The sequence below is a fragment of the Antechinus flavipes genome, chromosome 1 (assembly GCF_016432865.1).
Source record: "Antechinus flavipes isolate AdamAnt ecotype Samford, QLD, Australia chromosome 1, AdamAnt_v2, whole genome shotgun sequence".
Classification (NCBI taxonomy): Eukaryota; Metazoa; Chordata; class Mammalia; order Dasyuromorphia; family Dasyuridae; genus Antechinus; species Antechinus flavipes.
In genome coordinates this window covers 144,088,675-144,305,664 of record NC_067398.1, presented here as the reverse complement: position 1 = coordinate 144,305,664, position 216,990 = coordinate 144,088,675, and the positions used below count along the sequence as shown (strand labels likewise).

Below are 216,990 nucleotides of genomic sequence, written 5' to 3'. Positions count from 1 at the left end.
ATTTTTAATATTCACCCTTGAAAAACCTTGTGTTCCAAATTTTTGTCCTTTCCTTTCCTCCCCTCCCCTAAGACAGCAAGTAATCTAATATATGTTAAACATGTCCAATTCTTCTATACATATTTCCCTTTCTAATGCTTAAAAATCATATCAAAAAGGCAAACAAACAACAAAAACGGTGAAAACATTATATTGTGATCTGCACCCAGTCCCCACAGTTTTCATTTTGGAAGCAGATGGCTCTCTTCATCACAAGTCTATTGGAAATGACCTGAATCATCTCATTATTGACAAGAGCCACATTCATCAAAGTTGATCATCACATAATCTTGTTGTTGCTGTGTACAATATTCGTTTCAGTTATTATCAGTTCATGTAAGTTTCTCCGGGCCTTATTAAAAGGGGAGCAATAAACTGGGAAAACATTTTTACAGGTAAAGGTTCTGACAAAGGCCTCATTTCCAAAATATATAGAGAATTGAGTCTAATTTATAAGAAACCAAGCCATTCTCCAATTGTTAAATGGTCAAAGGATATGAACAGACAATTTTCAGATGAAGAAATTTCAACTATTTCTAGTCATATGAAAAGGTGCTCTAAATCACTGTTGATCACAGAAATGCAAATTAAGACATTTCTGAGATAACCACTACATATCTGTCAGATTGGCTAAGATGACAGGAAAAGATAATGATGAATGTTGGAGGGGATGTGGGAAAACTGGGACACTGATGCATTGTTGGTGGAATTGTGAATGGATCCAACCATTCTGGAGAGCAATTTGGAACTATACTCAAAAAGTTATCAAACTTTGCATACCCTCTGATCCAGCAGTGTTCCTATTGGGCTTATATCCCAAAGAGATCATAAAGAAGGGAAAGGGACCTGTATGTGCAAAAATATTTGTCGCAGCCCTTTTCATAGTGGCTAGAAACTGGAAACTGAATGGATGCCCACCAACTGGAGAATGGTTGAATAAATTGTGGTATATGAATGTTATGGAATATTATTGTTCTATAAGAAAAGACCAGCAGGATGAATACAGAGAGGTTGGAAAGACTTACATGAACTGATGCTAAGTGAAATGAACAGAAGCAGGAGATCATTATACACTTCAATAACAATCCTATATGATGATCAATTCTGATGGACATGGCTTTCTTCAACAATGAGAGGATCCAAATTAATTCCAATTGATCTGAATTGAACAGAACAAGCTACATCCAGAGAAAGAACATTGGGAAATGAGCAGGGACCACAACATAGCATTTCTACTCTTTCTATTATTGTTTGCTTGCATTTTTGTTTTTTCTACAGGTTATTTTTACATTCATTCTAAATCTGATCTTTCTTGTGCAACAAGATAACTATACAAATATGTATACATATATTGTATTTAACGTATTTAACATGCATGGGACTACCTGCCATCTAGGGGAGGAGGTAGAGGAAAGGAGGGAAAACATTGAAACAGAAGTTTTTGCAAGGGTCAGTGTTGAAAAATTATCCATGCATATGTTTTGTATATAAAAAGCTATTAAAATAAAGTTTTTCCAGGCCTTTCTGAAGTTGTCCTGCTAATCCTTTCTTATAAAACAATAATGTTGCATAACATTCACATACCACAATTTATGTGCTACAAACTACAAATGCTACAAACATTTTTGCACACACAGGTCCTTTTCTTTTCTTTTTTTTTTTTTCTTTTCTTTCTTTCTTTCTTTTTTTTTTTTTTAATTATCCCTTTGGGATACAAGCCTAGTAGAGACTTTGTTGGATTAAAGGGTATGCAGTTTTATAGCCTTTGGACATAGCTCCAAATTGATCTTCAGAATGGTTGAATCATTTCACAACTCCACCAACAATGAATAAGTGTCCCAGTTTTCCCTTATCCCCTCTGACATTTATCATTATCTTTTCCTGTCATCTTAGTCATCTGAGAGATATGTAGTGGTACTTCAGAGTTGTCTTAATTTGCATTTCTGTGATCAATAGTGATTTAGAGTTCCTTTTCATATGACTAGAAATGGTTTCAATTTCTTCATCTGAAAATTGTTCATATCCTTTGACCTTTTTTTTTTATCAATTGGAGAATGGCTACACAAATAGTTCTAATGCAAAACAGTGTAAAATGTTTTATGAATGGTATTAATAATAACTACTATATGGGAGTTCAAAAAGAGAAAATATCCTTATGGCTGGAGCGATCAGGAAGTTAGATTTTAACTAGGCCTTTAAAAAATGGTGAACTCTTAAACAGAGATGGGACAGTATATACGAAAGAAAAAAATCAGGAAATTCTTTCATAGTAGAAGAAAGAGAACAAGTTATAGAATTTCAGAACTAAAAATGAATCTTACAATATATTTAATTCAATCCTCATGATAAGGGATTGAGGAAGAAAGGTTAAATGATTTTGTTCATTAGAAGTAGATGGTAAAAATTTCTGAATGCTGGGCCAAGATATTGTCCTCATACTACAAAGGCAAAGACAAAGAGAAGAAAACATAGGGTCTTTTCAAGACAGTGTGGCTGAAGTCAAGAATTTCTGTCACTTTGAGAGAAGTTAGAAAAGTCAATGGAGCTAGATTGTAGAAAATCTTAAATATATCAAACTATGGAATTTAGATTTTTGTTTGATAGAGAATAGGGAACTATTAGAAGTTTCTTAGTAAGTGACTGATAATCAAAACAGTATTTTAGGAAAATAAATGTTGGTGCCATGAAGAATCACTTCCTGGCCTCTCTTAGTGCCAGCAGCTTCCCTTTGAGATTATTTCCCTTTTTTAAGTAGTTTTTTGAATGTTTTCTCTCCAGTTAGAATATGAATTCTTAAAAGGTGAATTTCTTTGAATTCCCAGAATTTAGAATAGTATACTTTTTTTTCCTGAGGCAATTGGAGTTAAGTTACTTGCTTAGGGTCACAGCTAGGAAGTGTTAAGTGTCTGAGGTCATATTTGAACTCGAGTCCTCCTGACTTTAGACCTGGTGCTCTATTCACAGCACCACCTAACTGCCCCTAAATATTTTTTTTAAATGATGTTTAGACTGATAGGTTAAAAACCAATTAGGAGGCAGTTACAACAGTACATATACATAAAGTGGAAGTGGGTCTGGATTGAGGTGTTGGCACTGAAAGCAGAAAATAGGAAATTGTATAGGGTTGTGTCATGTTTTCTAGAGCCCCCACACCTGGGTGATTAAACTATACCATCCTAGAGGAGAAGTGATGAGGCAGGACTCCTGAGAATGGTGGAAAAATGGAGTCCATTTATTCCAAGGACTTTATATAATGTAACAAAAACACTGTGCACATGGGACCACATAAATAACTTACTATTGTATATAGTTTGCCACCTGGTATCACTCTTCCACCTGGTATCACTCTGTTTCAATCTCAACACAGGTTGTCATACCCCTGACTTCTCAGGAAGGCTGAGAGCCCTTAGGGGAGATGGAGAGCTGAACCAGACATTGTTAGCAGGTTCCCTCTGGGCTGAAGGGTCTTATACCTCACCCAGAGTTTCCCCACTGATTATGACCCTCTATATCTCGCCCTTTTGTTTTAATTGAAGCAGGTGGTTAACACCGTTACTATGGGAGGAATCACACAGGCAAGTTGTAATATCATACAAGCAAGTAGTAACATAACAAACAATATGAATAAATAAAATACTATAAAATTTCCATGAGTCCCAGAAAGAAGGTATCAAAAATAAATATCAATTCACAACCACACATACACTTCCTTCAGCAGCCAAGAAACAGTCCAAAGGCAAGCTATTGTCCATCACTTCATGTGTCAGGGAATCCAAAGATTCCTGCAGGTTTTGAAGTCCTATGTCAATTCTTATTGAGAATAACTTTTGATGTTCATGAGTTCACAAAGGGTTAACTGCCAGCCTCTTTCAGTGGTGGGCACAGTCAGCAATGGAACCACCCAATGTTTCTTAGGTCTTCTCCTTCATTTCAAGGGTCTTCTCTTTTTTCTGTCTCTCTCTGATGGACAAGGCAGATGTCGTTGGCACCCATCCGATTCCTTCTCCATTTGTAGACACACAAGCAAACCCTCTCCCTCAAGCAGTTAACCTATCTGGTCCTTTCCATTCACCACTTTCTGGGTCTTTCCACATCACCTGGCAATTATCTAAAGATAGTGTAGCTGTTCGCACTGTTCTTCCGATGGGTTATGAAACCTGTCTGCAGGAACCAGTGCATCTCTATCAATTTTTTTTTTAAATTTCATACATAAAGTTAAATTTAGACATTCTCTAGGGTTATCTGTGGCTCCCCCTCTTATTTTTGGAGGAGCATCTTGATCCTGGATTCTATTGTTGGGAGTCAAAATCTGAATAAATATCACCAAATTGCATTTCAGGAATGTATATTAGTATATTTTTTTCACTGATTAAGGAACACTGTTCTACCTACCCTGGTTTATTAATTTTCCATTGAATGAGAACAGGTGAGTACTGGCAGATCTTCTACAGAAGCCCTGCTTAAAAAGCCAAAGTACTTAATTGTTTCCTAACTGTTGTAAGATGTCTCTTCCCCATAGATTGATGGGGATACTTCTTTTTACACTAAAAAAGGAACAAAATCCCCTGCTTCATCCCCAAATTTCCGCCCCTTTGGACTTTCCCCCTTTTTATAATGCAACAAAAACAACACTGTGCAGGTGGGATCACATAAACAACTTGCTATTGTATATGGTTTGCCACCTGGTATCACTCTGCTTCAATCTCAACATAGTTTGTCATCACCCCCTGACTTCTCAGGAAGGCTGAGAGCCCTTAAGGGAGATGGGGAGCCTAACCAGACATTGTCAGCAGGTTACCTCTGGGCTGAAGAGTCTTATACTTTATTCAGAGTTTCTCCACTGACTGTGACCCTCTACAATACAGGAATTGACAAAAAATGATAGAAAAAATGGGTGAAAAGGAAGAATAAAAGATGATTTTGCAACCTCCAAAACAGCTAAGATCATCAATTAGTCTATATTTAGGGGACCTACAAAAGCTAAAGAAATGTAAGCAAAGCATAATTATGCTGCTTAAGGAATTTACAATTTTTAGGAATACTTCACATATGCATAAAATTATAACATAGGGCAAAATATAAGTGGCAAATGAGTAGCTGAAGAAATTTTAAATCGTTATTTTTTTATGTAATCTATGCTATGTTCATGTCAAATAAGTCTACTCTTTGAAGTCCTTTTCTTCATGTAGTCCTTTTCTAGCTTCAGTTTTGGAGTCTTAAAACTGACTAATTTAGTTTAGTTTAATTTAATTTAGTTACTAATATAGTAACTACTATATCAATTATGTGCAAGGCATGGTGATTACAAAGTCAAAAACAAACACTCCCTATCTTCAAGAAGCTTGCATCCTGATGGCTGATTCAAAACTACCTTATCACTAGCTTTCAAGATGAAGGGGGACACTTAGAATTAATTTAACTCGGGTCAGAACTGGGAGGACACCAATCTCTGAAGTACAGCTTAGCCAAAGAATCTGCCCAGAAGAAAGAAAATTTTTCTGTAGTTGGACACCTACTTCAAAAAGAAGCATACTGGAACATATATAACCTTGTGACTCTTAATAGGAGTGGAAATGTGTTATTTAGATGGAATGATCAAAGGAATTTAAGCTGTTTGTGAAACTAGCTGTAAGAGTAAATCTAAGTAGATTTATCCTGAATCTAAATTTTAAAACATCATATTTTTGTTTTCCTTTGATTTTTTTTATTTGATGTATGTTTTGATACTGTTTTATTTATCGTTGGTGATATGAATTGGCCATGCTTTTGCAAATATGTTTATTTTCATAATAAAATTCAATCAGTTTTTATTAAATGCTAAGTTTTGGGCATACCAAAAAAAAAAAAAAAAAAAAAAAGCAAAAGAGTGCTCCTTGCCTTCAAAGAGTTTGTAATCTAATGGAGAGATCATAAGCAAACAAATATGCATAAAAAGCTATATATATGATAAATAGGAAAAGAAGGGTTGGGAAAGGCAGCTAGATGGGACAGTATATTTGAGTGCTGGGTCTGGAGTTAGAAAGATTCCTCTTCTTGAATTCAAATCTGGCCTCAGACATTTGCTAGCTATGTGATTCTGGGCAAGTCATTTTACCTTGTCTGCCTTGATTTCCTCATCTATAAAATGATCTGGAGAAGGAAATGGCAAGCTACTCTACTATTTTTTACCATAGAAATCTCAAATAGGGTCCCAAAGATTTGGACACAGCAGAAATGATTCAACAATAACAATAATGGGAAAGATTTCCTATAGAAGATAAAATTTTAATTGGGACTTAGAGGAAGCTAAAAAGTAAAGTTGAGGAGGGAAGAATTTCTGGCATGTTGTATGTAGAGAAAAATGCCTAGAGCTTAGAGATGGAGTGCCAGGTCAATGTGAGTGGATCATAGAGTACCAGGGCAGGAGTAAGGTAAAGAAGATTGGAAAGGTAGGAAGGAAAATTGGGACATTAATATATTGTTGGTGGAGTTGCAAACTAATTCAACCATTCTGGAGAGCAATTTAGAATTATGCCCAATGGGCTATAAAACTGTACGTATCCTTTGATCCAGCAGTGGCTATACTGAGTTTATATCCCAAAGAGATCATAAAGGAGAGAAAAGGGACCCACATATACAAAAATGTTTGTGGCAGCTCTTTTTGTAGTGGCAAGAGATGATGTCCATCAGTTGTAGAATGTTATGGAATTTTATTGTTCTATAAAAAATGATAAGCAGGATGATTTCAGAGAAACCTGGAGAGATTTATGTGAACTGATGCTAAGTGAAGTGAGCAGAACCTGGAAGCCATTTTATATGGCAACAGCAAGATTATATAATAATCATTTCTGATGGATGTGGCTCTCTTCAACAGTGAGACTGTGGTGATCTTCTTTTAAAATAAGTTGAATAGTTCTCTCTAGGAGAGAGGGTAGGTTTCTCGGGGAAGGTTTTTCTGGAGGCAGTCTTAGTTGCAGTTGAAAGTAATAATCACCTCAAAACGCAGTCAGGTGATAAAAGTTCAGATCTTTTATTGTCTCTAATATAGCCCGGTTAGCTTAGAACCCTCCGGATATCTCCAAATACAAAGGTTTTGTCCTTCAGCCTCTGCCTCTGCTCTCTTCAGCCTCCAGCCGGCACAAAGATGGAATGAATCTCTTGTCTCCTTCACTTAGGGCTTGGCTAGCTTTCTGGAGAGTCTTTCAGACCAGCTTGGTCTCAGTTGGGGAGGTGCAGGAACCCAGCCACCAACCACAGTAGTGTGAGAAGAAGATGAATCTGGTTGTCCGCTGAACTCTCGACTTGTAGCTTCTTCCTCTGAAAACTCTTCTTCCACCACCAGCCAGCCAAGTGGAAAATATCCTTCTTGCCTTGGAGAGAGGGCTTCTGGCATAGTTCCGCTGAAATCTCCCAAAGTGCTCTGTGTCTGCACCAGAGTACTCCTCTCCAATCCAGCTGAACTCTTTTCTGCCACCAGCCAGCCAAGTGGAAAATATTCTGGAATAGATCTCTCTTCACTGGTTTTATATATGACTCTTCTGAGAGAATGGGATTATGGGTTTTCTCCCATAGTGTTCTCTGGCCCTAAGAGCTTTAAGGGAGGTATGAATTCACAAAGTTACAAAGTTTACTTTGTGAATCTGGCAAACTTGTGAACTCTGATGAGTAAAGATGTAAACACAAGCATTGTACTAATTAGTTCTACTTAGTACCTTGTTTCAGGTTCTGGCACAAAACATCTTGTAAGATCAGATCAACTCTAATTAGTTAGCAGTTTGTAAAGATTCCAACATGAGACGATTCCAATTCCAATACTCTTGTGACAAAAAGAGCCATTTGCACCCAGAGAGAGGACTTTGGGAACTGAGTGTGGTTCACACCATAGTATTTTCACTCTTTTTGTTGTTGTTTGCTTGCATTTTATTTTCTTTCTCATTTTCTTCTTTTTGATCTGGTTTTTCTTGTGCAGTATAATAAATGTGTAAGTATAGAAAAATTGCACATGCTTAATATATATATATGTATATATATATACATATATATATATATATATATATATATATATTGAATTACTTGCCATCTAGGAAAGGGGATGGGGGCAAGGGAAGGAAAAAAATTGGAACACAAGGTTTTGTAAGGATGAATGTTGAAAATTATCTGTGCATATGTTTTGAAAATAAAGGGCTTTAATAAAAAAACTGCTAAAATAAAAATAATAATAGTATTGACCTTTTGGGATTACTATGAGGACAAAATAAAATAACATTAGCAAAGCACTTTGTAAAACATAAGCTGATTTATAAATACTAGCTGTTATGTTGATACATGACCTAGTCCCCCACACCACAAAGCTATATATAAAGATTGTCATACATTTGATTTATGCTTTTCATCCATATTTGTTGTAATTTCATATTCATAAACTCTGAAATTCCTTTATCTGATTATAACCTTTCATCATTCTATCTTTCATTTTGTCTTTCACCCTGTTTTTTGTCCTCACTTGAGAACTCCAAATACTCTTACTACTGAGATCATGCCAACCATATTGCTTCTACTGAAGGAACTCTCTTGGATGTACTTTTCTTCCCTTTCTTAATTCAGTGATGCTTATCCTCTACATTTGAATCCATTATCTTCTTGATCTATGGTTATTTATGATTTGCAAATACTAAGTTCGTATTACTTTCATCATCTGCCACTTTTGCTTCTATATATGCTTTTATGCTACTTGGCTACTATGTTTCAGGCACTATGATAAGTATTGGGGATACAACTAATAAAGGAAGGAAATTAAATCTTAAATCTAATGGAGGAAGACAATACTAAAAAGAGATAGGAGTGTGGATTATGTGGTTCAGATAGCAATACCTAGTTCAAATAAACATGGGACAAATTCACAATGGCCATTCTCTTTGGCAAAAAGGTAGATTTAATTAGGGGAAGAGGTTACAGACAAAATGAAAGGATTTAGTATGTAGACACCAGGAATGCTAAATGTGAAACTGAATTAGGAGAGCATATAGTTAGACTAAAGAAAAAGACAAGTTCTCCAAAGGAACTCACAATTAACCAGGAGAAAGCTAATACTCTTGTGAGGTAGGAGAAAGCTAATGTCTGGCAGGTTAGCGTGACCAGATTTAGCCAGAGAAAGGAACATCGTGCCATTAGAGGGAAGGCATTATGGGAGAGAGAATGAGTGTACCACAAAGTAGGCTTAGTCCTGAAGAGAACTTAAGATCTTCATCATAAGAAGGTCTTTTATAGGGGAAACTAAACCCCTAAAAATTATAGGGGAAATCAGAGAAATAAAAGATGAAAGTCAGAGGGAGGAGTCAGGATCCAGATCTAGCTGATCAGGTCTAAACCCTGCCTAAAGATATGCTAATCAATATCTCAAAAGGTTATTTGAAGTTACCTGTAAAGGGCTGAAACTCTGAGCAGATGCACCTGGACAACTGAACACTTAAGGCTAATTACTTATTGGACAATACTTTATTAGCATATGCTTGGAAAATGGGTCACCCGCTATTCAGTGCTGGCTTGATCTGTTGGTGTATATAGAAAATTGTAGGAGGGGTTAGAGGGTGGAGTCAGACAAGCCAGAGTTACTTTTTTGGGGAAAAAGAAGAGAAAGAAATTGTGGAGATTTCTGTGTCCATTCCCTTCAATTCTGCCCCTAAGACCAAAGACTTTTGCTTATCCTGACTCTGGCTGATTCTAAGGCATCCAGGGTGCTAACTTGACCTTCATAGATACCCAGAGATTAGGAGATGGCCAACAGGGATTGCTAAAGAATTCCTTCATAGATAGTCTGATAATTATCTGATAATAGCTTTTTCCTGACAAGGGAAGAGAATGAGTTACATCTGGGAGTCATCAGGTGCTATCTGACTGAGTCTTTTGAGTTCAGAGTCCCAAGTTGTCTCCATCAGACTATTGAGAGGTGATGCTAGCCTGCTTTTCGTATTCAGTCTCAAGTAGTTGGTCAGCAGTTGGTATAGGTGCTGGTGGGAATGGTAAATTCCTTTCCCACAAAGTTTGCTCCCTTCTATTATCATGCTACATTTATAACAATGACAATACCATCTTAAAAATTTTACAGAGCTCTACCATTTCAAAGTCCTTTCATATTCATTAGATCCTAGACAAAATTGCTTAATTCCATATGTGGATGTTTTATCTCCAAACTAGAGAATAAGCAAGAGTCTTTGATTTATTCATAACGCCTAATGTATTTCTTGGCATGTAGGAGTTTTGGGGACACATATATAAAAAAGAAGATCTTTTATTATTCATTAACAATATTTTTAAAGGTAAGAATCATTTCTATTTAGGTGATTGATTGTATATAAGACCCTATTCTAGATGCTGGAGGAGGATAGAAAGATAAAGAAAAAAAGATAATTAAGGTACAATTCTTACCTTCATAGAGTTCACATCCAGGTTGGTAAAAGTCTATTTTTACCCTAACTTCATAGGAATTCTAAATACAGATATTGACTTGGATATGGTTTTACTGACTATTTTAAGACAATAAAATTAACTGGTCTGATAGTTCTCTAGAAAATGATTTAGAGCTAATTTTTAATATGTTCATATATTCTTCCTTTCCCCGAGTTTGAGCAGGAAATCAGGAAACCCTTCCATTTTCTCTCCTTTATTGTATAAATATAATCAAGACTGTTGGTAGAATGACTTCAAGAATAGAAGCCAATTTCAGGGATGCAGGCAATGACCCAGTATAGACAGGCCTCCCTCCCTCAGAGATCTATTTTTGTTGCCATTTTGATGTTCTATTGGAAAACTCTTTTTCATAAACCTAAAGATGCTTTGTTCTAAAACTGTACAAACGATTCTGAGTGAAACATTTTATCGATTACTGAGAGGTAAAACATTTTGAGGACTAAACAAGGCATACATATTTTTGCATACAGCCACTGAGAAATTAAGAAATTTTTTTTCCCAATGGGGGAAATGCAAAAGAGAGAAAATAAATTTCTGTTCATTTATAAAAACAGATGGGGGCATAGTGCTACAGATGTGGAATTCTACATGCATTTTCATATGAGATCACTGCACTTTTTAGTTTTGTTATTGTTTTACTTTGTTTTAAGAGACTTCTCATGAAGTAAGTAATCTGTCTCTCTTTTTCTGTCTCTGTCTTTCTCTATGTCTTTGTTTCACTGTGTCTTTTTCTCCTCTGTCTCTGTCTCTCTTTGTTTCTCTCTCTCTCTCCGTGTCCCTTTAGGTAGTGATTATCTGCAGATGAGGCAATGGAAATCCAGAAAAACACAATGACTTGCAATGTCATATGTTTTTTAAATGGTAAAGGTGATGTATGAATTAGGTCCTCTGATTTTAATAAATCAACCAATCAATAAACATTTATTAAATGCCTACTATCAGGCATTATACTATAAGCACTAGAGATACAAAAACAAATAAAAAAAGACAATCTTAGCCCTCAAAGAATTCATAATCTAATGGGGGAGTGGGGGAGAAAACACCAAAAAAGAAGCTACAAAGTGGGGATAAAGGCTTTGGAAGAGACCAGGGAAGGTACCCAATTCAAATCAGAGATGTCTCTAAGTAGTTTATCCAGGTAAGAATTGAGATGTTCTAAACTCTCTCTTTAAATGTAAGTTTTGGATTTCCTGGCTTCAATACTCCCCTTCCTCATCTTCCATTTAGAGGTGGTGATGAGATAGAGAACTAAGGCTAGGGAACCAATGGAATTTTGCAGGATGAGGATGTGTCCCTAGTAATGAGTTTCCAGGGCACAGTAAAGAAATCAATCAGAAAAGCTTCAAACATGTACAAACAGGTGACTCCAGGACCAGCCCTTGTCCTCTCTAGCACACTGACTCTCTCTCACAGATACAAGGTTGATTTCATTTTCAGAGAATGCAAACTTACAAACTGGTATTAATATTTTATATTGAATTATAAAATTAAGTATCATGAAAATTAAAGCAGGCTACAGTTTTTCACATAATCAAAGAATTTCAGAAGTAGAAGGGATTTTGATGATTATTTAGTTTATATCATAACTGAGTAAGAATTCCCTGTACAACATACCTTGAAACTGGTAACATAGCCTTTGCCTGAGGTTCTTCAATAAGAGGGAATTCATTGCTTCTAAAAAAAAAAAAAAGCAGTTCTTTTGCATTTTGGAAAGTATGAGTTGGTGGGAAGAGTTTTCTTATGTCAAACCTAAATTTGGTTCTTTGCAATTTTCACCCATCTCTCCTACTTCTGGCTGTACAGGTCTAATTTCAATGCAATATGACAGACTTTCTTTTTTTCTTTTTTAAAAAAATTATTAAAGCTTTTTATTTACTAAGCATATGCATGGATAATTTTTCCAACATTGATCCTTGCATAACCTTTTGTTGCAAATTTTTCCCTCCTTCCCCCCACCCTTCCCTAGCTGTCAGGTAGTCCAATACATGTTAAATATGTTGAAATACATGTTAGATCCAATATTTGTATACATATTTATACAATTATCTTGTGCAAGAAAAATCAGAACAAGAAGAAAAGGAAAAACTGAGAAAACAAAATGCAAGCAAACAACAACAGAGAGAGTGAGAATACTATGTTGTGTTCCACACTCTGTTCCCGTGGTTCTCTTTCTGGGTATAGATGACGCTCTTTTTCAATGAACAAGTGGAACTGGTTTGAATCCTCTCAATGTTGAAGAGAGCCATGTCCATCAGAATTGATCGTCGTATAGTCTTGTTTTCGTGTATAATGACCTCTTGGTTTTGCTCATTTCATTCAGCATCAGTTTTTGTAAGTCTCTCCAAGCCTCTCTGAAATCATCCTGCTGGTTGTTTCTTATAGAACAATATTATTTCATAGCATTCATATACCATAATTTATTCAGCCATTCTCCAGTTGATGGGCATCCACTTAATAGTATGGCAGATTTTCAAGTACTTACTCTTACCACCCCAATAACAGTATTATGGCTACTATATTTACTTCCCCTACCACCACTACAGAGATTATTAGTATTGCTACTTTTTATTTCTATTACTACCTTCATTCTTCTCCTTGTTGTGGCTGTTCATTCTTTTCAATTATGTCTAACTTTTCTTGACCTCATTTGGAGTTTTCTTCACCATTTCATTCTCCAGTTTATTTTACACATGAGGAAACCAAAGCAGAGTTAAGTGACTTGCTCAAGGTCACATAGCTGTAAAGTATTTGAGGGAGGATTTGAACTCAGATCTTCCTGACTACAGACCTGGTGCTCTATCTATTGTGCCACCTAGCTGCCACAGCACTATACATTACAAATTCCTTTAAACAATTTCAAATTTAGATGTTAGACAAAAGTATAGTACTTTATGTTTGGGAGTCCCTACTTATCCATATCTATGATCCTATGTTCCTATGGACTGTCTTTATGTGACATCTCTTTTCCCCTTTCAGACTGAAGTGGGGGCTGGAAAGAACAAGTGTGACAAGGAAAAAACTTGAGTACATTTTTCTAAAAATAGGAAACAAAGTAGATGTCCATCAATGGGACAATGGTAAAACAAATTGTGATTTGTGAATGTGATGTCATACTACAATACTGTAAGAAATGATATATGTGATAAATACAGAGAAATATGGAAAAATTTACAAGAACTGATACAAAGTGAAGTCAACTGAGCCAAGAAAATAATATATACAGTAGTTAAACGTAAAAGGGAAGAACAATAATGCACTAAAAAATTAAAAAATAATTGTACTAAAAATTACATAGTTCAAATGAAGAGGTATGAGAAGACACCCCCAACTAACCCCTTTATGGAGGTGGGAGTTCACAGGAATTATTTGTGGCCCATATTTTTGGGCTTTTTCAACATATCAATCAGTTGTGCTGACATTTTCCTCTCTTCTTTTTTGTCTCCAAAAAATACAATTTCCTAGGGGATGGCTCTTTAGAAAGGAGAAAGAGAAGCAAATATGGGATAATATGGTAATGTTAGAAACAGAAAATATAAATTTAAAATTATTTTTAAAAAATATGTCTTCATGCTTGTCATCTGTAATTAGATGAATGATTTCTTCATTTACTTTTCTTATTTTCTGGCTTTCTTATTTATAAAAAGAAATAGAAGGGAAATTGCTAGATTTTTTGTGATGCCCCATACCATCCCTGTGTGCCTCTGAGTTCCCTGAGATCATACTTCAATTCTTATACTCCTAATACATTTCATAGAGTCTTATCTGATTATTCAGTGATCAACAGTACAAGTGACATCAATTTATGTAAGAACACAAATGGAAGTGAGAGAGTTTACTAATCCCCAGAATTTAAATTAAATAGTATTTATTTCAATATTTCACTTCTTGCTGTTTTTAAAAAAACAAATTATATTAAACTGTCTATTATAAATACATAAATCAGCTATAAAGGATATATGAAGAAAGATACACACTTATGTATACACACACACATATACACTATTTGTATTTATTAGTAGCTATCTCTGGGGAGGAGAGGAAAGAAAAAAAATAAATTTATATGATAAATTTGTCATGCATTTGAAATGAATAGCAAGTTGTATGTAGTATTTGTAGTTTCATGTGCAACCATCTTTTTAAATTGTACTATATTATGGAAATGCTTGTTGTATTCCATAAAAAAATTATTACACAGTGTCTAAATGGATATATATTTTTATACTCCACCCCCCACATAGATGATATTAGATTCCAATAAAATATTACTCTAATATCTCATTGTTTGACCTGATAGACTAATTGGTTAGTATTTGGATTTGAATTAGAAAGTGCAAAAATTGGATTACATGAGAGATTTATTTCAAGGATACACAGAAATAGATGTCAATCTGCAGCCCTTTTTCCAATAAGTTTGGTAACTGGTAAATCCATGTATCACTCAGGACCTTTGATTTCCAATTATTGCGGGCAAGGCAGTAGGACCTTATCAATATATAGGGTATCCCCAAATCTTAATGCAGTGTTAAGCTTTAATAGCTTGGCACAGTATGTAGTTGATACAGATTCTTTAAATTTTAAGGGCATTGGATACCTTAGACAAAAAGTAATACATAATGGATGAAGACTACTTCCCTAAGGATTGAGTTATCCATACCCACTGCCTTTACTTTCAGGGAGAGACTTTTATATTTCCCTCACCCCCAAGGCTAGGTGTGAAAATATTGTGTAGTTAGATCTGTTCTACTGTGACCCATAGGCTTGGGAAGCTTCTGGTAGGGTAGGAGTGGGGATGGGGAATACACTTAAATCTTATGCCTAGCTGGGGATGGTAGTAAGTTACTGCTTTCATAAAGTAATAAATTTTAGGTTATTCTTTTTTATATGTTGTGAATGTAAAGAGATTTATATAAATTATCTCTTTGAGCCACATAATAACCCATGAGACAGGTACTATGTGTATTATTATCTGTATTTTATAGATGAGGAAACTGAGGATCATAAAGGTTAATTGACTTGCCCAGAGTCATATAATTAATAAATATCAGAAATAGGATTTGAATGTAAGTCTTCCTAACTCCACATGGAACACTCTATTCAGTATACCACATGGTTTCAATTATTAGCTGTTTGATGCATTGCTGTCTTATGAGACTATCATAGTACTTAGGCCCCTTGAGATAATGTACAGATTACTAATCTATAAGGTGTCTTCTACCACTCTGTGTGATAAGGAAATAGTGACTTTGCACATTTTCAAAATCTAAGTATATACTGACAAGTCCTCCTCCACTAAATTCAAAAGATTACAGTATGGATCTGGCATACAGAGGCTATAGAGGATTATAAGTCTATGGGCTAACTCAAAACTCACATATTCACATTTCCTTGTGTGGCACATGCATACCAATTATCCTTAGTCTCTTCAAACACTCCTTTCCTAAAATATATCACATTTATCACATCACAAATTTTTCCTTTACTTTGGGAAATAAAAACTGTATGTATGTGAGTGTGTGTGTCTGTAGGGAGTAGTCAGGCCATTCCAATTTTGGGCAAAATGTCCTTTATATTTGCCACATATTTCACTTAGAGATATCAGGTGTTTAATAAATGCCTGCTTATTTACTGGTCATTGAAGGAACTCACAATTCTCAGAAAGTAAGAACCTGAACCACAGAAGTTGGCTCTACTTACTACTTTTGCTGAGCCAATGAGAATAGACTTCATCGGTTCTTATTTGCTTCTGATCCTGTGCGTGCTTCATTGAATATTTCTAGTTTCCAAAAGCTCTCCCTTACAACAAGCATCTTGCAATTCTCCTCAAAGACTGATCAATTAAGCTAATACACACTGATTTTGGAAGCAGTGCTAGAAATGATTTATATAAGTATTGCAAATGAAGAGAAGAAATAATGTCAATACAAGAGCAGGAAGACCAGAAAAAGAGCTTCCCTTTTTTTTTTTTTTTTTTTTTTTTTGAGTTAGAACCTTGAAATGGAAGAAGTTAAGTCATTAAACTCTCTTTTATAGGAGAAGCTGTAGCACCACTAGTATGAGAAGAGGCTGGTCAGTGAAATAGATAGAGCCTCTCTAGTCAAGCCTCAAGAGTCAAAGTGGCCCTAGGGAAGAATAGATAGAAAGTTGGGAAAAGCAAAAAGATAACTATCTTCTTTTCTCTCCTTTTGCCTCTAAAGAGAAGGATGGGGAAAGGGAACAGGATTACTAATAGAAGGGCTATGAGTGTCCATGTAAGATATATGTGTTTACATAGTTGCCTAAATGTGACTCAAGGTAGGCATTGATAAATATAGCTCTAGAATCAAACTGACCCTACTCCAAGGGATACTGCAACTCCTGTCTTGAGGGGAGCAGGAAGAGGAGTCACAAGGCTAGTTACTCTCTATTTCAGTCTTTAATAGAGGGTTACTAGATTGGAATTATTTCTATCTTTCTTCCTAAATATAGCTTGTCTAGGGCACAATTGGATCAACAACAACAACAACAACAAAATGCTGCTAATTTCCCTGTTGGCTATTCAAAAAAAAAAAAAAAAAAAAAAGAGGATAGGCCTTAGCTTATATTTACCAGTTTGATTCCTTCACAACAAATGCTAATTATGCAAAAGATCATTCTATATTGTGAAGGGCAAGTAAACCCATTTATCCAAGCAAAAACTAAACAGTGATAAAAGAATTATATTAAAATTATATGTTGCATATCATAAAATATAAATTATGGATTTAGAAGAAATTATATTAAAAGAGGAATTTTTAATTTGAGGTGAATGAACTAAAAAAAAAAATTTAAAAGAACTTCTAGTTTGAAATATACCTGAAAATACACAGGGGAAAATATATTCTTTTCTGGGAACAAGATGTCTGGGGTGGGAGGGGGGAGAGAGAGGTGAAAGAAAGAAAAATGAAAGAAAGAAAGAAAGAAAGAGAGGAGGAGGGAGAGAAGAAGAGAGGAAGGGAGGGAGGAAGGGAGGAAGGGAGGAAGGAAGGAAGGGAGGAAGGAAGGAAGGAAGGAAGGAAGGAAGAAGGAAGGAAGGAAGGAAGGAAGGAAGGAAGGAAAAAAAGGAGGGAGAGAGGGAGGGAGGAAGGAAGGAAGAAGGAAGTTACAGAGATCTTGTTCTCACTGAAGGAAAAATTCCTTGAAATTTATAAGAAGGCTAGTTGGAGATGAGGGACAATGTGGAACTGGCTTCCTCTGCATTTATATTGTTTCCAAACTCTGTCTCTTCCTCTCTACCTCTGGAGTTGATCTCCAACAGAGTCTCACTGTGCAGGTTGTCTTCCAACTAAGAAAAAGAACATTTTTTTAAAAAAGCTTTTTAAAGCTCCTATATCATTTCCTTCTGTCAGGCATCATGCTGTATTGCATCAACATTATTTCTACCAGTTTGGAAAGGTTCATGCAAAATACCTCAGGCTTTGGTTAGAAACTAGGGTTATACTAAAATCTAAGCACTTATCAATTTTTGATAAATCTGCCATTGTTTCATAGGCAGATGAGTCTTTTATTTATTTTTTTTAAAATTGCAATGGCTTTTTTATATCCTATTTATTTTCTTCTTTTTTTTAATTTAAATTTTATTTTATTTAATAATAACTTTGTATTGACAGAATCCATGCCAGGATAATTTTTTTTACAACATTATCCCTTGCACTCGCTTATGTTTCGTTTTTTCCCCTCCCTCTCTCCACCCCCCCCTCAAGATGGCAAGCAGTCCTGTATATGTTAAATATGTTGCAGTATATCCTAGATACAATACATATTTGCAGAACCGAACAGTTCTCCCACTGCACAGGGAGAATTGGATTCAGAAGGTAAAAATAACTCAGGAAGAAAATCAAAAATGCAAATAGTTCACATTCATTTCCCAGTGTTCCTTCTCTGAGTGTAGCTGTTTCTGTCCATCATTTATCCATTGAAACTCAGGTCTCTTTGTCATAGAAATCCACTTCCATCAGAATACATCCTCATACAATATCGTTGTCGAAGTATATAGTGATCTCCTGGTTCTGCTCATCTCACTTAGCATTAGTCCATGTAGGTCTCTCCAAGCCTCTCTGTATTCCTCCTGCTGGTCATTCCTTACAGAGCAATAATATTCCATAACATTCATATACCACAATTTACCCAGCCATTCTCCAATTGATGGGCATCCATTCATTTTCCAGTTTCTAGCCACTACAAACAGGGCTGCTACAAACATTTTGGCACATATAGGTCCCTTTCCCTTTTTTAGTATCTCTTTGGGGTATAAGCCCAATAGAAACACTGCTGGATCAAAGGGTATGCACAGTTTGATAACTTTTTGGGCATAATATCCTATTTATTTTCAAAAGTATCTTTTCCTCTCCCCTCCCAAACAAGTCATTCCTTGTAAATATTTTAAAAAGAGGAGGAAAAAAGCAGCTTAGTAAAACTCGCTAACATATCAGTTCCATTTGACAATATAGTAGTCTATACCCATAGTCTCCTGCTTTTTAATGAAAGTAAGGAAATAAGTTCCTCAACCATATGAATATTTTACTTTAAAAATATTTCAGGGTCTTATATAGGGAAAATTTTCAAGGAATTATTTGAATAGTTGCATCTAGATTGCCAATTGAATTTTACAAAAAGATGATAGCAGAAAAAAATGCCCAATCCTAGGATAACAATAATTTATTTTAGTTATTCCATTGATTTAAAAGTGTAGAGAAAGATTAGAAGGTAGTCCTCTGCAAGATAGGAATTCCAGAGTAAATAGCTTTAAAAGCTTTTAAAAGAAATATGTCTGCTTACTCTGTTTACTCTTAGGTAGTTTATATTATATAAAGTCTCATTAACTTACATTGTAAAAACCTTTTGTAATTGCTCATCTGGGAGTAATGAAAAAAAACAAAGAAAAGTCTGTCTGTTGAGCCAAATCAATCTGTAAATGGAGAATTTTTTTTCCTCCAACATTTACTAACTATTCTCTCTTCTTAAGTCTTAAGCTGTATTATAAATGTTACATGGCAAAGAGATAAAAAAAAACCAAACCTGTGAGTGTGTGTGTGTGTGTGTGTGTGTGTGTGTGTGTGTGTATGAGAGAGAGAAAGAGACAGAGAGATAGAGAGACAGAGAGAGACAGAGAGACACACACACACAGAAACAGAGAGAGAGACAGAGAGACAGCGAGAGAGAGACAGAGTGAGAGAGAGAGAAGAGAGAGAGAGAGAGAGAGAGAGAGAGAGAAACAGAGAGAGAGAAACAGAGAGAGAGAGAGAGAGAGAGAGAGAGAGAGAGAGAGAGAGAAACAGAGAGAGAGAGAGAGAGAAACAGAGAGAGAGAGAGAGAGAGAGAGAGAGAGAGAGAGAGAAGAGAGAGAGAGAAACAGAGAGAGATCTGGTGTTAGAATCATGTAGGGTTATGACCTGGATATGTTGGATCTAATGACCAAATATGGCAGTTATTTAATTAGCATTTGTAGAATGGCAGCTCCATGACAAGAATTTTATGAGTATAAGTTTGAGATGCAATGGTTTGGTGGAGAGAGAAGATAAAGGAAGGCCAATGGGGTCAAAAGGGAAAATCAAGTACAATGACTCCTTCAGCAAAAATATTAGAAAGCATATACTCTATGGCAAAAAAATTGATAGGAAAGATGGAAAGCAGTCTGGTAGAAATTGGGCATAGACCAAGATCTTACATCATTTATCATTTTATACCATTTGACCAAGATAAGGTAAAAATGGATACATGATCCAGATATAATGGGAGAGATCAGAACAAAATTTGAAGAACATGGAACATATTATCAGACTTATGAATAGTTGAAAAATTTGTGAATAAACAACAGAGACCATTGTGAGGTATAAAATGGGTAATTTTGATTACATTAAATTAGAAGGTTTTATACAAATAAAACCAATGTAACCAAGATCATAAGGAAAGCAGAAAATTGGAGAGAAGGAAATTTTATAGACAGTTTTTCAAATAAAGGTTTCATATCCCAAATGTACAAAGAGCTTTGTCAAATCTATAAAATTACAGGTCATTTCCCAATTGATAAATGGTAAAAAGATATAAACAGACAGTTTTCTGAAGAAGAAATCAATAGCCATATAAAAATGTTCTAAATCATTATTGATTAGAAATGAGAGTTAAAACAACTTTGAGATATTATTTTATACCTATCAGATTGGCTAAAATGAGGAGGTAAATGACAAATGTTGGAGAGGATGTGAAAAAAATCAGGACATTAATTCATTGCTGGTAGAATTGTGAACCCATTCAACCATTTGGAATATTGAAATTATATCCAGAGTTATTAAATACCTACCAATATTGTTTGACCTAGCAATACCACTATTACGTCTGTTTCTCAAGATGATTAGGGAAAAAAGAAAAGAATCTATATGTGCTAAAATATTTATAGCAGCTCTCTTTGGGGTGGCAAAGAACTGCAAATACTATAGTTACCCATCAATTTCTCCATCAATTGGGGAATGACTGTGCAAGTTGTGATGGATACACATGGCTATGCAATGACAGTGATGGAATATTACTGAGCTTTAAGAAATGATGAGTTTGATGATTTGAGAAAAACATAGGAAAATTTGCAAGAAATAAAGAAGAGTGAATCAAGCCCACCCAAGAGAATGTTGCATGAAGTAACATCAATGTTGTTTTAAGAACAACTTTCAATGACCAAATCATTTTGATTATTGTAAATACCCAAATTGACTACAAAGGACTTAGAAAAGAAACAACTATCTGCATTCAAAGAAAGAAGTGATAAATGGAAGTATATATAATGTAAAGACCACGCTCGCACCCAGACACCCCAGAATCAGCCCGAAGTCAGGATAAACAAAAGTCCCTCTTTATTCTTGGTCTTTAGGGGTAGAAGTGAAGGGGACGGAAGAGAATCTCTGCGACCACCTTCCACCTAGTCTACATGGAGAGTGTATCCTTGGCTAGCTTTACTCCACCCCCTAGTCCCTCCTACAATCCTCCACACACCAATCATTGATAGTAGATAGTGGAAAGGACCATTTTCCAAGATATACCCATAGAGTATCGTCCAGTCAGAAGTTAGCCTTAAACGCTCTGCAGTCCCAACCTCAGTGAATCCCAATAGTTTCAACCCTCTACATCATAATATATACATATTTGTATCTAATGGTGGCCACTCTAGGATGAAGGAGGGACAAAGAAAGTTATGTGATGACTATTATTTATTTAAAAGGAAAAGAAAGTTATATATAGTAGTTTTGCAATTTCATGTGCAAATATTTTTAAAAGAAGAAAGTATGTGCTCTAGTTTATTGGAAGAAGATTAAATTTGAATGTTATTATAGTATAATTTGCACATGAAATATAAGGATTGCAATTTTAGAAAGAGAACTAAACATTAAAAGATAATTTTGTGTTATCTTTTAAAAGTTGGTTTGATTTATTTCCCCTACAGTTGTGAGGTATTACATTAGGAAAAAATATTAATTAGTACTTGAATGACAATTATTTTTAACATATGAGATTTCTTTCTTCTCTATTCTCTTCCCCAAGTCTCTGATATTTTTATAGATTTCAGAGTTAGAAAGAATCTTAAATATTAATTTTTAGTTATTTCATTTTTACAGAATAGGAAACTGAGGTCCAAAAAGCTTAAATAATTTGCCCACTATCCCACAGTTAATGGGTGGGATAATTGGGACTTGAACATAGGTTCCTGACTCCTGAATTAGTGCTTTTTCTATTGGATGACCCATTAATGAAAATTATAATATATATGTTTCAGAGAAATAATGCTTGGTAGTATGAGGATGCTCTTAGGCATGGTGGTTGCCTTAGTTCAAGATACTTTAGGTTTATGGTAGGCTAATCATTTAGGGTCCACTCAACAATAGATGTCTATCTATAGAGCAATTTTTCTAGAATGTCTTTCCATCATTAATTTGATGGTACAATATGATTCAAAAATAAAACTTAACCTTGTGATAGAAAGGATGGCTTTTAATCATTCCCTATTAAGTTCCTTGATATGAAAGAAGATCAGGCCTACTTGGCAGATGGGCATATTACAATAATAACACAGTGGAACTGGAATGGGGTTCAGTCTTTATGGGAGAATGACATATCTGGGTTCTCTTTTGCTTGGAATTTCCTATTGCTAGAATCAAGATACTAATAGAGAAATTTCAACCTTCCAATGCACTAACGCTTATATTTCAAAGATGGTACAAGGCTTGGTCAGTGTTTTGAAACTGCTTTCATAGTAGTAGTGTGTTATAATCATGACAGTTGGAATGCTGGAGAAAAATTTAATGACATTTAATTGAAACCACTGGAAACACTCACTTTTATGGAGCAATGATTTCAGCAATTGAATATCTTACTACCCCAATAAAAAAGACATTGAATCAGGGGTTTGGAATGGAGTGTGTGTGTGTGTGTGTGTGTGTGTGTGTGTATAGAATTAAATTTACTCAGTATTATAAGTGAGATAAGGACAAAGATCATGTCTTAACCAAATTTAAAATCACTCCCAGCTCTGCTCAAAATGAGCATTTCATAAATTTTTATCGAATGAATTAAACTCATGAAAGTGTTCACACCCTGTCAGGAACTACTCAGTAATAGATATGAAAAATTTCAATTTTCTCTTTTCCTCTTTCTTGAAGAAAGGACTTAGAATGTAGGTATGAAGTTTTCCTTTATTCTTGAAAATTATACTCTTCCTCATTATTCCATTCCCAATGATTTGAGTGTGATTGAAAAGACCCAAAAGTGAGGCCTGAGGATATTAGATTTCAAACTTTACAACAAAGCAGTAATCATCAAAAATCTGATATTGAATGAGAAATAGAGTTGTTGATCAATAGAATAGATTAGGTACACACTAAAAAGAAATACATAGCTATAGTAATTTAGTATTTGATAAATCCAAGGATCTAAACTTTGGGGACAGTAATTTATTCTTCTACAAAAACTGCTGGGAAAACTGCAAAGCTATTTAGCAAAAACTAGACATAGACCGACATCTCACTTCATATATTACAATAAGGTCAAAATGAGAACATAACTTAGACATAAAAGGTAATATCAACAAATTAGGGAGCATCAAAAATTTTTCTATCAGATTTATGGAATACAGAAGGAATTTGTGATCAAACCAGAGATAAAGAGGGTCATATGAGGTAAAATGTATGATTTTGATGATATGAAATTAAAAAGGGGTTGCGCAAACAAAACCAATGCACCAAAATTAGGAGGAAAGTAGGAAACTAGAGGAATTTTTTTTTTTTGGTGTTGCAAATATTTCTGATAAAGGTCTCAATTCCCAAACACATAAAGAGATGAGTAAAATTTATGAAAATAAAAGCCATTCCTCAGTTGATAAGTAGTTAAAGAATATGGATAGCAAAAGAGGAAATCAAAGCTATCAATAGTCATAAGAAAAAAATTCTCTAAATTGCTAATTATTAGAGAAATGCAAATTAAAACAACTCCAAGGTACCACCACACACTTATCAGATTGTTTAACAACTCAAAAAAAATTACAAATGGTGGAAGGGTGTGAAAAGTAGATACACTAATACTCTATTGATTAAGATGTGAACAGGTTCAACCATTTTGAAGAATAATAGGAAACTATGTCCAAAGAGCTATAAAACTTTGCATTTATCTCTGATCTAGAAATACTATAACTAGATCTGTATCTCAAATATATTTTTTAAACAAGAATTCATTATACAGAATTCTTGTAGTGAAAAAAAATGGAATTTGAGGGGGATGCCTATCCCTGAGCAATCAATATTTTTCCAATTATTTAGAGCCATATTTATATAAAAAATATTTTGTAGTTGTGCTCATATAGTTCTTTAGTGTGTCTTGGCAAGTAGTATCCAAATATTTTATAAAATTGATAGATAATTTCAACAAATTTCTTTTTCTATCTTTTCCTTGCTGAGTTTTGTTGGTAATATTTAAAAATGCTGATGAATCATGTGGATTTATTTTATATTTTGCAATGATGCTACATTTATAATTAGTTTTTAAAGTTGATTCTCTCAAGTATCCTAGGTATACTGTCATATTATTTGCAAAATGATAGTTTTATTTTCTTATTGTCTATTCTTATTTCTTCAATGTTTTTCATGTTTTATTGGTATAATTACCTTTTCTGGTAATGAATAATAATGGTGATAATAAACATCTGTTCCCCTGACCTTTTGGGAAAGGCTACATATTTCTTCATTTCAGATAATGCTTGCTCTTGGTTTTAGACAGGTGCTAGTCAGCATTTTAAGAAGATCTATTTATTTCTATGATTTCTTGTGTTTCCTATGATTTCTAGGAATGGATGTTTTATTTTGTCTAGAAACTGTTCCCGTGATTTTTAAGAATGTTATATTTTGTAAAAAAAATAATAATAATAATTCTGCATCTAATGAGTTAATCATTTTTTTTAATTTTTGTTATTGATACAGTTGATTATGTTTTCAATTTTCCTAATATTGAACTAATCTGATTATAACATATCTTTGTGACATATTGCTACAGTTTCTTTTACAGTATTTTATTGAAAGTTTTTTTGCATTAATATTCATTAGGGGAATTGGTCTGTAGTTTCTGTTTTTGCTCTCCTTGGTTTATGTGTCAAAACCATATTTGTGTCAATTTTGTTGTCCTTTTTTAGTTATTTTTCTCTCTCCCTCTCTCCCTTTCTCCTTCTCTCCGTCCCTTCCTTCCTTCCTTCCTTCCTTCCTTCCTTCCTTCCTTCCTTCCTTCCTTCCTTCCTTCCTTCCTTCCTTCCTTCCTTCCTTCCTTCCTTCCTTCCTTCCTTCCTTCCTTCCTTCCTCCTTAACTTTGTGCTCATTTATTTTATGTTTAGATTTATTTGGTTCTGAGAGGGGTTAATTGAGGCCCTTCACTAGAAGAGATTTACTGAACTTCTTGTACTTTGTTTAACTTTTCCTTTAAGAAACTGGATGCTATGCCATTTGGCGCATATGTTTTTAGTATTGTTATTACTTCATTGTCCATGCTACTTTTAGCAAAATTCTGTTTCTCTGATTATCTCTTTTGGTTAGGTCCAAATCTGCATTCCCTTTTTTTGAGATCATGCTATCCCTGCATTTTGTTTTTTACTTAATTGAGGCATTATTTTAAATCTGTGCATATCTTTGTGTTTTAAGTATGTTTCACAGTAAATAGCATATTGTTGGATTTTCATTTCTAATACATTTGTGTGTTTGTATGAGTAAAATGAGAGAAGAGGGCAGGGAAAAAAAAGAAATTGAGAGATTCTGTAGAGAACAAAATTGAGAGTAATTGGTAACTGATTTGACTATGTATTGAAGAAGGGGTAAAACTCAAACATGTTTCTAAGTTTGAGAACTTGGGTGACTGCAAAGGGATGGTAGTACCCTCAATATAAACGGAGTAGGGGCTATTTATGAACATCAGATAATTAATGAGTTCCATATTGTTCATAATGAGGTATATATACTGAGGCATATTTATGTGAATTTCTCCCCCGATACAGGATGGACTAAGCCTTTGAGATACCTTCCAATTCAATAACATGGTAAATCTGTGAGGGTGTCTTAGAAAGTTTAAGATCACTTACTTCCAATTGAAATTTCTCCTGTTCTCTGAGCTGAGGAAACTGAAAACATGATATTATGTAAGTAATAATTAACAATATAATTATTATTATATGAGTAATAAGTGGATAAGAATAGGATACTATGTTCTTAGCTCTGCCTTCTCTTCTCTGACAGAGCTACTACTCTGGGGGTAAACCTTTATCATCACACCATTATTACTATGCCTACTACCAGTCGGTTTACTCGCTTCAAATCTCTTCCCATTCCAGTCCATCAAGTCTACTCAGTCTACTTAGAAAGGATCTTGCTAAATCACAAGTGACCATCTTATCCTCCTGTTCAATAAACTCCAGTGGCTCCTTACCATTTCCAGGATCAAAAATGATTTTGACATTAGAGGCTCTTTGTAACCGTTCTCTCCCCCTTCTTTCTAATCTGTTTATACTATTTTCTCCTCTCCAATTCCACACCTAGAGACTATACTTGTTCTGTGAAAAAGACTCCATTATCCATACAGTATCCATTTTCATTGGCTGCCTCCTATGCCTGGAATTCTCTCCTTCCTCTTTCCAGGCTTCCTTCTTATCCCAGTTGAAACCTCACCTGCAAGAAGCTTTTCCCGATCCTTCTTAAAACTAGTGAATTCTCTCTGTTGATTTATCTCCAATTCATCCTGAATTTGTCGTTTTGTTTTGTTTTTTTCCACAGGAGTTTGCAAATTCTCCCGCACTAGACTGTGAGCCACTTGAAAACAGGAACGTTTTACCTTGCTTCAAACACCTAAAGCAATGCCTGGCACTTTTAAATAAATGCTTATTGGGCACAGAATGAGGGGAGTTTGGACTAGGAAATATCCAAAGCCCTCTTCCAGCCCCAAATCTAGGAGCTCTCTCTTCCGAGAACCTTTTTTTTTTCCTTCTGTTCCTGCTCTCCTAAGTATCAGCTCTATTCTAAAGCTGGACAGCGAGCTCTTAGTTCGGGAGAATTTGTTGAAATGCCTGTGTCTGCAGTTCAATTTATTAGGGCTAGGAAGGGAGGTGACAATGTCCCCCGGAGGAGAATCGAAGGAGCTAGAGAGAGCAAGCGCTTGTAGCCTCAGAAGTAAGCAGCGGGAGGACTCGAATTTCCACTTTTTAGGTAACTTACTTCTGGATTCTAGATTCTCGGGGTTCCGCATTCTCTTTGTGACGTAAAGTTTTCGTCACGTGGCTTCTTACGACGCCCAATCAGAGCATGAAGTCCTTTCAGGATTGCAATTCAAACTGTTTCCTTTGCCCAGTCCAATCCCCGCTTGGAATCATCCCCGGGAAGTGTACCCAGCCCTTTCCCCAGGGGCGCAGCGGGGCGCTGCTGGAGGGGGCATGGAACACCGAATTATTGGACCTGGGCCCTACCGCGCGACCAAGTTGGTAAGCTCACGGGGGAACGGCGGCCAGCACTGTCCCCTTCTCCTAGCCCCCTGCGGTGCAGATGGCCATCCTAGGCTCCTGTGAGTTTGAGCCTCCCGGGTCTTTGGGCTTGTGGGGGCTGAATTTGGTTGAATTCCTCCGGGAAGAGCTCTTTCGTGGGCTCCCGGCTTGTCTGTGGTTAATATTATTTATTCGGTTAATATTCTTTATTTCTGAAATCTGGATTCCAAGGGTCCTGATTGAGATGGAGGCTGGGCTGTCGCTGCAACCTGATTTTTATTGGTGTTTGAGGAAAGAATGCTAAGACTTGGAGTCCAGCCAGCTTGGTGCATGGCTGAATTATCCTCCAGCTGTTAGTTAACTTTCCAGGTAAAAGAAAAGGAGTACGAACCTCAGACCCTTAATTCCCTCCATTCCATCTTTCCTTTTAAGAAATAAAAATTAGGACGACCTGAGATTTTTTTTAAAGGCATTTTCAGATCCAATGGGATTTAAATCCTGAAATCTTGTTTTTTAAGCTAAACAGACCTGATGGTGACAGCGGCTTAGCTGAGGAAAAGAACCTGATTTGGTTTGGTTTTGTGTTCAGTCTATTTATCCTTCACGGGGGCTGGGTGTGAACCTTCCTGAATGAAACTTAGTACATCCCTGTGGCTGTGGCAAAACGGTTTTCTGTTCTACCCTCCCATTGCCTCCTATTAGCTTAGATTGGGTTATCTCTCTTTGCTTCGTTTCCTGTGGTGATTGTTTAGATTTTCCTCTGAGCACCCTGCCTTTGTTCATCGAGTAAAGTGACATCAGGGCTAGACTATCAAAAGCAACTCTTGTTTGTCTTGAACTTGGAGAGTACCTTTTCTTCTGAGTGACTTTAAACCAGATATATACATGTCAGTTTTTACTTGAATATAAAATTGGGGTAAAATAATTATTGCACTTCTGCTATTCCTGTGGAAAAGATGAGAAGTGGATTCTCAGCTCAATCCTCCATTCATCTGCTGCTCTGCTTGGTTTCAACTCCAGATAACTTTAAATACCCCTTAATTTCTTTATATACCACCTTCCCTCCTTCCTTATCCCATCCTATCCAGCTTTCTGCCTCCTTTTGTCTCCCTCTGTAGATTTTAAGCTCCTTGAGGACAGGGATTTTTTTTAAAAATTGTTTTTTGAAGCACTTAGCAGAATGTCTACAATATATGTGCTGTTTAAATGTTTATTGCATTGGATTGATAAGGGCTAGAATATAATAATAACATTTGTGTAGCTCTTTGAGATTTGCACTTTCGAAATGTTAGTTCACAAACTTTAAAATCATAAAAACCTTGGTAGGAGCATGCTCTTTTTATAGATTAAGAAACTGAGACAGAGAAGCTTTAATTGTAGTGGTTAGGGTGCTGAATCTGGAGTCTGGAAATCCTGAGTACCTCATATACTTAATAGACTGGGCAAGTCACTTAACTCTGTTTGCATTGGTTTCTTCATCTGTAAAAATTAGTTCAAGGACAAATGACAAACCACTCTAGTATCCCTGCCAAGAAGATTACAGATGGGATCAAGAAGAGTTAGACAGGACTAAACAACAACAAAGGTTTGGTCTGAAGAACTAATAAGATTTAAGACAGCTAGATGGTGCAGTAGATAAGAATGCTGTACCCAAAATCAAGAAGATCTGAGTTCAAATATGTCCTCAGACACCTCTAACTAAGTAATAACCTAGAGAGGGTCCAGAAAAGGAATATTCAGGGTAGCGTTCTCTCCTAATCAGAATCACTAAGTTCTTGACTATCACAATCTCCTGAAGGAAATGTAGATGCTTAAAATTTGAAAATAGAAGACTTAGACATGATACATGCCGTCAAGTATTTGAAAGACTATTTCATACAATAGGGCTCAGATTTATTTTTGGCATCAGAGGGCACAGCCAGAAGCATTCCATAGAAAGTACCAAGAGGTAAAAAGAGGTTTAATATAAGAAAGTAATTCTTAAAAATTAGAGCTGTCCAAAGCAGCTGTCCAAAGGATGCTGCTTCAGGAGATTTGAGGAATCCCTTCTTATTGAATGTTTTCAAGCACAAACTTGTTGTTCCATTGTTTTTTAGTTGTTTTAATTTTTCATTATCACATTTGGTGTTTCCTTGGCAAAAATAAGTAGCTTGCCCTTTCTTTTTCCAGCTGATTTCTGAAGAATCTAAGACAAGCAGGATTAACTGATTTGCTCAGGGTCACACAGTGTCTGAGGTTGAATTTGAACTCAGGTTTTCCTGATTGCAGACCTGACACTCTAACTCTGCCCTATCTTGCTAACTTTAGTTGGTTCTAATTGAGCATGAATTAGGAAGCACAAAAGAAGCTGATAAGGTTATCTAGCTTTTAAAAGAGGAAATTGAGACTGGGGAGTAGGGGAGGTCTGGTAAAGAGGTTTGGAATAAGCCTGAAGTAAAGGAATGTTTAATTTAAAAAAATCCATTGGATTCTATGGAAGTTGTATTTTGCTCCATGTGTGGTTAAAAAACTAAGAAAGCTTATAATTGATGTTATTTTTCATTGTATGCTTGCATGTTTTGTCTCTTCTTTTCAAAGAGATTTCAATATATGTTTGATTGCATTAAAATTTTTTGTTATTCTAAACATCAGCAAACCTAAACACTTTCCATATATTAAAAAAAACAAACAGACAGAACGATAATATTATTTATGAAACAATGTCTCATTAATGCAGCTTTATTTCAAAATATATTATTAAATTCACCTCATTAGATTTAGAATTGTCTCACTGAGCCTCCTCCTTATTTTATGTGTATTTTCAAAAAATAATTTCATTGAAACTCCTCCCCCACTTTTTGGATTAATCTATAACTTGCCCTTCTTCCCTCAATTTTCTGTACACACATCCTTCCTCCAAAGAAACCAAAACAAAACTTTCCTACACTAAGTTAGAATCATCACAAAGAAAGGTTTTTTTTTTTTTTTTTAAACTAATTAACAAGGGGACAGACAAGTTCTAAGTTTTTTAGTGGCACTCAGAATTCACCAGGGGGAAGAATGGCAGGGCAAGTGGGAGATTAAGATTGGGGGACCCTAAAAAAGAGTTAGGCATTAGTTTAACTTAGTCACATAAAGCAGATCCACATATTGACCATCCCTGGAAAATTTTAACTCCTGTATACTTCATCTGTGTATACACCTATAGTCCTTGAGAGTTGTAGTTTGCTGTTGAGTGCATTGGTTCATAATTTTTTTTTCTATAATTCTCTACAATTTTTCCTTAATTACATGTAAACAACATGTTTTAGCATTAATTTTGAAAATTTCAGTTCCAAATTCTGTCCTTACCTTTTTCCCTACCCAAACTATTCCTTGGGAAGACAAAGTAACTTGATATAGATTATACATGTACAGTCATGCAAAACATGTCCATCTTAGCCATTTTGCAAAAGAAGATGAAGACCAAAAAAATAAGAACAATAAGGAAAGCTAAAAGGTATGCTTCAACTGCAATCAGACTCCACAGTTTCTCTCACTAAAGGTAGGTAGCAGTTTTTCATCATGTGTCCTTTGGAATTGTTTGCTGAGAATAGCTAAGTCATTCTTAGTTGATCATTACAACATTCCTGTATCCCCTTTTCAGCCATTCTTCTTCAATTGATGGGCATCTCTTCAATTTACAATTCTTTGTCACCACAAAAAGAGCTGCTATAAATATTTTTATACAACTAGATCCTTTTCCTTCTTATTAAATCTCTTTAGGTTATATACCTAATAGCTGTATTACTGGGTCTCAAGTTTCTCAACACTGGTTTTTTTTTTTTTTAATAATATAGACATTTTATAAATTGTTCTATTTCGTCCCCTTTATATTCTTCGATAGTTTCTGAATCCATTCCTTTTGTCATTTCTTATGGCATGATATTCCATAGCATTCATATACTGTAATTTGTTCATCTGTTTCCCAGTTTTTTGCTGCAACAATCGTGTTATAAGCACTTGTTTTTGTACAAGTGTACAGGATATTTTTGTTTATAGCTTCTTTTACTCCTTGATCCCTTTATGGGTGGGATTTCTGGGACCAGAGTTATATAAATTTAATGAACTTTTGAATATAGCTCCAAATTGTTGGTTCTGTTAAGAAGTTATGGAGGGTAGAGTGACAGCATGCAAACAATTATGGGGCTTTATTTGCCTCTGCAACTTTGATGTTCATTCTCAGATATTTTTGTCATCCCAATGTTAGAGCTCTTGGTATTAGAGCTTCTTTCTTTCCATACTACCATCTCATTTACAGCAGTGGATTAAGAAAAATACAGAAATTCTGAGGTCACTGGGCATAAGGAAACATTGGGGTTCTCCTGAACTATGGAATCAGAATCATTTTCATTGTGATTTCTTCTTTTAGTAGATCAAAACTCTTATCAATACTGAAACAACATTTAGAAAACCTTTTATTTGTTGAATTCTTTCATTCAACAATTATCTGTGGATAATCTAGTAGGGACAATTCAATATGCTAAATTCTGAGATTGAGCTATTTTGTAAGAGTAAATGGGCAGCTAGATGGTGTGATAGTGAATTTTGTCTGGAGTCAGGAAGACTTGTTTATATGCATGATTGTTGTTCAGTTGTTTTTTCATCTGTAAAATGGACTAGAAAATGAAATAGCAAACCACTCCAGTATCGTTGCTAAGAAAATCCCAAATAGGTATACAGAGAATCAGACAATTAAAAACATCTGAACTACAAGAATGAATAAAAATAATTTAAAAAGGAAGAGTGAGATAGCATGTATGGGAAAAAGATAAGAGAAATGGGAACATATAGTCCAGGACTCTACTGATCAAGTGAAATAGAAAATTAATATTTTGATTTGTTTAATTAGATCAATCATTGTGAACAGATCTCTTATGCAGATCTCAGTGCTTCCATTCTTTCAAATCTATTCTACATTGTTTTTCAGTTAATTTCAGTTATGGCTGACTTTTAATGACATCATTTTGGGTTTCCTTGGCAGAGCTATTGGAGTGATTTGTAGAATGTGTTCAGTACTTCTAGTGTGAGGGCTACTTTATACGTTTCGTGTCCACCTGATCCACCTAACTCTTCCCTGTGACTCCAAGAAGCTGTGGCACACACAGTATACACTCCCCAGTAACTGTTTCAGCAGACAGGCTCTTTTAGCCCAACCCTTTAGATTGAGGATAACCAAGGAAACCCACTAGTGAGCTGGAGGGTGTCTACCCTAACCATAGAAAGGCTTTCCCTGGGGGGATGAGTAGATGAGAACAATTTATTCCAATGGCCATGAAGGCAGCTGAAATGGGCACTGTGGAGTACTTAGAGCTCGGTTATATGAAGAAGATACCAGGGTCTTCCACTGCTTCTGAGCCATCACCCATCATCTTGACTATATCCTGCCACTAAACAATGATGACTCTGGAAGAGAGAGTGAGACTGACAACTTTGTTTAACTCTGCCTCACTTAAATCCAATTTATGCATAAATCAAAAGATATCACCCATGACATTTTACCATTTATACCCATCTCAAAGTACTGTGGCGGTGGGCAAGTGAGAAAGAGTAGCAGGTGCTGATACAATGAGAGCTATAGTCATAACCCTGCCAACAGGTGTTCAGGCCACAAGGATATCTTCATTGGAAGCAGCACTGAGATTTGACAGCCCTTTTGGTGTCTATGCAGCCTTTTTACAGATTGTATTGCTCATCTCTTGGTATGAGAATGGCTAGAAAAGTTGCCTTAAAAATTGTTTGCTTACCCAACCCTGACCTGATTACCATAGTAGGTGGGGATCCCAACCTGTGGCCAAAACACAAAAAAAGGTAATCAAACTTCCGCAAAATTGATTCCATTCATGATTGGCACATGGAATATTCACATACTTATAAATGACATAAAATCTAGTGTGTTATCTTTAAGTGTGTGCTGATGAACACTGAGAGATGAGCAGCTCTCTTACCAAGAGAACTCAGCAGGCATTATACCCAGATAGCAGTCCTGAGTAAAACAAGTCTGACAAATGAAGTCAGAGTTGGATATCTATTTTTTTGTAGTGGTCGCAATAAAGGGGGGTGGCATGAAACTGGTATAGATTCTGCAAATAAAACTAATCTACTAAACAAATTTATATGCTGACCAAAAGGAGTGAATGAGGTTCTTGGCAGTAAAATTCCCACTTGAAGGGAAGTACTATATATCACTATCATCATTGCCTATGCTCCAACCATGCTGAATCTTGATGAGGTCATTTTTTTTTATGAAGACCTGGTGCCAAAATAGGATAAGCTTATAATTTTGAATGACTTTAACATTGGAGCTTGCCAAACATAGGAAGCAGTTCTTGGGTAGAAAGGAGTTGGAAACAGCAACAGTAATGGTTACTTCCTACTGAAGATTTGTGCATCTCATGACCTTTTCATCACCAACAGTGTATTCCATTTACTTAAACTCAACAAAACTTTGTGGTTGCACCCTCACAGCAAATATTGGCATTTAACAGACTATGTCATTGTAAAGAGAGAGACAGATTATGAGAGTGATAGAGTGATGGGTAATGCAGAGTACTAGATTGATCACAGACTTATCCTTTCTAAGCTAAATATTCATGCTTAAGAAAAGTGGTGGCCCCAAGGCAAAAGGACCACCAGAAGAATTAGTATCAAAATATTAAAGTGTTTTTCTGAGCAGGAAGTTTCTTGCTAACTTAGAGGAAAAGTTGAGTCAACACACAGTTGGCAAAAGTGGAACAGAAAAGTAGTGAGCAGCTTTCAGAAATTTGGTGTACAATACTGCATTTGCTTATCTGGGTGAGAACACTTACAAATATCAAGACTTGTTTGACAAAAATCTTAGGGAAATTCAAAAGCTGCTAAATGAAAAAACGAGAACACCACAGAAAGCAGTACTTAAAGTACAAGTAAAGCTTTGAGTGATGCAAGATTCTTGGCTCAGTTAAGAAGGCAGATGAAATTCAGTTTTATGCTAATAGTAGCAATCCAAAAAATTATTTTTTATAAAGCTCAGAAGGTTATTTATGGGCCAAAAACCTATGCCTCATCTCAGATACTCAATGCATTGAGCAATTATAAGGACATGCTCCTAGAGAGATGGGCTGAACACTTCTATAGTATTCTCAACAGACTGTCATGGATCAATGCTGAAGCTATTGACCAATTACCTCAGGTTGCTGTTAATCCTTCCCTAGCTGAAGTTCCAACTGAAAAAGAGGTTTTTGAATGCCATTAGGTTCTTTTTATGTGGCAAAGCACCTGGTGCTGATTCTATTCCAGTTGAGATTTACAAGATGGGGAGGGTGTCCTTTGCCCATACAAAAGTTGATTGAAATTTTTCATATTATTTGGCAAGAGTTGATTATCTCACAATAGTTCAAGAATGCCTCCATTGTTCATCTCTATAAAGCTAAAGGGAATAGATTGTCCTGTGACAATAACACATCACTCAGTCATTGCTGACAAGATTCTTGTTAGAACCCTCTTTAATAGGCCAATTCCTTCACCTGGAAGATGGTCATGTACCCAAAAACCAGAACGGGCTGGAAAAGGGTTGAAGAAGTCTTTGCTGCCTGCCAATTCTAGGAGAAATGCCAAGAGCAGAACAGAGGCCTCTATGCAACATTTGTAAATCTGACCAAATACTTAAATCAAGATCAACCATATAGGCTTATGGAAAATCATGTCAAAATTTGGATCAAAAAGTTCATCATGTATTGTGCATCAATCTCAGGATGGGATGATTTCCTGGGTTCTTCATTATGGATGATGCTCTCTCATGCTTTTCAAGTCAACATTGGAGTGAAACAAGGCTGTGTGCTTGATCCTATGCTTTTTAGAGTGATGTTTTCAGCCATTTTCAGACTCTTTCAATGAGAGTGAACATGGCCTCAAGGTCAACTATTGCACTGATGGTTAATTCTTCAATGTGAAAAGGCTAAGCCAAAACTAAAGTGGAGGGAGGGTTGGTGCCTGATTTTTTTGTTTGCAGATGTAACCACTGAAGTTGAACTGCAACAAAGTTTGTCTGGATCAATTTTCTGCTACTTCTGCCATGTTGGCTTAACAGTTACTACCAAGAAAACATAGGTGTTCCATCAGCCAGCGCCATATCATCTGTATGTGGAATTATTAATTACAACAAATGGAGAAGTTTTGAATACTGTGGATAAGTTTATTTACCTTGGCAATATATTCTGTAGAAATCTAGTACTGATAATGAGGTTGATACTTGCATTGCCAGAGCTAGCTCAGTGTTTGAGAAACTCTGAAGGAAAGTATGGGAAAGAAGAGGCATTAGACAGATTACCAAACTGAAGGTCTACAGAGCCACTGTGCTGACCTCATTCTCATACTTTTGTGAAACCTGAACAGTATACCAGCCTCATATCATTTTCCTGATATGTTTCGCTTCCATTTGAATTGTCTTAGGAAGATTCTGTATATCATCTGGCAGGATAAGATACCAGACTTGAGATGCTTTCTCAAAATAAACTGCTAGCCCTTCAAACTCAGCCGCAGAGAGTGCAACTCATTGGGCTGGTCATAGTGTTCAGATGCCAAATGTATGCTTGCCATAAAGATTGTCATATGGAGGATTCACACATGCCAAGAATATAGTGGTTAGATAAAATGATACTTTGACACTCTTAAAGTCTCAAGAATTTTAGAATGAATTGCATGACATGAGAGAGACGCTGGTACAAGATAGCCTAGTATGACATATCCTCATTAGGAAAGGTATTATATATTGTATAAGCAAAACAGAATTGAAGTAGCTCAAAAGAAATGTGAGATGCACAAAGTTAAACCCCGAAATATTCATATGGATTATTTGTGGCTCACCTATAGTAGAGCATTCCATGTTCATATCAGTCTGATCCGCCACAGCTGGACACATTGTAACTTGACTGTTACAAAGTGATGTCTTTTAAGGAATGGTTTAACCACTTCCTTCTCCAGCTCATTTTACAAATGAGGAAACTGAGGCAAACAAGATGAAATAACTTGCTCAGGCTCACACAACTAGTAAGTATCCGAGTCTGCATTTGAACTCAGCTCTTTCTGACTCCTGGCTTAGCACTCTATCCACTTAGCATCTAACTATCTATTCTCTGGCATATGCTTCTTTAAACCAAGTACTTAAAGCCTTCTTTTCTTTTCTCTTAATATACCAATGTAGCTATCTATGCTCAAGCTATTTGTCTGTAGTCTCACTCCCACTTCACGACTCATCCATCTCTTTGATTAAGTCTTTTGTGCAACTTCTTATATAAGCCATCATCAGCAACTTTCTGAATAACTAATGATAAAAGAACCCCACTTTTATCTAAATTACTCTTCTTTCCAGATTCTTTTTTGGTTCTTCTTGTTGTTTTTAAGAGTTGGGTCTTCCAATTTAGCTAATCTAAAATTGCAAGGGCTGCCCTGGCACCCATTCTACTAATGATAGGTCAGAAATTTTGACTTCCTTAGTATCTGGCTTGGGCAGATCTGCTCCTTAGGCAGCTCCTTCCCTTCAAATGAGGAACTTACCTTGACCCTCGGTTGATTTAGTCTATGATAGTTCAGAATATGGAACTCTAGACATCTACCAACCTCAATCTCCTGAGTAATAGTAAGAATTTCAGGCTAGTGCCACCACACCAAATTTAAACTTTACTCCTCTCCTTGTACTCTGATCCTATCAGAGTACAAATGCTATCCTAGCATTTGTTTGCTGTTCCTCACCTATGATAATGTATTTCTCAACATTGATCAAGTTCTTTACTCTCCACAGTTGGAATGTTTTCCTTCCTTATCTCTGCATTCTAGCTCCCTTGGCTTTCTCCAAACCTCATCATCTTTTAAGTTTAACTTTTTGCAGAACTTTCTCCATTTCTTTAACTGTTAGTGCTTTATAACTTTCATTTTAATTGTGTCTATCTTGTATGGACATAGTTATTTGCATGTTATCGCCCTTACTAAGTGGGAGCTCCTGGGAGCAAGGATCATGTTTTTTCAACCTTTCTTTGTGTCCCTACTAGTTAGCATAGCAGCTGGCACATAGAAGGCACATTCTTGTTGACTGACTGACTTAAATCATTTTGGCTAAAGTGGTCTTCACAATGAAATATATATGGAAAAAAGACAAAACATCATTTATTTTTTAACCTGAGCTATGAATAACTACAACATTCATAGTACCTTGCACTTTGTATTACCCATAGGAAGAAGTTAATAAACATTTGTTTTGTTGAAATACATTGAAGGAAACTAATTAATTTTGAGAGTCTAATCTTTTTAAAGTCTGTAATTTTTTTTCTGGAAGTATAATTCAATATTTCTAGGGTTTTTTGCCCATAAAAATGCATTTATTTCTCTGGTTGACTTAGATTCTTCATAATGATTAATTTCACTGTAGCTGTACATATTAGAACTAATTGAACTATTAAAAGGAGCAATTTATGTGGCTATAGCTTATGTTTTAAAAATGCAGTCGTTAGATATCATTTTCAAATATATTAGTAGTATATGTTTTAAAAAACATTGTTTCTTGATTTAGGAACTCTTTATATTTCTCCTACTAAGTTATTTGATATTAAGCCATTGTCAGGGAAGGGAAAATGAGTTTTGTGAATGATACAGCCTATTTTGAAGACAACTGAGGTTATATTTAATCTATTCATGCCTTTTGTACCTTTCTCTCTCTCTCTCTCTCTCTCTCTCTCTCTCTCTCTCTCTCTCTCTCTCCCTCCCCCCCTCCCTCTTTCTTTGCTGAGGCAGTTGGGGTTAAGTGACTTGCCCAGGGTCACACAGGTAGGAAGTGTTAAGTATCTGAGGTCACATTTGAACTTGGGTCCTCTTGACTTCAGGGTTGGTATTCTATACACTGCTACCTAACTGTCCCTTTGTTTTCTCTTAAGTGTCCTTCCCTCCCCCCCCCCCCACCCCCCACCTAATTTTCCCTCTCCTTTGTTTCCTTTTCAGGTTATTTGTCTTTTTCTTTTTTCTTTGTCATAATCAGTCATTCAGCTAATCATTTAGCATTCATTAAGATCCTAATATATGCTAAATATTGTGTTAAGCGCCAGGTACACAAAAAGAGGCTAAAGATAGTTCCTGCCCTCTTGGAACTTATATGTATATACACACTTGTGTATATGTGTATTTGTATATGTATGTTAATATACATATATACATACACACAGAAGAGAATAAATATTTATAGAATAGATAAGAATAATTAAAAGAGAAGAGACACTAGCTTTAAGAGGGTTTGGGAAAGGCTTCTTTTTTTTTTTTTAATTAAAGCTTTTTATTTTCAAAACATATGCAGGGATAAATTTTCAACAATGACCTTTACAAAACCTTATATTACAGATTTTCTCTTCCTTCCCCATACTCCCTCCCCTAGATGGCAAGTAATCTAATATATATTAAACATGTTAAAATATATGTTAAATCCAATATGTGTATACATATTTATGCAATTATCTTGCTGCACAAGTACAATCAGATTAAAAAGGAAAAAAAAAGAGAAAGAAAACAAAATGCAAGCAAACAATAACAAAAAGAGTGAAAATGTTATGTTGTGGTCCCACTGTCCTCTCTCTGGGTGTAGATGGCTCTCTTCCTCACAAAATCATTGGAACTGGCTTCAATCATCTCATTGTTGAAGAGAGCCACATCTATCAGAATTGATCATCATATAGATTTATTGTTGTTATGTATAATGATCTCCTAGGTCTGCTCACTTCACTTAGCATTAGTTATGTAAGTCTCTTCAGGCCTTTCTAAAATCATCCTGCTGATCATTTCTTATAAAACAATAATATTCTATAACATTCATAATGCCATAACTTATTCAGCCATTCTCCACTGATGGGCATCCACTCTATTTCCAATTTCTTGCCACTACAAAAGGGCTGCCACAAACATTTTTGCACACATGGATTCCTGGGAAATGCTTCTGTAAAAGATGAGATTTTAAAGGCAGCCTGGTGGGTCAGTAGTCAGAGAGGAGGTCTGAGAACATTCCTGGTTCAGAGAAATTGCCTGGAGCTGAGAGATAGGGTGTTTGTATTTGGGATTGAGGAAGTGGGGATATTGGCCAGGTAGAAGGGATTAGATTATGAAAGGTTTTGAATTGAGCATTTAGCATTCTGTCTTGGAGGCTTTAGGAAGCTTCCAAAGAATGTGGGGAGAACTTGATGGAAAATCATTTTGTGGTTGTCATTTATTGGTTTGCCTTTGTTCTGGAAAAGGACCATGACATTTGGGAGGTAATGCCATTATATACAAGTGAGTTGGATTTGGTAAGGGAGGGTTGTGCAAAGTCACCAGCCCCATCCTTTCCTCCACAGCCATCTGGGCCTAATGGCAAAATATAGATCCTGACAATTAGAGATTAGCCTGAAGTAAGAAGATTTAGGTTTAAGGCAAGAGTCTTTTACTTACTAGCCATAAAAGCCAAGCCAGAAGCTTGATTGAGGAAGCATCATAGGATAGTGGAGAAGGCTGGCCATTTGGAATTAAGGAACCTTGATATAAGTCCTTGCTGTGCCATTTATTAGTTGTGTGACTCTAGGGTAAGTCATTTGACCTCTCTCCACCACAATTTCTTCCCCTATAAAATGGAGCTAATACTATTTTATTCCCTACCTCATAAGGCTGATGAAAGAAAGGCATGTAAACTATAAAGTAGAGTTGTCAAACTCATTGCCACAAGCTTACACACAAATTCCTGAGAACCAGATTAAGAATGTTATTTGAAAATATTTAGCAAAGTAAATAAAAGTTCAATCCAATACTGACAATATTAATTTGTGGTCTTCCAAGTCAATTTGTGGTCCATTGGGATCTGTTTTTTATTTGAATTTGATATTACTGTCTTAAAACAAAATATAAAATTGACCTACAGTTATTATTGAGTAGAATAACATACCTTCCTACAACCTCAGTTTCCTGGTTTATAAAGGGAAGTTAAACTATCTGTCTTACAGGAATGTATCTAAAGTGCTTTGCAACTATAAAGTGCTATATAGTCCATTATTATTATTATTATGAGTTTGTATATCCCTGACCTATAGTGCCTAGAACTCATCTGGTATAATTCTCTCATTTTACAGATAAAGAAACAGACTTAGAGAAATTAAGATACTTGTCAAGATCATAGCTAATTAGTGGCAGAATTGGGATCTGAATGTGGATTCCTTGATTCCAAATTCAGGGTGGTTTCACCTACCTCAGACTGTTTTCTTACTCCTTTTATTGTTGTTCATTCATTTTCATCATGTCCCACTCTTCATGATTCCAGTTGGGGTTTTCTTGCAAAGATATTGGAGTGGTTTGTCATTTCCTTCTCTATTTACACATGAGGAAACTGAGATAAATAAGGTGAGGTGATTTGCTTGGGCTCATGCAGCTAGAGATGTTTGAGGCCAAATTTAAACTAAGGAAAATTTGTTTTTCTGACTCTAAGCTCAATGTTCTATCCACTGAGCCCACCTCACACCATCTTCCTATCCTTAGTAGGTGCTCATATTTTGTTTGTTGATCTGAATACTTTTAAGAATAAAAATAAGGAATGAAAAGCTAGCCTTCATTGATACTCTTTTTTTTTTTTTTTTTTTTTTTTGAGACTGGATTCCTCTATTTCTCCCAGGCCAAAGTGCAGCAGCTGCTCTTGAACTTGATCTCACAAGACCTTAGAATTGTTTTATTTCTGATTTGGTCCAATTTATCCCTAGTTATCCCCTTCCTCCATGTGTTGGTGACAAACATAATTCTGATGACCCATTGGCTTAGCCTCGTTACAACTCAGAACTCCCAAGCCCAAGCAATTCACCTTTTTTAGTCTCCCTCTTAGAAAGGATTGCAGATATGTCCCACCATCTGGTTTCACTTGTATTCCTGAAAAACATGAATTGAATATTTAATAAATATTTATTAAGCATTTATTTTGTTACGTAGAGATAATAGCTAAAACCATGGGAGCTGATTAGCTCATCTAGAACATAAAGTAGGAAGAGAAGAGGGTACAAGACAATCTTAGGATATACCCATAGTTAGGGATGAAAGGGAAGTGCATGGATGATGATCTGGCAAAGAAAACTGAGTAGAGAGATAAGTAGGAAGAGAACCAAGAGATAACTGTTGTCACAGAAATCCAGGGAAGAAAGACTGGATGAGAGAAGTGGTCTCAGATATTCTTAATGTTACCAAAACACTGAGAAGGATGAGGACTGAGAAGATACTACATGTATTTTAAAAGATCTATCTTGGATTGGAAGTTTCTTTAATTTTGTGGGGTTTTATCTAGTGAAATAATTATTCTAGATTTTTTGTGATTGAAAGTCTGATGTATATCAGGGACTTATATACTCTTCCTTTCAGGCTGTCACAGTCAGTTCTTTAGGATTCTTCAGGATGTTTGTTAGCTGTTTTAGTATAGAATGCACATAGGGCAAAATTTAACCCACATGGGATTTTTATTTTCCTGAAAAAGGGACTCACACAGAGTTTGAAACCCTAAAGTAGATTAGTTACTGATGTTCCAGTCATTTTTTCAGACATATCCATCCCTTTAGGACCAAATTTGGAATTTTCTTGGCAAGGATATTAGAGTGATTTACCATTTCCTACTCCAGTTCATTTTACAGATGAGGAAAATAAGGCAAATGGACTAAGTGACTTGTCCAGAGCCGGCTGCCACCTAAGTGGCCCCAAAGTTGGATTACTTTCCTATTAAACTGAGAGAAATTTGTGGGGAAATATGTATCTTAATGTCTCGATCTTTTGTTTCAGGCTAAGGACTTCTAAGGGACTTCTCTCAAAAGCTAGACTGAAACCACATGGGGAAGTTTCTTATAATTATAGATTTAGAGTTGGAAGGAGTGGATTCACTACTATCTAAACCGAGGGAGTAGACTTTGATGACTCCCCACCCCTACCCCCCAGCTGTGAAAGCAGGGTTATTAAGAACTTACCTTAGGGGTGATTGATTATTATCCTCTGACTCCCATTGCTTACTCTGATGCTTAGAAATATGTCAATGCAGTTTGGGGGGGGGCACATTTAAAGTTATTATTTAATAATAGCTTCAAATGGGTTAAAACTAATTTTATGTTCCAAATAAAATCATTAGTGTTTAAGAATCATTTAAATGTTATTATTTTAATATTAAGCATGGAAACAAAATAGAGGTATAATGCATTTATAAAGTATTTTCTATGTATCACATGAAGCAGCTAGATGGCTCAATGGAGCAAATACTAGACTGGAGTTAACCTGAGTTCAAAATGCCTTAGACTTAAACTAAACAAGTAACTTAATTTCTATTTGCCTCAGTCCACTGGAGAAGGAAACAGCAAACTACTCTAATATCTTTGCCAAGAAATCTCCAAGCGATGTCATGAAGAGTCAGACATTAGTGAAAAAAAAATGACAGAATCACCATGTATATTTCCTGCTCCAAAAAGGAAGGAAACTGAAATCATGTTCTGCAAAGATGTCAAGAAACATATTTCAATAATAGTTATGATAATCTGTTGATTGGCCCGTAATATTAAGTTAATCTGGCTGTCTTTGGTGCTCTTAGTTCTTAAATTAGTAACGAGCTGAGATCTTAAAAAGAATAAGATTAACTGATTATAGAGACCAAAAGCTTCTCCCATTGTTTTGTTATGAACATTTCCTCCTCATGTTTTATTATTTATTTAAACATTAGTAAGTGTCTATCCTGTAATTTTAAGCATCTAATAAAGGCAAAAGTGAGATGCAGAGAAAATACTCTAGGAAAACTTGAGGAGAGAGACAACATTTTCATTTAGGGAGAAACTATGGGGTCAGTGGAGATCAGGAAGTTCCAGTGTATCTGTTGTAAGAGACCTTAGACATCACTAAGTGCCTACATCCAAACCAGTATATCTTCTTTAACTTACCCAAGGTACCTATACCCAGACTTTATTGGAGGACCTTCAGTGAAGGGAATTATTCCATTTCTAGCTCTAATTGTCAAGGAGTTTTTCTTTATTTCAAGCCAAATCTGCTTCCTTGTAATTTTTACCCATTTTCTTTTAGAGTTAAGAATAATGAATCTAATCCCCTTTCCAAATGATAATTTCTTTGGTTCTGGCTCTTATATGGTGTCATTCTTATACTTTTGGAGTAACTTTGCATAGTTGTATCTTCAGCACTTAGGACAGTGCCAGGCACATAGTAGGTACTTCATGAATACTTCATGACAGATTGATTTCCCAGATGAGTAAAATTAAATAATCATTATACCATTTATATTACTGGGTACCACATTGAAAGTTATGATAAAATCAGACCTGGAACTCTTGAGTGTAACATAGTAAATAATTAATAAACATTTGATTTATTGTTGTGATTGATATAGTGAGAAACCATCAGTGATGTTTGAAAATACTCTTGTATCCAAAACACTTTATTTCTACTGGAAGATACTTCATGTTCACAGATATGTCAATATAGGATATATATATATATATATATATATGTAAAGTGATGGGGTCACTATTGATTTAGGAAATCAGAAAAGGCCTCTTGAAGGAGTAGCCCTTGAGCTGATCCTTGAAGGGATTTTAAGAAGTGAACGTGAAGAGGGAGAATATTCCAGTTTATACAAAGGCATGGTGAGGGAGATAAAATGTCATACTTAGGGACCATTTTATAGGCTAATTTGGTTGAAGTGAAGGGAATATTGTATAATCTGCTTAAAAAGATACTTTAAATGCCAAAGGATTATATATTTTACCCCAAAAGAAATGAGGAGCTTCTGTCATTTTCTGATCAGAAGCATGACATCCTGAAATTACTTTAAGATTATTAGTTGGACAATTGTAAAGAAAGGTTAGATATTCTCTCTCCACATTTATCAATAGCATCTTAATTACAAAAGATTTTCCTAATCTTAATCTGTTTTGTCCTTTCTGCTGCATTTGACACTTTCAATCATCTTCTGAATATACTTTCCTTTCTAGTTTTTGCTTCTCTTCTTCTTTGACTTCACTTCTGTAATCACTAGTTGGTGGCTTAGGTGGATCTTCATCCATGTCAAGTCTACTAGCTTTTTTTGTCCCCTGTTGCTGTGTCTTGAGACCCCTTTACTTTTTATTCTGCTCTCTCACTTAATAATCTCATCAGGGGTTCATTGATCATCTCTGATCAGATGATCACCAGATCTATATAGCTAGCCCTAATCTCCAAAGGACTCTATAGTCCTGCTCTATAGTTATCCATCTCCATCTCTTTTGGACATCTCAGACTTGATGTTCCATAAGCATTTCAAACTCAGCATATTCAAAACATTATATTTCTTCCCAATCCTTTCCTTCTTCTGACTTCCCTCTTAATGCAGAGGGCAGCATCATCCACTCAGTTATTTAGACTCATAACTTTGATGTCAGCTTTAAACATCACTTATTCTACATTTCCACTGCACTGTTGAATCTTGTAATTTTTATCTTTATAACATCTCTTGTCTGTATCCCATTCTCTCTCCTATGCAGACACCATCCTCCTTGAGTTTCTCGTTGCCATTAGTTGGACTATTATATAGCCTTCTGGTTGATTTCAGCCTGAAGTTTCCATTCTACTTCATCCTCCACTCAGATGCCAAAATGATTGATCTTTCTAAAGTTTAGGGCTATTACTCTTCCACCTTCATCCCCCAGGTTAATGAGGTTGATATTGGCAAGGAGTATGGCCAGTTCTTTCTTCTTGACTGGGGCAAAGGAAGAGAATATGGCAACAGGTAATGGAGTGAAATGTGCAACTGAGGAGGAATGAGAACTGATCAATTGAATGACCAGCTATGATTCTAGAACTCTCATCATGAAACATGCTACTTAACTCCTGATAGGTTACAGAATACAGATTGAGACTGTTTTTGGACATGGTCAATGTGAGAAATTTGTTTTCCTTAACTATATATGTTTGTACAAAGAGTTTTGCTTTTATTTTTCAATTTGGGGATGGAGAGATAGGAGGGAACAAAGATGAATTTTATTTTTATTTTTACTAAAGCTTTTTATTTACAAAACATATGGATCAGTAATTTTTCAACATCGATCCTTGTAAAACCTTCTTTTCAAAATTTTTCTCTCCTTTCATCCCACCCCCTCCCCTAGATGGCAGGTAGTTCAATACATGGCAAACATGTTAAATCCAATATATGTATACATATTTATACAGCTATCTTGTTGTACAAGAAAAATTGGATTGAGGAAGAAAAAAAAAAACCTGAGAAGGAAAATAAAATACAAGCAAACATCAACAGAAAGCATGAAAATGCTATGTTGTGGTCCACACTCAGTTCCCACCGGCTTCTCTCTGGGTGTACATGGCTTTCTTCATCACTGAACAATTGGAATTGGTTTGAATCATCTCATTGTTGAAGAGAGCCATGTTCATCAGAATTGATCATCATATAGGATTGTTATTGAAGTATATAATGATCACCTGGTTCTGCTCATTTCACTCAGCATCAGTTCATGTAAGTCTTTCCAAGCTGCTTTGAAATGAGCCTGTTGATCTTTTCTTACAGAACAATAACATTCATATACCATAATTTTTTCAGCCATTCTCCAACTCATGGGCATCCATTCAGTTTTCAGTTTCTAGCACTACACAAAGGGCTTCCACAAACATTTTGGCACATTCAGGTCCCTTTCCCTCCTTTAAGATCTCTTTAGGATGTAAGCCCATAGAAACATTGCTGGGTCAAATGGTATGCACAGTTTGATAACTTTTTGAGCACAGTTCCAAATTGTTCTCCAAAATGGTTGGATCCATTTACAGTTCCAACAACAATGTATCAGTGTCCCAGTTTTCCCACATCCCCTCCAACATTTGTCATTATCTCATTCTGTCATCTTAGCCAATCTGACAGGTGTGTAGTGGTATCTCAGAGTTGTCTTAATTTTCATTTCTCTAATCAATAATGATTTGGAGCATCTTTTCATATGGCTAGAAATAGTTTCAATTTCTTCATCTGAAAATTGTTCATATCCTTTGACCATTTATCAGTTAGAGAATGGTTTGAATTCTTATAAATTTGAGGTTAATTCTCTTATATTTTAGAAATGAGGCCTTTATCAGAACTTTTGAATGTAAAAATGTTTTCCTAGTTTATTGCTTCCTTTCTAATTTTGTCTGCATTAGTTTTGTCTGTACAAAAACTTTTTAACTTAATATAATCAAAATTATCTATTTTGTGATCAATAATGATCTCTAGTTCTTCTTTGGTCACAAATTCCTTTCTCTTCTACAGGTCTGAGAGGTAAACTATCCTATGTTTTTTTCATTTGTTTATAATATCATTCTTTATGTCTAGTTCATGAACTTATTTCGACCTAATCTTGGTATAAGGTGTTAGGTGTGGGTCAATGCCTAGTTTCTACCATTCTAATTTCCAGTTATCCCACCAGTTTTTGTCAAATGGTGAATTCTTATCCCAAAAGCTGGGGTCTTTGGGTTGGTAAAACACTACATTACTAGTCATTGACTATTTTGTCCCATTATTATTTGACCCATTATTCCACTGAGGAACTACTCTGTTTCTTAGCCAGTATAAAATGGTTTTGATAACTACTGCTTTATAATATAGTTTTAGATCTGGTACAGTTAGGCCATCTTCATTTGCCTCTTCCCCTTCCCCCCCCCCCACCTCTTTTTTTAATGAATTCCCTTGAAATTCTTGACTTTTGTTCTTCCAAATGGATTTTGTTATCATTTTTTTCTAGGTTAGTAAAATAGTTTCTTGGGAATTTGATTGGTATAGTACTAAATAAATAGATTAGTTTAGGCAGTATTGCCATTTTTATTATATTTGCTTGACCTATCCAAGAGCACTTGATATTTTTCCAATTGTTAAGATCTGACTTTATTTGTGTGGAAAGTGTTTTGTACTTTTGCTCATATAATTCCTGACTTTCCCTTGGCAGATAGATTCCAAATATTTTATAGTATTGACAGTTATTTTAATGGAATTTTTCTTTTTATCTCTTGCTATTGGATTTTGTTAGTGATGTATAAAAATGCTGATGGTTTATGTGGATTTATTTTGTATCCTGCAACTTTGCTAAAGTTATGGATTATTTCTAATAGTTTTTTAGTTGATTCTCTGGGGTTCTCGAAATATACCATCATATCATCTGTAGAGAGTGATAATTTTGTAAAGATAATCTCTTTTTCATCTCTTATTGCCAAAGCTAGCATTTCTAATACAATGTTGAAACGTAATGGTGATGGTGAGCAACTTTGTTCACCCCTGATTTTATTGAGAATGGTTCCAGTTTATCCTTGCTACTTATGATGTTCACTGATGGTTTTAAATAGATGCCACTTACTATTTTAAGGAAAAGTTCATTTATTCCTATACTCTCTAGTGGTTTTAATAGAAATGGGGGTTAGATTTTATTAAATGCTTTTTCTGTCTCTATTGAGATAATCATATGGTTTTTGTTAATTTGTTAATTAAAATAATTCCTAATTATTGCTCTAATTTCCTCTTCATTTGTCATAAGTTCTCCCTTTTAATTTTTGAGACTATTTGATTTTCCTCTTTCCTTTTTTTCTAATCATATTAACTAAAAGTTTATCTATTTTGTTGATTTTTTTTCATAAAATCAACTTATAGTTTTATTTATTAATTCATTAGATTTTTTTACTTTCAGTTTTATTAATCTCTCCTTTTATTTTTAGAATTTCAAGTTTGGTATTTTGTGGTTTTTAATTTGTTCTTTTTCTAGTCTTTTTAGTCGCAAGCCCAATTTATTGATTTTCTCTATCTCTATTTTATGCAAGTAGGCCTCTAGAGATATAAAATTTCCCCTTATTACTGCTTTGGCTGCATCCCATAAATTTTGGTATGTTGTCTCATTATTGTCATTCTCTTGGATGAAATTGTGAATTGTGTCTATGATTTGCTGTTTCACCCATTCATTCCTTAAAATGAGATTATTTAGTTTCCAATTACTTTTTGGTCTTTTTTCTCCTAGCCTTATATTGCATATGATTTTTATTGCATCATGATCTGAAAAAAAATGCATTTATTATTTCTGCCTTTCTGCATTTGATTTTGAGGTTTGTATGCCCTAAAACATGATCAATTTTTGTATAAGTTTCATGAAGCGCTAAAAAAAAGTAAACTCCTTTCTGTCTCCATTTAATTTTCTCCAAAGATCTATCACATCTAACTTTTTTTTTTAACATTTTATTTACCTCCTTAACTTCTTTCTTATTTATTTTGTGGTTCGATTTATCTAATTCTGAGAGAGCAAGATTGATATTCCCCATTAGTATAATTTTGCTGTCTATTTCTTCTGCATCTCTCTTAAATTCTCCTCTAGGAATTTCTATGCTATACCACTTGGTGTATACACACACACACACACACACATGTATAGTATTGATAGTGCTTCATTATCTATAGTAGTCTTTACTAAAATATAGTTTTCTTCCTTATCTCTTTTAATTAGATTCATCTTTGCTTTTACTTGATCTGAGATCAGGATTGTTACCCCTACTTTTTTTTCCTTCACTTGAAACATAATATTTTCTACTCCAGTCCTTTTACCTTCACTCTGTAAGTATCACTGTGCTTTAAATATGTTTCTTGTAAACAAGATATTGTAGGATTCTAGCTTTTAATTCAATCTACTATCCACTTCTCTTTTATGGTGGAGTTCATCCCATTCACATTCACAATTAAAATAACTAATTCTGTATTTTCTGCCATCTTATTTACCCTAGATTATGCTTTTCTCTTTCCTATCCCTCTTTGCTTCTCCCTAGTGTTTTGCTTTTGATGACCACCTCCCTCAAACAGTCCTCCCCCTTTAGAGACCTCCCCCTTTTTTTAAACACCTTTCCCCTAATTCTTCTTTTTTCTCTTTTATTATTCTTTTCCTTACTTTCCCCCCTTTCCTTCCTATTTTCTTATAAGATGAGACAAGTTTCTTTGTGATACCAAATATGGCTGATACTATCTGTTAGAGTCAAATCTGATGAGAGTAAGATTCACACAATTCTCATCTCCCTCCCTTCATTTCCTCAATTATAATAGGTTTTCTTTGCCTTTTTGTGAGATGTAATTTCCCTTATTTTACCTCATTTCCATCTTCTTCCAGTATGATCTCTTTTCTACCTCTAGTTTCTTTTTCATATTATCATAATAAAATCAAATTATACTCGCATTCTCTAAGTATATCCATAATAGAAATATAGTTCTCAAGAGTTCTTTCCTTTTTACCTTTTTATGCTTCTCTTGAGTTCTGTGTTTGGAAATCAAATTTTTTGTTCAGTTTTTTTCATTAGAAGGTGAAATTCACCTATATCATTGAATGTCCATCTTCTTTCCTGACAGATAACACTCATTTTAACTGGATAGTTTATTCTTGGCTGTAATCCCAGTTCCTTTGCTTTTCAGAATACCAGATTCTAGGCCCTTTGATCCTTGGAGGTGGAAGCTGCTAGGTTTTAAGTAGTCCTATTTGTGGCCTCTGTATATTTAAATTGTTTGTTTCTGGCTGCTTACAATACCTTTTCCTTAATATGATAGTTCCATGGGGATTTAATTTTGGGGTCTTTTTCAGGAGGTAATCAGTGAATTGTTTCAATGGCTATTTTATCTTCTGATTCTAAAATATCAGGGCAGTTTTTTTTTTTTTTTTGGTTTTGTTTTGTTTTGTTTTTTTTTACGATTTCCTGTAAGATAATGTCTAGGTTTTTTTTTTTTTTTTTTTTTTTTTTTTTTTTTTTTTTTTTTTTTTTTCATCATGGCTTTCAGGAAGCTCAATAATCCTTAGATTGTCTCTCCTAGATCTATATTCCAGGTCAGTTGTTTTTCCTAGGAGATATTTCATATTTTATTCTATTTTTCCTTTTTTTTTTTGTTTTTGTTTTTGTTTGACTGATTCTTGAAGTCTTGGAGTCATTCACTTCCATTTGTTCAATTCTAATTTTTAGTGTATTATTTTCTTCAGTTACCTTTTTTACCTCCTTTTGCAATTGGCCTATTAAATTTTTTTGTTCATTGCATTGTTTTTCCATTTTTGCCATTCCTTCTTGCAATGATCTCATTTCATTTCCTCATTTTTCTTCTAACTCTCCTTTAAGAATCCTTTTTGCAATCTTTGAAGAAAGCCTTGTGAAATGGGGACCAGCTCCCGTCTCTCTTTGGGACTTCTGGAGTTACTTTGCCTTTAGGAACCTCAGGATTTGAGGTCTGTTCTTCTCTCCATAAAAGCTGTCTGTGGTCAGAGTTCTTTTTTGTTTTTTATTCATTTTTTTTTTAAAAGCTTGAAGTCTGTTCAATGCAAAGAGTGATAGCTGCTTTAATTTGTCCTAGAGCAGTTCTGCTGATTGATTTCCAGTGCTAGGTAATGGTGGCTAGGTCCGGCATTCTTCCAGGGCTCAAATGGTTTATAATTTGTCTTTTATAAAAGGTAAATTTGCCAAACCACCTGCTTGTAACCAGGACAGAGTGGCCTAAGAGGCTCACAGAAGATTTCCAGGTGCATGGAAGCTACAATGCTCCGACTCTCTACTGCAGCTTCTTGCCCCAGTCTCCCTATGCTGTGGTCTGGGTTTGGCAGACTGTCCTCCTGCCCAATTGAAACAGATCTGTTCTGACATTCTTCCAAGGTATCTTCTTGAAATGCATTGTACTCCAAATATTTGTGGCTTCTCACTCTCCAACTGAGGCTCCCCTCTCAGTCTTTTCAACTGACTGACTGAAGCTCTAAGAGCTTCTTTATATATGATCTCTTAAAGGTGTGAACCCAAAGGTTGACTCCTCCTCTGAGAGAGTGGGATTGTGAGTTTCTGACTTGTGAATCCCCAGAACTTGTGAACTCCAGTGTGTGAGCTAATGTGTGAACTCTCAAAGGTGTTAACTTAAGCATTGTTTCTATCAATACTAGTGACTTAATACCTTGTAAGGATTTGCTCTAATGTGTGAACCAATGAGCATTGTATCAATTCCATTGAGTTAACACTAGGATTCTAACAGAAAATGACTTGCTGATTTTTTCTTGAATTTACTAGTCAGGACTCTGTCTGGTGCTTTTTTTCGAGATCTTCGTGGGGGTTGGATAGTAGTTAAGTTGTTGTCTTGCTTACTACTCCAGCATCTCTACTTCCTCTAGTCGCTTTCTTGACATAATTCCATACTACTCTCCAGAATGGTTGATTCCACCAACAGGTCATAGGATCATAGATTTAAAGATGGAAGGGAAGTTGTAGATTATATAGTCCCATTCTCTCAATTTACAAATTAGGAAATTAAATCCCAGAGAAATTAAGTGACCAGGTCCAGGTCACAACAATAATAAATGGAAGAACCAGCATTTTGACTCACAACCTCTGATTCCAAATACAATATGCTATCATGTGTGTCTTTGCCTAGCCCCTCAAATATTGACTTTCCCCATCTTTTTTTAGTTTGCTAGGTATCTCATCAACTAATTCTTTTAAAATACACAATTCTTATTTTGAATATAAGAAAGACAGCAAATGTTAAGGAAAAAATAATATAGATCACTAATGTCTGTTTCTTTCTGTGTCTTTCTACAGTGGAATGAAACAATTGAGCTTTTTCGTGCTAAGATGCCGTTACGGAAACATCGAAGTCATTTCAAAAGTTATGAACATTGTTTTACAGCCTCAGAAGCTGTGAATTGGTTACATAATCTACTTAGGCATAACCAGAACTTTGGTCCAGAAGTGACTCGCAAACAAACGGTTCAGCTGCTAAAAAAGTTCCTGAAGAACCATGTTATTGAAGACATCAAGGGAAGGTGGGGTCAGGAAGATTTTGAGGACAACCGACATCTTTACAGGTACTTTGTTTCCTCTCGAGCCCAATTTTGTGTCTGCCCATCCCCCAGAAATGTGTGATGAGAACCTGGTAGAGATTGGCAGATGGGAATGAACTGAGCACCTACTTGTCTACCTATCTTCCTACCTGCCTGCCTATCTTCTTACCTACCTACCTATCTATCTATCTATCTAGCCATCTATTTACTTATCTACTTATTTATTCATTTATCTATTTATATATATCAGAAACTGTACTAAAACTTGAGAATACAAAGGGGAAAATGAAGTAGATTTGAGAAGCTTACATTCTATTATAATTTCTGAAATAAGAATGTCTATCTCTCTTTGTCTACTCTTTTCTTTGACTACATGGCTTTATTTGAGGGTGGAGTGAATTCTATAATAATTACAATGGTGGTTCTACTGTAGTCTTTCTGGGTCCCTCTCTTACATTATTGTATTATATTCTTTTTTAAAAGAAATTGCATTTTCTTTTTTTATGTAAACTTAATCATTAATAAACACAAACTTTGCACATACAAAGAACAACAAGAAGAGGATTTTATTAGAAATTGTGAACAGCTGTTAGGTATAGTTTGTTTTAAAGAAATATGCCTGTTTGGTGTGTACATATATAATCTATGCAATATATAATATATAAAAATTTATGTATATGTGTGTGCATAATTTATGTAAATATTTTGTGTACATGATTTGTGTATATATTATATATGTGTATGTATCCTATATATCTTTACATACCTATATTTACATATTTATATATACTTATATCTATATCTGTAACAATATAGATATATCTTTATATACTTATTACTATATTTATATATACCTATACCTATATCTATATATATAATCATAGACATAAATTTATATTAACTAACATTTATATAACTCTTAAAATGTGATAGGCTCTGTTCTAAATACTTTATTATTTCATTTGATTCTCGCAGAAATTCTGGGAGATAAAAGCTATTATGCTTCCCATTGTACAGATGAGGAAACTGAGGCAAATGGGTTAAATGACTTGTCCAGGATCCCACAGCTGGTCAGTGTATGAAATTAGTTTTGAATTCCAGTCTTCCTGGCTCCAAGCTCAGTGTTCTATCCAGTACACCATATATATTACATTTAATTACATTTTCTTTTTCATGTGAATTTATCATCAATTACATACATAAACATTGCATATACAAAAAAATAAGAAAAATAATTTTATTAAAAACAACTGCTTTTAGGTAGTTTTTAAAAATATGTAACTTTACATAGTACATATAGCAAATAAGATTTGAAACTTCTCTGTGTGTCCTTCACTTTCTTTCTTTCTTTCTTTCTTTCTTTCTTTCTTTCTTTCTTTTTCTTTCTTTCTTTCTTTCTTTCTTTCTTGCTGAGGCAATTGGGATTAAGTGACTTGTCCAGGGTCACATGGCTAGGAAATATTAAGTGTCTAAGGCTAGATTTGAATTCAGGTCCTCCTGGATTCAGGGTGGTACTCCATCCACTGCACCACCTAGCTGCCCCATCCCCTTTTAAATCTTTTTTAAAAATAGTTTTTTTTTGCTTTTCTTTCATTTCCCCCTGTATCCTATCCCTCCTACTTCTCTCTCCACCTTCAGTAATTCTTCCTTGGAATAGTGTAGTTCAGCAAAAGAAATCAACATATTGACCATATCTGAAAGTACATATGTCAGTCATGGAAGGAACTTTTAGATTTCATCCATATAGTCTAAAGCCCTCATTTAAATATGAGAAAACTGAGATCCAAAGATCTTTGTGACTTAACCAAAGTCATTCAGGTAATAGATGGGAAAGCTGGAATTTGACCTTGGGATGTCTGACTTCAAATCCAGCATTCTTTCCACTATGCCACAATGACTCACATTCATATACTATGACTTGGCCAGTTGTTCCCTAATTATTTGGCACCTATTTTGTTTCCAGGTCTTTGCTATTACAAAAAAATGTTGTTTTAAATTCCATGTGGTAGTGTCCTGGGGCCAGCTTGTATGGGCTTATAAAAGCTAGTTGTTAACATTTCATTGTGAGTATTTACATACCAGAAATTGGCAAATACTACAAATTAGAATTTGAGTTATTATTTGGAGGAAAGGCTAATAACACAAATTAAACTTAAAAGTTATTGTTGGTGTGCGTGAGAGTGTATATCTATGCATACATATAAAAGAGTCAGTTGTTAAACATTTGTAAAAACAACTGTACCTATTAGTTCTTTTGCTCTGTTCTCAGAGTTCCTGTTTTCATTTCTGGATTTATTAGTTATTTGGGACATTTTTTCTCATGGTTGTTAGTAATCTGTATTTCTGATTTTGAGACCTAGCTATTCCTATTCCTATCTTTTGACTTCTTTTCCTATTCCTATCTTTTGACTACTTATCTTTTGGGAAATAGGTTAAATATATATTTTTTTATGTTTAGAACAATTTTTTACAAATCTTGGGTATTAGATATTTATTAGAGAATTTTGCCATGAAGATTTTTTCCCATAGTTTTTTCCTTTCTAATCACATTTGTTTTCTTTTGCAAAAGCTCTTCAGTTTTATGTAGTTGAAATTGCTCCTTTATGATAACTTGTGTTCCTTTTTAGATAAAGTTTTTTCTTAAGGTATAGTTGTAAAACACCTATCTCCCTTTCCAAATTAAAAAAAAAGAAATTTAAGCAATGTGTCCTATATCATATATATTATATTACCACATGCATTGTGATATATAGTATAAAGTATTATAAATATGTTGATATAAATCTAATTTCTTTCTTGCTGTTTTCCAGTTTTCTCATAGGATTTTGTTAAATAGGGAAAAAATTCTTGGCTCTATACTTGGTATCTTTGGATTTAATGAATACAATGCTTTTATATTCAAGCATTCCTGGGTTTTGTTTATGTTAACTGGATTATTGATCAACTTTTCTATTTCTTAAACTAGAATCTATTGGTTTTGATGATAACTGCTTTGTAGTACAGTTTAAGATCTGGTACTGCTGTCTTTCTCCTCCCCGCCTTTATTCTTATCCTTTTTCATGATTTCCCTTGAGATTCTTGACCTTTTATTCCTCCCCTCTGCAGCATTCTTGAAATATACTGTTTTTTTCTGCACATAGAGAAAACAAATGATTCAACTTTTTTTTTTTTTTTTTGGCTTTTAGTACAGCCTTCTTAGAATCTGCAAAAGAGAATAGACTAACTCAAGAGAGGAGGGTTGTGCTGAGTCCCTTTGAGTGATACAGAGCTCTGATCTCAGCTGGTGGTTAATTTGGCCTTTGTGAAAAATACAGGACCCATATCCAGGAATTTTGCCAATATTTCATTTGTTCCTATTTATCCCTGACAATGCAAATCTGCCCTTACCCTGTTCTCACAGTCTCCTGTCTTGATGCAAATCAGACAAATTATGTGGTCACTTTTATAATATGAACATTAGCAGGTGCTAAATAAATGAAGGAAAATGGAGTCTTTTCCCCTTCAGTCCTCTTCACTTTAATCCTGCATTCTTGACTATTTGTAGAGTAATGAGATTGGAAAGCAGGTGGAAGGACATACAGGGTGTCCAAAAAGTCCTACTGCACTTTTATGGTTTGGTAGCTTGAAACTGTGTTAAGACTTTTGGAACACATTGTATACAAATTTAAAGGAAAGAAAGGATAAGCATTAGAAGAGTGAAGAAAATGGATGAAGTGTCTATGAAAGGGCCCTTTGAAAGGGCAGGGAAAAATGGAAATAATCAGTGATATGAGCAATTTAATACCAACTTCTTCTTGTTGCTCATAGAGAAGCTATGGGATCTACCTACCATCTTACAATTGGAGACATGCTATCATGGGCAGGAAAAACCTGTTAAGTTCATCTGAACTATGACTTTAGGAGACATTCTTTTACTTAATATAGGATCAAAGATTTAGCATTGGAACAACATGTAGGAGAATGGGTAATGAGGTGACATAATGGACAGAATGCCAAGCCTGGAATCAGGAAAAACTCATCTTTCTGAGTTCAAATCTGACTTTGGATAAGCTGTATGACCTGGGCAAGTCATTTAACTCTGACTGCCTCAGTTTTCTCATGTGTAAAATGAGCTGGAGGAGGGAAATAGCAAACCACTCTAGTATCTTTGCCCAGAAAATCTAAAAATAGGGTCACAGAGTCAAATATGGATGAAAATGACTGAACAACAAAGCTACAACAGCATCAGAAATATAAATGATAAAAACAAACATTTGAAAAGTTAATGATTAAAATTATTATAATATTTATATGCTTCTTATTAAAAGTCAACATAACTGCCATGTTCTGGTATACATCACTCTAGTTGATTTTCATACTTTGTAATTTTTGTAAAATCTTTCATCAACTGCTGCTCAGTAACTGAAAGGATTGTATTTGTAATTCTAGCCTTAATTTCATGCAAAGAATGAAGTTTTGATGAATAACTGACCCTTTTGATGTGTGCCTCATAAAAAAAAAAGTTTCATGGCGATTTAAAGTGACTTCCACAGTTGTGCAATACTAGCTTTCACTTGCTGTGTGGTTATGAGTTTGTCCTCATCCCTCAATTCAACTGTTAAGACTTTAAGGACAGCGTCATCTGTTTAAGCCCCTCAATTTTGCTTTTCTTCTGTTTCTAATATTTTATGTACTTTGACTGTCTATTTCTGAATAGACACCTCCACCCATTCAGCAGTTTGAGAAAATGTCATACAGAAACTTTTGTCCATGTAATGCATAAGTACAATTAAAAATATATTATTCAAAATTCCTAAGACCAAATAATGTTAAATAAATTTAAATAATTAAACTTTCAAGTTATTCTTTTTATTGGTTAATAACATTGACACTTCTGAAGTTATTAAATCTTAAAACAACACCAAGACATTCTGTAATTATCATAAAGTCATGAAAACTACGCTGGCCCAATTTGCTACTAATGGGTGGATAACTTTAAGTGAGTGGTAAATTCTTTAGGGATTTTTTTTCTAAGATCTGTAAAAGTACATGTTGTCTAACTAGTCCTTTTCTTTAAAGATAAAACAAATAATAGGGGAAATTTTGAGCAAAAAAAAATACAGAAATATTAAAAAAAACAGGTCTAGGACTGTGCCTCAGATTCAGAAATAGATATTATTTAATCAGATGAGATATTATTCAATAAATGGGTCTCAAGATGTGATTTAAATGGAGAAAATTCATATATGGGTGAATTCCACAGCAAACCCTTTAGATGATCTTTGAGAAAGTGCTGTGGACTAAATTTGTATAAGCTAACCTGATGATGAACCTTTCTAAACTTAACTTACCTCATTTTTTAACAAGGTACAAACATAGCTCAGAGATATTGTGGGTTGAGTTCTACACCTCTGCAGTAAAATGAATCTTGTAATAAAAACAGTCATACAGATTTTTTTTTTGTCTCTCAGTGAATATGAAGGCTATGTTTACCCTTAAGTTGGCAATAGTATTATGTCTAAAAGAATATGGTATAAATTAATTAAATCTGAGCTTTCAGCAAGTTGTAATATTTTTGCTGGTGGAGAGTCTTGCCTTGATGTTAATGGCTGCTGACTGATTAGGAGAGTGATTGCTTAAGGTTGGGATGACTGGCAATTTCTTAAAATAAGACAGTAATGAAGTTTTCCTCATTGATTGACTTCTCCTTTCACTTGACCACTTAGAGGACATGTAGGATTGTTAATTGGCTTAATTTCAATATTTTTGTGGCTGAGGGAATAGGGAGACCTCAAGAAAGGGAGAGAGATTAGGGGACAGCTGGTAAGTAAAGCAGTCAGAACACACATTTTTCAATTCTGTTCTCTGCATTATGAATTCACTCTGTGGGGCCCAGAACAATTAGACTAGTAACATCAAAGATAACTGATAACAGATCACCATGGCAGATATAATAATAATGAAAAAGTTTGAAATATTTTGAGAATTTACCAAAATATGACAGAGACACAATGTAAGCATGTTGTAGGAAAAATGGTGCCGATAAACTTGCTTGATGCAAGATTGCTACAAATCTTCAATTCATAAAAAAAAACTAATATCTACCAGCTGCAATAAAGTGAAGCAAGATAAAATGATGTAAGCCTGTGGTAGAGTTTTGTCACTGGGCCCATTCTGATAGCCTCTCCAGCTTGGATAGAGCTTGTAACAGCTTGTCTTCCACAGTGAAAGTTTTCAAGAAACTTTGTCATAAGAAAAAACATATTATTTTGGTGGAATAAAATAATAATAATAATTAAGTTGATTTTAATCTTAAGAAGTATGGCAAATTAGGAGGAAATGAGGAATTGGAAGAAAGCAAGGTTCTGGTATCTAAATGACCAGAGTAGGTAGAGAAGATTGGATATACCTAGTAGTTATTCATTTAGACTCTTTCAATACTTCGGCCTCCACAGTTGTGTAATATTAGCTTTCATTTGTATTCACATGTCTTTATCTTCATGTTCCCATCTGGGTATTGTTTCTAAAGATGGCATCACCTGTTTCAGCTTATTATTCTTGGTACAGTTTTGTATAAGTAACTCCTTTGAATAATATCATCGAATCTTTATTAGGTCTTTCTTTAGAACTTTCAATTCTGCCTTTATTGATACATTTTTTATAATATTTTATTTTTTTCAAATACACGCGAAGATACTTTTCAGCATTCACCTTTGTAAAACCTTGTATTTCAAATTTTTCTCCTTCTGTCCTCTTTCCCCACTCCCTACTTTGATATAGGTTAAACAGAATTTTTTCTTAGAGTGACTTAACAATTTTTTTTAATGAACTAAGTAAACATTAACTAACATGAACATTTCAACATATGAAAAATAGGAAATATAGATTATATGAAATGATGAATCTTGATCACATTTAAAATTTAACATGATAGCACCAGCACTGCTCAGTTGGTCTCTTTCTTAATTTTGTATTTCTTTTGTGTATTTTTAAATGTTTTTGTTGATTTTTTTTAAAATCACACTCGAGACCTCCTCTTCTTCATACAGCTATTCTCTGTCCCCAAATAAAAACCTGCCTTTGTAGCAGAGAAGTATAGTCAAGAAAAAAAAAAATGTACCTTGGTCTTGTCTGAAAATCTATGTCTCTTTGAGTAAGTCACTCTGCCAATAGGTGGGAAACTTGGTTCATCTAAGTCTTCTGAAATTTTCATTGGTCATTGCATTAATATGCATTTTAAATATTTACAAATTGTTTTCTTTTATATTATTATAGCATTATATAAACTGTTTTCTTGATTACACCCATTTCATTCTGTATTATTAAATTCTGGTCTTTCAAATTTCTCTGAATCCATCCCTTTTGTTTTTTCTTATGGAGCAAATAACATTGCATGAAAAAATATATTAATTTGCTCTAATATTCCTCAATATGCCCAAAGTCATTTAATACAATAAAATATGCTACTATAAATATGTTTGTGTATGTGAATCCTTTCCTTCTGCCTTTAATTTCTTTGCCATCTGTGAGGTACGTGAACACTAGGTGAAAGGGAATGAATAGCTTAGGGACTTTAGGGGTATGTTCCAAATTGTTTTTAGAGGGATTGGATCAATTTACTTCTCCATCAATTATGTTAACATTATCCTTGTCTCTCCATGGCTCCTCCAACAATTATTACTTTCCTTTTTGTCTTTTTGCCAGTCTGTGGTGCAAATGAAATTATTTCTATTTCTCTTATTAATAATTATTTGGAGCATTTTTTTCATGAGAGCTTGCATTTCTTTTGAAAATTGCCAGTTCCCATGCTTCAACCATTTGGCTACTAGGGGATAGCATTTGTTAAAAATTTATATCAATTTCCTGTCTATTTTAAATACCAGACCTTTATCATAGAAAGTTGCTGCAAAAGATTTTCCCCCCAATTTAACTTTCTTTTTAATTATAATTCTTTTTTTTTTAGCTTATGCAAAAACTTTTCAGTTCTTTGTTGTCAAAATTGTACATTATCCCCTGTAATATTCTAATCCTTGTTTGTCAATAACTTTCTATATTTATCTAAATGATGTGATTTAGGAAAACAATTTCTGTTTGGTTTGGACACCAAATATTGGGGTTCATTCATGTGAAGAATTCATAATGGCCATTTTCTTTGGCAAAAGGTAGGTTATTTGGAAGAAGTTATAGACAAAATTAAGATATATAATAGATGCCAAAAGTGGTAAATATGATATAGAGTGTATAGCTAGTAAGGAATGTTAACACTTAATGGAAAAGACTAGTTCCCTAGTGGAACTCACAGTTAACCAGAAGAAAGGGTACACTCCATGAGGTTGGAGTATGTCCTTCATTGGATAAATCTATAGAAGAGTTTAGCACCCTAAAAGAGGTAGTTAGCTATAAGAAGAAGAGAGAATAGATGTATGGTAGGGAATGAGAGAAGAGATACTACATGGCATGGGGTTGAGGGGAGGGGAAATTTCACCATGAGGTAGAGTGTTGTGATAGGCTGAACCAAAGGGGTCCAGCAAAAATGGCACGAGTCATAGACAAATTGGGGAAATTTAACCTCAAGGTTTTAACTTTCTAGCTGGACATAGCAAGATGGGGCTACCCATGACTATACCCAGTTACTCAGGACGTCATCAGAAAGCATCTACTTCCTTCCTCTGATTTAAGATATAATCTTTCACAGTTAGGTCATTTTTTTTTAGCCAGTAAGCATTAATTAAGCACTTGCTGTGTGCTGGGGTTTGAAGATAGAGGTATGGAAGAAAATGGTATCTGCTCTAAGGAGGCTTACATTCTAATGAGGAAAGTTCATACATAAACGAAAACTTATCAGAGGTGGAAGAAATGGAGAAATGTTTGAGCTGAGTTTTCCCCTTAGATGAATCTTTTTTTTTTTTTAAATAACTTTTTATTGATAGAACTCATGCCAGGGTAATTTTTTACAACATTATCCCTTGCATTCATTTCTGTTCCAATTTTTCCCCTCCCACCCTCCACTCCCTCCCCCAGATGACAAGCAATCCTTTACATGTTGAATAGGTTACAGTATATCCTGGATACAATATACATGTGCAGAACCGACGTTTTCTTGTTGCACAGGGAGAATTGAATTCAGAAGGGATAAATAATCCGGGAAGAAAAACAAAAATGCAAGCAGTTTATATTCATCTCCCAGTGTTCTTTCTTTGGGTGTAGATGAATCCTTAAGAATTTTATTGTATTATATTGTTTATGGTATATAGGTTTGTTTTCAAGTTTTCTTAACAGGTTTTAATCTAATAGTTAATCTAATAATATATCTCTAGTATTTGAGCATCTAAGTGGTACAGTACAGTGCCCTGGGCATGGAATCCAGAAAGACACATTTTTTGAATTAAAATCTGGCCCTAGACACTTACTAGCTGTGTGATCCTGGAAAAGTCACTTATCCCTGTTTACCTTAATTCTTAATCTGTAAAATCCAATGGAGAAGAAAATGACAAACCATTCCAGTGTCTTTGCCAAGAAAAGCCCCCAAATCCAGGAAGCATTGGACATAAATGGACAATAACTCCAATAGTATTTGGTATCTTTTAATTTATCAAACAGTATTATTATTTAATTCTGGATCATTTAATTAGTATATTCCATTGATTAACCTTAAATTTTTTTTAACCAATACCACATAATTTTGATGATTATTACTTTGCAGTACAATTTGAGATCTGGTACTTTTCTTGTCACTTTAAAAATTATTGAAATTATTGACCTATTCATATTTCAGATTAAAATTTTGTGATTTTTCCTTAATATATATATATATATGAAATGCAATCCTTTGGTAATCATCTTTTTTCCTGTGAGCAGGCTTATCCACAAACAATTACTATATCTTCAATTATTTGAGTTTTCTGTAGTGGCATTTTATAGTCATATTCTTAATTTATGTATTTATTTTGATATGTGTATTTCAAAATATTTTTATAAATTATATAGTTTTTTTCTTGGACATATTTCATATGTGTTTAGGAAATTCTTATTCTTCGTAAGGATAGAGTATTATCTCTTCCTCTTTCAATGTAGGTCAGCACTTGATCAGTAATTAATAGGCTTAGAGCAAAAGTCTATAACTCTCTTTGTGTACTGGACTCTTTTGGCATTTGGGTAAAACCTATGGACATATTTTCAAAATAATGGTTTTAAATGCATAACACAAAATGCAAGAGATTTTAAAAAGGAAAATAATTACTTCTCTCTCTCTCTTTTTCACTCTTTTTCTGTCTTATCTGTCTAAAAAGGTTCATGAATCCGAGGTTAATAAACCCTGATTATGACAATTGATTAGGACAGTGAGAGATTAAATAACTTGCCCAGTGCAAGACATCCACAGTATATGTGAGGCCAGATTTGTATTCAGGACTTCCTGAATCATTGGCTAGCTCCTTATTTACCATACCATGGTATAGTTGTTTCAAATGGAATTTCTTTCCCCTTCTCTTTTTGATTGGTTTTGTTGGTAATTTGCAGAAAGGTTCATGATTTTTTTTTTAAGTTTGTCCATGTTCATATCCAATTTTTAAAAAAGTTTTATCCATGCTTTAGTCTGTAGTGTTAGACCCTTTCTGGTATTTCATAACCCCTTCCCCTCTCCCCCTTTTTTGGTATCTTTTCTTTTGCTGTATTTTATCTCATAATATGTAGTATTGACTTTTTTCTTTAATTTCTTTCTTCAGGGTCACACATCTAGTAAATGTTAAATGTCTGAGGCTAGATTTGAGCTCAGATTCTCCTAACTTCAGGGCCAGTGCTCCATCCACTATGCCATCTAGCTGCTCCATTTGTTATTGTTCTTGAGGAAATGCTGAAACTCAGAAGTTCTTTCCATCTCACATTTCACCATTCTGTCTCAAATCTCCTATGACCACATTCAAACCAATTTCTTATTCTTATCAGTTTTTTTTTTTTTTTAAATTCTGGGTTTCTGAAAACACATCAAAACACAAAAAGGAGACTCTGTAAAACTGTAAATCTCCATTTCATTTCACTTGCTTAAAAATATATTGTAAATTCCACATTTTATTTTCAAAACTTTCCTTCTTGCCTGTGTTTCTTTCTGAACTGTCTACTATTTTTTTTTGGGGGGGGAGTCATTATTGTTCCTGATCTGCATTCCCCCAACCTCCTCCATCAGCCAAGAGGAAAGAAAATGAAACCCTTGTGATGGGAATAGTCAAAGAAAGTTATTCTACATAAGGCACTATTTCTTTTTTTTTTTTAATTATTTTTTTAATTTAAATTTTATTTTATTTAATAATAACTTTGTATTGACAGAATCCATGCCAGGATAATTTTTTTTACAACATTATCCCTTGCACTCGCTTATGTTTCGTTTTTTCCCCTCCCTCCCTCCACCCCCCCCCCAAGATGGCAAGCAGTCCTATATACGTTAAATATGTTGCAGTATATCCTAGATACAATACATATTTGCAGAACCGAACAGTTCTCCTGTTGCACAGGGAGAATTGGATTCAGAAGGTAAAAATAACTTGGGAAGAAAATAAAAAATGCAAATAGTTCACATTCATTTCCCAGTGTTCCTTCTTTGGGTGTAGCTGTTTCTGTCCATCATTTATCCATTGAAACTCAGTTAGGTCTCTTTGTCATAGAAATCCACTTCCATCAGAATACATCCTCATACAATATCGTTGTCGAAGTGTATAATGATCTCCTGGTTCTGCTCATCTCACTTAGCATCAGTCCATGTAGGTCTCTCCAAGCCTCTCTGTATTCATCCTGCTGGTCATTCCCATAAGGCACTATTTCAAAAAATTATGCTTTTGCACTTTGTGTCTGTCACCTGTCAGGAGATAGAGAATTTGTTTCATCAAAAATCCTCTCTGGAGACATAACTGTTCATTATCTTGGTCAGCATTCTTAAATCCTTCAAAGTAGTTTGTTTGCTTTTTGGAGGGAAATGTTTAAGTGACTTGTCCAGGTTCACATGGCTACTAAATGTCTAAATCCAAATTTGAACTCAGATTCTCCTGACTCCAGGACTGGTGTTCAATCCACTGCACCATCTAGCTGCCCCATAGCTTTTCTTTATGTTGTTGTTGTCATTGTATAGTTTATTCTTCTGAATCTGAATAACTTACTACATCATTTCATATTACTTAGAATTCTCTGAAATTAGCTTTTTGTTTATTACTTGTTGTGTAACTTAATATATTCCATTACATTTATATGCCATAGATCAGCTATTTTCCATTTGTCTGAGAGGTAATATAAGTAACCTTCCTACATTTTAGTTTTTTGCTTATTCTCCTCTCTTAACTTCCTATTTCAACCTGCACTTATTTCCCTGTTGAGTTTGTTCTGTTTCCACATTGAATTGTGTGCATGTGCATGTGACACTGCACACACTTTTTCTATTTCAGATAAGAGTGAGATTGATCTGATGCCAATTCCCCCATTCCTTCCTCCATTTAAATACTTCTCTGCTTAAACGCCCCAATTGTGAGAAACAGAAAATTCCTTCCTCTTCTTTCTTTAACACCCTCCCTTTTCTCTTTTAAGACTCTGAAAACAGAACCAATATACTATCAGAACCTCTGTTTTTCTTATTTAACTCTCTCAGTACTCATTGAAGACATTAAAATTCTTCTTTTTTTTTTTGTACAGGTGGGTCCTTTTCCCTCCCTTTTTTTCTGTTAAAGCCTTTTATTTTACATGATAATTTTTCAATATTGAGTCCTGCAAAACTTCGTATTCCAGATTTTCCCCTCCTTCCTTCCACCCCCTCCCCTAGATGGCAAGTAATCCAATATATATTAAACATGTTAAAATATATGTTAAATCCAATATATGTATACATATTTATACAATTATCTTGCTGCACAAGAATAATCTGATCAAAAAGGAAAAAAAATGAGAAAGAAAATAAAATGCAAGTGAACAATAACAAAAAGAGTGGAAATGATATTTTTGTGATCTACACTCAGAATCCACAGTTCTCTCTTTGGGTGTAGATTGTTCTCTTCATCACAAGATCATTGGAATGGGCCCCGATAATCTCATTGTTGGAAAGAAAGACTTTAAAATTCTAAAGGGACATTCATTTCTTCTAAACCTGTTTTGAGAATTAGCATAGAAAAATCACATAGTTCCCTTCATTTGCTGAAAATAAATTTACCTTTTTAGTCTTCTGGATTCTTCTATATTAGATTTTCTGTTCAGCTCTAATATTTTCGTCAGAGATGCTTGAAAGTCTTTTATGCAATTAAAATTCCACCCCATCCCTCCAGTGATAGCCGCTTTGTTGTTACTTGTAGTCTTGTAATTCATAGGTTACTCTTATTTGTTGGAACTAAAAAAAAAAAAAAAAAAAAGCCAAAACATTTCTGAGTTTTTGTTGCTACTATATTTTGGAAAATGTAGAATTTCATATTTGGAACAGAGGATGTCCGTGGTATCTTTTGAAAATTTGAGATCACATCTATCATTAATCAGTTTAGCATAATGCCATTCTTTTGACACGAATCTCAAGGCTGGGACACAAGGAATCTCTTCAAAAATTATTTACATCTTTACTTTTTATATCTTTTTCACTTCCAAATTGTATATACCTCCACCTTTCCCTACTCAGTGAGACATCTTTTGTCCAAACTGAGAAAGAAAAAATTTGGCAAAATCAATCTGAGATTTGACAATTAATGCAATATTCCACAGCCAAGCCTTTCCTCCTTAACACACAAAGGAGGAAATGAGGTGCTTTTTCTTCCCTCTTCTCTAAGGCCATGCTTGATGATTATAATTATGCAGCATTCACTGTCATGCCTTGTTCTTTCTATTTATATGATTATAGACCAGATGAGGTCATATAGACTATCCTGAGCATTCTCTTTCTTTGTAACTTCATCAAGTATTACAACTTTAATGATCATTACAACACAGAACTCCCAAATCATAAATATAGCCTGAATCTCCCATAGTCACACATCTATTACCTATTGAATAGATCAGACTGAATATCCTATAAATAATTCATGTCCCCAAATCCAAAACTAAACTATTTTTCCTCTCAAACCTATGGTACCCTCTTTCTGTTGAGCATACCAGCATCCTTCTCATCACCTAGATTCCTAATCTGAGCATTATCTTTGCCTTTCACTTATCCTTACTCCTCATCCAGTCACTTTCAAAATCTTGTCACTTCTCCATATACAATAACATATCTTTCTTCATCTTTTGACTCAAATACCATTGTAGTTCAAGCCTTCATCATTCTCTTACCTGTGTTACCATGGTGCCCTTCTAACTGATGTCTCTTTCAAGTATTCTCTCTGACCAGTTCTTCCTACAGTTGCCAGATATTTCTAAAAAACAAATCTATTTCATTCCTTTTTCTCAGTAGCCTCCATTGGCTCCCTATTGTCTATAGTATCAAAAAAGATGCATGTCTGCTTAAATAAGGTCTTTCTCAATCAGTTCTGATGGATGTGGCTCTTTTCAACAGAGATGATTGAGACCCAGTTCCAATGATCTTATGATGAAGAGAGCCATCTGCACCCAGAGAGAGGATTATGGGAACTGAAGGTGGATCACAACAAAACATTTTCACTCTTTTTCTTGTTTGCTTGCATTTTGTTTTCTTTCTCATTGTTTTTCCTTTTTTATTCGATTTTTCTTATGCAGCATGATAATTGTATAAATATATATACATATATTGAATTTAACATATATAGTATAACATGTTTAACATATATTGGATTACTTGCCATCTAGAGGAGGGAGTGGGGGGAAGGGAGGGAAAAAATTGGAACACAAGGTTTTGCTAGGATCAGTGTTGAAAAATTATCCATGCATATGTTTTGAAAATAAAAAGCTATAATAAAAAAGTAAGGTCTTTCTCCTAAATATATTTTCCAACCTTGCAGTCCATTACTATCTGTAACCACAGGGCAAACTAATACTCAAATATATTATTCCTTCTCGCAGAGAACCTCTGGAGGCAAATGTTGGATGGATAAAAGGACTAGAAGATAACCAAAGGAATTTGGAGGATAGAGTAAATGAATTAAAAAGCTTGAGATGGGGGTGTGGGAGGGGTGGGCTTTTAAGGAAACTTAGAGGATGAAAATCAAGTTTCTGTGAATTTTCTAGGTGAGAAAGCACCTTTATCTGTTCCCCTCTAATAACTAGTAATAATGTAGAACTGAAATATGGCTTTAATATCTTTTATCCTTATTGAATAAAGATTTTTTTAAACCTTGCTCTTAATTTAAGAAACAGACGAATTCAACATTTTATGTTCTCTCTAAGGAAAAGAAAACTACATTTTTGTATGTGATCACTGATGGGGAAGGTGAAGGGAGAAGGACTATCTTCTTTGAGAAGTGTGCCTGGCCTTGGAATAGGCACCCTGGCTTTCTGCTGTCCTTTCAGCAGTGATTTTGTTTTAGAAACCGTTTTTTTTTTTTTTTTTGGTTGTTGTTGTTTGTTTTTAGTATTAATAGGTTCCGATCTCCCTCTAGTGGCCATCCTGTGTTTTAACCGTCAGTTAGCCCTTATAGGGAGCACTGTAATACCTATAAAAATATTCTGTTGAAAGATCTGATTTTCTACTCTCAGACCTGCCATTTATTAGGAAGGTCACTTGATTCTTCATATGCAAATCAAGATTGTTGGAAACTCTTAACTGGCTATATCCTCTCATTTTAAATATTTATTGAATGTCTAACTTTATGTACTTAGCACGGGAGAGAAATAGAAAAAGAAGCATACATTCTAATCTCTGCCCTCCTTGAGAGAGAATTTTGTAGGGGAGGGGGAGGAATGAAATTACTTAAGAAGCAATGCAAGGCAACTATGATTGAATCAAATAAGTGAGTGTAGATAGTGTGTGATAGAAGCATTTGAGGAAGGAGAGATGTCTGCAAACTTAATTGATTAGGGAACTCTTCAGGAATGGTAGGCAGGGCTTACTTGAACTAGATCTCGAGGTCATTCCAATTAGGGGAGAAAGCATTTCTGGGGAGAAAAGTTGCAGGAAGGAAGACTTGAACAGAAATGAGGGATAGTGGGATGGAATGGACACAGTGCGGGATTCAGAGTTCAGAAGATTTATGTTTAAATCCTGCCTTTGGGTGGAGTTGTATTACTCTTAGAAAATCACTAAATCTCATTTGGGTCAGTTACTTAATGACTCCTAAGGATCCTTCCAAGTCTCAATCTATGATTCTGTGATAAAGTGAACATGTTTCGACAGAGAGTGAGGAAACTGGGTTGGTTATAGAAGGGGGACCCATGTTTTTACAGTGTGGGTGTTTAGGGTGACACAGTTCCTCCTGCATGGTGAAACAAGGGGTTTGACCGTGATTAGGGCTGAATCAATGACACAATGATATATCTTGTACACAGACTGTTGCTTTTGCTTCCAAGCAATCCAATCAAACTGGTGTGTGGCAATCTGGGATGGGCAGCTTCATTTTAATCAAAATCAGCAAGCAGTGCATGTGAAGTGTCAGAGAATAGGGAAGGGATGGGGGAGGGCAGCTTTTGCAATGAATGACAAATGAGTGCATGGATATGCATAGACCCAGTGTGGAAAGGACTGAAGGTCATCCCTTGAACTGTTAAAGGCACTCTTCTCCCACCAATACAGCTCCATCTTCAGCATTCTCTTTTGCAAACAAAAGATGATGAGATCTATGGGCACGTGTGATCTGATGTATTAAGGCTAGCTCTTTGGAGCCCTTTGGAGCCAATCTATGACATTTTATTTCTTTTTCATCTTTCCTGAGAATCTGGAGGGGTGTGTGTGTGTGTGTGTGTGTGTGTGTGTGTGTGTGTGTGTAGATTCATTATCCATTGTCTTTGCTATTCTAAACCTAGAGTCTGCCTTTCTCTACTGGTTCTTCATCTGTGGTCCGAGGCCTTTTGTTCAATTCATTTTAAACAATGGGCTTTCTGGCTGCTGTCTGGTTTCTCTTTTGTATGCCTCTTCATATTCAAATATCTAGTTGGTGGAGAAGCTTGGGCTAGGAACCAGCTCTTTTTCATTTATTCAAATACCATACTGGGTAGTTTTTTTTTTCTTTCTAAAAATTATTTTGAAAAAAAAATTAAAAACCTCTCTGTAAAATCTGTTTTAGGCTGATTCCTATTTTACTAATATTCTCTGTCTTTGTTCCCCTTATTTATTAATGTCTTCCTAGTCACTCCTCCTCTACCACACTGTAAAACTAAAAAAAGAAATAAAAGAACCTTTGAATTACAATATAACCTCATATAATAACTATATATGTATGTATATATGTATATAGGGGTGTGTGTGTGTGTGTGTGTGTGTGTGTGTATGTGTGTGTGTGTGTGTGTGTGTGATGTATGTGTATAAAACTTAAAACAACAATAACAATCACTAGCCAAGGCAGACACGGTGCTAAGAGTTTTTCAATTATTTTCTCGATCCTCAGAACAACTATGGGAGCTGTTATTGTCCTCATTTTACAGATTAGAAAACTGAGGCCATCTGAGATGAAATATCTTGCCCAGAATCATATAGCTAGCAAATTTTGTCAAGATTCAAGTCTGACTGACTACTTCAGGCTCAGCAATCCATCCACCGTTTCATCTAGCTGTCCTTTATTCTTGCTAGTGTGAGTTTAATAATTCTTATAGTTTAATTTTCTTCAGATGTAAAAGTCTCTGGGGATGAGGGGAGGAGACAAGTGTGTGGTCTAAACCTATGGTTTCATTGATATTAGGAACTCCTGAATGAGGAAATGAATTCTACCATTACAGATTAACAGCCATTTTCAGTGGCAGGAAGGGGGGAAAAGGTTTTTTTAATTTGGGGTCTGTGAATTCATTTTTTTCTTTTAATACTTTGATAACTCTGTTTAAAGATTGGTTTGCTAATCAGTTTCCTTTGTCTTTATACAAATTTTATTTATTTTATCTTGAACTTAAGAAATAAAATAAGTAGTTCTATAACATGGTAGAATAGAAAAAAAGATGATTGCACATGAAATTGAAAATCTCTTATGTACAACCTGCTGTCCTTTTCAGACATATGATAAAGTTATTGTGTAATTTTTTTTCCTTTCCTTTTTCTCTTTCCTTCTCCCCTCACCCTAGAGATGGCCATTAGACACAAATATATATATATGTAAAATCATTCTATATATATTTTGTATTTATCAGTTCTTTTTCTAGATGCAGATAACATCTTTTTTAATTGAAATTTTTTATTTTCAAAACATATACAAGGATAATTTTTTCAACACTGACTCTTCAAAAAACCTTGTGTTCCATTTTTTTCCCTCCTTACCCCGACTCCCTCACCTAGATGTCGTGTAATCCAATATATGTTAAACAAGATAACATCTTCTTTAACAGATTCTTTGTAATTGTGAGTGTTTTAATAGTCAAAATGATTTAGTAGTATTAATTTTTATCTGTGATCAGTAATGCAGTATGCATAGATGAATGCAGCCAATGACTGTGTTGCCTTTATTTAATTTTTTGTTGACAGCTTGATCTCATAAGAGAATTCTGTGAAAAATACTAAAATATGAAAACTCATCATGCATCTCAAAATAACATGGAATACTTAAAAGCCCTCACTATTGCTGTTACTGTGTACAATATTCTCTTAGTTCCGTTCATTTTGCTCTTGATTGTTTTATACAAGTCTATGTTTTTCTAAGATCATTGAGCTCATCATTTCCTTTTTTGCATCTAATATTACTTTATCTTTTCCCAATTACATGTAAAGATACTTTCCAACATTCATTTGTGTAAGATTTTGCATTCCAAATTTTTACCTCTCCCTCTTTTCCCTACCGTTTCCCCAAGACAGGAAGCTGTATATGTACAGTCATGTTAAACATATTTCTATATTAATTATATTGTGAAAAAAGAATCAGAACAAAAGGGAAAAACTATGAGAAAGAAAAAAGGCAACAATAAATTTTTAAAAGTGAAAATATTACGCTTTGATCTGTATTCAGATTCCATTGTTTTTTCTCTGGATGTGGATATCATTTTCCATCACAAGTCTTTTGGAATTGTTTTAAGATCATTGCACTGCGTGGAAGAGCCAGGACTATAATAGTTGATCATTATAAATCAATTTATGTAACTCCATATTTTTCTGAAATCTACCTGCTCATCATTTCTTATAAAACAGTCAACTTCCATTATATTTATGTCTTAATTTGTTCATCCATTTCCCAATTGTTGGTCATTCCCTCATTTTCCAATTCTTTGCCACCACACAAAAAAAAGCTACTTTAAATATTTTTATACATGTGAGTCCTTTTTCCTTTTTTATTATCTCTCTGGGATACTGGCTTAGTAGTGATATTAGCAGATCAAAGAGTATGCACAGATTTTTAGCCATTTGGGCATAGTTCCAAATTGCTCTCCAGAATGGTTGGATCAGTTTACAACTTCACCAACAATGTATCAGAATCCCAATTTTCCTATATCTCTTCCAACATTCATATTCTTTTTCTGTCATTGAGCCCATCATTTCTTATAGCATGGTAGTATTCCATCATGATCATATCATATTTTAAAATACTTTTATTTCATTGCTACATATTTTATTTTATGGATGGAAGTAGTCCAACCATAAGCAGGTGTCAAAAGGGGTCTGGACACATAAAAAAGTTAAAGACCCTTTAACTTAGAGAGTTATCTGAATCAGAGGTGTCAAAATATGTGGAGCGTATATTGCCTGAATCAAAGTAAAATATAATTGGGAAATTATTTAACAAAAAATATAATAGAACATAGATACTATGTAGTTTAATATTTGATTTTCTAAGTCAATATGGTTAAAATTCCAATATGGAATTTTTATAGATGTATAACTTAGTGGCCGTTTTTTCTATGAGTTTGACATCATTGACCAAGGTCACTGAGAAGTAATTAGCTCAGAGTCACAGAGTAGTATGGTTTTCCTGACTCCTAGCATTAGACCATACTATTTCAACATGAAGAATTCTGGCTATATACATTGCATTTTTTTCTTCTTTTTATTGTATTGTTTTTCTTAAAGGATTTGAGATAATATGCAAATAGTATATATACTTATTATAGCATACACACACACACACACACACACACACACACACTCACACTCACATGCCTTATTACATAGTATATATACTTAAAACAGGTCAATTAAACATTAACCCAAGAAGGGATGAGGGAACAGTTGAAAGAGAAAAAAAGATTGGCCAGGTATTGGTGTTGAACATTGCATTTGAGCAACTAAATTTAGCTCAGTTTCCACCATCTGAGGCAACAAGGGAAACATTCCTGGTTATTTGTATATAGCTCATATTGCCTGATAAAAGAAAGCATTTAAGTCATGGAGAAAGTTTTTTTCCTAGCACCGAATTCCCAGTTGGAGTTTATTTTTTGGATAAATAAGAGCTTTCAACTGTGATTTTAACAAATGCTAAAGAAATGTTCTACAGGTAGATAGTTCTAATATCTAATCTATATAAAACTTGACAGCATGAGATTAAACCTTAAATCAGGAAAGGCAAAAGTGGAGAAGCTGTGATGATAAAAATCCAAATCTGTAACTTTCTAGACTCATATTCTTTAGTTCAAATCTGGCTTCAGATGCTTCCTAATTGTGTGATGCTAGGCAAGTCATGTAACCCTGTTTGCTTCAGTTTCCCTATCTGTAAAAATGAGCTTGAGAAGGAAATGGCAAATTACTCGAGTATCTTGGCCAGGAAAACCCTATATGGAGTCTCAGGGAGTTGAACATGACTGAACAATAGCATAACTTTCTAGAGGCAAAATAGCATAGTGGACAGTGACAGCTGACCTCAGAATCAAGAAAACTAAGACACAGGTCCAACTTCTGACAAATCCTAGCTATGTGTGACCCTCATTTAAGTCATTTAGTTTCTCAAATGCTTCATGTTCTAAGTCTCTAAGACTATTATAGAACAATTACCAGTCAGAATTGGTTTGTTTCCTCATTCTAGAGCTCAAATGTCTAGACCAGAAAAGATATCTTTTTCATCATCTAACTTAATCTGGAGAAAAGAAAGCAGAGGTTCTTAACCTTATTTGTGTTATGTCTGAATCACTCTGATCTCTTCTTAGAATATTGTTTATAAATCAATAAAATTACAAAATTATAAAGAAATCCAATTCTTCTGAAGTAGTTATTAAAATACTTTTTAAAAAGTTCCCAGAGCCCAGATTAAGAATGAGTTCTAGAGGAATGTTAACTTGACTTTTTAGTGTTCTCTCAGATTTCAAATATCACAGTTAAGCTTCTGAGGGATGCTGGATCACACTCAATTGATGGTTGAATTCTCCACAAGTGCCAATATTCTGTACTGTTTATTAAAACGGGGTCCATATGCTTTGGAAAGTAGATACATGAGAGATACATGAGAGACAGCTGACATTCTGTGATGAAAATGGAGGAGCCTGTCATACATTCAGCTCAAGGGAAAATTAAATCATAGAGGTGATATTTGTTTCAGAAAGATAGCTCTAAATTTAAGTTCTTGAAAAGGTAATTAGTTGAGACCTATAGATTGTGTCATAGATTATTTGACTTCAAATTTAAAAATCTGAGGTCAGATGAGTCCATTTGATCCTTCTGCATTCTCTTCTCTCATACTGAGGAATTATTCCAATAGCTATTGAATGTTCTAAGTCTTTTTTGTTTTTTCCCTCCTTTTGGACAAAACCTCATGTACATGGTTTAAAGGGTTACTCACCATTCTAGTATTTCTCTGTTGGCCTTCTTCAAATTGTTACTGTTGTGGATAAAGTACCAACCCTGAAGTCAGGAGGACCTAAGTTCAAATCTAGTCTCAGACATTTAACACTTCCTAGCTGTGTGACCTTGGGCAAGTTAACCCCAATTGCCCCAGCAAAAAATAAATAAATAAATAAATATATATACACACACACACACACACACACACACACACACACACACACACACAGAGTTACTGTTCTTCCCAAAATATGATATCTAGAACTTAATATAAGAGTTTGGATGTCAGCTGACCTGAGGAAAATGCAAGCTATCATTATAACATCTCATCTTCTGAATCCTGTATTTCTATTAATGCAGCCTGACATTGCATTATCTCATGTTTTGTGATTTGTAAGTTCTGCAAGTAGATACTTCTGATAGCTAGCTGATATAAAAGGTTTTAAAAATAAATATAAAATATAATCTCTGTGTTTTACAAACCTCAGAGTATTGTAAAAGTGTGAACTCACACTAAAGTGGCAAGCTCTTTTTTAATCTATTTCCTCCTATCTATTACTTTTATAGTTGACTTAAAAAAATTACAGTTGAAGGATTTTTATTTAGTCTTATTTTGTTGTTATTCAAATGTGTTCAACTCTTTGTGAATTGATTATGAAATATATTGTCCATGGGGTTTTCTTGGAAAGATACTGGAATGGTTTGCCATTTTCTTCTCCAGTGGATTAAGACAAATAGAAGTTCAGTGACTTGTTCAGTATCATACTGCTAGTCTCTGTCTGAGACTAGGTTTAAACTCAGGTCTTCTGATTTTAGGCCACTAGATTTATTCCTTTTACTTTATTTATTTAGCTTTACTACTTTAGTTATAAAACTACCTCCAGAGCCTACTAGCTGTTTTTTTTTTTTTTTTTTTTTTGGACAACTAAATGTGAATAGTTTTTACATTTTTAAATAAAGTTTTATTGTATTTGAAAATGTAAAAACGATTCTGAGGTAGGGCTGTACAAAGCAGTAGCTTCGATTTTGTTCTGGTTCCTTAGTTTGCTCCTTTTTCTTCTAGGCCAAGGGTCCTCAAACTACGGCCTGTGGGCCAGATGTGGCAGCCGAGGACAATTATCCCCCTCACCCAGAGCTATGAAGTTTCCTTATTTAAAGGCCCACAAAACAAAGATTTTGTTTTTACTATAGTCCAGCCCTCCAACAGTCTGAGGGACAGTGAACTGGCCCTCTATTTAAAAAGTTTGAGGACCCCTGTAGGCCTATCAAGATGTTTCTTGATCCTTGATTTGCCATTCAACATGTTCATTATTGCACCTAGCTCTGTGTTTTTTATACATTTCAAAAGCATATCTTTATTTTCCTATCTGGAAGAAGTGAATTCCTATTTTACTACTGAAATTTTATGGCCATGTGACCATAGACAAGCCATTTAACTTGTATGTCTTATTTTCCTATTTTGTAAAATGGAGAAAATAATACCTGTAATACGTATTTTAAAGAATTGTTGTGAGACTTGGGAGATCATGTATGTAAATTTTAATGTATCACTTAAATATTACTTCCCATATTATTGATTAAAATGTTGAACAATACCATCAATGACAAGCCTATAAAATGGGCCACTGGAGAATCCCTCCCTCCCCCCACCAAGGTTGCTATAAATACATTAATAAATATTTTTTGGATCTAATTCACACACATATACAATTTTTATACCTTTTTTCATGTCTTTAAATATTGTTATAATATTAAATATAGCATCATTATTATTTTGTAAGTCTATCATATAGAACGTTAGTCTAGAATTATTTTTTCATTGTGAAATATTGGTGACTAATGGCGATCATTCTTTTTCAGGTCCTCATGAGCTATTTGTTTATAAATCTATTCTAGATTTTCACAATTAATTGATGTCAAGTTCATCAGCCTATAACTTAATAAATCCACTTTCTTCCTTGTCCCCTCTTTTAAGTTTTTGAAATTGGAAAATTTATCCATCTCTAGTTATATGTGACTCTAGGCAAGTCTTTTCACTCTGTTTGCCTTGGTTTCCTCATCTGTAAAATGAATTGGAGAAGGAAATGGCAAAGCACTCTAGAAAACCAGCAAAAGGATCATGACTAATGAACACAACTGAAAAAGACTAAATAACAAGTTATTAGATTATAGGATTTAGTCTTGAAAGAGACTTTAAGAGATTCCAATCCTCTCATTTTATAGATGAGAAAATGGAGCCTCAAAAAAGGTAAAGCCTTTCCCAAAATCATACAAATAATTAATGATAATAATGATAGCAAAGGCAATAATAATAGCTAACATATAATACTTTAAATTTTACAAAGTGCTTTACAAATATTTTATTTGATTCTCCCAACAACTCTGGGAAGTAGATGCTATTATATTTATTTTAAAACGAGGAAACTGAATATAGATTACATGACCTGTCCAGGTGTCACACAATTACTAAGTGTCTGAGGCTGGATTTGAACTGAGATTTTCTATTTCCAAGTCAGAGCTCTCTACATAATTTTATTTAGCTCCTCTGACCTCATTTATTGCTTTTTACACTATATCATATTGCCTCTAAGCAAGTCTTCCATTTTCTAGAATTCTTCAACTAATCATCAGTAGTGGGTCAGCCTGAGACCCTAGTGATTTGAATTAGTTCAAGGCAGCTAAGTAATCTCTTCAGCCCTTCCTTATTTTAGGTTTCCTTAATCTCTTGAGCTTTTTTACCCTATCCTTTCCAGGCTGAAAGTCATTCTCCCTGGTCAATAAAACAAACAAAAAAACCCGCTACAACCTTTGATTGATTGATTAGCACTTTAAAAATCCCACTACAACTAGTATTTTCCAATGTCTGTCTCTCTACAACATTACCAGAGCTCTGTCTTGTAATAAAAAAATGCAGTTAAGCAAGACAGTCTGTCATTTTTTGGGCAACATTTCTTCTACTACAAATGCTATGGACCCATTTATATCCCCTGTCTAGCTGTTACTCCTACTGATTTCCCTCTCACCTGGGAGCACTATGTCTGTGGTTCCCTGAGCAATATATTTTCCCCTGATGAGACTGTAAGGAATTTGGAAAATGATACATAGCATAAGATAAAATCTAACCAATGGCTGCTTTTCATTTTTCCTTCTCAAAATAGTATCATCTCTAACCCCTTTTTCTTCTGGACTCAGCAAAAAGCCAAGGAATATTATCAGCATTTACTATCTACTAGCCCACTTCAACTCAGGATTCTGAAACTAAAGAAATCTACCAGTCCCCCTAATAATAAGAATTACTGGTAAATGTCATCAGACTAAGATATAAACATTTCCCCCTACTTACCTGATACTTTTCTAATTTTAACTGTATTACCTTTGTTTGTGGAAAACTTTTAGTTTTTATATAATTTAAACCCTTCATTTTATCTTCTGTGATCCCCTTTATCCCTTATTTGGTTATGAACTCTTACCTAGCCACAGATTTGGCACACATAATTTATTTCTTTGTCTTTTAATTTGTTAATGTTATTACATTTTATTTTCAATTCCATGTGTTTGTTTCAAGCTTATCTTGGTATATATTTTGGGATGTTGGTCTATACCAAGTTTCTGCTTGACTGGTTTTCTTACAACTTTTGTTGAATTAGTCAGCTTTCCATCTCAGTAACTGGGATATACAAATTTATATAAAAAGTACATATAGATAGTTTACTATATTACATACACACATGCATGGACACACACATAAAATCAATTCTAATATAATGCTTGTTTTGATATATGAATATATTTCAGGCTATGGTGTTCATTGGCTTCTGTTTGGGAATCCTATCTGTTTCATTGATCCTTTTGTACCACATTATTTTGATTACTGCTTTGTGGTATAGTTTGAGATTTGGTACTTCTAGACCCCTTTATTTCTTATTTATTTTATTTCCCTTGAGATTCTTGAAATTTTATTCCTCCAGATTAATTTTTATTATTACTTATTCTAGATTTAAAAAGTAATATATTTTCGTAGGCTGATTGGTATTACATTGAATAAACAAATTACTTAGGTAGTATTGCCTCTTTTATTATTTTGGCTCTGCCTACCCATGAACAATTAACTTTTTTTTCAAATTTAGGACTATCTTTATTTCTGTAGAGAGTATTTTGTAGGTAGATTAATATATTTCTCTTGTATGCTTTTGTGTATAAATTCTCAAATATTTATATGTATATAATTGTCTTATTTGGAATTTCTTTTTCTTTGCCTAGGGAGTTTTGTTGGTAATATAGAGAAATGCTGATGAATATTGTATGGTTTTATATTTGTGGATGTTATTGTTTAAATTAAATTTTATTGACTAACTGGAATTCTGAAACTACACCATCATGTCATCTATAAAAAGCAATCATTTTGTTTTCTTCTTGCTTATGTTTATTTCCTTGTTTTGTTTTTTTATTTTTTTGTTTCTTTGTTTGTTTGTTTTTTGTATTATTGCTGATAGCTGGTATTTCCAGGACTATATTAAATTGTTCTAGAAATATGGTTTATTCTTAATCTTAATAGAAAAGTCTTTCTCCTTTTTATTTTTCTTGCCTTTATTTAGCATATTAAAGAAAAATCCATTTATTCTTATACTTTCTAATGTTTTAGTAAAAATGAGTTTGTATTCTTCAAAAATTTTGCATTTGTTAATAAATTTATTTTGAAAATATTTTTATTATTAATATGTTGTATTATGTTTAATTTTCTTTATATTAAATCATCTTTGTAATTTTGGTTTGAATCTAACCAAAAGAGCCTTTTAAATTATGTTGGGGTAGACTATTTGATAATATTTTATTTAAAAATTTTGTTTAAGTATACATTAGTGTTATTGGTCTATGGTTTTCATTCTCTGCCTTGTTGCTCCCAGATTTAGATAGGAAGGCTCTATTTGTTTTTAAAAAAAAAATTAAAAAGGTGTCTTTTCCTATTTTTGTAACTATATAATATTGCAAATATTGGTTCTTTGGTAATTCATTTGTAAATTCATCTCATCCTAGAGGGTCTCTTTTCTCTCTCCCCTCCTCTGCCTTTGAGAGTTTATTTATAGACTGAGTTCTTTTTCTGATATTAGGTGATTTAAATCTGTGAGGTTTTTTTTTTTTTTTTTTTTGTATTTTTATAAGTATTTCTCCATTTCATCTGTTAACATTATTTGTGAGAATGCAGTTGGGCAAAATAATTTCTTACAATTTCTTCTTTATTTATTTTGAATTTTCTTTTTTTCCCTTTTTTTTGGATATGTCATTTAGTTTTTTTCTCTCCTTTAAGAAGTGAGAACTTACATTTAATCTATTTTGTTTAAAAACAAAGCTCCTAGTTTCATTTATTAATTGCTTAAGTTATTTTCTTTCCATTTCATAATTTTTTTTTTTTTTGATCTTCAGAATTTCTGGCGTAATGTTAAATAGGAAATTTTTGAATTACTGGTTTTCCATTTTTTTCAATTGTGTAATCAATTAATTGATTTATTCTTTCTCTCTTTTCTTAAAGTATTCAGAACTATATTTTCCACTGTTTTAGCTATATCCAACAAGTTTTTAGTGTTTTCTCTCATTTTGTCATATCGTTTAACAAAATGTTTTATTGTTTGTATGATTTATTTTTTGTCCGACTAATTACTTAGGATTAAATTAATCCCAATTAGTTTTTTATTCCCTCTTCAAAGGTCTTTTATTCAGTATAATTTTTATTGTTATTGTGGTCACTAAAGGATGCATTTAGAATTTCTGCATGTTTGTGAGATTTTAATACTTCAATACATAATTAGTTTTTGAAAAGGTATTATGCTTGGCTGAGATAAAAACTCCTTTTCATTTCCATTCAGTAATTGTTAGAGATTTATAACCTCTAATTTCTTTATACCTAGTTTTTTTTTTTTAACCTTCTTTCTTTTTATATTTTTGTTAGTTTTGTCTTAATCCCACTATTATAGTTTTACTATTTCTCCCAGTTTGTGTAACTTTCCTTTTAAGTATTTAGACACTTTATTGTTCTTTATGTACTTGTGGATGTAGGGGCACACACACACACACACACACACACACACACACACACACACACACAAATGTATAAAGTGTTGTTGTTAATAAGAGGGTAAGTAAACCATGACTCCTCAGGTAAACTGCAACCTGTTATTATAAAGCCCCTGGAATAAAAGATGTTTTTTACATTTTATTTGTTCTGATTCTCACTTCATTCAACATTTTTCTCCCTCCCTCCCCCCTCTCTTCTCTCTTTCCCTTCCTCTTCCCTTTCCTTCCTTCCTCCTTTCCCTCCTTCCTCCCTTCCTTCCTTTCCCCTTACCTCCCTCCTTTCCTCCCTCCCTTAATCCCTTCCTTCCTTTCTTTTTCTCTTCCTCCTTTCCTTCCTTCCTCCCTTCCTTCCCTCTTCCCTCCCTCCTTCTCTTCCCTTTCTCCCTTCCCTCCTTCCTTTCCCCTCCTCCCTTTCTCCTTTCCTTTCTTCCCTCTTCCCTCCCTCCCTTCCTTCCTTCCTTCCTTCCTTCCTTCCTTCCTTCCTTCCTTCCTTCTTTCCCCATCTCTTCAAGTAATCTTTGAAGATATTAAATTTCCAAAATGACACTTGCTTCTATCTCTTTAAAATGTTAGCAAAATGAGATGGGATGATATAGGTCCTTCTAGTCCTTAAAATAAATTTACCATTTTAGATTTTCTTGATTCTGGTATTTGTATTTCAAAATTCCTACCTAGCTTTTCTCTTTTTATTAAAAAAGCACTTGAAAGTTCTTAATTTCATTAAAAGTTTGTTTTCTCCCTATAAAATGATATTTAGCTTTTCAAAGCAAATTATTCTTGCTTGAAAACCTCCATCTTTTTGCTTTGGGGAATATTGTATCCCAAAATTGTTTGTTTTTTAATTGATTTATTAAATATCTTTATTCTAGATGAGAACATTATCATTATTAATTTTTCTTTGATATGGGAGCTCTGGATTTTGACTGGTTTTCCTGGGATTTTTTCTTTTTGGGTCATTTCAGGAGATGTATTTCAAAATCTGTCTTCATTTTCTTTTGTTCTGATTGAATCAGGTAGTTTTCATTTGTGATTTCTTGAAATGGTCCCCTTCCAATGTTGTTTTTGTTGTTTTCCTGTAAGTCTTTTTCCTCCTGGTGTTTTTGTACAACCTATAGTGAAAAGAAATAAAATTGTATGAACTCTTCAATACAAAATGACTCAGTTCTGGTTTTCTTCAAACCCCTGACCCCAGGGCCCAGGGCTGGAGTGCTCTCTAGAAGAAGAGCCATCAATTGCTCAATATTCATAAGACAGACAATTCATAGTAAAACTGGTACTTTGGACCATGAGCATAATGTTCATGGTGTCTGTATCCACTTCTAAAATAACTTGAAATTTTTTTCTATCAGCTCTAGAGATTGATAGGTAGTAGAATCCACTCTTATTACCAAACCAGATTGTACCCTGTACACGGTAACACAATAGTGTCTCTTGTTTCTCCTGGATATATTTGTCATTAATCCATAGGCTCTTTTCTTTTTCTTTCTTTTTAATTAATTAATTCAATATTTCCCCCAGTTACATTTAAAACAATTTTTTAACATTTGTTTTTAAAACTTTTGAATTTTAAATATTATCTTTTCATATTAAACTCACACCTGTGCCCTCTGTCTATATAAACTTCTATTAATAGCCACAATAATGAGAATGTTGTAATGAGTTTTAAATATCATCCTTCCATATAAAAATGTAAACAGATTAAGTCCCTTATGATATCACTTTCCTAATTACCTCATATGCTTCTCTTGAATCCGTATTTGAAAACCAAATTTTCCAGTTAGCTCTGGTCTTTTCATCATAAATACCTGAAAGTACTCTATTTCATTGACTTTCTACCTTTTCCCTTGAAGAATTATATTCAGTTTTTCTGGATAGTTGATTCTTGGTTGTGATCCTAGCTCTATTGTTCTCCAGAATACCATATTCCAAGCCCTCTCATCCTTTAATGTAGAAGCTGCTAAATCTTGTATTATACTGAATGTGGGTCCACTATACTTGAATTGTTTCTTTCTGGATATTTTTCCCTTGACCTGGGAGTTCTGGTATTTGGCTGTAATATTCCTGGAAATTTTCATTTTGGGATCTTTTCCAGAAGGTGATTGGTGGATTCCTTCAATTTCTATTTTATCCTCTGGTTCTAACATACTAGGAAAATAATTTCTTGATAATTTCTTGAGAAGTGATGTCCAGAATCTTTTTTTTTTATATTATGACTTTCAGATAGACTGATAATTTTTAAATAATCTCTCCTGCATCTGTTTTACAGGTCAATTGTTTTCCCAATGAGATAGTTCTTTTTTTTTTTTTTCTATTTTTTATTTTTCCATTTTGCTTTATTGCATCTTGATTTCTCATAAAATCATTAGCTTCCATTTGTTCAATTCTAATTTTTAAGGAATTATTTTCCTCAGTGAATTTTTGTATTTCCTTTCCCATTTGACCAGTTTTGCTTTTATAAAGGCATTCTTCTCAATAATTTTTTGTATTTCTCTCCATTCTTTTCCTATTTTTCCTGTATCTCTTTTACTTAATTTTCAAAATCCCCTTTGAGTTCTTCCATAGCCTGAAACCAATTCTTATTTTTCTTAGAGGCTTTGGATGTAGGAGCTTTGACTTTGCTATCTTCTGAGTGTTTTGATCTTCCTTTTCACTATAGTGTATAGTCAGAAACTTTTTCTGTTGTCTGCTCATTTTCTGAGCCTATTACTCAGCTTTTAACTCTTTCTTAAAATAGAGCTCCATTTCCAGAGTGGAGAGTTCACTCTCCAAAGCTTTAGTGGTTTTTGTTGAGCTATTTTCAGAGATCCTTTTAGGGACCTGACCATAAGTACTCTTTTCTGCCCTGGAACACTCCTAAGTGTCTCCACTGTGCTATAGCTTTAAGATGTAGTGTGCTAAAGCAACACAGTCCTGCTTTACTGGTGTGAAGGTTGGGGCTGCAGCCGGGGCTATGCTGGAATTGCTTGTGGATTCTTACCCTATTGCCATAGAGCTTTTCTGCTGACCTTGTAAGTTCTCTTGGGTGTCTCAGGGCTGAGAGATCTGAAAGCTACCAGTACTTCTGCTGATACAGAGGTCCCTAGATCTGTTTCTGCTTTGCTGACGTGGAGCTAGGTTTGGTGCAAGGGATGCGCTGGCATGACTTGCACTGAGATTGCATGCTGGATTCCCATTCTGTTATAGACTTTTTCTCTACTGACCTTTTAAGTTATATTGGGCTGGAAAAGTGTTCTGCTCCAACTTTCTGGGTGCTCTGATGCTTTTAAAATTGTTTAGAGTCATTATTTAAAGAAATTTGGAGTAGTTGGAGAGAGAGGTTGGGTGAGTTCCTGCCTTTACTCTGCCATCTTGGCTCCTCATAGACTCTTTTCATACTCTTCAACTAAACTTTTTAAAAATTAAAAAAAAATTAACAAAAGTCTCACTTTAACTGTGGGCTGTAAGGCTTTTATGTATTTGGATTGAAAGACCACCCATTCTTCTTCAGTAACCATGAAGGTACCTGATAGAAATCTGTGACTCTTAAAAGATTTCTCTTTGGTCTGTTTTCCTGATCAGATGTTTTTTATATGAGATATCTTACTTTGTTTTTCTCCTATTTTTTCAGGCTTGATTTTGTTCTAATTTTTCTTGCTGTCTCACAGAATCATTGATTTCTCTTTGGTTTATTTCAGTTTTTGGATAGTTTGTTACTTGGAGAAGATTAACCACTTTCCCTTCTCAGCATTTCTTCTTATAATGCTTTCTTCTAGAGCCTTTATTTAGTTTTTTTTGCATTTTGCTTAATTTCATGGAAAATCCTTTTGCAAAATTCTTTTTGAGCTTCTTGTTTGAAGATATTATGTAGTAATTCTTTTTTAAAGGGATCTCTAGATTTGTAGCTTAAAATAATGATCAGAGTTGTTTTTTTTTTTTTTTTAATCTACTAATTTCTCCAGCATTAGTTTCTGAATTGGGTATTTGTGCCAGAGTCTTTCTCTTGTTCTGTCTTTTGCTGCACTTAGAAAGAAGGGATGGCCCTTCTTAGTATCTTCTCTCAGTCATTTATGTTGGTGCCTTTGAAACCCTTCTCCTTTTTCAGTTAAGACCCTCTGTATCTTTTGAAAGTCAAAGTTCTGGATCTTCAAGCTTTTTTATGGCATCCAAGGACCAAATGAATGGACCTTGGAGCCGTTGGCTTGGGGTTAATTCAATTGAATATTCCATTGCTCATTTTTGTAGCCATTTGGAGTTTCTAAGATTTCATTCTTTTTTTTTTTTTTTTTTCTGCTTTTGGACAACCTGTAGGCTACACTTGCTTGACTTGTCTGTGGTTGTGCAGTGAGTATATAGACCTATTTGCTTCTGCCATTGTTTATTTTGCTCATTGCCCCTTTCCCTATTGTTATTGGGTCTCAGACTGGTATATTCTTTAGTTCTTCAGTAGAAAGAGCCATTTATTGTAATTTCTCACTGGATTTCTTGATTATTATGAAAATAAAAGGTTTTAGCTGGAAATGAGAACTTTTGGGTTTTTGCTGGAGTAGGTATGGGGGAGCTTGTCAGTCATTCTCCTGTTCAGGCAGCCATATTGGTTAAAATTCTTGTTATTGCTGGGTTTTTTTAAACAATATACTAACATTTCATATATTTATATACTCAGATTGTTTAGCTCCAATCCAATTAATTAGTATATACTTGGTTTTTAGTTCCTTGCTTCTACAAGTGCTACTATTAATATTTTTGTTTTCATGATACTTTTTTATCTGTGTGCATTGACCTCTTTGAGACATATGCCTAAGAGTAGAATCTCTGGGTCAAATAATATTGTCATTTTAGTCACTTTTATTTTGTAATTTCAAATTGCTTTCCAGAATAATATCAATTCACAACTCCATTAATAATGCTACCTAATGACTTATTGGTTGTCTTTCCACAATTCTTCCACCATGAATTATTCCCAGTTTTGCCACTTTACTGAGTGTGAATTAAAACTTCAAAGTTATTTTGATTTGTAGTTCATTTATTAGAGATTTAAAGCATCATCTCACATGGGTGTTAATACTTTGCAATTCTTTTGAAAACTGTTCACATCCCCTTGACCACTTAACTCTTGGTGAATGATTTTTTGATGTTTTTGTATGTACTGTTAGTTGCCTATATTTATTTTTTTCTTTTTCATTTGTTTATCAGAGATATTAACTTAATAGTCTTAGAGAACTACTGAGCAGCATACAATCAGTATAGGTAAGAGAAGGTTCTAAGAATTATCATCTATAAAGTGAAGGTATTGGATATAATTTCAAAGGTTTCTTATAAATCTAAACATCTGTGATTTTAAAGGAAGATGACTGGATAGAATAGAAAGCTGTGTGTGTCTGTGCTTGTGTGTGTGTGTGTGTGTGTGTGTGTGTGTGTGTTATATTTTGAGTTCTATTTCCTTCTTTCCCTTCTAATCCCATACTTAAGAAAGCCAATATTTCTCTCTCACACACACATACACACATATGTAAACTGATGATATATGGAACTATATATTGTATAGTTTTACACATATATAAACATATATAAAACTATACAATATAAAATTTTATTATCATCAGTTCTTTTTTTTTGGAGATGGATAAATAGCATCTTCCTTCATAGGTACTTTGAAATTGATTTCAGTGTTCATATAACTCAGAATAGCTTTGTCATGCACATTTACTTTTCAAATAATATTGTTATTATATACAACATTTCCTTGGTTCTACTTGTTGTACACTTCCTTATTTTTTGCAAGTCTATCTGTAATTTCCAAAATTGTTTATTATTTCTCACAGCATAGTACTATTCCATCACAATCATAGATCACAATTTATTCAGTCATTTCTCAATCGATAAACATTTCCTCAATTTTTGAATAGGAAGCTGTGGGGTATGTGTGTGTCTATGTGTGTGTGTGAGAGAGAGAGAGAAGGGGAGAGAGAGAGAGAAAGGGAGACAGAGAGAGAGAGACAGAGACAGAGAGAGACAGAGAAATAGACACAGAGGTTGGGAGGGGGAGGATGGTTCTAGAACTATTACTATTGTCACTGAAAATCAAAGAGCATTTTGAGTATTTGAAACTCTCTTTTGCCAGTGCAGGTCAACCTAAAGTTGTAGACCATTTCTTAGAACACTGAAAAAATAGACTTGCCCAAGTTCATACAATGTTTGTGTGTTAGAAATGGAGCTTGGACCAAGTCTTCTTGGCTTTAAAATGAGCTCTATTCATTTCACCACATTACTTCTGTTATTGTTTATACACCATGAAAAAATTGCAGGTTAGGTTTCCAACATTTGGGTACAATATTTGTGGAGATTTAAAGCTTATTTTCTCTAGAGAAATAGCTTGGAAGCTGATGAATGCTATCTTTGTTTCTTTTTTGCAATGTCTAGTGTATTGCATAGTACGATGCTTAATAAATGGTTATTGAATGAAATGGATGAATGAATTTTCATTGATTGATTGTATTGTGGCAGTTCTTAAGAATGCTGACTCTGCTGTCAATTTTTTGTTTTTGTTTTTATCTCTCTACTGTCTTGTCACAGATGTATATAATTTGATCCAGTGCATTGCACAAAGTCGATACTTAAATGTTTGTTGAATGCATTATCCCCTTTTTATGCACTCTGGCCAAAGATAAATCTTGGTTATTCTCCAAATATGACATTCCATTTCCTGCCTAAGTGATTCAGTGATTTAAGTTCAGATTCTTTTGTCCCCATACCTAGAATGCATTCCTTGTTCATCTCAATTCTGAAATCCTTGGCTTTCTTCAAGGTTTAATTGTGACACATCCTATGGCAGGAAGCCTTTTCTATTTCTACTACTAATTAATTTGCCTTCTCTCCTAAAATTACTGTGATTATACTTATCTATATGCATCTTGTCTTCCCCTCTCCCCCAGGTTGACTTGCAAAATTACTGGAGCACAGGGATTGTTTTTGAGTATGTGGACTTTGGTATTTTCCAGTGCTTACAATGGTGTCTTACACATAATAAGTGCTTTACAAATTCCTGTTAGGTTAGAATGGAAGAATGATTGTACTTGTAATGGACAACTAGGTGCTTGCTAAATGTGGAGCTGTGAAGATCTGAGTTCAAATTTTGCAGCAGCCGCTTACTAGTTGTGTCATCCTGGGTCCTTTAATTTTTTTTTAGCCTCAGTTTCCTCATCTGTAAAAGAGGTGCTATGAGAATTGCACTGTTTTGTAGGGCTGTTGTGAGTTAGCATGCAGAGTACCTTGCCAACTTTAAAGTACTATGCAAATGCTGTGTATAATGATGATGATTAATAATAATAAAGTGCCTTGAATCCAGAATTAAGAGACTTAAGTTTTAATCTCAGCTATACTGATAGCTATCTCTTGATATCTCTTGGTCTTATTCTCTTGTCTTTAAAATGAGGGAATTAAATTAGTTCTATGAAGTCACTCCCGGTTCTAAAATTCTGTGATTTGGATTAGATTCAGGGCAGTTTATAATAGAAGATGTAAAACTAAAACCAGCTCACTAGAGGGAGCTCGTCTCTAGTTAATCACTCACGAAACTGGCAGATTTCATTATGATCTGTTTCTGTGTGTGGTTAGAGTCCCCTGCATCCATGTCTGTATCTTTTTATTACTGGGACAGAGGGTATCTTTTTTATTGTGGCACAGGCTGTTAAGCCCACTGTTGCAAAGATGAAAGGTTATGCTATAAGGGGTGTTAAAATTTCGAATGTAGAAGACATCCTGGTGATTATGTGTGTGCAGAAGGCTTTTCCCTGTAACAAACAAACAAAAACTCACAACACTTTGAGATAGTCCTGAAACCAGAAGAAGGGATGGGGTGGTAAGGAGTCAGGAGGAGCCTCCCTTAATTTACCAAAGAAATTACCTTCCTTGTATATTTTATACCTGCAGAAGTATACAAATGGAACTGGGAAGAAGGACTGGTTAGCCTAGGCCATTGAATGGGACCTGGAAGACAGTGAAAGTCTGGATATAGTATATTTCCTTTTCTAATTCAATTAGTTAACATTCTAATGGAGTTCTTACCTCACATCTGGAATATAATCTTTTAACTAGTTTCCCTCCTTTTCATCTCTCTTCCCTGCAGTCCATTCATTCAGTTGATGTTCAAAAGATTAATCTTGTTAAAGTTTCACTTCTTTGAAGAGAACATTCAATGGCTTTCATTGTCTTATATTTAAAGATTAGGTTGTGAGAACTTTATTTTTAATTGTTGGTCTTTTCTTTAGCCCCATTGAGCTTTTTACTCTTCCTGCTTTCTTCCCTTTGCAATAATATACATACATGCATAATATACACATATGTATATGCACACATGCATAATATAGATGTATATAATTTTAAAAATCTATCCTGGAATGTCTCCATACTCATAATCATAACTAGATCCAACTCACATCTTACGTCCTATATGAAATCTTTCCTGACCACTTCAATTCACAGTTATTTCTCATTTTTCAAAATTCTATAGCATACACCTTCTATTCTGCTCTTTTTATTAATATGTATTATAAAATGTAGGAGTCTTTTGGGGCCAGTTTCCAAGAGTCAGTTATTAAATTTTCAACATGAGCATTCAAACTTGGAAATTGGTAAGTGGTACAAATCAGGGCTTTATTTGTTGTTTTGTTAGTTGTCTAGGCTTAAAGAAAAGTGATTGACAAAAATGTTAATAGACCAGACTAAACTTGAAACTATAGGAATGGGCAGGGGGACTCATGGAAGAAAACTATTTGTTAAGTATTTACCAGCATACCCCTGATTAGATGTAGGTACCTACATGTATATGTAGCATTCAGGCCTACCCAACTCTTCTCTTGGAAAACTATAAAGTTCCCTTTTTCTAAGGAAGGACTAAAGCTCTAGGGTTATGATAGCAGCATCCATTCAATCAAGTAACAGAAGCCATCAAGCAGGTACCCATTGTGATAAGAATAAGTCTGTCTTTTAATTTCTATGAGATTTCTGGGTGTTAATTTGTATCTTCAAACCATTTCAGAAACTTCATCCAGTGAAAGATCCAAGGAACAATGTAGGTCAAGCGATTAGACTGCTGGTCAATAACTTTGGCTACCTCTTTGCATTTCACATTCTCACCTTTACTGTTCATAGCTCTTAGTAACAAAAATTGCTGGTTGTTAGACAGAAGGAAGCAATGAATAAAGTGTCAAAGTCTGGAATCAGGAAGATATATCTTCTTGAGTTTGAATCTGCCTCAAGACACTTACTAACTATGTGACTTAGGCAAGTCACTCAACCCTTTTTGCTTCAGTTTCCTCATCTGTAAATGGTTGGAAGAAGAAAATGGCAACTCACTACAGGATCTTTGACATGAAAACCCCAAAAGAGGTCACTAAGAGTTGTACATGACTGAAAAATGATTAAAAACAACAAAAAACACAGAAGGAACTATGTCTTATGATCCTTTGTATCTCCCACAGCACTCATATTTGGTATTTTGTGTACTATTAAAAATGCTCAGTATCTTCATACTGAGCACACATTCTTATTTATTAACAAATATAGTAGAAGACATTAAGTACTTTAGGGAATACAATGAGGATTAAGTCTTGGTCTCTGTTCTCAAAAGACCTATCATTTAGGGATAAATAAGATATAACAGATAAAAGAAGAACACAAATAATTGTGTAAGTGATATAAATATATATTGCAGTTCAAAAGGGGAGGAAATAAAATTACTTTTGGATTAAGGTGATCATTAAATGTTTCAGTAAGTATTTAATACAGAAATATTTTGTAATATATTTAAAACAAATGATTCAGTAAACACAAATATTGCACACATCTAAAATAAGCACTTTTTTCCTCTTAAACATATTTCCATATTAATCATGTTGTGAAAGAAGAATGAAGACAAAAGGGAAAAATCATGAGAAAGAAAAAAACAACAACAGATAATATGCTTTGATTTGCATTCAGATTCCATAGTTCTGTCTACACGTGGATAGCATTTTCCATCATGAGTTGTTTGGAGATGTCTAATTTCAATGTATTGTTGAGGAGAGCAAAGTCTATCAAAGCTGATCAGTGTTGCTGTTACTGGTTCTGCTCACTTAATCTTTCCTGTTTTTTTTTTTTTCCTGAAATCTGGGTATTCATCATTTCTTTATAGAACAAAAGTATTCCATTATATTTACATACCACAACTTGTTCACCCATCCCCCCAGTTAATGGGTATCCCCTCGATTTCCAATTCTTTGCCACCACAAAGAGTTCTCCCTGCCCATTTATATCTTTTATGATCTCTTTGGGAAACCTAGTAATGGTATTGTTGTACGAAAGGGTTAAAATAAGCATTTTTACAGACATTTGAACAATCATTTAAATATAAGCTTTCCATAGATTTGTTGATTGATTGATGAGAACCAGAGAAACCAGCTGTTTAGAAGAAAGAACACCAAAAATCTCAGCTTTTTTTCTCCAAACTTGCCTTTTAACACCTCATACTTGAAACAGTAACAACTGAGAGGCTTCAGGATTGGAAGAGAAGAGGTCTGTATTCAGAACATGTAGACCATAATATAAATAAGATGGTGACTTAAGCATTTATGGGGAGTCAATTTTGTAAGCTTAGTCCGATGCCTTTTGCCAAGAGGAGGGTTTTCTTTTATACTTTAATTACAGATCTTTTTTCCCTCTTCATATGTAATTTTTCTTTTGCTATTACTCACAAATCATTGTAACCATTAGTATTGCAGCCAAGAGGAATAATTTAGTCATTAGTCTTGCTTTGGATATCTCTGATATTCCACATAGCCAATCGTATTTCCTCCCATTTCTTAGCTAAAATAAATTGGCTCAGGAATTTTTGAAGTTCTTCCTGGACTCGTTTAAGAACTATTATGTTTCATTGTTTTTGTTGCACCTTGTAGAAATATGATCCTTTGACTTCATCATTTTGAGGCTGGCCTTTTAGTATTTGGCTAACTGTTCTTTGCCTGGCAGTGCTACAGGGAAGTGTTAATAGATTTCTTTGTGCTAATTTTTAGTCCAAGGTAATGAGACTCACGCAATAGATTGCAAAATAGGATAACTTTGACAGTCCCAACAAAAATTTAATTTATGTTGTTAGATGCTAGTTCTAACATTTGTCCTAAAAACTCGATTGTCCAAAATTTCATTTGTTGATCTTTCATTTAAAATTTTTAACTTGAAAGATGTTAGGAAATTTTTTTTCTCAGATAACCTACAAATATTAGATGTTCTCTTCAGACACAGGTAAAAAAAAATGCCATTTCATTAATCACTTCCCTTTCTTTATTTCATCCTTTTCCAAATCTGTTGCAGCTCTTTGAGATGCATTTAAAAAAATAATATCCATCTTTTACTTCACCCTGTGATATCACTCATATACAAACTTCATTGTAAATTTAAAAACTTCTAAACTCATTTCTGCAGTTATTCTAAAAATGGAGTCTTTAAATTGCTTATCTCTTTCCTTCCTCTCCCCGTCTTCCTCTTTCTCTCCCTCCCTCTCTCCTTTCCTCCCTCCTTCCCTTCCTCTCTCCCTCTCGTCTTTCTTTCATTCCCTCCCTTTCTCCTCTCCCTCCTTCTCTCTTTCGTGTGGAAATTACCATGTAGAAATGTTGAACTTCTTGAATTTTTTTTTTTTTTAGTGCATCATTGATAATGATCTATAGTTAAGCCACCAGGAAAGAATTAACAACAAAGTCTTAATATCTTTAGTTCCTTTAACTTCTTGGGAAGGGAAGGTATGGGCCAATTTAGATAGATACCATAGAATTAAAAAACTTAAAGGTGGTGAAGACCTTAGAAATCCTTGAATCTAGTAGCCTTATTTTGGAGGCAAAGTAGCAGTCCCAAGGAAAGAAAGGGATTTGATAAGATTATTATGTAGTTAGTTCTTGACAGAGCTGTTACTAGAACTTGGGTCTTTGCCTCCCAGGTCTCTGCTTTTTATACTATATTACATTTCCTTTTTTTCTGGGAAGAGATGTTGACTAATCCAAACATGGAGTAGGATACGGAGAATGATTGAGGTGGTAGGCAGGGAGTGATGGAGGTGAGGGGGAAATGAAGAATGGAATTAATAGTTTTTCCAAATCATAGTCAGAATCTGAGAAAATACTTGAAGGTTTATCATTGCTCTAGATTCCCTTTATATTCAATAACTCTTTCCAATTTTTGATTACCTTCAAAGTTATGAGCTAATTAGGATTTTTAGTTGGGTTAGAGATATGCTTTCTTTTTCCATGTCCTGTTAGGGAAAGAGTTAAGAACTAGACGTGTGATTTTTACAGATAAGGAAATTTGGGGATGAATTTCCTCATCAATTCAAGTTTATGCCTTCTCACAACTTTAAGCCTTAGATATCTATTTAGCACACTAAATGATTAGCTGACTTATCCAGGGTGATACAGTTAGACATGTGTCAAATGTGGGTTTTAGACTTGGGTCCTTAAGGGCTTTAAGGCCAGCTCTGTCTACTACACTATTGACTACTTGTCATCCTGCAAATACTTTAAAATTTGAAATTCAGATGATTGGTTAAGAAGGTGTTTTTTTGTCATTGTGTTTTTCCCCTCTGTTAAGGTGAATGGTTTTCTCTATATCTGATGTAGGAACATTCTATTCAATGATGTTAATTGATAATGTGCTTGGACATATGCATGTCATTACTTGACTGAGACCTAATTTATCAATTGAAGTAGAAAATTTCTTTGTAAATTTCTTTGAGGAACAGTTGATGGAATCATTGTGAGAATCTTTTCCCCCTAATAATTGAAATAGTTAGATAATTTTCTCTCCTATTTTAGATTTCCTCCTTCTTCACCCTTGAAACCATACCCAAAGAGATCTCCCTATCAAGCAAGTGTTGTCAAATTCCCAGACTGGGCTGATCAACCACCAGATACTACCCAAGAAAACATACCTGTCAGGCCTATTGTTATGGTAAGTACAGTGACAGAAAGTTGGGGAATATTTGCCATGGCAAATAGTATTGAATCACCTGATCTAGTCTCATTTCTCCAACCCATCTTCACTCTGTTGATGCTATTCATCTAAATACATTCTGGAACTAAATCCATGCCAGTAGTAGAAGAGCCAGCTGTGAGGAGCTTTCTAATGCACATTATAATATTGACATAAAAACATAGTGGAAATGTGGCTTTTTTTTCTTTTTGAATGGAGTTTGAATGGGGCTCAATGAAGAATGGAACTATAGTTTTTGCAAATTACAGTCAGATTTTGTGAAAATACTTGAGTTCAGGAAAAAGCTCCATTGATCCTCCATTAATTCTTACCTCTTTTTATTCTATGATCTATGACATCTTTCATTTCTTTTTTTCCTACTTTTATTCATCACTTATCTTTAGCTTCTTTATCATCAGTGAAGAGAGAACAGATTAGAAGAGGGAATTTGTGGAGTGGAAAAATCCAATGAACAATAGTGAGTTTTGCCAGGGGTAGAAATTACCTAGGCTCTTAGCTAATATGAAATACTCATCTTCTTTTCTCTACTGTTAAATTTCTTCAATGGGAGGCTATTGAAAATGAGATAATTTAGAATTGAAAAATGGAACATGGTGAGTTTTAAAATAATAATAGTTAACATTTATGTTGTACTATAAAGTCCTTTATTATATAGTATTTCATGTCATTCTCACATTAACCCTGAGAGGTATATGCTATTATGTCCTTTTACAGATGAGGAAACTGAGGCTGAGAAAGCTTAAGGGAATTGCCTAGGCTCACAATATTATAATTGTTTGAGACAGGATTCTAACTCAAGTTTTCTTGACCCTTAAGTTCAATGCTTTGTCCGCTGTACCACCCAGCTTACTTGAGAATTAACATACACATGTATGTATACATATACTTATGTATGTATGCATGTATACTAGCCTATTTTTTAATTAGGCTTATATTATAACATCTATGGTTTTAAGGAAATGAAGAAATCTTTGATCTTTTTATAATGAGATGTTTATCATAATTGCAAAAAGTTGTGGTTTTTTTTAATCAATCAATCAACAGGTATTTTTTTAGACTGCTGTGCTAAATGCTGGGGATAGATAAAAACTTTACTTTTAAGTTCATGAAGACAATGCCAAGAGAGTACACAATCCAGCAAGTCCTCAGAAGGCTTAAAGTACAGGACCAATGCTGAACTATATGTCACTAAGGACCTCTCAATTGAATTTGGAGAAGCTAATCACCAAGAACTTGACCACCAAGTGATAAATTTTCATTGATCATAACTCATGAAGATTGTTTAAAGCAATAGAATGATCCTCAATAGAGTTCTCATACTAGTGATCTTATAGAATTTTTGAAATATGGAAGTATAACATTAGGTCTACTCAGTGTTCTGGGGCCTTTTTATTTCTTATTTATTTTAATTTTTAGTTTATAAAATAAAGCAAGCATTTCTATAAACATAATATAATTAAAATACGATTGCATGCAAAACTGCAACTTGTTTTTCCTTTTAAATATACAACAAAGTTATAATGTAAATTTCTTTTTTTTTCTTTTTTTTTTCTTCCCTCTCTTCCCCTCATCCCAGAAATGGTCACCAATAGATACAAATATTATATCTGTATATCTATATAGATATAAAATTGTTCTATACTTCTATTTATCAGGTTTTTTTTTTTTTTTTTTTGGATTTAGATAGCATCTTTCTTCATATAGTCAAAATAATTTAATTGGTCAAAGTCATTCTTAAAACAATATTGCTGTTACTGTATATGATGTTCTCTTGGTTATGCTTATTTTGCTCTTTCCATTTTTTTCCTTTTATTATTTGAAAAAAAAACAGTAAGAAAAAAGGAAAACAGAAAAGAGATACAAAATAAAGCAAAACAAAAGAGAACATTGTCATGTGCTTAGCAGAACATTAGGGAAAATTCAAAATATATAACAACAAATTACCAGATCAAGAAAATATATATATTAGTAGAAGATATTTATAAATGACCATTTTTGTCTACTTCCTTATAAATTATTCTTTGGTTCTCTGCTACTCACCTTATTTACTTTATTGTTTTTTTCCCCTTTCATTCTTACCCCATTCCCAAGCAAGCTATATTTAAGAAAATATATATTTATGTACACATGCATAGATATATAGATACATACACATTACTCACACCTACACCCACCCTACATACATACACACGTTTTTCCTGTCTTTGCTCCCTTTTAAATTAAATTCTGCTTCATAACTTGCCTTATTCTAACTTAACTTCCCCCCACTCAAGGATCCCTCATTTATCTTTTCCCCTTACCTTTTGTTTCCCTCCTATCCATGCTTCCCCATTTATTTTTTTAATAGATTTTGAATAATGTTTTATCCTTCATGGTATATGTGTAGTTCCCTATTGAAGCCATTCCTGATGTAAGTAGGTTTTCAGAATTACGAGCCCTCCTTCCCACTCTGATACCTCTGTGTCTGTTCTTCTGCACCTCATTTGTATAACATGATTCTTATTTTTACCTTAACTCTGCCAATGTTTCTTTTGAGCTATCCTATTGTGAAACTTGTGTGTGTGTGTGTGTGTGTGTGTGTGTGTGTGTGTGTGTGTATACATAAAAAAAAAACATAATTTGTCCATGTTCAGTTTGTCCATGTTGTTTCTTAAAATTGTTCTTTCACATTGGCTCTTATGTGTTAAATTTTCTGTTAAGTTCAGATTTGATTGATAGAAGGTCCTGAAAATCTGCAAGTTTATTGAATGTCTATTTTTTCTCTTTCAAGATTATAGATAATTTTGCTGGATATGATATTTTTGGCTGCAGGACTAATTCTTTTGATTGTTGATCAATATGATTACAGGTCTTTTACTGTAGTTGCTGATAAATTTTATACAATTCTAATTGTAGCTCCAGCATATTTGAATCATTTTTTTCTTGTTTCTTGCAAAAATCTTCTCTTTTTGGTGATCATATTCCTATGTATTTTCCACATAGGATCTCTTTGAGGTAGTGATTGGTGAATTTTTTTTTTTAAGGTTACTCACTTTGCCAGTAGGTGATTACATGCAATGTTTAGGGAGGAGAGATTTTTTTTTTAAAAACCCACAAAAAATTTTCTTTCTGTTGGTTCTGGATAATAGACATAAAAATTACTTTAAAAGATCATGGAGAAATATTAGCAAAGCTAACATATCTTTCTTTGTTGTTGTAGGTTGGCTGGCTTGTAGGTTTTGAAACAAAAATCATATTTAGTAACTTATTGATTCTATTCTATTGATTAACCTCCTTTTCATCCCTGTTTCTCTCTGTAAATAAAAATTTATTCATTGTTTGAACAGTTACTTATTAAGCATAGCATTGTGCTGAGGAAATGCAAGTATAAATGATGTATTACCTGCTCTCAAAGAGTTTATAATCTAATCTATTTGGGGAAATAAGTTATATTGACATGAAAAATTTAATTTCACTCTGTGTTTTTTTAAAGTATTGAATGATACAGGTAATGGATAGTACAGGATTCTAGGGGAGAAAGAGAGATCCTTTTCACTGGAAGTATAGCTGTGTGACCTTGAACAAGATACTTAATCCTGTTTGCCTTAGTTTCCTCATTTGTGAAATGAGCTGAAGAAGCAAATGGCAAATCACTCCAGTATCTGCTAAGGAAGTTCCAAATGGAGTCATGAAGTGACTGATATGATTGAACAACAAATGGATTGATGAGTCATTATCTAGGGCACACATTATAAATTTCTCATCTATATTATCCCCATTGTCCAACAGTAAGTGAAGTTCTGAAGTACATTCTCTCTATGAATATTAAAATCAAGTTTCTGAAAAATTAAGAGAGAAAGCAAAACTTCATAGATGTGCCCACACAGATAAGAGAAATTTAGTTAAGGTGTTATGAGTAGTATAGTTGGAATCAAGTCATAATAAGAGTTAATATTCCATTTCTCAAGAATATAAAGTATCATATGATGTTGTTTTATCATGTATCATTATCAAATGTAACAATGAAATTCTTTTTTTCTATTTGCCAATAGCAAGTCTTTAAGTAATTTTATTTTTGATTCTTATATTTCAAATTTTGTGATAATTTGGATGCAGTTCATCTGCTTTGCTGTCTTGGAATTCTCTTTGTGGGATTGTCATTCCCTCTGTTTTTCAGAAAAGAACTCAATGCATCACTTACTCTAGGAAGGCAGTCAGGCCTGGGACTACCTCCCATTTAATTCAATCTAGGTACTTGTTTCTATCTTAGGTAATCACATGCATAATCCTTGAAAAAAATGATAAACATATATATTTTTTAAACTACCATTTCATTAATTTGAAAGGTTTTCTCTTAATTCCAAATGTTTCTAAACCATTGTCTAAGAGAAAAGAATGCTATTTACAATCAGCCCACTCAATATTAAGTGCTCACCCATGTAGTTTATGGGAGTTGTAGAATCCCTGTGCATCGTTATGACCCACATATCTAAACAACTTATATATTACTATAATCATCATCATGACCCCCTATCCTTACATCTGGATTTTCTTATATCTATTTATAGATATATAGATATATATAGATATATAGACATATATATCTATAAGTGTTTTCTTATATCTATTCCTTTGAAATTAAGTTTAGATTTAAACCGAGTCACAGAACTTAATTTTCAGTAAAATAATTCCATTTTTATATTGAAATATTTTATATTAACTTTTTTCCTTTTGGGGGGTGATGGTATTGGGATAAGTAGAATTCTGAATCGTGGTACAAGCGTCACAGTATCGCAATTGGAGAAGTGCCCGCCTGCCGCCTTGTCTATCGAAGACAGCTGACAGAGGCCAATGTAGAAGAGATCTGGAAGTCTATGACATTATCACAGTAAGTCTATTTGGCTCTCTCTAAATGTGGCTATTGATTAAAATGTTCAGGAACATCTCTCTACTCTAATTGCTACACAGATTTGCCGGTGGTTAATTTTCTGCAGTTGGAAAATTAAATCCATATTGTTTATACTAATTAGATGTGTTTACTATTAAGCTTTAGTTTCAACTTTTGTTTGCTCTCTTTTGCTACTATGATACATAGAGAAAAGATTTCACTGAAGCTTGGGAGTTTTCCATTTTCCATTCATATACCATTTTTTTTTTTTTTTGCATGATGGTTAAGATCAGGGAGCTTTTCTCAGCCCAGAGAATTCCGTACACTTGCCAATAACAGTTAAGTGTTTAGCTTAATGAGGCAGGGAATGGAAAATCTGGTCTCCTTTTCATATGAAATACTGTAGGTAATGAAAGTTAATATTATGAGTAGAACAGCATTTTCCTTTCCCAGGAAAAAAAAAATACTTGTGGCTGTTTCTAATCACTGACTAAGCTGGCTCATCTGTAGTTTTCATATCTTTACTTGTAAAGTGATGTCTTTGGCATTCAGGGAGTTATATTACCATAATGATGAAGCATGAGCATGTTAATAGCTAAAGAATATCTTTTAAGTCAGTCTCCGCCCTATCTGTCTCTGCCCTCCTTTCCTCATGAAATCACAGAGGTAATAAATATACAAGGAATATATTATAGAGATTGATTTTGCATCATGTTAGAATTTGAGACATTTTTTCATGTTTTTTTTTAAATTAAGCAATTATAAATGATTTTTTAACAGCTTACAGAAAATCCTTGAACTGGACTCCCTGGAGGAAGTTTTGGATCCCAAGCTTGTCAACTCAAAGTTCATCATCCACAATGTGTACAGTGTTAGTAAGCAGGGAGTTGTCATCCTCACGGATAAATCAAGTGAGCACAGAGTAATGCTTTGTCCTAGAATTACTGTTTTAGTAGCATGGTATTATATCAATTTTGATAACTTACACTCTTGTTACTCAAACAGAAGGTGGAGCAGGGGTTAGAATCCTGCCTTTGAAATCTATTCATTTGATTTATTTGTTTGACTCTGCTGTTCCAGTTAATTGTTTCTTGGCAAAGATTGTATAGTAGTTTGCCCCTTCCTTCTTCAGTTCATTCTATAGATGAGGAAACTGAGGCAAATAGGGTTACATGACTTATCCAGGATCACATAGTTAGTAAGGGTCTGAGGCCACATTTGAATCCAGGTCTTAACACTCTATTCACTATCCCATCTAGTTGACTCTCAGTCTCAGATTCCTCATCTCTAAAATGGCAATAATAATAGCATCTGTCTCAAAAGATTATTGTGAAATTTAAATAAGATAAAATGCCTTGCATGAAACCTTAAACAATATAATAATACTACAGATAATAACATCTGGTATATATTGTGTTATGGCATAATGATAGCTAACATTTATATACATATACGCTATCAATATTCTATATAAAGGGAGAGCCTTCTCTAATTTCCTTTTTATTTTCCTAGTTAAAAATTCATTCTAACCCTAATTATTCTCTCTCTTCTTTTCCTATTGTACTTCCAAATCTTTCTATTTGTTTGTTCTTTAAATCTAGAAAATGCCCTATGGAAGAGTAACAAACTTCCCACATCAAAGCTTTTATTTTTGCAAATAGCCCAGATCTGGTCTAAACTCATTGTTTGAAGGTTGTCCTCATTGGGTTCCTTGAGGTGGCCAAATGTGAGAACCATTAAGGAGTTCAGGTCAATATTTAGTTTGTCAGTTTCCTTCTAAGGTCATGGAGGTTGCCCTGAAATTTCACTAAAGTAGATTTGAACCCTAATATATTCTCTTCACTGGACCAGAGATAAACTCATCTTCGTTTAGATACAGCCATGAGCTAATGCTAATAGGGTTCCTTTCTTGAGTTACTTTCAGTTCAGATTCTCCCTGTTAGCTTTAAATAGGATTTGTGTTTGACTCTGCTGTCCCAGTTAAATATTTCTTGCTGGGGTTTTGTTAAATACTGTTAAATTCAGAATATGAAGTTCCTGGACAGCTGATAGAGCTGGATTGAGAGCAATTTCATAGTAGTAATGGGGGAGTGTGTGATTGTATAGGTTATATCTTCTCTTAGGAAGGCAGGATACCTTTTAGGAACCTTCTTATTCCCAGCATCTTCTTTCTATAGCAGGAGAATACTGGGGAAAGAGGAAAAAAATCATAATTGATTAGTGTTTTCAAAAAAAAAAAATTGTCCAACTAATAGGAATATGAATTTAGATTTTTCTAATGCTATATATCAAATGTGAAATTTGAAACATTGCTTATAACTCTTTTCCATGTCTTTCTCTAAAGGACTGTATTTTAAAAAAAAATATTCTGATCTTAGCAAACTTGGGCATTAGTACATATGTAATAGCACAGAAAAAAAGGATTGTGCATGGAAGTATAGATTCCTATTATATGCAACTTACTTTTTTTTCCTCTGAGTATAAGAACTTAGTATATTGAGTTCATTTAAGTATATTGAGCTCATCCTGTTGCTTTCAAAGCTGTCCTTGTCTGTGCTTTTTCCTGGCTTTTCTTTTGTTCTCTGCATTTTTAAAAAGATGCTTGAATGTCTCTTTCTACTCTCACCCTTTCCTCTCTTTTTCTCTCTTTCCCTCCTTCTGTTTCTTTCTTCCTCTATCCCTAGCCCTCTTTCCTTTTCCTTATTTTACTTTATCCTCTCACATCCCCAAACTGGGAAAACAAGAAAGAAAACAAGAAAGGAAAGTCTATTTTTTCTAATTTTTGCATTTTATTTATATATTTTTATTTTGAACTTTCCCAACACCAGAAGATTAGTCATTTACTTTTGTATAGTAGAACAAATTGTATATGACATTGCAAGTCTGCATTGTATACAACTTACTTTTCTTTTAAAAATTTTAATCAGCTCAGTTTATAGCTTTCAAAGCTAACTTGCTTGACTACCTTTTCTGGTCTTCCTTTTGTCCTATTATTTTTATTTTTCAAAGAAATGTCTCCATGAAGACCTTTTTTCTTCTCATTTTTACCCCCATTTTAAAAAATCTTATCTACATCCTCCCTCACCATTCTACTTTTCCTATTCCAAAATGAAAAACAAAGTACTAGTATTTTAATCTAATTTGATAAAAAAAAGTATTGTTTGTGAGTAAGAGAACCATTTGTCCTTCCTTTTAGGAAATAAGTGCTTCAAAAGGGCATTGAGAATGTTCTACAAGTATTAGCCATTGAATAGCTAAGTCACAAACCAACCTATAAGAAACATTGAAATGGAAACTACTGCTGCCTACTAATTTGAAACTTTTTATTTATATCTTTCTTGCTGTTTTAAGAAAGAAGCCCAGATCCCTACAATTGGGAAAAATTTGTGAATAAGGGAGTTATGAAGACCTACTTGGCTCTCATGAAGTTTCCAAGAGGGGCAAGAGTAAAAGGAAAGAAATTCCTATCACATTGTACCAAAATTGATTTGAGTTTTTAATAGTCATGTTGAGGTGGGGAAAGGGGGAACCCCAAAAGTTTGAGGTCCTAGACTGGTGTTTCAAAGTGTCTCAAAAGAATTTGCAGGCTTGAACCTATTTCCTAGTCAAGGGGCAAAGTTTATTGTAAGTAATTATAATGCCATTACAAAGCAGACTGAATTGTAAGGGAATTCAGCAGAAAAACAGAAGTAAGGCTGTATCCAGCTTTCAATCATAAATATGCTAGTTCTATGGCTCATAGGTAGGAAGGTGTGGTCTCTGGAATTTGGTTCTTGGTTGATCAGATTATTACCGACAAGATTACCAATCAGGAATGAATTGAGGAATGGTCTCCGGAATCAGGCAGATTGTCAGAACAACAGCATTCCTAGTTTGGGTACTGGCGGCAAAAAGGGCGGGGGGGGGGGGGGCGCAAAAGCCAGAGGACTTTGGATTCAGATGGATTGTCAGAACAGAAGCCCCAAGGTCAGGGGAACCCAAAACCACCATTATATTTCCCTAGGAGCTATACCATATCAGTCATACTTTATTTTAGTAGCTTTAATGCTTCTGTGATTATAACAACAATAATAATGATAGTAATAGTAATAATTACTGATATTAATGTAATGCTTACTATATGTTGGGCACTTTGCTAACTAAGCATTTACAATTAATTTGTTTGATTCTTACAATAACTCTGGGAGGTAGGTGCTATTATTATTACTATCCTCATTTAGGAAACATAGGCAAACTAGGGTTTCCCCAGGATCACACAGCTAAATGTCTGATGCTGTATTTGAACTTTTCTTCCTCATTCCAGACCCTGTGTTTGATCCACTGTGCCATCTAAGTAATATTAGCCTCACAGCTCCATGCACAGATAGAGACTTAAATTTGGGTTAAATAAAGGAATATTAAATAAAACTTTGGTTCTGTGATTTCAATGGTATAGCGAACTTTAAGGTGGGGAAATTCCTTTTACAAAGTCAGATTGTACCTTCTTTGCAACCTACAGTCAGTAAAGAGACATCTAGAGTAGTACTTTTCAAATTTTTTGATCTCTGGACCCTTTTACACACTAAAAAATTATTGAGGACCTCTCCCTCTCTGCTAAGAACTTTTGGTTATATCACATATCCAGTGATATTGACCATATTAAAACTGAAAACATTTTAATATTATTATGAAAATAGTTTTGTTTTCTTAAGCCCCCCCTTAAAATACCCACAAGACCACATTTTGAAAACTAATGGACTAATTTGTTGAGAAGTTAAATGACTTACTTGGCCTTACAAACTAGTCTGTAGTACAAGTAGAATTTAAAATTCCTGACATCCTAGATTCAAAAAAGTCCAACTTTTTATGTACTCTATAGTCTCCTCTTTATCTCCTCCTCCAAAAAAGCACTTTGAAAATAGAAATAGATAAGTAACATTTGCATGCTGGATTTGTACATTTTAGCATTAATTAGGTGATTTAAAGTAATTAATATTAAGGCATACTTGATGCTAAATTCTGTCATTTCCTTTTTTTTTTAATTTTATAAATTGCTGAAACTGCTAGAACTGACTCTACAATGTGTACTTTGCCAAAAAACTTGGAAGGTAAAATGGGTGAAGAAACTTGGGATAATTTACGTTCCAAAATGATAATCCATTAATTTATACAAATATACTTATACTTTCCTTTTGTAAAATGGATTGACTATTTTAATATATTTTATATAATCATATTGAATTAATATAATATTTAAAAACTCTTAGTTCACAGGCAAAAGTATATAGAAATATTGAGTTCCTGCCATGTGTATATTTTCTTTAATTATTTGTCATTCACTACAATAATATTTTTTCTCATTTTCTTGCAGAAGAACTTCCTCATTGGGTACTGTCAGCTATGAAATGTTTAGCAAATTGTAAGTATACTTTTATCACTGGCTGTACAAATTTAGTCAATACTAAGGGCCTAAATACAAAAAACTTAATTTCTATTCAGCAAACTTCTTTCTGAGAGCACCTATCACAATGTTGACATGTGTGAGGGCATAATAAATGTTATTGATTAATAATATTGAGACTCAACATTATCAGTTAATATTTGTTGAACTTCCTCTCTTTTTCTCTCTTCTCCCTTCCCTCCAAAATTATTATATGTTAGTAGCCAATTTAGATTTTTTTGAACACTTTAATGTGCATGGGATCCTGAACTAAATGTGGAAAACAGATAAAACTGTCATTCAGTTAAATTCATTCATGCACAATTAACTTCTTTGGGCTTGGGGAATTATTTATAAAAGCATTCCACAAATGAAATATTATCATTTTGGGTTTTTGTTGTTGTTGTTGTTGTTGTTGTTTTAGCAGTACTTAGATTTGTACTATCTATAAGTTGTCTCCCCTATTATTCTTTGAGCTTCTTGAGAGGAAGAACTATCTTTTACAACTTTTTTCCCCATCCCTTAACAGCATGTCTGGCACATATTACCCATTTAATAAATTTTTTATTACCAGTTTTTTGCGGTTCAGTAGTTTTTGATCATGTCCAACTCTTTGCTACCACAATTTTATTTGTTGACAAAGATACTGGAGTGGTTTGCTATTTACTTCTCTAGCTCATTTTATAGATAAGGAAATTGAGACAGAATGAAGTGTCTTATCTAGGATCACATAACTATGGAATGTTTGGAGTCAGATTTGAACTCAAGAAGATGAGTTCCTGTCTTCAGGCTAGGTACTCTATTCACTGTGCCATCTGGCTGCCCCAGAATGACTTTTATTATTGTTATTGTTGTCATTTTGCTGTCGGGCTGCATTTTAATATGTAATATATTGCTTTTTCTCCTCAGTCTGTATTCCACCAATGGATCATGGCATGAAAAGGAGCCTTCTGTTCTCACTGCCATCTGAGCATAAGCTCTAGTAGGTCCTACTGATCTGAAAAGGCTTTGAGTACAGACTCAATAATGAATTGGATATCTATCCTCTGAGGAATGGCCTTACCAAATTTGGAGAGGCTCATCACCAGAGGGTTGGATGCCAGATGGTTAATATTTCTTTTGGCGTTAGTATCTCACTAACTGTTTTATTAACACTTGGAAGAATTGCAATCCACATTAGTGATGGAGGAGCCACACAGACAAAGACCGTTGTTTTGAAGTGATGTTTTGCCTAATTGGTTTGATTACTAAGAAAGTCATTTTGACTCCAAGGTCTGAGTTATGAGACTTTAAAAAATAAATTCAGCTTTTTTAACTTTACAATGAAAAATTCTGGATTTATTAAATTTTCATTTATTCTAGGCAGAGCATTATTATACTAGTTTTTAGATAATAGATTTATACCTTATATAACTCATGTAATTCACACAAATAGTTATAATTAAGTTAAAAATAATATGAACATCTGAGTAGTTTCAATCACAGTTCATTGTGTAGTCTGAGAGGGGAAAGGCCATTCCTTATCAAAGCACACAAAGGATGATTGAGAGGCCATAGGGGAGAAGACCTGTCAAGAGGCATTGAAATAGTCCTGGAAGGTGTTAATTAGGGCCAATTCTAGGGTGCTAGTAGTATGAGTGGAGAGCAAAGGACTGAATTCAAGAGAGATTTTAGTAAAAGACTGAATTTATTTATTGGATTTGAGAGTTGAAAGTAAGAAATAACTCTAAGATACAAAATAATATTAATAAGAAAAAAAGGTTATATTTTTTCAGGGCTCTAATCTATGAGAATTATTTGTAATTTGCCTATACATTATTGCATATAAATTGCTACTAAAGTGACACTTGAAAACAATCAGCAGACCTCTACTGCTAAGAAGTCTACACTTTCTTCTTTTTGAAACTATTTTGCTCCCTTTTTTCTTTGTAGCACAGAGGGCCAATGTAGAAACTGAAGTATTTCTCCTCTCAATGTCTTCTCATCTATATTCATTACCCATTGCCATCTTGGACTGAGAGTTAGGAGACATGTTTAAAGCTCAGTTCTATCATGAACTGTCTCTTTCCCCATTTGAACGGATTCCATGCTTCCATTCTGTCATTTCTTACCTTTACTAGTTCACCTGCCTTTTAGTCCTCATGTTTTCATTTTATTTCTCCCCCATCTTCTCGCCACCAAAAAAAAAAAAAAAATCATTTGCCTGTGTTACATTGCCTCAGGACCATGTTCTCTAAGTTTGAAAGAGTGCTGGTTCAAAATTTTTTCAGGTCATGCTGTGGGCTGTGCTAGGGATTCTCAGAGTTACACAGAGATAAAAAGACAAGGTCTCAGTTGTCATTGGGCTTACAGTTTCATTGATGAGGCAAGACTTAGATACAGGGAAAAAATAGAAAATAATAGGGAATGACATTAGAATGTAATGTTAAAATAAAGAGTTTTTGGTGAGCTTCAATAGTCAGGGAAGTTTTTTTTTTTAATTAAAAGTTTTAATTTTCAAAACCATATGCATGGATAATTTATTTTAATACTAATACTTGCAAAACCTTGTGTTACAAATTTTTCTTCTCCTTCCTATAACTCCTCCCCTAGATGGCAAGTAATCTAATATATGTTAAACATGTTTAAAAATATATGTTAAATCAAATACATGTGTACAAATTTTTACAATTATCATACTGCACAAGAAAAATCGGGCCAAAAAGGAAAAAGAAAGAAAAGAAAAAAATAAGCAAACAACAACAAAAAAAGTGAAGATGCTATCTCGTAATGCACACTCAGTTCCCACAGTTCTTTGTCTGGGTGTAGATGACTTTCTTCATCACAAAATCATTGGAACTGGTCTCAGTCATCTCATTGTTGAAAAGAGTCATATCAATCAGACTTGATCTTCATATAATTTTGTTGTTTTCGTGTACGATAATGTTCAGGAAAAGTTTTGAGCAAAGTTGTCTTGGGTTGAAATTGAGTGGAAAGAGCAGTGGTGTGTGAATTCCAGGCAGAGGTGTTACCCTAGCAAGGAAAGATTTGCTGTAAGAACTTAGAATGAAGGTTTTTTTTTTTTTTTCCATCTTTCTATTCTCTGTGTTTTGCATTCAGTATATAGCATGTAATAGATGCTTAATAAATGCTTGTTAAATTAAAGAATAAGCATAGCATATTTAAGGGACAAGTAAGAGACTGGCTTGGATAGAATGAAATACTTGAGTGGGGGAGTAGTGTTACCCAAAGTTGGATGATTAGGGAGGAACTATAATATAAATGATTTTCAGTGCTAAATTGAGACATTTGAATATTATCAAATGAGATATTTGTAAAAAGCAGTCCAATGCCAGAAACCCTTTTGCCTTTCCCACATGATCCTGTGGGTTAGGGGTTCTTAATCATTATTGTGTCATGGATTTCTTAAGAGTTTGGTTAAAGCTATAGACCTCTTTTCAAAATAATGTCTTTATTTGCGTAAAATAAAATAGGATTAAAAAAGGAAATAAATCTTTTAAAAATAGTTTTCAAAATAATTCTCCAACAAAATAGATAAACTTAGAAAGCCATTAAATGATTAAAGGCTCAGAAAGGAGACCTCTCAAAAAGCATTAAAGGAACTAGAATTATCTATCCATGGAAAAGAGAAAGCTAATGGATGATTAAACAATGATCCTTAAATATATTAAGTATAATTATATTAGGTTGTAAACTTCTGGAGGCTGAGACTGTCATATATATATATATATATATTATATATATATATATATATATATATATATATATATATATATATATAATATTTATCCTGTATACCTCAGTGCTTTATAGCTGGCATTTACAAAGTAAATATTTGTTAAATTTTCTATTGTGCATATTCACTAAAGTCAATACAATAGGAAAAGATCTTAAACAGTGCTTTTGAATCCACTTCACAGAATTAGAATTATATTTGGCCAGAAAAAAATTTTTTTGACCTCCTTCAAAGTCATTTTACCTACAAACTCAGGTGCCCATGAAAGCCTTCAAAAGAGTAACTGATTAGATAGGTATATTATCTTGCATTTAGCCAATTGCCTCATGTTCTTTGTTTGCTCCATCCTTTCCAGTTTTTTTCTAGGTCTTTTGCATAAAAGAAATTATTTTTTTTCCTTCATAGAATCATTATACTTTTAGAGCTGGAAGGCACTTTACAGCTTGTAAGGTACAATCTTCTCTCTCTTTTCTCTTCTCTCTTTTCTCTCTCTCTCAAACAAGGAGACTAAGATCAAGGACTCGTGATTGTCATAATCATGAGAAGAATTTCATGCTGCCACTAATAGAAGTTATTCAAATTATGATCTCACCAATTTAGAATTTTTTTCAGTCACATGTGACCTATCATGCCTGACTGTCCAACATGTGCCATTCTTGTCCATATCTCCCCAAATATTTGTTATGGATCTAGTGTGCTTGAACCCTTTTTTATTTTCTCCTGACATCACAGTATTGGCCCTTACAGTTGTGTGGTTTCAAGCACAAATCTTCTTACAGATTTAACACAATCCAATGATTCTTGCCTTCATTTCCTTTAGTGCTACTTTTATCTATAATAACATTGCATAGATTGTAGTGTTAGGGCTCAGGCATGGTGATTCCTTAAATATCTTTGTTGGAGAAAAATTTTTGAAATTTTTTAATAAATCTTTTCCATTTCTCTTTTGTTGTCCTCTTTTTTTTTTTTTTTTTAATTATTGTTACCCTCAAATGTCCTTAGCATGCTTTTGCTTAGTCGGTTGTTTTATCAAGCTTTTTAAAAATTGTTTATCTTTCACTTCTTTTCTTTTTACTTTATTAGACTCATCTTTCTTCATAAGGTTTTAGAGATGAACTCATTTGTTCTATTTGTATGATAGTTAACTTGAATGGGTTTAACTTCTCAATTTTATTATAATAGTTGTTGTTGATGTCATTTCTGTTATTCATCCTGATATCTAAAAGTAGCCCACTTTTAATTTTTGATAGCATTTAAGTAATTCAAGGTCAAATCTTTCTAATTTTATGCCATGTATTTTTTTCTTTTTCTTTTTTTAAATACACAATCTGATCTTTATTCCCACAAGTTGATAGTCTGACTGAAACCAGATAACTGGCTTAGGTGTAATTTCGCCATCAATATGATGGATTTTTTGCTCATTAAAATAAAGGGAAGTTAGGATTTTTAATGCTACTGTTTATTGTTCTTCATGACCTATCAGCTTTTTTTGGAAGAAAATATTCCATGCTAAGGAAGTGTGAGCCTTCTACATAATTTGCAAGTATTTGACCTCTCTCATTTCTTTCTTCTAAGATATACTTTCCCATTTATTTTTTCCCATACTTACATTTCCCATCTTTGCATGAAGTCACCAAGTATCAGAGTCAGGTTCCAATTGGTGAGAACAATGGAACCCATTAAGGGGTCACATTATTCAAACTTGAACTTTATTTTTTTCTTGGGCGGGAAGCAATGGCCATATTTTGCACAATTATAATCTCAGTATGAATTTGAATATGTGTGACACATAAATTAATTGTTTGCATTAATTTGATTTGAAGAGTTTTGCCAAGTCAAGTTCTTGATAATATTGCTCTATCATTTTGTCTTCAGGAAGTGATATTGGTGAGTAGTATCAATTTTTCATGGTGGTCTTTTTGCAAATGGTTATATTATTAATTATTATATTAATAGTTATATTATTACTGTAATATGTGATGAGTAAATATCCGTGGGAGTAATATTTCTTATAGCATTTAGATATATGATAAAACCTAATCCTGCCAACTTCTTTGTTTGCCTCTTCATGGAGCTCTTGTGGGTCATCTTTCCATTTCCTTGAAACTTTCCTTTTTTATTTAGGTTTATTTTATAATATCATGAATATTGGACTGATAAACTTTAGTTCCCAGAACAGTATTTCTACTGTACTATTCATTGTATAAGGACTTTTCATTTAGAGGTTTTTTTTTTTTTTTTTTTTTTTTTTTTTTTGCTATGTAGTTAATTTTCAGTCATGCCTGATTTCAAACTGAAGTGGCTTGTCATTTTCTTGAGGAAATTGAGACCAAAAAAAAAGGGTTAAATGATTTACCCAGAGTAACACTAGTAAGAGTCTGAAACTGGATTTGAACTCACAGAGATGAATCTTCCCTTTTCTAGGTCTACTGCTTTGTCTATTGTGCCATTAAGAGACAAATTGTAGCTCATTGACAATATAAACATTATAATTCTTCACACTTTCTGCCTTCTTTCCTGCTACTCTGTCTCTATCATTGCAGAAGTAAAAATAGCCTGTGTAAGACTGATGGCCATTTTTCATTTTTCTTTGTTTTATGAGTTGCTGTCAATAGAAATTTTTTTCATTTCTTAATAGTTTTCTAATGATGTGCCTATCTGTGATTACTTAGGTTGACTTTTGGAAAACAGAGTTTGTTGGCAATGCTATATTCAAAGATTTTTTTCCCTTAACAGTAGGAATCTACCAGAGTTTTATAGGTTCTATGCCTTGTGGCCTTGCCTTTGAGAAGTCAATCATCTCTGTGCTACAAAGAGGACTTTGTGATGGTAGAACAGATTATTGAAGCAAACTATAAAATCTCCTTTTCTGGATGTTATTTAAAATAGAATTCAGTCATTTATTTAAATGCAAGATAACCTTATTTCACCATATGATTTCTGTGATTTCATGGTGTGGAAAACATGAATTGTCTTTTTCATGTGGCATTTATCAAAATGAGATATTCTTTTAAAAACTGCATCAAGTGAAAAGATTTTTCATTTTCCCTAGCAATTGTGTTTTCTTCAGTATCTCAATAAAACTGTATATGGCCAAGAAAAATTAAGAATATCTGAAAACTACTGATACCTTTTTTTAAAAAGAGATTTTTCAGAAAGACACAAAATAGGGCTATTCATTTAAAGTAGATTAAGCTGTAGTCTAATTCTTTTTGTTTCTTTTTAGAGCAGATTTTAAGTTTTCCATGACACTGTCATTGAATTGTGTAGTCTTCGATAACTCTCTCTCCCTGTCTGTTCCTCATTTTCTTCATTTGTAAATCTTTGAGCCCTTTTCCAGTGTTCACATCCTTATTCTTGACTCATGAACACAGGAATTGGGCCAACATTGAGTAAGATTCTATGTTTGTTTATTGTAATCATTTATGCTGTTTTAAGGAGGCATATTTGATATTCCCTAAAATATTTAGCTAGCTTAATTGTGCTAATGAAATTTTTTTTTCCCTTTTTTCTTTTTTTTTTTTTTAAACAGGGCCTAGTTGTTCAGACTTGAAGCAGCCTATGTATTCAGGGTTTGAAAAAGATGTCTTTAAAACAATAGCAGATTACTATGGTCACTTGAAGGAACCTCTGCTCACATTTCAGCTTTTTGATGCCTTTGTCAGTGTGCTGGGTAAGTTGTAATGCAATGAATAGAAACAGTACAATAGGTATGGAACCATTTCTTCTTGCATTATTTTAAAGCTTTCTTCTGCTATAGCTGGCAGCATTTCAAAGAATTAAAATCTGTTGTCCAATGAAGGGTATTTGATTGAGTTTGAGCTCTTCTGTGAGAATACTTTAAGGCAGGAAAACACTTAAAACATGTAGGAGACTCCAGGCAAAAGGCCTATTGGTTTAAATTTTATGAAGAATAATAATATACTGAAGTGTCATCTTCTTATGAGAAAGTCTAACATCACTGCTGAAGCAGCAAGTGAGTTTGGCATTTACTGTCCTTTATTAAATCTCCTACACAGGATATGACTTTATTAACACCCACGTGTGGGAGCTCTATTTTCATCCAGAAGACTAAACTTTCCTTTTATGAAAGAAATAGATTCTTAGATTGACAGCAGCATTTCAATCTTGCGTATTTATCTTTCTGACAAATAATCCCCATCTAAAAAGTCACATAGTAGGGTGAATAAAGTTCACATTTTGCCTTTAGGTTCTTCAAAATGTATTACTTTAGGGAAGTACATTCTCAGTCAGCCATTTGGATGTTCTGTTTAGTAACAATTCTTGTTTTGACACTAAGGCATTTTATTAAAAGACTAAATCATTTAAATATCACATGATGTAATATAAAAGTGAGAGAATTAGCATATTCTTCGTCTTGAATGTTCTTGATGTTTAACAAGAGACATAATCTGTCTGCCTGAAGCTGTACTATTAATGGCTGATGCTACAGTGCCTGTAAGAAACAGGAAAATTGTCAGCTTCGTGAATATAAATTATTGTTCTGTGAATGAGAAAGCTGATTTTTTAACATGGTATTTTGGAACCTAGAATATTGTGAAAACTCATAATATTAAGTAACAACAACTACTAATTATAAAACATGCACCAGGGAGTAGATTTGTGTTTTCAAAACAAGACAACACTGAAGGAAAGAATCCAGAAGCAATTGTCTGTTAACTGGATTTTACTATCTTTCTGCATTGTGCTCATTTTTTTTTTTTTTTTAATAAACAGAACTTTGGGGTAAGAAAGGACACTCAGGGATCATTGAATCCATCTCCTATCCAGATCATCAGTCCTAAATATAATTTGTCTTATTGTTTTAATTGTTTGGAAAATTTTTTATGTTGAAACAGAAATCTATCCTGTTTCTAATTCCCCTCATATCATCCTCTCACCTCCACCCCAAGCATATTCCATCTCCTGGTATTAATAGTATTTTAAGAACTTGGGGAACAGAACAAATCAAAGAGAACAAATCACTATAATGGCAGTTTGTTACATTTTATTTTTCAAAAATAAGGTTGTATTAATGTTTTCTGTTTCTTAAATCACTTTAATATCTCTTGTATCCCTCCTCCCCACACCAGAGGACCAGCCCCTGTGACAAATGATATTTTCTGGAGATGGGAAAACAAATTCAACATAGCAGATCAATATATTGAAAAACATGTACAATGGGTAACATTTATGGACCACTTCCACAAAGGAGTAGGTTAGGGATGTCTTCTCATATTCTTCATTTGAGTCACACTTGATCTTCATAGTTTTGCTGCTTTTGATTTTGTATTTTTGATTTTTTTCATATGTATTTGTTCTTTTCATTGTTCTTTAATTATTATAGTCTTTGTGTGTATTGTTTTCCCAACTCTACTTGCCTCATTGTTTATTAGTTCATAGAGATCTTTCCATGCTTTTCTGTGTTCATGACATAATCTCATTTGTTAAAGCACAGGGATATTCCATTACATTCATATACTACAATTTATTTAACCATTCCCTATCTAACAGGCATTTATTTTGTTTCGAATTCTTAGGTAACACAAAAAAAAATGCTGCTGTAAACCTTTTGAAGTATGTGGGGACTTGTTTCTTATTGATTTATAATTTCACAGTTCCATCAACAAAGTATGAGAGTTCCCATCTTTCCATAGCCCCTCTAATTTTAATTTTTGTTTTTTTTTTTTGGTCATTTTTGTTAATGTACAGCATATGAGGTGAAACCTTGGGGTTGTTCTGATTTGCATTTCTCTTCTTATTAATGATTTGCTCCATGTTATTATTAAAGAATAGGAAAAATTCTCTTAAAGTAGCTTTATAGAAAGGAAAATGGAAGATGAGTAGAGGAGATAAATAAATAGCAATCTGGTTTGGAGCCTTTACAGGCTGAATTTAAAGTTTGAAATCTCAATGATATCAATTCAATCCTTAATCTTTTTATGTTAGGTAAAGTTAGTCACTCAGTTTACATTTGACCATCCATTTAAAGTCTTTGAAAAGAACTATTCATTGATGATTTTTATTCAGTTTGTTCTTTTTGCCACAGTTAGTCTCTTTAGTACAATATTGAATATAAGTGGCGATAGAGGGCATCTTTGTTTTACTCCTGATGTTATTGATAAGGATTCTCGATCATCTCCATTCCAGACAATGCTTGCTCTTGCTTTTAGATAGATACCACTTAGCATTCTAAGAAAGCTTCATTTATCCTTATGTTTTCTAGTATTTTTAAATAGAAATTAATGTTTTATTTTGTCAAAAGTTTTTTCCTTCATCTTTTGAGATAATCATATGTTTTTTATTGATTCTGTTATTCATATGGTCATTTATGCTGATAGATTTCCTAATATTGAAGCAGCCTTGTATTCCTGGTATAAATCCCACCTAGTCATAATATATGTTCTTTGTGATATGTTACTGTAATTTCCTTGATAGTATTTTATTTAGTATTATAGTATTTTATTTAAAATTTTCATATTCATTTTCTTTCTTTTTTATTGTAGTAAGTTTATTTATTTTTTATACACATTGCTTTATGAATAATATTGGGAGAGAAAAATCAAAGCAAAAGGGAAAAGCCATGGGACAGATAAAAACACTGAACATAGTCTGTATTGATTTACATTCTCTCCTTAGTTCATTTTGTGGATGCATGTGGCATTTTCTGGCCAAAGTCTATTGGGATTGCTTTGGATCACTGAGTCATTGAGAAGAAACATGTCTTTGTAGTTGATTATTACACATTCTTGCTGTTATTGTATACAATGTATTTCTGATTCTGCTTATTTCACTTAGCATCAGTTCATGTAAATCTTTCCAGGCCTTTCTATAATCAGCTTGTTCATCATTTTTTATAGAACAATAATACTCCATTACCTTTATATGCCATGACTTCTTCAGTCATTCCCCAATTGATGGGTATCCACCCTTTTTCCAATTTTTTGCTACTACAAAAAAGAGCTGCTACAAACATTTTTGCACATGTGGGTCCTTTTCCCTCTTTTATGATTTCCTTGGGATCCAGACCCAGTAATGGCACTGCTGGGTCAAAGGATGTGCACAGTTTTATAGCCCTTTGGACATAGTTCCAGATGGCTCTCTAATATAGTGGAATCATTTCACAACTCCACCAACAATGCATTGGTGTCCCAGTTTTCCCACATCCCCCCCAACATTTATCACTATCTTTTCATGTCATCTTAGCCAATCTGAGAGCTGTGAGGTGATATTTCAGAATTGTTTTAATTTGTATTTCTCTAATCAATAATGATTTAAAGCATTTTTTCATATAACTATCAATGGATTTAATTTCATCATCTGAAAAATTTCCATATGCTTTGAGCATTTATCAATTGGAGAATGACTCGTATTCTTATAATTTTGACACAGTTCTTTATATATTTTAGAAATGAGACTTTTATCAGAAATACTGGCTGTAAAGATTTTTCTCAACTTTGTACTTTTCTTTTAATCTTGGTTCTGTTGGTTTTGTTTGTGCAAATACTTCTTAGTTTAATGTAATCAAAGTTGTCCATTTTGCCTTTCATAATGTTCTCTAGTTCTTTAATCATAAACTCCTTCCTTCTTCAAAGATCTGATAGGTAAATTATCCCTTATTTTCCTAATTTGTTTATGGAAACATCCTTTTATGCCCAATTCATGTATCCATTTTGACCTTATTTTGATATGGGGTGTGAGATGTAGGTCTGTGCTGAATTTCTGATATATTATTTTCTAATTTTCCCCAGCAATTTTTGTCAAATAGTAAATTCTTATTCCAAAAGCTGGATTTTGGGGGTTTATCAAATACTAGATTGTAATAGGCCTTAATTATTGTGTCGTGTGTATGTAATCTATCCTACTGATCTACCACTCATTTCTTAGCTAGTACCAAATGGTTTTGATGCTTTATAATATAGTTTTAGGTCTGGTACTGCTAAGCTACCATCTTTTGTGGTTTTTTTTTTTTTTTCATTAATTCTCTTGATATTCTTGACTTTTTGTTCTTCCAGATAAATTTTGTTATTATTTTTTTCTAGTCCTATAAAATAATGTTTTGGCAGTTTGATTGGTGTGGCACTAAACAAGTAGACCAATTTAGGCAGAATTGTCATTTATATTATATTAGTTCAGCCTACCCATGAACAATCAATATTTTCCAATTATTTGGAACTGATTTTATTTGCGTGAGAAGTGTTTTGTAATTATGTTCATAGAGTTCTTGGGTTTGTCTCGTCAGGTAGACCCCCAAGTATTTTATTTTCTTTACAGTAATTTTAAATTGAATTTCTCTATCTCTTGTTAATGGACTTTGTCAGTAATATATAGAAATGGTGATGGTTTGTGTGGGTTTATTTTGCTACTTTGCTAAACCTGTGAATTTTTTCCAGTAGGTTTTTCGGATGATATCCTAGAATTCTCTAAGTAGATCATATCATTTGCAAAGAGTGATAATTTTATTTCCTCATTGCCTATTTTAATTCCTTTAATTTCTTTTTTTTCTTTTCTTATTGCTAAAGCCAACATTTTTAGTACAATGTTGAATATTAATGGTAATAATGGGCATCTTTGTTTCACTCCTTATCTTATTGGGGATGCATTCAGCTTCTCTTGTTTACAAATAATGCTTGCTGTAGGTTTTAGGTAGATACACATCAGTTTTTATTTGGGAAATTGGTCTATAGTTTTCTTTTTCTGTTTTTATTCTCCCTGCTTAACATATCAAATCCATATTTGTGTCATAAAAGGAATTTGGTAGGACTCCTTTTACCATTTATTTTTTTTTCCCCAAACAGTTTGTACAGTATTAGCTCATTTATGGCTTATTAGATTTCTTTTCTAAAATAGAGTTATTTAAGCATTCTATTTCTCCTCTTAATCTGGGCAATTTATCTTTTTGCAAATAATTGTCAATTTTACTTTGATTGTCAGTTTTATTGGCATGTAATTGGGTAAAATTACTTCCAATAATTGTTTTCATTTCGTTTTCATTGGTTCATCTTTTCATTTTTAATACTGCTAATTTGGTTTCTTTTTTTTTAAATCAAATTAACCAATTATTTATCTGTTTTACTGGTTTTCTCATAAAAACAATCCCTAATTTTGTTTATTCATTCAATTATTTTTAATTTCCAGTTTTATTAATCTCTCTTTGGATTTTTCAGAATTTTCATTTTGATGTTTAATTAGGGATTTTTAATTTGTTCTTTTCCTAGTATTTTCTCCCATTGTTGTTACATACCCAATTCATTTGTTTTATGTCTGTCTGTCTTTTTCTATTATGGAAATATGGTTTGCATATCTTCATATGTATAATTGATATTATATGGTTTGCCTTCTCAATAGATGAGGAAGTAGCTAGAAGGAAGCAGAGAATTGGAACTAAAATATTTTTTAATGATTTTTTAAAATAAATTTTAAAAATAGGTTTTAAAAGTGAAACCACATCTACTTTACTGAAGATTTCACTGTTTAATTTGTTTCAAACTGACTTTTTAGTCTAGTGAAAGACATTTTACTTTGTGTTTATAGCATAGTTGGACTTAATGCCAAAGATAATAATCCTGGGAATATTAGTGGCTGTTGAGGTTTTTGAGGTATGAAATAGGATTTCTTTTAATATGTTGTAGTCTTTTAAAATAAAACCACTTAGCTTTACTAAATAAATCTAGGAATAGCCCCCTATTGCCTTTAAAATTTTATAGTCTTTCATTTCCAGAAGCTGTTACTTTTAGTGAAAGTTGATGTCCAAGTTGTGAGAACTTGGACCACCCCAGGCATCTGTGAAGATGGTAGAATAGTATGGGAACATCTCAGCTACAAACTGTCTGTGATTTTGTTGTTTCTCACATTTGATTTAAAACAGTACATGCATAAAATAAGCATTTTTAATGCTTTTTTATATTACAGTTTTTTGTTTTGTTTTAATTATTATTTATTTTTAACATTCTTTTCTTTTTAAATTTTGTGTTCTAAATTCTCTCCCTTCCTCCTATCTCCTACCCACCCACTTAAAAAGCAAGCAATATGATATCAATTATATATGTGAAATCATGCAAAACATATTTATATATTAGCCACAATTCCAAAAAAGGTGAGAAAATTATATTGTTTCAGTTTGCCCTCAGAGTTCACCTCTTTGGAGGTAGGTAGCATTTTTTCATCATAGGTCCTTTGGAATTGTCTTTGTATTGATCGGGGTAGCCAAGTCTTTCTCTGTTGTAGATTTCTTTGTTCTGTATGAGAGAGACTTTTGTCAAGTTCCCTACTCTACTGATCTAGTTACTGTTTCTCCCCCCCCCAAAAAAAAATGAAATGCTATTTTTTTTGTTTTTGATGAAATTTTTAGTGAGCACTGCTTCCCTTCCTTACAATTGTATTCTAAAACTTGACCAGGAATAAAATTCAACTCTCAATTCTCCATAATGGTTTGCAGATCCTCATCTTCTTTCTCTTTTTTGGAAAATCAGGACAATGTTTGCCCTTTTGTCTTGCTTAAATGGTTTTCCAAGGTCTTTCTCTTTGATTCATTGCTCACATCTACCACTTCCTTCAGGCTCTGGGGGATAATTCATTGTTCAGTTCAGTATTCAAGGAGGGCAAGTAAATGCTGCCCAACTTCATCACTTATCTTTGATTTCTATTCATTGATAATCATTTTTGTTCCATCTCTTTCCCAATTAAAGAGCATTTTTCCTGGAAGATAAAACACTGGCTTCTCTCCATCAAGTATCAAGCAACCATATTATCCCTTCTTTGATATTGTTCTTTGCCTATCATAGCTTAACAGTATGTATAGCATTTATTTCCAGCCTCAGTTCATTTAGAATAGTATGGAACTTAAAAATTCTTTTGATCATTGCCAGTATCAGTAGTTAATTGGCTTCCAGATTGGTGTGTTAAAAAACAAAAGACACATTTAATCTCAGTCATAAGGATTTAAAATTTAACATCTGATAATATTCTGGAAGATTGGCATAGAACAAAACCACTTCTCCATTCAGACCAACCACATACATAGTATGTCTAAGCTGATGTGAAAGTTTTAACAATAAAGTTACACACTATCTTTTTTTTTGTTTTGTTTTTTATTCTTGTCTTACATAGTTACTGCATTTTCTGGAACACTAAATTAGATTGCTTCCTTTCTTAATCCAATTAAATGCAGAAATCTTTCTCCTTTGGAAAGACGATTACCCTGGTGGATTATGTAGTCTACTTTGTTACATTTTTTTTCTTTTTCCTTTGAATAGTAATAATTTGTTCATATTTCACTGTTGGAAGAAATATAGGCTCATAGGATTTAGCACTTAAAGAGTCTTAGTGCCTCTTGTCTAATCCCCTCATTTGATAGATAAGGAAACTCTGAGCCCAGTGGTTAAATGAATTGTTCGAAGTCACTCAAATCATCAACACAGCCAGAGTTTGAATTTAGGTATTTCTGAATCTAGATCCACTAGTTGATGCCACATCTCTCTTCCTTAAGTCAGAAGATTTGTTTCTGCTACTAGCTATGTGACTTTAGGGAAATCATCGTCTTTAAGGGTCTCTTTAAAGTCCAGAAAACTACAATATACTGTAGTTCTTTGACTTCTGTGGGCTTCAGGTTATCTTCCAGATTAGAGAACTTACTGCAATCATAAAGATATGAAATTTGAGTATTGAACTTATTTTGCTTCTGGAAAAAATAAAACAAAAACTTAGTATTATAATTTTGGTTTTTAGGATCAAGAGTAAAATATTTAAGATAATATATATACTTTATACTTTATAGAAGGTGGTCTAAAAACCTATGTATTTTTACATACATACATAATATATTTTAAAAATTTGATAAGTTTTTGAATTTTTGATATTTTGATTTTTTGATAATTTGGTAAATTCTGATAATTTTCAAAATACATGCAAAGATGGTTTTGGTTTACTTGTAATCCTATATATTTTATTTTATGCATTTAAAGCTATTTTTCTGAGGCCCACAGGTTTCCCTAGGTTGTCCAATAGTACTATGACATACTAGAGGAGGGTTAAGAAACTCTTCTTTATAGCTTTTAAAAAAAATGTTCTCAAAATATACAATATGAATTTTTAAAATGTAAAACTAACAATAGTAACCAATTATTACACCCTTGCTCTGAGGGCAAGCAATAAGTTTTATATATATATATATAAATGAAATGAAAGATGAAGTAAATGAAGAAACAAAAGTTTGAGCTGTTTTTATTTCTTTTTAAAAAAAATTTAACAGTATCTTATTTTTCCAAATACAAGGTAGTTTTTGACATTCATTTTTGTAAGATTTTGTGTTGCAAATTTTTCTCCCTCCTTCCCTTTCCTCCTCCTTCCCCAAGAAGCAAGCAATCTGATATAGGTTAAATTTATTTAATTATTTTAAACATATTTCCATATCTGTAATGTTGAGCAAGAAAAATTGGATTATAAAGGGAAAAAAAAAACACTAGAAAGAAGAAGCAAACAAATAAACAAAAGATTCACATTCAGCTGCCATGGTTTTCTCTCTGGATGCAGTTGGCATTTTTTATCCTAAGTCTAATGGAATTGCCTTGAATTATTGCATTCTTGAGAAGAGTCAATCCATCTTGGTTGTCCTTCACATAATCTTGTTATTGCTGTGTACATTGTACTTCTGGTTCTGCTCACTTCACTCAGCATCACTTCATATAAGTATTTCCAGGTCTTTCTGAAATCAGCCAGCTCATCATTTCTTTTTCTTCTTCTTCTTCTTTTTTTTTTTTTTTTAGCTTTTTTAAAATTAAAGTTTTTTAATTTTCAAAAAACATGCATGCATATTTTTTTTAACATTAACCCTTGCAAAACCTTGTGTTCCAATTTCTGCCCTCCTTCCCACCACTCCTCCCCTAGATAGCAAGTAATTCAATATGTTAAACATGTAAAACATATATGTTAAATCCAATGTATGCATACATATTTATACAAATAACTTGTGGCTGCACAAGAAAAATCAGATCAAAAAGAAAAAAAATGAGAAAGAAAATAAAATGTAGGCAAACAACAACAAAAAGAGTAAAAATGCTATTTTGTGATCCACTTTGAGTTCCCACAGTCCTCTCTCTGTGTGTGGATAACTCTCTACATCACAAAACCATTGGAGCTGGCCTGAAATGATTCAGCAGCTCATCATTTCTTATAATTAATAATATTCCATAACATCCATATGCTATAACTTATTCAGCCATTCCCCAACTGGTGGGCATCCACTCAATTTACAGTTTCTTGTCACTACAAAAAGGGCTGCCACAAACATTTTTGCACATGTGGGTCCTTTTCCCCTCTTTTTGATCTTTTGGGGCTATAGACTCACTAGTGACACTGCTAGATCAAAGGATATGCACAGTTTTTTAGACCTTTGGGTACAGTTTCAAATTGCTCTCCAGAATGGCTGGATCAGTCCATAACTCCACCAACAATGCATTAGTGTCCCAGTTTTCCCACATCCCCTTCAACATTCATCATTATCTTTTACTGTCATCTTAGCCTATCTGAGAGATGTGAGGTTGTATCTCAGAGTTGTCTTAGTTTGTATTTTTCTAATCAGTAATGATTTAGAACATTTCTTCATATGACTAGAAATGGCTTTAACTTCTTCATCCCAAAAATTGTCTGTTCATATCTTTGACCATTTATCAATTGGTGAATGACTATTCTGATAAATTTGAAAATAGATTTCTATATATTTTAGAAATGAGGCCTTTATCAGAAATACTGGCTATAAAATTCCTCTTCTCCCTTCCCCCCAGTTTTCTGCTTCCCTTCTAATCTTGGCTGCATTGGTTTTGTTTGTGAAAAACCTTCTGTTCCCCTAGTGATTCAGTTGAGGTTAAATGACTTGCCCAGGATCACACAGCTAATAAGTGTTTAGTGTCTGAGACTGTGTTCAAAACCTTTTTAATTTAATGTAAGCAATTTGATTTCTTAAGCATTGCATCCCTATTGCCTAACAAATCACCCTTTCTTAGCTTAGGGCTAGACCCCAGATACACAAGGAGGCAGATTTTATACATCAAAAACGATCAAATAAGACCAATAAATAAAATAAAACTATTAACCAGCATACAAAATTTAGTAATCTGTTTTTTAATTAATTGAAATAAACATTAGAGACTTTTCGAGTTAAGAGCTATAAAGCAAACAGGTGTAATTCCCTGAAAGCAGAAAATGAGGTTTCTCATTCCCTCAGAGCGATTCCAGTTTCTCAGTCATGCAGGGCTAGGATCAAACAATGCAGTAAATAAGGTTTTTCCATAATTTCCATAATTGAATAAGGTTTTTTCACAAGGACATTGGATTAGATCCATAATTGAATAGGGCACAGAATTAAATAATAAGATAAAGTCAGTGTAATTCATTCAACTGTATTCAATCACACACACACAAACGCACACGTGTGTGTGTGTATACATGTGTGTATCTGCGTATAAACATATACACATCCACACACTTATAAGAAAATTACACAGTACAGTTATAGTTATAAGTGTAAAATGCTTCCAACGATACCACCAAATTTTCACAAGAGTAGGAATAGTACTCTTTTCTTCCTGTTCTGTGCCACAGGTTTTCTGTTTGTAGGGAAACTCCATAGCAAATAAAAATCTTCTACTAATACAGATGTATGATTAATCTGGCACTTAATGGTCAAGAGAGTGGCTTGTAGTATTGAGAGGATCAGAGTCCAGAGTCCAGGGACACATAGCTGGTAAAAGAGGAAGTTTTGTACCCAGATTTTCCTGATTCCAGAGTTGGTACTCTACTTCACGCCATAGTTCTTCAATCATAATCATAACCACTTCTGTTTATATCTTCCTTTATAGTTACAAAGCATTTTATAGATATAATAAAAACTGGTATTTGCACGGAACTTTAAGCTTTTCCTTGAATGCCATTGATGTTATCTCATTTTATCCATCTAATATTTCCATGAAATATATAATTTAAATATTTTGATGCTCTTTTACAACAGAGGAACCTGAGACCTAGAAAAGTTCAATAATTTCTCTAAGATCCCATAGCTAGAAAATGATACAATCTTGTGAGGTACACAGTGCAGATATTGCCCCCATTTTACAGATTAGTACACAGAGGCTCAAACAAGCTAATTACTCAAGGTCTTATCTAGTAAATCCAGCTTTTACTCAGATCCAACTTTTTTGCCTTCAAGTCCAATGCCTGTCTCCCTTTGCTTTTGGAAGTTCTAACACATTTAAAAGCTTCTTGTATCTTAGACCCCTGTGCTGTCTTTCTTTGTATCCTCATTACTTAATGCTGTGTCTGGTACATAGTAGGTGCTTAACAAATGTGGATTGACCAACTACTGAAGAATTAAATAAAAAAAATGCAATGCCATGCAATGAAATGGTGATACTGAAATGGCAATAAAATAACTTGTTGTTTTGGAATAGTAATGTCCTTTGAGAGAATGCTAATAAACAAAAGAGTGCTTCAAAAAATACTAATGGGCACATGCATGCAAGATACTTTTTATAAATGCTAGGGACACAGTGGGCAGAGCAGTGGGTCTAGAGTCAATATTTGAGTTCAGATGTGGACTCCAACACTTACTAGCAGTGTAACCCTGGCCAATCCATTTAATTTTAATTTGTCTAAGCCTCTTTTTCTTTAAAATGGGAGTAATAATAGTAACCACCTTACAGGGTTATTGTGAGGATCAAATAAAATAATAATTGTTAAGCATTTATCAAAGTTCCTGGCACAAAGTAAATCGTATATGAATGTTAGTGATGCTGCTGCTGCTGACGACGATGACGATGATCTAAGTTCAAATGTGACCTCAGATACTTCCTGGTTGCCTCACCCTGGACAAATCATTTAATCAATTTGCCTTAGTTTCCTCAACCATAAAATGGGGGTAGTAATATCACTTAGTTCACAAAGTTGTTGTGAGAATCAAATGAAATACTATTGCTTATTCTTTTCTCCTCCCTTTCCTAAATGTAGTTCTGAAGTTAAATTCAGATTTTGAAGTCAGTTTCTTCACTATTTATTTGTTCAGTCTGCTTTTGACAGGCATCTCTTACCCAATGAAGCAAATAAATTCCTCTGCTACTGAGAATCTGCTTACCACTGCAGAAGAGACTAGAGAAAGACTTCATTAAGAAATGGGAGTTCTGTTGTCAGCCAGTTCACATTGCTACACATCCCACATAGCCAAGATTCAGAAGCAGAAATGTAAACTGATGATGTCATTGCTGTAGATTTTGGGTGGTTGATGAAACTAGGTCCATGTTTCAAATGTCCCATTGAAAGTTACTTTAAGATTGTCCTGGATAAGAATTGATAAGCATGCCTTACCCTTCAGTCACTTAGCTCCATTGGCAAGTCCTGGATCCTTACTTAGCTTCTTGTTTCCTTTTCCTTCTGCAGTAGGTGAAAAAACTCAGTCTCTGTTTTGGAAATAAATTGAGTCAAGAAGCGTAGATAATGTGTGGAAGTAAATAAACTGAGGTTAATCCATTAGACTGTTAATTTTTAGAAGTTTATGAACATAATAAATAAATCTTCAGCAGGAATTGTTAATAAAAAGCTCAGAAACTGAAACTGACTTGTTGGATAAAGTTTTATGTTGCAAAAGTTATGTTAAATGATCGGGTTTTTTTTCCCTTTCTGAAAATTAATGCTTTTTTGGAATTCTATTTTATTGTTGTGGAAAATATTCAATTGACCAAATTGTTCATTTATTTTGTTTTACCATGATGTTGATATTTTCTTTGATTTTTAAGTTTTTACTTCTCACAAAATGACAGAGTTTGAGGCTGCATAGTGTAGTGGATAGAGTAGAGGGCCAGGATTAAGGAAGACTTTGATTTGAATTCCTTCTAAGAAAAAAAAATGATGTGTTATCTTGGGCAAGTCACTTAAATTCATTGAGCCTTCATTTCCTCAGGTATAAAATGAGAGGATTGGATTTTATGACCTCTAAGATTTCTTTTGACTCCACTTATTCCTTTTTTCTTTACAACAAAAATTAAGTAACAATAAGCAATTGAATTAATATATTTATAATTTGTCTAAATATACTAACTTTATTTGTAAGCGAAATTAATGTGATTTTCTATTTTTAAGTGATCAGAGAGATTTTAGATTTGTGAACTGTTTGGGAATTTATTGCATAGATGTCATTCTCCCCTCTTGCCAAAATTTCAGCTTGTCATTGGAAAAGAAAAGAGAGAAAACAAAAATCAGGAGGAAAGGAAAGAAGCTTTTTGGAATACAGGTTTTTTTTTCTTTTTTAATCTGTTCTTCCCTCTTTTCTCTCACCCACTTAATGTAAAATAAAACTAAATTTATAACAAAACAAAAATAAATCATTAGATATAAATTTGCATATCCTGGTAAAATAAATTACTATGGTAGCAATGTTCAAAAAATGTCTTTTTCAGCATTTTAAAATTATCTAGGTGGTAAGTGGTATCTTTGATCTCCATTCTTTTGAATGAATAGCTTATCATTGTGATAAACAAAGTTCTAAAATCTTTCCAAGTTTTTTTTTCCTATTATGATGTATAAGTTGTTCTAATTGTATCCTGATCATTCTACATTAGTTCACAGAAATTTACCCATTTGCCTCTGCATTTGTCTTTTTCACGTCATTTCTTCTGACACGAAAATAATCCATTGTATTTATGTACCAGTTTAGCCATTGTTCAATAGGTGACAGCCATTTAATTTCTAATTTTGAAAATTCAGAGAAGAGTTTTCCCAGTGCATTCAATAGTTCTCGAATTTTTTTTATTTCTACCTATATCAGAAGGTGATTCTTGGTCTATGAGTCAACATTTGTGAAAAGTGCCTTAAAAAATATAAAGAAGATAAAAGCATTATGTAGGTAAAGAGTTATGAATTAGTCATCCTGGAAATACTGATGCTACTCAGGATTTATCCTTCAAAAATGCCTTTATAAGAGGATTTATTCACTTCCTTTCCTCAGCTCCACATGCTTTGTAGGTCTTTAGAGCTTCCAGATTCCTTTGAGAGTTGCCAGCTATGAAACCTGCTTTCATTATTTAAGAGAATGAGGAAAACCAGCAGTGTTCATTCCTTGCCTTCCCTTCTTTTAGGACTCCCTACCTACCACATCTTCACAACTATTCCTTGCTTATATAATTTAAAATATTTAGTTTTCATTGTAGTTGCAAAAATACTGTTCTCTTTCCGCTTTTATTCTTAGCCTGAGCCTTGGAGTGCAAAATGGTGTTTTGCCCACTCTAATGTGTTCTCATGTAAATCATTTTAATTCCAGGATTATCCTGTTCACTATTTGGGAGAGCTATCACTCTTAGCTAAGATTGCTGTTTGAATAGCTCTTTATTCTTTTCTCATCTTTAAAGAAAAAGCTTCAAGCTCTCCATCAAAACCCTTTTGGCTCTCCTCCACTTTGGTGATAGTTTCTGTCCAGTTTCTGACAGACTTAGAGCAGAACAGCTCCATCTGCAACCCCTTCCCCCAATAATACATTATTAATTTTTTGCAGTTGCTACAAATGTGGCTTTCTGTAAAGGTAGTTGTTGGTCTCTATAATTTTTTCCTCTCCTTTTTACCAGTGTGGAGATGTAATACAAGGCAATAAATTTATTCCCCACATTGAGAAAGACTTGAGTCTGTGTATGACAGGATAGATGAGCCATAAAGAGCAGACAGAATGAGCCACCCCCTTCTGACCCACCTTCTCTCTTTGGTATGTGGCATCCAATTTTCTTCTTCAGAGAAAGTACTGATGCTGAAATCATTTACTTTTAGAACCTTTGTAGTTTTTTCCTACTTATTTTGGAGTAGTTTCCTGTTGTTTCGTTTGCTCATTCCCAGACTTCAGACCCATTTTTATGCCATGGTTTCAGAATCAGAGGCTAGTTTCATTTCAGAAAATACTTCTGGTTTATTATTTCATACAGTTTTTATTGCTGTTCAAGTCTCTTATAGGATACAATTTTCATGACTAAGCTTTGCAACATTAAGGTTTCAGTTTCATCTTCTCATTTGTCTTGCAAATAGACCAATGCATGACAGATAAAATATAGTGGTCATTATGGTTGATCATATGAAAAAAGTACTTTACATTTATATAATGCTACTACCATTTCTAACTGCCTTATACACATCATCTTTTATCTTCACAATCCCTTTGTGGGATAGATTGTATTAAATATTGTTCCCCCCATTTCACAGATATGGAAATTAAGGTTTAGAAAAGTGACTTGACTTGCTGCTGCTGATACAAATAATAGTCAGAAATAGTATTTAAACCTAGATTTCTCCTGATGGCAAGTCTGGGGCTCTTTCCATTATTCTATACTTTTTGCTATCTGTTGATTACTGACAGGTTTCCAAATTGTTGGTGGGTGTCTATCCCAAGCACATGAAGACTTCTCAGGGTGGAATGGATGGATGAGAATTTGTTCCAAAGAACATGAAGGCAATTAGCAGGGACTTTGGAGTATTTGGAGCTTAGTTAGACATTGAAGATGCCAAAATCATCCAATACATCCTGGGCCATCACTGGTCACCCTGACTTTTGTTTTGCCACTGGATTTTTTTTCTTTATTAAAGTTTTTTATTTTTCAAAACATATGCATGGACAATTCTTCAACATTAGCCTTTGCAAAACCTCGTGTTCCAATTTCCCCCCACCTTCTCTCACCCTCTCCCTTAGATGTTAAGTAGTTCAATATATGTTAAACATGGTAGAAATATATGTTAGATCCAATATATGCATATATATTTAAACAATTATCTTGCCACACAAGAAAATCAAATCAAACCAGAAAAAAAAAGAGAAACAAAATAAAATGCAAGCAAACAACAACAAAAAAGACTGAACATTATATGTTGTGAACCACATTCAGTTTCCACAGTCCTCTCTCTGGGTATAGATGACTTCTTCATCACTAAACCATTGGAACTAGTCTGTATCATCTCATTGTTGAAGAGAGCCATGTCCATCAGAATTGATCATCATATAATCGTGTTACTGTGCACATCAATCTCCTGGTTCTGCTCATTTCACTCAGCATCAGTTCATGTAAGTCTCTCCAAGCCTTTCTGAAATCATCAGAACAATAATATTCTATAACTTTCATATACCATAGCTTATTCAACCATTCTCTAACTGATGGGGCATCCACTCAGTTTCCAGTTTCTTGCCATTACAAATGGCACAAACATTTTTGCCACTAGATTTTGATGACTCTGGAAGAGAGAGTGAGGTTGATAATTGAAATTCTACTTCACTTAAGTATAATCCACTCACAAGTCAAAACATTGCTTATGATGTCACTGTTTTTCTTTGGAAATTAAAAAAAAAACAACTTGCAGAAGTCCCTCAGATATGGGGAACCAACCAGAAAAAAAAGTAACTAAAAACTTAAGCAAAATAAAAATCAAAATAGAAGGGATAAGATGAGCCAGCTGCATAAGTAACCAGCCTGAGAAATGATTTATCAATGTATTGCTGATGGGACTAGGCTATCTCTCAACTTTGGTCATGGACAATAAAATGTAAGTGATATTAAGATAAGCTGTGGTCTGATAGAGCTATGAACCAATCCAACCATTCTGGAGAGCAATCTGGAATTATACCCAAAAAGTTATCAAACTGTGCATACCCTTTGATTCAACAGTGTTACTACTGGGCTTATATCCCAAAAAAGATCTTAAAGAAGGGAAAGGGACCTGTATGTGCACAAATGTTTATGACATCCCTTTTTGTAGTGGCTAGAAACTGGAAAATGAATGGATGCTTATCAACTGGAGAATGGCTGAATAAATTGTGGTATATGAATGTTATGGAATATTATTGTTCTGTAAGAAATGACCAGCAGGATGAATACAGAGAGACTTACATGAACTGATGCTGAGTGAAATGAGCAGAACAAAGAGATCATTATATATTTCAACAACAATACTGTATGAGGATGTATTCTGATGGAAGTGGATTTCTTCGACAAAGAGAAGATCTAATTCAGTTCTAATTGATCAATGATGGACAGAATCCGCTTCACCCAGAGAAGGAACACTGGGAAATGAGTGTGAACTGTTTACATTTTTGTTTTTCTTTCCAGGTTATTTTTACCTTCTGAATCCAGTTCTTCTTGTGCAACAAGAGAACTGAAAGATTCTGCACACATATATTATATCTAGGATATACTTTAACATGTTTAATAGGTATAAGACTGCCTGCCATCTAGGGGAGGGGGTAGAGGGAGGGAAGGGAAAAGTCAGAACAGAAGTGAGAGTAAAGGATAATGTTGTAAAAAATTACCCATGCATATGTTCTGTCAATAAACAGTTACAATTAAAAAAAGATAAGCTGTGATCTAATTATTTGTAATCTGTCTATCATGAAGTAATATCCTAAGAGACTAGAGTGTTGATGGTTTGTGTGGCCTAGAAAAGAGCCAATAATGAAAAGTTAGATCGTTTGTCCTTGACTAGATGATAAGAATATTCACTGTTGCTTGTCAGATCCCTGTAATTCAGTTCCATGTAACCCCATATACACATAGATAATGGATTGGTAGATGATAGATAGATAGACAGACAGATAGAAAGAACCTATGTGAAATAGCATTATTAATTAGGAGGAATCAAAGAATATCTAACTGAGGATATCTGGGCTAAACTTTAAAAAGCAAAAGGAAGTCTAAGAGGCAGACCTGAGGAGGCAGTATTATTCTAGGCTTAGGAGATGAGATAAATGGCTCTAATTTTACAATCTTGAGGAAGAAAGCGGGAATGTCCTCTTCAAAGATAGCAAAATTAAGAGGATATGTAGATTGGGGATGGGTTAGAAATTATATCCATTTTGTACTTTTTGAGTTTGAAGTGCCTTTATGACACCTAGAGAAATCTAGTGGGGAATAGATACTAGATTTTTGGGATACACAGTGATAGAGCTGAAAGAGAGCTAATGTTGAGTATTATACTTGGAGTTATGAGACCAAGTTACAAATTCTTCGGCTATTTATTATGTGTGTGACCTTGGACAAATATTAAGCTCTCTGATCCTCATTTTTCTCATCTGTAAAATGAAGGGGTTGCAATAGATAATCTTTATGTTTATTCTCTGCTCTAAATCTATGATACTTTGTGGGATATTAAGGCTGGATATGTAGAAGATGTGATCATTCATAACCTGAGGACAGTGACCCTTCCAGTTCCATTTGCTTTGATTGCTTACCCAGTAACCTTCTAGTACTGCTAGCTTTTCTCATGTTGGCTTTCCTACTGTAAAGAGAAAGTGTTGGCTGTCTGACACAAGGAATCTGTACTGCCTGGTAGTCCTATTTCTCAGTTAAACACTTACACTCTGCTACAAAAATTAATCTCTTGTGAGTTTTGCTAGCATGAATGAATAATTTAATCAATCTTGGGAGATTGGATAATACTTTCTTGCTAAACCTTTAAAGCTAAGAGCCAGATTATGGGATACCATTAGGATCTATGGAGGATCAGCTTGAGCAGTCAGGCAGCTGTCCTGACCCTCTCTTCTCACTTTTATCAACATCCCAACTGCCATAATCATATATCATAGACTGCTTGTATTCTGTTAATTGAAAATACATAATTGTCACCAAGTCACCAGTGTGAAATAAATGCCAACTGCAAGCCAAGTCTAGTTCAATCAAGGGAGCTTATTAATTGCAAGTAGAGTTGGAAAGATCTTGAATATTTTCAACTTCTTTCACCACATTTTTTTACATGAATATAAGTGATTAAATTAGTAGACTCATCTGAAAAATCCTTCCTACCCTCATTCCTGAGAAACTAATTCAGTGTACCTTTTCTCTTCTCATCCATTCTGTCCTACTTGCCTGCCTTATCCACTCTTCTAGTTTTGGTAATTATTTAATTGACTGCATTTCTCTCCCAGGCCATCTTCCTTATACCTATAACATCTCTCAAATACTTCTTCTCTCTTCTGATACCATCACTACACTAATATGGGCTCTCTTTACTTCATGCCTAGACTATTTCAGTACTTTGTTAAGGGGTATTTGCCTCAGGTCTCTCCCCTCTCTAATCCATTTTTCATTTAACCACTGAAGTGATTTTCCTAAAATGCCAGTCCTATCATGTTACCACCCTACTTAATAAATCGCAGTGACTTCCTATTACCTTCAGAAGTACTCTGTCATTTAAAGCCCTTTATAACTTAGCTTTCTTCTCCATTTCCAGTCTTCAAAGACTTTACTACCTACTGTATACAGTCCAATCCAGTGTACCTGACCTCTTGACATTCCAAATCTTGACTCCCATCATTTTCTCTAGCTATCTCCCATACCTTAAATGCCCTGCCTCCTCTACTCTAACTACTGACCTTCCTGGATTCCTTTAAGCCCCAACTAAAACCACGTCCTTTAATGGAAGCTTGTAATTCTATGCTTTCCTTTTACTAATTATTTCAAGATTATTTAGCTTGCTTGTATTGGTTTACACCTTGTCTCTCCCATTAGATTGTTTGCATCTGAGGGCAGGGGCTGTGTTTTGTCTCTTTTTGTTTTCTAGCACTTGACACAGTGCTCACTACATAGTAGGTGCTTGATAAATGTTTATTGATGGAGAGAATGATATATGCTACATCACTTTGTGCCTTCCTGGAACAATGAAATTAGGAAGAACTCACACACCTGTGATTTAGATGTACTGTGAGAGACAGAGAGAATCTGTTCTTACACTGATTCATTGCCACTCATCCATAACACCTAGCTTCCTTAAAGTAGAATTCTGGATTTGGTCCTTATTGACCAAATAAGGTCTTCAAATCCTGCCTCAGTTAATTTTTGACTGTGTGATCCTCAGCAAGTCATTTAATTTCTGTTTGCCTCAGATTCTCCTTCTGAATACATAGGGATACTAATAGTACCTACTTCTTAGGCTTGTTGTGCAAATCAAACTGATATTTATAATGTGTTTTTCAATTTTTATAGATGTTATATAAGTTCTAGCTTTTATTGTTATAATAATGCTTATCATTATTATTATTCACAGTTGGGAAGGAGAGGATTAACAAGCAACACTGTCCTATAAATTTTTTTTCTTACAACAAACTCTAGTCTCATGTTCCAGATTCTCTGTAGCATAAATACCTCCTCTCATCTCAAGCTGGTTTCTTGACTTCCAACTTGACCAACACAAGCTATGAGTCTATTTCCTGAAACTTTTACATATGCTTGGAGAATTTGAATACTCCCTCAGACTTTTTTTCCCTCCTTCCTAGGACCTATGGCATCATTCCATACTGCATCTTCCACAAGTGGTCATCCAATCGTTGAGTTAAATCCCTTCAATGAGAGAGAACTCACTACTTAGCAAAGCATCCACTTCCACTTGGGGAAGTATTTTCTGATGTTTAACTCTAGTTTGCTTCTTATAATTCATTCATTTTTTCTTTGGTTTTGTTCTTTAAGACTAAAACAAAACAAGTCTAATCCCTCTTCCAAATGACAGCTCTTAAAATACTTGAATGCTACAATTTTGTCACGCCTGACTTTTCTCTTCCCCAAACTTAGCATCTTTAGTTTCTTCAGCCCTCTTCTAGACTCTTATAAGCTCATCAATGTCATTCCTAAACTGTGTCATTCCAGAATTGAACACAATACTCTAAATGTGGTCCTCCCAGTGCAGAGCAAAGTGGGACTCTCACTTCTGTATTCTTTGGAATTTTCTAAATATAGCCTTAATTTAGTGGTTTGTCTGTCGTATCATACCAATGACTCATAAGGAACCTGCAGTTCACTACAATCCCTGAATCATTTTTTTTTTTCAGGCATTATACTGTTTAACTATATATTTCTCATTTTGTATTTTTATATACAGTTACTTTTTGCTTTAACTAAAATGATGACTTCTGCATCCTGTACTTGATGGGAAGATTGGGAAGGAAAAAAGAGGGAAACAAAAGATGCCACAAAATGAAGGATAATCAACAACCACCTAATGAGATGTGAGCCTTTCCTAGCTCAGTCACTAGTGATGTGTCCTGGGGCCAGAGCAGAGTTTTTGCTCAGATAGAGGTTATAACAGCAGGTTATTTATTATGGGGAGAGAAGAGTCCTTGAAGGTGGTAAAGGGCACAAGAAAAGGCAAGTTGAATGTTGGGATGGAAGTAAATGCTAGTACTATGAGATTTGCAAAATCAATCCAGTTTCCTTTGCTTTCAGTATCAAGACTTATCAGGGAATGAAACTATTCAGCATGAACATTTTGTTAGAAAAAAGACTGTAACTGGGCATGTTAGAACACAGGTGTGCTAGAACTAAAATAAGGTATTAGAACACCAGGATAATCCATCAACAAGCATTTTCTAAGCATCTGTTATGTATCAGGCACTATGTTGAACACTCAGATACAAAAAAACAAACAAAAAACCTAACCTCAGAATAGTTTTGCTTTTACTGGACTATAGTCTAATAAAGGACTTAATACTTTATTTGGGGATGCTTTAGAGTATCATATAATTAAATTAATAAACATCTGTTAGAAAAAATAATGTTACAAATAGAAATGAAGCAACATTTGAGACGTATTATTTATAAAGAAATTAAAGAAGGTGACAGGGAGGCAGTAGAATAATAGTGAATGGATATTAGGTTTAGAGTCAGGAAAACCTGGGCTTATCCTTTCTGATACACATTTACCAAACTACCATGGTACTTAACTTTTTTTTCCCATTTATTTATTTTATTTTTAATTTTTTAAATAAAACAAGCTTTTATATAAAATATAAGAAAAGATGATTGCACACAAAACTGTAAATCAGCTTGCTATTCTTTTAAATATAGAAAAAAAAATTATCATGTAAGTTTCTTTTTCCCTTTCTTCTCTTCCCTCTCAGTCCTAGAGGTGTGTGTGTATATGTGTGTGTATGTGTATGTATATGTGTGTGTGTGTGTGTGTGTGTGTGTGTGTGTGTAAAACCATTCTATATATACTTTTATGTATCAATTCTCTTTCTGGATGCAATAGCATCCTCCTTTGTATATCTTTTGTAGTTAATTTGGGTATTTATTGTAGAGGACTGGAACTCTGAAAAGGTGTACTTGAATTCAGAACAGCAGAGTACTTAAGGTTAAGTACCTACTCAAATGGTTCTATAAACTTATATAATATGGTGATGTGATGGCTCTCCTCAGGATTGGCGCTTGCTGAATATGGTGTGGTGAGGTAATCTGAAGCAAGGATTGGAAGGCTGAGGGAGAGGATTAGAGTATCTCTGACACTCAGGAAAGAAGACTTTGGGTTCCAGACTACAGAGTCCAAGATTCATCTTTGATGAGCTGCATGGCACCTTTCCTACCTCCTTCACTTCTCCTAAAGACCTAGGACTTTGACTCATCCTGACTCTGACTGATCCTGAGGCCCTCCAGAGGGCTAGCCCGGACAATATAATTTATAATAGTCAAAATGACCTAATTGCTCAAAGTTGTTCTTAAAACAATATTGCTATTGCTGTATACAATGTTGTCTTGGTTCTGCCTGTTTTGTTCCTCATTATTTCATACAAGTCTATCCATGTTTTTCTAAAATTAAAAAACTCTGACTTACTTCCTATCACTTCCAGGATCAATGATAAAATTCTATGTTTGATATTCAAAGCCCTTATTAATCTCTTTCTCCATCCTCTTTCCAGTTTTCTTATACCTTAGACCCTACCACATACTCTGTGATTTAATAAAACTGCTCTCTCTCTCTTTTTTTTTTTTTAGAACAAGAAAATGCATCTCTAGAGCCTGAGAATCTTCTCTGGATGCTGCCTTTGCATCATTTCTTTCCCCATCTCTTCCTTCTGGCTTCCCTGGCTTCCTTCAGCTAACATCCCACTTTCTACAAGCAGCCTTTCTGGGTTTCCCCTAAGGCTAGTGCCTTCTCTCTATTGATTATCATCAATTTATCTTGTATTATATCTTCTTTGTATATAGTTGTTTCATATATTGTCTCCCACATTAGATTGTAAGCTGCTTAAGACGAGGTACTGTTGCCTTAACCTTTCTTTTTATTCTCAGCATTTAATACAGGGCCTAACACAAAGTAGGTGATTGATAAATGCTTATTGACTGACTGACTGTTAGCATGCTACCAGGAGATCTTTGAAGATGCCCATTCTACATTTGTTTTAGTGGAGATTCCAAGTAGATAATTCCCTGCATAAATAAATTCATGGATCTCAGTCCAAAAAAGGTTTTATTGGATGTAGACCATAAAGGGTGTGGATGTATCAAGTATTGCTATTGATATTGATATTGATATTGGAAGCAGAGAGCATGGCAGGATGTCTCCCATGTTGAGCTTCAGATGACTGTGGGAAATCCAGCTAAATAACAGGGCATGGAGGTTGAAGAAATAATGTTTTGTATCATTTTAAACAATATACTGTTTCTTATACACATACAAATAGCAGAGCCACGTGGGTCTCAGGTGCTTAAAAAATATTATTACTTTTTTAAAACTAGGTTTGTTGCAGAAAGAGAAAATTGCTATTGAAGCTTTTCAGATTTGCTGTCTCCTTCTGCCTCCTGAAAATCGGAGAAAGTTACAACTGTTGATTAGGATGATGGCGAAGATCTGCTTAAACAAGGAGATACCACCACTCTGTGATGGCCTTGGCATGCGTACACTGGTATGTTGCATTCTCAGGTTTAACATAATTTGAATATTTTTAATTATGTATAAATGACTAAGCATCTATTAGATTAGGCAAGAACATGAAACTACATAGACAAAACTGGCTTGGTTAGAGTACTTTTCACACTCCCTATTTCCCTTTCCTTTTCCTGCAATATATTCCACACTGCTAAGAAGAAATGAATCACATTATTGGGTTTTTTTTTCCTTCTGTAAGGGACTCAATTAAGAGAAAGTAGAGTTTAGGAGTAGACAGCTTATTATTTAGCAGAAACATTTTTTTTACTTTCATTTGTAAAGACCCTTGAAAAGGCTGAGTGAGGTCCCATATGAAAAAATTCTCTTCCTCCCCTAGATCAAAGGAAAGGGACTGCACAGGGAACTGACAGTGCCTTAATAGATAAAATGGATTTGAGAGCTGTGGCAAGGAGGCTGGATAAAAGAGAAAGATATAGATACAAGACTAGATTGGCCTACTGGATTGACACTCTTCTCCCCATCCTCACACACACAAAAAAAAAGCATTTTATTAGTTTTATATTTATCAGATTTATCAGATTCTTTACCTACATCAAGGAGATAGAAGCAGACCCAGCTATCTCTCCCTGTTGTCTTTCTCCTACATACAAACATTTCTTAAGCTAAGACATGATTTGTAATGTGTCAGAGAGGAAGTTGTATCATAACAGAATTATAGTTTCACACTAGACAACTTTATGTCTGTCATGAGCATATAAATGAGATTTTTGAAGCAATTCAATTCCCCTCCAAATATACTCTCCCATTCTGTGTCCCCTTCAGAAATAATTTTCTTCTTTCAGCAACCACAAAAACATAGCAAGATTATAGAAACAGGAAACAATCACTTTCTTATTTTTGATGAGTGTAGTTAGACACTACTTGTTAAATCTGATCTTAGCTACTGCATGTAAATCTTACTTTTCTTTTTCTATGCTGGGGCAGATTATAGCTATAAAGATGTTAGACTTAATCATTTAGACTTCAGAGGTCATTGAGTCCAATCTCTTAAGTCTGTTATTTTTTATATTAACATTTTTTTAATTAAAAATATTTTTTCCTCCTCTCACCAATCCCCTCTTTCCCCCTGAAAAAGAAAGAAACGCAAAGACCTTGTAACAAATATACATATTCAAGTCTGTATTAGCCATGTCCAAAAAATACATTAATTACATAGTCCATATCCTGAGTCCATCATCTCTCTGCATGGAGATGGGTGGCACATTACATCATTTGACCTAAGAATGATCATTTAGTAAGTGCATTGATTAGAATTCGTGAGGATTTCAAAGTTGTTTGTCTTTACACCTGCTGTTGTTATTATATAAATTATATTATGATCTCATAATCTCACTTCACTTTGTATCAGTTTAGTACAAGTCTTCCTTGGTTTCTCTGGGAATGTTCCCTTTTATCATTTCTCACATCACGATAGCATGCCATTTATTTCATAATTGATGTAGCCCCCTCATTATATATTTTATAGAAGGGTGTCACAGTGGATGAAATACCATCCTGGTTTCAGGCCCCTCATTTACATTTTATAGGCAAGTAATGCAATGGTTAGATTCGCAGGGGTCCTCAAACTACAGCCCACAGGCCATGCAGCAGCTGAGGGTGTTTATCCCCCTCACCCAGGGCTATGAAGTTTCTTTATTTAAAGGCCCACAAAACAAAGTTTTTGTTTTTACTATAGTCCGGCCCTCCAACAATCTGAGGGACAGTGAATTGGCCCCCTATTTAAAAAGTTTGAGGACCCCTGGGTTAGAGCATCAGGCTTGGAGTCAGAAAGATTAATCTTTCCAAGTTCAAATGTGGTCTCAGACACTAACCCTTTGACCTTGGACTTGTCCCTTAACTTTGTCTCAATTTCCTCATCTGAACTAAACAAGGATATGGGAAATGTCTCTAGTATATCTGCCCAGAAAATCTCAAATGGGATCATGAAGAGATGGACACTACTGAAATGACGGATCAACCTTATTTTACAGATGTGAATACTTTGACCTGGAAATATGCCTTAGGCAGTATAGCATCACCTAGCCTCTTCTCAGTGAAATATGTAGACAATGCAAGTAATTTGGAGAGGCTCTTGCTGTCCCTCATGAGCATTTGAGGAAATTCTAAAAGTCACATTGTATGATATGGATAGTTGTGGGGGGAAATCAAAACATATGAGTTAATGAATGAAATGATCAATAAATATTAAGCACCTATTGTGTGTTAGGCATTTTGTTAAGTACTGGTTAGCTTTCTTTTCCTAACTTTCTTGTACCCAGCACACACATATATACAAACACACTTTAATCAACCATCTGTGCCTTCTCAAGGGACCAGGAGAGACAAAAGTACCTTAGGAAGGATAGATTTTTCTGCACAGACCACTGCACTGGTTGGTACTCAGGATTATAGTAATTCTATCTCCTGGCTGAAAGAGATCATTTCATCACCTAATGTACTTTCTGTAGACTGTCCACCTTACATTTAGTAGGAGTTTACTGAGTGAGAATCCAGAATATATTGCAATGCTCTTAAAGAAAATAAAATAAGTGCCCAGAAATGTGACTATTGGGGCACTCTGGCCGTGCTAAGCAGTTTTCTCCTAATGTCATAAAGGATGCTCTATCATTTCACTAATGTCTCTAAAGCAGCTTGAACTACTCGAGCAAAACTGCCACATAAATACAGGTCATGGCAATGGTCGTGATTTCTCAGATTTGTTAACAGGAAACTTAAAACAAATTTATAAGAGTGGGCTTTTTAGAACTGCCTTTTTAAAACTCGTCTTTTATGAATTATCTTTTTTCCTTCTTGAGGCAAATGAAATGCTCATCTCAGGCAAGCTGGAACATAAAGAGCAGCCCCTCTGGGCTTGAAATATGTCTGGCTAGAAGTGTATAGTGTTTGGGGATATGTCTCTTTTGTTCATGTTTTTACAATTTTAATTTTAATTACAAATTTAACAATCATCAGCAGACACAAAAACATTTTGCTAGATAAGAACAAAAAAAGAGGACTGCATGTGAAACTATCAACTTTTGTTCAGATATCTTGTGAATTATTTTGGATTTGGTAAAGTAGACACAAAACCTCTGGATTGTTTCTTTTGGAACATTTAGCTTTGCCTCATCTAGATTAGGTGACAGTGATTCTGGCTACAAGTGATACATTATCTGTTTTTTCCCTTAACCACCTTCTTTTCTTCTTCTTCCAGATGGTTCAGACATTTTCACATTGCATCTTGTGCTCCAAGGATGAAGTCGATTTGGATGAGCTGTTAGCTGCCCGGTTGGTGACATTTCTGATGGACAATCACCAGGAGATCTTGCAAGCTCCCTCTTCCTTACAGAATGCAATAGAGGAACGTGTAGCCCATTTGCGACGTGTACAGGTAAAACTTATGAATGATGTTAATAGCCAACACTGATATAGCATTTTATCAAATAGATTTACCAAATGCTCTATACATTTGATCCTCACAACAGCCCTTTGGGATAGATATTATTATCTTCATTTTGCAGATGAAGAAACTGATCCTGAAAGATTAAATCACTTGTCAAAGGTCCCATAGTTAGCAAGCATGTGAGGGAGAATTTGAACAGATCTTGCTGACTCCAATTCCAGCAGACCAGTAATGACAGCTAGCATTTTTGTATATTATTGACAATGTGGCAAACATTGTGCTAAATGCTTTACAAATATCTCATTTGATCTTCACAACAACCTTAAGAAATAGCTGCTATTATGAGAGGATAATTATCTAAGAAAAAGCAATTAATTAATATTTAATCTGCACCTATTTTGTGGCAGATACAGGAAATAAACAGTAAAAATCTAATGGAGTTCACTGCTTTTGAATTATCTTTTATTTCCCTGTGGGAAGAAAGTAGGAAAGCTGAATTTGTTTCAGGGCAAAGAAAATGTCAGACAGATAGAAAGAGAACTAGGAGAGGGAAGTGTCATAGAAGTCAAGGTACTAGAGATGCCTTGGAGGAAGGAACGGTATCAAAAACTGCAAGGGATCAGACAAGATGAAGTCTGAGAAGAGGTCATTGAAGATAACAGGTAAGGAATTATTGATAACTCTGGAAGAATAGCTTGAATTGAGTGATGGGCTTGGAGACTGTAAGAAATAAATAAACAGTGGAGATATTTGGCAGTGAAAATTAGGAATGGGAAGTAGGATGGTTGCTTTAATGGGACAGCACCATCCAGTGAAGCTTTCTAAAAGATGAGACAGTTCTGAGCTTTTTTGTAGTAATTAGGGAAAGATTTGTTAGATAAAGGAGTTTGAAGATGATTGATGGCAAACTCCTGGAGGGGATAGGAAAGGAATGAGATCCAAGATAGAAGTATTAGTTTTGGAAAAGAGAAGGTCCAATTATTATAATCTACTCAGAGACTGCAAAAAGGAGCATAAGATGGGGAAAGAGGTAGTGGGTTTTTGAGAAGAGGAATCTCATGACTGGTGGTCCTATATTTTCTCAATAAAGTAGGAGGCAAGGATACCTATTAAAAGGATGGGAAAAGCTTTGGAAATTTGAAAAGAAGGATTTAGTCACTGGTAAAGGTAATCAAAGAGGAAGAATAAAAATTTTGCTTTGCAGAAGGAAGGGTCCAGTTGAGCTTAGATAATGTACTCTGTAGTAGATCTGCACATGGTTTTTCAGTGGCTGCTCAGCAGCTCAAGGACAAGAACAGAGAAGGGCCATATTTAGGGTGACCTAAGGTTGAGAACTAGCAGGACAGAAAGAGTGGTAGCTCAATGAGGTTACAGAGTCAAGGAGAGAAAAATCAAGAAAAAAGGAGAAATGAGATCAAAGCAGTGGTGATGAAAGGGGAGAAGAACAGATATTTAATTATTAGGAGAACAGGAAGGAATAGAGGGGCTGGAGAATGTAATGAAGATACAGGATAGCTTTAGGAAGAGCGAGGGCAGTGGAGTATAATCATTAACATGGATTTTATTGAAGAGGTGATTTTTTTCCCTGTATTTGAGTGTAGTACTTTGGCTTTCTTGTCACTATAGTCTTACTAGTTTTATCAAATTTTCCATAATTGGTTTTGGTGCCAAAACAAAAAAAAATTTAGGGTGACTGTATATCAAAATCTAAAATCAAACCATATATAATATAAAAGTGTTAACTCATCTTATACACCATCTTTGTAGTTCTCTGGGTACCCAGTTTAATACATTAACTGTGATAGGTCCTTAATCAATATTTGATGCATGTGTGAGTGAATGAATAGATAAAATGAATGATGAAATGAGTATAGTCATACCTTGGAGATATTGTGGATTTGATTCCAGGCTACCACCATAAATGGAATCACACAAGTTTTGTGGTTTTCCAGTGAATATAAAAGGTATATTTATATTACATCATAGTCTATTAAGTGTAATACTCATGTCTTAAAAAATGTATATCTTAAGTAAAAAATACTTCATTGTTAAGAAATGCTAACCATCACTTGAGACTTCATTGAGTCATAATCTTCTTGCCTTGAAGCCGATGGCGACTGAGCAGCAGGAATGGTTGTCTAGTTTTCAGTCTGTCTCTTCTTTTGACCTGTTTCCATCACTAAGTTTAATCATTTCTAGTTTTTGATTTAAAGTGAGGAGTGTGGGACTCTTCTTTGCACTCAAACACTTCGAGGCCATTGTAAGGTTATTAATCGACCAAATTTCAATATTGTTGTTTCTCAGGGAATAGAGAGGCCCAGGAAAAGGAGAGAGATGGGGGAATGGCTGTCTGGTAGAGTAGTCATAAAGCATACAACATTTATCCATTAAGTTTGTGGTTCTGCAAATGACAATAATAATCAAAGATCATTGATCGCATTCTGTAACATATAATAAAAATGAAAAAAAAATTGAAATATTCCATGAATTACCAAAATGTAACACAGAGGCACAATGTGAGCATGTGCTGTTAAAAAAAAATGGTAGCAGTAGACTTGCTTGATATGGGGTTGCCACAAACCTTTCAATTTGTAAAAAATGCAATATCTGTGAAGTGCAATAAAGCAAAGGACAATAAAACGAATTATGCCTGTTTGTTGTCTGCTGGAGCAGGGGAACAGTAAAGAAGAGAAAATCTCATTTTCTTCCACTTAGGTGAGAGATGACAAGACTTGGTTATATTCTAGAGATGAATAAAGAGGAAGGCTTTTTCCCCCTACTAACTTATCAATCTGGATGGCAGAGCAAAGTTTCCACAATACAATAATTTCTCTTTCCTATTCAAAATTCCTTGGTTTTTTACCACCGGTTGTTAGGATCTTCATGTTTAAGAACAGCTCCTAGAGGTATTGAGTCCATTCTGTTTTTATACTGATGGAACTTTTTACTTTAAACCAAATTTAGGTACACCCCTTGTAGTATCTAAATAACAAAGATAAATTTAAAAACAAAAACAATCTCAAAGTTTTTATTCTAACCATATTATACAAACAGCTTATTCATGATTGCTCTCAATAAGTGTTTTGTAATGGGTCTCAATATTGGATGAGTTAAGTTCATCTTGTGAGATACTTCACAGCAATTTTCATTTTCATCATTACTTTAATAAGCCAGCATTTGGGGGATTGTTTTAGTTAATTACCTTTCCACCTAAATAAAACCTAAGAGATTTGCTTTGTTTTTAAATTTGCTGAGCTTTGTTTATAAATGCTTTTTTAATTTTACTAGAATTACAGAAGACCTTTAAAAAAATTTGATAGCATAATTTGCACTCTCTATCAGGATCACTAGAAATGAGACCAAATTAAAGACAGCTATCTCCCTCCTTGCCTTTTTTCCTGTATTTGGGTTTGGTAATTTGATTTCCTTGTCACTATAATCTTGCTAGTTTTGTCAAATTTTCCATAACTGATTTTGGTGCCCTAAACAACAACGACAACAACAACAAAAACCACAGGGTGTGTATATGTATATAAATAAATACTTGATTATTTTATTTGCATTCTGTTCACTAATACAGTTATCTTATATCATTAAATATGTTCAGTGATTGATTCTAGGTCAATAAAAAGCCATCTTTTTCATTTAAATGAAAGCCATGATTTCTCATAGTTTATAATTATTCAACATACACATGGTGGACAAAACATATGACCAAGTGGACAAATAGTTAGCTATGGGTGTTTTTCTCTGCCATAACAGCTTCCTTTCTTCACAGCACCACAGTTTGGTTAAAAACAGTTTCAGAAACAATCATAAAGTATAATCTCCCCACTCCACCTCCATTTGACAAATGAGGAAGCTGAAATGCAGAGAGATAAAATAATTGGTAATGTTCCACACTGCTTGCTAGAAGCCTATCCTTCTCATTCCCTAGTTCCTAGTACTTTTTGGTGGATTGCGCTAGTCCTTTTACATGGTGAGTTCTATACTGAATCTATGTATAAGTTTCAAATGTTTCCTTCAATGAGTTAATACTATTTAAAATAGTGTTTAGCTAACACTTTCCATTATGCTGCTAAATGCTTTTCATTATAACTAAGGCCACAAGTCACCATTCCTAAACTGAAAAAAAAAAAATTAGAGCACCTCTCTCTCTGTGTACAAATGATTCAATTAGCAAACTGATGATTTGGCAAATTTTGGGTACTAGACTAAATCTAAATGCCAGAGGTAGAAAAACACAATGCAGCTTATATTATACTATTGAGGTAAAACAGTGTCTATGTACACACACACACACACACACACACACACACACACACACACGCACAGGAAATATACAGATACAAATCAATTGGGGAAGGAGGGAGTAAATAGCATTAATACCTGGGAAGATCAGGAAAGTTCTCCTGTAGTACCTGACTAAGTATTTTGTTTTGATTTAAAATTTTTTTTTGTTTATGAACTAAAATAAGCATTTCCATAACAGAATAATAATAATTAAAAGATGATTGCACGTGAAACTGTAACTCTTACAACTACTTATGCCTTTCAAATATATAATAAAGCTATGTTGTAAATTTCTTTTTGTTTTCCACTTTTCTTCCCTTCTCCTCCCTGAGATGGTTACCATTAAACACAAATATACAAGTTCTCACAAAACCACTCTATACATACTTTTATTTTTCAGTTCTTTCCCTGGTGAAAATAGTATCACCCTTCATGGGTCCTTTATAGTCAATATGAGTATTTATAATAGTCAAAATGACTTTTTTGCTCAAAGTTGTTCTTAATCTAATCTTGCTATTGGTACTTGCATTGTGTTTTTAAGGAAGCTAGTGATTCTGAGATTTGTAGTTGAGATGGAGGTACAATCTAGTTATAGAGGACCATCTATGCGGAATTGAGAATAGAAATGTTGTATATAGTAAACAGCAAATAGGTGGGTTTGATTGGAATATAGGATGCTTAAAAGGGAATAATATAAGACCCTTAAATAACATGTGTACAATTTTATTCTAGTTAAGTCAGTGTCATTGTCATATGGTAAGCTGTAGATCAGAAAGCTGATTCTACTGATTAATTTAACTGACATTTTGTGAAGGTTTTGCTGCAGTGTGCACTGAATAAAATCAGAAAGTACTGAATTTTTAAAATACATTTTCTCATTTTCTGTAATACAGTGACATTATTATTTAGTGAAGAGAAAACTGAATTAAAATTGCATGCTTAAATAATTGTGGAGTGAGATCTAGAACTCTATCTCCAATCTGTTAGACCACTGAGGCTTGCTTCCTGGGTATTTAGAGCCAGCTGTATTAAACAAATACAGCAAAACACCCACAAAGTCTCCCTTTATTCTAGGAAAAAGTCTGGTAAATTATCCAAGGGGCTTTTTCCAGTAAGGTTTAAAATAAATTGAGAAATTCTCTCCAGAGTCTCCTATTGCCTACCTGGAAAGGCCTTATTACTCTTCACCATTTATATATTGCCCTTTCCTGACCTCTAAGTCAAATTTGAGCAAGTTTTGGGGCTTCCTTGCTTAGGGTCCCATCTTCCTAATAGATATTAGCTAAGCCATCTAGTAAACTAGTCTTTCTTCATGTGTTAGTGTGAGTTTTTAAAATATATTCTGTAGATTGTAGGGATTGAGTTGGATTATAATATAGTATTTTTACCTTTTTTGTTGTTTGCTTTTTGTACTCTTTCTCATTTTTTTTCTTTTTTATCTGATTTTTCTTGCGCAGCATGATAATAGTGAAAATATGTATAGAAGAACTGCACATGTTTAACATGGGCAAGGGAGGGAGAAAAAAATTTGGAACACAAGGTTTTGCAAGGGTGAATGTTGAAAACTATCCATGCATGTATTTTGAAAAAACAATAATATCTCCTCTACTGGCCATCATATTTTCATTTTCAGTAAGGGTCTCTTGAAGGCAGTTCTTTAAATGACTTGGCAGAAGAAATAAATAAGAAAGACAGCATCATATAGGTAGAGTGAATGCTGAATGGGTACAAATCACAACCTTTCTAAGCCTCAGTTTATCTGTAAAATGTAGGAATATGAACTTGGAAAGACTTGAGTTTAATTAATGCATTGACCAATCACAATTTTAGAGAGCATTTTGGTGATAGACTCAAGATGCAGAATGAGACCTGCATTTTTTTTTAACATGGCCAGTGCAAGAAGTTGTATTGCTTGATTATGTGTATTTATTACATAGGTTTTCTTTTTTTCCTTTTTTTCCCCATTGGGAAGTCAGCTGGAAAAGAGAGAATAGTAATTCTTGCAAAACAAATAAGGTACAAACTTCATTTTGATGATAGTGAAAAGGAACCATTTGCTGAAATTGAACATTGTTAGTGATCCAAGACAATTTCAATAGACTTGGGATTGAAAATGCCATCTGCATCCAGAGAAAGAATTATGGAGACTGAATTCAGATCGAAGCATACTATTTTCACCTTTTTTTTTCCTTGTGATTTTTCCCTTTTGTCCTGATTCCTCTCCTCTTTGCCCTCCCCAACACACAACATAAGTAATATGGAAATATGTTTTAAATAATTGTACATGCATAACCTGTATCAGATTTGCTTGCTAACTAGGGGAGGAGGGACATAAGAAAAGGAGGGAAAATTTTTTGGAATTCAAAATCTAACAAAAATGAATGTTGAAAACCATCTTTACATATAATTGGAAAAAATACTATTAAGTAAAATTGAACATTGTTTCTTAGAATTTAAGCTAGAATTATGTGAAACAAATTACTTTCTTCTGAAACAAACTCCAATTTGAAACATTATAGCCTAAAGATATATTGTTTTAAAATGACAGAAATACTTATTCCCTGGGATTTCAGGAGAGCAGCTAGGTGGTGCAGTTTATAAAGTGTTGGCCCTGGAATTAGGAAAACTTGAGTACAAATCCAAGCCAAGACTTACGAGGTGTGTGATCTTGCACAAATCACTAAACCCTGTTTGCCTCAGTTTTCCTATATGTAAAATGAGCTGGAGAAGAAAATAACAAACCATTCCAGTATCTTTAATATGGGGTCACAAAGAGTCAGTGACAGCTAATTGACAAAATAACAATAAGGGATTTCAGGACTGATACCTGGTATACTAATTTAGAGATGTGCAGAACACATTTTTCCAAGCTTTGTGAAGGAGCATTATTTTTCCTCTCATAATTGTGTTTTCTCCTTTTAGATAAAATACCCAGGAGCAGATACAGATGCAACTCTGTCTGCCCCATCATTTTGTCGTCAAATTAGTCCAGAAGAATTCGAATACCAAAAAGTGTGTGGTTCCCAAGAACCTTTAGCAACATTGTTGGAGGAAATCATCACAGATAACAAATTGTCAGTCAAGGATAAAAAGAAAAAATTGAAACAGGTAAAGAAGAAAGAGGTGGAAAAGACATTTGTAACCATTCTTTTATTTATTTATTTATTTATTTAAATTTAATTTTATTTAATAATAACTTTGTATTGACAGAATCCATGCCAGGATAATTTTTACACAGCATTATCCCTTGCAATCACTTATGTTTCGCTTTTTCCCCTCCCTCCTTCCCCCCCCCAAGATGGCAAGCAGTCCTATATATGTTAAATATGTTGCAGTATATCCTAGATACAGTACATATTTGCAAAACCGAACAGTTCTCCCGCTGCACAGGGAGAATTGGATTCAGAAGGTAAAAATAACTCGGGAAGAAAATAAAAAATCAAATAGTTCACATTCATTTCCCAGTATTCCTTCTTTGGGTGTAGCTGTTTCTGTCCATCATTTATCCAATGAAACTCAGTTAAGTCTCTTTGTCAGAGAAATCCACTTCCATCAGAATACATCCTCATACAATATCATTGTCGAAGTGTATAATGATCTCCTGGTTCTGCTCATCTCACTTAGCATCAGTCCATGTAGGTCTCTCCAAGCCTCTCTGTATTCATCCTGCTGGTCATTCCTTACAGAGCAATAATATTCCATAACATTCATATACCACAATTTATCTAGCCATTCTCCAATTGATGGGCATCCATTCATTTTCCAGTTTCTAGCCACTACAAACAGGGCTGCTACAAACATTTTGGCACATACAGGTCCCTTTCCCTTTTTTAGTATCTCTTTGGGGTAAAAGCCCAATAGAAACATTGCTGGATCAAAGGGTATGCACAGTTTGATAACTTTTTGGGCATAATTCCAGATTGCTCTCCAGAATGGCTGAATTCGTTCACAACTCCACCAACAATGCATCAGTGTCCCCGTTTTCCCGCATCCCCTCCAACATTCATCATTATTTTTTCCTGTCATCTTAGCCAATCTGACAGGTGTGTAGTGATATCTCAGAGTTGTCTTAATTTGCATTTCTCTGATCAATAGTGATTTGGAACACTCTTTCATGTGAGTGGTAATAGTTTCAATTTCTTCATCTGAAAATTGTCTGTTCATATCCTTTGACCATTTATCAATTGGAGAATGGCTTGATTTTTTATAAATTTGAGTCAGTTCTCTATATATTTTGGAAATGAGGCCTTTATCAGAACCTTTAATTGTAAAGATGTTTTCCCAGTTTGTTGCTTCCCTACTAATCTTGTTTGCATTCGTTCTGTTTGTACAAAGGCTTTTTAATTTGATATAATCAAAATTTTCTATTTTGTGATCGGTAATGGTCTCTAGTTCATCTTTGGTCACAAATTTCTTTCTCCTCCACAAGTCTGCGAGATAAACTATCCTATGTTCCTCTAATTTATTTATAATCTCGTTCTTTATGCCTAGGTCATGGACCCATTTTGATCTTATCTTGGTATGTAGTGTTAAGTGTGGGTCCTTGCCTAATTTCTGCTATACTAATTTCCAGTTATCCCAGCAGTTTTTATCAAATAATGAAATCTTATCCCAAAATTTAGAATCTTTGGGTTTGTCAAACACTAGATTGCTATAGTTGACTATTCTGTCTTGTGAACCTAACCTTTTCCACTGATCAACTAATCTATTTCTAAGCCAATACCAAATGGTTTTGGTGACTGCTGCTTTATAATATAATTTTAGATCAGGTACAGCTAGACCCCATTCATTTGATTTTTTTTTTTCATTAATTCCCTTGAGATTCTCGACTTTTTATTGTTCCATATGAATTTTGTTGTTATTTTTTCTAAATCATTAAAATATTTTTTTGGAAGTCTGATTGGTATAGCACTAAATAAATAGATTAGTTTAGGGAGTATTGTCATCTTTATTATATTCGCTCGGCCTATCCAAGAGCACTTAATATTTTTCCAATTATTTAAGTCTGACTTTATTTGTGTGAAAACTTTTTTGTAATTTTGCTCATATAATTCATGACTTTCCTTTGGTAGGTAGATTCCCAAATATTTTATGCTATCAACAGTTATTTTGAATGGAATTTCTCTTTGTATCTCTTGCTCTTGGATTTTGTGTAACCATTTTTTAAAAAACTGATTTTCTTTTAATGACTTTACTTTATATTCTATATCCTTTGAATTTGATATTGTGTGTCATGCTGGTTTTGCTAGATATATTTATTCAGTCCACATGCTTCAGCTATCATGTTGATTTGCATAGTTAGAGTCAGTTTCCTAGAATTCCTCTGTCAATGCAAATGTATTTTCTAATATACTCCTTATTTACAGTTTTATTTTCCTAAGGTTATGCACTTTGTTCCGGTAGATGTTAAGAGATGAGTGAAAAGAGCATTTGATCATAGTTGTGAAAGGGACATCAAATGGAAACATATGGCTTGTTTCTCCCCTCCACCAAATAACAAAATATTTAAGAAAGAGCAAAGTGAAAAAGCAGGAAAAACAATCACCACAAAAAAAAAATAAAACCCAGAACACTAGGATAGTCCCAGGCATCATACACTTAGGGACACAATCCCTTAAGAAAGGGAACAAATCTCCAAAAAACTAAAGTACTTAGGTATGTTCAAATCATTAGGTATGCTGGTTACTTTCTCAGGCATGTGTCACCCTTGACTCTTCCCCTTACCTTTAGCAGGGATTCTTAACATGGAGTCTGTGAACTTGTTTCTTTGTTTTTTCAAGGTATTTTGCTTTATTTCATTAGATATTTATCAATCACATGGAAAATTTTTAGTATTCATTTTAAAAAATAGAGAGTTCCAAATTCTTTCCCTGCCACCTCTCATTCACCCCTTGAAAAGACAAGCAATTTAGTATCAATGGTACATGTGAAATCTTGTAAAACATAGTTTCATATTACCTTGTTTCAGATGAAAAACATAAATTGTATCAGCTCTTTTTGGGGTAAGAAGGAATTGGAAATTTAGGGAATGTGCATCAATTGGGGAATGGATGAATAAGTAATAGTATATAACTATAATGGAATATTATTATTCTATAAGAAATGAAGAACAGACTGATTTCAGAAAAGCCTGGAAAGACTTATACTAACTGATTCTGAGTGAAGTGAAGTTAATAGAATCAGGAAAACATTGTACACAGTAACTGCAATATTGTGTGATGATCAACTATGATAGACTTAATTAACTTTTCTCAGCAATACAATGATCCAAGACAATCCCAATAGATTTGGAATGGAAAATACCATCAGCTATTAGAGAAAGAACTATGGAGACTGAATGTCGATCAAAGCATGATATTTCCACCTTTAAAAAAAAGAAAAGAAAAATACACACAAAACAAGAAAAATAAAGACTCTCTGCCCTCAGAGTTCATCAATTTTCTCTCTGTAGGTGGCTAGTATTTTCCATCATGGATTCTTTAAAATTGTTTTGATCAGAGTAGCTAAGTCTTTCCTAGTTGATCATTAAGTCCTGCTGTTACTATACACAGTATTCTCATGGTCTGCTTACTTCACTCTATATCTGTTAATGTTTATCTTCTCAGGTTTTTCTGAAACCATACTACTCATTATTTGTTATAGCACAATACTATTCCATAACAGTCCTATGCATCAATTGCTCAACTGCCATGAGATTATATGGCACTGAAAATAAATGGTCCTAAATTTGAGTTTCTATATTTCCCTGATCCTAAGCAACTTTCCAATAATTCTCGGACATATCAACCTACGCCTAGAACAAAAATTCACTCTACTACATTATTCTGAACTTCAGTAATTCCTCATTTGATGAGCATAATCTCAATTTTCAATTCTTTACCACTCTGAACTTGTTTTATTTTAATTTTAACACCTGTATTACAGTAAATGATATACTTTGTAATCCTATGTATTTTGTATTATATATTTATAAGTATTATTTTGAAAAGGGAGCCCTAGGTTTCACCAGACCATAAATGGGGTCTATGACACAAAAACTCATCTCCCTCAGGAGAAGGGCAAATGACAATACACCCCAGAACATTTGGCCCTATTGGGCTCACAATTTGTGAACACTTGAGCTCTCTTCAAGAATAAAAGTACTTCTTCATCAGCTGCCTTTGGAAACCTCTCTTCTGAGTTGTTATCTGCCCAATTATACCTTGCTGCTGCCTGTAGCTCTCCCTCACATAGGTCCTTGCCTGATTTCTCAGATGTCTCTTGCCCTTGCTGTCCTTCCACATTTGGAACTCTGCTCTTTTCACTGGTCCTCTGCATCCCAAGTTTCTTACTTCTCTGCCAACTGCTGCTATTACATATAGAAGCTCCCCTTAGCTTCTGTAACTGGTACTGTTTTGTGCCCCTGCTATTGCTTCTGAGAAGAGTCATCATTCATTAGAATGAAGAGGACTCTGATGTTCCTTGAAGAAAATCAACATATAGATGAATCTGTCTAAAATTTTTTAAATGGATCAGCTAAAATTCAATTTTTGTCGAGATTTAGAAGTCATTTTGTGTTAGTTCAGGTGGAAAAAGCCAGTTTCCTATTCTTCCAAGTCATGTCATCTCTGATACTCTAATAGAGTCATACAATATTAGAAAGATTTTGGAGAGATGAACTGCCTTTTTTTGTGTGTGTGTAAAATGAAGCTGAAGTCTAGAAGGAAAAGTCACTTACCTGAGTATCATAACTAAATTGGTGGCAGATTTTTAATGGCTTTTTTCTTAAATATACTAGAGAAAGTTGGGTGAAGTGGACTGAGCTCTGGATTTGGAGTTATAAGAAAATGGAGGTAGAAGAAATTGAATCCTGGCTCTGATGTCACTAGTCTGCAGTAGCGGCCACCTAGATGATTCAATGGATAGAGCACCAGACATGGAGTTAGCAATATTCATCTTCCTGAGTTCAAATTGAGTCTCAGAAGCTTACTAGCTGTGTGATCCTGGACAAGTCACTTAACCCTATTTACCTCAATATCTTCTGTAAAATGAGCTAGAGAAAGAAATTACAAATGGCTCTATTATCTTCACCAAGAAAACCAAAACGGGGTCACAGATATGACTGAAAAAATTCAGCAATGACAACAATAATATCAACATCCTGTACTTTCTGGCTAGTCATTTATTCACTGTGCCTTCTTCTTCAACTGAGGATCATCATACTTTTACCATCTAACTCAGAAGATTGTAGCAAAAAATGGTTTATAAACTTGAAAGCACTATAACTAAGTGAAATGGATTATTGTAATGACAATAGAGCTTTTCAACTTGCAATAAGTTATTCTGAACAATTTTCTTGTGCTGGCTCAAAATGTTTAAAGGTTGAGTAGGTGTTTTTAGGTTTCATCGCTGATTTTATTTTTTAAGAAAGCATAAACAAACTTAAAATAGTGATTGGATAAATTAAGAACTTCTGAAAAAATGCATAGTTTTTACAGAATTCAGCAGTACTATTTAGTTCTTCAAGCTTTATCCTATAGTTGTATAGTGTGAAGAATCAAAGAGAAAAAACATTTAAAAGATTTAGAATGGTGTAAGAGAGTGAACTTCTGTTCTGGGCTTAGGTTGGTATGTCTGGGGATTGTTGGAAAGTTGCTTAGGACCAGGGAAATATATATATAAATAAATATAAACTCTAACTTATTTTCAGTGCCATATAACTTCATAGCAGTTAAGCAAGTCATTTCCAAACCACATGATCTGGCTTAAAAACTCAATGTAGTAAAATGTCTTTGGAGATTGGAAAACCAAAGGGTCTCTCTTTTTCTTTCTTTCTTTCTTTCTTTCTTTCTTTCTTTCTTTCTTTCTTTCTTTCTTTTTCTTTCTTTCTTTCTTTCTTTCTTTCTTTCTTTCTTTCTTTCTTTCTTCTTTCTTTCTTCCTTCCTTCCTTCCTTCCTTCCTTCTTCCTTCCTTCCTTCCTTCCTTCCTTCCTTCCTTCCTTCCTTCCTTCCTTCCTTCTTTCCTTCTTCCCTCTCTCCGTCTCTCCCTCCCTCTCTGTCTCCTTCCCTCTCTCCCTCTCTCCCTCCCTCCCTCCCTGACTCCTTCCTTCCTTTCTAAAATCCAGAGTTAGGAAAATGAATAAAAATTGAATTTTATTCACCTGGACATAATTAAAATTGAATATGTGCCTGTAAAAGAGTAATCCAAAAATATCTTTATAAAATAGATTTATGACAGAAATGGGATTGGGTGTGAGCTGTTTTCAGTCTTTTCCATACTTCTATCCCTTCTTTTAACAAAGCAATAAATTACTTTTTAAGAATAGTAGATGGAAATTAGGGAAAGGATGGAATAGTGAAACAATCATTGAGGAATTCTATTGACCTTTTCTTTGAATCTTACTATCTGATTTTTTTTTTTTTTAAGTTTCAGAAATCCTATCCTGAAGTCTACCAGGAACGATTTCCTACACCCGAGAGTGAAGCTCTGGTGTTTCCAGAAAAATCAAAACCCAAACCACAACTATTGATGTGGGCACTGAAAAAGCCTTTTCAGCCTTTTCAAAGAACCAGAAGTTTTAGGATGTAACTCATTTTAAAATAATTAATGATCTCTTTTTCAAGTGTATGAATTTGGAAGAGAGGGAAATGCATTTTGACTACTAAAATGTATAAAAAAGATTATCTGATTTTTTAAAAAAAAATGTTAAGCCATTATCAGTATTTTTATATCTTGATTTCTATTTTCAATGTACAGTTGGATTCACAATTATAGGCCAAATGTTGATTTCTATTTTTTTATGGTACAGTTGGATTCACAATTATAGGCCAAGTGCTGTGTAGTAGAATGAAACTGGAAATTTTAAGAATGATGTGTTTTAGCTCTCTTTAGTCTGTTGTTTTAAATGTTACTTTAAATGTTACTTTTTAAATGTTACTTTAAATGTCACTGTACACTGATTTGTGTGTGTACGTGTGTGTGCGTGTGTGTGTGTGTGTGTGTGTGTGTGTGTGTGTGTGTAAAAGCTATTAGCTCTTGAGATATTTGTAAACAAGCTAGGAAAAAATGATTGTATGTACTTGAATGAGAACAAAACACTGGGTACTGTTACTATGCTGTTATTGTCTTTACAGCCAGATATGATTTCTTTTTTGCAAATTCTGTGATTTTTCTTAAGTATACAAAGATTCTTTGAACTCTGTGTTGGTCCTTAGTTTCTTTACCCTGGATGTATTTATTGAGCATCAACATAGATATCGGTAGCTCTTCCCATGACATATCATTCAGTATTTGTAAGTCTGCCTGAATAACTGAATTTGGAGTCTGGCCAAAGTTGAAAGGTTGGACAAAATAAACTATGCCAGGTGCTCTCAGCACTGTAACTCCTAGTCAAAATCTTTAATGTTTTTCTGTGAAAAACATAGATGGGAGAAGGGCAATGAGAATGACTCCTTTTACAAATGTATTTTTCTGAGCCAATAAAAATTTGTTTTGGAAATTGGCAGGGTATGGATGTATATGCAGATATGTGAACAATAAAATGCATTTTTCCTATGGAGTTGTTATGCCTTCTTGTATTTACATGTTCACTTCTGTTAAAGCATGCTGTTAGAGATCTCACTGCCCAAGGTGTAAGTCACCATTGTCTATATTTTTTGAACTTGAATGTTTACTTGTTCATTTATGTAATGAAGAAGTAGGAGTTTCCAGAATAATAATTAGAGTAATTGCAAATATTTGGATAGCTTAGTATATGCTAAGCACTGTGAGAAGTGTTTTACAAATACCTCATTTGATCTTCACAACAACTCTGGGAATTAGGTGCTGTTATTAACCTTATGTTGCTAATAAGGAATATGAGACAAACAATACTATACAGATTTTCATTCACATTATCATAATCTTAAAAACACATCTCCTTTAATTTTACTTTACTGCTAATTCTTAGTGACAAATCTTTGAAATCTTTACATTGTCTCACTACATTTAACCTGTAGAGTAGGATAGGGAGCTATCCCCCTGCAGTGGTCAAAACCCACTATTTTCCCCAAACAAATGAAATTCTAATGGAATAAATGGCCTGCTTCAAGATTTCAGGAGATACTGTATAAGTTTTCAGCCACATTATCATAGTCTTAAAAACATCTCCCTTAATTTTACTTTCTACTTCTTGGAGGCAAATCTTTGGAATCTGAAATAAACTCATGAAAAGTTTTATAAGTGTCTATAAAGTCTTCTGAATTTTGGGTGTTAAAAATGTTAGTGAGATCCCAGACACATCCTATTGTTCCACTGTGACACAAGAAAATAGCTCTGCCATCTTAATGATTGCATCATAGAATTAAGTGTTGCCAGATTCCCTCAGTGGTCATGAGTTCCCTCTGGAAATGGAGTAAAAGGCCTTTTTATTCCTATGTTGTTTTTGCCAACGCAGATCAGAAGAAAGATATTTAAATTGTTCAAGCCTCAATTAAATATTTGCTCATTTCTCATGAAAATGAATAACCTTTAGCTTTTGCCCTTTCAAAACAAAGTTTTATTTGTTCAAGGAGACACACAGAACTGTCTTTTGTCCCATACTTATGAAGGCTTCTTATTACTGTCAGAAAAGGAGGTTGCCAGCCACAGCTTTGCTTAAGTTTTGTGTCTAAGATCTTCTCCAGTTTTTTCCTTATCCTCCCAAGAAGCCTTTGAATTACTGAGCTTTCTCAGTTTATGACAAGAATTCTTCCAAAGAACTGTGGGGAAAAAGGTAGAGTTGGCCAAATCCATAAATTATTCTTATTTTGAAATGGACACAGCTGGTAACATTTCATAAAGAGATCATAATTGATTCTTAAGATCCTTCATGAATTAAATAGTTCTTTTAGTCATCCTCCAAGGCATGGTCTTTTTAATATTCTTCTGTAACTGAATAAGAGCATTAAATGATTCTGTGAAACTCCCTACTCTGCTATATAACCCCATTCAGCCACAAAAAGCATCATTTTCTTTTGACTAGAGCATCACAGTACAGTTAAAGATCTTGATTATATCATGATGGAAAATGATTTTTATCTTCAAGAAAGAGCTTTAGTTTAATACTTAATTAGCAAGTGAAACTTCAGAAGAGTCCATTACTATGCACAGAGCATGTATACCAGTTCTACTTTCTTGCATAATCAAAAAATTAAGGAATTTCACCTTTATTGAAAAATCAAATAATTTCAGCTGTATTTCCAAATTTGAGATGAATTAATAGATATCTAAAAATCTTTTCTCTCTTACAAATTCAGGGCATTATCCCTCTAGGGCAACTAGGTAGTGCCCAGAACACTGGGCGTGGAGTCAAGAAATCTCATCTTCCTGAGTTCGATTCTGACCTCAGAAACTTACTAGTTGTGTGACCCTGGACAAGTCACTTAATCCTAACAATGCCTAACAAACATTATTGACTGTCAGATAGGTAATCTACTGGTCAGTGATAACCAAGTTCTGGAGACAATCGTGAATAGATCAACCCTCAAACCTACCTGTAAGCAATAAAATTAGCAAATAAATAACACGAAGCTCTGGTTTCCCTTTGTCCTATAAATTTATCTTCTTTCTCCTTGTTTTTTGCTAAATCCTTTTGGAACCTAAACTTTGCTGCTTGACTTGGAGATGGATTCAAGCTGCAGATTATTTTGACACTTCACGACACTGGTCTGTGACCCCATGTTAGGGTCTCCTTTTTAACACCAACAAAACAATGTGGCCAGCCCAATGGAGTTGTGCTCTCTACAATACATTTAGAATGGTTGGCAGTTTAGTTTGAGAAAGGACTTTAGTGTCTTGTATCTTATCCTGCCAGATGATCTTCAGAATCTTCCTAAGTCAATTCAAATGGAAGAGATTCAGTTCCCTGGCATGGCACTGGTATACTGTCCATGTTTCACAGGCATACAACAGTGAAGTCAGCACAATAGCTCTGTAGACCTTCAGTTTGATAGTTAAGTCTAATAGCTCTTCTCTCCTACACTTTCCTTAAGAGCCTCCCAAACATTGAGCTACTTCTGGAAATATGTGTCTTAAGCTCATTATCAGTGTATAGCTCTGGAAAGTATACTCCCAAAGTAAATGAATTTACTCACAGCATTCAAAACTTCTCCATTTATTCTAACTGATGGTTACACATTTGAATAGTGTGGTGCTCACTGATGGAGGACTTGTGTTTTCTTGGTGTTAATTGTTAGGGCAAGATTAGCACTAGCAGCAGAGAATTGGTCCATATTTTGTTGCATCTTATCTCCGCACTGAATATATAATCATCTGCAAATAAAAAAATCATGCATCAACATTTCCTCCACTGACACTTGATAGGTGCTATATAATTACTTATTCCTTTCCTCCCCTTACATAGTATTGCCAAGGTAATGGTCTACATTGCTTCAAGCTAGGAAATGCAAAAACAGTTCCAAAATTGCATCATATTTCCTGATTCTCATTCCTAAGGAAAGTTTGAAAATAAACATGAATTTACTTTTATGTGATAGGAAGAATATTTTTAGGATTTTACTTCAATCAATCAACAAGTATTTTTATTAAATGTAATTTAGTATTGTGTCTTGGGAGCCCCAAAAACTTGAATTCAAGTGTTTTTGATACTTACTAGCTATGTGACTCTGCAAATCAGGTGTCTCTCTCCCCCTCTACTCCTTACAGCCCCCAATCCCAACTTCCTCTAAATTGTAGAGAAAGTGCTGACCTAGATTGGTGGAGAAATTTCCTTTCAGGGAGCTGTCTATGCCAATGAAAACAGAAGTTTAGCCTCTCATTCTCCCATTTCCTATATGCCAGGCAGGAGCTCTGCTAGACTCTGGGAATGATCTCAAGACAAAAGTCAAATGTTCTATTTACTATGAGTTTATCCTCTACCATGTTCATTTGCACTTACCATTTGCTGGCGTAGTTATGAAAACAACAGAATTCTTTTATAGTACAGATCTTAGTTGACAAAACTGTATTGTTTGTGTTTATGCTTGCTATCAGATCTAGAGCTAGTTGGGAGCTTCAAAGCCACCTAATATAACTCCTTTATTTTACAGATGAAGAAACTGAAGCCTAGAAAAGTCAACAGATTTACTCAGTTGGGGCATAGACCTGCCTACAGGTAGTTTCAGAAACAAGATTTAAACCTTTGGCTTTACATCTGGTGCACTTTCTAGTGCACCATACTGTGGTTACCACTATTAAATAAGATTTTTACTGTGTGTTATGTTTGGGATCAGGGACATAGTTTAACTGACAGAATATCCACTTCCATTTAATCAGCCCCTTTTGAAGTCCTGTTTTTAATAATGGTAAAAATGTTTTGTGATATAGAGCATATGCTGAATCCACTTCCGATTCATTTATACATATGAGCAGTCCATTCTTATGAAATGCCAGTCACTAATTAATTGTAAGATCTGATGCTTTGTATAAAAATGTCTGGGGACTCTCTTCTAAATACTGCAATTAGAAATGGGCACATGGCTGATCTAAATACTAAGTTGTGACCCAGCTATTGTTATATTTGAGATAGAGTTTAACCCTTAGATATGCCTTCCCCAAAGGCAGATGCAAGCACATTCAAGTGTGTGAAAATGCAGAATGATGAGGGGCTGAATTCCACCATATTGTTCACACATGGAGATTTCCCAGTTCTCCTCTGAGTAGACTCATGCTTCCTTCAGGCAATGGGGTGATGGCTTGGTATAAGATCTCCCCTTCTCTGTGAAGTAAAGCACTGATCTTTATGCCTGGTGCCCTGCTATTTAACTTGGTGAATCCTGGATGATAGCAAGCATTATGTGAACTGCTATCTTTGCCAAAGAAGCTGGCAAACACAAGTTGGGAACATTTGGTTGCAGAAATTTGCTAGAACATTCTCTTACTTAATATTCTCCATAAAGAATGTTTTCTGAATTCCCGATCTGAGTCCCACATCACAGTATTCCATCCCCATGGCAACATCTCCAGCCTATCAGGCTTTTAAAAATAAGTCCCCCCTAGGGAAGAGGAGAGATATGGAGGTAAAATAGGAAGCACTAAAAAGGGACACACCTATGTGCCCAACCCTTGGTGAGGCATAATTGAAGAAATGACTGTGTTCCACTTCTTGGGTCTATGACCTTTCCATTTGAACTTTATTGGAGATGGGAGGAGGTCTGTATTTGTGAAAGAACCTGAGGCTAATAGAGCCAAGTCGAAAACTTAGAAGAGGGAGGGTTTGAAAATGGTAAAAGTAGGGTGAGTGAGTGAAAATTTTGCAGGCCAAATAGAGGAACTTAATCTTTCTTGAAAGCTTTTTGCTAGGCTCACAAAAAAAGATACAGACTTGGAAGTACATAACTAGACAACACAATTTAAAATGGAGAATGCAGGATTTAGAGTGAGGATTCAGAATCTTGACCCTGATGATAATTATATCCTGTATGACCCTAGATAAGTCACTTCTCTATTAATTACTTTCAATTAATTAATAAAAAAGAAGGGAAAGGCTAAGTGGATTCCCTTCAGATTCTAGAACTATGATCCTATAAAAATGATCCAACCCAATTTGATGCTAACTTACCTAATCTCTCTTCAAAACATACATAAAAATAAAACTTGGAAATAAAATTAAAATTTTTTGGAGTTAGCACAAAGTGTGTACTTCATTGGCTTATTCTCATTTGTAAGGTTGTTTCAGATTCAAGTCTTTAAATAACATTCTGATACTTAAGGGGAAATGATAAAATATCACTGGCAGTTTTAAGTTCTGTATTCTGTGCTGAAAAGTAATAAAGCTATTTCCTTGGGGATGAACAAAGCCTAATTGAAGGTAAAACTTAAAATTTGATAGCTATGCCCAAGTAGTATGTAATTCACTTCTGAAAATGGGTTAAAGGACTGGGAGAAATTTAAATCGAGGAAAAGGAAGTCTTTTTTTTTTTTTTTTTTTTTTTTTTGAGGCAATTAGGATTAAGTTATTTGCCCAAGGTCACACAGCTAGGAAGTGTTAAGTGTCTGAGGTCAGATTTGAACTCAGAAGAGGAAAAGAAGTCTTAAAGAGAACTGATTATCTGTTGTCCTATATCTGAAGGTTTGTCATGTGAGACTTATTTTCTGTGATTTTGGATGGTGGTTACAAGACCAATGGATGGAAATTTAAATGAAGTAGATTTTAGCCCAGTTGGAAAGACAAACTTCCAATAATTAGAGCTGTCCAAAACGTACAGAGGCAGTGGTGGCATAGTGGATTGAACATTGGGCCTGGAGTCAGGAAAATTCAATCCTGAGTTAAAATCTGGCTTCAGACACTTACTAACTGTGTGATCCTGGGAAGTTTCTTAATTTGCCTCAATTTCCTCATCTGTAAAATGAGCTGAAGAAGGAAATGGCAAATAATCCTAAATGACTGAAATGACATGACCGAAACTATTGAATTGATAACAATAACAAAATATAATGGGAGTGCTTAGAGTATTGAATCTTCCACTATCCAGAGTGTGGATAATCATTTATTGTTGATTTTGTTGACTTTCCATGCTTTTAAGTAACTGCTATACTATCTGATCTCTCAAGGCTATATAAACTACAATTTTACATATGCAGACACATCATGGCAGGAGAGAATATGTTTTATAGAATGTTGGAGCTTGAATCAGGAAAACCCGAGGTTGAAATCTGTTTCATAACTTATTATATTATCTGTGTGACTAAGGCTCCCTGGGTTTTAGTTTTCTCATCTGCAGAATGGGGATGAAATCATCTACAGGATTGTGAGGAGCAAAAGAGATGTGCTATGTGCTTTGCAAATCTTTAAATACCATATAAAGTTAAATTGTTATTACAGATTTTAGAGATGGGAAAGACCTCAGAGAAAATCTCAGTTTTGCCCTTCAATTTACAGAGGATAAAAATAAGGTTCAAAGAGAAGAAATAATTTGCTCAAGAGCTAGTAAGTGTGAGAATACAAATTTAAACCCCAGGTTCTCTGACTCCAAATTAACTGATGTTTCCATTCCTCTGTCTTTTATTATTTCCTCTCAGAATGATAATGACAATTATAGATTTATTTCTTCTTTCCTCTGTTCTCTCTTCTTGTGAGCATTTAGTTTTATGGATAATGACTTCTTAAGACTTGAGAAGTTCCAACAAGGTCAGAAATGGAATTTAAAAGAAAAATGTAAGATTATATTGAAAGATCTAGGATATGATCTTGAATTTACAGGCCATATTTTGTAGGTTGCAGACTAACATGTATTATTTTTGCCAATGCAAAATCATCTAGTGATGATTGAATTATTCTAGAGTGGGTAGGTAGCACGGTGCATAGAATGTAGGATCTAGAATTAAGAAGATCTGAGTTGAAATCCATCCTCCACATACTATGTGACCCCAGAAATTCATTTAATTTATATCTGCCTTAGTTTCCTTATCAGTATATCAGGGATAATAATAATAGCTACCTCCAGGGTTGTTGGGAGGAGCAAAGAATATAATATTTGTAAAACACTTTGAAAATATTAAAGGTCTATATAAATGTTAACTAGCGTTTCCTATTATTATTTTTATTTTTCTCCTTTTATAGCAGTTTTTACAACTTCTGAGCATGTTCATTGCTTGCAAAATACAGTACTTGCTTTCTCAATGAGATGCAATCAATAATGGTAAAACTCAGCAAATGGTCAATGAATTAGCTACTTATATAAGTAAATATCATACAGCTAGATTTCTAGGGATAGGGACTGGACCTGTGACTTCAATGGTATACAGAGCATTGAGATAAGATGAGAAAACCTCCTTCTATAAAAGTAGGTCAGCATCTTTTCTACTCTTTGTAATCTTAAAAGACTTGCCAGCTACATGAAGGGTTAATTGATTTGCCCTGGGTCACCCAGCTATTGTATATATATCAGAAGAGGGATTTGCACTTAGGTCTTTGTGGTGCTGAGGTCAACCCTTTATCTACTACATAGAGCTGCCTTTTGAGTTTTCAAAATGACAAAATCAACTATAAAATTCAAGTGCAAGTAAAAACATGAGCATAGGATCCAGAATTCTGCTACTAATTAGCTCTGAGACTTGGCATAAATTCCTTAACTATTCTCTGCCTCTGTTTCCTCATCTGTCAAATAAAGATGATAATAAAGATTCCATTTGTCTTTGGGCTTCACTATTAATGCAACTCGCTCTGTGCACTGGTTTTGCTATTTATAAAAACGTGAAAACTACTTGCTATACTAACCTTATAGTATTATCCTTGCGATAAAATTAGGCAGCAAAGTAAAAGTTTGCTTGAGAAACCAAACTGCTCAGTCAATGGAACACTTCTCTCTTCTTTTTAATGCTTTGAGATTGCTCTCCTGATGGAGCTCCTTTAAGTGAGTATCTTGAAATAATTATAGGATAGCAGCAACATCTTGGTGATGCGACATGCATTTAGAATTCTGCCTTTGGAATCAATGCCAACATATAAGAATTAGTCAAAACATAACATGAAACCAGTCTAGTTCTTGGTTTTATTTGGAGGTAGTTTGGTACAGAGCATTATATTGGAAATCCAAATATCTTGAGTTTAGTTCCTGTTGAGTCATTAGTTAGTTAGAAAACCTTGATCAAATCAATTATCTAATCTTTTTGGACCTAAAAACCTAATTTATCTTAGATTCTGTTCTTTCTTTTATTCTCCACCTTCAATTAGTTCCCTGATTGTTTTTCCCTTCATATCTCCTTTCCATATTTTATTTTCTACTCCCACTACCACCACCCTTGTTCAGATCACTCTTTCTTTTTTAAATATATTTTATGTCATTAGATATTTCCCAATTATATTTTTAAAATTTTAAATATTCACTTTTTAAAATTTTGAGTTGCAAATTCTTACTGTCCCATTCTTTCTCCACCCCTTGAAAAAGCAATTTGATATCAATTTTACATGTGTAGTCATACAATATATATTTTCATATTGGTCACATCATAAAACATACACAAAAAACAAGATAAATAATGCGAATGAAAAAAAAAAACTATGCTTCAATCTGCACTCAGAGTTCATCAGTTCTCTCTTTAGAGGTATATAACATTTTCCATTTGGGGTACTTTGGAATTGTCTTGAAGAGCCTCATTATTTCTTGCCTAGACTATTGTTATTGCCTTGTAAGCTTTCTTCAGGCCTCCATTATATTTCTAATGTCTTGTTCCATCATTCCTTTATTTTTAAATCTTCAGTGGTTTCCCATTGCTCACCAAATAAAAGATAAGCTCTGTATATGGCTATTCAAGGACTGCCACAATATGGCTTCAAACTTCTTTTCTAGTTTTAGAATAAAAATTTGCCTGTGTATATTTTTTACTTGTGGCTCCAAGAAGAGGTTGCATGGGAGTGGCCATATCCTACTAAAGCTTCTTAGCTGATGAGCTAAACTAGGTTCAGAGTAATCTAATAATTTATTCTAAAAGTCAAGAAGGCAACAAAACAGGCCCTGTGAAGTGCTTATAGCTCGGATAGACATGAGAGATACTAAGATCATCCACTATATCCTAAGCTATTGCAGTTGTCTGGACTTTTGTCTTGCACTGAACTTTGATACTCAGGAAGAGTAAAGCTGATGACTTTGTGCAACTCTTCTTCAATTAAATCCAATTCATGCACAAGCCAAGATATCACTCTGTGATGTCATAGGTCCTCTTCAAAAATGAAAGATGAACAACTTGTATATGGTCAATCAATCAATAAATAGCTTTTAAGCACTGATTTAGCACAAACTGGGAATATACATGCAGAAAAAGAAGCTCCTGTCCTCAAGGGGTGTAATGTGAAAGACAATTAATTCCCAAAAGAAAACTAAAAAAGGTTGGGAATTTGATGGAATGAAGTCCAGCTGAATGACAAATGATGTGCTGGCTGGCCTGTGAGCCATACTTAAAAAGGAGGTTCTTGGAGCATTTTTCACCTTCTGTAATTAGAGGGAGGGTGGGGACCTCAGGAATGAAAGATATACCTAAAAAATGAGTTTTCATGGTAGATATGGCTCTGCAGAAAGAATAGATTCCTGAGGACTTTAAAGTTCCTTACAATAAACCTATCATGTAGGCACTTCAGATACATCCCCATTTTGAAGATTAGGGAACTGAAACAGAATTTAAGGGACTTGCTCAAAGATAGTATTATACAGGTAGTAAATGATAAAAACAGATTTGAATCCAGGTATTTGCATTTGAATCTAAGACTCATTCAAGGACACCATATGTTACCTATTGCCCGCACCATGCCCAATGATAGACTGAATCTGATTAAATGCAATTGGGAAATATTTAACAATACAAATAAAAATATAATAGAACAAAAGTAACATTATATTTAAAAAAAAAAAAACAAAGTCAATACGTAGTCTTCACAGATCCTTATATAGCAATGAGTGGGCCCCATTTCCATTTGATTTTGATAGCTGAGCACCAAGCCATGCTGCCTTAGAAGCTCTAAACTTGACCCTTCCATTTATACTCTACATCAAACAAACTTGGCAACATGCTTACTCTCTTCCTTTCTCTTTTTCATGCTTTTGCTAATGCTCCTTGTAAATTTTTCCCATATCTTAACTGTTGAAATTATTTCTTTTCTTTAATATCCAAATCAGGTGTTACCACCTCTATAAAATTCCCTCAACTGAAAATGGTCTCTCCTCAGTCCTGAAGTCAGGAAGACTTGAATTTAAATCTTGCTCAGACACTTAACATTTCTTAGCTGTGTGATCCTGGGCAAGTCACTCAACCGCAGTTGCCTCAAATTTCTTATTTGCTTTGGGTTGCACATCTTTGCATTGCTCACTATCTGTCTACTTTTCTTATTTGCACACTTTTATATCACCCCCAAATGAGCTTCAAATTCCTTGGGGGCAAGAATTTTATTTTCTATTTCATTTTTGAATTCTCAAGATCTAGGATATAGCATGGGTGAAATTCAAATTTACTGAATTAGTGGCTCTTCTATTAAATCATATTCTTGTATTTCCAGGTTTCAATGCTATAAACTTGCTGTGGCTTTTATCAAGTGGTCTATTTGTGTACATTAAAAATTGACCAACTCTATAAATAATTCCTCATTTTTTTCAATCTGGAGTAAGTAATTTTTAGATGAGCCATTAGAAGTAGTGGGTTCTTAGTTTAAAGCCACCAGCATGATCTGATGACAATTGTAATCTCATATTTCAGAGCTCTGGGTTGACACTGGTCCATTTTATGGCACTGACAATGCAGCAAGTGCATCTGTTGATTTATAATCTTGTATCCTGCAGAGAGATGCTTCTAATATATTTCTACATGTGAACTGAATGTTTTCTTCATATTTCTTCAGTTTCTGTTCTTTTAATCCTCTTAACTGTAGAGAGCAAAAATACTTACAGGATTTTTCCCCCCTTCTACTAGATTTTCAGTAATTTAAGTGCCACATTTAGGAAAGATATTGATAAGCTGAAAAATGTCTAGGAGAGGGTGACCAGGAAGATCCATAAAAGACATAATTGTAGGATGTGAGAATACATAGCACTGGAAGAGATAATACTTAAGGGAAATGTGATATTTTCTTCAAGTGTTTAAAGATGTCACAAGGAAGATGGAAGATGATTTTTCAGACCTAAAGGACCCAAATCAAAGAAACAATAGATAGAAGTTGCAAAGAAAGACTGAGGCTTGACAGTAGGACAAACTTATTGATAGTTAGAATTATCAAACAGTGGATTAGCCTACCTTAGGAGGTAATGGGCTCTACATCACTGCAAGTCTCGAAGGAAGGTATGGATGTTTGCTTGTTGCAGATCTTGTAGAGGGCATTCTGGTTCAGGTTGGATTGGAGCACACAGCCTCTGAGATCCCTCCAACAAGGTCCCTTCCTGTTAGCTAGGTGACATAGTGCCTAGAATACTAGGCTTAGTTTTTGTTTGTTCAATTGTTTTCAATCAAGTCCATTCATTGTGATCCTGTTTTGGGGTTTTCTTGGCAAAGATACTGAGGTGGTTTGTTCTTTCTCTAACTCATTTTACATGTGAGGAAACTGAGGAAAATGAGATCAAGTTACTTGCCCAGAGTTACCTAGCTAATAAGTATCTGAAGTGAAATTTAAATTCAGGAAGACGAGTCTTTCTGATTCCAGCTTGGTACTCTATCCACTGTACCAAGGTTAAGAAGACCTGAGTTTTGATCTCACCTCAGACATTCCCTACCTGTTTGATCTTGGCAAGTCATCCATTGTTTCTCAAGATCATTTTCCTCATCTGTATGATGATGATGGTGATAATAATAATAATAATAATAATACCTACCTCCCAGGGTTGTTGTGAAGATCAAATGAGATAATGCATGTAAAGCATTTGCTCAATAATTCGATAGTATTCAACTCTTCTTAAAACCATAAGCTGTCTTTGGGGTTTTCTTGGCAAAGATACTGGAATAGCTTGCTATTTTCTTCTCTACTCTCTCTTCATTTTACAGATAAGCAATTGAGGCAAATAGGGGTTGGTTGACTTGTCCAGAGCCATACAGTTATTTATTATTTATCCTTTGTCTGGAAAAGGACCAATGAAATTATAAGCAGGATATCTTGAGTGAGGCAGAACAGTGCAAAGTCCTCAGCCTTGCTCTCTCCTCCAGAGTATTTGGAGTCCAATGGCAAGTCAAAGGTCAAGATGTCATCTCGAGGAATTCAATTTTTTCTTCCTCTTCCTCTTTTTCCTCTTTCCTTTTCTTTTCCTCCTCCTCTTGCTTCTCCTCCTCCGGCTTCTCCTCCTCATCTTCCTCTTACTCCTCCTCTTCTTCTTTTTTTTTCTCCAGGACTGGTACTCTAACTGCTGAGCTATCTAGATGCCATTGGAATTCAATTTCTTATAAAATCAAAGAGGATCAATGAACATTCTAGGTGGAACAGTGAATAAAGCTGCTGGGTCTGGAATAAGGAAGACCTGTATTCAAATCCAGTCTCAAACTTGACTGCCTTTGTAATCCCGGGCAAACCACTTAACCTGTTTGTCTCAGTTTGCTCAATTGTAAAGTGGGAATAGTAATAGCATCTAGCATCCAGTCTTGTGAGGATCAATAAAATAATATTTTTAAAGTGCTTAGCACTATGCCTGGCACATAGTACGTGCTATATAAGTGTTAGCTCTTATTATTATCATCATTTTCCTCTACCAAATTATTCTTATTTCATTGCAAAAAGCTCTTGAAGTGGTGGTCCTTTCACCATTAAAAGATGCAAAATATCCAAATACTCATCAACTCTTATATAGACATGTATGTGTATTTGTAGGTATAGAAGACAGATAATTAATGTAGTAAGATAGTAGATAGATAATTATATAAACAATTCCTATATACCTGCAAAATTTTAGTAGTTACAAAAGTGAATTATAAATGTTTTTGTTGGTAAATATAGGTCATATTCAGATTCTATTGCTCTATCCTTGTATTATTAATTATAACCAAATAAATAATGACTTTGTTTTGAAGTTTCTTTTTACTTTTTTGTTCTTCGATTAAAATCACTGTTAAAAATGAGTTCCCAGGAAAACATATTAGTGGGTCTAGATTTAGTGCAGTTTGAACTATGGTTGCCTTTGGGTGAAAGGAAGAGGTTTCTGAATATCTATAAAGAAAACAGACCTTTCTGGTTCAGAGTATTCCCTTGAAATATTTTTCAATAGTTCATACTTTTCTAAGTTTTAGGAACCTGTAATTAATTCTGCAGCAAGGCAGGGCCTGGTATTTTCTAATTACTAACCACTGATTTTGCCTAACTGACTTGTTCTATATCCAGTGGCTGGTCTTTATGTGATTACATCTGTCTAAGCTTTCTCCTTAATAGCATTGTACACAGAAAGGAATGCAGCCCTCTTTTCTTCCCTCATTCTGAGCAGCATAGTTGAGAAGATTAAGTTGGTTCTATATCTTTGAAAAAAATTTTTAGTAGTATTTTATTTTTCCAAATACACATAAAGATAGTTTTCAACATTCACCTTTGCAAAATCTTGTGTTCCAGTTTTTTCTCTATCTCTATCCCCCTCTCTCTTCCTGAAACAGCAAACAATTTGATATAAAATAAACACATACAATTTTCTAAACATATTTTTCGTATTCATTATGCTGCAGAGGAAAAGTCCGATCAAAGGGGAACCAACATGATAAAGAAAAAACAAACAAGTAAGCAACAACTAAAAAGTGAAAATAATATGCTTTGATCATATTCAGTCTCCATAGTTTTTCCTCTGGATGAGGGTAACACTTTCCATCACAAGTATATTGGAACTGCATTGAATTATTTCATTGTTGAAAAGAGCCAAGTCTATATCAGAATAAATTATCTTTTATCATTATATTATGGAGGAGAGCTAAGTTTATAAAAGTTGATTATCACATAATCTTGTTACTATGTTAAGTATTCTTTTGGTTCTGCTCACTTCAATCTGTATTAGTTCATGGAAGACTTTCCAGGCTTTTCTGAAATCATGCTTCTGATTATTTCTCATAGAACAATAATATTTCCTTAAATTTGTATAACAGTAACTTATTCAGCCAACTGATGGACATTCACTCAATTTCCAGTTCCGCCCCTACAAAAAAGGGCTGCTACAAACATTTTTGCACATTTGGGTCCTTTTTCGATTTTATGTACACACACACACACACACACACATTTATGTATATGTATACATAAATGTATGTGTGTACATAAATGTGTATATAAATATATAATTTGTATTTATAATAAATTGATTTTGCCTTGTAAAATAGTATGCTTAAATCTTCATTTAGATACTATAGTTCTTTCTCTGGATGTGGATAGCATTTTCTATCATGAGTATTTTAGAACTGTCTTAGATCATTGTTTTCTTGAACAGAGCAAAATATATCAAAGTTGATCATCCATATAATGTTGCTGTTACTTTTGTACAATATCCTCCTAAATTTTGCTGACTTCACTCGACATCAATTCATGTAAGTCCAGATTTTTCTGAAATCTGTCTGCTCATCATTTCTTATAGAACAATAGTATTCTATTCATATATCACAATTTGTTCAGCCATTCCCCAATTAATGGACATCCCCACAATTTCTAATTCTTTATATAAAAAATTCTTGTACATTATCCCCAGATTTGCAGATAGATTGAAACAATACATATTTCTTGGTCACAGGAAGGAAGAGAGAGGAGATTATTGCTAACCCCTCATTCCCAACTTCCAACCAATCATATTGTCCCCCAAATCTCAGCTCTGTAATTAATCATACTGATTTCATCATTTATGGTTTCTAGCTTTTGTAACTATCACCTATGAGAAGTTCTGTTCTTTGTTCTGTACTTCCCAAAACCTTTAAAAGAGAACTATCCTCCTCATTCAGATCTTAGCTTTGCTATGGAAGCTGAATTCTATTTATTGGTAAATTTGCATTTTGTTAACAACTAGATTGTGCTTTGTGCTCCAGTTGACCTTATCTCAGTTATATAACTATGGCTTAAAAACATACCTATATAACTGGAGCTTCTCTTGGAGTCTTCATTTCTCATATATAAGATGAAAAAGTCATTCATTAAAAGTGGCACATGGTTTGGGACAAAAAGGACCTTTGTCTCCAAACTTATCTTCTATTTGTCTCTGAATGTCATTTACTTTTTTTCTATGTCTTAAATAGCCTTTTAAGAGATGAAGACCATTTTCTACCATTGAGAATATTTGCAACAATGTACAGGAAACTGAAAGGAAGTCCAAAAGAGATAGTTCAGAAATATCTTAAATAGTAAAGCACTGAATTACCTTTCTAAAATGGAAAGACACTAACTTTTTGGAGGACACTTACATTAATTTGTATTTCTAAATTTTATTTGTTAGAACCATCTATATGACTTTGTTTTTACAAGCTTAGATGTATTTTGGTCATAATGCTTCATTTAAGTTTTTTATTATTGTAATTAATGATCACAGTTAACTAATTGAATTCTATAAGGCACTTTATGTATATAAGTATAATATAATGCATGAAACATATTATGTTATATTGGAGTAGAAGCTAAAATGTTTATATAACAGAATTATAAAATTTTGAGGTAACAATATTAATGAGTATGTTTATGGTCCTTTCTTCCTGGTTAAAAAAAATGTTTATCAGTATTATTTATTTACATTGCCTACATTTCCCAATATATCTCTTTCCATCCCCTCCTAGAACCCATCCCTTTTAAGAAAAAAATGAAAAAGGGGGAAAGAGGTCAGTAATACTAAACAACATATGAATCAAACCTGACAGCTGATACAGTGTTTCACATCCATGGTTCTTTGTCTTTGAGAAATATCAGGTATATTCTCATATCTCTTCTTCAAGTCTAAGTTTAGTCTTTATAGTTATACTACATTCAAATTTTTATTTGGTTGTTGGCTTTTTCCATTCACATATTTGCTGTCGTTGTGTATATTCTTTTCCTGGTTCTGAATATTTCATATAATCTGAGTAGTTCATATATATCTTTGCATAATACCTTGTAATAGGCTGAGGCTCGAGTTGATGCACTGAGGTCCCAAGCACATGAGGCTAAATAGTAATTGGACCATACTCTATTAATATATAAGCTTGGAGAAAGAATGGCCCCCGCCCACTCTTTGTGCAAGTCCTGATGTGTTGTATAGGAAATGATGATTTTGGTGGGTGGAGGCAGGGGAGTGGAAAAGGAAGGGGAAGGAGAGACTTTTGGGATTGCCATTGCCATGGTTGGCTCAGCTCACATCTCTCTGTGTTAGCTGGCTTCCTGTCGCAACTGCCCATATTGCTATTGCAATCTTTCTTGCCTATATTTGCTATCGCAATCTTTATTCACCTCTTCACTTCAATAAATATTGAAAATTTTTCCCTTAACCTGAATTCCTGACTCCGCCTGATTTTAAATACGTGGTCATTATAATACCTTTTATTATTTTTAATTATATAATTATATTTATAATATTTTATGCTTAGAGTAATATTACTAAAATAGCATAGTAATATTGCTTTCATGCATCACAGTCTGTTTAACTGTTCTTCAATTGGTGAGCTTTTACTTTATAATTTTTTTAGTGTCACAAAAGTGCTGGTATAAATATTTTGGTGGGTTTCCCCCCTTCCCAATCTTTGATTTGCTGGCAATGTTTGGTTAATGGTAGACTACCTATATCAAAGGACATAGATATTTACTTTAGTGTCTGTCTTAGCACAATTCCATTTTTCTTTCCTGAATGGCTGAACCAAGTCAAAGTTCCACAGGATAATGGTATTACTATCTTCATATAACACATATACTTTGGCTATTGTCATCTTTTTGTCAGCTTTGCTAATTTTCTGGATTTGAGGAATAATCTCAGATTTGGTTTTTTGCTGTTAGTGATTTGAAAAAAAAATCTTTCATACAATTGGTGGTTTTCTTTTGAACTCTTTTTAACTATTCATTGGAGAATAGATTTCAGTGTCATGAATTTCTGATAGTTGTCTAAATATCTTGGATATCAGATAAAATGGATGTTTTCACAATGAGTGAAAAACTAAAGGCTTTTTGAAAGAAAGCTTGTTCTATGGAAAGAACATCTTGAAAACAGAAGTTTGAAAAATTTTCTGTTATTATGTGATTTTGTTGCCAAAAATGATATGTCATTTATAAAAGCTTCTGTAATAGCATACTTTAAAAACCCAAGAAACATAATTCTCTAACCTGTTTAAAAATCTTCCAAGTGAAAAATTTCTCTCTTGCAGCTATTTATTAAAATATAAAATATCGAATCAATAGTTTATAAAAATGGTTGAATTTCAAAAAACAATCCTTGCATAACTGATTGAAAGAAAGAAGAATTGAATGTCATGATTTAATAAATGCTGCCAATGGCGCACTTTTTTCTTTTGGAGAAATTTATTTTTTGCATGAAATTTTTTTCAGCTATGATAGCTATCAAAAGCAAATGTCAAAGTAAGTTAAAACTAGAGCCATATAGATATGCATATAATTTATAAATAAGTGTACATATATTGGTGATACTTACTCAGTTTTGTTTTTTTTCCCGATGGGATGGCCACTAAGACAAAATTTAAAATTCCTTAGCTTGACATTTAAAGCTTTCTCAAACTGGCTGTAGTCTATATTTGTGGGTTTCTTTCTTATTTTAAAATTTATTTTTTCTTATGTTAAATTCCAAACTGTGTCCCTCCCTTCCTACCTTACTCTAGAGAAGACATATATATAGCATATACTTTATATATAACATGTGTCATATATACTTGTATGTTTATATACATATATACACATATGTATAAAATCTTTCTATTCATACATCTGTATCAGTTCTTTCTCTGGAAGCAGATAGCATCTTTTTTTTCATAGAGTCTTTATAGTTGATTTGAATATTTAAAATGCACAAAATAACTTAGTTATTCATAGTTGTTCTGTGAACAATATTGCTGTTACAGTATACAATGTTTTCTTGGTTCTGCTCACTTTTTGTTATTTCATGCAAGTCTTTCCAGATTTCCAGGTTTATTTCACATATTCTCTCTTTACACAATCTTATGTTCCTGCCAAACTGACTTACTTGTTCCTGTGGACTCAACATTTCATCAATCTATCTCTTCATCTTTGTACAGGCTCTTCCCTATTTCCAGAAAGTATTTTCTCTTCACTTCTTCCTGTTGGGAAAAAACTGAAGGTTCCACCAAGGCTTAGTTATGGTGGCATTTTCTAATGGATTTCCTGATGACCCAACTTATTAGCATTCTCTCTTTCCTCAGATTACCTTACATATACTTATCTCTTTATATTTCATCCTTCTAGCAGAATATAAACTTCTTGAGGGTTGGAACTATTTTTTCCATTTTGTCTTTATATTCTTATTACAGTGGCATTACAATTATTATTACACTTTTTTTCAAGTGAACTGCTAATTAGTTACATTTTCACCATTTCATATTTAGGAAATTGACTTGTTAAAGTCAAATACGGGGCTTTACATTTATCTCTACATAACTGTGGAAACACTAAATTAATTCTTGTTGAATCATATGCAACTTGATTATGTGCTGTGAATAAGCTCTTGTTCCCCCTTCTCATTGGTGTTCCATGGTTCTCCCAGCAACTATGTGCATTTTTCCTTTTTCTTGACTCAGTTCTAAAAATTCCATATTAAGGCTACAAAATAAGATAATTATCAATGGTAATACAAAAGAAGCATAAAGCATTGTCCCTATTCTCAAATTATGAAAAAATTCAAGTGTTAGTCCTATTACCTTAACCTAGAATTTAAGCAGTATTAAACTGAATAAAATGGAGAACTAACAATACTGTGAATCCCAGGAATGTATATAGATTCTTCAGACAGCATCATATCTTGTTCATCTTAAAATAGCTGTCTCTTGTGGTAGGGGAGTAGGGGGAAGAAAGTCAGTAAAACATATGTAGGACATTTAAATCATCTAAGATTGCACCAATGTACTGGTCTGAAGGCAAACAGGTACAATATTTTTGCTAACTGATTACAGTGAATAAGAAAAACAAAGTGAGGTAGACATTATAATATTATAACGATAAAATGAAGATGAAACTTATTTTAAAAAATATTATGAGCAAAAAATAAAAGAAAAATAATTTTAGACAATGTAGTTTGCCTCCATTTTCATTCCACCATTTCACTTTCCTTCCTCTTCAATCTGGTTTTCACCACCACTTCTCTACCACTTTTTACAAAAAGTCATCAACAACTTGTTTATTGCTAAATTAAAAATCATAGACTCTCAGACTTGAGTGATGGGGTGTGCTCAGAAAACACATAGACCAATCTGAAGAAGAAAAAGAATTTCCTTTACCGCCTTACTGCTCTACCCCCCCCCCCCAAGGGAAAAAAAAAGTGATAATACTATTGAAAGTGATGCTGATTCAGTGACTCATTATTCTAGTCCTGCTTTAAGTCAGTGTTGGAGGAAACCCCCCCCCCCCCCCCAATCTGTAACTTTTGTATTAACTGCTTTCCAGTGTAAGGCTTATGAGATCAAACTAATGATGACTAGACTCTATTTGTTAAGCTATAGGAGTCCATGGATCCTGATAACTGAGATTAAATCATATGGCTCAATCTCAAGGTTATTAGAGTTCCTCCACTTGATGGTTTCCAGCTCACCAGATCTTCCTTCAAATGTGATATCCAGAACCAAATATAGATGAGACTAGATGTGATCTGACTGGGGCATAGTACCATGGACTATCATCACCTTCCTAAAAGATATTCTATCTCTGTTAATGTAACCTAAGCTTTTTTTTTTTAACTATCATATAAAACTGTTGACATATATCAAGTTAAAACCTCAAACTTTTTTTCAAGTGAATTGCTAATTAGTTATATTTTCACCATTTCATATTTAGGAAATTGACTTGTTAAAGCCAAATACAGGGCTTTATATTTATCTCTACATAATTTCATTTTACTAAATAGTCTACTGTTTTAGCCCATCAAGATCTTTTTGGATTCTGATTCTATTATCTTGTGTGTTAACTATTCTTCCCAGGTTTGCATCATCTTCAAATCTAATAGGCCTTCTATACATGTTTTTGGTCTAAGTTATTTATCAAATATCTCCAATAGTACACAGATCCCTGGGCCACTCCATTGGAGATCTCCCTTCAAGTCTTCACCTTTGCCTCTTAGTTTCCCTGCCTTCCTTCACATTTCGTGTGGAATAATACATGCCTTCCCTTGTTCTCCCAGCTACCGAATGACTTTCCCCTGAGACTCCCTCCCATTTGCCCTTTATATATCTTACATGTAGAATTTTTTACATGTTATCTATTTCATTAGAATGTGAGCTTCCTGACAGAAGAAGCTATTCTCAAGTTTTTATATCTCTTTATATCTTCACTGCTTAGCACAAATGAATAAATGCTTGTCAACTGACTTTTCAGTCTTGTGTTGATTATTTCCAAATAATGTCATAAAAACATATTCATATACTCTTTCGTCCTAGTCACACTAAACTATCAGATATTCCTTAATCTCAGCCTCTAATCTCCTACCTCCATGTAGTGAGAAAGCTGTTCTCTTTTTGTCTGAAATGTACTCCAACCCCATTTTTGCCTATTAAAATTCTCTTTTGCCTTTAAAACAGTTCAGTTGTTCCATCCTTCAGGAAACTTTCCCTGCTTTCCCGCAAATGAAAATATTTGCCTCTTCATTGAGTATTCTTCCTCTTCTTATATATTCCTCTTCTCTTTGCCTCTTCATACTCTAGAATACATTAAATTTATCTAGATACATATGCTATCCTTGCTTCCTTCTCCCTTCTAGACTTTGACTCCTTGAATATAGGGACTGCTTCATTTTTCATATTTGCAAGAAATGTCTAGCATGATGCTTTGCACATTTATTAAAATTAGTGTTTGCTGAATTGTTGAAATACCACTAAGCTCCTGGGACAGTTTTGTTTTTCTTGCTCCCCAAACTCTTAGAATGCATTTTGTGGACTTTTAGTAGATATTAATTTAATCAACATAGTGCTAGTTTCACTATGACATTCAAAATGCACAATAATCTCTGTTTTAATTCTTTCAACAACAGTAGTGTGAAAATAGGGAATAGGGTTGTTTCTGGAGCCTATCATTGAAATCTAAGCCTAACATTTAGGAAAATTAGAGGTAGCAACACTCTGGAATCTGTACATATATGTTGGCAGCTCACTTAGGAATTTCTAATTGCTCTATGCAAAAGAAAATGGGGGGATCTTGATGACAAGAGAAAATGGAAACACACACATACTTCCAGAGAATGAAAATTTTATAATTCAAGTGGAAATATACAGCAAATGACACTTTCTAGCACACTGTAAGAAATTACAAGAAATTCAAATGGTAAAAAAGATAAAAATGATGATATAATGTAGAGATATCAGACTTGGGCTGACCAAAAAATGCTGCAAATAGAAACAAAAATGAAAGAGAATATGGCAGGCTGATCTTTTAAAGTCACTCAGTTTGAAAATTCTTGCATTTATTTCATTAACAAACTCTACATTGCCAATTGACTTTGCCTTGGTTGCTTGCCCCAACAGGGCACGTGGCCCCGACTGAGGACCCCCAGCTACTTTCTCCATAATTCATCTGACATACACTTTGTAGAAGCATACATCTCCATGTGGTCTCTCCCATACAATGAAAGATCTTGGAGGATGGGAATCACTTCATTTTTGTCTTTCTATGCCCAGCTACCAGTGAAATATCTGATACATAACTTTAGTAGGTGCTTAATCAGTACTTGCTCATGCATTCTTTGCATTTTTTTTTTTTTTTTACTTTCTTAGCTTGAATAGCTCTCTGTCCATTTTTTAAAGAAATCAAAACAACACAGAGACACCTAGGTAGTTCTCGGCTTGGACTCAGGAAAAACTGAGTTTGAATCCTGTCTCATACATTTACTAGTTATATGGTCCTATGCAAAGCATATAACTTCTCAGACTTGAGTTTCCTTTTCTGTAAAATAAAGAGGATAATGGTCCCTACCTCAAAGGATGGTGAAGATCAAATTTAATGTGTAAAGAGTTTTATAAGTGTTCTAATTAAAAAAGCACTCCCTCCTACTTCCCCAGTACAGATTTTTTGCTCTACTTAACATTCAAACCTCCTAAGAACCTAGCCTTCTCCTACCTTTCATGTATTCTTATACCTTATTCCCCAACATGACAACTGGCCTCCTGGATATTTCATGAAAAAAACAAACAAAAAACAACAAACATTTCAACTTTTAATTCCCAGAGTTTTCTATGGCTATCTCTCATACCTGGAATAGTTTCCTTTTTTTTTTTTTTTTAAACTTCTGCCTATTGCTCTGCCACTTTTCTAACTCTGTGTTCTCAGTCATGTCCCTTTACTTATATTGGATCTCATTTTTTTTTTGGCATCTATAAAATGAGTAGCTAATTAAAAGACTTTATCACCAGAGTACAAGCCTCTTACTAACCCATAGTTGAAAGTAGACTGTTCAAGCTTCCACTTGTTAGATTAGAACAGGCAAAAGATATTGTACATGTTTTGTAGAACCCATTAGGAAGGTTAAATTTGTGTTTGCTATAAAGTCTAGGTCATTATTGGCCCCTTCAGTATCTTTGCAGAGAAGACCTCAAATAGGATCAGGAAGACTCAGATGAATTGAAAAATGACTGAACAATAACATTTAAGAAGATAAATGATTTGCCCAGAGTCATTCAATTAAAATGTGTAACAAATGGTGATACTTAACCTCTGTTTCTCCTAACTGCCTCGTAATATTTACTAGCCATTTACCTTACATATTTGTACTACTGGTTAGCTATAAAGAGAACAAGTTAAGATATTGTGGATAGATCAGTGTAGCTCCTATTAGTAACAGAATTGTATAAGTGCAATCTGTCCTAATGAAAGTTTAGATGCATTGTTTTGGTGCACAAGAGACATGACAGCAAGGTGGTACAATGGAGTAAACCCTTGCTCTGGAATCAGGAAAACCAAGGATTCAAGTCTTACCCCAGATCTCTCTACCTGCCTCACTTTTCTTATCTGTATCTTGAAGGTAATAATAGCACCTATTTCCAAGATTTGTTGTGAGGATAAAAATGAGATAATATTTGTAAAACATTTTGTGCTATAATATGCTAATTATTGCTTTTTTAAGTAAAGAGATAGATGATGTTATTCATATTAAGATTATCTTATATCTTTATTACTGTTACTAAGAAAAAAATAGAGTGAAAATTTAAGGATTGAAATTGCATTTTTTCTTCCAGGTAATAATCAGACTACATTTCATTCAGGTAAATAGAAATTGCTTAGGACAATTTTCAAAACCTTGATAAAAATGTCTTCACAATGATTTAATACAAGATTAGCTGATGTAAGTAGCAATTAGAATTAAGCTTGACTTCCATATTAAAAGTCTTGATGGAAAGTTCTTATGGGAAAATCACTCGATGCACAATAAGAAAAAAAAAAAAAACTCTATTAAGGAAAAGTGAGTGGTGGTTTGCCTGTATTTTTCCAGAGCTGCAAAACTCTGAAAGATATTCAAGCAAGGGAAAAAAGACAATGAGTAATGAGAAAAGAAATCCCTTACCTGCCATAGGTAACTAAATTCAGTATTCAATTGTTAAAAATCTGTCTAATTTCAGCACTTTAAGCATTTATTACCAGCCAGTAACAAATGAGGAAGCTTAGATTTAAAAAGCTAAAAATAAAAAGAATGATTAGGCTTTCAGAAAATGGTGGGAGGGATCCTGTTAATGACTGATATTGAAGGTAGTGGTCCCAGAGGAGGAAGGTTGAGATTTGACTTTCATCCTGCTACTGATTTGTTGCTTGACTAGGACTTGCTTAAAAGATGGAAATGTTGTCCACCTCTTGGGATATTGCTTACGGGAACATTGTATGCAAATTAATACACATTAAAATGCAAAGATTTAGTAATACCTGCATGTCTTCTTTGCTTCCTACTAAATTTTGTTGGAAATTTGATCACGATTACATTGTTTAAAAAGTTTCTCCCTCCCATTCTGGTTCATTACTACATTAAATATTGACAATAAAAGCCCGTTTTAACTAACATATGTAGGCTCTAGTAAAATGCTATACTCTCAAACTTCCCTCAAAATGAAAAAAAGAAAAGAAACCAGTGACCATATAAATTCACTTTTTCTGAGGCCCCTGGCCTAACTCTAATCAGAAATGTTGCCTTTTTTTCCTGTAACTTCATCCTAGCTTTTTTAATGCCTCCCAGTTAAGGGATGGGAGGGTGGGAGCCGAGCAACACTTTTCCTCATGGTTGAATTATAAATATATACTGATTCTAATGGGGAAATATCCTAAGTAAATGTTTTTGGTAGAAAAGAGAACTTGCCTTTGGCAAGAGTTCAAACACACTCTCCCTTTTTCATTAAGTATAGGAAGAGGAACATCTAGGGGTATTTTTATATCATCAGATCCCTAGTGGGGAAAAACTTTTCTGGAAAAATGTTATCAACAATAATAATGATAATAATTCATATTTGTTCAGTGCTTTAAGATTTATGAAGCACTTTTCTCATAATGACTCATTGAGGGCGAGAGAATAAAAATGCCCATTCCCATTTTACAGATGAAGAAACAGACTCAGATGGGGGAGTGCCTTTTCTGATGTTGAGCACTGCTGTTGGCTGTAGGACTCAAATGCAGGGCCCTGGCTGTTCTTTCTATCCAGCAACAGTAAGACTTTTAAAAAAGTTAAAAAGGAACCAAAGGGGAGAGAATAAAAACCATAGAAACAATGAAACCCAAAGCTGCCTTTTTTTTTTTTTTTAACACTTTACTGTTCTTCAATGTTGTTTTGTAACTGTTTTAATTGCAAAATTACGATGTTGTTTTAAATTTAATAACGGCTTGGAATTTGCGTTTCTTAGTGCAGAATATATTATTTGTTTTCTGATGAGATGCCACAAGCCAGGGTAGCTAGGTGGCATCATAGTGCACAGAGTGCCAGGCCTGGAGTCAGGAAGACTCATCTTCTGATTTCAGATCCAACCCCAGACACTTACTAGCTATGTGGCCCTGAACATGTCACTTAACTCTTTTGCCTTGGTTTTCCCATCTGTAAAATGAGCCAGAAAAGGAAATGGCAAGCCACTACAGTATTTTTGCCAAGAAAACTCAGAATGGGGTCAGAAAGAGTCAGACATGTTTGAAAATGACTGATCAACAAAGATGCAATTAAAGTGTTTTGGGATGTCCTTGCTCCAATAAGGCAGCTTACTTTATCTACCCATTAAGTGAACACAAAGCCCTATATTAAAAAAAAAAATCCAACAACTGACCTTATCATAGGCTAAAAGTCAATGACCTTTGCAATTTGGAACAGTTGTACATAGCACTGGCCAATTCAGGGATTAGAACAGTAGCCTGGGAATCAGGTGACCTGGATATCATACCTGGCTCTGGCATGAATTTGCTCTGTGACCTTCTGTAGAACATTTAGTTTTTCACTGGTAATCTGTTCATCAGGGTAACAATAAAGGGGAAAAAAGTTAAATAAGTGTCATTAAATGGGCTGTCTACCCATTGTACCTAGAACCCCTATTCATGATGATGCCATTCTTTTCTTTTCTCTCCAAACTGCAGGACTTGGCAATGGTAGGTTTCTAACTGCCTCTATATCCCCTTTCTTTACTGAATTCTGAAAGGGACAATTTGCTCAGTGGAAAGGACACAGGCCATCTCCCCTTCTTCTTCCTAGACATAATACCTTCCTTTTTTTTTTTTCCAGTTATTTGTTTATAGGACCAGCAATTTCTTCCATGTGGCAAACTCCCATGGAGAAACTTCTTCTAACAATTCAGATCAGCCCATTATTAAACTGTCTATATTAAAAAGTTGCCTGGGTATAATAAGAGTCTAAGAGACCTATCAAGGGACATAATCAGTATTTGTAAGATGGAACACAAACCCAGTTTTTCCTGATTGTGTCCAGCTCTCTATCCACTATGCCTCATACCTCATATTTCAAAGGGGATTATTACAAAGAACCATAGGGAAATAAAGGTCAGGCACAATAATGAACAATGAGAGAAAGTTTTCAACATCTTTTTTTTTTTTTAGTCTATCTCCCAGTCCTATCTTTTCCTCTGTAGATTTCAGCAATATTAATTTTTGGTTTCAAGCCAATGGATTTGGTTGGTAAAGCTGTAGACACCTCAGCCTCCCTAGAATTTACTTTCCCTTGACCTTGGAAGAGAAATCTTTCCACAAGCTAGACAATACAGATACTTCCTCTCTGTCCTTCCTTAGATACTTCCGTTTGGAACATCAAGTTGTCTGCTCCAAATGTATTGTTTAACTCATTCCTTTTTTTTTTTTTTTTTTTTCTGGAGGTCTTGGGAGATCTGGGCTATAAAGAGTGACTTCTCTTTCTCTGAGGTCCGTTCTCTCAGTTCTGCTTTGTCTAAATGATTCCTATAGATGCCAGCACAGCAGCTCTTGCTTTGAAATTGGTTTCTCTGTCCTAGATTAAGAATTGGGATTCCTCTATCTGGAAGACTTTGAGCCTCTCATACTTCATGGAATGGTCTATATAGCCATTTTCCTTTTGCCATGTTGCCATCAATAGAAACCCCTCATAAGACTCCTCTTCTTTCCGCTTAAGATTCTAGCCTTCTTACCAGGAACTCTATAACAGATATATTCTGGGATCCAGTAAGCTTTCTTGAGCCTTTCTCTCTGCTTCCTGCCCTGTGTTTAGGGGATGATGAACTATGTGTAACAACAAGTAAATCCCAAATTTAGTCATTTGTACTACATAAGTTTGAGTTATTCCTCCCTCCTTTCCCAACTTTAATGCATAAGGCAAGGTTATATAGCTTTACTGGTTTGGGATGTCAATGATGATTTTCCAGTTCATGTATAAGTTGGGATAGATGACCTCTTAAATTTCTTCCAAATTTATAGGTTGTAAAGATATACTTTTGATGTTAGTACTATTGGTGACATGCGGTAATGTCTGGAATCCAGTTTGGGAGTCAGCATGTTGTAGTAGAATCTGACACTAGTTTTCAGATTATGGGTCTCAGATTCCTCATCTGTAAAATGAGGATAATGATACCTTGAAGGGAAGTTTTAAGCAAAGTTCCTTATAAAACTTAGAGTGCTATAGAAATGTGATTTATTATTGTTTTAGCTTTTTCTTCAGTAGGGATTTTTAAAAGTCCTTCATGAACCTATTAGAGAGTGACAATTGTAATTATTTGCTTAATTACTGAAAGAATTGGTTACTGTTTTTAGATCCTTCATATTGTGCCAATTTGTGATACAGTAAAAACTTTCAGATCACATGAAACATAATTCATATGTAGCTGGATTTTCTTTGAGGGGAAAAAAAGGCACCATTATCAGAGCAAGTTATTGTGATTTGTAAGAGAGGCTAGACTGTCCTAACAGTGAATCTGAAATTTCATTGGCCAATTAAGTTCCATCAATGATAATTATGGGTTTTATTAAGTGTGGTGTGAATGATAATTATAGTAACTTCCTTTTCAACATCTTACTCTTGAACCTTCATCATCTGAATTAAATTAGGAACAAAGAATAGGCTCTTTTTTTTTTTCCTTTAAAGCATCAGAAGCTGGATTTTTTTTTTGGGGGGGTGGGGTAGGCTCTCAAAGAGAAACCAAATATAATACAAGCCATGTGCAAGACTGGAAAATTTAAGAACAACTTCAGTATAGTTTGTTACTATTCTCAAGTCAAATGGAAATGCATTGGTCTAAGTAAGGGTGAATAGACCTAGTTTGCATCTCAGTTCTACAACTTACTGGCTTTCATAATTTTTTTTTAGTAGTTGCTATAAGAAATCAAGAAAGAGAGATAGGATATAGTTTCTTTTCATGAGAAAAAAAATGGATTGATGTAAAGAAAATGCTTTTTTGTATTTTTGTAAATCTTAAAATTGATGTAAATATAAGCTATTTTTATTATCTGCAAAATACTTGTGATGTCTTAGAGTGTAAGTTTCTTGAGGGTAGAAATTAGTTTTCTTGCTTGTGTTTTTATCCCCAGATTTTCTTACAGTTCCTGGTACACTGTAAGCAATTAATAAATACTCACTCACTATTTACATATCTATCTATTTTATAAGGCTCAAATGAAAAAAATATATATACTTAATATCATAGCACTATACATTTAGAATTAGAAGGAATCTAAAAGACCTTCTTCTCATATTACAGAGGAGATACTGAGACTTGTGTAGTTAAATTCTCTGTCCAATATCACAGAATTATGTGTCAAAATCTCAATTCATGCCAATTGCCCTATGAACTTTGTGGTCTTAGACAAGCAACTTAGCTTTTGGGCCTCACTTTCTTATACTGTAAAATAAGGGAATTGGATTAGATAGTCTCTAAGATTCTTTGTCGATCTAAATTTAATTTTGATCTTAAAAAAGAAAGTAGGGATACTTATGAGCTTGGAGAATTTTCTTTGAAAAATGTTTAGAATAATTGGTCTTGTGAAATCATTAATATATTTCTTCAGTATTGAAATTTTTTTTTCTCTTGTTGCTTGTAATTATTTTCTTCTTACTCTGGGAATTTTGAAACTAGGTTTGACATTCTTATGAGTTTTCCTCTTTGGATTTCTTTCAAGTGGTGAATGATAGATTTTTTTTATTACTATTTTTGCTTTGCTCTCTTATTCAAGAACTTCAGAGCTATTTTTCTTAATAATTTCTTATAATATTATATTGATTCTTTTTTTGATCATAACATTCAGGTAGAATGACAATTCATATATCGTCTCTTCATCTGTTCTCTAATTCAATTGTTTTTCTGTTTCAGATTCTCTTTAATTTTCCTAGTTTTATTTTTATTAATGTTTTATAATGTCATTCAATTCCTTTTACACAATTCTAATTTTTTTATTATAGCTTTTTATTTACAAGATATATGCATGGGTAATTTTTCAGCATTGACCCTTGCAAAATCTTCTGTTCCAATTTTTTCCTTCCTTCCCCCTACTCCTCTCCCCTAGATGGCAGGTAGACCAATACATGTTAAATATGTTAAAGTATATGTTAAATACTAAACACACACACACACACACACACACACACACACAGTTCCAATTTTAATTTTTAAGAGATTATTTTCTTCCTTAAGAGTTTAGACCTCTTTTTCCTATTGGTTAACTTTCTTTTCACAATTTTCTTGGATTGCTTTTACTCTTTTCCCTAATTTTTCTTCAATCTTTTATCTGATTTTTAAATTTCTTTTTAAGTTCTTCTAAGAACTCTTTTTGGGCATATGATCATTTGATGTTATTCTGTAGTGAAAGAGTAGGTAGACATAATTTTTGTTGGCACAGAATAACATATTTAAGACAGGAAAGAATCTTAGAAATCAACTGGGACAAAATACTAATTATATATCTAACCACCAAGTAGTGATTAGACACTAGCCTAATTTTATTCAATGGGACGATTCAGAGCTAGGCAAGTCTCATTTTCTCCTTGGAGGTTTTAGAGTGTGACTCCACTGAGCAGAAGGTATAAAAAAATCATCTGATTATATATTGTTGTAAGGGATCTCAGAAATCATTTAATCCAATCCCTATAGGAGTTAAGTGATTTATCCAAGTTACTAAGTTAATAATTGTCAGATGTAGAATTTGAATCCAGGTTCACTGACTCCCAGAGTGACAATTTTTTCTATTGTACCACATACCATGATCTCTGTAGTTCTCAGAAAGTGAACAACTTTTTGTTCTCTAGCTCTGTCTCTTTATGAGTTTCTCTTGTTGACTTACTTTTTCAATTTTATATTATATGACCTCTCTTCTGCTGAAACAGAAGAATACTCCTTTCATGCTATTCTGAGTATAAAAAGACATTATTCCCGAATGGCTGAGATACCTCTGAGCTATATTGATGTATTCACAGCAAATAAGAGAGATGGGACAATACTGTAGGAGAAGTTTGAGAGCAACATAGTGGCTTTTGAATGATGAACTGGCCTTCCTTAATGCTGCAGACATGTGGGGAAACCTGACCTTATCATGTCCTTGACTTCGTATGCATACAATCCAAGAGATTACTAAGAGAAGACTCCCTTCTTCACACTCCTATCCTCAACCCTTAACCTCTTGTGAGTTGTTTCCAACTTGGTTGAGCTGAGTAGTTTTATCTTGCTCTCAAACTGAAGTGCTCATTTATCCTGCTCTTTCCTATTATCTAATCTATGCTCCAGGCACTGTATTAGGTTCTGGGGTTACACTTTACTCTGTTGCCCTGTCTAATTTCAATTGTATGAAACTACTTTTTCAAGTAAAAGTAAAGTTTCATGAAACAAGAAACTCCTCCCAGGTTAAGCTCATCATCAAGGTTGCTAATTGGTCTCAACTGATACCACCCTCCCCCCTTCCCTCTCCCCCCCCTTAGCCTCCTCTTCCCTTTGAACAGAAGATAGAGTACCAAATTTCCTCCAAACACTTCTTTTAATAGAATGCAGAAATTGGACTCTCATTTCACTTCATTTTACACCTGCTGCTCTGCTTAGCTTCAACTGTACAAAATTAGAACCCCTGTATCTTGTATCCTTTGTGTATCCTTTATCCTTTCTTGCCTCCTGTTGAGCATTGTCTCTCCCTTTAAAAGGTCAACTCCTTGAGGGCAGGGATTGTCTTTTTATTATTGTATCTTCAGTACATCAGCCTGGCTTATAGTGAAATTTCAATAGATTATTATTAGATTGGATTGGATTGATTTTTTTTTGTGTAATCAGTATCTGATAGGAAGGAACTATGCTATTAATAATGTGTTATCCTGCACTTGGGAGTAATCAAGGTTTTTTTAATTCTGAATTTTTATCATGCTATTAAATATAGATATTTGATAGGTGGATAGATAGATAGGATCAGGTAAGTGTCACAGTAGATAGAATGCCAGACTGGCTGGGAAGACTTATCTTCCTGAGTTCAAATCTGACCTCAGACACTTATTTGCTGTGGGCTAATATGGGCACATCACTTAACCCTGTTTATCTCAGTTCTTTATCTGTAAAATGACCTGGAAAAGGAAATTACAAACACCTCATTTTCTTTGCCAAGAGTATTGTGAATGGGAGCATGAAGAGTAGGATACAACTAAAATAATTCAAGAATTATATAACTATAATTCTAGTCTACTACTCCCTTGAAGATAGGATCCTGTTTATTGTATGGTTATATTCCTCCTTTTGCTCCTCCCAAAGGCAAGCATTGATGTTTCTCTTAGAGATATAATAGGACACATCCCTGTTCATATATCTGTGCCACACATAGACTAACTATATCTTTTTATTTGATAGCAAGTATCTGTCTGAATATCTATCTCTATCCATCCAGTGAATTAGTAGAGAACTTTATTAATTTTAATCACCTTTCAAATCCCTACTTCTTCTGAATATATTATATCTCTCTGAAACCTAGTTACATGACCTTCTTATAATGAAATAGAATCCCAACAGTGATGAGCATGAATGCTTGGACACCACTCATAATGCTTTATTCTTGGCTTAGAATCATTAGAAGAAACAAAATGATCCATAGTATCAAAAAATACATTATAGATTTTCTACCATTTGATTGGTCCTCATACCCATAAATTCTGGGAAATTCTTTATGTGTGTTCTTATACTATAGTGTTGCTCCTCATGTGGGTAGACAAAGACTCACAAGCAATATTGCATACACCATACAACTGATATTTGACTTGGGCATCTTATAGGGCTAGTCATCAGGTGAAAATTTAGGAACTCTGATGTGTGCTGGGATCCAGTGAAAAATGGAACTTCTAAAGGTCAATGCCTTTTTTTTTTTTTTTTTTTTTTTTGCTTACTATCTTGTCACCAGCAGGAACCAAATATGGCTTCTAATCATAGGTAACTCAATATAGAGCAGGGCTCAGCAAGAAGACTACTGATTTAATGATCCTTAAAAGAAGCTGGTTAGCCCATTATGTTATATGGCTGTTGTGTCACATCATCTTCCATTACTTAGTTTTTATTTCCTCACTAGCAGTCAAACCACAAATGCTTGGAACAATGGGGAGAGGGTCCAATAAATTCAGAGAAAAGCTACAAACAGATGAAGAAACTGAGCCTCTACTTGAAATAAATTTTAAGATCACAAAGCTAATAAGTAACAGAGCTTGTAATAATAATACTACAAGGAGATACTTTTGGGCAGAAGAAATTATACATTGTGTTTTTTTGGTGCATCTACTTTTCCATGTTTACTGAAAGCTTCAGAATGGAGGCTCAAGTAAAATGCAAAAGTAACCCTTTCCTTGAGAATGAAATGGTACTTTGTTTCCTCCCCCACTCTTTATTGTTAAAACAACAACGGTTTTAGTTCAAGGGAAATAGCAGAAAGATGATAGGAACTCATGACTTTTCTAGTGTCTTACTAAAATCAAGAAGATAGAAATCATTATTGAACTAAAAAACTACTATATCTATTGATATTTCATCTTTCTTCTTGCAATAAATGCTTTTCTCCTGTAGGTCAACAGTTAGAAATTATATGAGCAAAACAATAGAGAATATCTTCTTTGAATAATTTACAATATAGAAATCTTTGCATTTTTTTTTAGGTTTGTTTGTTTGTTTGTTTTTTACTGAGGCATTTGGGGTTAAGTGACCTGCCCAGGGTCACACAACTAAGCAGTATTAAGTGTTTGAGGTCGGATTTGAACTCAGGTCCTACTGACTTCAGGGATGGTCCTCTATCTATTGCACCAACTAGCTGCCCCAATATTTGCATTTTTAATAAAAACAACAGCAATAATGAGAGACAGAGAAGTAATATCTCAAAATAGAAGACTAAAGACAGAAAGGGTCAATAGCAGGAATTCATATCTTGGACTTGATGATCTTTTAAAAATATTCATTTTATTTAAAAATAGGTTCATTTGTTTCTATTTTATTTGTATTTATTTAAAATATTCTGAGAGGAGTTTCCTATGCTTAACTAGATTACCAAAGAGGTTCATACCATACAAAAAAAGAAAAAAAAAAGGTAAGAACCCCTGGGCTAGAGGAAAAAAAAAAGAAGTTGACAGATTGACTCTCAAAATATCACTCTGTATATCTATATGTGAGTGTGCATGCATGCATATTCACACATGTGTAAACTCATACAAAAATCATTGTTTCCAGTGAAAGTTCCAAGAGCTGTTTTGGAGGAATTTAAAACTTTTAGAAATAGGAAAGAGGCATTTTATTTTATACCCCCAGATTAGTATGATAAATAATAGATAAGAAAACCAAAACATCCTTTAAAGACTATTTGAGCAAGAAGGAAGCAAAGAGGCCAACTCATTAAATTCTCACATTGACAAGAATCTCTCTTTGAGAAGGGGTCATTCAGTTTTGAAGTAAGGATAACTTATTATGGCTGCAAGCACAAGATTCCAGTTTAGGACAGTTTAGAGGAGGTTCCCCTCATATTACTCTCCTACACAACTTCTGTACATCGTTCCTGGGTCAATAATGAAGAGGTAATAGCAAAGGAAGTTTTCACCTGGTTTTCCCAATAGTTACTTGATTGATAAAATTGTGGAATGCCAAGAAGGAATATATCTTCAATATTTCCATGTTTAATTTTTGTGGCATTTGAGTGATTTATTAGTAACTTCATTTTCATTTTCATGGTTATGGGCAATACAGACAGACTATCACCATACTAGAGATGATGTTGAGAAGCTGGAGATTTGTTTTCTGACAGCAAGGACTTAAATCCCAGGAACCTCTTCCTTGATTTTCAGAGGTCAACCAATGTAAAGAGACTTAGAGCAGAATAGCATACAGTACAATATCATCACATTGCCATCCGACACAGTGGAAGATAAGATTCAGGTTAAAAATGTTTTAGTTTAGTTTAAGGAATTTTATTTGCTATACAGTATTTATGTTACTATAGATATCATGTATAATGAAAAAAAAATGAATAGTGCTTGAAATCAATGTTTTGTTTTAACTGAGATGTTAGCACAAAAGGTCATAGAATTCTAGGGAACTTCTAGTGAGAAAAAATGTTTTGCATGTTACCAATTTTATTCTGTATTTTATATTCTGTATTCTGTATATACTGTATTTTATGAGTTATTTTATGGTTACTGTCTTAGGAAAAGTGCATATTACCATAATTAATGTTTTGTTATAAATAATTGTATACAGAAAGTATATTGTCAACAGTTTGTAATATAATCTTATATTACTTTTTGATGGTTGCAGGAACCTAACTCCTATTTCCCATAGATTCAGTGTATTAACAGTCATGTTTTTGACTTTTGCACCATTTTGGAGAGAATGTCATCCCCACAAAAGTTGAAGATTGTTTGAAGTAACATTCTTTATGTCATGAGTATTACTGCTTTTGGTATAATGGAAAGCCAGAATGAATTGCTTGTTCTGGAAAGGCAATTTATTAAAAAATCCTTCCTTTCAAAATTTGCCTCTCATTTGAGTGCCCATTATTTTTAGCAATTGCTTATTGGTAAATATATATATATATATATATATATATATATATATATATATTACATATATATATATATATATATATATATATATACACACACACACACAATTAAAATCACAGGTCTGGACCATAAAAAGAAATATTTTGAGCTGGAAGACTCCTCAGAAATATTTTAGTAGTAAACCCCCCAAACAAACAAACAAAAAACACTACCCAACCAATTATTTCTTGACCTGAAAAAAATGTCTTTTGCCAAAATTTTTATATATATATATATATTGTTTGTAATATGACTATGCTCAGGATCCAACAGAAACTCTTTAATTTTCATCTTTTTTAAATCCCTAAATCCTAATACAGTATTCAGCACATAGCAATCACTTACTAAATGCAATTTGATGGATAGGGTGGGAACAGCAGCTTGTCTGATGGTCTTTGACAGTCTCTTGAAAGCCTCCTTTCATAGATTAAGAGACTGAGACCGAAAGAAAAGTGACTTCCTCATTGCAACTTATATAAAAGTAAAAAAAGAAAATTGAGGTTTGAATGCAGGTCTCCTGCCAGCAAATCTATTATTGTTTATAAAAGCCATAAAAACATATAAAATAAAATAATTTGCACCCCTCTTCCATGTATATGAGTCATTATGTAAGGAGACACTTAAAGTATATGATGAATTTATTTGGCTTTGCTAAATTTGCTAAATTGACCCATCACTAACCAGAAGGAAGCAATTAGACTAGATAGCTCAAATTTGTAATCTGTCTTTCTCTTAACTTTCTACTTTGAGAGCTACATGATGTGCCAGGTAACAGCTATTGATTTCTTTCTGCCATTTAGTGAACCTTGTGTGGAGCAGGGAATTAGCCTATGTCGAGTGAAGAGAAGCGGGGGAGGGACAAAATCTCTGTCTCACTGTAATCCTGGCTCCCACTGAGGGGCTTGTCACTGAGGGAGACTATATTTTTAGAATTACCACATTCTGTTTCTGTGTGGTGAGCATTCATTTTGAACATACTATATTTAGTGAAGGTTTAATTATCCAAGTAGTATAACTAGTTTTAAGCAGTCACCTTTCCTTCCTTCCTTACATCAGAACAGCCTCCTGTAGTTGAGAGTTGCAATTATCACCACACCTGGAGAAGAAAGTTGTCAGGAGAAGTTCTATTGCTTGAGCCTAAGAAGCTACTCTTAAGAGCTTAAATTTGAAGATGTTATGAAAAGTTTCTATTCCCTCTATCATTCATTGTTCTATCTGTCCATCCATTCAGCAAAAAATTTCTGAGCCTCTGTCACTTGCAAGTAAGAAGGAAGGCAAACTACTCTAGCACCTATGCTAAAAAAACCCCAAATGGGTTCAACTGTCAGATACAACTGAAAAACAACTGAACAACAACAAATGTGCATCACATTTTGCTAAGTGTTTTTGAAAAGAGAAAAAAAATGACTGCCTACTCTCAAGTTGCTTACTGTCTAAAATGGATGATGAGACTTATACATAAATAAGTCCAATACAAACTAAAGTAAATGTAAATGAAAGCTAAAAAGGGCCACTGGATCAGATAAATAAGAAGTCATTTCTGGTTTGGGAGGAATCAGGGAAAACTTTATAAAGAAGACAGCATTTATCCAGCATTGAAGAAGAGAAATATTATCAACAGGAAGAGATGGTGGGCAGGAGATTGCAGGCACAAAGTACAGCAAGAGTAAAAATAAAAAAAAAAAATAGGAGAACATGACATGTTTGGGAAATGAAAAGAATGTGAAATATTTGCCAGATCAGTAAAAAGTAATGCCCTTGAGAGAAAGGACTGTTTTGTATTTTTTTTTTTTTTTTTTTTTTTTTTTGCTTCTAGAGGACTGAGAAATGGAGGAGTAAGAAATGGAGAACTGAGAAATGGAAAACTTGAACCAGTTTCTACAAGAAGAATAAGCACCAAAGAAGGTCATATTGTTTGTATCTGATTTTGAAGAGGAACAATGACATTATGGGATGATGTCTTTACTTGTGTGTGAATTTGAATTTAAGTGAAGGAGAGTTGCATAAAGTTATTCGCCTGATTCTCTTTCAGAGTCCTGAAAGTCCAGTGGCAGGTTCTGCAAGAAAAGTAAGAGCTAAAAAACTTCATCACTGAAATTTTTAGGAAAAAAGTAATAGATTTAAATCTAGAATAGTCTTTAGAGATCACCAAGGTAACTACTCTTATTTTACAATGTAAGAAATTAGACCTAAGGAAATGAAGTGATTTAGACTTAAAAAAACCAGAAAGATCTGAGTTGTTTGGGTCCTGCTTCATTTAGTAGCTGTGTGACTTTTGGCAAGCCTTTTAATGTCACTTAGCTTCAGTTTCCTTATCTGAAAAATGGGAATAATAATGCTTGCCTCACTGAGTTGTTGTAAAGAACAAATTAAATAATATAAAATGTTTTTCAAGTTTTAAAACATCATACAAATGCTATTTATTATTATTATTATTATTATTATTATTATTATTACTCCAAGATGGTAAGTGATAATCAGGACTTGAAATGAATTCTTCTAACTCAAAATCCAGCAATCTTGCTGCCTTCCCAAAGCACTTATATCATCACTATACTAATTAATTTTTTTTATCTTAAATTTTTATTGTTCTTTTAACAGTACTTTTTCCAGGTACATGTAATGAAAGTTTAACACTCACTTAAAAAAAATCAAGTTCCAAATTTTCTTCCTCTTTCTCTTACCTCCCCCTTCTCTAAAATGGTAAGCAACTCAAAGTAGGTTATATATGTGCAATAAAAAAATTACTTTAATTCTTTGTTAAAAAATTTCAATAGTATTTTATTTTTCCAAATACACATAAAGATATTTTCCAACATTTGTTTTGGTAGACTTTGTGTTCCAAATTTTTCCCCCTCTCTTACTTCCTCCCTCATCAAGATAACAAATTACTTAAATTCATAAGAGAAATGAGGACTGTTTTTTTCCCCCTTCTTAGATGTTCTTAATGTCTATTTTATTAATTATTATTTTCCCCTTGATGTCCATTTTAAAATGGGATTCTTTTCTTTAAAAGGTTAGGCACTAGCACATAGTATAATTTAATAAAAAGATAGTGCTGGTTTGTTCATTGGCCTATATTTGGAGAATACATTGGAAACATCCTTAAAAACAAATTAAAAGTTCATCTCTAAGCTTCAACATTGTATTTGTCCCTTTAATGCAGCTTTTGACTTGTCACTTCTTTATCTTCCTGTTCCTCCCTGTCACTGTCATTCTTCATAGGGAGGTGAAAGCTGAAAGTCACTGTTGGCTAGTAGGTAAAGTACAAAAATTATATATTCTATTAAAGTTACAGAAGTCAATTCAAACTTGCTTTTTTTTTTCTTTTGGTTCACATAAGTCTTCCTATTCCTATCAAAGGTCTTTGATAAACAACAAGAAAATGTGGCTAAGCAGAATAAACTTCAATCTTGTTTTTTCTTTTCTTCTCTCCTTTGGGCATATAAGTCTGGCATCAAGCCCAGACACCATGATTTTATTTAGACATTTACAGAGAGCCCAATATGTGTCCAGTCCTGGACTAATGCTATGAACTTAGACAATGTTAGACAGTAGAGGAATGGGAGGGGTGTTTTCAGAAATGGAACTTCCATGAAAAAAATTTCGCTGTTTCCTGAATTACAAACCTAACTCTTATGAAGTATTTAGCTTATCTTCAATTTCAGTAAGCTAGATGGGGCTGTGGATAAAGTGCTGGGTCTGGAGTTAGGAAGAACTGAATTCAAATCTGGCCTCAGACACTTTTGAACCGTTTCACTTAATTCTTGTTGTCTCAATTTTCTTATTTGTAAAATAAGGTAGAGAAGCAAATGGCCAACTACTCCTTAATTTTTGTCACAAAAAACCCAAATGGGGTCACAAAGAACCAGACGTAACTGAAACAATTGAACAATAGAACTTAGGGAAAGACCTCCAAGATCAAAACTGCATGACAAACCAAATGTACATGAGAGTCAGATGACTGCCTTTTGAAGACACAGTATGACAATCTTCTTGTCATTTTATGTTTCAGTAGAAATTTCTTATTATTACAGATCCTTAGGCAACACAGGAGATAGGAAACATTCATGTTTAATTTCTATCATAAAATGTGTTAAAATACTTGATATAGATAGAAAATTTCCACTAGCAAATAAGAAGTAATTTTGTATCTTTGAGCACATGTTAATGATCAGGATCTTAGGATCAGGCAAAAGGTACATAGATGGAGGAGTCTCATAATTCAATATTACTCTGTTACATATTTAGTAATACTCATTTTTCTAAAGTGAGGTTATATTACTTAAAAAAGATTAGACCCGATAATCCTCATAAGAAAAAGCTAATGAAGAATACATATCCTGGAATTCTTGACTGAGAGTCTGTCCCTTGGGTTTTTAAAATACATACATACATATATATATATGTATAGATATATTGATAATTATATATGCACATATACATATATATACATTTGATATATGTAAAGATAGTTTTGAACATTTATTTGAACATCATTTGAACATTAAGATTTTGAGTTCCACAATTTTTTCTTCTCTCTTTTCTTTACCTTCCTTCTCAAGACAGCAAGCAATATGATATAGATTAGATATATTCAATCATTTAAAACATATTTTCATATTTATAATGTTATGAAAGAAAATCAAAACAAAAGGGAAAAATCACAAGAAAGCAAACAAACAAACAAGATGAAAATTATATGCTTCCATTCACATTCAATCTCCATAGTTCTCTCTGGATATGGATGACATTTTCCATTCCAATTCTATAGGAATTGTCTTAGATTAGTGCTTGGTATTACTGTGTTCAATGTTCTCTTTGTTTTGCTTATTTCACTCAGCTTGATAATTATATTTCATTATAATTTATTTTCTTTATAATACAATATAGAATTCTTTTTTATGCATTTAAAAATATTGTTCTGAGAAAGGCAGCATGAGTTTCACCAGATTGCCAAAGGAGGCCATGACATAATAAGAGTTTAGAACCTCTTAGTTTACAGTATATCTCTCAGATTGGTTAAGATGACAGGAAAACATGATGAATGTTGGAGGGAATGTGGGAAACCTGGGACACTAATATATTGTTGGTGCAGTTGTGAACTGATCCAACCATTGTGGAGAGCAATATAGAACTATGCCCAAAAGGCTATCAAACTTTGCATACCTTTTGATCCAGCAGTCTTTCTACTGGGTTTATATCCCAAAGAGATCTTTAAGGAGGTAAAGGGACCCACATGTGCAAAAATGTTTGTGGCAGCTCTTTTTGTAATGACAAAAAAATTGGAGACTGAGTGGATGCCCATAGGTTGGAGAATGGCTAAGTAAGTTATGGTATGTGGATATTATGGAATATCATTGTTTTATAAGAACAGATCAGCAAGATGATTTCAGAAAGACCTGGAGAGACTTACATGAACTGATTCTAAGTGAAGTAAGTAGAACCAAGAGAACATTTATACAACAACAGCAAGATTATGTGATGATTAATTCTGATGGACATGATTTTTTTCAACAGTGAGGTGATTCAGGCCAGTTCCAGTGGACTTATGATGGAGAGAGACATCTGCACCCAAAGGGAGGACTATAGCGACTGAGTATGTATATCACAACATAGTATTTTCACTTTTTGTTGGTATTTGCTTGCTTTTTGTTTTCTTTCTCATCTTTTTTTCCTTTTTGATCTGATTGTTCTTGTGCAGCATGATAAATGTGGAAGTATGTGTAGAGAAATTGTGCATATTTAACATATATTGGATTGCTTGCCATCTGGAGGAGAAGATGGGGAAAGGGAGGGAGAGAAAAATTTAGACCATGGGGTTTTGCAGGTGTGATTGTTGAAAAGTGTCTATGCATATATTTTTTTAAAAAATAAAAAGCTTTTTAAAAAGAACCCCTGGTCTAGATGGTGATGTTCAGTTGCATAAGCAGCCTAATCCCCGAACCAAAGAGGGGGAAATGGAAATGGATAGATTCCACTTCAGAAATGGTGAAGCACTTTATAATTCCATCTTTATTCTTGGCACAGAAACTCATTTTTTTTCAAAAGCCACATATTCTTTGATTTTTTTCTTTTTTGTTATGAATTTAATGATCATCAACACACACAAACATTTCAATATACAATTTTATCATTCCCTCTTCCTCCTCTTTTCCCATCTCTTCCTGACTTGTCATAATACTTATGGGTTGTTCCTTAAGAATAACCCTTTCTGTCTTCACGCCTAACACAACTATAGCTCCTTAACCTCCACCAGTGTGCTTTCCGTTAATGATCAGCCAATGGACTTGGTTATCTCTTAGTAAAGGGAAATAAGAACATGTTATAAAACATTCCCTCCATACACCTGGAGCACTTTCCCCCACAAATACAGACAAGGTCCAGGTGCTGAGTAAATGCCAGATCTGTAAATCTTAATGTTAAACTTAGCTTACTTATTATTTAAAAATAGTTAAATATAAAAAAACTAATGTTTTATAGAGCTAGGGGAGACAAAGGAAAGAATTTTTAGCATGCTATGAAAATTTAAAAGCATGTTTTAAGTGAGCTCAACCTTGTGATATAATGGTGGTGACACAATGGCAACTTTGAAGTCCCATCTCTTTTATCACAGTCTTCATGCAATTCTTCTTGGGTGCAACATGTTTCCTGACTGGCTAGTCAGTTGGGTTGGCCAAAGTTTGCTCCTCTCCACAATGACTCTCAATTACTTGAGCTAGTACCTTGAGCCTTCTCCTTCTGTCTGACAATCTCTCTCTCTCTCTCTCTCTCTCTCTCTCTCTCTGTCTCTCTCTCTCTGTCTCTCTCTCTCTCTCTCTCTCTGTCTCTCTCTCTCTCTCTTTCTCTCTCTCTCTGTCTCTCTCTCTCTCTCTCTCTCTCTCTCTCTCTCTCTCTCTCTCTCTCTCTCTCTCTCTCTCTTTCTCTCTTCTTTGCTAGATGCTGTATCTCCTGCCAATCAGAGTAGCTCTCCTTCAAAGCAAAATGACTTATTATGGAGAAAAGCTCCCTCATACTATGTTCCATAGGAATAGATGCTCCATAAGCTACTAGAGATTTAAAAAATCTCCCACTCTTGAAAAACCAAGATTACTCTTGGTTTCACTGTATGAAGCCCCAGGATATATGGAGTGCTTGGGGAAGACTACCATCTCTGGTGAGAGCACTGCCTGATTCCTTTTTAGGGTTACTCATCCACATTTGGTGCCTGTCACTCAGTCTTAACTGTGCTCCAAGTAGTTGTAGTATGCATAGTGGCTGCACTACAGGTGGACTAAAGTAGGGTTTGGACAGATGAGAATATTTTTTTTCAATGTCCACGAAGAAGTAGGATCTGTGTAGCACTTAGAGCTGCATCCTCCACTATGACTTTTTTTTTTCTGTCCCTGGATTTTGAGGACTCAAATAGAGAGAGTGAGTCTGCTGACTATGAAGCTTGGTATTAGCTCCCTGATGTCATGGTCTTCTTCCAGAATGAAGGACAAAGAACAGAACAGCATGCAAATTTGCTTCACTTAATTTCAACTCACAGGCAAGATTGGAAATCACTCATCCTTATAATGTCCATTGGTCTTTGAAAAAATGAAGAATGGATAAATGTATGAAGCTGACAGAGGCAGGGCTAAATTTGTTTGCTTAGCTAGTCCCATTGTTTTCTTCTTGACTGAATTGAGAGATATTTTAGCTCATAAAAAGATCATAGGATTAATATGTTATCATTAATATATTTGCAAAGTTAATCTTTACATTTTATCATGTTAAATTTTATCATATGTGACTATGTACATTCTGTGACTACATCAAAAAAAAGTTAGGAGGAAAGGGAATCCCCCTTTCAGAATGTTTTCCAAGAGCACCAATGGCATTACAGAGTGATATCTTGACTTGTGCATGAATTGGACTTAAATATATTGCAGAATGGAAAACAAAAAAAATACTTATGAAATCATGAAATTCTAATGCCACGCTTGATTTTTAAAAGATATAGCTTAATTTAACATGATAATAACAGGTTTTATAATAATCTATACACAAATGAGAGTATCCCTGATGATAGAATTAGTAGGTCACAAGTAATCTTTCACAAGGAATTTTCACACATTTCAACAATGGACCATATCTTTGTCATAAGTCAAGTCAACTGTCCCAAAATGGACAGATTATGAAATCTCATTATGCTTATTTTTTGTTCATTGCAAAAGGTACTTGATTTGGTACAACAAAATGCCTCCTCACAAGCTCTTTTACAGCAAGATGTTTCTCATCCACTTTTTTAAATCCTTCAAGATTCTTTGATATAGCATAATTCCTTGATAAAAATATAACAACAGTAATAATCTTATTTTATGCCTTACTGGTCAGAAAGGCCAAATGAAGTGTAAGACAGGAAGAACAGACAGTGTGATAGAGTAGATGCATTAAAGAGTCCAAGTTGAAAAGAAATTCCCTTTGAATAGTAATTCACTCTTGTTTGTGGGTGGTCTTTTGGTGATGGTATCAAATTCCAGATAATGGAAGAGACCTGTAATCACTTACTTTTCTCTTTTGTACAATGAAGCTTTTGGAACTGAACCAAGGTCCATTCTAGCTTTAGCTCTACAATCCTGAAAACTGTTACATAATGCCTCAGATACTTGTGAACAGCCATTATGTTGTCCCTGAGAAATAATTCCTTGTCCAAGTTCAAAACATCCGACTCCTTCCAATGATCCTGATATGATGTATTTTCCAATCATCTGACTTCTGTTTACCCTCATCTGCACTGGTTTGATAAAGACTGTCTACTTAGATTTTCCAGGATAAATTGATGGTCATCTCTCTTGCGCGATAGTAGCCCACACTGATAAGAAGCAATATAGGGTGGAAAATCTAGAATGTATATATCTTATATGTTTGCATGTTGTCTCCTCCATTAGAATGTGAGGTCCTCATGGGAAGGGACTGTGGAATTTTTTGTTTGCTGGTTTGTTTGAGGTTTTCTTGTTAATCTTTTCAGTACTTAATATAATGTTTGGAACATAGTAGTCATTTAATAAATGCTTGTTGATGGCACAGTTAAAAGGGCACCAGCTCTGGAATTAGGAGGACCTGAATTCAAATATGACCTCAAATGTTTAATACTTCCTAGCTGTGTGATCCTGAGCAAGTCACTTTACCCCAATTGCCCCATAAAATAAATAAATAAACAAACAAACAAACAAATAAATGCTTGTTCACATAGCTAACAGGCTATGAGTTCAAATCCAGATTCTTCTTCCTATCTGCCACTGTTCATTTGTTTTAGTTAAGTTTGATTCTTCATGACTTCTTTTGGGGTTTTCTTGGCAGAGATTTTACAGTAGTTTTCCATTTCTTTTTCCAGCTCATTTTACAGGTAAGGAAACTGAGGCAAACAGAGTGAACTGACTTGTCCAGGTCACACAGCCAGTAAGGTCTGAGACCGCTTTTGAAGTCAGGTGTTCCAGACTCCAGGCTTAGATTTTTCTCTTTAAGCATGGACAATTCATTCAATCTCCCTTGCCTTTGGTTTCCTCATTTATAAAATGAGATGTTTGACTGATCTGTCAAATGTCTTCTATGTCTGGACTTATAACTCTGATTCTTTATCATATGAAAATAGGTACATATAAAAAACATTACCCTAGATAAGGAATCCCTTTCTTTGTTGGATAGTTTACAGAACCTGAGTAAACTGCTTAGGCAAATATGTCCCTGTTCTATATCTCACTTCATGATACATAAAGGAAATGGCCAGGAAAACCAGGCTCTGGAAAGGAATACATAAATAATACAAGGCAGCCCAAACTTTTCCCAATAACTTCAGACCTGCCTTGCCTTTTAGGGAAAAGTAGCCTTCTTCAAAGTGCTATAAATGATTTTGATCTCCTACACTTCAAAATACAAGAAGAGAATTTCCAAGAATTGGTTATCCCCTTAAATATTCTGCTGTGGTCCTCTTCTTTTCTCTCCTGGACACACTTCTGAGCACTTTAATGTCCTAAGAGCCATTCTGGGTAGTGACATACGAATTGTGAATTTCTTTCCTTGTAAACTCGTGTTAATGACTCTAATAAAGATCTTAGAATCATATCCAGCAATGATAAGATCATAATCCTAAGACTGAGATGATTTTGTGGTGCATTAATTCATGTCAAACTGTTCTTAGTGATCTTTGGCCTCCTGCTTCAGATGAATGTTTCACAACTGATGACCTGTCAAGTTCCATTGTTTAATTTTCACAGTCAATCAAGGTGGATATTTATTGATTAACTTGAGAATTACAAAGCATCATTCAAGTGCCTTGAGAGCACAAACCACATTCCTTCAGATCTTTTGATGATAACTATATTCTAGTTATGAGATTGCCAATTTTGGTGATAAAGTATTGGAGTTTTTTTGATCACAGAACAATTGGATGGGTTGTAGTGGTTCTTTTAAAAAACATGTCGTACACGGAGCAGATTCCAGAGAGGCTTAAATCTTGGAGTTAGATCTAGACAATAAAATAAACTTGAATTGCTTTAATAGTGTAAATCATTGTGATATTACTGATGAAAGTTTCCAATGTATTATTCCTTTCTGAAAGTGGATATGTAGCCCCTCAGTTTCAGAGCTATAATAGTTTTTCTGTTAGTGAAGGCAAGTGGCAAGAAAAGTGCCATCAACTCAACTTTTTGTTTTCAGGCAACTGAGGTTAAGTGACTTGCCTGGGATCACACAGCTTGGAGTGTTAAATGTCTGAGGTCAAATTTGAACTCAGGTCCTCCTGACTTCAGGGCTAGTGCTCTATCCATTGTGCCACCTCGCTGCCCCCCAAATCAATTTTTAAAGACAAATTCAATTTGGTTCAGCTGAGGAAAGACCTCAGCCCTTGGGTCATAGGTTACATGATAGGGATTAGGGAGGGAAATAAACTCCAGGTTACTGTATCATATAGAAAGATATAGAACAGTTTCATTTAATTTAAAATTAAGGTCTTTTAAAGCACTTTGGAACTACATGCCCCCACTCCCTTTCCCTTCCCTCATCCCACCATTTAGCTGTGTAGTGATACACAACTACATGACACTGTGAATTGAGTATTGGACCTGGAGTCAAGAAGATTTCAATTCAAATACAGCGTCAGATACTTGTTATTTGTGTGATCCTAAGGAAATCATTTAACCTCTGTCTGACTATAGTTACATCAATTGTAGCCCAGGGATAATAATATCAACTACGTTGTAGGGTTCTTGTGAGTATGTAATAGGATAATAATTATACTGTGCTTAGCATAGTGTCTGCAGATGGTAGGTACTTAATAAAATCTTCCTTCTTCCCTCTCTCCCTCCCTCCCTCCTCTCTCCCTCCGTCCCTCCATCCCTCCCTCCCTCCGTCCCTCCTTCCTTCCTTCCTTCCTTCCTTCCTTCCTTCCTTCCTTCCTTCCTTCCTTCCTTCCTTCCTTCCTTCCTTCCTTCCTTCCTTTTCTCCTTCCCTCCCTTCTTTCCTTCCTTTTCTCTCTCCCTCCCTTTCTTCCTCTTTCCTTCCCTCCTTTACAAGTAATCAAAGAAAGAGTAAATCATATGCACAAATTATTTAAAGAATTTCTTTTTTGGTATGAATCCAAAGGGATATCCATTATATGGGGAATGGATGAACAAACCATGGTATGTAAATGTAAAATGTAATAAAATTGTGTTATAACAAATGATGGAAGGAATGGTTGTATGAAACCCTGGGGTATATATCAAATGATGGAGGGTGAAGTGAACACAGCCAAGAGAATACTTCATTTAGTCACAATAACATTGTAAGGAAAACAACTTTAAAGACTTAAGAACTAATAACTAATTGTGACTTAAGAAGACATGATGATGCAAGCTACTCATTTCTTGAAAGCAAAGTCATTGACTAAAATGTAGGACACACAATTCTTGTTCTTGATCTTGTTCTCTTTCTTGTTCTTGTTCTTGTTCTCCTTGTTTTTGTTCTCCTCCTCCTCTTCCTCTTCCTTCTCTTTTTTCTCCTTTTCCTCCTCGTCCTCCTCCTCTTCCTTCTTCTTCTTCTTCTTGTTTATGGGGGAGGGGTTAGTGATAATGGTTGAATAGTAGTTAAAAGAAATACAAAAAAGTAGTTCATTGAAGCATTTAAAAGAAAATTCAAAGAACACAGAAGGAAATCCAGAACAAAACAGATAAAGCAAGACAGCTTTAAAAATAAATCAAGCTGTATGCAATGAAATTTGTACATTCATATACAAATCACCTTCCCCTCAACCCTATACTACTGTTCAAATGAAAATACACATTTTTCTCTTATTGATTGTTAACCACAGAATAAAAAAAAAACAATAAAAAACCCTCTTCTGTTCTCATCATCTGTTTTCCAATTCATCCTTCCCTCTGCTCCCCCTGCTTCAAAAGTCATGAATCACAGAATTTAAAAAAGAGTAAAATATAATTCAGCAAAATTAACCAACCCATTGAAAAAGTCTGGCATGAAATCTGTACTGTCCTTAGGCCTGGATAAGGGACCCCAGCGTTTAGGGACCCAAGCAGCTTCTCAGAATCTCAGTAACTTTTAGATTGACATCATAAAACAAGATCACCAAATGCTGAATATGGAATTGGCTGTGCCTTTGATCTTTGCTTGGAACCTGGTTCTGCCATGTCTGTTATCTTTGAAAGGAACAATCTATGTATCCTAGTATCCCTGATGCTTTCAGTTTGGTCTTTCAAAGATGGCTGAAGTAGATGGACTTTGAATATGGACTTGGAGGGTTCTAACTCCAGGATCCACTGTCTTTGCTGGACCCTGAGAAAAGGAGGTTGGAGAGAGGGGCTTTCTAGATGTACTGAGCCTACTTCTCACTGAGAATGGGTATGAAATAGAATGGAAAGAGGTGTGTAAAGGAGGCATGTAGCCTCTCTGAACACTACCCATGTGCCATCACAGATCATAGCACCTGCCTGAGTCCCTCAAAGACCACTCACCTGCTGATACCCAACTTTCAAAGTTATATAGCAGCTAGCAGTCTCTTTGATCTGAGGTAGTAGCTACTTAATTTTTTTTTTATCAGTAATATTTTATTTTCCCCGATTACATACAAAACTTTGCACCATTCTGAGACAGATCTGGCCAACCTCAGAGCAGCAACACTCCAGAGGAGAACTAAACATAGAATCTCTCAATGGGACTGAGTCATACCCATCCACTGACAGAGATCTCAACTCTCTGTAATAGCCAACCAAGAAAATGAAATGGGTACTCCAATGACTTCCTTCCAAATTCCTTCCCCTTCCATAATTATGTAGAAAATCATTCAACCCTGCTCCTGATCTTCAAGAACTTGGACATTAGAATAACTCTCAGCAGCATCTTCTAGGAAGTCCTGAAATTCTGATTTGAAACTGACTAACCAGTAACATTACCATCAATCTCCAATTTCAGAGTTGGCCCTACTCTTAATCTTAGCTCTGAAGTAGTGCATATTGGGTGGGAGACAAGACAATCTAGCATCCCTTGGGTTTTTGTCTTGAACTTTGGCATGGGGTTCAGAAGCTTTTCAGTTGTATCTCTGAGAATGGAGACAGGTGGGGGGAATGCCTGAACAACTTGGAGATCTGTCCATGTGCTGATATTAACCCTGATATTTTGATATTATCCTGGGAACACCATCTACAAGTTGAGGCAGCCCGGAGACCAATCAGTCTCTAGTCATGCTACCTCTTACCCTGCTGAGACTGACCTGCACCCATTTGATCAACTTGATACCCAATTCATCCCCACCACGGATCTTGAGAAGATCTTCACAGTGAATTGACTGGACAATTAAAAAATACATATCTTTTCTCCACTCCACATCCTAATCTTGATAAATTGATATACATCATATGGGTCCGTGATTTTGTAATACATTTTAAAATAAAATTGCTTACTTAAATAGGATCCCTTTTGTTCCCCACCAAATTTGTGAAGTGAAGAGTGTCCTATGTGGAGTATTCAAAACCTAGTCTATGATATCTACGAAGAAGCCTGGGGGAAATATACTTTCTCACATCACTTTTCTGGGATCAGGCTTGCTCATTTTACTTTCATAGCATCCAATTTTGACTGCAGAGTTGTTGCTGCAGAGTCCCTTATATGTACAAATAGGGGAGGGAACAGCATTATCATATTTCTTCATCAGGGCCATACTTGGTCATTATTCTATTTCAGTTAGCTTTAAATTATTTACTCTTGTTAACTAATTCTTTTGCTATCTAGATGCTGAAGCATTGTTTTTTCTACCTGCTAAAGGATTAAAAGTATTGTCAATGACCTCTATGTTTTGGCACCTTAAGCCCGAATCACATCATCTCAGTTTTGGCTCTGCTTATTATTTTATTCTCTGTTATAATCAGACTTCCTGAAAAATAGCTGACACCTAATCCTTTCACTTCATTGCACTTTCCTTAGCTCCTTGCAAACTGTCTTCTATTCTTGACATTTTATTTGAATTTGCTTTCTCAAAGTTCTCCAGTGACCAATTAATTGTTGAAGGCAATGAGCTTTTCTGTCCTCATCTTCCTTTACTTGACTGACACTGCTCATCACCTTGAATCCTTTTTTTCCTTGCCCTCCAAATACCATATTCTTCTCTTCTCTTATCACCATCTAAGTACTTCTCTACTTTCTTTGATTCCTCATTTTCTCTTCAACTTAGCTTGTGTGGTCTCAAAGTTCTGCCCTTGGTTGTCCTCTCTTAATCCTAGTAGACAGATCAGGTTACTCCTGAATCTCTTCAGGAGATTCCTTTTGTATCCCCAGAACTCACTACAGTGCCTGGCAAACTGTAGGAGTTTAATTAATGGTTATTGACTGACTTTATTCTCTCTCTAAATTCTTTTCTTTGGTCAGCACAATTACTCCTGAGGTTTCAATTATTCTATCTATATGAATGACTTTCACATGTATATCTCTAATTTTAACTTCTCTGCTGGGTTCCTCATTCAAATTCCCCACTCCCTTACCATCTGAATATAACCTTAGTAATGTGACTCTTTATTGGTACAGATAAGGGGCAGAGTAGAGATGGTAAGACCACAAGACTCTTTGAGTGTCTCTGTAAATAGTCTCTCAGGACTTCAAACTCAATGTGGCTAGAATAGTGCTTTTTCATTTCCTCCTTCCTCAGACATGTTCTTCTATTTGTTCCCATTTCTTTTTGAGTGCATTGGTTTAAGTTCTTACCTTCCAAACCTTGATGTTGTTGGTCCTTTCTTTCCCTCCCTGCCTGCCTCACTGCCTATTTATTTATTTCATGGCCAGGTTTCATTGTAAAGAAAGCACTTCATAAAACTAGAAGTTTGTTACACATGTGAATTACTCTTTTAGACTGGATCCCTGAATTCATTGGATAGAAAATGCCTAACAGCACTTCCTTTTCCAACTCAGACTAACGTGCTCTTCCATGGATAATTTCAATTGCCTAAGGTACTGAGATGTGAGTTTTCCAGGGTCACGCAACTTTTATTTATCAGAGGTAGGACTTTAGCCCAGATCTTCTTGGTTCCAAATTTGATATTATAGCCACTATATTATGTCTTTTCTGAGATAATATAAATTGTTCCTTCTGTTGCCTTTCATCTGATCAGTTACTAAATACTGTCCATTCTATCTTGACATCATCTCTTATATCTGATCTATTGTCAATTCAATGTAATTAATATTGATGAGACTCCTACTCTGTTCAAGGCACTGTGCTAGCTGTTAGGGATACAAAGACAAATAGTTCTAGTTTTCAAGGAACTTTTGTTCTCCTAAATGGAGGCCATACAACATGTTCAAAAATGAGTTAGCTCACAGCAATACAAAGTAATTTCAGATATACATGTGGGTCTTTCCCCTTTTTTATGATCAATGAGTTACATTTTTGAAATGAGATCAGGATTTTTTTGAGAAGGTGACGAAGGGATGCATTTTAGAAACGGGGTAGAATATTATGTACAGGTAATAGGAAACCTCAAGATTTGTCCTTAACTCTGTGCTGCTAAATATTTTTTTCCCAATGAACTGGATAAATATCTAAATAACATACTTATTAAATTTGAAAATGACAAAAAATGACAAAAATAGTCAACATATTGGATGATGATTTTACATGTTAGAACATTTGGCCAATGTTACGAGATAAAGCAGTGTTTACACATTAGAACATCTGGACAAATGTTACAAAATGAAACTATATATGCATATATATATATATAATACATACTATATATTATATATACATATATATATACAGGAAGTTCTCACTTTATGTAAATCACAGTATGCAAATTCAACTTTACATAAAGAAATCTGCATTACAAAAAATATATATACTTACCTTAACTTTACTGTACAATACTGTGTTCTCTCTCTGCTTTTGCTGTTGCACTCTATCTGCCAGGACCTCCCTGGCCACCCCCCTAAAAAAAAAATCTTAAAAAAAACAAATCTCTAATTGAAAGCAAAAGAGACTGTAATAACCTGATGAGGGGGTTGGCTAGAGAGTTCCATCTGATAAAGGAGATTTTTGTTCTGTTCTGCTCTCTGGCTCAAGTGTTCCATAAGTGTCTATTGTCTGTTCATTCATAAATACGAGTGTCCGGTTTAGCTCGTCCTCTCCTATCTTTATGTGCATCCCCTATGTGTCTGTCTCTTCCTCCCTTCTTCTAAGTACTAGCCAGGCCCTCACGTAGCTGGTCCCACTCCTAATATTCTTCCTATTCTCCATTCTCTCTCTCAGCCACTCGGCACTGTCTTTGAACTGTGTGCTGGTTCCCTCCCTCAGTGGGCCTGTAGTTCCCCCTTCCCTCCTCCCTCCTTTTCTTCCTCAGGCCTATGGACAAAATTCAATTTATGTTTGCTTTACATAAAGGTCTGTTAAACATCTACTTAAAGTGAGAACTATTTATATATGCATATGTGTACACACACACACATTATATATGTACATGTACATATATACAGATATACAAATTTTCTCTGAGTCTATATCTCTACCTTCTTTTCCAAGTCCATGGGCAAAATTCAAATTATGTTTGCTTTACATAAAGGTCTGCTGAACATCTACTTAAAGTGAGAACTATTTATATATACATGTGTGTATACACACACACATTATATATGTACATGTACATATATACAGATATACAAATTTTCTCTGAGTCTATGTCTCTACCTTCTTTTCCAAGTCCATGGACAAAATTCAAATTATGTTTGCTTTAATAAAGGTCTGCTGAACATCTACTTAAAGTGAGAACTGTTTGTATATATATATATATATATATATATATGTATATATATATATATACATATATATATGTATATATATATATACACACACACACATATATATATACACATATTATATATGTACATATACAATATCTATTACACATAGATATTATAGATATACAAATTTTCTCTGAGTCTATGTCTCTACCTTCCTTTCCAAGTCCATGGGCAAAATTCAAATTATGTTTACTTTACATAGAGATATGCTGAATATCCATTTAAAGTAAGAACTATTTGTATATGCATATATATAAATATACATAAAATGTATATAAATCTATAAATATAAACAAAAATATAAATTTACATCTAAATATATAAATATTATATAAGTACATATTCTTTCTGTGTGTCTCTGTCTCTGTCTTTTTCTTTCTCTTGCCTTCTTTCTCTCAATATTTAATCCATCTTTTAGATTTAGGAAATCACTTGTGCAAGAATAAAATAGGGGAGGCAAAGTTAGCCTACAGTTTGTGTTATAAAGACATAGGGGGATATAGAGGTTTAGCATACTTCAAGATCAGTATATGATGGGGTAAGTAAAAAATGCAGAGGAGAAAGATTTAGACTTGGAATCTATGACACAAAAGTTTGCATTCTTCCTGGAGACTTAATAGCTATATGAACTGGAGCAAATTTATTAATTCTTCCCCATCCCTCATCCCCTTGTATTCCTAGCAGCCAGAACAGTGTCTATAACATAGTAGGTGCTCCATGATGCTTGATGGTTGATTGATGCAACTGTAAAAGGAGTTAAATGCAGGCTATACAGTAATAGTAAAAGTGCATAGAAAAAAAAGCAACAAATATTTATGGAACACTCATCCCATGTAAAACCCTGGATTGGGGGGCTGTCCCTGCCTCTGAACCTGCAGTCTATTAGGACAGACAAAATAAGTAGAAGACTAGCTAATAATGCAGAACACATTAGAAACTAGAAGAGCAAGATTTAGAGGAGGGAACATCTATTTGGGGGCATTTAGGAAAGATTTGTGAGAAGAAATGAAATTTGATCTGTTTTTTAAATTATAGATGGGAGTAGGATTTTTGCAGGTTGAAAATGAAGGAGAAGGGAGGGGACATTTCATATAATTGGACAGAGTTCTCAAGCAAATAAATGATGAGATATTTAAAAAAAAATCTTTTAGAAGGGTTAATCTGGTGGTACCTCATATGAAGGACAAGAATAGGGGAAGGGTGCTGGCAAAAAAAAAAAAAAAGAAGAAGAAAGAAAAAGAAAAAGAGCTATAAGATCCCTGTAGGTCTGCAGTGATGAAGATCTAGACAAAGGTGGTGACTGCTGAGGCCAATCCTGAGTAAGATTGTTATGGAACATTGTCTTGATTTGGTGAATTATAGGACAAAATGGAGCATTCAAAGATTTTGAGACCAGGACTTCAAGAAAGTATTGATACTGTGGTTACTAAAGAAGTTAAGAAGACTTAGCTTGTGAAAACAGCCTTTTGAAAAACAAATCTTTAAAGGTTTGAATCTGATACAGATCAATAGAAGTAACTATATGGACTCTACAACTGGGACATCAAATTTTTTTTTCTATAGTATTTTGGCTTTGGCTGACATATAGTAGGTGCTTAATAAATGCTTGTTATTTGTTCTGTGGGTACATTTTTGTGGAATCTTTATATTTAACACTATTTTGCTGTTTTCTCTTCATCAAGGAAAAGATCTGATTTATTTAATTTCTTTCCAAATTTAGACCATATAGCCAGCACAATGACTGCCATGAGTAAGACAGTTTATACAGCATGGCATTCCTTAGCCATAATGAGCTCTGTGGTTGATTTGCATTTGGGTAGTTAGGAACACCAGTTCTTTCAATTTCCTGTTTTCTATTTCTAGGTCCTGAGTATCACTTCCCACTTGGGGAGGACTTGCCACCGTGCGCCAGGTTGGCATCTTCTTCGGGAATCTATTGTGGTAATCAGTTTTTTTGTTATTCAGGGAAGAGAGGTAAGTCCAAATTCTTTCTTATATCTAAGGTGATGGGTTTTTGTTTTACTTTCTTCAAAATCTGTTTCTAAATTTTCCTTGTCTGTTTTCTTTTCCTCGGGGAACTAAATGATGAAAGACATTTGTTTTTATCTGCATGGGTGGGGAAGTTACTCTCAATAAAGGTTGTTCATTGGTTGGCTGAACTTTTGACTTGGTTGGGAGATAAAAGCTTCTTCTTAGTAGGCCAACAAGGGATCCTATTCTCTCTTGAAGCCTCAGGCTTCTTTTGGCTTTCTGCCTGGGGCCTTATTTTACATGGCAAGAATGCAAAAAGGAAAGTAGGTCTTCTTGCTTACAAGCATAGGGTCTTTGGTTTATTATTTTTTTTCCATTTGCCTTGTGTGGGAATCTAGCTTCTCTTTTTGTTTTTGATCTGATTTATGTCAGAGATAACTCTTTGTGGGGAAGTTATCCTTGGATTAAAAGGAAAAGATGAGACCTATTTGCTCTTTGATTTCTGATCATAACTGCTGGAAGTATGGCATGAAAGTGATTGGAGTCTTTTTCCACTCAGAAATTTTGCAGAAGAATCATGTTGCCATGAGGATGGGTGGGAACTATTAAGGAAGACCCAGGGAAACTTGCACACCACCAGGGTCCTCTGTTTTGCCTAATTAAAGAGAAGCGTCCTGAACACATTAAGTAGTGGTTTCCTGGTATGGGAGAAATGCTGGAAAGCCATTTTATGTCTTTTAGTAATTACGGATTTTAGGGCCTGTCTAGGAGATCTCATAGAATTTGCCCTTCCTACAGACAAACTGATCTTTTTGAGGTGCACTTGGATTTGCAGAGGATCTTCTGATGCCAGTTCATTAGTCTGGGCAACATCATGACGTTGCTGGGAAGCCTTATCCACCAAAGCTGGGTGGGTATGGCTCTATCTTCCTGAATTAGCTCTTATCCTTTGCAACACAACTTGAAAACAGAAGTGATACTGTTGACTCTGGACATTTGGCACAGGACCATGAAAAAATATTTCCCTATTGCTCCCTTTCTGTGTCTAGATTGTCTAGAAGATTGTAAGATCATAGGTTGAGAACTAGAAGACATTATTAATGTCTTCTAGGTTAGGAGGGTCCATAAACTTAAACAATAATAACAACAAAATTGGCTATTGTTCAGTGGTATCTGATTCTGTACTCCATTTGGGGTTTTCTTGGCAGAGATACTAGAGTAGTTTGCCATTTCCTTCTCCAGTTTATTTTACAGGTGAGAAACTGATACAAACAGCATTAAATGACATGTGCAGGGTCATCCAGCTGGTTTTTAAGGATGGATTTGAATTTAGAATGAGGAATATTCCTGACTCTATCCATTGCACCACCTAGCTGTCCCCTTGGTAACAGTATTGTAATTGGTATCCTTTACTATTCTGTGTATCTTTTTTATGTATTTCGTTTTTTGAAAATGAGTCTGTAGGATTTAACAGATTGCTAGAGGTGTTTGTAACACAAAATGGGTTAAGAAGTCCGAATTTAAGCCAATTTCCTCTGATAACAGAAAGCTGAGTTAAAAGAAGTTAATTAATTTGCCTACTTACTAGGTAGGATTTGAATTCTCACTCTTTGATTCTAAGTCCAGCACTTTTTGAAGGGAAGATGATAAGAAATTAAAACCTGCCATATGAAGCTATAGTAAGAATTTCACCATGGCACAATGAATATAATACTATATTTGGGAATCAGAAAAAAAAACAACAAACTGGGTTTAAATCTTCTTCATGACATTTATCAGTTTATGACTTTGGGAGAGCCATTTAGCTCTATATGCCTTATTTTGAGATGGCTAGAGAGCTCAGTGGATAGCAAACTGAGTCTGAAATAAAAAAGACCTGAGTTCAAAACTAGCCTCACTTACTTACTACTTGCTGTGTGATCTTAAACAAGCTTCTGTTTGCCTTAATAAACTGAAGAAGTAAATGGAAAACAACTCCAATATCTTAGCCAAGCAAATCCCACACAGAGTTAGGAAGATTAGGACACAATTGAACAACAACAATGACTCAGTTTCCTCATCTGTAAAACGAGAAGGCTGAACTCTGGTGGCCTCTGAGATACTATCCAGCACTAAATCTATGATTTTATTCTTTCTGGCAGCTTCTGTGCTAAAAATGGAGACTTTTCAAATTGTTATAGGATCCTGACAGATTGAGTTTAAAGGAAAGTATTATCCAGTAAAGCCCAATTTTCAGTCTGAAGTATTGTGTCTAATGTGAGGTGTTATTGGCTTAAGTGGTATTAAGTGCTGACCAAGGTTGAAGTCTATCTGGGATTAGTAGGGGAAAAGGTCTGGAAGGGATGGGGAGCTAGCATTGAAGGGTGGGAAAGAACCTGACCATATTATTTACATCGATACATGCCATTATACTTTTTATAATAGTGCAATAGACATGCTATTTTTGTAAATTGAATCATTTTCAATATAATAAATAAGAGTTCCCATTTTATAGCCTATTAACACTTGCAAACTGCTTTGCATTATTTTCTTTGCTATGTTGGGACTTTCTATTTAAAAAGACTACTAAAATAAATCACTAGGAAATGCACAGAACCCCTTCATAAAAGTGAATTATTTACCTTAATTCAGGCTACAATATTTCAACTCTTTAGAGGAAATTATTAGCTTTTTCTGCCTCTGTCTCTCTGTTTCTCTCTGTCTCTCTGCCTCTGTCTGCCTGTCTGTCCCTCTCTCCTTTCTTCTTCCTTTCTTTTCCTCTCCCTCTTCTCCATTTTCCTTGCTCCCTCCCTCCTTCTTTCATTTATACTTACCTCATATTACTTAAAAGTCAGCTTAGTACAGTAGAAAAGCACATTAGATTTTACAAAAAGGACCTGGGTTCTCTTTCTACTTTCTACCCATGTAACTTTGGACAGATTATTTAACTACCATCTTTGGCTTCAGATTCATTATCTATAAAGTAATAGGGTTGTACTATATTAATAAAAAATCATTTCTTAAGCATTTGCTATGTGTCAGGCACTGTTATATGCTGTAGACAGAAACAAAATAGTGTTTGTTCTCAGGGAACTTACATTCTAATGGAATGTCATCTATGACCTCTGAGGTTACTTTTGACTCTAAATCTAGAATACTGTAATAGGTGTACATTTTGTGCTTTATTATTTGCATGCATAATGTAATATTTTCCTCTCCCCCAAAACCCTAGTGTAATATAATAGTCCTTAAGAGCTAAGGTTGCTTTGGTTTTCATTTTTGCTTCCTCAGTGACTACCACACTACAGGGACACAGCAAATCCTCAGTGTTTTCTTAAATTGAATTTGTGAATCAGTGGAGGAAGGGTTGAAAATGGAATCAGAAGATTAGGTCTGATGCTCACTACATGTGTGACTTTGGGCAAATTACTTAAACTCTCTGGGGCCCAATTCATCTGTAAAATGAGGGGATTGGAATGCTAAATTTAAGATCTAAACTGAATTGAAAATGAATCATTTTCTTTTATGCAGACATGATTCTTGACTGAATGGATGAATGTGCTAGGAATTGAGCTATTAAAGTATATAAACATACTGCATCAGTTAGACATATTGGAACCTAAAAAGGATAAAAGAAGATGAGTTCTACCCACAATACTAAAGCTCCATCTGTTTGCAAGACCCAACAAGATGCAGTCTCTGAAGCGTCTCCCTCTCTCATCAGTTCTAGTCCCAGTAACAGCCTTCATTCAGATAGCTCACCTGCCCTTGTAGAAAAGAAGGTTTGGAATACAGTGCACAGTCAGATGAATTGATAGTCGAAAATTGTGAGTTAAGATTTTGAGAATACCTTATATAGGATGATGTCCAGGAAAGGCAGGCAGGAGAAACACAGAATTGTTGAAGTAAGAATATGCAAAGTAAAAAGACTTGGACACCCTTGCTAGGAGAGTGAGCTCGACCTGTGATGGAAATGACAGCGGTGTGTAATACTTGAGACAAGTGATCTCAGATTGAGAGCTGGGAGGGCCTACAGAGTTCTCTAAATCAATTTACTTATTTTTACAGATAAGGAAACTGAGACCAAGGACAGTTTGGACTTACTCATGGCTATACAAGTAGTAAGTGTCAGAGGAAAGATTCAAATACTGATCCTCTGGCTTTTTCTATGGTAGCTATTTTACCTCCCATACAGATTTCCTCTGATCTTTGCTCACTTGGTTATAGTTGTGGCTAAGTTAATTATGGAAAGATCAATCTATAAGACTGCTACTGCATCCTGTTCTCTCAGGATAAATAATAATAATAGCTAGCCTTTATATAGCACTATGTTAGATACTGTATTAAGCACTTCACAAACATCTCATTTCATCTTCAAAACTCTGAAAGGCAGGTGCTGTTATTATTTCCATTTTATAGTTTAAGAAACTGACTCAGACAAAGGTTAAGTTACTTGCTCAGAGTTACACAATTAATAAGTGTCTGATACTGAACTTGAATACCTCCTGATTCTAGGCCTGGCAATCTATCTACTGTGAAACAGCATCACTCCATATTGTGTATTCTGGGGGACAAAGGAATAAATTTATTGTTCTGTCATTTTTCAGTTAAATCTGATTCTCTGTGACTGTATTTGGGGTTTTCTTGGCAGAGACACTGAAGTGCTTGCCATTCCTTCTCCAGCTCATTTTACAGATGAAGAAACTGGGGTAATTTCTTGCTCAGGGCCATATTTGTCTGAGGCCAAAAGAGCAGCCTTTCTAACTCTAGGCCCACTATCCACTGCACCACCTAGCTGCCCAAGAAATTAATTTAATGAGGATAAATGTATAAAAGTCCCCGTTCAAAATGTCAGAACTTCAGTAATGTAAAAGAGGTGCCAAACTCAAGATTCACCACAAAATTCTCAAACGAACCCAACCAGATTAAAATGTAATCAGCAAATGTTTAACAAAATGAAAATACAATATAGATAATGTTAATTTGTACTTTTCTAAGTCAATATGTGGCCCGCAGGGATCTCTTTTTTTAGAATTTGACACAACCGATATAAACATGAACTCTGAAATCTATAGACTTATGTTTGAATCTTGACTTAGTTATTTACCAAGGTTGGGAAAGTTGTTTCACTCTCAGGCCTCAGTTTCTCCATCTGTAAAATGATAATGTTGAACTAAATGGCTTTTGAGCTGCCTTGATCTATGTTTATTAATCTGTGATCTAAATGATTTCTAAAGAACTTGGATTTTTTTAAGGTTCTTTCTAGCTCTATACCCTTTGATCTAAAAGGCCACTTCTATTCTCTGCCTTTTTATGCTTGGATAGGGTAAAATTACAATCCCCTAACCCAATACTGCACATTCTTGGTAGACCTGGATAGGTTGCTTCATACTTTTGATTCTCATCCTATCCAACTCAAAGAACTACAGTGATTATTTATTTTTCAACAATTTTAAATTTTAAATAATACATCAGGAAATGTGATATTCCAATATCCCACAGGGGTTTTAAAGCAAATCCCAGGGAAACCGTTGTTGTTTAGGCAGTAAAATATGTTCTTAGCGAAGAAAAGTCTATTTTCTCAGGAAAATCCTGTGACCAAGATATCCTAGACCTGTGTCTTGGATTTTGAGAATGAACATTTAGTCTTTTTCTAAACAAGTCTCCTTGAATTCAGTCATGTACACTATGAAAATAATTGGTGTGTAAAAGTGCTCCTTGTGCCAAATCTCATGCTTGTTGAAATTTGATTGGATTCAAACCAGCATGTTTAAAGGTCAAGTGGTTGCTATTATTCTGTGTGGAATTTTAACTCATCCATCACCAGGAAATCAATTGCCCATTTCAGAGTAAACTATTATATCCTCTGCCTCCTCTCTCTCTCCTTTCCCTTTCACAGTTCAAATCTTATAAATATGATTGCCTCTTAAAAGCTCTTGATAGGTTTGAATGTGTATATATTGGGGTATATGTGTGCTTTTTAAATGAATATTATGTGTCTATGTATACAGAAATACAGATTTGGGTGATGTATTTTTAATAGGCAGAACTGGGTCAGACTAGTTTCAATTCAAATCACTGAATATTAGGAAAGATCTCTATACATATTAATAGAGAAGCAGGATCTAGGTGTTGAGTTTTTTTTTTTTATTATTTCTCAAATTAATTCATGTTTGATGGGGTAGTTTGTTTCAGCTTTTTCTTTCCTTTTTCTCCTAATGACTTATTAGTTGGCAGAAACCTCTAGATCTTTACAAAACTTATGACTGTTACTATTTTGACTTGATAGTGATAATGATCTTGTCCACATTTTGTCTGCATGTCTGGCTGTACTCTGTGACTTTGGTAATTGGCTGAGTGTTTGGGGCACAATGATTTAAAGATTTTTTTGTGCCCTTAGAAAAACCCTGCATAAAAAACAAAACAAAAAAAACAAAAAACAAAAAAAACACCAAAAAACAAAACAAAACAAAAAAACAAACAAACCTGGCCTTGTTTTTACTTTTACAAGGTCAGAAAACATATTAGATCTGAGCACAAGATAGTAAATGAAATAGCCTACCCCTTCAAATGACCAAAAATGGTAACCTGCATGAATATATGGTATACATTTTCCTTATATATTTTCCATAAACTAATGGAGGAGGGGACATGCAAAGGACATGTATGAATATGGAATATACATGGAGAATATACATATATAGAATGTGTGTGACCCAAAAGTTTGCATAAGGAACAAAGAGATAGGGAAATGTGGCCTGGGTATATAAGTGATAAGGAAAAAAGTGCAACTCCCACATTTCAGAGTCATTGAAGTTGTCTATTTGCTCACTGTTGCTTTCTGCTGGACATTACATCTATGCTCTCTACTTGAACTTTTTTCTTGGACATGTCATTTCTATTTCCTTTTGGGATTATCTACTGCACTCAAACATAGGAAGACCTGAATTCAAATGCAGCCTCAGATACCAGCTTATTTACACCTTTTTATTTTGACAGTAGAGAAACTGAGGTCTCACAGGTGAAGGATTTCATAATTGCCAAATCTAAAAATCTTTTTTCACACTTCACTCTTCTTGACATCTCCAACACTTTTAATTAATTCTCTTTCTTTTAGGCAGCTAAGTGGTCCAGTGGATAGAGAAAATAGGTCTGGAGTCAAGAAGACTCTTCCACCTGAGTTCAAATCAGACATCAGACTTTTACTAGCTGTGTGACTCTGGGCAAGTCACTTAACCCTGTTTGCCTCAGTTTCCTCATGTTTAAAGTGACCTAGAGAAGGAAATTTCAAACCACTTTAGTATGTTTGACAAGAAAAATCAAAAGGGATTGTGAAGAGTTGAACATGACAGAAAATTACCAAAACCACAACAAGACCACTAGAAAACTAGAAACGGAACAAGTTGTGAAGGATTTCAAATGCAAATGAGAGCATTTATATTAATCCTGGAGGTAAGAAGCCATTGGTGTTTATTGAGTGGAGTGATAATATAGTCATATTTTTGCTTTAGGAAAATCCCTTTGGCAGTTGAGTAGAGGATGGATTGGAATGGGAAGAGACTTGAAATAGAGAGATCAATTAGAAGGCTATTGAAATAATGCAGGAGAAGTGATGAGGGCCTTTATTAGCATTGTGGCTCTGAGACTAGTGAGAAGGGAACAAATAATAGAGATGTTTTAAGACAAAATATTGACTATATAGAACTGAGAACTTGAGAATGACATCTTGGTTGTTAGCTTGGATGATTGGGAGTATCATGATACCTTGACATTAATAGGAAGAAGAGTTTTGGGGAGAAGGATGATGAGTTCTGTTTTGGACTTGTTGAAGTATGTAAAAGTTTTAAGGTGATTCAGGACTGATACCTAGCAGAATGATTAATGCTGCATATATAGGTCTGGGAATAATCTCAATGGTGATCATCTCATTCACTAATCAATACAGAAGAGATGAAAATGAGAATAAGGAGCCTTAGGGGTCACCAATAGTGAACCTACCTAACCTGGATGAAGATCTATAATAGAAGACTAAGAAGGACTTTTTGGGTGACCATCAAATATCATGAAAAGATAGAAGAGGAGGTTGTGGCCATTTAGCCAATTTTTAGTTGTGTCTGACTTTTGTAAAAGATGCTGGAGTAGTTTGCTAATTTTTTTCTCTAGTTCCTTTTATAGATAAGGAAACTGAGGCAAATAAGATTAAGTGACTTGCCTAGGATTGCACAGCTATTATGTATCCGAGTTTTCCTGACTCCAGCTTTTTGCTCTATATATTGAGCCACTAGTTGCCTAAAAGAAAGAAGGATCAATTAACAGTGTTGAAGATGTCAGGAAGAGTGAGGATTGAAAAAAAAGGTCTTTAGATTCACCAATTAAGAGATCATTGGTAAGAGATCTTTTACATGTCAGGTCCTCAGTTTCTTTATTGTTAAAATAAAAGGGTTTTTACTAAACATGATTGCCAAGGTCTCTTCCTCCAAAGCCTATGAACACTTTCTATTCACAGCAAAAGAGAATCATAAAAGAACTAATTCTGGAAGGCATCTCAGAGATAATGCAATCCATTTCTTTCATTTTACAGAAGAGGGAATTGTAGCTCAGGGAGGACAGGAACTGTCCAAGTTCATATAGCTAATAAATGTACATCTAAATTTACCAGCCTACCTGAGAAGGAGATTCTTCATCACCACTATAAATAATCTATGAATCATAGGACTTTACACTGAGTACTGCTCTCGAATAATTTCTCACTTTCTCTTTCCCCAATGTCCTCCCAAAAAAGCAGGATTTATATTTTCTGTAGGGGAAAAGAATAGTAATATCTCATATTTCTGTATGGTGTTCTTCTTTTTCTTCAATATAATGGTTCTCTTTGAGAGGAGGTTTCTTGAGAGAGGTTTTCTGGAGGCAGCCTTAGTTTCAGTTCAAAGTAATAATCACTTCAAAATGCAGCCAGGTGTAAAAGTCTTTATTGTTTCTCCCAAAATAGCCCAGTTAGCTTTCTTTGGTTCCAAGAGCTCTTGTTGCTAGTTTCAGCCTCTCTCTGAATCTTGGTTCTGCCCAACTGCAGGTTAGTTTCTCAATCTCCCGAACTGAACTCTTACTCTGTCAATCTTCCAAAATGACTTCTGGCTCTAGCTCAACTCCGACTCGTGGCTTCTTTTGAACTGATTCTGTTTGACTGACTGAAGCTCTTTTTATGCTTGGTGTAAAAGGTTGACTCCTCCTCCGAGAGTGGGATTATGGGAAGTGTGAATTCACAAAGTTAACTTAGTGTATCTTCCGTACTTGTGAACTCCAATGTGTGAGCTCTAATGTGTGAGCTCTAATGTGTGACCTCTAATGTGTAAACTCTTAAAGGTGCAAAACCCAAGCACACAAACATTGCTTCTATCAATTCCACTTAGTACTTTGTTTCAAATTCTGGCCCATAACATCTTGTAGGATCAGATCAATCATACTGAACCATGCTAAATTAGATAAGTATTGTCTCTATCAATTCTAATGACTTAACACTTTGTAAGGATTCCAACATTTCTTTATTATTTAAAGTTGATAGAACACTTTCTAAACCACATTACTGTGAAATAAGTAATAACTATAACTATTATCCCCATTTTACAGATGAAAAAATTGAGTCTCAGAGAGGTTGACTTCTTCTTTGTCATATAGCCAGTAAATGTCAAAACTACTAGATACCTTTCATTCACAAATATAGACAGAAGGTTTAGGTTGGTGTTAGTTTTCTTGAGAACTCAATGAAATTTTCTTTTATTTTTTTCACCAGTTGTTTAGTAGTTAAAATATTCAAACCTGTAATTCCTGAATCCTAGTTCAGAGCTTTTTCCTATGCTACCTTTCAATAGGGATAAGGGTATTGGCAATACTTTAAAAATATAGCTCAATTGCTTTTCCTCATGCCTTAGACTCTTTCTAAATGTCAGATAATAAAGAAGACTGTGGTGAACTCAGAGTTATACAAAAACATTTCTATTTTTTACAGTGTTCAATTTATCAGATTACCTTTTGTACCATACAAATTCCTACATTTTCATTTTCTCATCCTTTTGTAATGACTGCGTATTTAAAATCAGCTGGATCAGGAATTCAAGTTAAGGGAAAATCTTCAATCTTTATTGAAG

At 34.3% G+C, this 216,990-nt stretch overlaps 1 protein-coding gene across 1 annotated transcript; it reads left to right on the top strand.

The window, feature by feature from the left end:
- Positions 1 to 27,118: 27,118 nt before the first annotated feature.
- Positions 27,119 to 152,516, top strand: DEPDC1B (DEP domain containing 1B). Its single transcript, XM_051971223.1, has 13 exons — positions 27,119 to 27,264; positions 27,355 to 27,564; positions 28,011 to 28,098; positions 52,088 to 52,353; positions 92,953 to 93,088; positions 97,870 to 97,997; positions 98,778 to 98,908; positions 103,348 to 103,395; positions 110,685 to 110,825; positions 134,659 to 134,825; positions 138,063 to 138,239; positions 145,467 to 145,652; positions 151,950 to 152,516. Exons 1-13 carry the CDS (start codon positions 27,119 to 27,121, stop codon positions 152,109 to 152,111), a joined length of 1,986 nt encoding a protein of 661 aa, XP_051827183.1. The 3' UTR covers positions 152,112 to 152,516.
- The last annotated feature ends 64,474 nt before the right edge of the window (positions 152,517 to 216,990 follow it).

What these genes read in the sequence shown, in the direction of transcription:
- DEPDC1B (XM_051971223.1), top strand. Translation starts at nt 27,119, where the DNA reads ATGTCCCCCGGAGGAGAATCGAAGGAGCTAGAGAGAGCAAGCGCTTGT. An exon ending in GATGGCCATCCTAGGCTCCT is followed by an intron (nt 27,565 to 28,010) that starts GTGAGTTTGAGC and finishes TAAGCTAAACAG; the next exon opens with ACCTGATGGTGACAGCGGCT. An exon ending in GCCTTGGCATGCGTACACTG is followed by an intron (nt 134,826 to 138,062) that starts GTATGTTGCATT and finishes TTCTTCTTCCAG; the next exon opens with ATGGTTCAGACATTTTCACA.